The following is a 288,358-nucleotide window of genomic DNA, read 5'->3' on the forward strand; positions in this document are numbered from 1 at the left end:
GCTATACCGCTAGTCAGTTTTGTGATTTCCATTTCCTTTATTTGAAAAACGGGCGAAAAGACGCCCTATTGCCTAGGGTCGCTGAGAAACCTGAAGGAGGTATAACACATTCAAAAGTAGGGGGAATATGTCAGATAAAGGGCGACTGAGCCGGTAGTCTTTTGTTAATTAGCCTGACCTACCTTTATCCTGTATACTCAAAAACTTATTGAGCACTAACAGCGCTCTAGGACCTCGGATGGCTCCGGGGTATGGCTCTCACGTGTGGCTTGTGGGCCTTGTCTCACGGGCCGAATCGGGACTGGTTCCGTACAGAGGAAGCCCCGCCCCCGCCCCCGCTCCCTCGTCAGTGATTGGCCCGGAGATCGTTCTGCCGTTTCTGGTTGCCAGGATCGCTGGTAGGGGGCGGTACTAGGTTGCGCTTGCGCATATCGAGGAGGAAGCTTTCCGGTCGGGCGGGAGGAGGTGACGTCAGGCGCTGTGGCGGGCGGGCGCCTCCCCTAGCTGTGTGGACGTTTTATCTGTGGGCCTTGTTGTCACGTCACAAGTCAGCGACTAGGTCTTGGCGGTGGTGGCCGAGTCGGGGAAGGCGGCAGCGGCGGCGACAGCTCTGGGGTTTGCGTCTCGGGGTGTGTCGGCCGCCGCTGCTGCTCAGGCCTGGTATGTACAGATGGCTGGTTAGGATTCTCGGCACCATTTTCCGTTTCTGCGACCGGTCAGCGCCCCCCTCCCGGGCCCTTCTGAAGAGGCGGCGCTCGAACAGGTGAGCAGAGTGGGCTGAGCGCTGGCTTGGCCGTGCCCCTCCCCCACATCAGGCTCCTCGGCGGGCACTGCGCTGACCCAGCCGGGCGGGCCCTGCTCTGCTTAAGTGGGTCGGAGAAGTGCGGGGCGCGGGTATCCTGATGACGTAGTCGCGCCCATCAGGCTGGTGTGTGGAGGCGCAGCTCGTGATGAACGAAGGGGCTGTTTGTTTTTGGAGTTGGAGGGTGATGGTGGGCTCTTTAATATTCTTGTCAGAGTCCAAGCTGGTGGCTGGCAACACATGGGATTTGGCACGTTTTGCTGCTCTTAGGCTGAAAAATAAAAATTGAAGGAGTGCTGTCTGTGCTGCGGCTCTGTCTACGAAGCACACTCCCAGCTGTCAGTTAAGGGAAGTGAGATTCATAGCTTACCCAAAGCCCTTTTGACTGCGAGTACTGTTCTTTTAGCACCACAAACAGCAGCTGTCTTGTTCTGAAACAGCTGTCAAACAGTGTGTGTGCGGGGCCCCCTGGGGTGAGGGGGGGGGTTGCTTCTGTGCTTTAGAATTAGTATATTAGAAAAAAAAAATTAGGTGCCAGCTCCTTGTTAAAGTTCACTGGTCCATTCCTAAAATTTGGGAGAAACTAAAAACTCTTCCGACTTAGTATCTCCTTGGCTTGTCTCATAGGGTCCCACCTTCCATAAGAATCTAGAAAATAAAGTACCACACAAATTCTGTACACCGCCCACCTTTTCAGCTCTCAAGTGTAAATTTGAGTTTTTTTTTTTTTTTTTTTTTTTTTATTAAGCTGGTCAAGGTCAAGGAAAAGTAGGGAAAAGATTGGTTTCTGGGAGCTTGAGAGAACAAGATGGTTAATACATGAGTCTGAGAATGTAGTCATCAATAAGTTTGATCGCATATACTCCAGAGAGACGTGGTTTCAATTTACTCCTCTTTTTGAGCTTTCTGTAGGGTTAATGTGAGGATAATTTGAGAACATGTTGTAAAGTGCCTAAATTGATGCTTAATATGTATAGAAGTAGTTTATTCTACCCTAAGGGCTTTGTTCAGAATCAGGTGCAGGATAAACATTTGGTGCATACTTAATGTTAATTTACTCACGCTTGTTCTTTCTTTTTGATGTGAATTTCTGCTGATGACTGGGAGTTCTTTACTGCTCTTTAGGGATTCACATCCTTTATCTAAAACTGCTCTTCTCAACATAAGCCAATTTTCAGTCAGGTCTTGAGATGTTTAATGGCAGAATGTTATTTTCCTTGGATCTCATTCTGTTAAATTTTTTAAAGATTTATTTATTTTTGGAGAGGCAGAGCTACAGAGAGAGGGAAAGACAGAGAGAGGTCTTCCATCCTCTGGTTCACTTCCCAAATGGTCGCAATGGCTGGAGCTATGCTGATCCAAAGCCAGGAGCCAGGAGCTCCTTCTGGGTCTCCGATGCGAGTGCAGGGGCTCAAGCACTTGGGCCATCTTCCACTGCTTTCCTGGGTCATAGCAGAGAGCTGGATCGGAAGAGGAGCAGGCTATGTGGGATACTTGGCACTGCAGACGGAGGCTTAGCCCAGTATGTCATAGTACCAACCCCATCTATTAGTTTATAAAAATATGATTAATCATAAGGATTCAGAAAGATGATTACTAGTATACCAAGATACTAATATTCTTGACTTGTTGGTTTAGAAACCTTCCTGATTCCAAAGTCTTTATTGTGATGTAGTTTCCCATGATAGAAATGTAGTTAAATGTAGTTAAATGTATTATCTTTTGCTAGCTAAGAACAGTCTTAAGACTGCATATGTGTCACTTGAAGTAAAACAGAACTTTCTTTGGGGTTGTCTTTCAAAGGGAACTTATTTACTTGTTTTTAAATTATTTCTGTACAGGAAAAGAGAATAATAGGCCTAGGCCTTCCAGGTTCATCTACTAGCTAAGTGACTTCTGCCCACTTTCAAGTTTGTACTTTAGCCTACAGATTATTACATGGTAGAGAATTGGGTTCTTTCTCAGATAGTTGAAACCATAATTCTTCAAATGCTGAAGAACTATAGAATAGCATTCTCTTTTTATTTTAAAGGTTTGTTTTTGTATCTGAAAAGCAGAGTTACCCAGAGGGAGAAGGAAATGGAGAGGAAGATGGAGAGAGAGAGAGAGAGAGAAAGAAAGAGAGCGATAGCGATAGCTATCTTCCATCCACTGGTTTACTCCCCAAATGGCCTCAAACCCTGCTGAAGCCAGGAGCCTGGAACTCCATCTGGGTCTCCCATGTGGGTCGCGGGGCCCAAGCAGTTGGGTCATCTTCCACTTCTTTCCCAGGTGCGTTATCAGGGACCTGAATCAAAAGTAGAATAGCGGGGACTGAAACTAGTGCACATATGGGATGCTGGCTTAACCCACAGTGCCACAACACTGGCTCTACCACATTCTCCACATTTTTTAAAGAAGTATTTTATTTGAAAGCGTTACAGAGAGAGGTAGAGCCAGAGAGAGAGGTCTCCCATTCCACTGGTTCACTCCTCAAATGACCACAATGACCAGAGCTGACCCGATCCAAAGCCAGGAGCCAGGAGCCTCTTCTGGGTCTCCCACATGGGTGCAGGGGCCCAAGGACTTGGGTCATCTTCCACTGCTTTCCCAGGCCATAGCAGAGAGCTGGATTAGAAGAGGAGCAGCCAGGACTTGAACCAGCGCCCATATGGGATGCTGGCGCTGCAGGCTGGGGCTTTAACCCGCCATGCCACAGTGCCGGCCCCAACATTCTCTTTTAAAATGTTAATTGGATCTTATTTTATGACAAAGTGGGTAGAAGAGAGGTATGTTATATGAATACTAGATTTATCTACAGAAATGGATATGTGTGCGTTTATGCGTTTATTCATATATACCAGTATATGCTATTTTTCTTTTCTCTTTTCAGCACTCTGTTTTCTACAGTGGACACTGATGAAATACCAGCCAAAAGACCAAGATTAGGTACTGAAAATTTAAAAAAATTAATTTTTGAAAGGAAAAATGCTTGGAATAAAATTCAAAATGTGAAAATTATGTATAAGCAGTGAAAAGTCTCTTTCCTTTTCCTTTCCTATTTAATTATCTTTTTGTTGTTAAGATTTTTATTTATTTATTTGAAAGGCAGAGGTATAGAGAGGCAGAGGCAAAGATGGAGAGAGGTCTTCCATCTACTGGTTCATTCCCCAAATGGTAGCAACAGCCAGAGATGGGCCAATTCAAAACCAGGAGTCACAACTTTCTTTTTTTTTAAATTTTTTTTTTATTTTTGACAGGCAGAGTGGACAGTGAGAGACAGAGACAGAGAGAAAGGTCTTCCTTTACTGTTGGTTCACCCTCCAATGGCCGCTGCGGCTGGCGCGCTGCGGCCGGCGCACTGCGCTTATCTGAAGCCGGGAGCCAGGTGCTTCTCCTGGTCTCCCATGCGGGTGCAGGGCCCAAGCACTTGGGCCATCCTCCACTGCACTCCCTGGCCACAGCAGAGAGCTGGACTGCAAGAGGAGCAACCGGGACAGAATCCAGCGCCCTGACCGGGACTAGAACCCGGTGTGCCAGTGCCGCAAGGCGGAGGATTAGCCTATTGAGCCGTGGCGCCGGCACGAACTTCTTTCAATTCACCCACACAGGGGCAAGGGCCCAAGGACTTGGACCTATTCTGTTTTCCCAGGCCATAGAAGAGAGCTGGATTGGAAGTAGAGCAGCTGGGACTTGAACTGGTGCCCATATGGGATGCTGGCACTGCAGGTGGCAGCTTTACCCTCTATGCCATAGTCTTGCGCCCCGGCCCCCCCCCCCCCCTTTTAAGATTTATTTATTTATTTGCAAGGCAGAGTTACAGAGAGAAGGAAAGAGAGAGAGAAAGGTCTTCCATTCCCTGGTTCATTCCCCAAATGGCCACAATGGCTGGAGCTGAGCCTATCTAAGGTCAGGAGTCCAGAGCTTCTTCTGGGTCTTCCACATGGGTGTCAGAGCCCAAGCACCTTGGCCATCATCTACTGCTTTCCAAGGCCATCAGCAAGGAGATGGATTGGAAGAGGAGCAGGTGAGACTAGAACCAGTGTCCATGTGGGACACATGCCACAGTGACTACCCCAGGCTGGCCCTTTTAATTATCTTTTCTAGAGGTAACCGCTATTACCAGGGACATGAATATCATTTCAGAAAGTTTAACCAATGTGTCATTTAGAAATTCTAAATCCTTCTGTACAGAAAAGATACTATTTATTTTTGAAGAAGAAACATTGTAAAAACTCCTACAAACTGATTGATCTAGTACAGATGACTGAGTAAACTGATCCAATTTGTTGTTACTAATCATTTACCTCCATATAACTGAAAGGCTAGAAGAGAATAAAAATAGATCAGAGGTAAAGGTGCCTTGGAATACCTTAACAAGACATTCCTCTTTCTCAGAAATGATTTCTAGCCGGCGCCGTGGCTCAATAGGCTAATCCTCCACCTTGCGGCGCCGGCACACCGGGTTCTAGTCCCGGTTGGGGCGCCGGATTCTGTCCCGGTTGCCCCTCTTCCAGGCCAGCTCTCTGCTATGGCCAGGGAGTGCAGTGGAGGATGGCCCAGGTGCTTGGGCCCTGCACCCCATGGGAGACCAGGAAAAAGCACCTGGCTCCTGGCTCCTGCCAGGATCAGCGCGGTGCGCCGGCTGCAGCGGCGGCCATTGGAGGGTGAACCAACGGCAAAGGAAGACCTTTCTCTCTCTGTCTCTCTCTCTCACTGTCCACTCTGCCTGTCAAAAAAAAAAAAAAAAAAAAAAAAAAAGAAATGATTTCTGAATTTGAGTCGACCTCCAAATGTGGTAGTTGAGTGCACATGTCTGTGTTAATACTTAAGTCCAGTGATAATTGCTAAGTATGCATTAATGTTAAGTAATGTGTTAGGTTCTACAGGAAATAACAAAAATGAGTAAGGCAGGTTCTCTTTAAGGATCTGTGATTATATGTTGGAGAATAAGATGCACATATATAGTACTAATGTCAGGGAGGCATGATGAGTAAAGTAAGAAAGGTAATAAGAAAATCCTGTCCAATTTTCAGCTGAAGGTCAATAAAGTATTATACTTTTTAGTGATCACCTTTTACTGTGTCATCAAGGTTACCTCTTATGCTCTTGTTAATATTAGTCTCTGAAGCTCTTTCTCACTTTAGAAAGCATAGCGGAATTTAAGTGGTATCCTACAACATTATTAGAGTGATAACCTTGAATTATCCCAAATTCCTAAAATGAGAAGCAACTCATTGGCAAGCTTTGGTACTTTTATTGTAGTGTTTTTGTTTTTTTGTTTTTTTTTTTTAAGATTGATTTATTTGGGAGGCAGAGTTACACAGAGGGACAGACAGAGAGAAAGGTCTTCCATCTGCTAGTTTACTCACCAAGTGGCCGCAAAGGCTGGAGCTGGGCCTGTCTGAAGCCAGGAGTCTGAAGCTTGTTCTGGTTCTTCCACATGGGTGGCAGAGGGCCAAACACTTTGACTATCTTCCACAGCTTTCCCAGGCTGTCAGCAGAGAGCTGGATTGGAAGTGTAGCAGCCAGGGCTTTATTTATTTGAAAGGTAGAGTTAGAGAGAGGTGGAGATAGAGAGAGAGGTCTTCCATCTGCTGGTTCACTCCCCAGATGGCTGCAATGGCTGGAGCTGAGCCGATCTGAAGCCAGGAGCCAGGGGCTTCATCTGGTTCTCTCATGTGGGTGCAAGGGCCCAAGGAGTTGGGCCATCCTCCGCTGCTTTCCCAGGCAATTATCAGGGAGCTGGATCAGAAGTGGAGCAATCAGGACAGGAAACTGGTGCCCCAGTGGGATGCCAGCATCACAGATGGCGACTTGGCTACTGTGCTACAACACTGGCTTCTAGTACTTCTAACTGTGATCCAATAGCAAGTTACTTCGTGTTGCATTCTACTTGACCTAACCATAACCTCCCTTTATTTTAAATTATTCCCTATCTTTATGGAAATTAATATTATGTCTGGAGCACTAATTGCTTTAAAATTCACCATTTCAGCTATATTTGTTTGAAGCAGAATGTATACTGATAGTCTCTTTTTTACAAATGAATGTGTTGAAATGTCTTTAATTAGGAAATAGAAAGGAAATTGTAGAAGACTTAAGACCAAATGTGTAGAAGTCAGAATAGGGTAGTTGTGATAAAAGGAGAAGTGGGGAAGGCACTGAAAGTTACTCTTACTTTGTAATCCTTTTTTGGTGGCAGAAAGGGGTGAGTCTGAGATCTTCCCCCATGTCTTCTGTAGCAGACGGATAGCCTTGTTCTGTCATGGATGTTTAAGAGTTTCATATTTTATACTTTGCTTAGCCAAAATACAGCAGGGGGTTAGTAAAGAGTTGATCAGGGCAGCTGTGTTGTTATCTGCCAGGTAAATAGTTAAAAACCAGTTGAGTAGATTAGAGTGCTTCCTATTAGGATTATACCATACCTAGTGGCTACATGCTCTTTGTTGTATAATTATGCCCTCATCAATCTAGTAACAGTTTTATATATCCTAGAAAACTAACTCATGGCTTAAAAGCTGCGCTTTCAGAACATTTTTCTTGTTAATTGGTATGTGGTTTGCTAAAATGATGGCTTCGTGATTTTGTAGCATCCCCAAAATTTTACTTAGAACTAAAAAACACAATTTTGGAATTCTAATTATTCAGTTAGGATGTAATTATTTTTATACATACTTTTTTATTTCAATTATTGAAAATAGGAATTTTAATAAAAATTGATAGAGGTTCTAAGATTCAATCTCAAAGTTTATTAATTTTTATTTATAGTTTGTTAATATTTTCTAGATTGCTTTATTCATCAAGTGAAAAACAGTCTCTACAATGCTGCCAGCTTATTTGGATTCCCATTCCAACTGACCACAAAGCCCATGGTAACTTCTGCTTGTAATGGAACACGGAATGTGTCCTCTTCAGAAGAGGTCAGTGTGGGATTGGGGGCCGCTGGGGCTACTGACCTTGGTACTTAATCATTAAAGTTAAATTTTCAAAATATTGTCTTTTTGGGAATAGTGTTATTTTTACATTTATTTACTTGAGAGGCAAAGAGAGACAGAAGCACTTTCATCTAGCAGGTGCCTGCAATGGCCAGGAAATGTTTTTATTAGCTGTGATATAAAGGCCAAGTAACTAAAGATTAAGAAATTGAACAGTTAAAAGTATTTATAGGGGCAGACATCTGACATAGTGGTTAAAATGACACCTAGGATGTCCATTTCCCATATTGTAGTGCCTGAGGTCGGGTCCTAGCTCTGGTGTTGATTCTAGTTTCCTGCTAATGTGCACCTTGGGATGCAGCAGATGGTGGCTCAACTAATTGGTTCCCTGTCACCCACATGGGACAATGGATTAAGTTTCTGGCTCCTGGCCCAGCCTTAGCTATTTTGGGTGTTTGAGGAGTGAACTTGTAGATGGGCAATTTCTTTGTGTCTGTTTCTCTGCCTTTCAAATAAATTAATTTTTTTTCCAAAAAAGCACTTTATAAAAGAGCCTAATATTGCATCTGCTTTTTAATTTTAATTTTTTAAGATTTATTTATTTGAAAGTCAAAGTTACTGAGAGAGGGAGAGGGACAGATCTTCCAAGTGCTACCAAGTGCTAGTTCACTCTAATTGGCCGCAACTACCAGATCTGGTCCAGTCCAAAGTCTGTCTCTCTCTTTCTGTGTGTGTGTGTGTGTGTGTGTGTGTGTGTGTGTGTGTCGGGGGGGGGGGGCGGTGGCTCTGCCTTTCAAATAAATAATTAAATCTTTTAGAAAATAGAGTTCCAGAGAGAGGTAGAGACACACAGAGAGAGGTCTTCCATCTGCTGGTTCACTCTTCAAATGGCCGCAACAGCTGGAGCTGAGCCGATCTGAAGCCAGGAGCCAGGATCTCCTTCCAGGTCTCCCACGTAGGTTCAGTGGCCCAAGCACTTGGGTCATCTTCTACTGCTTTCCCAGGCCATAGCAGGAAGCTGCATCAAAAATGGAGCAGCCAGGGCTTCAATTGGCACCCATATGGGATGCAGGTGCTGCAGGCTGGGGCTTCAACTTGCTGTGGTGTAGTGCCAGCCCTAGAATTATTATTTTTTTTAAATCATTTTACAAGTTTGATAAATTATACCTTTGGTCTTAATGGTGGTATCTCTTCTGTGAACTACCTGAGAAAATAATATTATTACAGTGATCTTTTCATCTTAGAAACTGGTTTAAATTGCAAAATTTAGATGCCACAGAAGTGATTGTTTAATTTTCAGGTATTTTCAGGCTCTTCATCTTGTGAACTGACAGGTTCTGGATCCTGGAACAACATGCTGAAACTGGGTGAGGTGGTTAAAGATATTTCTGTGTTCCTCTACTGCCTTTTGGCTGTTTTCCTCTAAGTTTTGAGATGGTGAAAGAAAAACACTGATCTTGGGTTAGGATTAGCATGTTCTCTACCATTCTAGATAATTTAGTAAAGAGTTTTCTTTCAGAATTGTTGTCTTTGAATTTACTGTATGTTTTCTATTTATATTATCAGTGTCCTTTATGACTTAGGTAATGTTTATTCTTTAAAATAACATATTTCCTGACAGGTTACTCTATTCTAGGCATTGTATTAGGAACAACAGAATAATAAAACCTTGTCCCTTCCCTTGAGGATTTCATCATCTTTGGGAGCAGCCTCAGGTTCTCAGTTCTCACGGTTTTATGATGTAGGGACTTTTTTTTTTTTTTTGGACAGGCAGAGTGGACAGTGAGAGAGAGAAACAGAGAGAAAGGTCTTCCTTTTGCTGTTGGTTCACCCTCCAATGGCTGCTGCGGCTGGCGTACCGCGCCGATCCGATGGCAGGAGCCAGGTACTTATCCTGGTCTCCCATGGGGTGCTGGGCCATCCTCCACTGCACTCCCTGGCCACAGCAGAGAGCTGGCCTGGAAGAGGGGCAACCGGGACAGAATCTAGCGCCCCGACCGGGACTAGAACCCGGTGTGCCAGCGCCGCAAGGCGGAGGATTAGCCTAGTGAGCCGTGGCGCCGGCTTGATGTAGGGACTTTTGTATCTGCATTAGACCCTGAAATTGAATTGTAATTATTGTGTATACTATACAAAATGTTATGGTAAAGAAAAGTCGAAGATGCTAGAGTTTGGAGAAATTATTGTGATGTCTTACAGGTAGGCTTGTAAAATTTGAGAGGAAGAGGAGGAAGTTAGGGAAGGTGAATCAAAGAGGAGGAAGCTAGGGCAATGATAAATACCTTAGAGTTAAGTATCTCAGGTGCTGGAGAAAAGAGCAAGAGAAAAGGCACATCTCTGTGCCAGATGATCTAGTTCCAAAGCGCTTGGAATGAGGATGATATTTCTTTGAAAACTTTTATTTCATTTAAAAAGCTAGTGTAAATTGAATTTTGTAATCTACTCATATTGTTTGGGTATTTAAATGTTTAAAATTGCTTGTCATTACAATTGACCTGTGAGGGATGGTAAGTACATCTTGTGACCGAGGTGCCAGCGGATATTTTGTGGGCTTGTGTAAACTAGTCAGAGAAGCAGGTTTTGTAGGACAGGTTTCTTGACTAACCATCTCTTACCTAAAATGCTTGTGGACTAGATATTTTGTGAATTCAGACACTTTCAAATTTAGATAAATTATGTTTATTGAATATTACTTTATAAACTTATTGGAATCTGGAGTAGAGCGCTATAATCAAGCATGAATATTTCTGCAATTCAGTATTAGTCACGCTGGGGATAAAGACTAGCTTTACGTGGGTGCAAGTCAGATTTAATAAAACCAATGAATTTGTGTCAGTTTAGGTTTTCATTGCAGCTGGCTGATGGAGTTTTCAGCTCTAAAACCCTGTGTCCTGGAGTCCTCAGGGACTCCAAAGCTGCTGCAGTCGTTTGTCCCGCAGAGAGCGTGGCTGATGAAGTCTGACTGTCTTCTTGAATTATAGTAATTGTCTTATAATTATTGGAAGCATATAGTAAAATTGTAACTTGTGGCTGGTCGTCTTGAGAAGAAGAAACATAATTTGAACTATTTATTTAGATCGATTAGTTTATAGAGAGTTTGTAATTTTGAGTTCTTCAGGGCCTCTTGTCAGTCTCACCAAGCAAAATTAAAAAAACTTGCTGTGAATTCTGTTAATGCCCATCTGAGATCAAAGACAAACTAAGCTAATTGCTTTCTTTTAACTTTTGCAAAATTTGTGCTGGACTCCTGTGTTGTCTATTAATAAATTTTTTTTTTATTAATAAATTTTTTTAAAAGAAATTTAGTTCTATAATGTAGATTGCTCTCAGATTTTCTTTCAGAATGTAGGTTGTTCACCAATGTTTTTGTTTTTTTTCTTCCACAATTACAAATGCATTTTTAAAATAGGTAATAAATCTCCTAATGGAATAAGTGACTATCCAAAGATCAGAGTGACGGTAACCCGAGATCAGCCACGCAGAGTTCTGCCTTCCTTTGGGTAGGTGTTAAATTCTGGCTTTTTGTAAGTGGAAACAGCATTTGTTAGGTGCACACCCTTGCTAGGTAGGCATTTTCACTTTAGTTCTATTATGTCATCTTGTTACATAAGTACTTTTGAGTTCAGTAACTTGCTGAAGATCATGTAGCTACTGAGAGACTGGAGCCCAGGTGTGTATTACCTTCTCTACCGTAGTAAATGCTCATAGCGTGATCTAATTTTGATACCTTTTTTGAAAGAACTGTCGCTGAGTTTCTTCTAAATTAAAAAAATATATATATATATACACAGAAAAATACAGAAATCATACATATAGCCTGATAGATTTTCATTCACTGAACATAGTTTTCTTCCTTCTTTCTGTTGCCTAGATGTTAGACCTTTAAATTTGATCTGATTTTCCTGCATATTCTCATTCTCATTTTCTGTTCTTCTTGTTCTTTTAGTTATTTTTTGAAAAGATTTATTTATTTGAAAGGCAGAGTATCAGAGAGAGAAAGAGGTACCTTCCACCTACTATTTCAGTCCCCAAATGGCTGCAGCAGTCAGGGCTGGGCCATGTTGAAGCCAGGAGCCAGGAACTCCAACTGGATTTCCCACATAGGTTGCTTTAAAAAAATTATTACTGTTTTGCTGGTTATTTTGGGCTGTCTCGTTTTCAAGTTGAAAGAGTTCCCCTAACCTCCAGTCCCCATGTTTTTTTCCTTCTCCAAGCAACTTATTATAGGATGATATATAATATCGTATGTCTTTTTTTTTAAATATATTATTTATTTATTTATTTATTTGACAGGTAGAGTTATAGACAGTGAGAGAGAGAGAGAGAGAGAGAGAGAGAGAGAGAAAGGTCTTCCTTCCATTGGTTCACTCTCCAAATGGCCCCAATGGCTGGAGCTGCGCTGATCCGAAGCCAGGAGCCAGGTGCTTCTTCCTGGTCTCCCATGCGGGTGCAGGGGCCCAAGCGTTTGGGCCATCTTCTGCTATCCCAGGCCACAGCAGAGAGCTGGACTGGAAGAGGAGCAGCCGGGACTAGAACCGGTGGCCATATGGGATGCTGCTGCTGCAAGTGGAGGAGTAACCTAGTGCGCCACGGCGCCGGCCCCATATCTTATGTCTTTATTTAAAGTATTATTTTGAAATTTATTCCTGTTTTGCCTTGTTTCCTTTGAGTTGTTTCTCCCTCCTCCCCCATTGCTGTTCTTAGTTCTGTGTTTTTTTTTTTTTTTTGGACAGGCAGAGTGGACAGTGAGAGAGAGAGACAGAGAGAAAGGTCTTCCTTTGCCGTTGGTTCACCCTGCAATGGCCGCCGTGGCTGGCGCGCTGCGGCTGGCGCACCGCGGCTGGCACACCGCGCTGATCTGATGGTAGGAGCCAGGTACTTATCCTGGTCTCCCATGGGGTGCAGGGCCCAAGGACTTGAGCCATCCTCCACTGCACTCCCTGGCCACAGCAGAGAGCTGGCCTGGAAGAGGGGCAACCGGGACAGAATCCGGCGCCCCGACCGGGACTAGAACCCGGTGTGCTGGCACCGCAAGGCGGAGGATTAGCCTAGTGAGCCGCGGCGCCAGCTCTTAGTTATGTTTTTTTAAGTTGGAGTCTTAAACACCTAATAATCCTTGGCTAGCCACTTATATTTAAGAATGAGAGATTGGAACCTGGGGTCCTCTGGAGTTTCATGAATGGCTGATTGTAGATCTAGGAGGGAAAGTATAGAGTGAATGTGGAACATTTTGTGCCAGAAAGTAAAGGAGTGTTCAGGGCTGGTGTTGTGGCACAGCAGGTTTAGCTGCCCCCTGAGTCACTGGCATCCTATATCAGAGTGCCAGTTTAAGTCTTGACTGTTCCACTTTCCATCTGGTATCCTGTTTGTGCACCTGGGAAAGCAGCAGAGATGGTATGGATACTTGGGCCCTTGCCACCCACATGCAATACCCAGGTAGAGTATTTGACTCCTGGCTTCGGCCTGCCCCAGCCCTGGTTGTTGTGGGTATTTGAGGAGTGAACCCGAAGATGGAAGATTCTCTCTCTCTGTCTCTCTCTCTCTCTGTGTCTCCCTCTCTTATGTTGCTCTGCCTTTCAAATAAGTAAATAAATCTTTTAAGAAAAAAAGTAAAAGGAGTGCTCAAAAACTGACAGGCTGCTGGCATAGGAGGAAACTTTTTTTAAAGAGTCTGTCACTGCCATATTGGAGACAACTTAAGTTCATCAGTGTGAATAAAGGCAGGAATATAGATACATTATTACATATATTATATGCATAATATTAGTAAATGTGTAGTATAGTGAGGGAAACATCTTTATAGTAAAATGCCAACTAGTAAGTGCGCAAAATTGAAAGAATTAGAAAATCACCATTTAGTAACTGTCATAGTAATAATTGATATGGACAAGAATCAGTTGAGCTGAAATTAGTGAAAATTTGATAAGGTACAGAATATTTATATAACACAAAATATTTCTCCACAAATTACTTATTAGTTATAATGGGAAAAATAGTAACTGTAGAGAGGAGGAACCTGCCTGACACCACCCTAACCAAAAGATCAACATTGAATCTATCAACAGGGGGCATACTGACACTTTGTTTCCAGATATTATGCTGAGGAAGACATTACCTGATGTAATGTTCCAGCAAAAACCAGTAATCTGAATATAATCACGAGAAAACAAGTTAAACAAATTAAGGTTCATTCTAGAAAACAGTAGCCTCTACTTTTCATTAAAAAGAAGGAAGGCTAAAAAGTGAGACTAAAGAAGACAAAGATGCACGACAGCTCAGTGCAGTGTGAGATCCTAGAGTAGACCTTATTGAGAAAAAAATTGTTATAAAGGATATTTTAATAGCTTTCGATAAATTTGAATATATGCTACATGTTACATTATTGCATCATTGCTAAAAGGTCCTAAACTTGACGATTGTGTTGTGATTGTGTAAAGATATCCTTTTTCTTAGGAGTTACATACTTAGATAGAAGTAGACTTATTCCTTAAGCATTTTATCGTTTTTCTATAAGCATTGCTTTAGCTTTATTCCCCAAATTTTGAGATCTTTGCTTTCATTTTCATTCATTTGAAGTATTTTCTGGTTTTGATTTAGCTTCCTCTTTGGTGCATGATTAATTATTTATAAATGATTTATTATTTATTAGAGTTACAGAGAGGGAAAGACAGATCAGATTATCCACCTACTGGTTCACTCCCCAAATGGCTGTAACAGCTTGGGCTGGGCCACACTGAAGCCAGGAATCTTGAGTTCCATCCCAGGCTCCCACTTGGATCGCAGGGTCCCAAATACTTGGGCCATCTTCTGCTGCTTTCCTAGTGACATCAAAGGAGAACTGGATTGGAAGTGGGTCAGATTCACACCGTTGCCTGAATGGGTTGCCACCGTTACAGCAGCGGCTTTACTTGGTGTGCTACAACTCTGGCCTCAATGCCTGATTGCTTAGAAAGATAAAAATATATTGTTAGATTTCCAAACATTTGAGACTTTCTTGTTACTGATTTCTAGCTTAATTATTTTGTGGTTGGAGAATATACTTTATGTGATTTCTTTTAACTTTTGTAGTGTAGAATATAGTATATTTGGACATTATTCCTTGTGCACTTGGAAAGCATGTGTATTTTGCTCTATTGGGTAGAGTGTTCTGTGAATTTCAGTTAGGTTAAGTTGCCTTAAAATGTTTTTTACAGCTCTTTCTGATCTTCTATTTACTTTTTTATTGATTGATGAGGAAGAATTTTGAAGTTTTCTGTTATAATATGGTGTTGTCTGTTTCTTTTTCCAGTCATGTCAGTTTTTGCTCTTTGTATTTTTTTAATAGATTTATTTATTTGTTTGAAAGAAGCAATTACAGAGAGAGAAGGAGAGAGAGAGAGAGAGATTGTCCATCTTCTGGGTTTAATTCTTAAATGGCTGCCATGGCTGGGACTGGGCCATGCTGAAGCCAGGAGTCAGGAGCTCCTGGTCTCCTGGTCTCCCACATGGATGGCAGGGGCCCAGCCACTTGGGCCATGCTCTACTGCTTTCCTAGGTCATTAGCAGGGATCTGGATTGGAAGTAGAGCAGCTGGGACTTCAACAGGCACCTATAGGATGCTGGCATTGTAGGCGATGCCTTAATTTTGTTATGCCACAATGCTGGCCTCTGCTGTATGTTTTTTGAAGCAGTTACTTGAATAACCTTGACCTAGATTCACCAGTTGTTACTATTTTGTTAAATTTGCTTTATTATTTTATGTCATCTACACATATTTTTTCCTGAACCACTTAAGGGTAGATTTTTGACTTCTGTCCTTTCAATCTTAAATATTTGAGCTTGTTTATTTCTTAAGAAGGAGGATATTGGATATTTATTTGTACAGAGTCATAGATTACCAAAATCAGAAATTTACAGACAGAGAGAGGGAGAGACAGAGAAAAAAGTCTTCCATCCCCTGGTTCACTCCCCAAATGCAAAGGCTGGAGCTGGGCTGATCCAAAGTCAGGAGCCAGGAGCTTCTTCTGGGTTTCCCATGTGGGTGCAGGGGTCCAGCACTTGGGCCATCTTCCACTGCTTTCCCAGGCTATAGCAGAGAACTGGATCAGAAGAGCTCACATGGGATGCTAGTGCTGCAGGTGGAGGCTTAGTTTACTGCGCCATAGCGCTGGGCCCCCTATTTTTTTTTTTTTTATTATTTAATTTATTTGAGAAGTAGAGTAACAGAGAAAGAGAGGAAAACTTTTTTTTTTTAAAGATTTATTTATTTGAAAGAGTTACAGAGTTACACAGAGAGGAGAGTTAGAGAGAGAGAGGTCTTCCTTCCGTTGCTTCACTCCCCAATTGGCTGCAACAGTCGAAGCTGAGCTGGTCCAAAGCCAGGAGCCACGAGCTTCCTCCAGGTCTCCCACACAGGTGCTGGGGCCCAAGGACTTGGACGATCTTCTACTGCTTTCCCATAGCAGAGAGCTGGATCAGAATTGGAGCAGCCGGGTGTCGAACTGGCACCCACATGGGATGCCGGTGCTTCAGGCCAGAGCGTTAACCTGCTGCGCCACAATGCGGGCCCCAAGAGAGGAAGGCTTTTCATCTACTTGTTTACTCCTCAAATTGTTGCAACTGCCTGGGTTAAGCCAAGCTGAACCCAGAAGCCAGACCTCCTATGGGTCTCCCACATGAGTGGCAAGAACCCAAGTACTTGGACCTTCATGCACTGCCTCCCAGATACTTTAGCAGGAAGCTGGAAAAGAAGCAGAGAATAGTCAGAACTCAAGCCAGGCACTCCAGTATGGCAGCTTCACCTGCTGTGCCATGGCATCTGTCCCAACAGGTCTTTATTAAATTTCTGCGTTGTAGCTCTTTACTCCTTCCTGGTCCATTTCAGTGTGAGAGTGTATATTACATATCATTGTCTTGTCTCTAATCTCTTTTAATCTGGAACACCTCCTCAGCCATTGTGTATCTTTAGTGGCATTATTTCAGTTTTTATATGTTTACTCATGATTTGTTTCATTATTATATAAATTTTTGTGGAAGTACTGTGAAAGTGGTGTTGCAGCCTTTCCAATGCATCATGTTATTGGTAATAGCAAGAAAGGCAGATTCTGTTACCAGGAGCAGTTAACTGGGGGGTGTGTGTGTGTGTGTGTTGTCCAAGTGCCTTTTGACTTAGGTACTATACTATGATAGCAGTTTAATGTGTGAGATATAGACATTAAACAAGTAATCACATGAATAATTAATTCCAGTGGTGCTGAGTAACTAAGAAAAAGTGCAGTACCAAGTGTAGGGAGTATGTACACTGCAGGAATGAAATCGAGTTGGATGCCCAGTTCTGTAGGGATAGATTTCACTTTTGCAAATGGTAGTTGTATGAGATGCTAGGAGCAAGCTAGAACAGCTTAATCACAGGGTTCTCTGGTAGGTTGAGTTCCAGCAATTTAAGCAGTTTGATAATACATTTTTTTCCTTTCTTTTTTTCTGTTTCCCAGTTATACCTTGAACTCAGAAGGCTATAACAGAAGACTAGGTGGCCGTCGCCATAGCAAAGGCAATCCAGAGAGTTCCTTAACGTGGAAACCTCAAGAACAGGCTATAAACGAGACAATTTCTGAAGAGGGTAGCAAAGGTCTGAGGCGTCCTCATTGCACTGTGGAGGAGGTAAGCCCTTTTAGCATATTCTCTTTATGGACTTTGTAGGGGATGAATAATGTTTCTATATGGTACAAAATCAGAAGGTACAAAGGGTACACCGTGAATGTAAGTTCCCCAGCCCCTCTTCATGCCTGGCTTCTGTCATCCTGTTGACTCTTGGTAAGTAACTGCTAATGCCTACCTGTATCCTTCTAGAGAGATTTTTTTTAAAGATTTATTTTATATTTGAAAGACAGAGTTACGGAGAGAGTCAGAGCCAGAAAGAGAAAGAGGTCTTTCATTCTGCTGGTTCACTCTCCCCTATGGCCAGAGCTGAGCTGATCTGAAGCTAGGAGCTTGAGCAGGTGTAGGGGCTCAAGAAACTGGGCCATCCTCTATCGTTTCCCCAGGCCATAGCAGAGAGCTGGATTGGAAGAGGAGCAGCCAGGACTCGAACTGGTGCCCATGTGGGATGCCAGTACTGCAGGCTGGGGCTTTAACCCTCTGCGCCACAGGGCTGACCCCAGAGAGATTTTTTTTTTTAAAGATTTATTTTTTTATTTGAGTCAGAGTTACACAGAGAGGAGAGGCAGAGAGAGAGGTCTTCCATCCGATGGTTCACTCCCTAACTGGCCGCAATGGCTGGAACTGCACCAATCCAAAGCCAGGAGCCAGGAGATTCTTCCGGGTCTCCCACACAGGTGTTGGGGCCCAAGGTCTTGAGCCATTTTCTACTGCTTTCCCAGGCCATAGCAGAGAGCTGGATTGGAAGTGGAGCAGCCGGGTCTTGAACTGGTGTCCATATGGGATGCCAGAGCTTCAGGCCAGGATGTTAACTTGCTGCGCCACAGCGCCGGCTCCCAGAGAGAGATTTTATACATACATAAGTTACTCCATTTTCAGATGCAGCTTTTGTTTTTTTTAAAGATTTATTTACTTATTTGAAAAGCAGAGTTATAGAGAGAGAGCGAGAGCTTCCATCTGGTGGTTCACTCCCCAAATGATCACAATGGCTGGAGCTGGGCTGATCAGGAGCCAGGAGCTAGGAGCTTCTTCCAGGTCTCCCATGTGGGTGCTTGGGGCCAAGAGCTTGGGCTGTCTTTCACTGCTTTCTCAGGTGCATTAGCAGGGACCTAGATCAGAAGTGGAGCAGCCGGGACTCAAACTGGTGCCCATATTAGATGCCAGCACTGCAGGTGGTGGTTTTACCCACTATGCCACAGTGCCAGCCCCAGATGCATTTGTTTTTACTACCAGAAAGAAAATGCAGTCATATCAGGAAAAGATAAGATTATAAATTGTTTCTCTATTGGGTACCTGAATTATTCTGACTTGTTTATTTTATAAAATGTAATAACTAAGGGAAGTAAAATGGTGTGCATCTTCTCTTTCATCTTTCAGAGTAATTAGTATGATGAAGAGACATCACTTCCATTTTTTAAAAAAAAAGACATTTATTTGAAAGTCAGAGTTACAGAGAGAGAAGGAGAGACAGAGATCTCCCAGCTGCTGGTTTACTCCCCAAGTGGCTGCACGTCTGTGGCTGGGCCAGACCGAAGCCAGGAACCAGGAGCTTCTTCTGGGTCTCCCATGTGGTTGCAGGGCCCCAAGGACTTGAGTCATCTTCCATTGCTTAACCAGGCACATTAGCAGGGAGCTGGATTAGAAGTGAAACAACTGAGACTCAAAGCAACACCCATATGGGATGCCTGTGCTGAAGCTGGTGCCTAAACCCACTGCACCACAGCACTGGGCCCCAGTTGCTTCCATCTTAAGGTTTTCAGCTTATTCTAGGAAAATTTAGAATTATTCCTGTCTGTATTTTCCATTCCTCAGAAGCATCAGCTATTTCAGTTTACTGGATGATTTTTTTTTTTAACAATATTTATTTTTAAGAGTGACCAGGAGAGAAAGAGATTGTCCATCTGCTAGTTCACTCCCCACATAACTACAGCACCCAGGGCTGGGTCAGGCCAAAGCTAGGAACAAGAGCTCCCTCCAGGTCTCCCACATGGGTGGCAGGGGTCCAACAACTTGGGCCATCTTCCACTGCTTTCGCATGCACATTAGCAGAGAGCTGGATTGAAAGTGGAATAGCTGGGACTTGAATTGATGCTTTAAGGGATGCCAGTATTGTAGGCTGTGGCTTAACTGTACAAACCTGGCCCTTTGATGATTTTCTGAGCCATTTGTTTAGTTTATCAAGGAAATTTTATTTGGGTCTCGAGTTCTGTGCCTATAATCCGCAAATCAAAAAAAATTTTTTTAAATAAATATTGTATTTATTTGAAAGAGTTACAGAGAGAGTTAGAACTAGAGAGAGAGAGAGAGAGGTCTTCTGTTCTGCTGGTTCACTGCCCAAGTGACCGCAACGGCCAGAGCTGTGCTGATTCAAAGCCAGGAGCCAGGCTTCTTCTGGGTCTCCCACATGGGTGCAGGGGCCCAAGGAGTTGAGCCATCTTCTAGTGCTTTCCTAGGCCATAGCGGAGAGCTAGATAGGAAGAGGAGCAGCTGGGACTCAAATCAGTGTCCATATGGGGTGCCGGTGCTGAAGGCTGAGGCTTTAACCTGCTGCGCCACAGCGCTGGCCTCCAATTCACAATTGAATCAGATGTGCTCTCTGCCCTCCAAGAGCTTATGCATAAATAGTTCCAGGTAATCAGAAAGGTAGATAAGAGGGGAATTGACCACAGACGTGTAGGGGGTTTCTCAGATGACAAATCAGATACAGGACTGACTCAGCAAATATCTGTGTATACACAGAGGATATATTCTAGGAATATTGGTAGATAACATTAGCAAAGATATTTCTATTGATTAAGTATGACATAAAGTAGAAGGAAGAGCCTGAGTCCAGATTTCAGTTTTGGATCAATACATGTCACTTACCAAGATACCTCTGTGTTTATTTGGAAGATGATAGATGACTTCAGTTTTGGACATTGTTTAAAGTGCCTGTGAGACACACAAGAAGACCTTTCTTGTAGACTCTTAAATATGGGTTATGGGAGTTTTGAGAAGAAGGCAGACTTCCAGACACATTGCTGAATTTTCTGGGGGAAAAAAAAAAGAAACAAAAGAGATGTTGAGATTATTCATGGAAAGAGTATAGGTCAGAAGAGAAAAGAGCAAAAGCCAGCATTTAAGGCAGGAAGAAGGAATAATCTACAGTAGAGACTAAAAAAAAAAAGTCAAGTCAGATCAGTTTATTGTCTAGGAAGTCAAGACCAGGTCAGCAGGGTGAGATATGCAAGTGGGATCAAGTAACATAATGGCTGAAGTGTAGTGTCTGTTGGGTGTGGCCATAGGTGTGCATTGGTGATTTGGTGAGACCAATTCTGTCTGGAAGCTGCCAGTTCTGATTGTGAAAATGAATTATTTTATTTTTGTGGTTAGCCTGATTCTGTCAAAACTCAGATTGCCAGTGAAATCTGGCAGATGAACATAATAAATGAGTAAAGTAACTGGAGAGCAAATGGCCTGTCTAAAGGGGATAGCGTCAGATGTAATGTCAGATGGTTGACCCAGGTTTTCAAAAGATGCCAGATTTTGATTGTTTTTGATTTATAAAGTTGGTAATTCAAAGGAATTTTGAAAACACTGTGCCTGGGGGCCAGTGTTGTGGCACAGCAGGTTAAACCGCCACCTGTGATGCCAGCATCCTATATCATAATGCTGGTTCCAGTCCTGGCTACTCAGCTTCTGATCCAGCTTCCTGCTAATGTGCCTGGGAAGGCTGTGGAAGATGACTCAAGTATTTGGGTCTCTATCACCCATATGGGAGAACCAGATGGAGTTCCTGGCTCCCTGCTTCCACCTGAACCATCCGTTTAGGGGTGAACCACTGGGTGGATGATTTCTTTCTATTTGTGTGTATGTTTGTCTTTCTCTCTTGCTCTTTCACTCTGCCTTTCACATAGATAAAACATCTTTAAAGAACAGACTGTGCAGACAATAAAATATATCTATGGATTGCATTTGACCTTTTAGTCTGTGACCTAATTTTAGGTTTATGTGCTAGTACTAATTTAACATGCTTTCTTTTACTTAGGGTGTTCAAAAAGAAGAAAGAGAGAAATATCAAAGGTTATTAGAACGACTTAAAGAAACTAGTCATGGAAGTTCTGTCCCTTCTGTAACTTCAAATCATCACAGGTAAAAATGAGCTAATAAGATAAATACTTTCTTAGATATCTTTTTGTTTGGGAAGAGGGAATTGGTGGAAAAGACCTTGTTGAAAAAAAACGGGCCAAGACATTGTATCTAGTAACGGCTTATGTAGAACATTATTTTGAGAAAATGAAATTCCTTCCTAGACAATAAACTAATCTGACTTGACTTTTTTTCTATTTCTATTTCTATTTCTATTTCTATTTCTATTTCTATTATCTATTTCTGTTATCTTTAGTTTACCTCTGTTCAGGTAAACTCTTACTTGAAATTCTGATACAGAAAAGTGGATCACTGTTTATAGTAAGGCTCCTGGGGGCACAGAGGATTTTTTTCAACCTCCTCAATATACATATTTCCCAGTCTTTTTCTTTCTCTGTTTTCATGGCTGCTCTGGTTTATCTCCCTATTGCTTCCCCTTCTCTTCCTTTTTTTTTTTTTTTTTTTTTTAACCTCCTCACAATCTCTCCATCTTTGCTTTTCCCTTCCTCTGCCCTTATTTCCACCCTGTGATGCATGTAGTCTCTGAAGCATCTTAATGATTGCCTTTTAGGAGAATTGGAAGCTCACTACTCTAGAAACAAGAACAAGGTCACCCAGGTCATAAGAATCTTCCTTATAAGATTGCTTATTAATCAGTTTATTAATGACTTGAGCAAATAGTTGAGAGTGTAAAGGGAGGTGATGTTTGACCTTATATTTGCCTATAAAAAGGTGACAGACTATGTCTGAGCACAGGATTCAGGTACACCTGATAACTCTAATAAGTGGTAGGAGACTACAGAGAGATCCAAGAAATTGATGTGACAACAAGTAGAAAGTGAGAAAGTTACAAGATTATCTAGCTTGTTGAATACAGAAATGACAATTTATTTGGAAATTTTAACTTTGGTTGTAAACTTTTGAAAAAATTCCTTTTGTCAGAAAGTTGGTATTTTTCTATTTTGATTCATCATTGTTAGAGTACGCTTCAGACTGGCGCTGTAGTGCAGCCCGCCTACGGCACCAGCATCCCATATGGGCGCCGGTCTGAGTCCTGGCTGTTCTTCCGATCCAGCTCTTTGTTATGGCCTGGGAAAGCAGTAGAAGATAGCCCAAGTGCTTGGGCCCCTTCACCCACATGGGAGACCCAGAAGAAGCTCCTGGCTCCTGGCTTTGGAGCAGCTCAGCTCTGGCCATTGTTGCCATTTGGGGTGTGAACCAGTGGATGGAAGACGTTTCTCTCTGTCCCTCTCTCTCTGTAACTCTCTCAACTAAATAAATACATAAAAACCTAAAAAAAAAAAAAAAAAAAGAAACAGTATGCTTAATGAACTGTTGACTTTCTCATATTGGCAAAATCCTCCAAATATTTTGATTTTTAAAAAACTTTAAAATTTAAAAAAAATTTGAGAGGCAGAGAGAGAGAGAAACAAAGGGCTCCCATCTTATTCCTCAAATGTTTGTAATGGTCCTGGTCTGGGAGCTGAAGCCAGGAGCTGAGAACTGAATCCAGCTCTCCCATGCGAATGGCAGAAACCTCAGTACTTGAGCCATCACCTGCTCCTACAAAGGACACATTCACAAGGAGCTCGAATCAGGAGTGGAGCCAGGACTCAGCCACTTTAATATGTAATATGGACATCCCAACCATTATATGTATGGCTAGGCCAAACACCTGCCCCGTATTTTTGCTTTGGTATATTCTTGCCTTTTTTTTTTTTTAAGGTTTTATTTATTTATTTATTTGAGAGATCGTTAATAGACTGAGAGATGGAAAGACAGAGAAAGGTGTTCCATCTACTGGTTCACTCCCCAAATGGCTGCAATGGCTGGAAATGGGCTAAGCCAGGAACTTCTTCTGGGTCTTCCATGCTGGATCACGGACCCAAGCACTTGGGCCATCATCTGTGAATCGGCACCTATTTGGGATGCCAGCGCCACAGGTGGAGGCTTAGCTTACTACACCATAGTGCCAGCCTCAAATAGTGTTTTTTTTATTTTCAAAGATTTATTCATTTGAAAGGCAGAGTTGCAGAGAGGCAGAAGCAGAGAGAGAGAGAGAGAGAGGTCTTCCATCTGCTGGTTCCCTCCCCAAATGGCTGCAACAGCCAGAGCTGGGCCGATCCTGAAACCAGGAGCCCAGAGCTTATTCCGGGTTTCTCATGTGGGTGTAGCGGCCCAAGCACTTGGGTCATTTTCCACTGCTTTCCCAGGCCATAAGCAGAGAGTAGTTATATAACAGGGAGTACTAACACAGTAGAACTTGGGTATTCATGGCAATAACTGGTTATATGTTTGTTCTACATATGTTTTACAAGTTTTAATTTTACATAGCAAACTTCTCCCAAGTAGGAATTCCTAAATTTGGAGATTATATATATATATATATATATAAATTTTAAAGATTTATCTATTTATTTGAAAGGCAGAGTTACAGAGAGGCAGGGAGAGAGGTCTGCTATCCACTGGCTCATTACCCAGAGGCTGCAACAGCCTTAGCTGGGAGGATCTGAAGTCAGGAGCCAGGAGCTTCTTCCAGGTCTCCCATTTGGGTGCACGGGCCCAAGGACTTGGGCCATCTTCTACTGCTTTCCCAGGCCATAACAGAGAGCTGGATCAGAAGTGGAGCAGCTGGAACTTGAACCGGTGCTCACATGGGATGCTGATACTCGAGTAGCGGCGTGATCTGCTGCACTACAGCACCAGTCCTCAAATAAGTTTTTTTTTTTTTTAAGATTAATTAATTTATTTGACAGAGCTTACAGAGAAAAGGAAAAAACAGAGGCTTAGCCCAGTACACCACAGCACTGTCCCAACCCCCTTTTAATATTTATTTATTTATTTGAAAGGCAGAGTGACCGGGAAAAGAAAGAGATCTTCCATTTTCTTGTTTGCTCCCCAAATGGCTACAACAGCCAGGCCTGGATTAGGCAGAAAATGGGAGCCAGGAACCCTGTCCATGTGGTCTCCTACATAGGTCAGGGTCTCAAATTCTTAAGCCACCTTCAGCTGCCTTTCTAGCACATTGGCAAGAAGCTTTTCTGAAGCTGAGCAGCTGGGACTTGAACTGACACTCTGATATGGGGTACTGGCCTTACAAGTGGTGTGTAACCTGCTGTGCTACAATACCAGCCCCTGCTGCTTTCACTGTGTTGTTTTAAGATCCAACTAAATATATAGTGTCAGAATTTTCATCTTTCAATCTGAGTTTCATTACAGTGAGGTTTTTCATTCAAGATGGTACTGGGGTTTGAGGACATTCAGTTTTATAAAATACAAAATATAAATAGAGAAACTAGAGGTTAGATGGCATGGTTGAAAATACTAAAATCAGGATTACATTCTTTTGTCCTAGACCTATATAATACTCTGTTGTTTCCTTTATGTTGTAATATGCTTTTATGGGGTAATAAGTGGCCCCTGTTTGAAGAATCTTGTCTGGCAGAGATAATGCATATTTGTAGTATACTTTGTTTTTGTACCTGATCTTCCTCAACGTTTTGTTTTTCTAAGTTCTCAAAGAAGTCAGATGGATGCATTAAAGACCAAAGGCTGGGGGGAAGAACAAAATCATGGAGTCAAAACAACTCAGCTTGTTCCAAAGCAATGTGAGTGCCCAGATTCAGCCTTGTCTTAATATATTGACCTTAGTTTCTGTTAGAGTATGCGTATCAAGGTTAAAATTTATACCCAACTGAAAGATAGTGTGCAAAGCTTTTATAACACTGTCCAACCTCAAGCGATTGACTTAATCTGGTACCAGGAGTTTAGTAAAAATGTTGTTTCAAGATGAAGTAGATTAATAAAATGTCTCTCTTTTTTAAAAGATTTATGTATTTATTTGGAAAAGAGGTACACAGAGAAAGGAAGAGATAGAGATCTTCCATTTGCTGGTTCACTCCTCAAATGGCCGCAGTGGCCTCTGCTGGGCCAGACTAAAGCCAGGAGTCAGGAGCTTCTTCCTGATCTCCCATGTAGGTGCAAGGACTCAAGTAATAGGGCCATCTTCTGCTGCTTTCCGAGGCACACTAGCAGGGAGCTGGATTGGAAGTAGTGCAGCCTGGTCTTGAACCAGAACCCATATGGGATACTGGCGTTGCTGATGGTGGTTTTACCTGTTATGCCATAATGCCGGCTCCCATAAAATGTCTCTTGATTATTATTCCTAAGTTCCTATATAGTAGTAAATGTTTTATGAGCCTAAAATTAACTTACTTATATTCCTTATTAACTTTCTTACATTGTTCTACTAATTATCCATTAATTGAAACCTTACCAAATGAGCAGATTGTCAGTTTATGCTATAGGTTATATTTAAAGAGTAAAGAGATTTGTAAATTTTTGGGTATCTTTGTAAGGAGATTAGTGTCTTTCTAATTCACTTTAGCATTTTATCATAAATGAATGTCTTATTACTTTGGAAACTATAACTTGAAACATTTAGTCTTTTCCTTGCCATCCTCACAGATAGAGTTGCTGAAACAAGGGGACTTCTATGTCCAGTGAGAAGTGAAAAAAGGTAAATGGCTCAGTTAATTCTGTCACCTTATAATATTTATTTTCTTGTTTTATAAGTTATATTTATTAATAAATAGGCCTGAGGAATTATGAACTCTTAAGGTCTGGTAGAGATAGTGTGGTCAATACATGTAGGCATCTAGGTAGATTTTTTTTTTATAAAGATTTATTTATTTATTTGAAAGTCAGAGTTACACAGAGAAGGAGAGGCAGGAGAGAGAGAGAGAGAGAGAGAGAGAGAGAGAGAGAGAGAGTCTTTCATCCACTGGTTCACTCTCCAATTGGCCACAGCCGTCTGAAGCCAATCCGAAGCCAGGAGCTTCTTCCGGGTCTCCCACGCGGGTGCAGGGGCCCAAGGACTTGGGCCATCTTCTACTGCTTTCTCAGGCCATAGCAGGGAGTTGGATCAGAAGTGGAGCAGCTGGGCCTCAAACTGGCACCCATATGGGATGCCAGCACTGCAGGCAGTGGCTTTACCTGCTATGCCACAGTGCCAGCCCCAGGGATGGGTATCTTTACTGGTCAATATCTCTAATAAAGGAACAGTGAAGGTAGTTCTGTATGTCTTAAGAAAGAGTTTATAAACTGTGCACCATGAGTCAAATCTTGTCTACTTTTTTTTTTTTCTTCTCCATGTTTTTGTAAGGAATGTTAACTTACTGAACACAGGTTCATTCCTTTACTGTCTGCCTGCTTTTAGTCTACCATGGGAGAGTTGAGAAGGATGTGACTGAGATCGTTAAGTCTGTAAAACCTAAAATGTTTACTATGTGGTCCTCTTCAGCAAAATTTGCTGAGCTCTCATTAAAGGGTTATATAAACTCAAGACAATTTTTGTTTATAATTTTTAAAATCTTATTTCTAAAACTAATCTAATATATACCGGATGAAAAAATCATCTGTAGTCTCTCCTGGTGTTTTTTTCTCCCCGCTCAGGTGTTTAAAGGGGAAAATTTCTGATACAGAGAAGATGGTTGGCATCAGACTTGACAATGAAGGTGTAAGTAGAAACCCTAGTTAAATTTTATGTCTACTCTTCCACCTGACTTGTGTTTTGTGCCCATGAAAAAATAAAGATGATATATATTACTTTGATTTCTATTTCCATTGTTTTCTTTGAAAAAGCAAATATTGAAGTTACATAACTTTTTGCTTCCTTCTGAATAACTGGATTTTTACCTTAATGCAGTAGTTACTTTTGTTTATAAAACACCAGCTTACCTCCATATTATGCCTTATCTGTGTTGCAGGCTTCTTTTGGAGACTCTAAAGATTTATTTTATTTATTTGAAAGAGAGTTACAGAGAGAGGTAGAGCCAGAGAGAGGTCGTCCATTCCCTTGGTTCACTCCTCAAATTATCACAACGGCCAGAGCTGAGCTGATCTGAAGCCAGGAGCTTCTTCTGTGGTCCCATATGGGTGCAGGGGCCCAGGAACTTGGGCCATCTTCTGCTGCTTTCCTAGGCCATAGCAGAGAGCCGGATCAGAAGAGGAGCAGCTGGGACTCGAACTGGCACCCATTTGGAATGCTGGCACTGCAGGCGGGGGCTTTAACCTACTGTACCACAGCCTCAGCCCAGCCCCTTGGAGACTCAAAAATCATATATCCTTAGGAAAGATATGATATGTTTAGGACTTTTGTTTTCAGAGTCAAGTTTTCAGACTTAATTAAATGTTAGCAATCTTATGCTTAATTGACTTGCATATATTCTGTAGATTAAGAAGCATCATGGTAAAGTATTATGCCGCATGTTCCATATCTAAAGGAAATATAATTCTAAATTAAACACAAACGTTTAAGTCATTAATTCTAAATTAAACACAAAATTTTAAGTCATTTTACATTTTGGATATATCGTGTTAAAAAAATGTAGAAGATGGTGTTGTGTTAAACATCAGTTTGGTCTAGTTTGTATTCTTCCCTAGACATCTTCATAAGAGTTAGTTTTAAGGCAGAGTTATACTCTTGAATCATAAAATTTTTTAAAAAGATTTATTTATGTGAAAGGCAGAGTTACAGAGAGGCAGAGAGAGAGAGAGAAAGAGAGAAAGATGTCTTCCAAACGTTGGTTTATTCCCCAGATGGCCAAAACAGCCGGAGCTGTGCCAATCCAAAGCCCGGAACCAGGAGCTTCCTCCAGTCTCCCACACAGTGCATGGCCTCACGGACTTGGCCCATCCTCTACTGCTTTCCTAGGCCATAGCAGAGAGCTGGATTAGAAGTGGAACAGCCAGCACTAGAATAGGTGCTCTAGGCCGTGGCCTTAGCTGCTACGCCACAGTGCAGGCCCTGACTCATAAGTTTTGGAATTTCCCATTCTCTTATGTTCTCCATTTCCAGTGATTCAGAGTAGAGCCTTTTGTATTGTATTGTATTGTATTGTATTGTATTGTATTGTATTGTTTGTTTGTTTGTTTGTTTTTAAAGATTTACTTATTTGTTTGAAAGAGTTACAAAGAGAGAGGAGAGGCAGAGAGAGGTCTTCCATCTGCTGGTTCACTCCCCAGATGACTGCAAAGGCCAGAGCTGCTCCAATCCAAAGCCAGGAGCCAGGAGCCAGAAGCCAGGAGCTCCGGGTCTCCACCTTGGTGCAGGGGCCCAAGCACCTGGGCTATCTTCTACTGCTTTCCCAGGCCATAGCAGAGAGCTGGATCAGAAGAGGAGCAGCCGGGACTAGAACAGAGCCCATATGGGATGCCTGCACTTTAGGCTAGGGTGTTAATCGGCTACGCCTCAGTGCCGGCCCCTTTTGCATTGTTTTTTAAAGATTTATTTATTTAGGGCCTGGCACTCTGGCCTAGCGGCTAAAGCCACTGCCTGCAGCGCTGGCATCCTATATGGGTGCCGGTTCATGTCCTAGCTGCTCTACTTCCATTGTGGCCAATTGTAGAATGAACCAGCAGATGGAAAACCTCTATCTCTGCTTCTCCTACTCTCTCTGTGTAACTCTTTCAAATAAATAAATAAATTTAAAAAAGAGAGATTTATTTATTTATCTTAAAGGCAGAGTTAAAAAGCGAGAGAGAGAGAGAGAGAGGGGTCTTCCATCTGTTGGTTCACTCCCCATGTGGCCACAATGGCTGAGGCTGGGCCTGTCAAAAGCCAGGAGACAGGAGCTTCATCAGTGTCTCCCACATGGATGCAGAGGCCCAGATATTTGGATCATCTTCCACTGCTTTCCCAGGCACACTAGCAGGGATGTTGATTGGAAGTGGAACTGCTGGAGCTTAAACCACAGACAGCGGCTTTACCCGCTGTGCCACAGTGCTGGCCCCAAGCCTTTTGTGTTTAATTGTTATTTATTACCTGTGGAGTAAAAGCTGAAAGAAGAGGGAAACTAAGCCTGAGAGAGGACAGACTGGGGGTGTTTGGAAACTGGGTAAGGGCAACATCCTACTTTCATCCTTGTTGAATATGAAGACTTTGCTGTTTCAGGCCACGGGGAAGGACTAGAAGCTACTGGTTTTCTGGGACCAGTATACCTGGCAGTTAGCTAGAATGAAGAGTGTTGGCTAGGAGTCTTTTTTTTTTTTTTTTTTTTTTTTTTTTAAGATTTATATATTTATTTGACAGAGCTACAGAGAGAGAGAGGGAGAAACAAAGAGAAAGATATCTTCTATCCTCACTCCTATCCTTCACTCCTCAGATGGATGTAATGGTCAGGACTGAGTCAGGCTGAAGCCAGGACCCAGGAGCTTCATGTGGGTGACAGGGGCCCAAGTTTTTTGGCCATCATGTACTGCCTTTCCTAGGCCATAAGCAGGGAGCTAGATCAGAAGTGAAGCAGCCAGGACTTGAATTGGTGCCCATATGGCACGCTGGCATTGTGGGCAGTGGCTTTACCTGCTACCTCACAAGAGTGGCCCCTGGCTAGGTGTCTTGACACTAGTGTGGTATCTGTTCCAAAGTTCTGTATCTAAATAACCTAATTTTAAGGCTTATCGGAGCTTCTGGGGTGCTGACAATTTTATTTGTTGACTTGAAATGGCAGTTACAGGGTGTTCATTTTACAAGTTAATTAAGTGGTACATTAATGTTTTGCATTTTTCTTTTTCCTTACGTTTACCCATTGTAAAGGATATTGCAAAGGAGTCAGATGAGCATCCAGATGGAAGAGATACATAGGATGAGGAGTACAGAGCTTCTGAGCCCTCTGGGCAAATCCACCTCCAGGCACTTCCAGGTGCTCAGCCATCCAGAGGCTCCCTGAACTGTCCTCTGTGCTTTGCAGAGGCCCTCATTACACAGACTTGAATGAAATCATTGGCCATTCTGATAGGCTTTGCCTTCCTGTTTTTGAATTCTTCTATAATTTTTAATAACTTTTTAGGTATAATAGAAAAGCTTCTTAGTAAAAGATTAGCAATGGCTTATTCTCTGTCATGGGATTATGTGTCATAGTTTTTGCTTTTTTACACTTTTCAACATACCTGTTAACTGTATTATTTTTAATTGTGATAGGAGAACTGAAAATACTTTTGTTACTCAGAGAAAGTAGTCTGTGTTCTGTTTCATGGTTTGTAGTTGCCATGGCCTGTGAGCCTTAAGTTTAGAGCTTTTTTTTTGTTCTCCGCTGCAAGAACAGACAGATGTGCTAAATATACTTTATTCATCTGAGGGATTTGCTAATTCTCTTTTCGTTCAAGATAATAGCACTGTTTTCTATTTTATGTGTAATGTATGCTTATATGTACAAGTATTAAACATGTCAATACAATATAGACATTTTGTTGATCAGAGGAGGGGACACCAGCTGGAGCCTGACCTGTCAGAAGAAGTGTCTGCCCGACTCCGCCTGGGTAATGGAAGCAACGGCTTACTCAGGAGGAGAATGTCGATACTTGAGACCAAGGAAAAGAATTGCTCAAGCAAAGAGAGGGATAGGAGAACGGATGATCTCCTTGAACTTACAGAGGTACTGTTCTGTATTGATCAGAATGAGACCTGTTTTAACATAACCTCAGTTACTCTAAACTTGAACGAATGTTTGAAGAATTTCTCCAGGCTAGCATGTTTGAAAAAAAAAAAATCAAGCTCAAGATCTGCTTAGTCACTTTGGTTACATTATCATTAGTGATCTGTGAAGGACTCCTACCATCAAACTCAATGGATTCTTTTTTATTTTTATTCATTTATTTGAAAGAATTACACAGAGAGAGTAAGAGAGAGAGAGCTAGATCTTTGATCTGGTCAGGAATGGGCCAGGTGGAAGCCAGGAGCCCCCTCCGGATCTCCCATGTGGATGCAGAGGGCTAAGCACCTGGGCCATCCTCAGCTGCCTTCCCAGACTCCCTAACAGGGAGCTGGATTGGAACTACAGCAGTCTTGAACCTGAACCCTCATGGGATGTCAGCATTATTGGTAATAGCTTCACGTGCCACACCACAATGCCAGCTCCTATTTATTTTAAAGATTTATTTATTTATTTGAAAGAAGAGTTAGAGGAGAGAGAGAAAGAGAGAGAGAGCTAGAAAGAGATCTTCCATCCACTGGTTCACTCCTCAAAAGGCTGCAGTGACCCAGTGCTGGGCCAGGCCAAAGCCAGGAGCCAAAAGCTTCATCCAGGTCTCCCACATGGGTGCAGGGGCCCAAGGACTTGGTCCATCCTCCATTGCTTTCCCAAGTACATAAGCAGGGAGCTGGATTGGAAGTAGAGCAACTTGAACTGCCACCCTTATAGGATACCAGTGCTGCAGACCTTGGCTTACCTAGTGCACCACACCTCAGGCCCCTGGATTCTTTCTGGTTATTTTTGTTTAATGTTTATTTTCATCTACTGTTGAAAAGCAGAGTGAGCAGACAAATCTTCCATCTATTGGTTGACTCTCCAAATGCCTGCAACAACCAGGGCAGAGTCCAGACAAAGCCAGGAGCTTGGAACTCCATCTGGGTCTCCCACATAGGTGTCAGAGAGCTAACCACTTGAACTATCTCTTGCTGCCTCCCAGGATGCGTTAGCAGGAAGCTGGATTGTACATGAAGTAGATGAGGCTCAAACTGGAATTCCAGTGTGGGATGTGGGCATCCAAAATGACAGCTTCACCTGCTGTGCCATAATGCCTGCCCTTATAATAGATTCCTTTTTTGTAAGATTTATTATTTTATCTATTTGAAAGAAAGAGGGAGACAGAAAGATCTTCCGTTTGCTGGCTCACTTCCTAAATGATGACAAAGGCTAGGGCTGGGCCAGCCCAAAGCCAGGAGGCTGAACTCCATCCTGGTCTCCCATGTGCCTTGCAGGGGCCCTGGTACTTGGGCCATCTTCCTCTGCTTTCCCAAGCACAATAGGAGGAGGGAGCTGGATTGAAAGTGGAATACCCAGGTGACAAACTAGTATTCTTGTTGCATACTGGTCCTTGTAATAGATTCTATTTTTTTTTTTTTTTTTTTTGGCCCTTCAAATAAGATGAGTTACACAGTGTGGGTTTGGCATTAAGAATGAGTGTATTGAGGCTAGCATTGTGGCGCAGTGAGTAAAGCCTCGCCTGCAATGTTGGCATCCCATATGGGTGCCAGTTCTAGTCCCAGCTGCTCCTCTTCCAATCCAGCTCTCTCCTATGGCCTGGGAAAGCAGTAGAAGATGCCCAAGTCCTTGGGCCCCTGCAGCTCTAAGGGAAGACCCGGAGGAAGCTCCTGGCTTCTGGCTTCAGATCGGTACAGTTCTGGCTGTTGCAGCCAACTGGGGAGTGAACCAGTGGATTGAAGACCTCTCTCTCTCTCTCTCTCTCTCTCTCTCTCTCTCTCTCTCTGTGAACCAGTGGATTGAAGACCTCTCTCTCTCTCTCTCTCTCTAACTCTTTCAAATAAATAATAAATCTTTTAAAATTATAATGCATTCATTCTTTTTATTTCTAAAGTTGATTATGGTTCACTGAATTGTTCTTTTTATTGTTTATTACACTTTAAAATTGTAAAAACTTCTAGAAAACAAGGAAGTGAAGGCAGATAAAATTATTAAAGGTGAGCCCATATCTTGGCACCTTCCCCATTGCTGACTTAGTCAGCATTAGTGCTATTCATTGCATGTCTCTTGAGCAGTTAGTTTATATTGAGTATGCTGGTGGAGAGAGTGATACAAAATAGCAAAATTGTGTGCAGTTTTCAGGGGGAGAAAGCTGTAAAAATACCTGGATAAAAATAATTTCTGTTATGTTTATAGATTAAGCTTTATAGCTTAAGTAAGAATTTATCTGCGTAGTTCTTTATAAAGTAATGAAAAGATCAATTCAACAAGCAGATGTCCATTAGTAACACTACTTTACAGTTTAAGCTTGAATATTTTCATAGTGTAACTTTATAGGTCTTTGGTAGTTTATTTTTCAAGGCGCAAGTGTTTCAGTGACGAAGTTTTTTTCAGTCTCAGATTTTTAGTATGTGATAGTGGCTCTGTGGTAAAATAGCAATCTTTGGACTTTATATTTCAGGACATGGAAAAGGAAATCAGTAATGCTCTAGGCCATGGTCCACAGGATGAGATCCTAAGTAGTGCTTTCAAATTGCGAATTACTCGAGGCGATATCCAGACCTTAAGGAACTATCACTGGCTGAACGATGAAGTAAATTGTCTTTTTCTCCCCCCTTTTACTGTCTAGTTATATTTAACCATGTACTACCCTGACCAAAGTGTTTCCTATCCAATTATAATAAGCTGCTAATGCAACTTTTAGTTTTATTTAAAACAAATCCTAAACCTTAAAAAGATGTTTCCTTCTGATTGTTTGTACAGATTTCCCTCTTCTACATCTGTGCTTAGTTACATCCACAACTTCAGTTACTAATCAACATTTTCATAAGCCCTAGGCGCCATAAGATGAGCCCTAGATGAACTCTTATGGGAACTCTTATTTTTTCAGTATTAAAGGGATGTATTGATTGCTATATATGAGTGTATGTCTTTTTATTTAATTTGAGTTATATCTTGATCCATTCCTGCTGCTATAAAAAAATTATAGCCGAGGTAACTTATAAACAATAGAGGTTTGCTGCTTCTGGTTCTGGAGGCAGGATAGTCCAGGGTCAAAGTGCTAGCAGATTCAGTGTGCAGTGAAGGCCCAGTCCCTGCTTCTAAGCCAGCAGGAAAGGCACTGAGTCATCATGTGGCAGAAGCGCAAAAGGAGCTGGGACACTTCCCCTCAACTTCCTTTGTAAGAGCCCAAATCACGTTCATGAGGGTAGAGCACTTGTGACTTAATCAATTGGAAATTATATATGCCCTATATGGGTATAGAGGGGCACATATATTCAAAGCACAAGTGAGAGCTGCAAAATTTGCCTGTTGTGTCCTTGCATATTTAGCAAAAGTTAGCTCTTACCACTTCTTTCCATTGGTTCTTTCCCCACCTGCTCAGTCCCTGCATTTTCTCCCTTTGCCTTCCTTCCCCTTATCCTATTCCCCCATAACTAGTTAACTTATCACATGTATTTTTAAAGACTTACTTATTTATTTGAAACACAGAGTTATGGAGGAAGGAGGAAGTCAGAGAATGAGATCTTCCATCTGCTTGTTTACTCCCCAAATGGCCACAATGATTGAAGCTGGGCTGATCCGAAGCTAGGAGCAAGAGCTTCCTCTGAGTCTCCCAAAATAATGCACTTTTAAAATTAGCATGTTTTGTTTCACATTTTATGTGTAATGTGTTTATTATAGAAAATACAGGAAAAGTGAATTATTGTTCAAAAGTGCTGCTAAAAATTAAGTAAAATATTAATGTATAATAAGTATGTTTAATGTATTTTAATGTTTTAAAATCAAAGTATAATTTAGTAAGATTTGTTTCCATTAGTATTTCTATTTTCTTGTGTGATACAGCTGCAGGTAGTTTTTCATTATTCCACAGTTCTTTCTCTTGTTTGTCTTTGCTACTCATGCCTCAAAAGAACACTTTTATGCATCCTTAATCTCTCCTGTCTCCCAATTTTTTTTTTAATCTTCTGCAGAGACAGTGCTTTCATTCCTTTCATCCCCTTCTCTCATACCTTCCCTTCTCCATATATTAACTTCGCACTTTGTAATTCATCCTTACTTGGGTAGAAATTTAGTTTTCAGTAATATGCTGCCCATATTCCAACTTAGACTCTCTTGCTATTTTACAGGTCATTAATTTTTATATGAATCTTCTGGTTGAAAGAAATAAAAAGCAAGGCTATCCAGTACTTCATGCATTCAGTACTTTCTTCTATCCTAAATTAAAGTCTGGGGGTTACCAAGCAGTGAAAAGATGGACCAAAGGGGTAAATCTCTTTGAACAGGAACTTATTCTGGTGCCTATTCATCGAAAGGTACACTGGAGCCTGGTGGTAAGTTGAGAGGATTAGTTGTTGGGGTTTGGATACAGACTGTTTTCTTAAATAATTAAGGCTACTCTTTTCTGTCCAGTGATAAGACCAGTAAGGATATGTTAAAGGCATGCTGCGTAGAGTACCTTCTGAACAGCTTGGAAAGCTAGGAGACACAGTCCCTATACCTGGAGCTTTCATTCAGTTTTGTTTATAAGATGTTAAACAGATTTATTATAAAAGAATGAAAGTATAAAGAAGAGAACAAACAAAATTCATCATTGAGAGGGCCACTGATACTTTGGTGAATTAGTTTCTAGCCCTTTCTCTAGGAATAGAAATATATATATGTTAACTTACAATGTTTTGTAACTTTTTTTAAATTAAAGAATATGTCCTAGAAATTCATTCATGTTTGATTTTTTCAAAGATGGTTTTAATTTTGGAAATAAAGTTCTTCTGCTATATATAAGATGTTTTTGGATAATGCAATTTTCCATTATAGGTGATGGACCTAAGAAAAAAGTGTCTTAAATATCTGGATTCTATGGGGCAAAAGGGCCACAGGATCTGTGAGATTCTTCTGTAAGTAAAGATTGAAAAACTTCACTACTGTCTCATTAAACCCTTGTTAGGGTTTAATGGTGTTTAACAATCACCATTGTTTTTCTGTTTAATCCTAGGAAGCTCTGGATGGTAGTCTTAATGTACAGTTAAGATTCTCTATCTGTTAGGTCAGAACTTAATTGAATCCATCTTTTTTGGTTTAAATATGATATCTGATCTTTGAGAACATCTTACTTGGTAGCATATTCAATTGAAAACAAGTTTGTCATGTGTTATTATGTAAACTATACCTTGTTCGAATCCTTATCCTGTGATTTGAATGAGATCTCTTTGGATTTGTTACATTATTCTGAATGTCCTAAAGAACTGTTATAGGGAGTATTAGTCCTCTAAATTTTGGAGCCTACTCCATGTCTTTGTGCTTTCATGAGAGTTGGCTTCATCTCATGGAATACAGGGGAAACTTTTAAGTTAATAGTCATCCCCTTACTTCTGGGGATGAGTTCCAAGATCGCTAGTGGGTAGCTGAAACCACAGACTGTTCCCAAACATATCTGTTTTCCCTCTTGCCCTGCAGTGATGCTGTATGGTGCCCAAGTTAACCTGTCTTTCCTTGTCTCATTTGCATCACTACTTTTGTGCTTTGGGGCCATTTAGGTAAAATTAGATTAATTTGAACACAATATGAAAGCATGACAGTTGATTTGATAACAAAGATGGCTACTCAGTGACTGGGCGGGTGGTATATACAGCATGGATAAGCAAGGACAAAGGGTTGATTTATGTCCCAGGCCAGACCAAGTGGACAGTGTGAGATTTCATCATGTTACACAGAACAATGTGCAGTTTAGATGTTATGAAGCATGTATTATTTTTATAAGGTTTATTTAATTATTTGTAAGAGTTAAAGTTGTGTGGAGGGGAAGATCTCTTCCATTTTTACTTTCCAAATGGCTATGATGGCTGGAGGTTGGCCATGCTGAAGCCAGGAGCCAGAGGAGTTTCATCCCAGTCTCTCATATGGGTGGCAGGGGCCCAATTACTTGGACCATTTTTTCCTGCTTTCCCTTGCTAATTAGCAGGGAGCTGGATCAGAAGTGGAGTAACCAGGACTCCAGCTGGTATCCATATGGGATGCCAGCATACAGACTACAGCTTAACTTGCTGTGCCAAGTGCTGGCCCCATGAATTACTTATTTATTTCTGGAATTTCCCTTTATATTTTTGGACTGTGGGTAACTGAAACTACAAATACTGTAGTAATTGCTAGAAACCAGCCTTTAAAGTCTAGCCTCTTATTTCTTTTAAGTGGTAATGTGAATTTTTTTTAAAGATTTATTTTATTTATTTGAAAGAGTTAAAGAGAGAGGTAGAGACAGATAGAGAGGTCTTCCATCTGCTGGTTCACTCCCCAGATAGGTGCAACGGCTGGAATGGCGGTGATCTTAAGCCAGGAGCCAGGAGCCTCCTCCAGGTCTCTCACCGTGGGTGGAGGGGCCCAAGAACTTGGGCCGTCTTCTGCTGCTATCCTAGGCCATAGCGAGAGCTGGATTGGAAGAGGAGCAGCTGGGACTAGAACAGGTGCCCATATGGGATGCCGGCACCTCAGGCCAGGACGTTAACCCACTGCTCCACAGTGCCAGCCCAGTAACATGAGCTTCATAGTGAGAATGCTGTCAGTAAGATGAATCCATTTTGAATCTCTTTTACTTTCTGGAAGCAACTGCAGTTTTCTGCTTTTAACTTTTCTGAGGATAAATGAATTTGTTAAGTTAATCTTGTGAAAGAAGATATGATTACTAAAAATTCAAAAATTTTTAATGTTTTAACATAAAAGACCCTTTTTATTTTTATCTATCTTGATAAACAAACAAACAAACTGAGGCTGGTTTCTAGCAATTACTACAGTAGTTGTAGTTTCAGTTACCCACAGTCCAAAAATATCAAAAGGAACATTCCAGAAATAAATAAATACTTCATGGGGTCAGCACTGTGGCACAGCAAATTAAGCTGCTGCCTGTATGCTGGCATTCCATGTGGACACCAGATTGAGTCCTGGCTGTTCCACTTCTGATCCAGCAATTAGAAACTGGTTATGATACACCAAATTATTTGATCTTTCTGGTATTTTCTGTGTAAGATGTTTATAAAATGTACACATATACATACCTGTATGCGCATACATACATTTATATTACCACATGCATAGAAATTTCTTACTGGAATCACACACAAGAGTATTGGGTGGTGCTTATAACAATACATACTTCTGTTACATTCATATTCCCTCCCTGCTTGCCTACCTTTCTTTTGGAAGGTTCAGTTCCCATGTATCTAAGGTTTACTATGCTCCTAGTCCAGTTTTCTCTGCTTTTTTTTTATTGTCCCCTTCCCCCTGAGACTTTTGTAATTTAATTTCTCCATAACGAGAGACAATAATACTAAGCAATAAGTCATAATTGGTTGAGCTTTAGAGGGCTACAAACCATCGAAATATCTAAAGATTATTACCGCTAAGTACCAGTTTTCACTCCCTTGGGAGCAATGTTACCTTATTTGAGAGTATAGGACCTGGTTGGTCTAATACCAGTTTAACTTATTTTGCAGCTTAGCAGGAAAACTGTAAAATTAATCACTTTCAGTAGTTAAGTATGTCTTCTAAGAATATAAAATTCTGCTACAGTGGTGGGTATTTTAGTGCAGCAGAGTAATCCACCACTTAGGGATACCTCCATCCTATATCAGAGTGCCTGGTTTGAGTCCCAGCTACTCTCTGTGTTTCTGATCCAGCTTCCTGGTAATCCATCTGGGAAGCAGTGGATGATGGTGTAACAACTTGGGTTCCTTCTGCCTTCATGAGAGACTCAGATGGAGTTGCTGATTCCTGGCTTCTGCCTGATTGTTGCAAGAAATTGGGGTGGGGCTGGTGCTGGTAGTGCTGTGGTGCTGGTATCCCATGGGTGCTGGTTCTAGTCCTGACTGCTCCTCTTCTGATTCAGCTCTCTGCGGTGGCCTGAGAAAGCAGTAGAAGATGGCCCCTGGCCAGCGCCGCGGCTCACTAGGCTAATCCTCCACCTAGCAGCGCCGGCAGTCGGGGCACCGGATTCTGTCCTGGTTGCCCCTCTTCCAGGCCAACTCTCTGCTGTGGCCCTGGAATGCAGTGGAGGATGGCCCAAGTGCTTGGGCCCTGTACCCCATGGGAGACCAGGATAAGCACCTGGCTCCTGCCTTCAGATCAGCGTGGTGTGCCAGCTGCAGCGCGCCAGCCTTGGCGGCCATTGGAGGGTGAACCAACGGCAAAAAACCAACTACCCACTCTGCCTGTCAAAAAAAAAAAAAAAAAAAAAAAAAGATGGCCCCTGCACCCATATGGGAGACCTAGAAAAGCTTCTGGCTCCTAGCTTCAGATCAGCCCCAGCTCCAGCCGTTGTGGCCATATTATATCTCTCCCTCTCAGTATCTGTAACTCTACCTCTCAAATACATAAATTTTAATACATCTTTTATTTATTTTTAATTTTTATTTTTTGACAGGCAGAGTGGGCAGTGAGAGAGACAGAGAGAAAGGTCTTCCTTTTGCCGTTGGTTCACCCTCCAATGGCTGGTGCGCTGCGGCCGGCGCACCGTGCTGATCCGATGGCAGGAGCCAGGTACTTATCCTGGTCTCCCATGGGGTGCAGGGCCCAAGTACTTGGGCCATCCTCCATTGCACTCCCTGGCCACAACAGAGAGCTGGCCTGGAAGAGGGGCAACCGGGACAGAATCTGGCGCCCCGACTGGGACTAGAACCTGGTGTGCCGGCGCTGCAAGGCGGAGGATTAGCCTAGTGAGCCTTGACGCTGGCCCACATCTTTTATTTTTTGACAGGCAGAGTTAGACAGTGAGAGAGAGACAGAGAGAAAAGTCTTCCTTTTTCCGTTGGTTCACCCCCCAAATGGCTGCTACAGCCGGCTGGCATGCTGGGCTGATCTGAAGCCAGGAGCCAGGTGCTTCCTCCTGGTCTCCCATGCGGGTGCAGGGCCCAAGCACTTGGACCATCCTCCGCTGCATTCCTGGGCCACAGCAGAGAGCTGGACTGGAAGAGGAGCAACTGGGACAGAACCGGCACCCCAACCAGGACTAGAACATAGGGTTCCAGTGCCACAGGCTGAGGATTAGCCAAGTGAGCCGTGGTGCCAGCTCAAATACATAAATTAAAAAAAAAAAAATTGGGGGAGTAAACCAGTAAATAAAAGTGTGTCTCTCTCTCTGTTATTCTGCCTCTCAAATAAGCAAATCTTAAGAATGAAAAGAAGCCGGCGCCGTGGCTCAATAGGCTAATCCTCCACCTTGCGGCGCCGGCACACCGGGTTCTAGTCCCGGTTGGGGCGCCGGATTCTGTCCCGGTTGCCCCTCTTCCAGGCCAGCTCTCTGCTATGGCCAGGGAGTGCAGTGGAGGATGGCCCAGGTGCTTGGGCCCTGCACCCCATGGGAGACCAGGAAAAGCACCTGGCTCCTGGCTCCTGCCAGGATCAGCGCGGTGCGCCGGCTGCAGCGGCGGCCATTGGAGGGTGAACCAGCGGCAAAGGAAGACCTTTCTCTCTCTGTCTCTCTCTCTCACTGTCCACTCTGCCTGTCAAAAAAAAAAAAAAAAAAAAAAAAAAAAAGAATGAAAAGAAATTCTCCTAAATAACCACAATGCTATTATCATATAATCAGTAATATTTAATATATGGTCTATATTCTGATTTTTCCAAATGTCTTTTATAGCTTTATTTTAAAAATTATTTTTGTATGTAGTTTGAGAATCAGAGAATGAGAGAAATCTCTGATTTACTAGCTCACTCCTCAAATGCCTGCAGCTGCTGGGGGCTGGGCCAGGCTGAAGGTGGGAGCCAGGAACTGAATCCGGGTCTCCAATGTGGATGGCAAGGACCCAACTACTTGTCATCATCTGCTGCTTCCCAGGGTGCACATTGGCAGGAAGTGGGAATCGAGACAAACTTAACTCATTAGGGGCATGCGTGGCATAGCAGATTAGGCAACCGTTTGGGATGCCTGGATCCTGAATTGGAGAGCCTGAATCCAGTCCTGGCTACTCCGCACTTCCAGTCCAGCTTTCTGCTAATGCTCCTGCTGACAGTGCCAGATGATGGCCCAAGTATTTGTGTCCTTACCACCCACCTGTGAGACTCAGATGGAGTTCCTGACTACTGGCTTGAGCCCTGACTTTTGTGGCCATTTGGGAAGTGAACCAGTAGATGGAAAATCACTATCTTTTCCCTCTCTATGTCACTCTGCCTTTCAAATAATAAATAAATCTTTAACCGCCCCCCCCCCCCCAAACCACATAAACCTACTCACTCCTATTACTCTGTATGGGATGCAGGTGTCTCAAGCAGTATCTATGCCAAATGCCCATCCCTTTTACAGTTTTTATCCCCCTAGCAGGAGCCAATCAGGATTTTATACATGTATTCAATGTCTCCTTTAATTTAAAACAGTTTTCTTGCCTGGTTGTTTTTTTTTTTTTTTTTTTTTTTGACAGGCAGAGTGGACAGTGAGAGAGAGAGACAGAGAGAGAAAGGTCTTCCTTTGCCATTGGTTCACCCTCCAATGGCCGCCGCTGCAGCCGGCGCACCGCACTGATCCGATGGCAGGAGCCAGGATCCAGGTGCTTTTCCTGGTCTCCCATGGGGTGCAGGGCCCAAGCACCTGGGCCATCCTCCACTGCACTCCCTGGCCATAGCAGAGGGCTGGCCTGGAAGAGGGGCAACCGGGACAGAATCCAGCGCCCCGACCGGGACAAGAACCCGGTGTGCCGGCGCCGCAAGGTGGAGATTAGCCTATTGAGCCACGGCGCCGGCCTGCCTGGTTGTTTTTAATGTCAGTGTTTTTTTTTTTTTTTTTTTTTTTTTTTTTAAGACTAAGTTATCTTGTTTCATATCTATTTTTAAGTGAGTAAAAGAAGTTGGAAAATGAAGTACTTTTAATAGAGTATTGTGATTTTTTTAATTTTTTTTTTTTTTTTTTTATTTTTTGACAGGCAGAGTGGACAGTGAGAGAGAGAGACAGAGAGAAAGGTCTTCCTTTTGCCGTTGGTTCACCCTCCAATGGCCGCCGCGGCCGGCACACTGTGCTGATCTGATGGCAGGAGCCAGGTGCTTATCCTGGTCTCCCATGGGGTGCAGGGCCCAAGTACTTGGGCCATCCTCCACTGCACTCCCTGGCCACAGCAGAGAGCTGGCCTGGAAGAGGGGCAACCGGGACAGAATCCGGTGCCCCGACCGGGACTAGAACCCCGTGTGCCGGCGCTGCAAGGCGGAGGATTAGCCTATTGAGCCGCGGCGCCAGCCCAAAATGTATTGTTTTTAAATTGCATATATGTGGGATATGGTAGAAAACTATCAAAATACACAACAAATTGTTAATAGTAAGTATTTCCGGAGTGTTGTTACAAGTTTTTGCTTTTTATGTTATGTGTTTTAATTTTTGAAAAATAAGCATGTGCAGCTTTTGTTAGTAGCAATTAAATCTCAAAGTTCAATTAACAAAACCAAAAAGCAGTTGCATATTTAAAACCCATGAATATGGGGTGGGTGTTTGCCCTAGTGGTTAAGGTTCCCAGTACTAGTTAGGGGCCAGGGTCCCATATGTCCCATATTGGAGCACCTGGATTCAGTACCTGGCTCAACTCCTGACTCCAGCTTCTTGTTAACACAGACTCCAGGAGGCAGCAGTGCTGGCTCAAGTGATTGGGTTCTTCCTGCCCACCATGTGAGAAATTTAGATCAAGTTTCTAGTTCCTGGCTTCTAGTTGGGGACCATCACAAACATTTGTAGAGTGAATCAGCCAATGGGAGTGTCCTTGCTCTCTCACAAATAAATAAAAATAAAAATAGGAAAGTATAGAATGTGGATAATGGTTGGTCTCCTAGGGACTTGGGGATTCCTTGATATATTGCTTCTTTGTTGTTTTTTTTTTAGTCAGTATTTACAGGATGAAAGTAAGACCAAAAGAAACATTGATCTGAACCTTTTAGAGTGGACCCACTACAGCATGAAGCCACATGTAAGTGATGATCATCTGCATTTACTGACAGTGTCATATTATTCAGACTTGGCTTTCTTCCTCTCCTTGTACACTCACTCTCTTAGGCAGGTACCCCCCTAAACCGCCAGCCATTAATTTAATCAAGATGTTTTGCCTAGTCTTTATCTTCTTGCGCCAAATATAAATGTTAATGGTGTATTAGCACATCATCTAGAAAATTGAAAAATAAAATGAATTTAATTTGGTTACTTGTCCTGGCTGGTACTAATGAAAATTTAAACTTTCTGTCCAATATTTATGTGGGGATTTGTTTATTTAGATCTTAAGGATCCCAAGCCATGGGTCATCTGGTTGTGAAGGGCCTTTGTATCTTACCAGATTTGAATTCATTCAAGATTTGAAAATGCATCCCTCTTTAAGTCCTAATACCTGCCCTTTAAAAGTAAGCTCCACTGGGGCTGCCTGCATCCCATGTTGGTTTCTGGCAGCTGCGCTAGTTCTAGACCAGCTCCTTGCTGATGTGCCTGGGAATACAGCAGAGAATGGCCCAAGTACTTAGACCCCTGCCACCCACATGGGATACCTGGATGGAGTTCCTGGCTCCTGGATTTGTCCTGGCCCAGCCCTGACTATTCCTGCCATTTGGGAAGTGAACCAGCAGATGGAAGCTCTCTTTCTGTCTCTCCTCTGTCACACTCTGCCTTTCAGATAAATCTTGGGGAAAAAAAATAAATAAAGCTATATCAATTCAGTTTTAGCCCTAACTTATATGTGAAGACTTTGAAAAGTTCATGGGAAAAATGCAATTAAAGGAGTTTTCATTTTGCTGGAAAAAATTTTGAAATATAAGCACTATTTTTTCATAATGTATATTTTTCATGACTTTTTCAAAGATTCCTAATATATAATGGCCCAGCCTTACCTGAAAGCATCTTAATTTCTAAATTGGAAAATTTGAAGGGTAAAGTTGAAATTTTCCGACGAGAGAACAGGTGTAAGAAGGTTTTGATCAGGATGAATACCATATTCTGATATTGGGAGTGTGGTAAAGAAAACAACATTGTCCTCTCTGTGTGGGAGTCTGTACTGCTGTTCGCTATGTGAGAGGTGCTGGGCCTGGGAGAAAAGTGCTGTGTATAGTATATTTGCTCAGGCTTTTCTTTTACAATGTGACCAACTGCATTTCTTTGAATAGAAACTGACCTATTGTCATCAAGTATGTTTTCCAGTCGTGGGATCAGCCTCTCCCAGGCTTTTACTCTATGCCCTGTGACTGCCAGCCAGAGTAGAAAGGGCTGGTCAAGGTTAGTGTGGCACAGGCTAGGCAGTATGATAGCTCACCTTGTGTAGGTTTGGAATTACCACCTTTGGCTTATGAGCCTGTTAGCCCTGCTTGCAGCAAGTTTGGGTTTTGCTTCAGGACCAGAACTAAGCAATCCAAGAGAGATCCTAATTGGCTTCTCTTTCTATAGGCATCTAAAGCAGTAGTCTTATTTTCCTGGCTAGGGATGGAGAAGTTAACCTCTGCAATATTGAAGTAGGTTAGTTGTATTTTAAGCATATTTTTGATTGCCCCACATTTAACCCCTTTTAAAATTGCTTCTGAAATAATTCTAAACAGTATTCCTGTTCCTGATAATATACCTTTAAATTTAGTGGGGGTTTGTTTTGTTTTGTTTTTCTTATTTTTTGAGTGAGAATTGAGAGATGGAACTGTCATTTTGCTTTTCTTTTATAACCTGAAAAACATTTTCTGTAGGGTCATTTTCTTTGTGTCTTGTTGTGGTTGGGTTTTTATGTCACAAAGAGTAAGATTAATTATGTTTGTTTAATACTAGATTTGACATTTATCTTTATAATGTTGTTTATCTACAAAAATAGTTTGTAAGTCCAATAAATTTGAATTAAATGATGTTTCATTCCTTCCTCTCTTTTTAATTTAGGAGATTCCTCAACAGTTGAATGGGAGTGATTGTGGAATGTTTACTTGTAAATATGCAGATTATATTTCTAGGGACAAACCTATCACATTTACTCAGGTAAGTGAAGACCCCTCTTCATCCACTTATTATTACTAAATAAGATGAATTTAAAGCATTGTGTCAGTGCCTGGTATGCATTAACCTCCCAGTAATAGTAGCTGTGCAAGTACTACTGTTGCTGTAAATCTTGGCCATAGCCCTGCTCTCAGGTTTATCCTGGACTTTGGACAGCTTGCATGTCTCTGAACGCCATGGGTCACTGGCTCATTTGTATTACTGATATGAGTCAGATAAGATTATAACAGCAAGGGAAAAGCCAGACCTAGTGAGCACTGAAGCTGCAGGTCTAAGATCTAACTGTGTTCTGGTTATTTTTGAGTTCTCCTATGGCTTTCCATTTGAGTGAAAGCTCAGTTATGTTGGGAACTCTTGAGAATTTGTGTCTGCAACAGTGGATTCTCAACCTTTTTACAACTGAAGATAGCCTCCATTAAAAAAATACTTTGAGACAATCTAGCTATTGTTACCATACAAACTGTATTGAGTAATAGAATTGGTAACTCCACTCCAAGCTTTTGAGCACCATAAAGTACCTAGGACTCCCATTCTGAATTGATACAATTTCAGTTTGAGATAAAGGCACTTATCATTATTGGTTAGTCTCAACAATTTTACTAAGAATAAATGTGCAGTTTTTTATTGGATGTTTTAAACTACTTAAAATATTTTAAGAATCATGTATCAAGACTTTTTAGCTGCTCCCTATCCCAAGGAAATGACTAGTTAGAGTAAACTGGTATATCCAACTAATTATAAAGATTCATCAAGTGTACTTCAGGGCTGCAAACATCTGATTTCATTAAAAAAGGAACTAGTAGAATTACAGATAATTTTGGTATTGTTTTGTTTATTGCTGCTTGAAAATTGGCCCATGCAGTGATTATCAGTTAAAGTGATAATAAGAGGAAAACTTCATTCTTTGATGTTGCTAGATAGCAAGGAGTTGATTCTTTGAACCTAATGGCATGGGATTTCAATAGGACAGGTTGCTATTTCAACTGAATTAGCAATGAACAACATTTGATAACAACAGAAAGAAATTTGTAGGTTTGATGATTTCTTTGTTTAAATAAAGTTCATGTTTTGCTTACATCAAAGCAGGTTATTTTATTTCAAAATATTTTGAAAATACAGCTAATTAGAAAAGTTACCTATTATGTTACCTTGTAGACATTTCTGATTTTGGTATATGTTTTTATTGTGAAGTTGTTGTATTATATTGTGTAATTCTGCATCCTGCCTTTGTTTTCCTTAATGTGAAGATGCTTATTATGGTGCTTAGAATGTCGTTATAAGCATTAGAAGCCTTTTTATGACTTTATAGGTTTGTGCTATGATGTAAAATATGAAGGCTGACATACAAGGCACCACATCCTACTTTATTTACCCATCTGCACCTGCAGGTAGTCCTTGCGCACATTCATGTATAATGTGAGTGTTTCTGTGGGATTCTTTGCAGCACCAGATGCCTCTGTTCCGGAAGAAGATGGTGTGGGAAATCCTTCATCAGCAGTTGCTGTGAGAATGCCCCCACCTGGTCCCCCAGCTGCTGGTGGTCGTTCACGGACATTTCCATATACCTCATGCATTGTGGGTTAAAAGGTCCCTGCATCACTTCTGTTCCCGCACAGGTACTGAGCTGTCAAAGAGCATGAAGGCCTCTCTCTGCACCACAGTCCTGACTTTGGGTGTGGAGGGCTGCTTGTATCCCTGTTTGTAGGGCTGTGCCTGCTCAGAGCCCTGGACTACTCAACCCACACAAGAACAAACGCTAATTAATATGTTTTTTTAAAAAATTTATTTCCCTATGAATGTGGGAAATGCAGGATTTATTCTATGAATTGTTTTTCTCTGTGTGTTTGTTCACGTGTATTCATTTGCTCACTCATTTGCAAACATAATGGGCAGTGGCTATTTTCCACTGCTCTTTTACAGTTAATTCTAAATTACTTGTTAAACTATTTATTTCTGAAAGGAATGTTAATCAAGTTGCCATTCCTGCTGAAGACCAGGAGAGAAATCAGTGGGGGGAGGCAGGAAGTGGTAATAACTTCTCCAACCTGGAGCAGTAGCTGCCAACTTGAAGCTGGAGGTCTTTTTTTTTTTTTCCTTTTTTTTTTTTTGAGACTTGAAAATGCCAGGAGAAATGAAAATGCTGTGGTATAGGACTCTGGTTTCTTTTCAGAGGAAGTCTGACACCACAGCATTGGCACAGCGTTGTGGAAAAGTGGGACTATGGCTGGGGGACTCTGGCCATCCAAGCATCTTCAGAAGAGTGTCATGGTCATCTTAAAGAGACTTCCCTTTCTGGAAATGAAGTGACTTGGCTTACTCTTGAAACTGGATTCACAGTAACTGTGTACCCTAAATCTTCATTTTAGTCACAGATCTGGCTGAGTATAAACCTCACAATTGTCAGGTCTGGCCTGAGCTGTTGATTTCAAAAGATCCTATTCAATTTAAACCTATTTTTCCTCAGAATCTTTTGTCTCCTATATATTAAATCAAAATTAAGTTTTGTACTCATTAAGAGTAACATCCCATCCTCCCACTCCGCTCCCACTGACATTTGTGGAAAAAATTTTAGTACTTGGCTCTGGGGTTGCCAGTTATACAATAATCTATTTTGCATATGAAAGTTTGTATTTAACTTTTTTGTTCTGAAAAACCTTATAGATATGGTTATGCATTTTTAATTTCAGAAAGTTTAGAATTGGTCAGAACATATTTTGCAAGGTCTAGTGCCTAGTGTTGCTTTTCTGATGTAATAAAAGGTTGTCTGGCAGAACCTGAAAAGTATATGCTGAAATGATTTCTAACCCTTTCCCTACTTAAACCTCCCAAACTTGTTCTGGCACATAAAAGCAAGAGGTAAAACTGGAAAAATTTGGCATGTTTTAGCTATGACTGTACATGTCAGCCCTTTGGGTGGGGCAGCCAGTGTTCTCTTCAGACTTAGAAAGGTCTTGGCATAGCACCTGGGCCTGTGTTGTGGATTGAAATTACAGTGCCTGCTTGCTGGCCAAACCAGAGGACATGTGGGTAAAGATGACTGAAGGATGAGTTTGGTTGTGCTAAGTCTCCCTCAAGTGTAGGCTACACAGAAAGTCCTTCCTGCAGCCCTGTTCCTTTTCCTTGGAGTTCCTGGAGCTGTGCCAATGAGTGTTGGGAGCTGATAGCTGGCAGAGCCAAGGAAAGCCAGAGTTTTGGTGGCAGTGTTCAATTAAAAACTGGTTCCCACTGGGCACCAACATTTCTCTGAGAATTTAATACCTTGGTTAAGATTTGTCATGTTAGGTAATCCTGTGAGGCAGGGCAGTTTATATGCTGCCCGATGAATGCTACTGGGGGTTGATGTAGTATTTGAGGGACTTGTGAAGAGCAGATTTCATTGAGCTTTCCATTAAAGTGAACTCCTCAGGCTCCTTCCTAGTGCTCTCCCAAGACTTAACGGAATTGCTCCGTGCAGAGTGTTAAGCTGGAGAGAGGCATTCTGCTTTGCCAAGAGTTCCTGAATCTAATGTGAGAGAACAAGCTGTACTTTGTCTAGGCCCTGTGTCTACACAGTTCATAGGAAAACAGTCAGGTGATGAAAACGGTGACTGATTTTATCAGTAGCAAATTAGCAACATGGAAGCTAGTGATTTTTTTTTTTGCTAATTGCAGTAGTATGGGGGTCTGATATGATACAGTGAACTTACTGTAGGTAGTCCCTAGTTTTTAGTAGGTAGTCTCTCTTAAAAGCTGATAAAAACTAAAAAAATAACACTGTTGGTGAGCAAGCACCTTTCTTTGTACCAGAGCCCAGTGGGTGTGAGAGAAATACACCCAGGGCATGGGAGAAGGTGTTCTTGGGAGCCCCATAGTCTACCTCAGTTACTTCAGGCTCTCAGAATCTCTGATCTTTTCCTCTCTGCAGTCCTAAGCATAACTTCGGAAACACCATGGCGATGGTGGATATCTGCCTGCATTGTGAAGAGTTGCTTGGTGCTTGGGACCAAGGTGTGGGTGCCAGAAGAATGTGTCGTGGGAGAAATAGTGAACTTCAGATACCAATAAATAAGCAATCCAGAGGTACTGAAGTTTATCTTAACTTTAGTACTGTAGTTAGGCTGCATTGTTTAAAATGGCTTCCGTGAACTAATTGGAAACCTCTAATCTCTTTCTAACAGCTTCTTTCAGAGTAACTCCAGGTATTCAACCAAACTTTTGGTTCTTATCTGTAAGTTGGACCTAGCAGGCTGTGTTGTTTTGATAATGTTTTTCTTTTTAATTTACCTAATATATACAAGGATGAGGTTTGGGTGTATTGGAATAGGTGTTGATTTTATCTATTTTTATCTATTTACCAATAAATTCATCTCTTTAATTCAGTGGCTTTCAAATTGTTTTGCTTACAACTCATGGTAATAAATGTATTTGATGTTGTGACCAGTGGACACACACACACACACACACATACACACATGCATGCACACAGGTATCCTGTGTTTATATATGGGCACATTATTTCATAAAGTGTTTCAAAAATAATACCTGTACTGCACTCCATAGTTTTTTTTTTTGTTTTTGTTTTTTTTTTAAATGTGGGTTCTGACAGCAGAGTTTTTCACTACCCATTAATGGATCAATATCCACAGACTGAAACACACCACTCTGATGAATCCGACAAGATGCAAATTATTATTATTATTATTATTTTTGACAGGCAGAGGTAATGAGAGAGAGAGAGAGAAAGGTCTTTCTTTTCCATTGATTCACCCCCTCCCCCCACCAATGGCCGCTACGGCCGGTGCACCGTGCTGATCCGAAGCCAGGAGTCAGGTTCTTCTCCTGGTCTCCCATGCGGGTGCAGGGCCCAAGCACTTGGGCCATCCTCCACTGCCTTCTCGGGCCACAGCAGAGAGCTGGACTGAAAGAGGAGCAACCGGGACAGAATCCAGCGCCCTGACGGGGACTAGAACCTGGTGTGTGGAGAATTAGCCTAGTGAGCTGCGGCACCGGCCAGATGCAAATTATTTTAAAACTAAAAAGCTGTGACATCCCCTCCCATCATCAAGTGAGTAATGTGAGGCTATTTGAGATGAAGCCATCTAAATGTAGGGAAAAAGTAGCTTTCTGGAAATACGTGGGGCAAACAATCCTTATTCATTAAATTTTTACACTGACATTTCCTAAATTAGGTAGTTACTTCTATGAAGTTTATAAAAACAAAGGGTTCTATGGCCTGATGAACACAGGGGTCATGACCTTTCTTCCTGTGATGCATAGGTATTGTTAGAGGAAGCTGCTTTATATTAATGAGTTGACTTAACCTAGTATTTTTCAAAACCTGAACACTGAGCCCTATTTTGAGATACCAGTGGAAATATTTTATGCAATACACTTAGGAAAGTGCCAGAAGAAGCAACATAGAGTTCTTGAATGAATAAATTTTTTTAAAGATTTTACTTATAAGTTAGATAAGGGAGAGAGATTTTCCATCTATAGGTTGACTCCCCAAATGGCCACAATGGCTGAGGCTGGGTCAGGCCAAAGCCAGGAGCCAGGAGCTTTTTCCAGGTCTCCATGTGGATGCAGGGGCCCATCTTCCACTGCTTTCCCAGGCGTATTAGCAGGGAGCTGGATCAGATGTGGAGCAGTTCGGACTCAAACAGGTGACCATATGGGGTTTGGCACTGCAGATAGTGGCTTACCCAACTGTACCGCAGCACCAGCCCCTGAATGAATAAATCTTAAATAAAATGAATCTTAAAAACACTCCTAAGCACTAACTGCTTTCCTTCAGGGCATTTGGTGGTTCTAAAGTCTGGTTTCACAGTACCACCCTGAACCCTCTATTGTACCAGTAATAGGTATGTATAGTAGAGAAGTAAACTGATAGTGGGTACATAATGAGAATTCTGTGAATTCACCAGGTAACTCTCAACATACTGGTATATACCCTGGCCTCTTCTTACCCCTCATGTGTGTATGGATGTGTGTGTGTGTGTGTGTATGGGTATGTATTTAGAAGATTTAGTCATTTATTTTCACTTGCAAAGCAGAGCAAGAAGAGAGAGAGATTTTCCATCCTATGGTTCACTCCCCGAATCATGCAACAGCCAGCGAATCCAGGAGCCAGAAATTCCACCCTGGTCTCCCACAGGGGTGTCAGGAGTCCAAAGTAGACCATCATCCACTGCCTTCCCAGGTACATTAGCAGGAAGTGGATTGGCACCAGAAGAGCTGGGACCCAAACTGGTGCTCTGAAATGGGATGCTGGTGTTACAGGCAGCAGCTCAACCTAGTGTACTACAACACCAGCCCTGTATATAAATGTATGTATTTGTTAATAACATATATGTAATCATACTATTTGTATAATTCCTTACCCACTTAGTTTATCTTGAACATATTTTCATGTTATTGAATAGTAGTATTTTAATTGCTACATAGTATTACAGTGTATGGCTATAATATTTAATCCAGTATTATTTATATACCCTCTTGTGCAATGTTTGGGTTATTGTAGAGAAATTCTTAGAATTTAAATTTCTAGGTTAAAGGTTAGGTATATTAAAAAAACAGAATTGGGGAAAAAAATCACTCATTGGTATTATGACTTTTCTAGCACAGGATAATGATTGGTGTCTCCAGGGATTTAAGAGTTGTAATATATATTTTTTTTATTTGACAGAGTATAGACAGAGAGAAAGGTCTTCCTTCCGTTGGTTCACTCCCCAAATGGCTGCCACTGTGCCAGTAAACCTATAAGTAAGATTTACTTTTTTTTTTTTTTTTTTTTTTTGACAGAGTAGACAGACAGAGAGAAAGGTCTACCTTTGCTGTTGGTTCACCCTCCAATGGCCGCCGCAGCTGGTGTGCTGCGGCCGGCGCACCGCGCTGATCCGATGGCAGGAGCCAGGTACTTATCCTGGTCTCCCATGGGGTCTCTCCCACTGCACTCCCTGGCCACAGCAGAGAGCTGGCCTGGAAGAGGGGCAACCAGGACAGAATCCGGCGCCCCGACCGGGACTAGAACCTGGTGTGCCGGCGCCGCTAGGTGGAGGATTAGCCTAGTGAGCCGCGGTGCCGGCAAGATTTACTTATAAGTTAGAATTGGAGAGAGAGATCTTCCATCCACTCGTTCACTCCCCAAATGGCCACAATGGCCAAGGCGGGTGAGGCCAAAGCCAGGAGCCAGGTTCTTCTACCTGGTCTCCCATGCAGGTGCAGGGGCCCAAGCACATGGGCCATCCTCCACTGCCCTCCCAGGCCACAGCAGAGAGCTGGACTGGAAGAGGAGCAACCAGGACAGAATCCAGCGCCCATATGGGATGCTGGCGCCACAGGTGGAGGATTAACCAAGTGACCACGGAGCCGGCCCCAAGAGTTGTAATAGTTTTCATGCGTAGGCTTTTATTTCAGAATTAATGTCCCATTCCAGTGGATGATTTGTTTTTTTCTCAATGACTTTCCAAAATTACTGGAATTTCTACATTCAGGAAAAGTTGTATAATGAACTTTATGTATTTACGACTCTCTTCAGCAGTTGCTGAGGTCTGGCTAATCTTTTTTTTCTCAGTGGCCAGGTTTGGAGTGTTTTAAAAGCAAAGCTCAACAAAGTGACATCATGTCCTGCCTAAACACTTCAGCATTTCAGCATGTCTCCTTGAGAACTTTTTTTTAAAAAAAGATTTATTTTATTTATTTGGAAGACAGAGTTACAGAGAGAGGTAGAGACTGAGAGAGGTCTCCCATCCGTTGGTTCACTCCCCAAATGGACCCAACGGCTGGAACTGTGCCAATCCGAAGCCAGGAGCCAGGAACAACTTCTGGGTCTTCCACATGGGTGCAGGGGCCCGAGGACTTCCATCTTCTGCTTTCTCAGGCCACAGCAGAGAGCTGGGTCAGAAGTGGAGCAGCCAGGACTAGAACCGGCACCCATATGGGATGCTGGTGGTTCAGGCCAGGGCTTTAACCCACTGCGCCCAGCACTGGCCCTAAAAATGTCATTTTCTTAATAAGTTGGTAATGTCGAATTCTCATTTCATGTACCATTTTCTTCCTTTTTAAAAAATTCTTTTTTATTTATTTGAAAGGTAGAGTTACAGAGGGAAGGAGAGAGAAAGATCTTCCATCCACTGGTTCACTCTCCAAATGGCCACAACGGCCGGAGCAGAGCCAATCCAAAGCAAGGAACCAGGAGCTTCTTCCGAGTCTCCCACGCGGGTGCAGGGGCCCAAGGACTTCCATCTTCCACTGCTTTCCCAGGCCATAGCAGAGAGCTGGATTGGAAGAGGAGCAGCCAGGACACAAACTCGAGCCCATAGGGGATGCCAGCACTACAGGTGGAGGCTTAGACTACTACGCCACAGTATTGGCCTCTCTGATAATTTTTTAAAAAGTATTTCTAGGGGCTGGTGCTGTGGCACAGTGGGTTGGCGCCCTACCCTGGAGCGCCAGCATCTCATGTGGGTGCTGGTTCGAGACCCGGCTGCTCCACTTCTGATCCAGCTCTTGGCTGTGGCCTGGGAAAGCAGTGGAGGATGGCCCGGGTCATTGGGCCCCTGTGCCTGCGTGGGAGACCTAGAAGAAGCTCCTGGCTCCTGGCTTCGGATTGGTGCAGCTCTGGCCTTTGTGGCCAATTGGGGAGTGAACCATCGGATGGAAGACCTCTCTCTCTCTCTCTCTCTCTCTCTCTCTCTCTGCCTCTCCTCTCTTTGTGTGTAACTCTTTAAAAAAAAATCTTTAATAAAAAGTTATTCTAGCCGGCTCCACGGCTCACTTGGCTAATCTGTGCCTGCGGCGCCAGCACCCCAGGTTCTAGTCCCAGTTGGGGCGCCGGATTCTGTCCTGGTTACTCCTCTTCCAGTCCAGCTCTCTGCTGTGGCCCGGGAAGGCAGTGGAGGATGGCCCAAATGCTTGGGCCCTGCACCCGCATGGGAGACCAGGAGGAAGCACCTGGTTCCTGGCTTCGGATCGGCCATTTGGGAGGTGAACCAATGGAAGGAAGACCTTTCTCTCTGTCTCTCTCTCTCTCTCACTCTCCAGCTCTTGCCTGTCAAAAAGTTATTCTAATTGCTGGGACTGTGAATGTTACCTTATTTGGTGAAATGCATGGTTCAGTTAAAGATCTTAAGGCATTTATTTTGGAGCATCTGGGTGGGTCCTAAAAGCTTTTTATTTTTTTCTTCCCCAAGTGCCAGGGGCTGGGCCAGAGCAGAAGCTAGGAGATAGAAAGAATCCAGGTCTCCCACGTGGGTGGCAGGAACCCATTTACTTGAGCCATCATTGCTGCCTACCAGGGTCTATATGGGGGAGCAGCTGGAGTTAGGAGCCAGAGCTAGGAATGGAACCCAGGCTCCTTAACCACTAGGCTGCGCACCTCGCTGCCTCACATGTCTTAAGACAGGAAGTTTTGAGACACAAGAGGAAAAGGCAGATACTGGAGGGATGCTACGCTATGAGCCGAGGAAGCCTGACCCATGAAAGCTGGGCGAGATGATGCCATCTCCCGCAGAGCCCTCAAAGGTAATGCTGCCTGCTCACACGCGGATTCCAGATTTCTGCTTCCAGAGTTAGACTACATTTTTGTTGTTAAGTCCGTTGGCTATTAGGTACCTTCAGTCTCTTTCAGCTTCCCTCCTTATACTTTTATTTATTAGAGAAATTAGATTTTCTGGTGGAATTCTCCCTGTTCTTAGCTTTGGCTAGTAGTTCTTTGGTGGTATTCCTTCATCCCTTGTAGTTCATGTAAACTGGTTAGTCCCATCTAGAGGCTTGGTGAGATTTACATTTACTTTATCAGGTATGGATACTTAATTCGTGGTCCTATTTTATTAATTAATTTTTATTTATTTGAAAGGCACAGTGAGAGGTCCATCTGCTGGTTCACTCCATAAATGCTTGAAATAACCAGGGATGGGGCAGACCAAAACCAGGAGCCCAGAACTCAATGTGGGTAGCAGGGCCCTAAGAACTGAGCCATTACCTGCTGCCTCCCAGGGCGCACATCAGCAGGAAGCTGGGATTGAGAGTGGAGCCAGCAGGCAAACCCAGACGCTGCAGCGTGGCATGTGAGAATCCCAAGTGATGTGCATAAGCCCTGAAGGCTTCTCATTTCAGTCTCTTTAGCTCATACTTAGAGTATACTTCATGCCATATCCCCCTTTTGATGTTTAGTTGTCTGGTTTCTTCAGTCCATTTTTGGTCCTCTTCCTTGATGTTCAGTGAGGAAAACTGAAGGCTGATAACGAAAAGCCATTTTTAATTTGGAGGTCCCTTAAATTAGAACCAAAGACTTTGTTGCGTTCAAACTTTGTACAGATGACTGCAGTCTCCTAAGAGGCTGTGACGTGCACAGTGCCGTCCAGCTCGTGTATAAAGGAGGGCAAAATCAGCCGCGGCTCTGTAACGCTCCTGAGGAGACAGTGAGAGTGTGGGAAAATGAAAGGAGATGTGGAGGGGACTACAGCCTGCCTGAGGGGCATGCAGAGCTCTGCCCTGGTTCCCTCTCCTTCCGCAGCCTCTCAGTGCTTCTTCAATTTATTTGAGACAGAGAATCTCCCATGGCTGGTTCACTTCCCAAATGCTCCCAACAGCCAGGACCTTAACCCAGGTCTCCTGTGTGGGAGAAAGGGACCCAAGTACTTGAGCCATCACCGGCTGCCTGCCAGGGTCTGTAAGCTGTGACAGAGCACAGCTAGGGCTAAGGGCTGTGCTCCTCTGCAGCGTGGAGAGGGGGGATGGTGGGAGGAACTACGAGAAGGGGGACGAGACATCTGTGGTCTTGACAAGTGTCCGAGCAGCCCTAAAAAAGTGCACGTGGTGGGGCCGCAGGGCGAGCGGATTCCAGCTCAGTGGAAGGAAGAACGCTGAGCTCGGAGGAGACGCACTGCCGAGTGCAGGCGCTGTGTTTCTGGATGGAGTGGTCAGTTGTTGGAGTGTGTGAAAGCGCACCGAGTGGCCTCAGGCATTCTCCCAGTACTGCTGTGTGGGCATTCAGAGCTGCTGAGAGGTTTTACTGAGGTCACTGAAGGCCACTGGAAGCAGGCACGTGATTGTGGGAGACTTGAGGGCATTCTTGAGTCAAGGGAAGTCCGCAAATTTTTCATGTTGAAAATTGTTAACATTACACACAAGCTGAGGAAGGGAGCAGAATTTAGTTTTTCATTTGAGTTTGCCCTGATCAAGGCAAACGGGGAATACGGTTCATTGTTTACTGTCAGCCACGTCTGAGAGGTCAGGGGGAGTCCTGAGGTTGACTAGTGGGAACAAACCAAGTGCTTGGGAGTCATGACCAAATGACTTTTCACAAGAGAACACAGGGACCAGAGGTCAAGTTCAGAGTACAGTTTTGCCTGAGATTTTCCCCTCGTGCCAGCTGTTTCTGCGAGTGGGACCTGTTAAGAACGCTCAGCTATGACTTCTAGAAAGACAGTGACAATGTGGCTGATGTACGGCAGAACAGAAAATGAACCTTTCCGGGCTGACTTGCATTTCTATTATGTGGCAACAACTGACAGTGAACGAGGTGTGTGGTGGGGGGAGGGCTTGCTGTCAGCAGTAGGAGCTGAAGGGATCTCCTGTGGGCCTTAAGACACTGAGAAGTTTGGGAGCACGTGACTCAGTCTGGTACCTGCAGTGCAGCAGCAGCATGGGAGTGCCTCCCCTGCCCACAGCCTTCTCCAGGGAGCCACATGCTTCCCTTACTCTTCAAGTCCACGGCCTTCCTCTGTCTTCCCAGTTGCTGATTCAGATCCCAGTTGATGCAAGGTTACTGGTTTTCCCTGTTGCCCTTACAGGTCCCGTGTCTTCTCCCACCCTTGCCTCTCCCAAAGGCTAATCCTTTCCTCTAGTTCTTGGCTGAAACCCCTCCAAACTTCTGTCAGTTCTGCTTCTCCTGTTTTGAAATTCTCTTTTTTTATGCCAGAACCATCTTCTGACCTGCTATCAGCCCGTCTCCTGCTTCCTTTCCAGAGTTCCATGGTTGAGAACATGAGGATGGCAGGGGCAGAGCTAGGGGGAAACCAAAGAGGGGGCTCTTCAGGCCTGATCACGTCTGGTGAGATGTTAGCACACTGAAAGACCACTGTGGTGACAGAATTAGCGGGGTGGGTGGGTGCGTGGGTTTCCATCTGCTTTTCACCCTCCAAATACCTGTAACAGCCCTAGGTTGGGGTTCAAAACCAGGAGCCAGGAATTTAATGAGTATCTCACGTGTGCAGCAGGGACCCCACTACCTGAGGCATCATCCACTGCCTCCCAGGGTCTGCATTAGCAGGCAGCTGGAGTCAGGAGCTGGAGCCAGGTATTGAAGTAAAACTCTGGTATGGGAGTAAGGCATCTTCACTGCTAGGCCAAGTGCCCTGCTCCCAAGTCAGATGTTCAAGAGTGCAATTCAAGGAACAGGGCGGGGTTTTCTGGCTAGTGTAGGCTAATGAGTAAAACCTTGTGGTTGAGCTTGGTCTCCGTCTAACAGCCATCCTTCTATTTCAGTGTACAATCATGCGCAGGTAGGACCTGTGCGGTCAGGTGGTCTTGTCAAGGGACTTAAGCTGAAGGTTCATGCCACGTCTCTGAAGGTCTGAGCACACATGGTGAGGACCTCATCAGAGCCCTGCCACGCCGGGCTTTTCGCATGGTAGGGCGGGCAGGGTGATTCCCATGGAGGGGGAGCTCGTGTTCCTGCTGCCCTCTGAATGCTCAAGGGAGCAGGGCCCAAGTGTGCCGTGAATTCTTGAAGACTCCTTGAATGAAAGGTCACCCCCAAAAGCTAACTGAGCACCTCTTCCAAATATTAGCTCTTGATTCTCAAGACTGCCCGGGCTTCAGCACCATCTCCAGTAGCCCCCCCAGATCTATGAATAAACTTTATAAAGGGAGCAGGATCATTTTCGGCCATTTCACTGCGCATTCATGGGAGTGCCAAGGACAGCACCCGCCCTTCCAGTCTAAGGCTGACACTGCCCTCTACGCTCCTGGGATACCGAAAACTTAGCTTCCCTTGGAGGGGCAAAATATGAGAGCACTCCAAAAAGTTCATGGAAAATATGTATTATGAAAATAGCCTCTTAAAAACCATTCTGCAGCCAAACTAATTCTAGGTTTCCAAGAACTTTCTGAAGTGGCCTGCTGTCTCCTCCCTGGCTTGGCACTAGTTCTGGAAGTCTCAACCTCTGTGCACACAGGTTCACCTAGAGGGCCTGCTGAAACACGCGCATGCCCTCAGCCCCAGAATTCTCGCTACCCTGAGAATCTGCATGTCTACCAAGTTCCCACGTGATGCTGCGGGTCCAGGACCACCCTCTGGAAACCACTGATCTAGCGGGTTCCTCCCTGAGACCTTCCCAATGCTCACATCCTGCTTGTACACGCAGTCCCAGGCTCCCCACACCCCTCTGAGCTGGGATTCAGCTGATGCCTTGGGATAAGGCAATGCTTAGTAAAAGAAGAGACCACGACACCAAGATCTTGTTAGCTGGATATATTTCTTTTTTTTTTTTTTCCTTTTTTTTTTCTTTTTTTGTCACAGAACACTGTTTGCAGTAGAGGAAACTGGCATTGCAGTCTGGTGGTATGATGGCTTGTTCACATAAACCAGTCATGTTCATCCTTTAGCGCAAAAAGCCCTAATGGCGCGTACCCTATTGAAATTCAGGACATCTCAAATATTTTCTCTCTCTGTTTTTCTTAGTCATTTTTTTTTTAAATAAACATTTTCAAGGTTTGTCCAAAAGAAGGCCATATAGGTTCTTGGCTAGCGGAAGACAATTCAGAACAGCTGTTGCACACTTGGACTGTCACCTTCTCCAGGCTGGCAGTTGTATCTTATTTTTTTCCAACTCATTTTTATTAAAAAAATAAAAAAATGCTCCAACTATCAGTTTTACAAAATCTCTAAGGGAAACACAAGAGCAAGGTGCTGAGGTAAAAAACACCTGAGGTAGCTTTTTTTTGTGTGTGTTTTTCTAGTTTAAAAAAATCTGTAAATTTAACGCCCTGGGCCAACAACCTTATGTAAATTGCTATTTTCCTCCATATTTTTTTAAAAGAAAGAAATCATTTTGCTGAATATCGATGGCTTATACACCAAAATGTAAAAAGACAAAAATACATTTCTTTCTTTGTGGAAAATTTCTTTGTTTGATTGGTTGGTTGGTTTGGTGGGTTCCTGTTTTCCTCTTCCAAATGCTAGGACAAGTACCATTGACTCTTGTTCTTTTGAGTGACCAAGTGTAAGTTGAGGCTGGTTTGTGTGTTTCGCTTTGTTCCTTTTGTGTGATGTGATACTCAGAGCACTGCTTTGCCTGGGGGGTGCATAGGTACAGGGAACTGAGACAGAGAGGGGAGGGCATTCAAAAGAATGGGGATGGGGATGGAGGAGAGGGGAGGGCGGAGGGGAGAGGGAGAGATAAACAGAGAGAGACAGAGAATTATATAGCAGTATGCAAAAAACCAGTTTAAAACCTGTGAAGCAAAGAGAAATGGGTGTGTGAGCTAGACAGGGATGAAGAGAGACAGTTTCCTCTTCAAAGTGACGGTATCCCTTCTGTTGACACACACAGGTGATCCAGGACTGCTGGGAGTGTCCGACGAGACTGCTCTCTGGGTGAATTTTGTGTGGGCGGCCTCCAAGTTCCTTTCTACTCCATTAGACCTCCCAAAGAAAGACTTTGTTCTTTAAAGTCTAGAAAAGCCTGCTTTCTCTTTAAAAAGAAAAAAAAATTAATAATTGATTAAAAATGGGAGTTAGTTGAGTTATTTGATATATTATTTCTAAAATATATTAACGCTGCAGGCACCCTGTGTAACCCACAGGCCACATATCTTAACATCTTTCCCCTTCTAATATGTACAGACATGTACAGAGACGTCTGTCCCCCAAAAAGAAAAGGGTGTCCATTTTGCTTTGCTTTGAACACGTTCACCTATGTTAGTTCAACTAAAAGGGATAGCGTCGTGGGAGTTTCAGAGAGATCCAAGTGGATGGCGAAGTGGATAGCGGGGAAGCCTGCAGAGGCCCTGGGGGCAGGCGCTGGCGGGCAGGGCCAAGGCTAGGGGTTCTGTTGGAACCCGCTGGCCTTTCTCTGCCCCTCCGCAGCCCCTAGGAGCCTCAGGGCCTCTGCAGAGCCCCTGGCCGCCTCCGCAGACTTCTCATTCCTCAGGATGGTCTTTGGTTTGCTCCCGATCTGGCTGGCTGGGTTTGGTCTCATTCTGTCAGGTGTTGGAAGGGCTACATTCATCCGTTGTTTTGCTGGTGCCTGTGGGAGCCTCACTTGCTGCGCTGTGAGGCGACTCCCTGAGGATATTTCTGCTCCTGCTGCTTCACCTGTTGTACAATTTCCCTGATCTTGCGCTGTGCGGTCTGCAGCAAGGGAGAGAGGGGGGGTGGGGGACAGGGGAAAAAAGGAACCCAGTTCTAAGGACAAGCAGTTGGGGAGGCTCTGGGACTTGGGGGAGGGTCATCTCCCCCCACCCCCGTCCCACCCCGGCAGCTCATTGCTAGGCAGGCTAGGAAGCAGCAGCAGGGGTCAGACAACGTCCCCTCCCCACCTCACCGGTCAGCTCCGCCCACCTTTCCTAGAGCAGCAAGAACAGTAGGAAACTGCTGGGGAGAGGGAGAAGCGCTACCCTGAGCAGCGAGGGCCCACACACGAACCCCAATCTGATCCTCACCCCCCAGCACCCCCACGCTGCTGAGAGGCAGAGCTGGCGGCCAGGGAGCCTCCCAGGGCGCTCGGCATGGGGAGCGGGGCACAGCACGGACAGCTGGGCCTCTGGCTGACACACCTCAGTGCGAGCCACGCTGTGTGACTCCGCGGCTCTACGACAAGGCCAGTCTGATCTCCCAAAACCCACCAGCAAAAGCAACAAAGAACGAGGCCAAGGTAGGGAAGAGGAGCAGTGTGTTGAGGGACACGTTCTGACAGGGCGTATGGAGCAGGACGCGGAGGGCAGGAGAGAGGAACCAGAAAACAGGGCCCTTTCAACGAACGCTTAACAAGCACAGTGAGATTCTGGGACTTGGCCTGCTCTTCAGCCTCTGGGCTCAGATCCCAGAGGGTGGCCTTGCCCGATACGTGGCCCCTCACAGAGAAAGGCTGTGACTGGGGCCTAGGAAGAGATGTGAGGGAAGCTGAGAACTTTTTTTTTTTTTGACAGGCAGAGTTAGACAGTGAGAGACAGAGAGAATGAGACAGAGAGAAAGGTCTTCCTTCCACTGGCTCACCCCCCAAATGGCTGCTTGGCTGGTGTGCTGCACCAATCAGGAGCCAGGTGCTTCCTCCTGGTCTCCCATGGGGTGCAGGGCCCAAGCACTTGGGCCATCCTCCACTGCACTCCCTGGCCACAGCAGAGAGCTGGCCTGGAGGAGGAGCAACCAGGACAGAATCCGGCGCCCCAACCAGGACTAGAACCCGGTGTGCCGGCGCTGCAGGCGGAGGATTAGCCTAGTGAGCCACGGCGCCAGCCAAGAACTCACTCTTGAACATGTCGGGGGCTAACAGTCTGAGCTCGCCCTCCGCTCTCCTGGTGCACTGGGGAGCTGCGCAGGGAGCAGTGTGGCAGCTGTCTCTTGCCCCATGGGCAGTCCCCGAAGAGCCAGGGACAACCCTGGAAAGGTTCCATTAAGGGGCTGGGGGTGGGTCGTGGGAGGAGTGTTAAGGACCTGTGGCCAGCTGACAGCCCACCAATAGAGAAACTGGAAAGAGACTGGCAGGAGAGATGGGGCCCTCGGCTCAGGTACCTGGCTGGCAAAGAAATGCCCGATAATTCTGACGATCACTTCCTCATTTTCATCTGGTGTTTGGTCACGAGGCACGATGACTTCTGCGCTGGTTAAGTTCTGCAGTTCATTCACCTGTGAAGGGAGAAAAGGCAGTGGGCTCCGGCCGCATGGGACCATGTGGGTCTGCGCCTTGGAAGGTTCAAGGACAGGGAGTCCAGCCCTGGTCAGCCTCTGGCTGGATTCTCTAATTCTGGGGCTCGCATCAGTGCAGCTGCACACATGCCCACAGTGACCCGGTAAGGAAGCCGTTGTTCCTGGGTACTGACCGTGTGCCCACGTCTCCTCCTGTCTGACGCCACGGTACACTTTGCTTTCTGCTCACCCCTGCTCTTCACTGCACTCCTTCCACTGAGTCATTCTGATGCTGCCCCGTGGACCCTCACTCTCCCTCCCTGCTGCTGGCTTCCAGCCCAGCCCCTTTCCTGCACCCTGCGCCTCCTCTGGCCTCCGTGGGGCTGTTTCCCAGTACGATCACTGCCATCCCCTGTCCCTGGCAGGAGGCGGTCTCTGGGGGAATGCAGAGAAGTCAGTGAGTGCCCAAACAGCCACAGGGGACAGCCAGGTGCTCAGGACGCAACCCCCTCCGTGGGCCTTGCGCTGCAACACTGCCTGAAGCTCAGTGTGTGTGTTCTGACTGCATTCCATGCGACTCTTGTTCTTTCGCTTAAAGCTAGTGGCTTTGAATCCCATGTAAAAGTTTTATGTAAAGAACTTTACAAAAATAGCAAACCCTACACATAATCAATACATTCTCAAGCCTCCCTAAGTCCCACCAAGTGGGCACGTTCAGAGTCGAACGCTCTGGCACTTTGCAGGAGGCCAACTCCATGCTGAAAGCAGATGACGCTTTAAGACGGGTTTTTCTTCTCAGCTACCACCCTAGTGCGAAGCCAGGCCCTACTGCAGATGGAGGGGTTTCGGAACTAGCCAGAAGGAAGACTCTCCGGGGGAGGAGTCGGAGGCAGGGCCCGGAGGCCTCTGTCAGGAGTGTGAAGATCCGGCAGAGAGTGCAGGACAGTGGGCCTGCAGGCCTCAGAGCATGAAAATGCTTTTTATGCGCATTAGCGAGGATGCTGGGTGGGACTCTGCCTCCTTTACTGTCTCAGGTGTGGGTACAGAGGAGGCAGAAGACAGCTTCCCTGTCTTCAGGGAGTAGAGACCTTCATTCACCTGCCTGGAGCCGAGATGGGGTTACTGGCACAAGGACCTGGTGCTTTCGGTGCTGGGCTCAGAGCACAGTGGATTCGGGGTCCCAGGTTCTGCAGCGATGCTGACCATACTTTGGTCCTTGGCCTCCTCCTGCCTCAAAGAGCTCGGAAGTCAAGTGCCCCTCGCTCTGTCAACCAAAGACCCTGACCCTGTGTCTGGAGACAAAGCCCAAGTCGCAGGGAACCGGATGCAGGTGAGGACACGCACACACTTACGGTTTTGCCGCCTTTGCCAATCACCCGGCCAGCTGTAGAAGAGGGCACCCGGATGTGGGCTTCCAGCTTCACCTCTTCTTTGGGGTTAAAGAAATTTTCTTCTTTCAGCTTCCCAAAGATCCGCCCCTGGGCCTGGAAAAGCAGGGCAGGGCTGGTGACTCAGCTCCCCGCCAAGCTGCTTTGCCAGCACCGCTAAGGCAGCTGAGGGGTCCTGGCAGTGGGCAGCTCCTACCCAAACTCACTGGGGCCACACACAGGCAGCTGCACGCCGGCCTCAGGCTCACAGGCCTGGAGGCACTGCCCCTGTCAGGTGCAGCTGGCAAGGGGCGGGACTAAGGCTATTTGCATCATCTCCTGGCCTAGAAATGTGTTAACTGAAATTGCCCAGGGAATTCTTAACTTCCCCCATCATCCGTGTCCAGAGCTCCGGTTGTTGAAGGACGGAGGTAAGGGGACAGTGATGGGATTTGACGAACCTCAGCTTGCTATTTGATGGTGACCTCAAAGGCAGGATAGTCAAGGGGGATTGCTTTTTTGTTTAAACTTAAAACAACCGAGGTGACTCACACAGTCCACAGTTGATCATTTTAAAGTGTACGCATCAGTGGCCACTGTGTGGTGCAGTTATCATCACCATCTAGCCGGCGAATTTCTATGCCACCCCCAAGACAAAAATGTGGCACCTGTTATTTCCAATCCTACCCTTCCCTATTCCCCGGCGCCCACTGATCTCCTTTGCCTGCACCGGTCTGCCTGTTCTGGACATGGCCTGTCCATGGGATCACCACACTCGTCACAGGTGGCCGTCTGTGTCTGTCTCTTCGCTCAGTGTGTCTTCTCGGTGCACCAGGCTGAGCACGCACCAGCGTCATTCTTACGGCCAAATAATATTGTTCCACATGTGTTAATTTTGTTTTCACTGTTAAATTTAAGTAATTTAATGACAAGGATTGTACTTTTAATACACGTGGAACCAGTCAAGAACAATAACCCTTCCACTTATGGATGGGTAAACAAAATGTGGTATTATCCATCCCTACAGTATTATTTGGTCACCTCCCCAAGACAAAAACCTGGCACCTGTCAGCCATTATTTCCAGTGCCTCCCTTCCCCGCTCCCCAGCAAACGCTGATCTACTTCGTCCTGACGTGCATTCTGGACGTCTTCCACCCACTGGTTTACTGCACCAGTGCCCACAACAGCCAAGGGTGAGCCAGGATGAAGCCACGCACTCCATCCAGATCTCACACATGGTTGGCAGGGACCCAGGTACCCGAACCATCATCTGCTTCCTCCCGAGGTACGCACTGACAGGAGGCTGGGTGGGAAGTGGGCGCAGGACTCCGTCTCAGGCTCATTCCCATGATGTGAGTGCCCCAGGCAGCAGCCTAGCCCACTGCTCCACGACACCCTCCTCCCCTTTCTGACTTTTCTTAGAAAACCCAAGTTAAAAATTTCCTTGGGGAGAAGAACGAGGCAAGCACAAAACAATGGCCTTTACTGAAGAACTTCCAACAAACCACACGGTGTCTTCTTAACACCATGGCGATGCCCTGGAGCCCGGCAGCAGTGACTACAGGAGTCGGCGACCTCCATCCTGAGACTGGCGAAAAGATCAGAGAGGCCGGGGGAGCTGCCGCCTGCACTGGGCATGGCCAGACGCCGCGTCCCCACGGCAGCGAAGGGAAAGGGAGCTTCGGGGCTGAGGGGGACGAGTGAGTGAGACCAGTGAGCAGAAGGAAGGGACACAGGTCGCCTCTGAGCAGACCGTGCCCAGAGCCTGCAGGACTGACCTTGAACTGGGCTTCGGGTGGTCCAGTGATGATGACCATCCTTTCGCTGACATCCGGGCCTTCTGCTGGGGCAATCTGCAGTTCACAGGACAGAACAAATGCTGATGCTTGCCGCTACTCCCCAAGTCGCTCTCTGTGGTCTGCGTGCATGCGTGGATGGCACACATACCCGCAGGAAAGGATGGGGCTTTGCCCAACACCAAGCTGCCTACACCCTGGCTTGCAGGAGGTCAAGCTCATAATGCCCACTATCAAATCTGGGTCTCTGGCCACCCAGGGAGACTAAGCAGCAGCTCAGCAGTCGCCAGGGCCTGGCCCTGCTCTGAGCGCCACAGTGACTGGCCGCCTCTCAGCTGCGCCAAGTTCATGAAGTCAGGGTGGGGGGGATCCTCACTCTGCCAACCCACCCAGCGCCCAGAGGGAATGAAAGGCCAGTGTAGAGGCATTAAAACGGGATCTCACTTGAGGCACGGTCACCAGGGATCCCCCCTCAGCTCACACAGGCCGTCAGCCGCAGTGACATTTGGGATGGAACAGATATAGCCAGGACCACCCCGTCCACGGCAAGTGAATCATAAGCACAGCAGTCCCAATGCAGCAGGGACATCTCTGCTGCGGTCCCTCCGCGCCCCCACTACGGCACGTGGAGGCTGGGACAGGCAGCTCTCCTAGCTCACTTCCTGTGACCTGAGGTCTCTGAACAACGAGCCCGGCAGCATTTGTTTTTGAGGAGATCTGACATTTCTTCCTCAGCACCTCCTGACTTACGCTCCCCAACCTTTCAAGCAGCTTTAAAAGGAAACATAAAGTAAGTTAAAAGTGCACCGGGCATCCAGCGTGCCAAGGAAGAGCCAAGAGGGAGGTGAGCCCGCAGGTGCAAAAAAAGGAAACTTGGTCAACGACAGGGTCACAGGGTGTTCCTAAGGCAGGATGGGGCCATCGCTGAGCTGCAGGCTGCAGGAGGCCCGGCATTCACCCCTGGCACTGCATGCACGCCCACGCCGCCTCTGGGGCACCGGGGCTCAGTCCTGGGCTCCTCCGGAAACCCCTCTCCCTCAGCACATGCTCCAAGCCAGGCTCCACCCCCGGCCTCAGGGCCCCAGGGCGCTGTCGCCATTGTATTGTGAATGTATGGCTCAGGCGTGCTCCAACTCCCGCCCTAATCTAGAAGGAGCCCTTCGTGGATCTTCACAGGATTCTCTGGCCTTGACTCTTCTGTGGCCTGAGGATGACTGTGAGGCACAGAGAGCCAACGGCCGAGATCCTTGGGGGCCTGCCCCCCACCATGCAGTCAGTGCTTGGTGGTAGCCTCAGCTGAAAAACATGAACCTGTGTGTCCAGGCACACATGACCTGGCCCTGGAGACTGCTGGCAGGACCCCCGCCTCTAGCACCAGATGTGGTCACGGCCATGGTGCTTCCCAGCTCTTCCCACCAGGCAAACCGCGAAGGGCTGAGAGGCAGCATTCCACTGTCACTGTCCACGTCCTACTGACTCACGCCTGTCTTGTTCAGATTCTCAAAGAAGCTCACTGCTCAAGTGCCCAGAAGTCGGAGAATGGAGACTGGTGCTCTGCAGAAGCTGGCGGGAGGACCCCATTTTATCAGTGAATCCGCTGGCACTCAGGGAGGGGAGAGGAGTGCCAACATCACAGGGATGGCAGGTGCTCTGGACGGGCCAGGGGTCTGTGTCCCCGGCTGGCACTGGGGTCACACGGCCGAATCTGGGGAGGGACTCAGAAGCCTGCTGACCGGGTGCCCTGCTCATAGGGCGGGCAGGGGCTCGCTCTCGCCTGTAACTGATGCCCCCCCTAGATCTCTGCTCACCCAGCCCCTGAGCACGGCTGCCCGGACGAGCGTGACATGCACTGTGCCCAGCAGCCCGAGTGTGCCCCTCAGTGGCCCTGCGGGCTGGCAAAGCAGCCACTGGGGGCTCTGGGTTTGCTGAGACTGTCCATCTTGCTTTGGAGAAAAATGCTTTCAGACCTGTGAGATACAGGGATTCCAGCAAAACCAAAAACTGCCACGTTGATTTTTCAAGGCAGAGAAAGGGAGATCTATCTTCCACTCACTGGTTCACTCTCCAATCTGTCACAACAGCCAGGGCTGGGCCAGGCCAAAGCCAGAGCCTAGGTCTCCATCCAGGTCTCCCACATGGGTGGCAGGGGCCCAGTGACGAGCCGTCACGTGCTGTTTCCCAGGCCCCTGGCTGAGCAGCTCGATGAGAACCGGAGCAGCCGGACTCGCGGGCGCCCCGCTACGGCCGGCTGAACTGCTGCGCCACACCCCGCCAACTCCACCTGCCCACTGATTTTAAAGCGGGAAGTTTGATTTGATTTTAAAAAGTGGGAGATTTCTTTCACAAATATTTGTCTTCACTGGCTTTCCTCCCCTGTCCCCAGTGCCTGCAGAAGTACAGCGGCTGGCCCAACAGAAAACTCACAGAGACCTGGAGCAACGTGACAAGTCATTACCCTGCCTCAGGACACAGGGCCGGGAAGGCCGCTAGGTGGAGCCTCGGGGATCCCCCCTCTCCCCGTGTCACCCTAAAGGCCTGGCTGCAGTGACCCCAGCATTGGGCCAGGAATCAAGAACCTGGGTGAGGCTGGCTTGCACGTTCCTCAGCTCTGTGGCCTCAGACGAGCCAGTGAAATGAGGAGTTACCTCGCCGTCAGCCCGGGCAGGCGCTCAGAATCCTGGGCGACAGCGGAGTTTGCATCTCGGGGCCAGGCCTGCCGCCTGTGCATCTGCACCACGTCCCTGCTCTGGGTCTCTCCTTTCTCAGGGGAACAAGTGGGCATTAGATGAGACGGTCCCTCAGGGCCAGCTGCACCGATAGCATCTCCGTCACCCGCCTCCCAGGCCCCACACCGCAGGGCTCCCGTGAGGCCTGAGGGACTGAACTTGGTGCACGTCTGCCTGCGCTCCCGGCTACCCCTTCTGTCCTGGCCGGGGAGAGGCCGCACTCCGCACTCTTTCCCTCGGCGGAATCCCCGGCCGTCCCCGGCAGCACGGCCTCTCCCGGGACAACACAAACTCTGTTCCCCGAGAGGTTCGCGAGGCTGGGGACACACTCCACCTTGCGGCTGGGAGTCCAAGCCGGTAGTGGGGCTTGGGGCACGACCAGAGCTGAATAATCCTTCCTCTCAGCTCGGCAGGGGATGCTCCACACGGCCCCGGGGAGGCAGGAGGGGGGCGGCCGCCGTGCACCAAGGCCATCGGCTTCTGATGGTCCAGGACTCCACTACCACTTTCCAGAGAGCTCTGCACTCAAGCTCCTCCTCACTGTGTGTGTGTGCGTGTGTGCGTGTGTGTGTGTGGCGGAGGGCGGGTGCTTGAGGCTGAGAAAGGACAGGACGCACTGATGCCTGCGGGCGCCAACTACTGGGAGACCGACCCTGCTTTATCTTCTTGGGAAGAGGAACCAGCGACAGCCCACAGAGGACTGGGGCGGCTGATCGGGTCCAGTATTTCTTTCTAATCCGGCTGTTTGCTGAACAGAAAAGGAAAACAAGAAAGAGGGGAGAGGATGGGAAGAGGGCTGCGGGCCCCCGCGCAGTCCTGCGGGCCCGGCTCCTTACCTTGATGGAGGCCCCGGCGAACCGGGCCAGCTGCTTGATGTGTGCGCCCTTCTTCCCGATGATGGCGCCCACAGCCTGGGTCGGGATGAAGAGGTTCACAATCTCCTGCTCTGGGTACTGGCACACAAGACAGAAGGCATGACTCGGCCTGGCTCCTCCATCAGCCACTCAGCACCTGCCCCAGGTCCCATGGGAGTGGCCCCTGCGGCAGCCCTCGGGCGACCCTGAAACCGGCCGTTCTCCGGGACAAGGCACAGACCGCTCCTGGAGGGTCGCAGCTCACTGGACCCTCGCTCGCAGGTCTGCCACACGCACATCTGATGGGGACTTCTTCTGCTTCTTCACCCAGGAATCCAAACAGGAAACAGCCCTGTGCTGGCCCGGGGACAAGGCCTCCGGCGTGTGGCAGAGGCAAAGCTCCCACCCACCAGGCAGCCAGAACATTCGCACTGGCACAAGGCAGCCGTGAGAAGGGCATGTGCTCCTGGGCCATCCTGGCCAGGGGTCCTGGCCACAGCCGTCTGCGGGAGCGACTCAACCCTGCTGGCCCGATTTCAAAGATCTCCAGAAGCTCTGTCCTCGGGCCCAACACCGTCTAATCCGACCTCCTGGCTGCTCATTTGTACCAGTTTCTTGCCACCCGCCAGCGGGCCTGTTCCCTGGGACAGGTGCACTCCAGCACGGGGTGAGCTTAGCTCTGAGCTGTGTCACTCCCAGGGCAAGGAGCAGGTGGGGCTGGCCCTGGGGGGAGGGGGGTGAGGCTGAACAGAGGGGCACTTACGGAGTGGTGGTGCGGGAACGGGCCGAACTGGTGATGGGGGTACAGGCTGGAGAAGTATCCCGAGTGGGTCTGCAATGTGAGAGAAACCATCAGGCAGTGAGTGGGCGCCCCCAGCCATTCCCACGCTCAAGTCACCGTTGTCCCACTGTGACAGGCACTCTGTCCCAGTGCCCAGAGCTCTGCTCTGCCCCCACCCCCAGAACAGCCAATGCTTGGCGAGACACCACCTGCCCACAGGGGCTCTATAGGCTGTAGGCTATGTGTCTGTCACTTCGACGCTGAGCTATGCTTTAGGCCTCCCAGGGACTTGCTGTGAGAATAAACGTGGGTGCGAGCAGACAGACATGCAAACATGCACGCCTGCATGTGCCCTTAACCTGCCCTCGGGAGTGGAGCCAAGGCCAGTGACTTGTCAGTACTGGAGAACGTGAGACGTGGATTGAGAGGACCAGAGGGTGCGGGGACGATACCCCAGAGTCACTCAGAACAGGTGGCCGTGCTGCCGGGAAGACCCGCCCGTCAGCTCGGGCAGAGAGCTCTGCAGGCGTGCAGAGCAGAGAACAGAGAAATTGAAAAGGAGATCAAGAGAAGAGGGGACGGAAACAACAAATATGCCCCGTGTGGGCGTGAGGAGGGCGGAGCGGGGACAGGAGACACCAGCGCTGTGGGCCGATTGAGAATGCAGACAGTCGGCGCCTTCCTGGATCCCTGCTTGCACCAGGCCGTGTGGTGGATGTTACACGGCCACTTGAAAACCCAATCCTGGCAGCAGTCCTGCGAGACAGGAACACACCTGATTTTCTACAGTCGCAGGGGCAGGACATGGACCAAAGTCAGCAGACAGACAGGAGTCCCGTTCACTGTGCTCTCCAGATGGCCCAGGAAACAGGACATCACCAGGACAGGAAAGAGGGTGCCCGGCTGTGAGCACATGGAACCGTCTCCACAAGCTGCCGCTACAGACAGGTGGCTCCAACGCTGCCAGGCGTGCGCGAGACAGGAGTTGGGGTCCTCGTTTCCATATGGGGGCTCCTGAGCTAATCTCACAGTGACCTCCCTATCCTGCACCGCCTGAGTCTCAGCTGCACTTGGCTCCAGATTAGAATTAGGCAAATGACACTGGGAAAACACCAAACTATTCCCTTTTGAACTTGGAAACAGAAGGCAGTGATGCACACCAAAAGAGGGACAGGGCAAGACTGCTCTGACTTGGAAAGAGGCTGCAGTGACATGGCAGTCCCACAAGAGGGAGCCCTGAGATCAGCAGTCTTGGCAACCGCGGGCCAGGAGGGAAGGAGGAAGTAGATCTTGCTCGGCTAGAGAGCGCTGCATCAGCTCCCGCCCCTTCTCCCGGCAGGTCCTGTCCAGGGCTGCACCCAGACAAAACTACCCTGGGAAGGGGCACTTCTGCCCTCCTCTCGCCTGGCGCGAGTTCCTTCAGCCTCCTAGCGGAAATAATTCCTTTCGAAATAGGATTCTCGTTTTCCTTAAAAACAGACCAAGAACAGACAAGCCCCTACACGGGGTTCTAACACTTCCAGCACAGACACTGCATCAGATTTAGACCCGGCACTTGGCACAGGGAGAGACTTTTAATTAGCTATAGAAGGGTGCAAAGGACACGCTCCCTTTGATTCACGAGCCACAGCTGTAAAGCTGTCAAAGGGAAATCCTGAACTCAGCAATCGGGAGCGCGGTTCCAGCGGAGCCCCTGGGCGGGCGTCGTTTAGGAGGACAAGATCCGAGCCTGAAACAGTGGCTCTGCGAGCTGGAAGCGTTTATTGGACTCTCCCGAGCCGCATCCACAGACGGACTCCGATACTCTCTGGACCGTGCAGAGCTGCCGTGAGAGTTCATTCATGCAGGATGTGCACGCCTCCTGTGTGCGAGGCACTGCTCCTGGTGCTAGGGGCGGGGTCTCCAGACAGAAGCAGCTGCTGCCAGCACGGAACTTACGTCCTGCTGGGGGGGGGGGGGGCAGGCACAAGAGAAAACGTGAGAGCAGTCCCACAGAAGAGACAGAGCCCTGTCTGACACACGGGGCAGGGAACGTGGTAAGCGGGGCTCTCGGGAGTCCAGGGCTGGGAAAGGGCTGGCCTGGCAGAATGAGAGGGGGGCCAGCACAGTGAACGCAAGTAACAGCAGAGCGCAGTGGGGACACAGGCAACGCAAGGTCACTCGGGGCCTCGTGGGCTGTGGTTTAGACGCGGATTTGAGCCCAAGTACAAGGGCTGCCCTGCGCGGTGACACACAGCACTGAACGAAAGGGCCGGTCACAGGGCGCCACACGGGCTGCATCTTCCCGAAGCCCACGCGGAGCCTGCGGCCTCAAGGCAAGGGGGCTTGCACATGTGCTTCTCAGAACGATGAGAAAAAGCAACCTGAACGGAGGCTGCCGGCGCCGACCCTTGGTCCCTGGCCCTGAGCGACAGAAGGGCGAGCAGGGAACCCCACTGGCCCCCGGCGGCTGGCCGTGCCATCCTAGATGGAGGAGTCCTGCTGCTTCTGGACGGGGAAGCTGCTTTACTTTCGAGGCCTCACAAAGCACTGTAGCAGGGCAGGGCCCAGGGAGAGCCCCTGCCCTCTGCCAACCAGAACGCACCGAGGGGGCTGTCATCGCCACAGGTTCACTCCCGACTCCCCGCTGCAGAGACTGCTGTCTGCCTCCCTCCGGGTCAGAGTCGGTGTGCGCACCCGAGACAGAGGAGGCCAGGGAGCCCTGCGGTCTCCTGGGAGGACTGCAGCGTGCACGTGATCACGGGAGAACACGGGATTCACGCTGCAGGGATGTCCTGAAGCATCAGGAATCAGGCTGGGAAAGCGCTGGGTGCCCCAATCACATTCAAATATTTAAGTAGCCCCAGGGTCCCGGCAGAGCGATCCCAGCCTGGGGAAGGAGTCTGTGTCGGGGACGTGGCTTCCCCGGGGTTCAGAAGGTGCACTGGGCTACCCCAGCCTGCCCGAGGGTCTCCTGTCATGGCGGCTGTTATGCGCCTCTGTGCTGTCTCAGGACAACCCCAGAAACTGGCAGCTAGAACTTGGCAAACCAGCAAGAGGTACAACTGGGACCCAACACACACCTGCGGCCCAGGATCCACCACTGCACCCCACACTGAATTCACCGGCTCAGGCAGACCTGGGGACTGTGGGATTAAAAAGCTCCCTCAAGGATTCCAAGTTCTCCACTGAGTTTATTTATTTATGTACTTTTTTGACAGGCAGAGTTAGACAATGAGAGAGAGACAGAGAGAAAGGTCTTTCTTCTGTTGGTTCACCCCCCAAACGGCTGCTACGCCGATCCAAAGCCAGGAGCCAGGTGTTTCTCCTGGTCTCCCATGGGGTGCAGGGCCCAAGCACTTGGGCCATCTTCCACTGCCTTCCCGGGCCACAGCAGAGAGCTGGACTGGAAGAGGGGCAACCGGGACAGAATCTGGCACCCTGACCGGGACTAGAACCCAGGGTGCCGGCGCTGCAGGTGGAGGATTAGTCTAGTGAGCCGCGGTGCCGGCCATTCACTGAGTTTATTGAAGTACATGGATGGACAACTAAAACTCATCAGCAACCGACACAGACTTAGCAGCCAGGCCAAGTGGGGTGAGCAAACGCCGCCAGTGAGTTGATCCAGGAATGAGGGAGAAGTCAGAGAAAGTCCGAGCTCCTAGTGAGACTCACGTGTGCAGCACTTGGATAAAGTGTGAGTCCACCGCATGAGAAACAAGCAATCAGAGGACTGGGGGATCTTGGGAATTAAAGACAGGATCGGCTGCGCAGAACTGGCAGAGGATCTGTGACTAGAACAGACTCGCTGGAGAGCTCAGCAGTGCCTGGGGAGAGGAGCCCGCACAGGACAGAGATGAAGGAGAGCGGTGGAAGAGTGGGACCCAGTCCCCGTCGAGTGGGAATCCAGGAGAAAATGAAGTGGATGGAGGAAAGCAAAGTGGAAATTAATTAGCGTACCATATGGACACCGCTTCCAGTCCTGACTGGTCCACTGCCAAACCCGCTCCCTGCTAATGCACTCAGGAAAAGGGTGGCAGATGGCCCAAGTGCTTAGGCCCCCACACTCATATGGGAGACCCAGAAGAAACTCATGGCTGTGGTCATTGCAGCCGTTTAGGGAGTGAACCAGTAGATGGAAGCTCTCTCCCTCCCTCTCCTTAACTCTGCCTTTCATATAAATGGGGTATTATATATACAAGCAGTCCCTAAAAACCAACAACTAAAAATTAGTATTAAAAAACACTGGAGAACTTTTAAAAATATTTTGGATGGAAGAAAGCTTTTTCCCTTAGTATGATATTCAAAAGGCCAGAAACTCAGGGCCAGTGCTATGGCATAGTGGGGAAAGCTCCCGCCTGTAGAGCCAGCATCCCATATGGGTGTCGGTTCTAGTCCTGGCTGCTCCACTTCTGACCCAGCTCTCTGCTATAGCCTGGGAAAGAAGAAGATGGCTCAAGTTCTTGGGACCCTGCACCCACGTGGGAGACCCAGAAGAAGCTCCTGGCTCCTGATCAGCCCAGCTCTGGCCACTTGTGGCCATTTGGGAAGTGAACCAACGGATGGAGGATATCTCTCTGCCTCTAGCTCTCTGTAACTCTGCCTTTTAAATAAATAATTTTTTTTTGACAGGCAGAGTGGACAGTGAGAGAGAGAGACAGAGAGAAAGGTCTTCCCTTTTGCTGTTGGTTCACCCTCCAATGGCCGCTGCGGCCGGCGCACCGCGCTGATCCGATGGCGGGAGCCAGGTACTTATCCTGGTTTCCCATGGGGTGCAGGGCCCAAGGACTTGCGCTATCCTCCACTGCACTCCCTGGCCACAGCAGAGAGCTGGCCTGGAAGAGGGGCAACCGGGACAGAATCCGGCGCCCTGACCGGGACTAGAACCCGGTGTGCTGGCACCGCAGGCGAAGGATTAGCCTAGTGAGCTGCGGCGCCAGCCACAAGTATCTAAAAAGGGCATATCATTTAGGAAAATTATGGTAGATTTATGCAATATTTATTCATGGAATATTATGTAGCCATTAAGGAAAATTAAGCCTAGTTATGGAAAGATCCCCAGAGTAAGGAAACAAAAACAAAAACAAAAACAAAAACGCTTGTAATTTATTGTGTATGGTATGATCTTATTTGTATTTCTGGATAATGCGATTTTATAAATACGTTTAGAAAACATTTTTAATGTGTAAACATAGCAGTGCTTCACTTCTAGGGAGTGCGAGTCGGGTGAAAATTGGATAAAAGGAGGAAGGCTGGAGAAAACGGTACATTTCACACAACAGTCCATTTGTTCCAGAGACACCACAAATGAAGCAAAGACAAATGACAGACTGCTGGGAAACGTTTACGACACGAGGAGTGTTTAACAGCCTTCCGGAAGGATTAGCTGCTACATATCATTGAGAAAAAGATGACAAAGTGACAAAGGCGGTTAAGATTCACACAGCAGTTACTATGTCCAAGTTTCACTTCTTAAAGAACCCTCACCAGTACCCGTGATATAGGGGCTATAGCTACTCCTGCTGTCCAGCCGGGGACGCGAAGACACACACAGAGGTTAAATCGCTGGCCTCAGGATAGAAGATAGCGAACGCTGGTGCAGAAATTCAAACGCAGACACTCTGGCTCTTGAACCCAAGCTATACTGATTCTCGACAGACTGCTGGCGGCCAGTACAGAGACAGCTGTCTGAGTCCGTCTTCTGTTGCCGTAACAGACCCTGAGGTAGGTTTCCCTGGCCCACAGTCCTGGGGGAGTGAGGGCTCTGGTGAGAACCAGCAGCGGCTGGCCAGAGGGACTCAGGGGAGGTGCCAGGTCACCGACAACGACCCATTGCTGTGGGAACTAGTCCAGTTCCCCAAGGCCTCATCTGCTCCTGTGAGAAGGCAGCCCCCGGGACCCAGCTGCTTTCCACCAGCCCAACACATGAACCCGGGAGACACACCACACCGCACCGCACCGCACGGCACCACACCACAGCAAAGAGGAACAAAATGGCCAATATATCCAACATGGTTTGCTTGCATAATAACAAAAAAATGTATATTTTCAAATATCAGACTAATCCAATAGGTAGTGAGCGTGTGGGAAACCGAACTTGGTCCTGTCACACCCTCTTAGAGGGAATAGAAAGGTCACCCTGTGCACATCAGCAGGTAAAATGTGTGCATTCTTCAGCTCAGCAATTCTACCAGGCTACTTCAAACGTTCATTAACAATGGAATTAAAATACAGTTTATTTTGCTGTAGAAAATTCTGAAATCCACATACATGAGGAGGGGTCTTCAAAAGGCTCATGGAAGATGTGTATTACAAAAAAGCCATGCATAGATTTCAAAAATGTTCTGCACTAAAATAAATATATCTTTTGAAATTAATTTTTATTTTACTATTCGAAAGGCTGAGAGAGAGAGAGAGAGAGAATCTCCCATCTGCTGGTTACCCTTCAAATGCCTACAACAACCAGGGCCGGGCCAGGCTGAAGCCAGGAGCCTGGAACTCTATCTGGGACTCTCATGTGGGTGGCAGGGCCAAAACACCTGGGCCATCGTCTGCTGCCTCCCAGAGTGCGTATTAGCAGGAAGCTGGATGGGGGAGGCAGAGGCAGGACTCCATCCCGAGCACTCTGAAATTCGATATGGGTGTCCCAAGTGGTAGCTTAACCTGCTGCACCACTACACCTGGCCTAACAGCCTTATCTTCTAGTTTCAGTTTCCATAGACATTTTGAAATACACTGAGATTTCTAGGAATTTATTCTGTGAAACAATTGGATAAGAGAGCCAAAACATATACGCAAGGACTTCCACTGCAGGGTGAAAAATCTGGCATATGTAAATAATACATACATGCATATACACAGGAGCACTGGTTTAGATTAAAAAAAAAAAAAAAACTTGTGCTTTCTATATTTTGGTATTATTTGCTTCACAAATACTACATATGTATTACTTTTTTAAAAAAAGATTTATTTGACAGGTAGAGTTAGACAGTGAGAGAGAGAGAGAGAGAGAGAGAAAGGTCTTCCTTCTGCTGGTTCACCCCCAAATGGCCGCTACGGCCAGCACTGTGCCAATCTGAAACCAGGAGCCAGGTGCTTCTTCCTGGTCTCCCATGGGGTGCAGGGCCCAAGCACCTGGGCCATCCTCCACTGCACTCCCTGGCCACAGCAGAGGGCTGGACTGGAAGAGGAGCAACTGGGACTAGAACCTGGTGCTCATATGGGATGCCGGCGCTGCAGGCGGAGGATTAACCAAGTGAGCCACGGCGCCGGCCCCCATGTATTACTTTTATAACCAGAAAGCCGTTTTCATACACTTCCTGACTTTCGAATACTAACAGCAAAAGTATGAGAGCTTTGTGTAGTATGAAAGCAACCCAAGGGGCTGGTGGTATGGTGTAGCGGGTAAAGCTGCCATGTGCAATGCTGGCACTACTTCTGAGCACTGGTTCATGTGCTGGCTGCCCCACTTTTAATCCAGCTGCCAGCTAATGGCCTGGGAAAAGCAGGGGAAGATGGCCCAAGTGTTTGGGGCCCTGCCACCCACTTGGGAGACCGGGATAAGCTCCTGGCTCCTGACTTTAGCCTGGCCCAGTGATGGCTGCTATGGCTATCTGGGGAGTGGACTAGCAGATGGAAGATCTCTCTCTCTCTCTCTCTCTCTGTCTCCCCCTCTGTTTCAAATGAATGAATGAATGAATAAATCATTTTTAAGAAGTGCATTACCAAAATTGTCTACTCTTGAAACCCGAATGCCTATGAGATAGAAGTGTGAGTGTTTCGGTGGCTCTGGGCTCCCTGCAGAAGCCACAAGCCTCAGTGCAGACTCCCCATGTGCGGCACCTGTGCTAGGTCAGGCACGGGGCGTGGTGAGGGCGCCTGCCCGCCCCAGCCGCATACTTCTGCAGCCCTCGTGTCTGAACATCGAGGCAACTGTGTGCTCTGGATCAGAATCTCATCTTGATCCACAGAATCAGGAACCACATGGCTTTCATTAAAATAGAAATTTCACTTAAACCTGTTTTATAAAGAACAGGAAGTATATAATAATAAAATGGCTGCTCTATTGTTTGAGTAGAAATCTCAGATGAAAGGAAGTTTCTGAGTGGCAAAATCCATTTTCAGGTCTAGAGAAAATTCAGTTATCACATGAAAACCCCTCTTCAGGAATCGACAATAAAATATTTTAGGCTCTGTAGGTTGTACAGTCTCTGCTGCCTGTATTTAACTCTGCATGGCAGTAGGAAAACAGAAATAGACAATATGTCAAGAAACAGCCATGGCTGTTTCCCAGTAAAACTTTATTCACAAAATTAAATGGTGGGTTGGGTTACCCCTTGGGCTACAGTGTGCTGACCCTTATCTTAGATTATCAGTTTGAGAAGTGGTCTAATTTATTATGCTCTTCTCCCCTCATGCTGCCAGGTGGTGAGAGTGGCCTCATTTCCGAGGTCATCCTTTGTGGAGCCCCTCTCCCAGGAAACGGGCTGGGCCTTGGTGCCACTGAGCGGTACCACGCTGGGCTGGTCTCAAACTTGCAGCAAAGGAACGGGCATGTGCACCTCTCACGGAGCAGCCACGTGGCTGAACAGCTGCCATGGCCCCTCCTACCACATCTTCAGCCCGCCCCCCTACCACACACACGCAGGTCCCGTCTTTCAGCCCAAGAGGAGGTGGATGCTATGGAGCACTTCGGAAGTGACTCAGAAGCGCTGAGCGTGAGCAAGACGGCAGAACGTGCACGTGCATGTGGCTGAGGATGTGGGCGCCAGCTCAGTTCTGTGTTTTGTTGGCAGAATAGCACAGTGGGTTCTTCCCGACTCTCAAAAACCTACTGGGAATTCACACAGGGCAATGCCTACAAAGTAGCTACTAAGGTAATGTTTACCCACCTAATTGTTCCCATTTACGCAGAATGAACATTTGAAGAAAGAAAGCTTACTTAAAAAAAGAATAAGCAATATGTACGGAGAATTAGGAATGGGAAAAAAAAAAACCCTGCCAAGTGTCCTGAATCCCAGTTTGGTCACGATGCTTGTGAGTAAGAGCAACAAGCAGAAAACTCACAAAACGTAGCTTCCGTCTCTGTTCTGTTGTGAATTGATTCAAACAATAAATACTTATAGAGAACCTACTAAATACCAGGCATCATGCTAAGTGTTTAGACGCAACAGTGTCTAGTATCTCCTTTTAAGAACCATTTTATTAATAAATAGGATACGTGCTTGCTTCGGCAGCACAGACAATAATAAAATGGGATGCATTTGAATTGTAGGCATAGGTAGGAACTGTGTATATATACATTCAAGAATCATCCAGGTACTCTATTATTTTAATAGATATTAAAGACATTCTTACTTGAGCTAACAAATCCTTTTTATATAGCAAATGGGCCTCTACTTAATGAATTTGCTAGTAGTTTCTTTCTTTCCAAGATAGGACATACATGAGGGGTCTTCAAAAAGTTTGTAGAAAATGCATATTTATGGAAAAAACTACACGCAGATTTTAAAATTTTTTTGCACCTAAATACGCTTATCTTTTAATTCCACTTTTCCACGGCCTTTGTGAAGCACCCTCGCACTGCGTAAGAGCACGTGGTTACAGGATGGCTTAGCATCACCTTGCCCATTAGAAGGAAGTCCCAAGAAGTGTTGGCTGCAGCCTGTAAGTGCTCCTAATAAGCACAGCGTCCGAACAAAAGCTTTAGCTTTGGTTCAGCACAGAGCAATGCAGCTGCCTGAAGGTGCCCAGAGCAGGGCAAACCTCCGGATCTGAGCTACTTACAGCGAAGGGGTGGTATGGGGCAGTGGGGGGAGCTCCGCGGGGCCCTGCTGGTGGAGGCAGCATGGACAGTCCCGTCGAAAAGATGCCAAGTGCGCTGAGGTTCAACCCCGGGATCAGATTGGCTTGTTGCTGGGAACAGAAATGGAGAAAAATAATGAGGGGCGGAGGCCGGAGAGGCCCAGCTTGCCTGGGTCAGCCTCCCGCTCTTGCGCGGATGCCACCAATGTCTCCTAATTAGCTCTACCGGCACCGGGGCCTCCTCTCCACCCTGCGTCCAGGAGGAGGGTGGGGCGCCAACCTCAGTGTGACCGGGGCGTTCCTTCAAGGCTTTTCTGCTGCCCTCGGGAGTGTCTACACAATCTACCAGGGCAAACAGGGCTCTTCCTGAGCACCTCGGCCACCCTGGCAGCTGCTCGCCTGCTCACCCCCTGTCCCCACCCTGCCCAACCTTCCCTGAACACCCCACACTCTCTCGCATCTCTGGGCCCTGCACGCACTGTCTCCCTTGCAAAGAAGTGCCTCTCTCCATGCGTTCCTGGCTAAGTCCTACTCACCCCGTGGATTTCACCTGGGCTCAGGTGTGCCTGCACATGGGAAGTTTTCCCTCTCCCCAAAGGTCCTACTTAAATGTTCTGTCTGTGATCCCAAACAGGCCTTTGTTTCCTTAAAACAAATGCTCATCACGCAGCATTTGAATCACCTGTTAGTTACTGCTTTCCCTTTTAGACCACAATGCCTTGCAGACAAAGTCTGTCCTACTCAGTGTTGTGTTTTCAGTGCCTGGTATGCAGTAAGTACTCGATAAATATTCGATAAATATTTGTTGAATGACTACATTTTAAACAGATTAACAGTTTCTTAACTCCAACCACGGAAAGCTCAGACCCCATACTTAGGTACTGCCCAGGTTCAAGACAGCTCACCACCCCAGCCTCACGATCATCTTGCTTGCGGATGTGACATTTAAGCAAGAGAAGTTCACAGAGGCTGGAGGCGAGTTTTCACTGCACTCATCCCAGCCTGTACTCAACTTTCCTCCTGAACGTGAACCAGCTTTCTTTTCTTTTTTTTCTTTTTTTTTGGACAGGCAGAGTGGACAGTGAGAGAGAGAGAGACAGAGAGAAAGGTCTTCCTTTTGCCATTGGTTCACCCTCCAATGGCCGCCACGGCCGGTGCACTGCGGTCAGCGCACCGCGCTGATCCGAAGGCAGGAGCCAGGTACTTATCCTGGTCTCCCACGGGGTGCAGGGCCCAAGCACTTGGGCCATCCTCCACTGCACTCCCGGGCCACAGCAGAGAGCTGGCCTGGAAGAGGGGCAACCGGGACAGAATCCAGCGCCCCGACCGGGACTAGAACCCAGTGTGCCAGCGCCGCAAGGTGGAGGATTAGCCTAGTGAGCCGCAGTGCTGGCCGTGAACCAGCTTTCTAACACCTTCTGTTTTCTCATCTGTGACTACGGTCACCCAGTAAGTTGCCTTCTCCGAGAACCTTCGCCTCATTTGATACAGAAAATGCAGCAATTTTGTTACATATTCCCCAGCACATGACTTTGTTCCAGACACAAATGCATCTAAGCGATCGTTTGGTTTAGCCAAAGATGTTTGGAGCATACAGACCCTTTGTAGCTTTTCCAGATGTCCAGAAAGAGAAGGTAACCATAAGACGACACAGCCCACAGGAAGATGAGGCCTTCACATGACACTTTCACAGACAAATACATCCAAATAAGGGGGAAGTCTCACTGCACTCCTCTGCCTCATCCCTTCATGCCCCTAACTCACAGGAGAGGTGGGGGACGGGGCACTGACCTGGCCGAGTGCTACAGTAAGGGAGCTGGGATAGAAGCCACAGGGCTTGTTGTCAACATCCACTCTCCATGAAGTATGCCCAGCTCGGAGATTCGCTGCAGAGCCACCCAAGAGGGATGGGAAGTAGATGAGGGCTCAGGTGAAACAAAACAGGCCACGAGCTGACAACTGCTGAAACTGGACTACGGGCATGTGAGGCTTAGCAGGCCTGCATCCCACACCTGAGTCCTGGGTTCCAGTCCTGGCTCCACTCCCAATTCTAGCTTCCTGCTAATGTGCACCTTAGGTGATGGGTCAAGCGGTTGTCTCCTTGCCACCCACCTGGGAGACTCACAATGCCCAGCCCAGCCCCAGCTGTTGTGGGCATTTAGGGAGTGAACCAGAGGACTGGAGGTCTCTGTGTATCTCTCTCTGCCTGTCAAATGAATTCTAAAAAAGAAAATAAAAGAAAGAAGAAAGTGCACTCCTCTGAGCTGAGCTTGAGCTTGGACTTCACTGAGAGACAACTGTTTTTTTTTTAAGCGCTTTTGAATGTCAGACTGGTGCGGTCCCATTCTGCAGCAGGAACTGGGTAGCAAGGACGTGGAGAACAAGTCCCAGTCTACTAGAAGGAAATACTGGGGAGAGCTCAGAGAGCGACATTTACCGGAAATCTACACGTGCAGCTCAGCAAGCAAGAAGTGAAAATCCAAAGTTAATTTTAAAGTATATGTTTTTAACATTGTAAAAGTTACAAAATGGTATTACAGAAAGTTTGGGATGTAGGAAAAAAATTCTTTCCTATCACCTCAGCTCCTTTCACTTTTGTTTGTAGCCTTCCAGTCATCTTGGTCCATATTATTGTGTCATTGTAACCCTTTTATGTTTTGCTTTTCCTAACAAACATTCTACCCTCAGATCTCCTCATTTTGTACTCTTCAGAATTATGGTTTTAATGACCCACACGACCTTGTCAAGTGTGCTTACTAGCTGGCTTCCTGACTGTGTCAATACCTTTACCCTAAGAAGTAAGGAAAAACTGTGCATACCTATTCAGAGGCATTTCTTATTAGCCCACCGACAACCCCAAGAGCCGCGAACGCTGAGAGCCCACGTGAAACCACGGAAGGGCCCAGCACGTCACTTACGTTGACGGCCAGCATGTCATTCTCAAAGGCCTCACGCAGCTTCTTCATGATCTCAGCCTCGGCACTGGCACAGGCCTCCACGGTGCCCTTCACAGTGATGGTTCGTTCAGGATTGTAGATGCTCAAATCCTGTAATCTGGCCATTGTGAAAAAGAGAAAAAGGTCCCTGTTTTCAACAGGAAAAATAAAATTCCAAAAAAAAAAATCACAAAGAAGTGTTGGTGGAATAGTAGAAAGCTAGATTCTCTCATAATACATTCTGGCATAGAATCTGACATGGTAACCGTAAGTCGTACTAACGACTTAGGTTAGATCCATACTGGACAATGTCTGACTGACAACTATTCACATATTTATTTTTGACAATGATAGAGATCACTACTTCACTTACATATTATAATTGTATTCTAATATATAATATTATATAGTATAATTATATTATTTCTAGTTATATTCCTGTTTTAGGGAAACAGAGAAGAACTAGTTAAGCATGTAAGCTCTCCATTATCAGACACAATCTGAATGGGTGGCTTACGATGAGATCGTTATCTTGGTCCCCGTCTCGTGTTCAATTTTCTTCAAATTTCTGCCTTCTTTTCCAATCAGTCTTCCAACTAAGCCATTGTGGGCCAAGATTTTCAGAGGAATCTCTTCGGCTCTGAAACAGACAAACAGCAACTGAACGCTTGGGATGATTACAATGGTTGCCTTCCAAAAGCCATTAACCTGTTTTCTTCTTACAAATAGAAGCCATTTTGCTTAGGTACCAAGTGGCCCTAGACTCTAGTTCAACTACAGTCCATGAATTTTAACTGAGATAAGCTAAATGGTAATTCTACTCCCTTGTTGTAAGTGGCTGGAAGTAGGTCCATGAGGCAGATATAGAGAATGAGGTATGAGGGAAAGTCTGTGGATGACTGTGGGAAGCCCTTCCTTGCTCTTAAAAAAAGGCACAAGGCAGGGGATTCCAACTCAATCCCATCAAGGTGGCATATACCAATGCCATCTCGCTAGTCAAAGTGATCAGTTTCAGTTCACAATTGATCATAATGATAGGATTAAGAGTCAAAGGGATCATATAAACAAGACTAGTGTCTGCTAATACTAACTGATAGAATTAGAAAGGAGAGAACAATCCAACATGGGAAGTGGGATACACAGTAGACTCATAGAATGGCAGATGTCCTAAACAGCACTCTGGCCTCAGAATCAGCCCTTAAGGCATTCAGATCAGGCTGAAGAGCCCATGAGAGTATTTTAGGCATGGAAAGCCAAGACACTGTGGCAAAACAAAACAAAACAACCCCCCCCCCAAAAAAAAAAAGCACCTAAATGAAAGATCTCTGCGTGTGAGATCCCAGTAGAAAGAACGGGCCATCAAAGAAGGAGGTACCTTTCTCTGAAGGGAGGAGAGAACTTCCACTTTGACTATGACTTTGTCTAAATAAGATCGGAGTTGGTGAACTCAAAAGGCTTGCATAGCCTTGGCAACTCATGACAAGAGCCCAGGGTGATTACTGATGCCATAAACAGGAGTGTCAATTGTTAAGTCAACAACAGGAGTCACTGTGCACTTACTCCCCATGTAGGATCTCTGTCCTTCATGTGTTGTACAATGTGAATTAATGCTATAACTAGTACTCAAACAGTACTTTACATTTTGTGTTTCTGTGTGGGTGCAAATGGTTGAAATCTTTACTTAATATATACTAAATTGATCTTCTGTATATAAAGAGAATTGACAATGAATCTTGATGTGAATGGAATGGGAGAGGGAGCAGGAGATGGGAGGGTTGTGGGTGGGAGGGAAGTTATAGGGGGGAAAAGCCACTGTAATCCAAAAGCTGCACTTTGGAAATTTATATTTATTAAATAAAAGTTAAAAAAAAAAGGAAAAATAAAAAAGAGAAAAAAAAAAGGCACAAGGGGAAGTGAGTTCATCTTGAAGAAACAGGCCCTCTTTACCACCCCAGTGGGACAGCAGATTAACTAGATGGGCCAGAATACTTCTGTGAGAGCCGTGGAGATCAACTGAGAGGCTGCAGCACTGAGGCCACTGTAACAGTCAAGAAGGGATTCCAGCAAAAGGGCTAAGAAAATCTGCAGCCTTGCTTTACCGTTCATGCCCGTCTCCCTACATGGCATAATCAAGAGCAACTTGAAGGAAACCACACAGGCTGGAATCCTCCCTTGGCATGGAAACAAAAACTGGATCATGCACCCACTATTCTGGCTTTTCTGGGAGTTATGTCTGAACGACTGGTATGTGTCACTGACTTAGACCACTGATAGGATCAGCCCAGAGTTTATTTTTTTTTAAAGATTTATTTATTTATTTGAAAGGCAGAGTTACAGAGGGAGAGAGGGAGGGAGGGAGGGAGGGAGAGGGACAGGGAGAAGAAGAGGGAGAGGGAGGGAGTGAGGGGGAGGGGGAGAGAGAGAGAGAGAGAGAGAGAGAGAGAGAGAGAGAGAGAGAGGTCTTTCATCCACTGATTCACTCCCCAAATGGCTGCAATAGCTGGAGCTCGGCCGATCTAAAGCCAGGAGCTGCTTCTGGGTCTCCCACGTTCCCAGGGCACAGCAGAGAGCTGTATTGGAAGTGCAGCAGCTGGGACTCGAACCAGCACCCATAGGGATGCTGGCACTGCAGGTGGTGGCTTTTGCCACTACACAACAGTGCCATCCCCAGCCCCAGAGTTTAGAAGCTGCTAAAAACAGAAGTAAACTGGACATGAGAGCTGCAGTTCTGCAGTTAGATACTGGAGGACTAATGAGACCATGAAAGAGTGAGAGGTCCTTGCTAGGCTGACAAGTTAAAAGTCTTCCTCTGCATGAAGCCAGCAGTATGGGTGGCTATTGTTTCATATGCCTAAATCTCACCTCCTCCAACACCACCAAAATCACAAGGCATATCGAGAAACATGGAAACATGGCCCAATCAAAGGAACAAAATGAAATTCTAAAAACTGACTTTTAAAATGCAGATCTATGAACTCCCTGACAAAGAATTTCAAATAACCATACAGATGCTCAGTGAGCTAAAAAGAACACAGATAACTAAATGGAATCAGGAAAACAATGCATGAATAAAATGAGAATATCCACAAAGAGACAGAAATTATAAAAAGCAATATAACAGAAATCCTGAAGCTGAAAAACATAGTAACTGAAAAGAAAAGTGGTTTCAAGGAGTTCAACAGCAGGTGTGATCAGGCAGAAGAAAGAATCAACAAAAAGGTAGGTCATTTGAAATATCAAGTCAGACTAACAAGAAAAAAATAATGAAGAGAACTAAGGGATTTATGGAACACTATCAAACAAACCAATATAATGTGTGATGGGAATCCCAGAAGAAGAAAACAAAGGAAGGGGCGGTGAGCTTATTTGAATAAATAATCAAATTCCCCAAATCTGGAGAAATGAATGGACAAACAGATCAAGAATTGAGATAAATCCACAGAGAATCACAGGGACTCACTAGGATCAACTGTCTAAAGTCAAAGATAGAAACTCCTGAAAACAGCAACAGAAATGCAATTTGTGACACATTAAGAAGTTTCCATAAGATTCTTGACAGATTTCTCAGCAGAAATGTCTAAGTCCAGGAGGGAGTGAAATGACATTGTAAGGAAAAAGGGTACAGATTAGTGTCTCCTCACACACGGCACCAAATGTAAGAAAAGGGGCGCAGAAGAGAGAGGAGACAGGGTTCGAACTCACAGCCAGACTCAATGTATTCAAAGAAAATAAATCCGCAGAGGTCAACCAACTGCCAGCATGCACACAAATCAAACGTGGCACAGGCCCAGACCCCAAGGCCTGGGCTTTTTTACTGTTCTTCCCTCACCCCCCACATTCCTACCCCAGTTTGGAAGCCAGTGGGCCAAGCTTGGAAATCCTGTGTGGAGAAGCTCACCTCTACCTACTGCCCAACACCACCCCTTGCTCATCTAAGATATAAAAAAGCCCAGCCTCTGGGGTCTGGGCCCTGGGTCTGTGTGCATGCTGGCAGCTGGTCAACCTCTGCGAGTTTATTTTGTGGCTGTGAATTTGTACCGTCTCCTCTCTGCTTCTGTCCTCTGAGGCGGCACCAATCTGCACCCCTTTTCCTCACAGACATGAGTGTATTCAAAGTGCTGAAAGGAAAGAGAAAACAAAAACTGCTAACCACGAATACTGTTCCTGGCAAGAACTGGCAAAAATGGAAAAACGAAAGCTTTTCCAGATCAACAAAAACACAACACGTCACTGCCACTGCATGACTCTGGAAGTAAAGCTAACTAGAGTCCCTCAAGCTAAAAGGAACGGCAGCTGGCAACACAAAGCCACATGACAATGTATGGTTCTCCAGAAAAAGTACATACTAGGCACAGATTTTAAAATTATTTTGTACCAAAGTAAGTATTTAAAAGAGTTATTTACTTGAAAAGCAGAGTTACAGAGGTTGGCAGTGGGGTGGTGGTGGTGTGGAGAGAGAAAAAGAGATCTTCCATCCACTGGTTCACTTCTGAAATGTCTACAACAGCAAGGGCGGGCTAGGCTGGACCAGGAGCTTCACCTGGGTCTCCCACGCGCTGCTTTCCCAGGAACAGCAGCAGCAAACTGGATGGAAAGTGGAGTAGCCGGGACTTGAAGTGGCGCCCATACGGGATGCCAGCATAGAAGCAGTAGCGGCTTAAGCCACTATGCCACAGTGTTCACCCCAGTATCAAAATGATTTTAATTCCATTTTCCATAAGCTTTTTAAAGTTCCCTTGTACATGGAAAAATATACTAAGCTATACTACAGTGATTTGGGTGCACAGACTTTAGACTGAAACACTTTAAAAATTCTGTCAGTGGGTATACAACATATAAAAATATAATCGGGGACATTCAAGGGGCTGCAGAGATCATAGAATAGTATTCTCGTATGCAATTGAAGTTATTAGTTTAAAAGGGAATGCTGTAATTTTAACATGGTTTTCTTAACTGCAATGGTAACTGCAAAGAAAATATCTATAAGAATATACACAAAAGGAAATCAAAACATATGACTACCAAAAATCAACGAAACACAAAGGAAAGCAGTGAGAAAAGAAAAACAAAAATGCAACAAGGGGCCAGCACTGTGGGTAGCGGGTAAAGCTGCCACCTGCAGTGCCAGCATCCCATGAGCGCCAGTTCAAATCCCACTGTTCCACTTCTGATCCAGCTCTCTGCTATGGCCTGGGAAGGCAGTGGAGGATGGCCCAAGTGCTTGGGCCCCTGCTCCAGCGTGGGAGACCTGGAAGAAGCTCCTGTCTTCAGATCAGTGCAGCTCCGGCCATTGCGGCCAATTGGGGAGTGAACCAGTGGATGGAAGACCTCTCTCTCTCTCTCTGCCTCTCAGTCTCTCTCTGTAAAACTCTGCCTTTCAAATAAATAAATAAATCTCTAAAAAACAAAAATGCAGTAAGACATACACAGACAATGAACAAAACAGCAATAAGCAATCCTTACTTAGCAGTAACTTTAAATGTAAATAGACGCAACTTGCATGTAAAAGACACAGAGGAGTTGGAGTTGAATGGATTAAAAAACAAAACAAACCCAGGATCTGACTATATGTTGCCTACAAGAGACTTTAAGTCTAAGGACATACAGAGGCTGAAAGGAAAATGGTTAAAAAGACATTCTATGCAAATAGCAATCAAAAGAGGGGGAGTGGCTATACTAATATCTTAATACCACACAAACAGACTCCAAAAACTGTTACAGGAGACAAGGAAGGACATTATATAATGATCAAAGGGACAGTTCATCAAGGAGCTATAAGAATTGTTAAGTATTTGTGTACTAAACCTCAAAGCTCCTAAATATACTCATATGAAACCAATTTGACAGAATTAAAGGGAGAAATAGATAATAACATAATAAAATAGGAAACTTCAATACTCTTCTTTAATAATGGATAGAGTTACCAGACAGAAGAACAATAGGGGGGCTGGAGCTGTGGCACAGTGGGTGAAGCTGCCACCTGCAGGGTCAGCATCCCACATAGGTGCTGGTTCAAGTCCTGGTTGTTCCACTTCAGATCCAGCTCCCTGGTAATATGCCTGGAAAAGTAGCGGAGGATGGCCCAAGTACTGGGGCTCCTGCACCCACGTGGGGGACCCAAAAGAACCTCTCGGCTCCTGGCTTCGGCCTGACCCAGGACCAGCCATTGTGGCCATCTGGGAAGTGAACCACTAGATGGAAGATCTGTCTGTCTCTCCCCATCTCTAACTCTGACTTTCAAATCAGTCAATCAATCTTAAGGAAAAAAAAGTTGGTGCTTTGAAAAGATGGAACAATTGACAGATCCTTAGATAAATTAAAAGAAGAAAGAATATTCAAATAACTAAAATCAGAAATGAAAAAGGGAATATTATATCTCATGCCACAGAAATAAAAAGAATTATAATACTATGAATAACAACATGCCAACAAATTGGATAAACTAGAAGAAATGGATCAATTTCTAGAAACACACAACCTTCCAAGAATGAATCATGAATAAAAGAAAATCTGAACAGACTAATAACATGTGAGAAGACTGAATCAGTCATTTAAAAATCTCCCAAAAAGAAAAGGCCAGAACTAGAGGGCTTCATTATAGAACTGGATCAAACTTTTTTTTAAGTTTTTTTTTTTTTTTTTTTTTTTTTGACAGGCAGATTTAGACAATGAGAGAGACAGAGGGAAAGGTCTTCCTTTCCGTTGGTTCACCCCACAAATGGCCACTATGGCTGGCGTGCTGCACTGATCGAAGCCAGGAACCAGGCGTTTCCTCCTGGCCTCCCATGCGGGTGCAGGGCCCGAGCACCTGGCCATCCTCCACTGCACTCCCAGGCCACAGCAGAGAGCTGGCCTGGAAGAGGGGCAACCAGGACAGAATCCAGCGCCCCAACCAGGACTAGAACCCAGTGTGCTGGTGCCGCAGGTGGAGGATTAGCCAAGTGAGCCGCAGTGCCGGCCTGGATCAAACATTTTTTAAAAAGTTTATTTACTTTTTATTTATCTGAAAGGCAGAGTGAGAGCAAGAGCAAGAATTTTCCATTTGCTGGTTCACCCCCCAAATGGCTGCAACAGCAGGAGCTGGGCTGATCTGCAGCCAGGAGCTTCCTCCCATGCAGCTACAGAGGCCCAAGGACTTGGGCCATCCTCTACTGCCTTCCCAGGCCATAGCAGAGAGTGGATTGGAAGTGGAGCAGCCAGGTCTGGAACCAACATCCACATGAGATGCCAACACTGCAGGTGGTGCCTTTACCTGCTATGCCATAGTGCTGGCCCCGAAGCTATACTGATTTGTATCCCAGGTTCACAGGAGTATGGTTCACAACAGCCAAGAGCTACAGCAACCCGAAATGTCCACCAGTGGATAAATAAAGTATGGTCTACACATACAATGGAACATTATTCAGTCTCAGAAAGGAAGAGAATCCTGTTACAGGCTGCAACATGGATGCATCTTGAGCACGTTATGTTACATGAAATAAATAAGCTAGTCATAAAAAGGTAGGCACCGTATGATTCCACTTACAGGAGGTACCCAAAGCCACTGAATTCACAGAAACAGGGTTGTGTGTACGAGGGTGGGTACAGAGGTGATGGGAGGTGGGGAAAGGGGAGTTGTTCAATGAGTAGAGTTCCGGGTTTTCAAGGTCAGAAAGCTCTAGAGCTCTATAACAATAACATGAACATACTCACCACCACTATACTATGTACTAAAATGACTAACCTGGTATATCTTACTACATGTGTTTTTACCACAATTCTTAGTTTTTCAGAGAAGATACAGGGAGGGGATGCCCTCTTTTTCTCTACCCACTGTTTAATATTTTTGTGTGAGAACACGACATTGAAATTACCACAGCTATGCTCTCGTCACCAAGGGAATAGGAGACATCCCCAGGAAGGCAATGCAGGAAGCATCCTGTTGACGTGAGGACTTGCCCCACAATATAAGGATCCCATCTTCCTGCTTAAGCCACTTGTTCTCTCTTATTAAGACCAAAAGCATCTAACAGATGTATTACTTCCTCAAAAGAAACAGGATGCTTGCAGAAGCACCACTAGGGGGCGACTTTCAGAGCACAGGGCTCTCAGCTTTGTTCACGGCAGGATTCCCGCCCCAGGGAGACGTGCCTGGCACTCAAGGTGGATGCTCAGTAAATATTTGGAAAAAGAGTAAAAAGGTGTAGGATCTGCTGTGATTCTGATGTTGTTTAAGCCCTAAGGATCCCCGTGCTGGTGGCCTGTTCCCCAAGGTGGTGGTACTCAGAGGTGGAGGAACCTTATGTGCGGGGCCAGTGGATGGGGCGGGGTCGCTGCCCTCAGACCCCTAGGGAGTGAGGTAGCAGTTGTGAAAGCAAATTGTGCTGTGGCAGCCAGAGCAGTTCTGCCCGCGCTTCCGGCTTCTGCTCTCAGGTATGACCTCTCCCTCTTGAATGCGCTGTCACCACCACACCGTCCACCATACTGTGATGCTGTCAAGCCAGCTCTCAGCAGAGGCTGAACCCATGGTGCTCCCGACCCCCCAAACTGGGAAGCCAAACAGAGCTGTTTTCTTTATAAAGAACTCAGGCTCAGGGATTTGGCGTTGGCAGCAGAAAATGGACAAATGCAGGAACGCTGTTCTCATACATAGCTTACTTCCTACTCACCCCCTCAGGGTCTGTCACCTACACAGGGCAGCCTTCTCTGAAACGCCCACATCCCCGCCTGTCCCCCTGAAATCCGGATTACAGCCTCTACTCACACATCATCATTAGACACTGTATTTTCCCACTGTTGGGTTTCTCACAGCGACACTTAGTAACTTACGGGGTTTCCATTTCTTTAGTGAGCATCTCTCCCACGGGGCTGTAAGCTCTACCAAAGGGGGTCCTGGGTCTTGTGCTCAGGGGCATAGTCAGTTTCAGTCCCCAGCACCATGCTTAACACAGTACAGGCACTTAAGAAAATTGATTTCAAAGATATTCTACCTTAACTCTCCATGAAAACTTGAAAATTCCATTTATTAATAGGTATTTTTGACTATTTAGAATTTTGGAAGTTGTTTTTATCAGGTCAAAGAACAGGATGGTGTTGTTTATAAAGTTCTCAATAATGTGGATGAGACAGGGGCTTCCTCAAATTACATGGCATTCAGGGGAGCTTCAAAAACCCATGTAGAGAAAATAATTCACAAGAGAACGGTCCCAGTTCCTAAGGAAATCTGAGAATAGACTTATAATGTTCTTCTGTTAAAGATGACACTCACCTTCTTGGTTTTGGAAATTCTTGTTTGACATGATTTGCTAAATTAATTTTATATTCAATATACCACTTAATGCTCCTCATAAAACTGCCACAACTGTCTATAAATGGATCTTGCCAAACTGACAGCAGTCTTTTTTATTTATTATTATAGTCTCTGTTCCATTACATTTATTTGTTTATAACACAAAATCAATTAGTTTAGAAAGAACTGCATTTGCCATCAGATTGGCACAACACTCACACTGTAGAATCTTAAATATTTTGTAAAGAAAAAGCAAGGAGGTTATTAGACAAGAAGAGTAAAGTAGACCCTTGGAAACCAGTTTCTACTACTTAAGGAAATGTACAAGTTTTAAGAATAAATGGTTGAGAGAACAGCACAGGATGGATTTGGTGTCCAATATGACAGTCATCGGCCATATACATGCCTATTTACACTGGAAGTAACTAAAGCAAAATCCTCATTTCCTTCACTGCAACAGTCACATTTTAATTACTCAGAAGCAACATGGTAGTGGCTATGTCATTGAACAGTGCAGACGGAACACTTCCATCATTGCAGAAAGTCTACTGGGCAGCACGAATCCGAACATTTTACCAATAATTACTACCAGTGAGTGACGGAAGGTTAGGAGCAGCAACAGAAACACACCGTGGAGCAATAGCCATAGCGTGAATGCCAAAGACCTATTTCCCACTGCACTCTTCTTGGGAGCAAACTTAAGAGGCAGAGAGAGGGAAGGAGAGAGTGAGTGGGAGGGAGGAGAAGAGAGAGGGAGAGAGAGAGAGAGAGAAGGGAGGGAGGGAGACACAGAGAGACAGAGATTGATTTATACCATTCACTGGTTTATTCCTCAAATGCCCACAATAGCCAGTGCTAGGCCAGGGCTAAAGTCAGGATCCCAGAACACCACCCAGGTCTCCCATATGGGTGGCAGGGGCTCAAACACTCGCACCATCATCCACCTCTTCCCAGGACTTGCTGGCAGGAAGCTGGATCAGATATGAGATACGGGTGTCCCAAGCAGCAGCTTAACTCTTTGTGCCACAATGCCCACCCCAGATTTAAAGCTTTAAAAACACACACTGGGCTAAACGAAGGAGCATCAACTCAAGTTCTCTGCTGAGTCGTCGGCACTGCATGCAGACTTACAGTTTGGTCTCATCAGCCTCTTTCTGCATGATTTCAAGAATCATGCGGCATGCTTCAGAGGTCCCCTCTGGGGTAGCATGGATGGTGACAGGTTTCTCTGCAGCCCCAGAGTTCTCCTTCCTATGGATGTCCACCCTGTAGGAAAAGAATCAAGAGCCCTAAGTCTAACGTCATCTGGGCTAGGACCCTAGTCCCAAGAAAGTGTCACACCAGCCAACACACAGCAAAGACACAGACAAGGAAGCATCGTGAGCGTGTGTGCAACCAATGCCATTCTCCAAGGAGGAGGCAAGCAGTGCAGGGGGTCTTGTGCCAAACTCTAGTCCTTGAAGTCTCATTGAGAAGGGAATGGCTCTAACCGTGCCACAGAGGCACCAAACCAACTTGGCAATGAAGTCGATTTGGTAAATGAAGCATTTTGTGTAGCTTTCCAAATGACCACAGCAGTGAAGGCTAAAGTGAGAACGGTGACACTGCACACTGGCACAACGCCGGGCTCTGAGCTCACTGCAGCTTTTAAAAGCCATATGTTAATCCAAATCCAAACACCCAAATCAAGCAAGCTTTATATATTTGAGTGTGGAGAGAAAACAGAGGCATGCCCTCTCTCTCTCTAAGTTTTTGGTCTCCTTTCCATTGGCAGCCTGCCTTCTTCCAGGCTCTAAGGACTAATGGCTCAAACGCTTGATGACTTTATCAGACTTCTCTGGGTAGCTGTGGCCCCAGTTGTTTTTGTTAACTCTCAAAATCACATAATTGATGACATCCCTTCCTACTTTGGCTGTCAGAAAGCCCAGTGCCAAATCTTCGTCTTGTTTCTAAAAAATGGGCACACACTTCGAGAGCTAACCTCACTGGTATTTAAACTTGTTGAAAAATGCGTTTAAGCGACCTGAAGCAATTTTTGGAACAAAAAGACTTACAAATAAAAATCAATTGCACAGTGAAGCAATCTTAGAGGGAAAGAAAGAGCTGATTTTTAAAATAGAAGGAACACCAGACAGTAACTTCTTCCTTTCCCTTCTCTTTCATCACTTTACTCCTATGATTAAATACACCAGGACTCAGTCTTTTTAGTGTCTATTATTTGGAAGGATAACTCAGAAACTTTGAAGAGAACAGCATTTTCTTGTTGAGATTACAAGACACTCATTGAATGATTTGAATAAAAATATAATGGTTCATGTAAATTACCAATACTTGTCAGTCATTTGGCACTTTGCCATTTAAGTGTTCTCGTGTTAAGTATTTCACCAATCTGCCTGGTTGTACTAATTTACTGTGAACCCTGGCGAAACACAGCAATCTCCTTTTTACAGAAGAAGCAATCCATGTCTCAGAGAGGCTGATTTCCCCCCCAGATCATTCAGCCATTACGTGGTAAAACTTGAATATAAGTCATTGTTTTCAAGTCCTGAGCTTTCTTCATTACATTGTGTTGTGGTGTTACGAACACCCCAAAATCAACAACTCTCCAAGTCATTTTATCCACTCACTCCTACTTCCAGTTCTGTCTCCTGAACCAAGACGAAGTAAACACGAGACCAGTGTACTTTACTTCTTGCTCATGCCGCAGTGACTCATTAGCTACTTTAATGCAGCTTTTTGTGAGACTACCTAGGTGGTCTCAGACAATGGCTACCCCCTGGAACCCTGACTCAGGAGAGGGGGAGAAGAGAGAGAATGAGTGGGTTCTCACATCCCACAGGACCCTGTACCTCTGCTGTTTTCCCGAAGCAGACGCGTTCGTGAGCATTGGTTAGTGTATGGGAGCAGTCCTTGGCTGTGAGGTCATCAGAGCCAAACTTTTAGCCTTTCAGCCTTTTAGCCGTTAGCACGAAAGCTCACCAAAGCCCTGCGCTTGTGTTAGTCTGTTAGTAGTCCTGTCCCATCCAGCACAGCCCCCACTGCTGATGTGAGCAAGTGACCTGAGGGTGGCTGAGACCCACCAGCGCTCAGGGGACCCCTCAGAAGGAAGCAAAGGAAGCCCCGGAGGCACGTACCGGGACTGGGTCTGCTTAGTGATGTTCTTTATGGTCAAGCCCTCCTTTCCGATGATGGCACCAACAAACTGGGTGGGGACCAGGATCCGCAGCGGGAAATCAATCTGTCTGGCCTGAGAAGAGCCCCCAGGGGCGTGGCCTTGCTCCCGGGAAGAGTGGTCCCCACGCTGGGCTCGCTGAGGGGGCGAAGGGGAGCTCACCTCTTCATCCGGGATGTAGGAAATCTTGAAGGAGTAGTTCTCAAACTGATGCCCGCTTAGCTTCTCAATGGCTCTGAAACGCAGCAGAGAGCAGCATTAAGAAAGACCTTCCGAGGACTGACTCATCCCCTCTCCTGTACCAGGTGCTTGTGAGGTGCGGATGCAGCAGTGAGCAAGACAGACGCCACCTGGGCTCCCCGAGAGCACCAGGCCGACAGGCAGGCAAGCAGCCCCAGTGCTGCGCCAGATCGGCCAGACCTGACCCGCCTGCACGCTCTGCTCTTTCATCCTCCAAGGCTGTCTTCTCTTTGTAAAATGCTGGTATCCAGCTGAGACCTCCCTCTCTCATTTTGAGTATAATACTTATTACTGAACATTCAGAAATAGGTAAGCGCAAACACAAAACTCTGAATCCATCCTGTATCTTTCCAGTCACGCTTACATATAAATATTATTTATAAAAATAGATCAGTATTGTATAAACTATTTTCTAACCATCAGAAGACACTTAATATTGTAAACATTTTTCCATGTCATTAAATCTCTTTCCTTTTTTAATTATTAATTTATCTGAAAGGCAGACAGACACAGAGAATGCAAAAGGGACAGAGAGAAAGATCTTCTATCAGCTGGTTCTTTCACCAAGCGCCCACCACAGTTGGGGCTGGAGCCAGGAGTCTGTAGTGTGGGTGGCAGGAACTCATCTACTTGAGGTGTCATTTGCTGTCACCCAGAGTGCACTTTTAGCAAGAAGCTGGAATTGGAAGCAGAGCTGGGACTTGAGCACGGGCTCTCTTAGATGGGATACTGGAGTCCCAAGCATTTGCACCAAATGCCTGCCCTCATTAAATATCTTTCGATATAATTTTAGTTTAGATTCTATTGACTGGTCATAGCTTTTGCAGCTAATCCTCAATTGTTAGACATCTATGCTGCATTCATCTTCTACACAGTAGTGTATCTTTGCAACTATAACTTTGCACACAGCACAAATGCCTCATGGAACGCTAGGTCAGAAAGTATGAGGAATTCTGGGGCCAGCGCTGTGGCACAGTGGGTAAAGCTGCCTCCTGCACTGCTGGCATCCCATTATGGGCACCGGTTTGAGTCTCAACTGTTTCGCTTCTGATCCAGCTCTCTGCTATGGCCTGGGAAAGCAGTGGAAGATGGGCCAACTCCTTGGGCCCCTGCACCCACGTTGGAGAACCAGAAAAAGCTCCTGGCTTCGGACTGACCCAGCTCTGGCCATTGTGGCCATTTGGGGAGTGAACCAGCAAATGGAAGACCTTTCTCTCTCTCTGCCTCTGCCTCTCAAATAAATAAATAAATCTTTAAAAAATTTTTAAGAAAGTATGAGGAATTTTAACATTATTTTTCAGTTCTGCTCAACATGTACTATCCCACAGCAGTTTAGGAAAGCATTTGTGTCTCTGACTACTCAATAGCATAGAATAATTTAGCCCAACCCTACTGGGTTCATCTTCCGGGTTTATGAATTTATTACAAAACAGCACCTTTTGAAGCCAATACAGGCAAGAGTAATATTGCCCACAGGTGTCCACCTAAGTGAGCGGCAGATTAATATAGACTGTCAAGGAGAATTCTTGGTATACCCCCTGCTTATAGTAAGCAAAGATTCACAGTAAATGAATTATTACCTTTTTCAGTGTAAATTAACTTAAAAAAATAAAAAACTACCAGTTTGAGAACAGGTTAAGTATGTCTTCATGTCTGTTGAAAGCTTGCAAAAGAAATAAGACTATAATCCTGGGACATACACCCAAGGTTATATCACACCCATAAAGCATGGCCATATGCAACCATAATTCTAGTTGTGATGACCCATCAGGTATCCACATTCTTCAAGACAGAGTGCCTATGCCATCAACAAACATCCTGATGTGAACACCAGAGGGTTCCCAGGGAACGTTAAAGACGGAATAGACCAGCCGCCACTGACCTGCATCTTCAGGAAAGGTTGATAAACCCAGGACTAAAAGGAATTCAAAGAGAAAACCACATAAGCTTAAAAAGAAACAATCCCAAATCGACTTACGTCTTTGCTTCTTCTCTTGTTGCATACGTGACGTTGACAACAGCAGTTTCTGTGTCTGTGTTGACTAGGGAAGAAGCAAAAAATGATGTTGTCATAGCAAAAAAAAAAAAAAAAATCAACCTCTGTCTTAAAGTAAACAGATTAATTACAGAGAAAAATGCACAAAAACCCTCATCACTCTAACCATACAGTTATTTGCATCTCTATGTATTTACATGCATTCATAATTTATAACCAATTGTATATACAGCTCAGAGCTATATTGCATGAGTATACAATATATACATTTTCTGTTTTTCACTTTTAATGTCTACTTACAATTACCGTGAGTAAATGGACCATGATTTGCCTAACCATTTCTCACTTGTTGGCAAATGTGTTGTTCCCAGTATCTGCTATTCTAAATAGGGCTGCTAAAAATCACCTTTGTTGCAAACATCATTTGATTTTGTGTTCGTATGAATTACTTCTTTAGGCTAAAATCACAGAAGAAAAATAACTGGGCAAAAGAACATGCTTTTAAATGCATGTTTTCATGTTGCTCTCCAGAAGTATTTATTATACTATTTTCAAGGGCTGAACCTTATTTTTAAATATTTATTTTATTTCCTTGAAAAAGTTACAGAGAGAGGTAGAGAGGTCTTTCATCTTTTGGTTCACTCCTCAAATGGACGCAACGGCTGGAGCTCAGCCAATTCGAAGCCAGGAGCCAGGAGCTTCCTCCAGGTCTCCCACATGGGTGCAGGGGCCAAGGACTTGGGCCATCCTCCACTGCTGTCTCAGGAGCACCAGCAGGGAGCTGGATCAGAAGTGGAGCAGCCAGGACTAGTACCAGCACCCATATGGAATGCTGGCACTTTAGGCCCGGGCTTTTAGCCTGCTGTGCCACAGGGCAGGCCCCAAGGGGTGAACTTTTAATTGTCATGATTTTCATTCCATTTTAATAATTAGATATATAATATAAACTGGATATATATATACATACATAAAAGAAAATGCTTTCATTCATACATTTAATATTTTTAAATTAATTTATTTGAGAGGCAGAAAGACAGAGACAGAGAGTTCTCATCTACTTATTCATTCTCCCAAGTTCCCAGAGTAGCCAGGTGTAGGCAGGGGCCAAACCCAGGCACTGGGAACTCAGCCTAAATCTCCTGGATGGGTTGCAGGAACTCCAGGTTTTTGTTGTTATTGTTGTTGTTGTTATTGTTTATTTTTCAAGACGTATTTATTTATTTGAAAGGCAGAGGTGCAGAGAGAAGAGGCAGAGAAAGAGCATCTGCTGGTTCACTTCCCAAATGGTCCCAACAGCCGGGGCTGGGCCAGGCTGAATCCAGGAGCCTGGGACTCTATCCAGGTCTTCCTTGTGGGTAGCAGGGACCCAAATACTTGGGCCATCTTCTGCTGCTTTCTCAGGTGCACTAGCAGGGAGCTAGATCAGAAGTGGGATAGCTGGGACTCAAACCAGCACCCATAGGGGATGCTGCTCTCACAGGCGGTAGTTTGATCCACTGTGCCACAGTGATGGTCCCAGGAACTCCACTGTTTGAGACATCATCACTGCCTCCCAAGATCCACATTAGCAGGAAGCTGGAGTCAGGAGCTGGACCAAGTGTTGAACCCAGGTATGTCAATGTGAGACAAGGGCATCTTAACTGGTTGGCTAAATGCCCACCCCTTAAAAATGTCCCGACAAATAAAAATCATATCTATGATGTACAACATGTTTTAACATACGTATGTACTGTGAAATGGTTAAATAAAGCTATTTAACATCCACATTACCCTACATTCTTATTTTTTGTGGCAAGAACACTTAAAACTAGTCTCTGAAAGCAGCGGAGGATGGCTCAAGTCCTTGGGCCCCTGCACCCATGTGGGAGACCTGGAAGAAGCTCCTGGCTCCTGGTTTCAGATCTGCTCAGCTCTGGCCATTGCGGCCATTTGGAAAGTGACCCAGCGGATGGAAGCGCGCTTTCTCTCTCTCCATGCCTCTATCTCTCTGTAACTCTGCCTTTCAAATAAATAAATGAATCTTAAAAACAAACAAAAGACCACCCTTTGAGCAATGCTCAGTGCTGCTATGAATGAGTCACCATGAAGTCCAGTGGAGCTTCTGGATTCATTTTTTCCAGGCTAACTGATACTTTGTATACTTCAACCAATAACTCATCAACCTCCCAACTCTCAGCCGCTGGTAACCAGCATCTGACAAAAATGGTTTCATTTTAATTTTGTCCATTGATAAGGTTAAACCCTTGCTATATTTTGTTCCCTTTGGTGAACTCCTTGACTGTGTACCACATCATATGGCTGAAGAAGAGAACACATGAACACCAACACTAGCTCACAAGGGATTATTCGTGTGAATTGGTTTATCTTGGTTTATAACTGCTTGCATCTTCTCCCACTGTTAGAAATCAAAAATAGATTCAAAGGTCAGCACTGTGGTGTAGCAGATAAAGCTGCCGCCTGCAGTGCCGGCATCCAATATGGGTGCCGGTTCGAGTCCTGGCTGCTCCACTTCCAGTTCAGCTCTCTGCTGTGGCACAAGAAGGCAGTGGAGGATGGCTCAAGTCCTTGGGCCCTGTACCCATGTGGGAGACAGCAAGAAGCTCCTGGCTTCGGACTGGCGCAGCTCTGGCTGTTGTGGCCAATTGGGGAGTGAACCAGCAGATGGAAGATCTTTCTCTCTCTGCCTCTCTGTAACTCTTTCAGGTAAAATTAATAAATCTTTGAAAAAAAAAAAAAAGATAGAAAAAGCCAGATAAACCTTTCTTAATCCAAACCAGCAAATTTACACCAAGAATATCTGGTTTTCAAAACAGACATGACTATATCAAACCCTCCCTTTAAAACAGTTAAGGAGAATTCAAGAAAATCATGATAAAGCTGCTTTTAAAGGGATAGAAAAAACCTTCAACACAGCAATTTTTACCCTTGGATCCGCGTTGAGCTTCAGGAATTCTATACCATCTCCCCTCCAAATGAAGCAAACTTGTGCAACTGTGAATTTTTCTGGTTTATCACTTCCATAAATTCTCAAAGGGAAAATGTGACACCTCCATTTTGGGAGTCCAACCTTTTGGGACCCCATACAGGTTGAAGATTTTTAGGCTAAAAAGATTGTTTAGCCAGTAGCTTCAAAGTACTCTCGGCCTCTGTCTGTGAGCATGGGAAGAAGTGTGCTAGTCCTCGAGAGGAACTGCTGCTGGCATTGTGGTACAGTGGGTTAAGCTACTGCTGCAAAACCAGCATCCCATGTGAGCACCTGCTTGAGTTCCAGTTGCTCCTTGTTAACACACCTGGGAAGGCGACAGAAGACCACCTGTGTGCCTGGGTACTTGCCACCACATGGGAGACCTGGATGGAGCTCCAGGTTCCTGGGTTTGACCTGGCCCAGGCCTGGCCATTGAGGCCATTTGGGAATTGAACCAGTGGATGGAAGCTCTCTTTCTGTCTCCCTTCTTCTCTTTGTGCTGCTGCCTTGCAAATAAATAAGTAGATAAATCTTAAAAAATGAAAGAGGAGGAACGGCCGCTGACATTGGCACGTTGCAGACATGGAGCCAGGCCTTGGCCTTTGCCCGGAGTGCTCATGTTGTTCTCTCGCCCAATGCAAAACAGGATGTGGGGCTCCTAACTGTCCCTATTCAGTGTGGACAGGGCTTGGACCTCATGACTAAAGCTATCCACTAGGATTCTGTTCTCATATTTTTAATCTGTTTTCAAAGATACCTGTCTTCAGGAAACCAGAAAGTTCTTTAAATCACTAATAAGCTGAGTTCCATTCAAATAATTTATTTCATTGGTCACAACAGCTCTAAATAAAGTTCCCTAAAACTACCGAAAATGTTTTCCTGTTGAATCTGGAATGGCCCACACATGTAACAGGACACAACAATAGCCCAACAGCTCTGTCCTATAGCAGTGAGGCAGCTGCAAACTAGGTGGTCTCCTGGCCCAGTGTACGGCTAAACTGCCCCAGGCACCTGGAACGCCTCCACTTTGAGTAGCATTGTCCTGGATTTATAACACGCTCTGAGCTGGTTGCTTGTACAGATCTGTGTCTGGAAGGCCATCCTGTCTACTACAGTCCATCATTAGAATGTCTTCTGTCCCATGCTGAGAGAAAAAGGAACTTAGAAGCTGAGTCCTTGGAAACCATGTCTTCTTTTGAGCTCTTTTTTGTCACCTTTGGGCATGAGCATGTAGCAGCATGAAACTGAATAGTCCTATTTATAATATTCATGGAGTGGGGCCAGCATCGTGATGTAGTGGGTTAAGCATCCCATATTGGCACTGGTTTGAGTCCCAGCTGTTCTACTTCTGATCCAGTTCCCTGCTAACGTGCCTGGGAAAGCAGCAGAAGATGGCCCAAGTGCTTGGGAACCAGCACCCATGCTGGAGACCTGGATGAAGCTCCTGGCTTCGGCCCGGACCAGCTCTGGCCATTGCAGTCATTTGGGGAAGGAACCAGCAGATGGAAGGTCTCAAGGTCTGTATGTCTCTCTCTCTCTCTTTCTCTCTGTGTAACTCTTTCAAGTAAAATAAATCAATTTTTAAAAAATATATTCATGTTTGACTGATTTAGTTCTGTAATTGATGCACAGTTATTCTTAAGTGTTGAAAATTAACTGAAATGTGATCCCTGTTGAACATGGGAGTGGGAATGGGAGAGGGAAGAGATGTATAATTTGGGACATGCTCAGGCTGACTTGCCCCAAGTGGTGGAGTTGGAAGCATACCAGGGGATTCCAATTCAATCCCATCGAGGTGGCATGTACCAATGCCATCTCACTGTTCCAGGTGATCAATTTCAGTTCACAGTTGGTCATGGTGGAGGGACTGGGAGTCAAAGGGAGCACATAGACAAGTCTAGTACCTGCTAACGCTAACCGATGGAGTAAATAAAGGAGAGAGTGATCCAACATGGGAAGTGAGATACTCAGCAGACTCACAGAATGGCAGATGTCCTAAATAGCACTCTGGCCTCAGAATCAGCCCTAAAGGCATTCGGATCTGGCTGAAAAGCCCATGAGAGTATTTCAGGCATGGAAAGCCAAGACACTCTGGCAAAAGATCTCTGTGAGTGAGATCCCAGTGGAAAGAACAGGTCATCAAAGAAGGAGGTACCTTTCTCTGAAGGGAGGAGAGAACCTCCACTTTGACTATGACCTTGTCTAAACAAGATAAGAGTCGGAGAACTCAGAGGGCTTCCATAGCCTTGGAAACTCATGACTGGAGCATAGGGAGATTACTGATGCCATAGACAGGCGTGTCAATTGGTAAAGTCAACAACAGGAGTCACTGTGCACTTACTCCTCATGTAGGATCTCTGTCCTTAATGTGCTGTGCATTGAGATTTAATGCTATAACGAGTACTCAAACAATATATTTCACTTTGTGTTTCTATGGGGGTGCAAACTGTTGAAATCCTTACTTAATGCATACTAAACTGATCCTCTGTAAAAAAAAAAAAAAAAAAAAGAAATTATCAATTCCCAACTTGACTCTCACTGGGATTAAACATGACAATAGGTCTGATCTGATTTCATCATCATTTAAAAAAAATCATCTATTATTTTTCACTTTATGTTTCTGTGTGGGAGCAAACTGTTGAAATCCATACTTAATGTATACTAAGCTGATCTTCTGTATATTAAGATAATTGAAAATGAATCTTGATGTGAATGGAAGGGGAGAGGGAGTGGGAAAGGGGAGGGTTGTGGGTGGGAGGAACGGTATGGGGGGGAAGCCATTGTAATCCATAAGTCGTACTTTGGAAATTTATATTCATTAAATAAAAGTTTAAAAAAATATATATTCATGGAGTAGAGAACATCTGAATATTTACCATTTTGAAACTATTATATTAATCATCCTGGCAAAGAGAAGAGATTACATATGAGACAATGGGTTCTCTATCATTTTGCTAACAGTCCCTTAAGATTATGGATGACTCCACAGTCTTCCAGTGCTTCAGACAGGTGCTCTTTGGGTGCCACACTGTTTAGAGAGAGGATGGGCAGGAATGAAGCTCCCCACTTTACACACGTGAAAGCTGAGTCAGTGAGGTCAGGTGACTTCTCCAAGGACTCACAGTAGACTTTACACTGCACTTTCTCGGCCAAGGCGAAGAACAAGCTTTATCACACAAAATGCCTGTCCTCCCATGCTTTGGAAGACACAAACGAGTAGTTGGAAGAAAAGGACATTTGCAGCAGTGTTTCTAAGACACTGGTTCTCAAGCTTGAGGGTACACTGGCATGTGGTGCTTGTTTAAAATACATAGCCATGAACTCTTCCCCTGAACAGCATTTCTCAGTGGGTCTCAGGTGTGGCCTGAGGAACCTGAATTTTCATGAGAACTCCAAGCGATTCTTGGTGCAGGAATCCTACTCATTGCTCAACCTTTAAGAGACATGAGATTTGTTCTTCTTTCTTTCTAAGATTTATTTTTTATTTGAAAGGCAGAGTTACAGAGGAGAGGGAGAAGGAGAGAGAAAGAGAGAGATGGAGAGAGACGCAGAGTGAGCGAGTAATTTTCCATCTGCTGGGTCATTCCCCCAAACAGGCCAAAGCCAGGAGCCCAGAGCTTCTTCTGGGTCTCCCACGCAGGTGCAGGGGCCCAAGGATTTAGGCCATCTTCCATTGCTTTCCCAGGAGCATTAGCAGGGAGCTGCATCAAAAGTAGAGCAGTGGGGACTCAAACCAGTGACCATATGGGATGCCCACACTGCAGGTGCTGGCTTAACCTGCTAAGCCACAGCATGGGATCCTGGGATCTCTTTTTCTTTTTTTAAAGATTTATTTATTTATCTGAAAGGCAGAGGCAGAGAGAGAGAGAAAGATCTTCCATCTGCCGCTTCACTCCCCAGATGTCTGCGATGGCTGGAACTGTGCCGATCCGAAACCAGGATCCAGGAGCTTCCTCCAGGTCTCCCATGCAGGTGCAAGGGCCCAAGGACTTGGGCCATCTTCTACTGCTTTCCCAGGCCATAGCAGAGGGCTGGATCAGAAGTGGAGCAGCTGGGACGTGTACTGGTGCCCACATGGGATGCCGGCACTGCAGGCAGCTGCTTTACCCACTACACCACAGCACTGACCCCAGGAATCTATTTTTCTTTCTTTTTTTTTTTTTTTTTTTTTTTTTTTGACAGGCAGAGTGGACAGTGAGAGAGAGAGACAGAGAGAAAGGTCTTCCTTTGCCGTTGGTTCACCCTCCAATGGCCACTGCGGCTGGCGCACCGCGCTGATCCGATGGCAGGAGCCAGGAGCCAGGTGCTTTTCCTGGTCTCCCATGGGGTGCAGGGCCCAAGCACCTGGGCCATCCTCCACTGCACTCCCAGGCCACAGCAGAGGGCTGGACTGGAAGAGGGGCAACCGGGACAGAATCCGGCGCCCCGACCGGGACTAGAACCTGGTGTGCCGGCGCCGCTAGGCGGAGGATTAGCCTAGTGAGTCGCGGCGCCGGCCTGAAATCTATTTTTCTTAGCCAGAAAAAGGAAAGTGGCAACAGTGTAAATCTAATTACCACTCCACCCCTCCCCCACCCCAGCCTGACAATGTTTGCCCAGTGTCACACTGCAAGGTATAGAAATAGGAAAAATAGTCTGAAAATCATATTCCTGGAAAAAATACACTCTACAGATAAACAGAAAGATACAAACATCTCTCTCACACACAAATACATACATGTAGTCCGGAAACTTATTTCAAAGGTATGAATTCATTATTTCTCCCTGGAGTTGACCTAATCTATAGAAATAATATCGCTAATATCCCTTTCATAACTCACTAGGCTAATTTGCCCATTTTTACCTTGTTCCACATTCTCCACTGTCCCATACTGAGCCAAAAGTCCATCCAACACCTGAAAAAAAAAAGCTTCAATGTTAAAAAGGGAAACAAAGGACATATGAAATATGGTACAGTGATACTCCCTAGCAAATGAATGAAAGGAAAACAGGACAGTTACAGGAACAATTAATTAAACTGATTTTTTGGTTCTTCCATAAAAACAGTTAGAACTGAATGAATACATGGGGCTTCATTTGCTAACAGGCTCCCGAGTGATCTGTTCACTAAGGTGACACTGCAGAGTTCCAGAGTCTTGGTAACTGTTAACAATCGTATTCAACGTGATGGCCTGACTGTTCTTGAAATGAGAAGCTGAATAAATATGAGGTTCACTTCCGTTTCTTGGAAAATCTAACAATTCTTCATTCATTTTCTTGCCAGGGATCGCCTTATTTTACAATGTATTGGGATGTGTATGTTTGAAATTCTCCATAATAAAAAGGTTTTCAAAAAGCAATGAAGATGTTACATAAAACATCCTGCTTCCTTTAAGGGGATTTTGATTTCCTTTGCTTGGGGAATAAAACATAGGGAAGTCTTGTTTTTAAGTAATACCTTAAGACCACTCCCCCATATCCTATCTTACTTTAAGGCAGCAATCTTACAAGTTTTACAACTGTGAAAACATATCTTAACTGTTGCTCATAGCAACTAACTCAAAACAAACAAAAAACCTACCCAGGGTGTGGGGTTTAGCCTAATGGTTAAGACACCAGTGAAGGCACCTACGACCACATCGGAGTACATAGGTTGAACTCCCAGGTCTGGCTCTTCAACTTCAACTTCCTGCTCCTTAGACCCTGGAGGTGGTAGATGCTGACTCAAGTAGTTGGGTCCCTGTCACCCATATGAGAGATCTTGATTGAAGTCATAGCTCCCAGCTGCAGCTCCAGCCCAGGCCTGACTGTTTATGGGCAATTTAGGGAGTGAACCAGCAGGTAGGAGCTCTCTCTTTTTGCCTATATGCCTGTCAAATAAATTAAAATTTAAAAAGAAAACAAACTTGCTCAAACCAACAGAGAACTTTCCATTTTTGTTGGTTTTATATATTGAAAGGCAGAGTTAACAGAGAGAGGGAGGGAGAGGCAGAGAGATTTTCCATCTGCTGGTTCATTCCCCAAATGGCAGCAATGGTCAGGGCTGGGCCAGGCAGAAGCCAGGAGCTAAAAGCTCCATCCACATCTCCCACATGGGTGCAAGGGCCCAATCACTTAGGTCCTCCTCTATTGCCTTCCCAGGCACACTAGCCAGGAGCTGGATCAGAGTGGAACAGCCTGGACTTGAACTGGCATCCATTTGGGATGCTGGCGTTGTAGGCAGCAGCATAACCTGCCTGTGCCACAATGCTGATCCCCTACTTTTTTTTTTTTTCCAAATCATAAACATGTGTATAACTCATGATATAATATCCACCAAGCCAGGCACACATTTCATCTCACAGCTTGCCTGCTGGTGCTTGGGAGAACAGCACATGAGAGACAACAACGCACAAACCCCGCAAACAGCAGGAAGAGGAAGAAACAGGGCCCAGAGGCTTTGTGGAAAAGTCTGAGGACCTTCAGTTCCTCACTGTGAGAGGGAGCTACAGAGCGGGGAAGTCTGGGGGCCCCAGGAAAGCAGCGTTGGCTTACCTCCCACTGCAGGTGAGGAGGGATGTTTCGAATCTGAATTTTCCTGCTCCTGCAAAGATAAAACCACAGCCTGTAACTCTTTTTCCAGGACACAAACTTCAGCAAATAATAAAAACATGTCTAGGACCATAATTTGAGTTCTCTTTCTCACTGTGTGCACCAAGACATGGCAAAAAGATTCCTACTGTGAATCACATTTTAAGGTTTTCAATTACTTTGAAAAACAGTAAGAATATTCTACACACTCTCTTCTTGCTCTTTTCCACCTGTTACTAATATCTTGGAGATCTTTCTACATTCCTCACTCCACTTCATGCTTCATGGATGTCCTGAAGAATGCTAACCCATCCCCCACTGGTGGACACTGGAGCCTTTTCCTGCCTTTTTATTCAGAGGCTTTCAACAAGACATCCTGTTGCTCTGACAGCTTTGAATGATTGATTTTTGCTTTTACTTAAGCATTAAAAGTAGAAAAAATAGCAATATGGGGGACACAAGTTTTTCTCTTTTAAGAACATGCTAGATCCTGGAAAGAAAATACAAACTAGCATTTAGAGATGTCATTTTAGTAGAAAGACTTGGTGCTGAAATAAACACCCACGTGGGAGGTTGCCAGTGCAGTGTACCCCATTCCTTTTCTTTCCTATGAGGGTCCGAGGTACCATCTGGGGCTGCACAGCCACGTGTCTCTGCAAGGCTTTATCTGGAACTTGGGTAACTGCAGGGACTCGTCACAGTTGAAGCAGAGAAAGGAAGAGTTACAAACAAAGGTACAAGGACGGGAGGAACAGAGAAACATTCCTTCTATTGACTGGAAGGGGGAACGCCCCTCTGTTCTCTGTCCCATACACTCATTCTTTTTTTTTTTTTTTTTTTTTTTTTTTTAATGAAAATGTATTCATGCCTTACTAGGATTGCTTTAATGACAATACAGGCTACTAAACTGCAGAACCTTTCATCTCGTCAGGTTGAAAAGGATGAGAAAGAACCAAGAACTCATTTCCACCTCCACGCTGGGAAGGTGGCTTCTGACACCGCCTCTGGCAATAGCTAGAATAAAACCGCCAACCCCATCCCCAGATAGTAGCTATATGGAAATTCTCTAGGGAAGATGTCATCACAAGTATTTACAGAAAAGGCATCTGAATGGTCAAGAAAGTGGAATATTTCTAAAGAAAAATATTTCTGTTATTTCCAAGTATAAACATTGACTCCAACTGCTAACCCAGAATTTTCTGGTAGAAATTCTAGTGGAAGAGACTGATGCATGAGAAAGAAGAGATAACTACCACAATGTTGTGTATAACAAAGATTGCAAGCAATCTAAATATCTACCAACTGGAGAGAAAGAAATCATAATATGGCTGTAATATGGACTACTATACAGTCATTTAAAAATAAAAGGCATACACACAGGAAACTCTTCAAGGCACACTGTTACAGGAGGAGAATTACAGATTAAGTTGATGCTATATTTTAAAAAAGCAAAAAGTATATACAAGAGTACTTCAGCTGGCGCCGCGGCTCACTAGGCTAATCCTCCGCCTGAGGCGCCAGCACACCAGGTTCTAGTCCCGGTCGGGGCGCCGGATTCTGTCCCGGTTGCCCCTCTTCCAGGCCAGCTCTCTGCTGTGGCCTGGGAAGGCAGTGGAGGATGGCCCAAGTCCTTGGGCCCTGCACCCCAAGGGAGACCAGGATAAGTACTTGGCTCCTGCCATCGGATCAGCGCGGTGCGCTGGCTGCAGCACGCCGGCCATTGGAGGGTGAACCAACGGCAAAGGAAGACCTTTCTGTCTCTCTCTCTCATTGTCCACTCGGCCTGTCAAAAAAAAAAAAAAAAAAAAAAAGTACTTCAAAAGGTTCACATGAAAATGGAATGAACAGGGGGTGAACATTTGGCCTAGCAGTTAAGATACAACTAAAATTCAGCGTTCCACATTGGGATATCTAGTTTAGATTCCTGATGCAAAAATAGGGAAATCCCACCCCATGCAGATGATACCCTCAATCCTACTGAACAGACCTAAACCAAAGGTGCTTCCCTGTAATATTTCCCGTGAAGATGGCACATCAGGCAATTAGTTCAGTAACTGGAACCTTCATCAGGCAGGATACTCACTTTGCAGTCCAGGAAAGCATGGCCAGCTTTAAAACAGCCAAGCTCATACAATGACATAGGAAAGGGACCCATTATAAGAAAATACTTCTTTGTCTCTTAATAATTTCAGAGTTCTTTTATTTTTAAATTTTTAAAAAGATTTATTTATTTTGAAAATCAGTTACATACAGAGAAGAAGAGCCAGAGAGAGAGAGGTCTTCCATCTGTTGGTTCACTCCGCAATTGGCCGAAAATAGCCAGAGCTGTGCTGATCAGAAGCCAGGAGGCAGGAGCCAGGAGCTTCCTCTGGATCTCCCATGCAGGTACAAGGGCCCAAGGACTTGGGCCATCTTCCGCTGCTTTCCTAGGCCACAGCAGAGAGCTGGATTGGAAGTGGAGCGGCTAGAACTTGAACTGGTGCTCATATGGGATGCCAGCACTGCAGGCGGTGGCTTTACCCACTATGCCACAGTGCCTGCCCCAAGAGTTCCTTTATTTTAAAAAAAGACATCAAGCTTCTCTAAATATGAAGGTACTTCAGAAAGTTATACAAAAGTGGTCACGGTGCCAGCTTCCCTGTGGAGAGAGATGGCTTCCTGGCTGCAGTGACAACCGCCTCTCCCTGGAAATCTGGATGCACGAGTTCTTGTCCTTTCTCATGCAAACAGTGCACTTCAATATGAGGGTGGTGAAATCTGAGCTCCCAAACCCCAGAGCCACAGGAAGGAACTTGTGTATTTATTTATTATTATTTATTTGACAGATAGAGTTAGACAATGAGAGAGAGTCAGAGAGAAAGGTCTTCCTTCCGCTGGTTCACTCCCCAAATGGCCACCACGGCCGGAGCTACACTGATCCGAAGCCAGCAGCGCAACTGCTAGCCCCTCCGTGTCTCCTCCTGGTCTCCCACGCAGATGCAGGAGCCCAAGCACTTGGGCCATCCTCCACTGCCCTCCCGGGCCACAGCAGAGAGCTGGCCTGGAAGAGGAGCAGCTGGGACTAGAACCTGGTGCCCATATGGGATGCTGGCGCCGCAGGTGGAGGATTAACCAAGTGAGCCACGGCGCTAGCCCCAAGAATTTGTGTATTTATATTATTAAAGAGCACCCTGTTTTGACTTTGGGTCTCATTCTGCTCTCAATTAACAGAAAACAAGTCAAGCTCCTAGTGCTTTCTGTACTCTGGTTTCCAGGTGGACTGAGGGTGTGGAAGGCTCAGGCCTGGCTTCCTTACAAAGTGCAGGTGTAACAGTTTGGTGTGGCAGGGGTGGCAGCAGACTGGAAAAGGGAATTTGGATGCAGTGACAGTCATCAGGGAAGGCAGCAGCAACCTGTCGTATCTGTGTTTTAGAAACTCACTGGCAGTGGGCTGCTCCTCTTCTGATCCACTCTCTGCTATGGCCTGGGAAAGCAGAGGAAGATGGTCCAAGTGCTAGGGCCCCATGTGAGAGACCTGGTTAAAGCTCCCGGCTCCTGGCTTCTGTCTGGCTCAGCACAGCTCAGCCCTGGCCATTGCAACCGTTTGGGTAATGAACCAGTGGATGGAAGATCTCTATCTGTCTCTCCCTCTCTCTAACTCTGACTCCCAAATAAACAAAATGTAAATCTTTAAAAAAAGAAAACTAAATGCATTCAATATAATAAACTGTTGAAAAATAAAAAGAGGCTTTGGAGGTTTTTTTTTTAAGGGAGAAAAAACTTGTGATGAAAATAAAGTCCTGGGGCTGGCGCTGTGGCGTATGGGATAAAGCTGCCGTCTGCAGTGCCAGCATCCCATATGGGCGCCAGTTCTTGTCCCGGTTGTTCCTCTTCCCATCCAGCTCTCTGCCATGGCCTGGGAAAGCAGTGGAAGATGGTCCAAGTCTGGGGAGACCCAGAAGAAGCTCCGGCGGTTGTGGTCATCTGGGGAGTGAACCAGTGGGTGGAAGACCTCTCTGCCTCTGCCTCTCTGTAACTCTGCCTTTCAAATGAATAAGTAAATAAATAAATATTTTTTTTAAAGGAAAGAAAGTTCCTTTAAAATATCAGCAGTGTCAGAGTGCCTTGGCTTTTCATATCTAAAATACTCTCATGGGCTCTTCAGCCAGATCCAAATGCCTTAAGGGCTGATTCTGAGGCCAGAGTGCTGTTTAGGGCACCTGCCATTCTATGAGTCTGCTGCGTATCCTGCTTCCCATGTTGGATTGTTCTCTCCTTCTTAATTATATCAGTTAGTATTAGCAGACACTAGTCTTGTTTATGTGATCTCTTTGACTCTTAGACCTATCATTATGATCAATTGTGAAATGAAATTGATCACTTGGACTAAGACACTCTGGCAAAAACAAACAAACAAAAAACACCCTAAATGAAAGATCTCTGTGAGTGAGATCCCAGTGGAAAGAACTGGGATCAAAGGAGGAGGTACCTTTCTCTGAAGGGAGGAGAGAACTTTCACTTTGACCATGACCTTGTCGAAATAAAATCGGAATTGGCAAACTCCAAATGCTTCCACAGTGTGGCAACTCATGATGAGAGCATCGGGTGATTACTGACACCATAAACAAGAGGATCAATTTGCTAAGTCAACAACAGGAGTCACTGTGCACTTCTTCCTCATGTAGGATCTCTGTCCTTAAGGTGTGTACAATGTAAATTAATGCTATAACTAGTACTCAAACAGTATTTTTCACTTTGTGTTTCGGTGTGGGTGCAAACTTGAAATCTTTACTTAATGTATGCTAAACTGATCTTCTGTATATAAAGATAATTGAAAATGAATCTCGATGCGAATGGAATGGGAGAGGGAGTGGGGGATGGGAGGGTTGCGCGTGGGAGGGAAGTTATGGGGGAGGAAGCCACTGTAATCCATAAACTGCACTTTGGAAATTCATATTTATTAAATAAAAGTTAAAAAAAATAAAAAATAAAATATCAGCAGTGTTATGGACCAAATCATAAAGTACTGAATCAGATATTGTGGTGACCCCTTGCAAGGGGTTTTGAGCCAGAACCGTAGTAATGAACCCATAACTGCCCTCGCTCCACAAACGCATGTGCATAGCACCACAGACTCCCAAGAAGCCCTAACAACACAAGCTTCCCAAGCACTCTGCGACAGGAACTCACGGAAGTGCACTGCTTAAGTGGAACACACAGGGCATCAGTGAGAGAGGGTGATGGCGTCTGAGTCTGCTCAGGCTGCTGCGACACAGCACCAGAGGCTGAGTGGCCTTCAAGCAACTCATGCGTCCGGAGGCTGGGCAGCCCACAAGCCTGGCTCCGGTGGATCTGCTGTCTGGAGAGGACCTGTTCCTCATAGATGTTCTGTTTACTCACATGGTCAAAGGGGCCACCTACCTCCCTGGGGTCTCTTACAGGGGAACCCGCCCCCTGCACAAGGGCTCCAGCCTCCCATTCTAATCAGCTAACACCAACACAGGTGCTAGGATTCCAACACAGGAATGGGGGGACAAATTTCCACACCAGAGCAACAAGCAATAGTCAGACCTCGGAGCTCACTTACCTCCCTAGCCCTCTCAAAGCAGTCGTAAGAGCTCTCTGTCTCTCCTTCTCCCTCTCCCTCTGTAACTCTTTCAAATAAACAAATTTTTAAAAAAAGAATCTTTGCTCTTAAAAGGTCACTCTGAATTGCCAATTCACCAATAATAAAGTTTACATTTCAGTTCCATGAGATTTGGAGAAGACATGCCTCCCTCATCCTCCAACAATCCCTAGGAATGGTATTAGGAATGGATGCTCAGTTTTTCCCTTTCAGAATCAACCTTACTCCAGAAACCTCTCCCCAGGAAGGGTTATTTTGGAAACCCAATCATAGGGGCTTATTTTTTGCTCCTTAAAGGGCTTTATTAAATGCCCTTTAGAAAAGGCCACAGAGATACTAGCTGGCAAACTCCTTCATGGGATTGGGTGACTCCTGACTGATGGTCAGGCTCTCCTGAACATGGCCAAGACCTGAACTTCCATGCAGGGCCTGTGAGTGGACCGGGCATGCGAGAAATCGCCTGCTTCACAGGCTTATTACTGCCCCAACCAGGGCTTTTGTTTGTTTAATTAATTTGAAATTCAGAGCTTGGGGGGGGGGGGGAGAGAGAGAGCGAGCGAGCGAGAGAGTGCTCTTTCATCTGCAGGTTCACTCCCCAGATGGCCACAACAGCCAGGGCTGAGCCAGGCCGGAGCCAGGAGCCAGGAGCTTCATCCGAGTTTCCCACATGGTTGCAGGGGCCCAAGCTCTTGGGCCTTCCTCTGCTGCTTTTCCCAGGCCATTAGCAGGGAGCTGGATTGGAAGCGGTGCAGCTGGGACTCAAACCAGCACCCAAACGGGATGCTGGCGTTGCAGACAGTTTTAACCACTATGCTACAATGCCAACCCCAAGATCAACTTTGAGGACCCTCTCAAAATATGTACTGCTATAGGGGAAAGAGAGGAGTGAATGCCGGACAGTGACACGGAGTCCTCAGAAGGGCTGCGACATTTATGTGCACCTGAGTACAGGCACACCTGTCTAGACTCAGAAATCTGAGGTTCTAGGATGTAAGGCTGTCTCTGTGAGCCAAAACGCTGCCCTTCCACTTCAGTTTTTAAAGGTCCAATCAGAGGAAGAACCAAAAATATTTCCTTTCACACTTTTATTCTCCTGTAATGAAGATTCCAGTTAACAAAACTAAACTATCTCTAGAGATGTGAAACTGTTCTAGTTACCCCTACACGGTCCTCTATTCATTATCTGTCATTAAGACTAAGCAGGGTAAAAACAAATATTTACACATAAATAATTTAAGCCTCAATTAAATAACACATAGAAACATGAAGTCACTTTTGTAAAGTCACATACAGTCCCATGCCCAATCCTCAACAACTCTGCCATCCTTCCAACATCTCATCTATTCATTCCCAAAAAACTGCTCTCTTTAGTACCCAAATGGCACAAAACTGTCCCTTTCCTTCCCCTTCCTGCGTCTTCATTCTTCCCCTTCAGCCCAAGCAGTGTCTGGAACACAGCACTGCCCAGCAATCAGCAAGTCCTGCTGCTGACTGTTCACTGTCTTCCCCGGCCCACCCCGCCCTCATCCCACCCTCCCACTCTAAGAGAGACAGGTGCCTACTGCAGACACTGGTCCCCAGACTACCCAATTTCTTTCACTCCAGTTTATCAGGGATAAGCCAACAGCACTGTACTCCTGGAAGGAAGGAACTACTCCTTCCAGATATAAAACACTTTGAGGTTCTTCATTATAGTCATGACGACGACCAAGGGACACTGAATTCATCATACATATGCTAGTAATATATATTTATATACACGTAAGTACCCAAGAAAGCAGAGAAAGGCACATACACTCCCTCATAAAGGAACTTCTTTGCGACATATAAATCAACTACGTGTTCCCCGTCCACACAAGGGGGGACCATCTCACCCATGCAATAGGCAAAGTGGCATGAACCACCCATACCCAAGGGTTTTAACCAAAGGTTAAGAGATTTTATCTGATTTTGATCGATAGGATGATATCTAAGATTAAGAGCTTTTCTAGGGGCTGGTGTGGCAGTGTGGTAGCGTGGTAGGCTAAGCCTCTGCCTGTGGTGCTGGCATCCCCATAAAAAGATTTATTTATTTGAAAGTTAGAGTTACACAGAGAGAGGAGAGGCAGAGAGAGAGAGAGAGAGAGAGAGAGAGGTCCTCCATCTGATGGTTCATGCCCCAGATGACCACAATGGCCGGAGCTGCAGCCAATCCGAAGCCAGGAGCCAAGAGTTTCTTCTAGGTCTCCCACGTGGGTGCAGGGGTCCAAGGACTTGGGCCATCCTCCACTGCTTTCCCAGGCCACAGCAGAGAACCAAATCGGAAGTGGAGCAGCCAGGTCTCAAACCGGCACCCATATGGGATGCCGGTGCTTCAGGCCAGGGCATTAACCCACTGCGCCACAGCACCGGACCCAATAAAATCTTAAAAAAAAAAAAAAAGAAAAGAAAAAGAAAAAGCTTTTCCAAATGTACTTTAAAATGTCCACTAAGCACTTCTGTGCTTAAAGGCCAAGCACATAGTGTAGGTGTCGGGTTATGGCTGTGAACAAAGCAAAACTGCCCTCATGCAGCTTATATTCCAGGGAGTGAAAAACAGGCCAGTACCCATCTCAGTAATCCTTAGACTGCTCTGTTTGACTTCAAACAATACAATGTGTTTTACAGTTGGTTGCTGGATCCAACACCCTGCCTTCCTAGCTCCTATTTATTTATCTTCAGCCACCCATTTCTGCACAGAATCCTAACGATGTGGTGACAGCTACTGGAGAGCACCACTGAGACCGTGTACCCAGCCCCACTGGGGCTGCCTGTGTAAGTACAGTGGGACATCTTCATTCCCCGAAGGCTGCCCCTTGGCAATTCACCCTCAGAGGTTTTCCTACCACAGGGAGAAGCAGCAGGAAGCACTCTGAGGAGAAATAAAAAGACCCAGGGCGATCCTGTTTACGTGGTCCACAGGGGAGGAGATGAAGGGGGTTTTTAATGCCATGGGAAAAGCTATTTATCACCAATGTGAAGAGAGCCAGAAAAATAACTGCTCACACAGCAATAAAGAACAAATAAGAGCACTTCATTGGCCGGTGCCGTGGCTCAATAGGCTAATTCTCCACCTTGCGGCGCCAGCACACCGGGTTCTAGTCCCGGTTGCCCTTCTTCCAGGCCAACTCCCTGCTGTGGCCCGAGAAGGCAGTGGAGGATGGCCCAAGTACTTGGGCCCTGCACCCCATGGGAGACCAGGAGAAGCACCTGGCTCCTGGCTTCGGATCAGTTCGATGCACCGGCCGTGGCGGCCAGTGGAGGGTGAACCAACGGCAAAAAGGAAGACCTTTCTCTCTGTCTCTGTCTCACTGTCCACTCTGCCTGTCAAAAATAAAAAAATTAAAAAAAAAAAAAAAAGAGCACTTCACAGGATAGGAGAAGCATTCACTCCTGGAGCTGGTATGACACAATTTGAATACAGTGAAATCTACTTTCTAAAGCTCTGAGTAGCCAAGTTTAAAAACAGATGAACAAACCAGGCAAAGAGCAGGAAAAGTGTGTGTGTGTGTGTGTGTTTTTTTAACCAGTTTATCCTTCATTGAGGATTGAACTTGGGATCCCTTTAAGTCAATTCTGAAACAAGGTAAATTATTGGGAAGATACCTTCAAATATTCAGGTTTGATATATGACCAATTTTGGGGGACTAGACTTTTACACAGAGAAATGTTTCCAGTGGCATTGACAGAAATGCAAGATTCCTGAACAGTCATCCTTCCTGGACCACGCACGTCCAATTCCTGTCCCTGCAAACCCACAGCTTCTAGGCTGGTGACGCATGCACAGCTGTTCTCAGTGAATCTGATGAATGAATGAATGCACATGACAGGGTTAACATGGCTGGCGCTTAAACACAGAATTCCTTCCAGCTGCTGATTCATTTTCTTCTGAGTTCCTTGTCCTACAAAGACTATAAACAGAGCATCTGTCTCAGTTGGTTCCTGGGTTTTCATCACTTCCTTTAAAGCCAGCACCATTCACTGGGGAGGCTCCAGCAGGACCCATACCCTGGAATCCCACAGAGGAGTCACCACCGGAACTGAGTAACGGTGAGCAACCTACCTGGCTCGGCAGGTAGTCACAGAGGTCCCGGCTAACACAGCTTCAGATGCCTTCTCCCACAAAGTTCTCTCCCATAGATGCAGCCTAGGACTGCTCTTATTTTCCGGACCCTGTTCCTTTCCTTGCCTGGAGCCAGGGTCCCCAGAACCATCACTGAGGCTGGGAAGAGAATACCGCAAGTGCACTCACTCTCCCTGGCTGTTCAGGGTTCTCAGCCCACTGACACTGAGATGAAACTCTCGCCATCACCTCTCATTTCTCTTTTTCATCAGCCACCATAAGAAAGCACGTCACAAACCACATGCACCCTACACACACAGGTATTAGGGCTATTTTGATAGAGGCATAATACCTCCGAACTCTCCCCCTCTCCCATTCCCAGCTTTGGTCCTGGGGTGCACAGGAGAGCTGGTGCTGGAAGGAATCCAACTTCAGCTGATGAGCACAAAACTCAGGTAATTAATCAGGAGGCATGACCTGGAGCCAGCATTGAACCAGCACAGAAACTGCAAGATTTTACAGAGCCACCTATGGGTGCAGGCAGAAGATCCAGTTCAGGGCAGTTTCAGAAGCTAAGAAGCAATAATTGTCAATTCAATAGATTATGCTTCTTTTTCATTTAAGTGCAACTTGATTGCTGTGTGTTTTAAATGAGGGTATTTTGTTCCTTGGTGAGAAATGCAAAATTTGTAATATTCAATCAACAATCATGGACATGCAAAGACATTGATTTACAAATGTCTACAAGCAAAGCCAAAGGCCTTGATTTCATATAGAAAAACCTATTCAATAGTTCTTCCCACCCCCAACAAAACATTTTATTGATTGTTTTTTTTAAAAGAATTATTTATTTTGAAAGGCTGAATAACAAAGAGAGAGAGACAGACAGAGACAGAAGGACAGAGATCTTCCATCCTCTGGTTTACTCCTCAAATGGCCACAATGGCTAGGGCTGGGCCAATCCAAAGCCAGGAACCAGGAGCCAGGAGCTTCTTCCGGGTCTCCCACATGGGTTTGGGGGCCCAAGGACTTGGGCCATCTTCTACTACTTTCCCAGGCATATTAGCAGGGAGCTGGATCGGAAGAGGAGCAACTGGGACCTGAACTGGTGCCCATATGGGATGCTGGCGCCACAGTTGGAGGCTTAGTCTACTATGCCATAGCACTGGCTCCAGCCCCCAAACACTGTACTATTAGCAAAGGCTACGATTATTTCAACACTACAGAGAAAGAGAGCAGGAGGCATGCCAAGTTGGGAATTGGAGATCAGGGTTCAAATCCTGACTCCAGCCAGTGCCGCGGCTCACTAGGCTAATCTTCCACCTGTGGCGCCCGCACCCCGGGTTCTAGTCCCGGTCGGGGCGCCAGATTCTGTCCCGGTTCTCTTCTTCCAGTCCAGCTCTCTGCTATGGCCTGGGAACACAGTGGAGGATGGCCCAGGCCCTTGGGCCCTGCACCCGCATGGGAGACCAGGAGGAAGCACCTGGCTCCTGGCTTTGGATCGGTGCAGCGCGCTGGCCGTAGCAGCCATTTGGAGGGTGAACCAACGGGAGGAAGACCTTTCTCTCTGTCTCTAACTCTGGCTGTCAAAAATCAATCAATCCTGACTCCAACACAGAGAAGTCATCAGACAAATGCTGTCAGTGGTTTCACCTCTCAGACTAATGCCTCACGTGAGGCAGTTGGACAGATGAGTTAGGTAAGATTCTTTCAGAGTAAGTTAGCTCATTTTTTTCAGCAAAACAAAAACACAGTAAAGTGAAGGTAAGGAAGACAAGTAAAAGGTATCCTACATGGACTAAAGTTGGGGAAAAAAAATCTCAACAAATCTTGCATTTTGTCTGCCTCACAATTTTGAACAAGCCAATAAATAAGTTAATGAGAACGTGCTCAGTATGCTACAATGGCTTACAAAACAAAAACAATGGGGTTGTGACTATGTGTGTCACACCCACCCCTCCAGCCCCTATTCACCCCACACCCTCCAATCCCCTCTTCTCGCCTCCTGCAGCCGGCTTAAGTGTACACTCCCACAGTGCCAGGGTGCCTACTCTTGCGCAATCTTCCGCGTCCAGCTCGAAAGCATGAAGTGATTTCACGAGGTCTGCTCTGAAGAGGGTGCTGCCCTGCTAAATGAGAGCTCCTTCATTTCCTAGAGGTCTGTGCAGGTCCTGGTGTGGGCCGGTGAGCAAGAAGCCTGGAACTGCCCCCAGGGGATCTGCTGATGCTATAAACTACCAGATCAGAGCTTGTATTCCCACTACAGAGAAACTGAACTCTGGCCCGGATTCAGACACTGGTTAATTAGCATGGTAGTAACACTCTACTTGTTATTCCAACTTTGATCTAAGCAGTCTTGTGAGGTACACCTTCACATGCTTACGGCGATTCGCTTACTTGCTTCAGCAGAGAATCTTAGGCTTGACTCACTCAGTGGAAGAACACTGGTGGGCGGCTTGATTCAATGGAAACACCTTTAGATAACTGTCCCAGGTCCTTTGCAGCTCCAAAGGTCTAGGTAACAGGTGAAAGACACTCCAACGGCAGGGGGACAAAAGTAGTGAGGGGTGGGGCCAGTGGTGTGGCACAGGTTAATCCTCTGCCTGCGATGCCGGCATCCCATAGAGGCACCGGTTCTAGTCCTGGCTGCTCCTCTTCAGATCCAGCTCTCTGCTGTGGCTGAGGAAGGCAGTAGAGGATGGCCCAGGCGCTTGGGCCCCTGCAGTCGCATGAGAGACCCAGAAGAAGCTCCTGGCTTCTGGCTTCAGATTGGTTCAGCTCCAGCTGTTGTGGCCATCTGGGGAGTGAACGGGTGGATGGAAGATCTCTCTCTAACTTTGCCTTTCAAATAAATAAAACTTAAAAGAAAAAGAAAAAGATGTAAAAGGCAGAAATGATGGGGCTGAGGGAGACACAGAGCTATAAATGGAGATTGTCCGTATGCTGGTTCGCTTCCAAATGCAAACAACAAGGCTAGGCCAGGCTGACGCCAGGAGCCCAGAACTGCTGGGTCTCCCACACAGGTGACAGGGACCCAAGCCCGCCTTGCAGGCAGTTAGCAGAGATGGAAGCAGAGCAGCTGCGTATGCCCCAAGCACGGGCCTAACATTCCGAGCCACAATACTCGGCCTAACACTCCGAGCCACAATACTCATCCCAAAACAAACTTATTTTTTAGAAGTAAGAATTACATTTTCTTTTTAACTTTTATTTAATAAATATAAATTTCCAAAGTGCAGCTTTTGGATTACAGTGGCTTTTTCCCCCCATAACTTCCCTTCCACCCACAACCCTCCCCTCTCCCGCTCCCTCTCCCATTCCATTCACATCAAGATTCATTGTCAATTCTCTTTATATACAGAAGATCATTTTAGTATACATTAAGTAAAGATTTCAACCATTTGCACCCACACAGAAACACAAAGTGTAAAGTACTGTTTGAGTACTAGTTTTATAACTAATTCACATTGTACAACACATGAAGGACAGAGATCCTACATGGGGAGTAAGTGCACGGTGACTCCTGTTGTTGACTTAACAATTGATACTCCTGTTTATGGTGTCAGTAATCACCCTAGGCTCTTGTCATGAGTTGCCAAGGCTATGCAAGCCTTTTGAGTTCGCCAACTCTGATCTTATTTACACAAGGCCATAATCAAAGTGGAAGTTCTCTCCTCCCTTCAGAGAAAGGTACCTCCTTCTTTGATGGCCCATTTACATTTTCTTCACACAAAGTTAAAAAATCATCAAATAGAGTAGAAAAATTCTTTCTTTTATAGCTAACATTCAGTCCTCTAGTTCCCATAGTCACTTTCAAAAAATTACCTTCCAAGGCCGGCGCCGCGGCTCACTAGGCTAATCCTCCGCCTAGCGGCGCCGGCACACCGGGTTCTAGTCCCGGTCGGGGCGCCGGATTCTGTCCCGGTTGCCCCTCTTCCAGGCCAGCCCTCTGCTGTGGCCAGGGAGTGCAGTGGAGGATGGCCCAGGTGCTTGGGCCCTGCACCCCATGGGAGACCAGGAAAAGCACCTGGCTCCTGGCTCCTGCCATCGGATCAGCGCGGTGCGCCGGCCGCAGCGCGCCGACCGCGGCGGCCATTGGAGGGTGAACCAACGGCAAAAGGAAGACCTTTCTCTCTGTCTCTCTCTCTCACTGTCCACTCTGCCTGTCCAAAAAAAAAAAAAAAAAAAAAAAAATTTACCTTCCAGAATACTCTGTACATAAGCATATGTTGTACATCTGTGTATATGTTTACTCTTTTTTTCAGCAAACACAAATATTAGTGCTTTGTAGATGCCTTTTCCTTCTAATCTCCCCTGTCCCCAACCCTAGCAGCCAGTAACCACCACTCTCCTCTACTTCTGCGAGATACACTTCCTAGTTTCCACATCAGTGAGATCAGATGGACACAGGCCTCCTGTTTTCTGAGTTGAACCACGAAGGTGATGAATTCCCAAAACCGAACCACCACACCCTGTGGCCCACGGACACTGGGTGAAAGGCCACGATGGCAGCACTCGCTCCCTTCCCAGCAGCTCTTCTCTTGGCTGCCTTGTTCAGGGAAGACAGTCCTGTGGTCTGCAGCTCCGTGCCCACGTACAACGCCACTCTCCTCTGTGGCTGTGTGCACCTCACCAGCAGCGCAGTCTACTGACGGCTGCTCACTTCTCTGACGCTGGCCGTTGGATACATTTAACCAACAATTAAATGCCTCTTTATCTTAAAAGAAATGAGTACCTCAAATACCACGCCAATACTCTTGTATTCCCAACAGATACTTACCACACCTCTTGAGAGTCTAACAGCTCCATTAAATGTACTAAGAGTGTTTTAGGTTAGTGGAGGGTATGATTAAATAACATGATTGATCTTAAACAAACACTCCAGAACTTTTATTTTAACGCTCATGAACTCACGTCTTCATCAAAGTAATGACTTTAGGAAACTTTATTTATTACAACGATGATTTCTCTGCCCGATGTATTTTTGGAAATCTTTTAATGATCATCTCTGCAGCACCTGCCCAATAGACATTGATTTCACTGATTTACCTTTCAGCCTGCAGTGCAATCTTACAGACGTGCTCTGCATTGGAACAGACTGCCCTCTTTCCCTTCCCTTTTTCTATATCAAACATAAATAAAGCAAAACTCAGAGGCCTCTTCTTATGTCTCTGCTAACAGCAAAGAGAACAGCTTGCCTGGGAATGAGCGCCTTTTTCTGTAGCCCTCCTTAGATGGCAGGCCTACTGGGCTGGTCCCCACGTTCCTGCCACCAAGCTATCCTTACCAAGGCATACACACACACACACCCCACCCTGCCACTTTCCTTCAGGGGCAGTGAGGAGAAACAGCACCAGAGAGAACATACCCCTCAGCTCTCTTGAACTCCATGGTCAAGTTAGGAACAAAGTACCTGCTAAGGGCCATGCAGTGTGTGCTAGGGAGCCAGCCCACTAGGGATCAGCTCACTGTTGGCTGATCCTAGAACGGAAGCCAGGCAACATTCTTCATTTCCAAGTTGTGTCTGGTTATGATCAGGTGCTAGGATCAATACTCTACCTCAACTAAAGGCTGAGCTGGAGGCTGTACAGCCTGGCCGGCTCAGAGCGCCTGCAGCCATGATGCCTTATTGATGGCATTTATCACGTCCGGCTATAACCCGCCGCTCTTGTCGCTGCTGCCCAGACTCGACCCTCCTATAATCTGTTCATCCCACCATCCAGCACTTTACACGCTCCAGCGATGGTGGTAATCAGGTGAACACAGAGAGCAGGAGTGGCTGCTCTTTAGGCCCATGGAATCAGGCCTCTCAACTCAATGTACCTGGATCAGCCCCAGTCTTCTGTATGTGAAAGGTCCGCCCTGCCTCTGTCTGCCCAGGCACCCTGCAATTTGACGCCATGGAGCTCTGCGAGGGAGTCCATTCTCTGAGGGCTGGACACCTCAGGCCATTGGGCAGCAGTGGGCAGAGAGCTGGGCGAGGCACCAGGACTGTTGGGCGCTTGGCCACTGCCCAGCCATGTGACTCTGGCACATTATTCCACTTGTCTGGGGCCAGATGGCCTCTCCTGAGAACCTTCTCAGCGTGCAGTTCGGCAGTGCAGCCCGCTGTCTTTCCGCAAGGACAGAACAGATGCCTCTTCCTCCCCAGAAATGGTTCAAGAACCGAGCTGTCCAAGCGGAAAAGCGCCTTTGAAAGGAGAATTTGTGGGCTCTGAGTGGCTTAATCTGAGAATAAAGATTCAGAAAAGCTTTAAAATCTTCAGTCAATGTCAGAGATAGATGGACAGCCTGCAAGCCAGGAGCCAAGAAAAACGGTTTGCAAGGCTAGAAGAAAAGAACCCCATGGCGAGGAACTTGTAAAAACATCCATAACAAACAACAATTCTAAGGGAAACACTGCGAAATCAGCAGGGGAGCGGGAGGTGGAGAGTGAGTCCTGACAGGCTGGAATGAACTGACCAGAGGCAAAGAGTGCCGGCAGCAGGAGGAGGATGTGAGGCCCAGTCAGTGGAGGACAGGGCTCAGCTGCATTCCACTAGAACTTTCTGGGACATAGGGGTCACCAAATTCATCAGAGCTGGTTACGTAAAAAAGCCCAGTCTTCGGGCCAGCGCCACGGCTCACTAGGCTAATCCTCCGCCTGAGGTGCCAGCACCCCGGGTTCTAGTCCCGGTCGGGGCACTGGATTCTGTCCCGGTTGCCCCTCTTCCAGGCCAGCTCTCTGCTGTGGCCAGGGAGTGCAGTGGAGGATGGCCCAAGTGCTTGGGCCCTGCACCCCATGGGAGACCAGGAGAAGCGCCTGGCTCCTGGCTTTGGATCAGCACAGCACACTGGCCGTAGTGACCATTTGGGGGGGTGAACCAACGGAATGAAGACCTTTCTCTCTGTCTCTCTTTCTCATTGTCTAACTGTCAAAAACAAACAAACAAACAAACAAAAAACCCAGTCTTCGGATACAGAGGAGGAGAAAAAGGAAACGAGCATGAACAGGAGTGACTCTTGGATTCCTGGGCTAAGCCGATGCAGAGTAGGGATGCAGAAAGGGTTGCAACTCAGTCCAGGGGGCGAGGAAGATATGGCACCAGGACCCACCAAGGTACAGCTGGCAATAAAACCAGCCTAGGCCTCGCCGTTACAAAGCAGTTTTACACACATCATCTCATCTGATTCTCACAATGGTCAGAAAGTCTCTCAGCTGTGATGGAGTCGGACTATCCGTAGATGCTGCTTACACACTAAGAACTGTAAGGGCCTGGTGCAGTGGCATAGCAAGTTAAGCCTCCACCTGCAACGCAACGCTGGCATCCCATATGGGAGCTGGTTGGCGACCAGGCTGCTCCACTTCCAATCCAGTTCCCTGTTAATGTACCCGAGAAAGCAGCAGAGGATGACCGAAGTTCTTGGGACCCTGCACCCACGTGGGAGATCTAGAAGCTCTGGGCTCTTGGCTTTGGCCTGGTCCATTCCAAGTTGTTGCTGCCATTTGAGGAGTGAACCAGCAAATGGAAGCTTTCTCTCTGACTTTCCTCCTCTCTCTGTAACCCCGCCTTTAAAATAAATAAAAAATAAATCTAAAAAAAGGAAAGAGAATTGCAAGAGACATTTTGAATTTGCAGAGGTTCCAAGGACAAGGCTAGTTAATGCAAGCAGGTGCCCCCACTGGGGACTGGCCTGGTGCTGGGGGCTGTGTGGACAGCAGTACTGGGCCTGGCCCAGGTAGAGTCCACCCCTGACTCCTACATGCTGCAGGAATGAAGGCAGGAAGCTCACTGCTTCCATTTTGCAGTTGGAGAATCTGCAGTAAAGTCAAGAATCTGAATAAACGTCTCTGTGACACCCAAGTTGCTGGTCCTTTCTTTTTTTTTTTTTTTTTTTTTTTGAGAAGTTGAGTTACAGACAGTGAGAGGGAGAGACAGAGAGAAAGGTCTTCCGTCCATTGGTTCACTCCCCAGTTGGCCACAACAGATGGAGCTGCACTGATCCAAAGCCAGGAGCCAGGAGTTTCTTCCCAGTCTCCCACATGAGTGCAGGGGCCCAAGCACTTGGGCCATCTTCTACTACTATCTTAGGCCACAGCAGAGAGCTGGATCGGAAGAGGCGCAGCCAGGACCAGAACAGGTGCCCATATGGGATGCTGGTGCCGCAGGTGGAGGACCAACCTACTGTGCCATGGCACTGGCCCCAGTCCTTTAATTTTGGTAGTGTTTTTATAGGGTGCAAGAGTTAGGGGTTTCATGCAATGACTGCAAGGGGGTGTGTAAACACAGCAGTGATGGGGCCGGCGCTGTGGCGTAGTGGGTTAAAGCCCTGGTCTGAAGCGCTGACATTCCATATGGGCGCCGGTTCTAGTCCCAGCTGCTCCTCTTCTGATCCAGCTCTCTGCTACGGCCTGGGAAAGCAGTGGAAGATGGCCCAAGTCCTTGGGTCCCTGCACCCACGTGGGAGACCTGGAAGAAGCTCCTGGCTCCTGGCTTTGGATTGGCCCAACTCCAGCGGTTGCAGCCATCTGGGGAGTGAACCAGCGGATGGAAGACCTCTCTCTCTGTCTCTACCTCTCTCTGTAACTCTTTCAAATAAATAACATAAATCTTAAAACAAAAAACACAGCAGTGAAAACAATGGCTCCAGCTTCGTTTATTTTCTAATTTCTGTGTGTGTGTGTTTTAAAGACTTATATATTTATTTGAAAGGTAAAGTTACAGAAAGAGAGAACGAGAACGAGAGAGAGAGAGAGAGAGAATGAATCTTCCATCTGCTGGTTCACTCTCCAAATGGCCACAATAGTCAGGGCTGGGCCAGGCTGAAGCCAGGAGCCAAGAGCTTCTTCTGGGTCTCCCATGCCGGTACACGGACCCAAGCACTTGGGTCATCTTCTGCTGCTTTCCCAGGCACAGTAGCAGGGAGCTGTATCAGAAGCACAGTAGCTAGACTAGAACCAGTGCCCATATGGGATGCCAGTGCAGTGAGCCATAGCTTTAATCTGCTACCACAATGCTGGCCCCTCTAATCTCTTTTTACAGTAAGGAAGAAGAACCAGTTTGGGGCTGGTCAGTCTTACAGACCTCTCCTGTACTAATCATCCTCTCTCTTTGAAAAAGGAGGTGTTGGGCGCAGCACCTTCCAGCAAGCGTCACTAGCTAGAATGTTACAGTGCTAAGGTAGTTAGGCAGACAAGCCTATGGAGGGAGGGGGTGGGCAGAAGAAAAAGGGAATTTCTGTGTGATGAAACAAGGAAGCAGGCCCTCAAAGTTTACGTGTTAAAATAATTGCCACTGTTCAGTAACCTGGCTGGGTGGGTCCCAGCTTAGGAGACTCTCAGCTGTCTTTCACCAAGGAGCCTATTCTGAAGTTCTGCGGGAAGACTCTCAACCCAGCTGGGAACGGGTGTCGGGGAGGGGAAGCCGAGGGCCTGCATGCAGCACCCATGAAGACTGCAGGGTGAGTGCAGCCTGGGCTCTCAGTTCTTTCTGGAGCCAGCTGCCTGCAGGGTCTGTCGGGGTTCCGCCGCACTGTTCCTCCTTACTCAACTTTGCTAGCTTGCTTACCACTGCTCCCCGTCTCACATCGGAATTCCTTCTTGCGCGAAGGCAGCCAATCCCCGGCAACAACAGCAGCACTTTAGTTTTCGGAGTATTTCATTTTCATGGCTTCTTCCTACTGGCAGCAGACAGTACTAGCTTTTTATTTATAGAAATGATATGCTGCTTTCTAAGGTAAACTTCAGTTTTGGGAAAGTATTCCCAAGGAAGAAAAGTGTTTTCAAGCGGGATTGCTTTAAAAGACAATATTAAGTAATTCATAGCCCAAGTTGTAGAGATTTGGCAAAAACATGAAAATAAGATACAGATGGCTGAACTTGGGGAAATGCCGCTGTGTCACACTGGCCCTCAGAGCGCAAGTGCTTCTGCCCAGTTCTGGGCTAGTGCTCCTTTGTGGGAAGGACAAATGGCACGAACAGTGTTCTCTAACTCTCACCTCTGAGGCTGCAGGGTTCCCAGCTGGCACGCTCATGTCCCAAGCTTGAGCTCTCCATGGCCTGCACTAATGAACATCACCTGTTCAGGCTAGGGGACAATTCCCTGAACAGGTGTAGGAAAGGACATTCACAGGTGTCTAAGGCAGCGGTCAGCAAACGATGGCCCCTGTGTTACATCCAGCCTAACGCCTGTTTTTGCGATTAAAGCTTTTCTTGAAAGACCCATTTGCTTACTATGTCTACAGCTGCTCCTGCTGTAACGACAAAGGTGAGTAATTGCCAGAGACCCCATACAGGCCACAGGGCCTGCTATACTTTCCACCGGGTGCTTTACAGAAAAAAGCAGCAGATCCCTGGACTAGGGGCTGGGGTGGAAGGCAGAGAGTGAAACTGAGAAGGTCAGGGCCAAGGGAGTGGTGTAGTTATCGTTCAAGACAGAAAGCAGTAACCACCCAAAAGTTAAGTCAGAAACCTCCTCCTGGAACTGGATGGAGATGGACGGGATGAAATCTGAGTGGAAAACTGAAGCAGGGAAAGAGAAAGAGCACAGCCATGGTGCCGGCGCTGTGGTGCAGCAGGTTAACCCCGTCTGCTGCAATGGCATCCAACATGGGCGCCGGTTCAAGTCCTGGCTGCTCCTCTTCTGATCCAGCTCCCTGCTAATGCTCCTGGGAAAGCAGTGGAAGATGGCCCAAGAACCTGGACCTCTGCACCCACGTGGGAGACCCAGATTAAGCTCCTGGATCCTGGCTTCAGCCTGGCCCAACCCTAGCCGTTGCAGCCATTTGGAGAGTGAACCAATGAATGGAAGGCCTCTCTCTGCCTCTCTCCCTCCCTCTCTGTAACTCTGCTTTTCGAATAAAGTTTTTTTTTTTTTTTTTTTTTTGTTTTTTAATTTTACAGAGCAGAGCCATGATTAAAATTCAAGAAATAGCAAGGGCAGGAGTAACAAAAATAATGATCTTGCATCTTTTGGAGTCTAGAACCACCCCCCCGAGGGGCTATTCTGGGCTTCCCAGACTTTCTCAAGGAGCTACCTCTTGCAGCACCCCACATTCTTGGAAAGTCAGGGACCTCGATCATGCTTGCCAGGTTGTGTTCAGTGAGGACTATGGCAGGATTGTGACAGACAGAGAGGAGGCCGGATGGGAAGAGGAAGCAGAGAAAGGAAATGACAGATTGTGTTAGGGCAAAGAGCAGACAGGGTATACCTGATGGAGAAACAGATGAATACCAAGTGGAGACAACAGCAGAGACCTGATCTAACAGGGGAGGGGTGTGGCCATGGGAGATCACTGCAGGGACTGGAACAGTCACTTTTTTTTTTTTTTTTATTTGACAGGCAGAGTGGACAGTGAGAGAGACAGAGAGAAAAGTCTTCCTTCCGTTGGTTCACCCCTCAATGGCTGCTGCGGCCAGCACACTGCGCTGATCCAAAGCCAGGAGCCAGGTGCCTCTCCTGGTCTCCCATGCGGGTGCAGGGCCCAGGCACTTGGGCCATCCTCCACTGCCTTCCCTGGCCTCAGCAGAGTTGGACTGGAAGAGGAGCAACTGGGACTAGAACCGGCGTGCACATGGGATGCCAGCGCCGCAGGCAGAGGATTAACCAAGTGAGCCATGGCGCCGGCCCCGGAGCAGAGTCACTTTTGACTTCTGTGATCTGTGAGACAAGGAGAGTGGAAAATTACAAAACTCTTAAACTCTGAGATACTACACATCTTTGATTAACAACAGTATAAAAGACAACACGCATTGGGTTTGCTAGAAAAAAGTGCACCAAGATGGCCATCACATGCTGCCACCAAGGGCTCAAAACCACCTGTGCAGAGCCTGTTTTGCACAGGCTTTGCCTCCCTGACATGAACACTTCTCCGAGTTAGGGAGGAAAAAGGCAGGAATGAGCCTCACGTGGCCAGGAGTGTGGACTAGTGAACCTGAATGGAGACACGTGAAAGAGGCCAGGAGCGATGGGTCCACGCCACGGCTCTGCCTACCCTGAAGCTCTGGTGTGGGAACAGCTGCAGGTGTGCATTTCTCGCAGTCCCTTAGAAAGTGAAATCCCCTGGAAAGCAGGAGAACATTCTGTGGGTAACCTTCCGTAAACAAAGGGATTGCAGGCACTCAGTGCAGAGCAGCCTCATTGAGAGTCTTCAGCCTCTGGACGTGGTCTCTAAGAAACAAGAGCCTAACTAGAGCAAGAGACAAATCTAGTGGCGTGATGGTCAATGTTTAACAAATAGCTCTTGGTGGGGAGAAGCAATGTGTAGCTTTCTTTCTGAGGTGCAAATCCTCTCATCATAGCCTATTTAAAGCTACTGATGGGGCTTTACCAAAAGCAAGTTAGAAACAGATGTGCCAGGGTGGACATTATGGCATGTTGGTTAAGCCACAGCTTGGCACACACACATGCCACACTAGAACACCGGGCCCAGGCCTGGCTCCTCTGCTTCTGATCCCACTTACTGCTGATGTATCTTGGGAGGCAGTAAATGATGGTTCAAGTGCTTGGGACCTTGCCATCCACTTGGGAGACCCAGGTGGAATTCCTGGCTCCTGCCTGGCCCAGCCCCGGCCACGGTGAGTATCTGGGGAGTGAGCCAGCAGATGGAGGAGCTTGCTCTCATGTGGGTGACAACAAACATTTAAAAAACCAAATGTGTATATTAAAAAGAGAGGTGCACCAGTTGGCTCTGGTGAGCTAAGCAAGCCTTCACACACATCGCTGGGAACCTAGTATGTCACTAATATCAGCTATTAACTGGGCACCAGGCAGCTATGCTGCAAGATAACACTGACAGGTCATCAGCAGCCATGCTGCTGAAACCACTGTACCTACCCACTCATTCAGAAGCAGGGAGCGTACAGCTGGCCTCCAAGGCTGATGGACAAACCTCAGTTTCAGACTTCAGAACTTCATTCTGCAAACCAGGAAACTGAGGACCAGACCTGCAGAACTGCTGACTGCGGGCGACACAGCAGGCTCTGCGTAACCAGAACCAAACTCTGCAACCAGACAGGGAGTTAACTGTAGAAGGGGAAGGCAGACCACAAACGGTCAAGCCACATCAAAGTAGAGCTGATACAGGCTTCGCAAGTGCACTCTAACAATCGTCTGGTCACAGGAGAAAGGAAGGGCTTCTGTGATGCCCAGAAGTTGCGTGTGTGTGCGCACGTGCAGGCACACACGTGAGCGGGGAGATGTCACGAGGCACTCACAGTTGCCACCTCCTGTGTACTGTCAATAGAATAAGAAGCCCCAGGCATCTTACTTGAAATAACAAGAAAATTAGTATGTGAATTTTAGCCAATTAATGCCACATGTGAAAGAAGAGGTTCATATTCTCTTCTTCCATGTGGAGGTTTTTTTTCCATCTTTCTTAATTTTATGATTAAAAAGTCTAATTTTGCTACCTGCTCACCTCAGCAAATGTGTTAGAAATTTTACTGGAAATCAATTCTTTGTCTAAAAACCATTCTTTCATGCTGGTTTCCTCCATTCTAACGTTTACCAGGCTAAACCTCTAGCAGGTCTCTCATGCACCTGTCTTCCTCCTCCCTTTCTGCCCACCACATCTGCAGATTCATTTGATTCCAGCAAATATAGTCAGCCACAGGCCCACACCAGAGGCACAACCAAAATTAAGAAACAACTGAGTTTCTATCAGATATGATGATATGGGGGCATATCTTCAATAATCACAATTCACTGCTTGGTTCTGCGTCAGCCTATAACCCAAAACTCACCAGATAAAATCATCTTCACAGAATATCATGGGCAGGAAAGCCCTTAGGGCAGCTCCTTTATTTAATGAATAAGGACACACACATCCCAGACAAGTGAATTGCTCAAAGGCAAACCACAGGGTATAGGATGAGAAGCCACACCCTCTAATCTCAACATCACTGAATCTTCTTCCCACTCCAATGTCTCCACTGGTGGCATCCACCTCAGGAAACCCATGCATGGACATGTAATAGCACTGATGTTCCAGGCACTGAGTCAGCCCACTAAGGAGTGTCTGGTACCCAGTTCCAAAAAGGCACTGAGGGCTGGGAGATAAATGATACTGTTTCTTCCCTGCTGGAGCTCCCAAGCTAGTGAGCGTCCCATGGAGCTAAATGACAGATAAGTATAGAATGGAGTGAAAGCTATTCTAGAAAAATGTACAGGATACTACAGGAACATGGGGGACTGGCCACACTCAGCTGGGAGGGAGGGAAAGCAGACACTCTCCAGGTGGAGACATTCATCCTGCAGAGGAAACAGCACAAGCCAGGCTGGGAGGCAACCCCAGGAGGGGAAGCAGGTTCCATGTGGGCGCTCCCAGGGAAGCCAGAACAGCCAACCCCACTGAGATGCCAGTGTACAGAAAGACAAAGTCACAGTTACAGCAGGTGGAGCCACAGTAAGCATGAGCTGGGAGCAAACACACCATAGGGAAAATGAGTCCTAGGTGGACACTGAACAAGGGATCAAGAGAGAATCCAGAAGAAAAAGGACAGCCTCCCCGAGAACACACAAGTACAATTCAGAGGTAACCACTGGGATCATTCCCTTCGTTCCTTTTCCTGTCCACATGCAGTCCAAAGACTAAGCGGTCTGAGCCATGAGTCTTGCTTCTTGGGAGCCGAGAGCCCTAAAGACTGTCACAGGACACATCAGAGTTTAAACTAAAACTAATTCCTAATATAACTGCTATTTGCTTTTTTCCTGTCTCCCTGTACCTGGGCTTCTGACCTGATAGAGTCACAGACAGTACAGCTTGGAGACTATGACTGGAGTCAGAGGCTCCAGGTTCAAAGCCCACCCAGTTGTTCACTAAGTGGGTGATCCTTGGCAAAACTGCTTTAACCTGCCTGATCAGCTTCCTTACCTAAGCTCTGAGTTATTAGATGAGAAAGCACAGAAAGTGCTTTCAACACAACATGTGGCAGGTAAGTGGTGTTCCATGAGTGTTCTACTCAAAAGGCCAGCGGGGCCAGGTTTTAGAGGGAATCCGACATTAGTCTGCATTTTGTGCAGGACTGTGTTTCCCAAAGATAACTAGACAGCTCTTCTTAGGACTTTGTCAGCTCTCCCCTTGAGAGAAGGGGTTCTCTCTCTCCTCTGAAATCCACTCAGCTAAGACCACAGCCTGCTTCTCAGGAATGCATGCTCTTGGAATCCAGCTACCATGCTGTGAGGAAGTGCAAGCAACCACACCTAGCTGGAGGCCCCGCTGTTCCATAAAAAAGCCCCAGCTGACAACCAGCATCAAGTCACAGATGTGAGCCAGGGGGCCTTCCGATGTCAAAGCACCCAGCCTCTCAATCTCCCTAGCACAGGCTCCAGACACCATGGAGCAGAAACAAATCACCCCTGTGCCCTTCCCAAATTCCTGACCATAGAATCTGAGTCTAATAAAATGGTGGTTGCCTGTGCTGCCATGCTCGGATTTGTTATATAGCAAGAGATCATCAGTACAACGGTTTTAGGTGAGAGAGGGCCATGGCAAGATGTGGAGGTGGTGAAAAACCAAGATGAAGGTTTACAGAAGGCTGGCCTCAGTGCAGTGGGCTGAGACAGGTGGCAGGAGATGCCTGACAGCCAGCTACGGGGGAAAGGGGGGACAGATCAGAGGAAAAGAGAAAAGTTCAAAGACTCCAAGGTTTGAACTTGTCAATGGAACCCCTGGCAGAATTAAGTTCATCCAGGCCGGCGCCGTGGCTCACTAGGCTAATCCTCCGCCTAGCGGCGCCGGCACACCGGGTTCTAGTCCCGGTCAGGGCGCCGGATTCTGTCCCGGTTGCCCCTCTTCCAGGCCAGCCCTCTGCTGTGGCCAGGGAGTGCAGTGGAGGATGGCCCAGGTGCTTGGGCCCTGCACCCCATGGGAGACCAGGAAAAGCACCTGGCTCCTGGCTCCTGCCATCGGATCAGCGCGGTGCGCCGGCCGCATCGCGCTGGCTGCGGCGGCCATTGGAGGGTGAACCAACGGCAAAAGGAAGACCTTTCTCTCTGTCTCTCTCTCTCTCACTGTCCACTCTGCCTGTCAAAAAAAAAAAAAAAAAAAAAAAAAAAAAGAATTAAGTTCATCCAGAAGGAAAAAGGCTTTTCTGTTGGGTAGTGGGAGTAGAGGAGAGAAAGTATATTCGATTGTAAATATGTTGATAGAAGGAATAAGTTCTGGTGTTCTATTACACAGCAGGGCTCCAGTTAACAATAATGTATATTTCATAATAGCTGGGGTGGGGGAGTGGCGCTGTGGCACGGCTAGCAGGGTAAAACCTCTGTCTGCCACACTGGCAACCCATATAGGCACTGTTTCGAGTCTGGCTACTCCATTTCGATTCCAGCTCCCTGCTGATGAGAGCCTGGGAAAGCAGCGGATGATACTCCAAATGCTTGGGCCCCTGCATTTGATGTAGGCAGGCATATAGGATAAAACTGATTCGGTTTGTGAGCTGGAAGATCATGCCTTCACCATGCCCCCTGTGTGTCCCATCCCCCTACCTGACCACACCTGTGTGCCCACCTGCCAATCAGGCTAATTAACCATTCCCCTTTGGAAGTGGATTAAAGGCCTGAAACACGGTGGGCCATTATGGACCTTCTCTGCCTTCACTCCGCTGCCAGTGATAAGCTGTTAATAGTTGCCCCGAATGGTAGAGTTAGAAACATACCAGGGGATTCCAATTCAATCCCATCAAGGTGGCATGTCACTAGTCCAAGTGATCAATTTCAGTTCACAATTGATCATGATGATAGGACTAATAGTCAAAGGGATCACATAAACAAGACTAGTGTCTGAAAATACTGAGAGAATTAAAAAAAAGGGAGACAACAATCCAACATGGGAAGCGGGATACACAGCAAACTCACAGAATGGCAGATGTCCTAAAGAGCACTCTGGCCTCAGAATCAGCCCTTAAGGCATTCAGATCTGGCTGAAAAGCACATGAGAGTATTTCAGGCATGGAAAGCCAAGACACTCTGGCAACAAACAAACAAACAAAAAACCCTAAATGAAAGATCTCTGCGTGTGAGATCCCAGTGGAAAGAACAGGTCATCAAAGGATGAGGTGCCCTTTTCTGAAGGGAGGAGAGAATTTCCACTTTGACTATGACTTTGTCTAAATATGATCAGAGTTGGCGAACTCAAAAGGCTTCCATAGCCTTGGCAACTCATGACAAGAGCCTAGGGTGATTACTGATGCCATAAACAGGAGTGTCAATTTGTTAAGTCAACAACAGGAGTCACTGTGCACTTACTCCTCATGTAGGATTTCTGTCCTTAATGTGTTGTACATTGTGATTTAATGCTATAACTAGTACTTAAACAGTATTTTTCACTTTGTGTTTCTGTGTGGGTACAAATGGTTGAAATCTTTACTTAATATATACTAAATTGATCTTCTGTATATAAAGTTAATTGAAAACGAACCTTGAAGTGAATGGAATGGGAGAGGGAGCAGGAGAGGGGAGGGTTGTGGGTGGGAGAGAAGTTATTGGGGGGGGGGGGCGCAAGCCATTGTAATCCAAAAGCTGCACTTTGGAAATTTATATTCATTAAATAAATAAAAGTTTTTAAAAAGAGAACTGTATCTCTGAAAAAAAAAAAAAAAAAAAAAACAGCTGCTCAAAACCAAACGCTTGCTCCACGTGTCTTTTGGCCTGCTTTCTGCTTGGTATGGATTCCGACTTAACTTCCAGACTTTCCCATCTCCCTTAGATTAGATTAACACCCTCTCCTATGTATTTTTCTCACTGAATAAAAAGCTTAAAACTTTTCACGTTGCTTGATTTATTTGGGCCAGTATTCAAAATTCTTCTCTATGTGGCAAGAGCCCACACGACTTATTAATATTTCATATTATTAATAAGCAAATCAATAACACACCCACATGGGAGACCCGAAAGAAGCTCTTGGCTCAGCCAGTCCTAGCCGTTGTGGTCATTAGGGGAGTGAGCCAGTAGATCAAAGATCTCTCTCTAACTCTGCCTTTCAAATAAATAAATCTTTTTAAAAAATAGCTAGGAGAAGATTTTTAATGTTTTCACCACAAAGAAATAATAAATGTTTGAAGAGACAGATATGCTAATTACTTAATAATTAAACAATGTATACTTGTATTGAAACATATTGTACTCTGTAAATACATATGTATAATTATGTATCACTAAAAAATGTGTTGAATCCTTATATCAGAATAGTAAGTGTCAAGAGAGGACTAGAAGCTAGCCACCAGTTTTAGCTTGGTCATTCACAGAGGCAGAATTCTCAGAACACAATGTCACAACCAAGTTTTGGAAAAGTGTGGTCATTATTAGTGCCAAATGCTGCAGAGAGGGCAAAGAGGGAAAAGATCCAGCCAAGGGCTGGGACCCAAAAGGAGACCAACCAGGAAGGGACCCGGGGTCAGGGGACACCCCTGTGTCTGACCAGAAGTGGAACGGCACACACAGACTGAAGAAGGAAGGGACACAGAACCCGCTCGGTCCAGCCCTCAGCCTGTTTCAGTCTCCTCCAGGTGGACAGTTGAGTCTGGACTGGGGATGTTAAAATGATCCCATGAAATGCACAAAAGGAGTCTGGGAACACCTGCCACTCACCTACCTCACTAAGATAAAGTACGATTAGATTCCTATAGAGTGCTTTAAGTTCTCTGGCACTGCAGCAGATCTGATACCTATCTTTCAACCTTTAAGAGGAACAGTTCTTAGCATTTGTTGAACTCCACAACATTCCTGGGAGGTAGATATTATCACTGGAGGAGGAAACAAAGGCCACACAGCAAGTCAAAAGCCAAGGCAAGATTAGAATGGGGCCTGCCTTCCGTGCCTTCCGTGGGGGACCGCCAGTTGGCTGGGTTCCTTTTGTGTCAGTAATAGATTCTTTGATCTATAACATGGAAGAGGCTCCCTTCTCAGGTGGTTGTGAAAACAGAGTCACTAATGACGGTCAGGTTCTATGAAGCTCACTGAGAGGGCTAGGAAGAAAAGCAAAAAGGTACAACCACCCAGACTGCAGAAACAATAAAAGAAATTCCAGCAACAATGGGGATTCTAGGAACAGCAAGGGAGACCTAAGGATGGGGCGGAAGTCAGATGGGGGAGGGGTGGATAGGCAAGGTGGCCCCATGCCAGCTGCTCCTCGCATGGCCTCCTCCTGCCTCTTCACTTTGGGCAGACACAACATGAAAGTGGCTGGGCTGGGCAGGGACTCATGGCCTCAGAGACAGAGCAGAAATGGGATAACTCACAGGCTGAAATGGTGAACAAAAAGGCAGGACTGTGCATCACAGCACCGAGGCATCCCCAGAAAAAGAGAAAGCAGACATGAAAGTTTTGTAGAAGACTTTACTTGAAATTCCTGGAGAAGCAGAAACATCACAATTTTCGGACTGTATTTACTTTTCCATAAAAAGTCAAATTCTTAATAAAAGTAAAAAAGCAATGATGATTCTGTTTGAGAAATGGCTAGGGGCTTGTTATAATTTAAATGGTGGTGTTTAAGATAAATGAAGTTCCTCTAGGGAAGGAAATAAGCTTTTTTAAAATAAGCATTTGAAATTTTTTTTTTTTTGGAGAGGCAGAGGTGGAGAAGAGCGAGAGAGCACACCCCATCCATTGTTTCATTCCCCAAATGCCTGTAAGGGCAGAGGGGAGAACTGGGAGCTGGGAATCCAACTACCAGAGCCATTATCACTGCCTCCCAGGTTCTCCATGAGTAGGAACCTGGAGCCAGAGCCAGAAATTGAATCCAACCACTCTAATGTGGGACACGGGCATCACAACTGGTGTCTTAACTGTTAGGCCTAATGTCTGCCCTGGACATGTGTGTTTACTGAGGATCTACTGTAGGTCATTTTCATTAATACTTACAACCCCCTCATGAGGTACTGGCAGTCCCATTTTAGAGACTAAACACAGGCTGAGAAAGGTCAAGTCCTTTGTCCAGGGCCGTACGGCTAGTCTACGATGGAGCCAGGACATGAGTCCTGACATGCCTGACTCCAGAGCTCATGTTCTCTTCTACAATGCACTGCCCACCTCTCAGCCATCACCAAGTTCTACATTAGTCAGATCTGAACTCACGGAATGTACTGCAACAACCCAGGGATGACTGCACCTACAACTGGAGAATGTATACAGAGGGGCACTTACATTGTTCATGCCTGAACTATGTCCGCAATTCATTCACGTTCAAAAAGTGACCAGAACCAACCCTAAGGTCTGAGAGGCAAAGTCACTGTCACCCGTTCCTGGCCTGGCACTCCCCTGCTACACATCACTGTTGAGTGAACCTCACTGCTGTTGGGTATCTCCCCTTGTCCCTTCATCAAGCATTCTCCCCCTCTTCTTAACTCCTTCAGAGCCTTGGCTCAGGTAACACATTACCTTTTTTTTTTTTTTTTTTTTTTACCTTTTTTTTTTTATGGGAGTTTTTACTTAGTTAATAGGTGCTTTTCCAACAGAAGGGTACAAAGGAGAAATTACAGTGGTGGCTATCCCAGGCATCTGACTAACAGAGGAGACAGCTTCAGGACAAGCAAATCTCTGGGTATTTCCCCAGCCAATCACCAACCAATCATGCAATCAGTATACTGACCTTGAGTCTCATCATTATCCATTTATAACTATTAACTATCAGGTAGATTAACTCATGTAGTATTGCTACCCCACCCATTTTACAGAGAAAAAACAGTCACAATGGGTTTCATTAACTTCCCAACATTACATATAGCAAATAGGTAGCAGAAGCAGGATGCAAACTTAGGGACAACCAGATCCTGAATCACAAGGCTAAAATTACATCCTAGTTAAACCAAGATAACATTTGCCTTTCCTGCTATTTTGATATTTGTATAGACGTCTTGACCCCAAAGTACAGTTCTGTCCAAATATTCTGTGTGACAAAATATAAAGTATGCATAAGACACTTCTACTGTATGCTGAATAAGTATACCGCAGATGTCTTGGGGAAGGGCAATTGTGTAACTGTTTGAGCTATGAGCTGCAGTAGCCACTCTCTTCAGGGAATACCACTTTTATGGACTGACAGCTATGACTATTTGGTGTTGGGTATTTGACAGACATTCTCATGGAATGAATGAAATAAGCCTATCACTTACTGTGAAGAAAACAACTCATAACATTTGCTGCCAATGGTGAAATTTGATCTCTCAAGCAAAACTCAGAATTTTGGGAAACTTGTAGTTACCATCATGAGCCTGTAGCTTCCCAGCACTTAGAAACTTTTGGGATGAGATTGGCCATGACAGTGATGAATGTGATTTTTTGATACTATATAATGCAACTTGTCAACATCTGGAAGATCTGAATAACCCAGTGAACCAATACTTTCCAAACTACTAATGTACAATATTACACTATCTGCATCAGTAAAAGATTTTAATGTAACAGAATATTAAAAGTTCACTCACATGGTTTCAGATACTATGTGACAAGTAACCTTTAAGAAACTATTTGTCTACTTTTGGTGTGCTATCAAAGAAAAACATCCATAATTACCTGAAAAGGTTCAAAACACTCTTCTTTTTTTCCAACTATATTTCTGAGCCAAGATTTTCTTCATATTTTCAAACCAAAATAACATATTGCATCAGATTGAATGCAGAAGCAGACATGCAAATCTGTATGTCTTCTCTTATGCAAGGCATCAAAGAGATTTGCAAAAACAAAAAAGTACAATGCTTCTCAGTAAAATTTTTAGCTTTAGGAAATACAACTATTTAAATAAATAAAGATTATTTATGTTAACACATAATTGTTTTACTATTTTTAAGTGAATTGAAAATACTTCCGAGGATTTCTTATTTTTAACTTCAAATACAGTAAATATCAAAAGTCCCTGAAAAGTCCTCAACAATTTGTAAAAGTATAAAGGGATCAAGATACTGGAAGTGTGTGAATCGCTGCTGGAGAACACGGAGGCTGGAAGCAGAGAAGATGCGAGGGTGCACTGTGCAGCCCCTTCCCTTCTACGGAAGCAGGAACCACGACTAGCCACCACGAACTGTACAAACCTCCCTGCAAGTACGCTGCAAGGACCCAATTTCCCATCAGACTTTATGGCTCAATGACAACAAGCATGAAAGAACACTTTCGACTCCCTGCAGGTCCCAGAGTGCATTCAGCCCCACCCTCTAATCCCAAGCACGTGTTGCTTCCTCTTGTCCATCTGGAAAACGCCTATTCTCCTTCACAGCTGATGCTCAACTCTGCCTCAGAGCACCAGCGCTGTGTGCCCTTTTCTATTGCATGACACATGCGGCTTCATCGTTGTTTACGTGGTGTTCTCTCCGTTGGAAGTGTGAGGCCTTGAAAGCTAGAATTTTGTCTATTTCAGCACCTTATGTAGTATCATCCACACTGAAATCAAGTAAATCCCAAGCATACACCAATCTTCCAAGAGCATTCAGCTTTACTGAAGACTATGTTGTCCAACTAAGGAAAATGTAGTATGTTTTTAAAAATCTTTCTCAGTATGATATTCAATGACATTTGACCATCAAGTTTTGTTAGACTGGTGTGAATACTGAAATTTCAAAACTGAGACCCAAACTCAGACTTGAAAACTCTCCCAGGCAAGTTCCTTGAGCTCCCCACACATACCTCAAGAACCCTTCGTTCGCATGCAAACCTCTGCCTTCCTACGTGATACTGCAACACAAGCTCTCTAAAAGCAACAGAATGCTTCTAAATGACCAGGTTTGAAAGATAAATGTTTAGCAAAATGACAAGTCTATTAAGACAATTATAAATTCACTGCTGTAGCTTAAACTTCTACATGATCAGGAATTTCACAGCCGAATTGGGGGAAAAAAAGTTTCCCCCAAGTTTAATGTAAGCAATGTGTGGGAATGAAGGATGTTGAGTGAGATAATCCCCAGCCGAGTATCCCAGATAATACAATGTGTATAAGCTATGAAAAATGTTCACACAACTCAGGATGTTACAGCTTCCTTCTGGAATGCTGCTACTGTCCTGTTCATGCCCCACCTCCCAGTGTTCTCTTATCCTGTTGTGCACCCTGCCTCTGCCCTTCCTTCTACTCTAACTTGCTCTGCTGATTTTTCATTCTATCCACTTAGGAATGGGGGCTGCAGGAGGATAGGGTAAAGCTGATGAGCATGAAAGATTTCATAGCTTTGTAGGCTTTGCCAAAGAACACAATCTTACTTCCTGAGAGTAAGAACCTTGACAGTCACCTCTTCTCATCCCCTTATTTACGAAGGAGGAAACTGTAACTGTTAAGTGACTGAAATGCCATTTTCCCACAAATCATTTCTCAGTTTCAGGAAAACTAATGCCAAGAAAAAAGCTGGTACCCCAAGGTCAAAAGGGAAAAAGAAAAAGGAGGTAATGGCTAAGAAGGTTGTCAGTATCAGCTCAACACTGTTTACTGAGCATCTGCTATGCCCAGAGGCCCGGTATCAACACAAGCAGACAAGGAAAGCTAAGCTGTTACTCAGAGTGACAGCAGCCAGCATTGTGGCACAGCAGATTAAGCTGCCACTTGGGATACCTTGCACCTTGTATCAGAGCGCTGGTGCAAGTTCTAGCTCCTCAGCTTCCAATCCAGCTCCCTGCTAATGCGCCAGGGGAGCAGCATATAACGGCTCAAGTACTTAGGTCCCTGCCACCCATGTGAGATAACCAGAAGGAGTTCCTTGCTCCTGGCTTCAGTCCAGCCTATCCTGTTGAAGCCATTTTGGGGAGTGAACCAGCGATGGAAGATCTGTCTCTGTCACTCCATCTTTCAAACGAGTAAGTAATCTTTTCTAAAAAGTTTAACACATATTGAGTCATAGAAAATGTGAGATAAATACAAATAGCATGCACACACACAAAACCTCCAAGTTAAATAGTACTCTAGGAAAGAAAGAGTTTACCGAGGCTCAGATAAAAACAAACAAAAAAAAAAAAAGGAAGAAAAATTTCAGCACGGGATAAGGACTAATCAATTTATCCACACTACAATTTAAGGATTTGTTTGGAAAGGGTGTATACATTCATCTCGGGAAAGGGTTTCTGGTGACCCAAAAGACCAACGAGACCAACACTGACCGGTTTTTCAGAGGACACCTTTAGCCCCTACTTCACCACAAGAGGGTGCACGTTTCCTTACTAACACAGTCACCCAGGGAAAGCCTGTTCGGTTCCTCCAGCTGCTTACCTCTGCTTGGGCACCCCTCTCGCCACCCGAGGAGCCTCATGACAGACGAGCATCGGCAGGACACGATGCAGGTTTCCCTTTCACACACTCCATCTCACCTAATTCTAACAGTAGCTCTGAGAGGGTGGGGATCCCAAGAGACATCAACCCCGTCTGGAAGGTGAACAAGCTGACTCAGGCACAGTGACTTGCCCAAAGTCAGATTCATCTCAGTGTTTGGGCCCAAACTCAAACCAATGCCTTCTGATGCCGAAACCCTATCGTTGGTCTCCTTATTTCCCTGTAAGGGGCAAATCAAAACCGGATCACAATCATTCAATGCCTCTATCCACCCATTCTACAAGTATCTTTTCTGAGCAAAGAATCACACCCAGGGCAGATCAGAGGCTGTTCACCCCTGCAGTGGGTGTGTTGGGCTGACATTGTGGCGCAGTGGGTAAAGCTGCTGCCTGGAACGCTGGCATTCCCATTTGGGCACCAGTTTGTGTCCCGGCTGCTCCACTTCTGATCCCGCTCCCTGCTAAATGGCATGGAAAAAATTGCAGAGGATGCTACAGTGTTTGGGCCTCTAACACCAATGTGGGAGACCTGAAAGAAGCTTTTGGTTTCAGGCTGGCTCAGCCCTGGTCATTGCAGCTACTTGGGGTGTGAACCACAGTGGAGGGAAGACCTCTCTTTCTTTCTCTCTAACTCTGACCTTCAAATAAATAAATAAATATATTTTAAGGTGTGTGTTAATATCTGGCAACTATTTTCACAGGATTCCAATGAAGTGAAAAGTATGCTGACACTTGTCTACATTATTCCAAAGCAGCGGCAACGAAGGCTAAACTAATATTAAGTGTTACTGACCGGTAAGTTAACCGCAGGCTCACATTTCTTTAGTTTGACTTCATGAGATTCAAGCTAAAATCTAACTCGAGAGACATTCTCTCGGGAGAAGCAGGATAGCATAGTGGTGCAGAATCTGAACCTGGCAGCCAGACTGAGTTCAAATCCAAGTGTTAGTTACCACACCATGTGACCTTGGCCAACTACTTAACACCAATGTGCCTCAATCTCCCCTCTGCAAGATGTAAGTAAGGAGGCCAGGGTTGCGGCATGGTGGGTTAAAGCCCCAACCTGCAGCACTGGCATCTCATGTGGGCACCTGTTCAAGTCCCCACTGCTCCACTCCCTGCTAGTGTGCTTGGGAAAGCAGCGGAAGATGGCCCAAGTCCTCAGGCCCCTTTATCCACATGGGGGACCTGGTGGAAGCTCCTGGCTTCAGATCAGCTCAGCTCTGGCCATTGCAGCCATTTGGGGAGTGGACTGGCATATAGAAGACCTCTTTCTCTCTGTCGCTACCTAACTCTTTCAAATAAATAAATAATAATAAATATTTCTTAAAAAAATCAACTACTTAAAGATGCAAGTAAGAGCAGCAGCTACTTCACAGCGTAACAGTTGCTATGTGGAAGAGCACAGATTTACACAGAGAGAAGGAGAAGCAATGAGAGAGAGAGAGAGAGAGAGAGAGGGAGGGAGGGAGGGAGGGAGAGGGAGAGGGGGAGAGAGAGAGAGGGAGAGAGGGAGAGAGGGAGAGAGGGGGAGAGAGGGAGAGAGAGAGAGAGAGAGAGAGAGAGAGATCTTCCATTCGATGGTTCACCTCCCAATTTGCCACAACTGCTGCAGTTGCGCCGATCCAAAGCCAGGATCCAGGAGCTTCTTCCAGGTCTCCCACACAGGTACAGGGGCCCAAGCACTTGGGCTATCTTCCACTGCTTTCCCAGGCCATAGCAGAGAGCTGGATCAGAAATGGAGCAGCTGGGACTCGAACTGGCATCCATATGGGATGCCTGCACTGCAAGTGATGGCTTTACCCGCTAAGCCACAGCAACGGCCCCAAATCATCATCATCTTCTTCTTCTTCTTCTTCTTCTTTTTTTTTTTTTTTTAAAGATAAGTTTATCTTGGGGCAAGTGTTCAGCACAGCCGAAGTATACCTGGGTTCAAGACCCAGTTCCACTCCCCATTCCAGCTTCCTGCTACTGCATACTCTGGGAGGTGGTAGATGACGGTTCCTGTATGTGGGTTCCTACCGCTGACGTGGGAGACCTGGATTGAATTCTGGGCTCCCAGCTTTTGGCTTGGCTCACCCTTCATTGTTGTGGGCAACTGGGGAGAAAACCAGAAGATGGAAGATCTCTCTCTCTGTCTGTATCACTCTATCAAATAAATTAAAAAAAAAAAGACTTATTTTGGTGCAAAAAAATACTGCAGTTTTTTCATAACATGAATTTTCAATGAACTTTTGAAAATCCTTCATATGCCACACTCTTGGACAATATTTACACTTAAAAATACATTTAAGTCTCTTCATACTCTGTATGTTATGTAATTCTGTATTAGAGCACACACATCAGTTACTAAGGAATACACTATCCTCATATTTTTGCTTGTATGACAACATGCTCTCTACGGTCAGCTTAGTGGAGTCTTTGGTTAGGAAGGCACAGGGGAACTACAGAATTCCTCTGTGAGGACAAGCTTTACACAGCAGAGGGGAAGGCTGCTGCCCCAGAACTCGTAGACTCAGGTGGCGGTCACAGCACTAAATATCTCTAAAAACCACCTTTCACCTCCATTCCCACCACCAGGGTCCTAACTCACAGCCCATCATCATGGACTTGTTAAGTTTGTTCAATGAGTGAATGAACAGGTGGGAATAGGTCATAAAAGCAGGGCAGTTAGTTCACAAATGATATGCACACATTTTGCTGACAAAGTCCTAGCTCAGCTCAGACTTTCAGAGGATGCTGGTCCACTACAGTGAGGCTGATGGGAACGAACCCTCACCTCGCTCAGATCTATTCAGCTCTCATCCACCAGCTCATTAAGGTGGGCAGCTCCTGCACCTGGGCGATGGCACTTTGGCACCTCTGGGCCTAAGATGGCCCTGGGCCTAGCCTTATCTGTAGTCATGTGGGCTTAGCACTGGGGGAGGAGGGCTCACTCTTTCACAAAGTCCAAGTGCCTTCCAGTCATGTCAAGAGCCCCAACACTTGGATTCCATCCCATCTCAAACACCACACTCCTCCAAGATTGCCCTCTAAACTGTTTTCAGTTAGAAGGTCACGTCTCTTGCCTAACTCCAGTGGGGCAGAGATATTTTGGTGGTGACATCTCAATGAAAGGTGAACAGCCTCAGATTTTATATGATGTCCCCATGGGCTCCGGTGCCCTTCCTGGGACACGGCTTCATACATGTGCAAGATCATTCCCCACTCACGCAATGTAATGGTCTGTCTCCATTCAGGGGCAGGCAGACTGCATTTCCGCCCTTGGGAACATGCCGCTCGCTTCTGTCTTGCGGCCGGTTTATTATACAGCAAGGAGGCACCTTCTGCATCGTGCTCACAATCCCAGCAGGTGGCACCATGGAGGGGGAAGCAGTCAAATTCTTCGAGATTCAATCTAGGTTTCACAGACGGTCTCTGCAGCGTCAGGCTGCATGACGTTAAGGACATGCCTGAGTTTGGCTTCCACCAGATTGTAACAAGACTCTTCCTTTTGACCCTGATATGCAAAACTGTGCAATTAGAACTGGGTAGCAAGTCCACGCTAGGAAGGGACATGATCTCAGCCATCAAAATTAGAACTGGAAAAGTCCTCCCCAAATCTAGGCACAAGAGCTCAGTCCCAAATGCCTCCTATATAGGGCTTCTGATACTTCCCGCTTGAGATTCCAATTTATAAGCTAACAAGCCTCACCAGGAAAACAGCTTTTCCTGATGTTTAGCATTAATTTTTATTTCTTTTTATATGCTGCTTTGATCAGTTCTAAATACATTTTCTCTTTCCATGATGTTTACATCCTTCGCATTCTTAGGGACTGTTATCATATCCCCTTTAATCATCCTTTGGCCAAGCTATACATATTTAGCTCCTTTCATCTCTCCTATGTCCGTCCTTCCAGCCGTGTTGGCTCCTCTTTAAATTCCTTCCAATCTGTCAACATCTTGCTGGAACTGATGCACACCCTCCCTTAATAAACATTCTAGGTACTCCTTGTTTCCTAAGAGTTCTCCAAAGACTCCTATAAGTGAAAGGAATATTGGACCAGGGATCAGAAGTGGTAGTTAACAGTCTTGGGTCTATTCCAAGCCTCCATAACTCCCATTATAAAATGGGAGTGATACCTTTCCTGATTTGATGCAAAGAGAACATAAAATATGAAGTCACTTTGCAGACTGTAAAGTACTGTGCATGAAGACCAGGTACATATATAAATTTCATAATTTAAAAAGCATAAATGAAAAATAAGATTGGAAATATGCATGTCAAATAACAACAGTAATTAAATCTGATGAAGATATTAGAAGTCGTGGTTACATTAGCCTAGGTATTTAGGGCTTCTGTTTCCACTTTAAGGAATTATAGATTCAGTTCCACCAATACAAAAGTTCACAGAAAATAAAATTAAAAGTTTATTTTGGTGCAAAAAAAAGTTTGAAATCCATGCACACATATTTAGGTATCATCTTGTGGTAGTTAAGTATTCACCAAAAACTTCTTTCAAAAGACATTAACTCAATGTTTATTCTTTTCCAAGAAACAAACCGGGGTTTAGACCATGAGGGTCTAATATTCCCAGACTCTTTCCTCAAAAGGCTTGCAATCTGATGCAAATGACACACACTATCATTACAGTGCTTCTTGGGAAGAGGGAGCCAGGACAGCCTGGGAAACCAGGTAAGGTTTCATGCAGGTGGTGACATCTGAGTTGGGTTTTGAAGGGGGAATGAAAGAGAATAATTTAAACAAATTGCTGGTTTCTGCAACCATTATCAGCCTCGCTGAAATGTTTCATGTTATAAAGTTTTAGCAATCTGAGTTAAGCTCATGCCTATCATTTGCAGTTGCATTTCTGTCCCTGGAAAATGCAACCAACAAATCCTTCTGCTATTTCGTCCAATACCGGGTACAAGATAACTCCTATTCCCTTCAGAGAGATGTCTTAACCTCTAAGCCAAATATCCACCCTCCATGAACACTCTGAAGATCCCTCAGATTCACAGATTACCGAAAACTCCAAAATAAACATCTTTTAATTCCATTTTCCATGAGCTTTTTGAAGTACCCTCATATGATTAGTGATATATACAAATACATATGCATAGGATTTATTCATTTTTTAATTTTTAAAAAAATATTTTACTTATTTGAAAGGCAGAAGTTAGAGAGGAAGAGACAGAGAGGTCTTTCATCTGTTGGTTCACTCCCTAAATGGGCACAACAGCCAGGGCTGAGCCAGACCAAAGCCAGGAGCTTCTTCTAGGTCTCCCACATGGATGCAGAGGACCAAGCACGTGGGCCATCTTCTGCTGCTTTCCCAAGCACATTAGCAGGGAGCTGGATTGGAAGTGGAGCAGCCAGGCACAAACCAGCATCCATATGAGATGCTGGTGACGCAGGCAGCGGCTTTACTCACTATGTCAGAATGCCGGCCCCTGTCTGGGACTTAACAGTGTTCTGAAGAATATGTTCTTATAGAATATAGATTTCAGGGGCAGGCATTGTGGTGCAGTGGGTTAAGCTGTATCCCATATGAGAGTGCTGGCTCAATTCCTGGCCATTCTGCTGCTGCTTTTTTTCCCCATTTGCTCCAAATTTTGTTGGGTAGCACTACTAATATTAAGTTCAAGTCCACCTTGGGCCTAGGGTGATTTTGGGGGTACTAAGGGGTAGAAGCACTATAGTCTAATAGATGAGAACACAGGCACCCAAAGAAGATTTTCAAACATTTCTGCTGTGTCACTGCTTGTGGGACTGCAACAACTGGGAGCCTGTTTGTGCAACTACCAAAATCATGGGCCATGAGGATATCTAAGAAGTTAAGTATATAAGGCACTAGCCTTAACCTATTATGTCCCAGAGCCCTAGATAGGGCACCTGTAAAGCCTTAAATTGAGGAGCACTACTTATGCTAACTCTTTTTCTGTGTCAACTTTGTTGAAATATCACAGACTTGCAAACTTAGGATTTAATAGTTAAGTAATCAAAATTAGTGTTGCTCAAAACAAATTTGGTTTGTGTCATTGGGTATTCAATTGATATGCGCTTACATCTGCAATTCTCAAATCATGTGTCTTATAATAATTTTTTTTGCAACTGAATTGATATACAAATTCTGATTTTCTTCTGCTTCCAATACTGATGTAAGCAATGCTAGATGATGCAACATGACAGGAATGCCTAATTTGAGTATATTCTGCTTTGTATCTCCACAGGTTAACTGGTATAAAGTGCTCAGTTGGGGCCAGTGTTGTGATGTAATGGGTTAAGCCACCATCTGCAACACCAGCATCCCACATGGGTACTAGTTCCAGTCCTGGCTGCTCCACTTCTGATCCAGCTCCCTGCTAATGTACCTAGGAAAGCACCAGAAGATGGCTCAAGTGTTTGGATCCCCATGCACATGGGAGAGCTGGATGAAGCTCCTGTCTCCTGGATTCAACCTGGCCCAGTACCAGCTGCTGCAATCATCTGGGGAGCAAAACAGCAGATAGAAGAGATCTCTCTCTCTCCCTCTAACTCCTTGTTTCAAATAAAATTAAAAAAAACTTTTTAAATGCACTCAGTAAACAGTGGTTATGTGTTCCCATGAACTTTAAAATTATGGCAATAGGGGCCGATGCTGTGGTGCAGTAGGTTAACGCCCTGGCCTGCAGTGCTGGCATCCCATATGGGCACCGGTTCGAGACCCGGCTGGCTCAACTTCTGAACCAGTTCTCTGCTACAGCCTGGGAAAGCAGTAGAAGATGGCACAGCTCCAGCAGTTGAGGCCAATTGGAGAGTGAACCATTGGATGGAAGACCTCTCTCTCTCTCTCTCTCTGCCTCTCTCTGTGTAACTCTGACTTTCAAATAAATAAAAAATCTTTAAAAAAAATTATGGCAATACACATCCTACTGCTTCTACCTCCACCCTTCCAGTCTCATCACTTGGTGACACACCATCTCTGGTTATAGTGGTATAAAACTGTAATCATCAAGATTCTTGTTCTACTCAGCTAAGTCCACTGTGGTAGCTCTGAGGTCAGCTCACATAAGGAAACCCACCTATACCATGGCAGTGCTGGTTTGAGGCTGAGAAAAGCTTGTTTACTATAAGCTACTCTTTTTCTTTTAAACATGATCTATTTATTTGAAAGGCAGAGTTAGAAGGAGAGTGAGTGAGTGAGTGAGAGAGAGAGAGAGAGAAATTTTCCATCTGCTGGTTCACTCCCCAATGGCCACAATGGCTGGAGCTGAGCCAATCTGACGCCAAAAACCAGGAGTTTCTTCTGGGTCTTCCATGTGGCTGGGAGAAGTCCAGAGCCTTGGGCCATCTTCTGCTGCTTTCCCAGGTGCATGGGTAGGGATATGGATCAGAAGTGGAGCAGCTGGGACCCCAACTTGTGCCCGTATGGGATGTCAGTGCTGCAGGCAGCAGCTTTACCTGCTATACCACAGCCCTGTCCCTGCTACTCTGCTTCTGATCCATCTTCCTGCTAATGCTCTTGGGAAGCAATGCACAGTGGCTCAAGTACTTGAATCCCTGCCACTCATGTCTGGAGTTCCTGGCTCCTGGCTTCAGGCTGGTCCAGACCTTGCTGTTGTGGCCATCTGGGAGTGACCCAGTGAATGAAAGATCTTTCTCTCCTTCTCTAACTCTTTCAAATAAATAAATCTTTAAAAAACAAGAACAGGGGCCGGCACTGTGGCGCAATAGGTTAATCCTCTGCCTGTGGCGCCGGCATCCCATATAGGTGCCGGTTCCAGTTCTGGCTGCTCCACTTCTGATGCAGTTCTCTGCTATGGCCTAGGAAAGCAGTGGAAAAGCACTTGGGCCCCTGCACCCATGTGGGAGACCAGGAAGAAGCTCCTGGCTTCGGATCAGCACAGCTCTGGCCGTTGAGGCCATTTGGGGAGTGAACTAACGGATGGAAGACCTCTCTCTCTGTCTCTCCCTCTCACTGTCTGTAATTCTACCTCTCAAATAAATAAATAAAATCTTAAAACAAAAACAAAGGTGATCTTTACAAACACAAAACCACATGTACCTATAAATTTTGATGAGCTTGAAAAATAATCTGCAGATTTAGAAAGATACATGACATGTCACACAGTATAAAAAATAAGGTATGTACATATTCTTTTTTTAAAAAGATTTATTTATTTGAAAGTCAGAGTTACACAGAGAGAAAAGGAGAGGCAGAGAGGCAGAGAGGTGGGGGGGAGGTCTTCCACCTGCTGGTCCACTCCCCAACTGGCCGCAACAGCCGGAGTTGTGCCAATCTGAAGCCAGGAGCTTCCCTTGGGTCTCCCATGTGGGTGCAGGGGCCCAGGGACTTGGGCCATCCTCTACTGCTTTCCCAGGATGTAGCAGAGAGCTGCATCGAAAGTGGAGCAGCCGGGACTCAACCCGGCGCCCATATGGGATGCCGCCGGCATTGCGGATGGTGGCTTTACCCGCTAAGCCACAGTGCAGGCCCTGATATGTACCTATTCTTTGCTCACCATTTAATCAACAGCAGCTGCTACATGCTAAGTATTGTGCTGGGCTGAGGATACTGAAATAAATGACCAATTGTCATTGTTAAAACACTCACAGTCAGGCCGGCGCCGCGGCTCACTAGGCTAATCCTCCGCCTAGCGGCGCCGGCACACCGGGTTCTAGTCCCGGTTGGGGCGCCGGATTCTGTCCCGGTTGCCCCTCTTCCAGGCCAGCTCTCTGCTGTGGCCCGGGAGTGCAGTGGAGGATGGCCCAGGTGCTTGGGCCCTGCACCCCATGGGAGACCAGGAAAAGCACCTGGCTCCTGGCTCCTGCCATCGGATCAGCGCGGTGCGCTGGCCGCGGCGGCCATTGGAGGGTGAACCAACGGCAAAAGGAAGACCTTTCTCTCTGTCTCTCTCTCTCACTGTCCACTCTGCCTGTCAAAAAAAAAAAAAAAAAAAAAAAAAAAACAAACACTCACAGTCTAGTATTGATCAATATTATTTTCTCCTTTGTATTTAACTTCTACCTGCTGGGTTTCCAAGAACACTAGTGTAGACTACCAAATTTACTCACCTCCAAACCTAAATGCATAATCATTTGAAATATGTTTCTTCCCCTAGCTTTATGTATACTAATGATCAAAGTAGTTAAAATGGACTGAATGCCTTCTCTGTGTCCAACATTAAACTCACCTATTTTCTGTACATTGTCAAGCACAATTCTTTGAGCTAGCTACTAATTTTCACAGGGAAAGAAACCAAGCTCAGAACTGTGGATGACTCACCCAAGGTCATTTCCCTAGTAAGGGTTGCAGCCAGGAAGCAAACTAGGGTTTGCCCAACCAGGACTTATGCTCTTAACCAGCAAGCTTGTGGCTTCCACTCACTCAAAGGATTGCCAACACTTAATACAAATGGAGGGAATGTTTGGATATTTTCTTCTCAAGGAATCATACTATCCAAAGCCACAGGGGCAAAAATACTCAAGTAGCATGCAAAATCCTCTTAGAGAAAAGTTCAGCAAGTTATTGGTTTGAAAACATTTTATCAGTCCACTGGTGATTTCATAAACCCGAAAACAACATATGGGGAGTTCCTTGTGCCAGGAGAAGAGCAATTTTAATGCTACTGGTTGTAAATTCTGATTTTTATGAAACTTTCTAAATCTTGAGCCTGGTCTTTCAAATTTAGCCTTCTTTCCTATTCATGGGCCAATCTGACTGATAAACACATGCTGATAGAATGAATTGGTATCAATAGTGAGTGACACCTTGTCCCAAGAATAACTACCATTTGTCACTGTCAAAAAACCTGGAATTTACCCTGAACAGTAAAAAATTTAGGGCCCTATGGGGATTACAGAGAAGCCAAATTCATAACCCAGAACAGAAAGCCATGGGAAATGACAACAATAGGAACTGGTTATTAGGACTACAAAAATAAATCAGGGGGGGCCAGTGCTGTGGCATAGCGGATAAAGCCGCCGCCTGCAGTGCCGGCATCTCGTATGGGCAGTGCTTCGAGTCCTGGCTGCTCCACTTCCAATCCAGCTCTCTGCTGTGACCTGGGAAAGCACAAGATGGCCCAAGTGCTTGGGCCCCTGCACCCGTGTGGGAGACCCAGAGGAGGCTTCGGATCAGCGCAGCTCTGGCTGTTGCGGCCATCTGGGGAGTGAACCAGCAGATGGAAGACCTCTCTCTCTCTCCCTCCCTGCCTCTCCTTCTCTCTCTGTGTAACTCTTCCAAATAAATATAATCTTTTTTTAAAAAAAGTTTAGATAGTCAAATTTTTTAAAAGATTTTTTATTTATTTATGTGAGAAGTAGAGTTACAGACAGTGAGAGGGAGAGACAGGGAGAAAGGTCTTCCTTCCATTGGTTCACTCCCCAAATGGCCGCAACGGCCTGAGCTGTGCCAATCCGAAGCCAGCAGCCAGGAGCTTCTTCCTGGTCTCCCACGTGGGTGCAGGGGCCCAAGTACTTGGACCATCTTCTACTGCTTTCCCAGGCCACAGCAGAGAGCTAGATTGGAAGAGGAGCAGCCAGGACTAGAACTGGAGCCCATATGGGATGCCAGTGCCGCAGGCAGAGGATTAACCTACTGCACCACAGCGCCAGCCCCTAAATATAATAAATCTTAAAAAAAAAAAAAAGTCAGGGCACAGAAACCTGTGCTGAGAAAGGCCCCAACTTTGGTTTGATGCTCACACAGAAATTCTTAGTAAGTCACCTTCAAACTTTCATGTTGAGTATAAAACCCAACAGAACAATGGAGCATGTGTGTGCAGAAAGATCCATGCAACATGTGTGCTGCCATTCCTTGCCACCCTATTTGCACACAGCACTAGCAATGTCCTATGAGCACAGGATTCTGGGGACCCACTGGGCAGAACAAAACTCAGAGCACGTACAAGGTAAGCTGAGAGTGTAGCCCCAAGAAGCCACATTTTCCATTTGAACCAGAACTTGCTTCCAACCCAGAGGCAATGGCACTCTGAGAAACATCAATGATCAAGGAACTGTGCAGCACACTTTCTTATTCGTGTTATTTCCTCGTATTAGCTGATCATTTCCACTGAACATGATGGTGAATGATGCAAAAGGAGAAGATAAGGCATCCCGCACTCCATTTTCCACTAGCCCCTACTTATCTGCAAGCCGAAAGCAAAGAGTATTGCTAGAATATGCACAAATTAAGAAGTGAAATAAAAACAGCTGGGTTTGGGCTACACTGTGGCACAGCAGGTTAACCCACCATTTGCTATGGAGGCATTCCATATGGATGCCAGTTCCAGTCCTGGCTGCTCCATTTCTTTTTTCTTTCTTTTCCTTTTTCTTTTTTTTTTTTAAAGATTTATTTATTTGAAAGACAGAGTTACAGAGAGACGAAGAGACAGAGAGAGATCTTCCATCTGCTGGTTCACTCCACAGATGGCTGCAATGGCCAGAGCTGCGCCAATCCGAAGCCAGGAGCCAGGAGCTTCCTCCGGGTCTCCCACGTGGGTGCAGGGACCCAAGGACTTGGGCCATCTTCTACTGCTATCCCAGGCCATAGCAGAGACCTGGATTGGAAGAAGAGCAGCTGGGACTCAAACTGGAGCCCATATGGGATGCCGGCACTTCAGGCCAGGGTGTTTTAAAAAGATTTATTTATTTATCTGAGAGGTAGTGTTACAGACAAGGAGAGGGAGAGACAGAAAAAAGGTCTTCTGTTCACTGGTTCATTCCCCAGATGGCTGCAACAGCCAGGGCTGGGTCCATCCGGAGCCAGGAGCCTTTTTCACGTCTCCCACGTGGGTGCAGGGGCCCAAGGACTTCGGCCATCTTCCACTGCTTTCCTAGGCCATAGCAGGGAGCTGGATTGAAAGTGGAGCAGCCAGGGCTCGAACCAGCACCCATATGGGATGCTGGTGCTGCAGGTTGAGGCTCAGCCCACTACGCCACAGCACCGGCCCCTAGCTGCTCCATTTCTAATCCAGCTCCCTGTGAAGGGGAAGATGACCCAAATCCTTGGAACACTGCACCCATGTGGGAGACCCAGATGCAGTTCTGGGCCCTTGGCTTTAGTCTGGCCTAGCCCTGGTCAATGTAGCCACTGGGCCAGTGAACCCTCTCTTTCTGTAACTCTCTGCCTTTCAAATAAATAAGATATTAAAAAAAAAAAAACTGAGTATGGTGCAACATTTCCACTCTCTTGGTAAGAACAATGTATGATCTACAAGGTACAAATTGTGATTTTGATGATTTCACAAATAAAATACTCCATATTTGCATTTTAAACTGCACTGCATGATATAAAGGTGAAAAGCAAAATCCATACTAATATTTTTCTTTATTCAGAATGACATTAACTTGCAAATAAAACATACCATGACAAGTCAAACAGACTACAAAAGAAAGGAAAAAAAACTTTGTGTTCTGGTACCTTTACCACTTCTCCCTGTTTTTGAACAAGGATTCTACATTTTCATTCTGCATTTGGCCTACAAATTATAATGCTAACCTTAGCAATCATAACAGGTAAAAGAAATTAAGATAGATTCATTGCCTTTTCCCAATCATATTTCAAATCAAATCAGATGAATCAGTAATAAAGCAAACACTTTACTACATAGAATATGACTTTAGTGAAACCAACACACACCTACAACCTCCTTCTACCACATGTAACCATCCAGGTATCATAGAAAACCAACCAAGAGTGGAGGAAGTAGGCTTTTTAACATCAGCTCAGCCCCAATTTTCTGAGCACCTAAGGCTGTGCCTCCAGGGGCTCCCTGGGAAGGGACACGTGTGCAGAGGCTGCAAGTAGCCCACTCTTCAGTGCAAATCTCTGCATGGCCGAAGCAGCCTCCTCAGACTTTGGCAATGACTTATTGCTCATGTACACCTGTCATCCTTGGCACTTTAAAGGCAAAAGGCAACTCCTAACGTTGGATGGATGTCTTAAGGTTAAATAAGCATGAGTACTTTCATATACAATCTCATTTTATTCCACCCATTGCCATGTGAGAGACTCAGGAACTAAGTATTTTTAGCATAATTTTTATTGTTAATAATTTTAATGTTCTTGACCTGGATAGTGGCTACAGGGGTATTCACTTATTCATGAAGCTGCACACATTTTTTATGTGTTTTTGTGTATAATATATCCTGCAAAAAAGGTAATAAAAGCTCATTGCAGCAAATTAGAAAAGAAGTTTATAATCTTCTATAATCCCATCAGAGGAACCTACTATTAATAACTCGATACTTTCCTTTCTTTGTTTTTATAAAGTTATTCATACTTTCCATGATGTTTTGTATCTTTTTTTTCCTCTAAGATTTATTTATATATTTATTCAAAAAGCAGAGTAATAGAGGGAGAGACAGAAAGAGATCCTCCATTGCTGGTTCATACCAAAGCCAGGAACCAGGAGCTCCATCCACATCTCCCAAGTGGATGCCAGGGGCTCAAGGACTTGGGCCATCTGCTGCTGCCTTCTCAGGCAATTAGCAGGAAGCTACATTAGAAGTGGAGCAGCTGGAACTCGAACTGGCACTCCCATACAGGATGCCGGCATTGCAAGCAGCGACTTAACCCTCTGCACAATGCTGACCCCTGTATCTTTATTCTTAAACTCTACACAGATTATGTTTTCATACAGCATTAAACATTCAAAATTGTATTTCTTATTAAGTTCTAGTTTATTTAACCCATTCCCGTTGTTGGATATTTAGATGGCTTCTAATCTATTCCCACAGTGACCAGGGACACTAATCTGGAGGACTGTGATCTTGCTGTCAGTGAGTGGCAGAGCCAGAAGCCAGAGCTCACTGGCGCTGGAGGCTGAATTCCTGTTTCCAGGCACAGTTCTGCACTTCCTCTGATCACAAGGGCTTAACTCGACCAACTAAAGGCAAAGTAGTGGAAAACAATCCACCTGGACCCTTCCCCACAAACTCTCCCTCACCCTAAACTGGGGCACAGTCAACCAAGTGCAGGGTGAGCTGCTGTGGCATGCAGCCTGCAGACGGAGGGGCACCATCACAGCCCATCTGCAGTGTGCTGCCAGGCCCAAACAGTCACATGGGAGGCCAGGGAAAGAGAACAAACTTTTCAAGGGTACAAGGTTGCAGGGTTCGAGGTTAGTAGGGAGGCTCTATAAATATTGTCTGAACAAAACTCTGCCTGTTAACTGGTAGACACAGAGCAAGGTGTGGTTTTCCTTCCCGCCCCCGAGGCGGCTGGGAAAGTTGGTCTGACAAACCAGTGGGAAACACTGCCCAGCCAAGATGGAACCGAGAAACGACGAGAATGCCTAAGACGATTCAGGAAATGAGTCCAACCATCTTCTGTCTGTCCTCTCCCCTTGGCTCCCACAACTCCCAGCCCTACCCACTGCAGCAGGAAACCGAACAGAACAAGACACTCACAAAGAAAACACTGGCCATGAAATTGAGCGCCCAGAGCAGCTGGCCAAGCAAACAGCTCTGGTCACAGGCCACAGGCTAGCTGCTTCCTAACAGGTTGAAATATCGGCAGCACCTTTTAATACTGTGGATCCCACTGGGCAGTAGTCACAGTCATGGGCTGTGGGCTGCGGGCAGCCTGCACAACGGGGAAGAAAGTCCTCACCTCCCTCTGGTTTGCTGGGTGGTCTGCAAGTTCCCTTCTTGGCAAGGATAGGCCCACTTTTTCATAGTCCTTGCTAACTGAAGGAGCCAAGAACCTGGGTTTATGAAGATGACCTTCCCTCAGGTAGAACCACAACTAAACCACTCTGGTCTTCAAAGAATCTACCCTATTACAAGGACCCCAAAGATAATGATTCTAAAATCTACTAAAAAACACAAATACATTTAGCTACAGTTTACTGGGAAAGATGTACACACACACACAAATTCAACTCTAGCTTAATCCTTGATTCTAAAAATAACCTATCATTCAATTAATTTAAAATACACTCTACGAGGCCTATACATGTCACTGGGGGGCACTCAAAGGGGAAGGAAGCCATACTTCCAGCGCTGCTCAAACGGGCATGCCACCTGACTGCACACAGCAACTGTGCACATGACAGTAGCTGGTTCCAAACATCGGTGCTCTCAGGGGCAGGCTCTCCCAATGGCAGGCCGACTCCATGGCCACCTCCTCGTGGAAGCACGGATTGATCTACTTAACGATGATTTCCCTGAGCAACACGGGGAAGACCAGCCGGGGAATCAGAATTCAGAGGGGCTGGCCTTTCCCCCACTGGGACACTAGCTCAAACTGAATGTCTCTCCCTTCTGGGTCAAAACAGGCAGCTCTCACTAACAGGCGTCGGAGGCAGTTAGATTTATGAGCTTCGCCGGCCTTTAAGAGGAAGACTGTATATGGAGGTGGAGCAGGGAGGGGAATAAAGCCACACGGAAACCTTTATCATAGTATGCAAGCCAAACACTTGTTGGTAACTTCTGTTCAAACTTTTATTTAAATCACAGATTCTTAAGTGAGGAATTCCTGTAGAAAGTATCTGAAATATTATGTAGCAGGAGAAAAAAAGATTCTTTCATTGGAATATGGACAACAAGGATCCTCCTTGCTGTTTAAAGTTACAAAAGCAGGTGTGTAATGATCTCTGTGTCCCAACATACCTATGTTACATGTGAGTACGGGATCTTCTGCACCCCCAGCCTGCCTCCTTTTAGAAGCGTGATTCAGCATACAGCAACATCAAAAACATCAAAAAACAAGTCTGAGACCCAGAAACTCCAAATTGAACAATTTTCAAATCGCTATGAGCTGAGGATAATTATTCAGCTATTCATCAATGGAATTTCAAGGCTCTTCATTCTTCCAGAACTAAATGTCCATTTACAACTCCTGGCTTTACATTGTATAAACAGGGACCCTTTAACTGCTCCGAAGAAACTTAGATGTTTGGAGCTGGCGTTGTGGTGTAGCAAGTTAAGTTGCTGCCTTCAATGCCAGCATCCCTAGAGGGTGCTGATTTGAGTCCTGGATGTTCCACTTCTGATCCAGCTCCCTGCTAATGTTCCTGGGAGGGCAATGGAGGATGGCTCAGGTGTTTGGGCCTCTGCATCTGCACAGCAGGCCCAGAGGGGGTCCTGGTTTTGGCCTGGCCCAGCCCTGGCCATAGTGGTCACTTAGGGAGTGAACCAGCAGATGGAAGATCTCTGTCTCTCCCTCTCTCTCTGTAACTCTTTCAAATAAATAAATCTTTAAAAAAAATAAATTTCAAAATAGTAACATCTTTAAAAAGCTCTGAAAAACACCAACATCTGGATTCATGACTTTCATCCTGAAGTTACGGAACCACCACCAGTCCTGGGTTTGGAAGTCTTTGGTATTTAGAGTCTAGATGCTCTGTTATTACAGGCCTAGATGCAGACAATGGACTGGAGAGTCCCAAATGTGATGGTGAAGTTTTCTTCTTATCATTTTTTTTTTTTTGACAGGCAGAGTTAGACAGTGAGAGAAAGAGAAAGATGGAAAGGTCTTCCTTTCCGTTGGTTCACCACCCCCCCCAAATCCAGGAGACAGGTGCCTCCTCCTGGTCTCCCATGCAGGTGCAGGGCCCAAGCACTGCCCTCCCGGGCTACAGCAAAGAGCTGGACTCTTCCTATCACTTTTTAAAGATATCCTATTCAGACTGCCCTCAGAGGCAGCAGCAGAAAAGGCAAGGAGGGAATAGGAGTTGGCGTCATAGCTGCCCATGTGTCAGGAAACAAGCACTATTGTGACTTAACACCAGGAACAGCAACCAGCAAACAGAAAAACATGCCACAGAGCCTGCCGCTGCCTGTATCATGGGAAGTCAAACAGCAACCTTTTCAAATACCAATTTTCTTTCCTCTCAATAATAGGTTACAAATAAGCTCTCTTCCAAGTCACAGAATTTGTTTTATTTCTTAAAAATTCCCGGCCAGCAAATCCCAGACCAGCAGCACTAGTAAGGCTTAATGTGTAACAATCACTAGAAGCTGAATTCCCCACCTCTTGCTTTAGAATATGCCAACTGCCACCTCACCCGCCCCACCCTGCTCTGTGACAGCCCTGTTCACAAACTCTGGCTCTCTCCATGTAATTCTCAAAAGTCGACCTGATAAGTCTCATTCTGCAAAACCTGTTCCCCAAGTTCTTGACAGAAAAACTTCCAATGTCATTGATAACCTCAGAAATTCCACAAGGTACACTTACCAACCATTAAATTTATTTTAAAATAGGCACAGTAATTCAAGAACTTCTCCCTTTTCTAGATTGGTTTTTATTGAGAAAAGTAATTTAACCTAAACTTTTACACAGTCAAGGCCACGTTGTAAAGGAGAATTTACCTATTAGTTTATTTTCAGATTCCTGGTTTTTTGTTTGTTTGTTTTGTTTTTTTGACAGGCAGAGTGGATAGTGTGAGAGAGAGAGAGACAGAGAGAAAGGTCTTCCTTTTGCTGTTGGTTCACCCTCCAATGGCCGCTGCAGCCGGCGCACTGCGCTGATCCGATGGCAGGAGCCAGGTGCTTCTCCTGGTCTCGCATGGGGTGCAGGGCCCAGCACTTGGGCCATCCTCCACTGCACTCCCTGGCCACAGCAGAGAGCTGGCCTGGAAGAGGGGCAACCGGGACAGAATCCGGCACCCCGACCGGGACTAGAACCCGGTGTGCCTGCGTCGCAAGGCGGAGGATTAGCCTATTGAGCCACGGCACCGGTAGATTCCTGGTTTTGAAAATAAAGTCAGAAGGCAAAGAACAGAAGTGGAGTCATTTAAAGATTTAACTTAGGGGGTGGGGTGGCACGGTGGCATAGAGGGTAAAGCCATTGCCTGCAGCGCCAGCATCCCTTATGGGCACTGGTTCAAGCCCTGGCTACTCCACTTCCAATCTAGCTCTCTGCTATGGCCTGGGAAAGCAGTGGAAGATGACGCAAGTCCTTGGGCTCCTGTACTCACATGGGAGACTGAGAAGAAGCTCCTGGCTCCTGGCTCCTGGCTTTGGAATACAGCTCCGGCCATTGCAGCCATCTGGGGAGTAAACCAGCCTATGGAAGACTTTTCTCTCTCTCGACCTCTGCTTCTGCCTCTATATAACTCTGCCTTTCAAATAAAACAAATAAATCTTAAAAAAAAAAAAAAAAGAGATTCAAGTTGAGAACGGCTTTGGGGCATAGCATAACGTTAAGTTGCCAACCACAATGCTGGCATCCCATATCAGAGCACTGGTTCCAGTCCCAGCTACTCCTGATTCACATTCCTGTCAATTAGCCTGGGAAGGCAGCAGAAGATGGCCTAAATATTGGGTCCCTGCCACTCATGTGGGAGACCTGGTCCTGCCTTTGGTCTGGTCCAGACCTGGCTGTTGCAGCCATCTGGGGAGTGAACCAGGAGATGGATGATATCTCTCTTTCTCTCTCTTACTCTTTCAAATAAATAATTAAAAAAAAAAATCTAATAAATGGGGCTGGCACCATGTATAATGGGTAGGGCTGTAGGCTGCAGTGCCAGCATCACACATGAGTGCCAGTTTGAGTTCTGGCTGCTCCACTTGTGATCCAGCTCCCTGCTGATGCATCTGGGAAAGCAGTAGAAGATGGCCCAAGTCCTTGGGTCCCTGCACCCACGAGGGAGACCAGGAGGAAGCTCCTAGCTCCTGGCTTCGGACTGGCTCAGCTCCAGCCATTGCGGCCATTTGTTGAGTGAACCAGTGGATGGAGGACCTGTCTCTATCATTCTACCTGTCAAATAAATAAACTTTAAAAGTAAATAATTTTTTTTTCAAAATCTAATAAAGATTCAGCCCACTTAGAGAACTGAAATGCATAATCAATTGCTAATTAGACACTAATGATTATAATGAAGCTGGAGTCCACAGTTCAAACAAGCAATTAGCATTGATACTGGAAGTGTAAACAATTCATGAATGGGCCAACTGCTCTCCTGAATGGAGACTGATTTCTACACATATGGCAACTGCCTATCCCTGAATCTCTATGGTAACGCTCAGGCCACCTCCTCCCAGGTGCAAAGGTACTATGTAGGACACCACTATCTTTGATGGACATCACTTCTTCCTCTGGGTAATTTTAGGGAAAAATCTTGAGGCTGTTTTATTTACTACCCAGTGTGAAAATAAAACAGGAGTTACAATCAGACTGGGAATTAGCCAGGATATGATGGCTCACTGAAAGGCAAAGGCACTATTACAATGAACAGAGATGCTGCAGTACGTTAAAAAGGTTCCCGACATCAAGCCAAGAACATGAATTAGCTTGGCTCAGAGAGCAAAGATCCTGTTCCTGAGACCAATCAGGCAAACACACCTTTAACAAAAATTAAAAGGACACCAAAAACCCAACAGCATGTTGGCTTTTATCCTCCTTTCTGGATGATGTGTGACTGAAGACTCATCAAAGGCAGCGATGATCTCCTAGCTCAGGCACTAGCATGCATCAGGATCCACTGGAGACCGCTAACACACATGGCGTCATCCGGGGTAGGGCCTGAAAATTTACATTTCTGAAAGTTTCCAGTTGATGGCAAGGGGGCCACAGTGAGAATCACTGTGCTGGTTCATGTTACACAGACAGGTGTGCAAAGACAAGAGGATGTTTCCTTCTCTGTGGGGATCACCCTCTCCATGATACTGGAAAGCTGCACTGTCAAAGGATCCCTCAGGAAATGCCTACAACTTGCCTTTGACATTGGAAATGTATTAGCTATTCACCTTTTATCTGTAGGTCATAAATCCCTCTGGACTTTGAAACCTTCCAAAGCAAAGGAGAGCAATTCTCCCAGTTAAATCACCTCACCTGGCATGGCACTCGTCCCACTTCCCTGGAAGTATTTCCAGAGTAGAAGGTAGATGGGTTCATATCTTGGCCCTTTCTCTTCTAAACCATGAGCTCTTGGGCAAGTCATTTAATCTCTGAGCCACTGTTCCTTCATGTATAAATTGGGGCTAACAATGCCTGTACCTTACAGCGTTAGGAGAACTGAATGAAATAATAACAATATAATAAAACTCTTAGTCTTAAGTCTACATCATCGAAAACACAATGTCAACCTGGTGCTTGCTGAAGGTTTCTCTTTAAAAAAAAAAAAAAGATTTATTTATTTCAAAGTCAGAGTTACACAGAGAGTTGAGAGGCAGAGAGAGAGAAAGAGAGAGAGAGAGAGAGATCTTCCATCTGCTGGTTCACTCCCCAGATGGCCACAATGGCCAGAGCTGCACCAATCTGAAGCCAGGAGCTTCTTCCGGGTCTCCCACGTGGGTGCAGGGGCCCAAGGACTTGGGCCATCTTCTACTGCTTTCCCAGGCCATAGCAGAGTTGCCGAAGGTTTCTACAATTTCCTGCCCAGATCACTTGTAATCCAGTCTTCCTCCTCTGACAACTACCTACCTACGCACATTTTCCAAGAAGCTGTCAACACTGAGACAGCATTCTCCTGGGAAGAGACGGCTCACAGCCCTCTTAGCTTTCTTGGTCCTCCAACCACCCCGGCCCTACTGTCCAACCCAGACCCTTCTCAGATGCTGTCACAGACCTTTCACCCTCAGGCACTCTTAATTCCTTCATCACAGCTCAAAAAATAGCCTTTCTAGATGAGGGGAGGAACGGTCCAGGCCACCACCAAAGCAGTCTATCACAGCTAAACAACCTGCCACATCACTGGAACACATGCATCTCCTTTGAAATTTATGGAAGTCAATCTTATTTTCGCCTTACAAAATTTGCTTCTTGTAACATCTTCTATTATAAAACTAAGGTCACTAGTGACTCCATCACCAACTGCCAACAGTTTGATGAATGTTATTGCAGTTGTGTGGGTATTCACAAAAGTAGGATCATGCTGCTTATTATTGTTCTGCAAACCTTTTCACTAACATATCTCACAATTCTTTAAATATTCATCAGAAACATTAATTTTAATGGCTACAAAGGGTTTCATGGCACGGCTGGACAGTAATTTACATAACCCCTTGGAGCCTTTCCTTTCTCACATATTATATATATTTAGGATCCAAAAGAATGAACACATGTGCTACAACTGTTACTCCATCAACTAATGCATGTGCAGGGATAGGACTACTGAATGATGGAACTATTATTATCTAATAAACTTGCAGGCTGACTACCTTATTCAGAGAAAAACATTTAAATTAATTAAAAACACTTCTGGGGTGGGCATTGTGGTACAGTGGGTTACACTGGTACTTAGAATGTCCACATGCCCTGTCAGAGTGCCTGGGATGTAGTCTTCCCTCCACTTTTTTTTTTTTTTTTTTTTGGACAGGCAGAGTTAGAGAGAGAGAGAGAAAGGTCTTCCTTTTCCATTGGTTCACCCCCCCCAAATGGCCGCTACAGCCGCCAATCCAAAGCCAGGAAGTGGCTGATCTCCTGATCTCCCACGCTGGAGTGCAGGGGCCCAAGCACTCCTCCACTGCCCTCCCAGGCCACAGCAGAGAGCTGGGCTGGAAGAGGAGCAACCGGGACAGAATCCGGCGCCCCAACCAGACTAGAACCCGGGGTGCTGGCGCCGCAGGCAGAGGATTAGCCAAGTGAGCCGTGGCGCCGGCCTTCCCTCCACTTTCAATCCAGCTTCCTGCAAAAGCGATTGGGAGGAAGTATGTGATGGCCCAAGTGCTTAGTTTCCTGCCACTCAGGAGAGAGGCCAGGACAGAATTCCTAGCTTCTGGCTCCAGCCTAGCCCAGCCCCAGCTATTGAGGGCATTTGGGAATGAAGTGGTGGATTAAAGGTCTGTCTTTCTCTGTCATTCTGCCTTTTAAATAAATTTAAAAAACAAACTCTTCATTTTCTGTGTACTCCAATATTAGAGAGAAGTGGTCTATACATTTCTTCCCTTTTGTATTCCAACACAGCTGAAACACTTTCCATGAGAAATTTAATATTCTCAATGAAATCAGAATATGCTTTATACATAAGGGAGCTTCAAAATGTTCATGTAAAATCTAAGATTTTTGGGGAAAAAATTTTGAAATCCCTGTATTTTTGTACATTTCCCAGGGTCCAAAGCTAGTTAGTGCATAATTTAAAACTTCTAAAGATATAAATAAGAGGGGGGAATATTTCAGCCCAATGGTTAAAAGTTCAACTTCCAGCTGTCTCTTGGTTCCCGCTTCAGATTCTAGCTGCTACTACCAGGCATCCTGGGAAGCAGCAAGTAGTGGCTTAAGCAGTTGGTCCCTGCCACCACGTAGGAGACCTGGGTTGAGTTCCTGACTCCTGCTTCAGCCCAGCCCAATCCTGGCCATTGTGGGATCTGGGGAGTGAAACAGCAAATGGGAACTTTTATCTTCTCTTCTGCCTCTCAAATTTAAAAAAAAAAAAAAAAAAGGAGAATTAAGACATAGAAACTACTTACTAGATTTTAATTCTCCCTTAACTAGTGCTTAGGTTTCTGCCATTCAGGTGATAGGCTGGGATAGAATTCCCAGCTTCTGGCTCCAGAAAGAATTCAGGGACTTAAGAGTGGTGGAGGGACAGACAAATTGAAGTCTTAGAAAGATGCCGTGTTGGAGGTTGGTGCTGTGGTGCAGGTTACTCTTCTGCTTGCAATGCAGGCATCCCAAATGGGTTCTGGTTCTGGTCCCGGTTGCTCCTCTTCTAATCCAGCTCTCTGCTATGGCCTGGGAAAGCAGCAGAAGATGGCCCAAGAGCTTGGGCCCCTGCACGCACGTGGAAGACCCAAAAGAAACTCCTGGCTCCTGGCTTTTCAGATTGGTGCAGCTCTGGCTGTCGTGGCCATCTGGGGAGCGAACCAGCGGAAAGAAGACCTTTCTCTCTGTCTCTCCCTCTGTCTGTAACTCTACCTCTCCAACAAATAATTTTTTTTTTTAAAGATGCCATGTGATATAAAGTCCCAGCTCTTTCTGTTTATGCTGTGCCTCTCAAGGGGCACAAGTAAAACTGACAACTGTGAGTACAGGAATGACTTTCACAACATAACCAATCACCTCCAGGAACACGCACTTTCAAGACTCCACACTTGCCCTGTTTTCCCTGGTGCTGGAAGTGACTGACACCACTCCCGAGTACGACTGCACACCTGTAAGCCTGCTTTTCACCTGTGTCCACCCTACCCAGCCCTCCAACTCTGTCTCTTGCTCCGGCTTCTGTCTTGAGGCATCTGGTCTTTCTCATCTTGGGAGAAAGAACATTGCTGAGGGGGGCAACGTTACGGTGCAGTAGGTTAATCCTCCTTCTGCAGTGCCGGCATCTCATGTGGGTGCCTGTTCTAGTCCCAGCTGCTCCTCTTCTGATCCAGCTCTCCGCTATGGCCTGGGAAAGCAATAGAGGATGGTCCAAATGCTTGGGCCCCTGCACTCATGTGAGAGACTGGAGGAAGCCCCTGGCCCCTGGCCCCTGGCTTCAGATTGACACAGCTCTGGCTGTTGTGGCCATTTGGGGAGTGAACCAGCAGATGGAAGACCTTTCTCTCTGTCTCTCCCTCTCACTGTAATGCTCTCTCTCGAATAAATAAAATCTTAAAAAAAAAAAAAAAAGACCATTGCTGAAAAAGATTCAGAAAAGATGATATATATTATCTATGAAAAAAACAGCTCTCATATCCCTTGTGAAAAAAATAAATCACCTCCATAACAAGTCGTTCCAGCAGGAGCAGGCTGCCACTGTATCACGCAAAAATAACTGCCCAACCCAGAGACAAGCAGGGTGGAGCCAGCATCCCCCACCACTTCCTTATGCTATCCCAGTGCCTCAGATGTAAAAGCTTATCTCCTCCAATCCATCTCCCCCTCCCGATTTCCTTCTTACACTTAAAGAAACAGCAGCAGCCTGTCCTGCTCCCAAGATTGCCCTGATGAGAATCGCTGGACTATCTTTGATTATCCCACTTCCTTAGCTTTGTCAGCTGCACATCCAGTCCCTAACTCAACAAGCCCTGTGTCTCCTCTTCACAATCCCTCCCAGGTGCCTCTTTTTTTCAGCTTCCTTATTCAACCCTTAATATCCAATTCCTAAACATATTGACAGCCTCTTAATTGGCCTCCCCCCTCCCCAAACCATTCCACCTGTAGCCAGCCACCTGTTTTGATCATCTCTCCCTACAGATCAGAAACTTGGGAGGCTACAGAATGAAATCTGAAAGTCTTGATTCAGCGCTCGAGATAGTCCACAGTTTCAGCAAGTATCTCGGGCCTCACAAAGTTGTTCCGTTCAACTCCTGGGGCACACTGTGCACACTTACATCCAAATGACTCTTGACATCTTTTCCTACATTCAGAATGTCTCCCAGTTCCCTCTTTTATCCTCTTCCTTGAATTTTATTTGTACTCAAGACACCAGCACAAGCAAATCAACCTCAAATCCAACCTCTTCTATGAAGCCACCAGAGATGCTGCCAGTCTTCTGCCTCTGCATCCTCATTCACGGTTCCTTGAGTCAAATCTGTATAAATACAGTGTAAAGTTTTTTTTTTTTTTAAATCCTTCAGAGCTCCTAGCACAGGGTTAGGCACGTGGCAAATGCTTAGTAAATGTTTGCTGATTGATTTTTGATTAATGGTTACAGATACAATCTATCCACACTGGCCTGCAACAGTATATGTTTACACACCCACCCAAGCTAACTGGCTCATATCTAAAAAGATTAGCCTTTATTAACACTATGCTCTGAAACTCACTGAGCTCACTGGCTACCTGACAGAGAACAATTACTGTCTTTCCCACAAGGAAGGTGAGTAGTTTGCCTTAGGCACTGAGAACATTTTGTGATACCCTGCTACAACAGCAAAAGGCCCAAACTTCCGAACGGCAACAGGAGAGGGTACAGGCAGTCTTTGCCTTCATACACATGCCTAGGCTACAAAACATGGGTTTGGTCAAAGAGTTCTACTCAATGCCTTTGATATTCCTTATAGACACATAACTATTTCACATCATATAAACTTAGGATGTATGCAAAAGACTTGTCAACCATCCAAAGTGTGCATAAATTTAGCAAATCTACCAAATACAACCTTCAGACAACAAACAGGGAAAACAGCACGGCCTCTGAAACTAAAACACTTGGGTGTGATTCCCAGCTTCAGCACTAACTAGTTGTGTGGAATACGGGAATACTCCAAAAAGCTCACATAGAACTAAAAGATATGTCTAATTATCTGGGTGCAAAAAAATGTTGAAATCCAGGTACAGGTTTTCACAATACACACTTTTCATGAACTTTCTGAAGATCCCATATATGCCTAGATTTTAAAAAAATTTCTTGCACCAAAGTCAGCTTCTTTTAATTCCATTTTCCATGAATTTTTTGAAGTACCCTCCTATGTCTGACCTTGCTCAGCTTTTGTTTCCTTCTCTGTAAAACAAAGATAGAGACAACTATCTCACAGGGCTTGCTCTAAGGATTAAAGGAGATGTGTGAGCAATTTGTTGGTTCAGAAGAAGTGTTCAGTAAGTGGTACACTACTGCTACGGCTGAGGGAGATTAACAGGAGTGGCACCTGCAGTGCGGACGAATATCCAAGAAGACGATCTCCAGAGAGATCTTGACTTAGAGAAACAGGATAAATAAATAGATAGATAGATAATTACCTTATGCCTTGGCACTATTTCTTTGACATCACAAGCAACCTCATCCTGAAGCATTTTCTACTGATCCCCACCCACCGCCAGGTCAGGGTCACTTGGTACTTCCAACAATTCAGACTGAATTGACTTGGAGGATATGGCTTGGTGGTGGAACATGTAACTGTACCTTCAATGCATTTTCACCTCTTTTACCTTGAGACCAATAGCCTGGGAACTCCCAGGAGCCCACCACTGTCCTCAAAACCTAGCAGTGTTGGTTCTGTAGGGAAGATAATGCTGTGAATCCAAAATCAGTGTAAGAACTCAGCTCTGGGGGTAGCGCTGTGGCATACTGGGTAGAGCTGCTGTCTGCACCACCAGCATCCCATATGGGTGTCAGTTCAAGTCCAGGCTGCTCCACTTTTTTTTTTTTTTTTTTTTTTTTTTTTTTTGACAGGCAGAGTAGATGGAGAGAGAGACAGAGAGAAAGGTCTTCCTTTTGCTGTTGGTTCACCCTCCAATGGCCGCCATGGCTGGCACGCTGCGGCCGGCGCACAGCGCTGATCTGAAGGCAGGAGCCAGGTGCTTCTCCTGGTCTCCCATGGGGTGCAGGGCCCAAGGACTTGGGCCATCCTCCACTGCACTCCCTGGCCACAGCAGAGAGCTGGCCTGGAAGAGGGGCAACCAGGAAAGAATCCGGTGCCCCGACCGGGACTGGAACCCAGTGTGCTGGCGCCGCAAGGTGGAGGATTAGCCTACTGAGCCACGGCGCTGGCCCAGGCTGCTCCACTTTTGATCCAGCTCCCTGCTTTCCACTGGGAAAGCAGTGGAAGATGGCCCAAGCGCTTGGGCCCCTGCAGCCATATAGGAGACCCGGAAGAAGCTCCTGAATCTTGGCTTTGGCCTGGCTCAGCCTTGGCTGTTGTGGCCATTTGGGGAGTGAATCAGCTGATGGAAGACTCCCTCCCTAACTCTGCCACTTAAATAGGTTAAAAAAAAAAAATAAAGAATTCACTTCTGCACACCCTGCATATAGTAGACATGCAAACATTCACTCAAGGAGATTCTTTAATGATGGACCTGTATATTCGGTGTAAAGCAATACCTGGGTTATCAATGCAATAAATGTTACTATAGATAAGAGTCCCAGTGCTCAGCATCAGAGAAGGAAATGGGGCAAATACAAATGCCCAGTTTCACTCTTCTGGGAACAAAGAGGAGCACTGAAAAAAGTACTGAGACAGAAGCTGGCATTGACTTTGAAACATGTGCTACCATCAACTTCCCCCTCCTTTAGTCCACAGCCTTCAGGGTGTGTGCACATAGTTTGCTTGAGTAGGTTCCAAGTTCATATAGGAAGTCAAGGATAAATGTCATTCTTCAGTATCTTGTTAAAAAAAAATTAACTTCCCTCCCTAGCAGATATAAACGTAAGCACTCTAGCGCTCAACGCCTGCTGAAGAGCAGGGAGAACCAGAAGACAGAGAGCTGCAAACAAGGGTGCCCTTCAGAGAGGAAGAGTCCGGAGCGCCTCTCTGCCTTTTGGAGGAGTGGCGCCTGCTCCTTCCACAGTTCCAGAGAAGCACAGGGAAGGCTGAAGAAGCTGCGGATGACCTTACTAGAATTTCATGCTTACTTATACATGTGACTTAGAGCCAGCACCCAAGCTTCCAATCTCTCAGAAGTCACCCATAAATCAGCAAATGAGACAAGGGCTGCAAATAGCATAATTTCTCATGAGCAAGAACCCTGGCTATGTTGCTAGTTTTTTGTAGTTAACAGAGAATGACAAAATCTGCTTTAACTTTTTATTGTAAAATGTTTTGAACTTACACAAAAGTAGAGAGATGGTGTGATGAACTGGGCTTTAATAGTTACCGCACGGACATTTTGTTTCATTTATATCCTACCCACGGAGTATTTTAAAGCTAAACCTAGTTCTAAAAGGTAATTTTTTTCTAAAAGTCATATCAACATCATACATTAAAAATGGAAAGCAATTCCATTCTATTAAACATGGCCTCAGTGTTCAAATGTCTGCAGCTGTCTCATAACCCCTTACCTTTCTACAGTTGGTCAGTAACTGAGTGTTCACAATGGAAAGCAGCTGAGACTGCACAGTTCGATGTCTACCCAGTACGACCCGCACAGACTGAAAGCAGCACAGCTGTGGAGACGCTTCCCCTGGAGGGGCACCTGCGGAAGACCTGGACCTTCCGCTCACCACCTGCTTCCCCACAGCAGGTTGTTTTACCATCTTTTATAACTGCATTCTTTTTATTATTATTATTATTTATTTTTTGGCAGGCAGAGTGGACAGTGAGAGAGAGAGAGAGAGAGAGAGACAGAGAGAAAGGTCTTCCTTTGCCGTTGGTTCACCCTCCGATGGGCGCTGCGGCCGGCACACTACGGCCAGCGCACCGCGCTGATCCAATGGCAGGAGCCGGGTGCTTCTCCTGGTCTCCCATGGGGTGCAGGGCCCAAGCACTTGGGCCATCCTCCACTGCACTCCCGGGCCACAGCAGAGAGCTGGCCTGGAAGAGGGGCAACCGGGACAGAATCCGGCGCCCCGACCGGGACTAGAACCCGATGTGCCGGCGCCGCAAGGCGGAGGATTAGCCTAGTGAGCCACGGCGCGCCGGCTTCAAACATTTTTAAAAGTTCAAATTTTATTTTGAAAGGGAGAGACAGACAGAGACAGATATCTCCTATTTGCTGGTCCCCTACCCAAATGCCCACAACAGCTGGGCTGGGTCAGGCCAAAGCTGGAGCTGGGAACTTAATCCAGATCTCCCATGTGGGAGGCAGGGACTCAAGCACCTGAGCCATAACCTGCTGCCTCCCAGGCTGGGCATGAGCAGGAAGCTGGAATCAAGCCCAGAGCGAGGACTGGAATCCAGGCACTCTGACATGGGATGTGAGTGTTCCAAGGAGCATCTCAACCACTATGTCCAAACACCCATCCCTGAAGTATTTTTGTACTTTGTCCCAAATTTGGAACCAGAAAAGATTTACACACATTTCTCTCCAGGTGTTCTGGTACTATGTTACATGCCTTACAGCCTAGGACAGTCCCTCCCATTTGGCTACGATTATTTTCTTCTTGATGATGACCATTTAGATTGGTATCCCCCAAAAATATGGTTTTTGACTCCTACTAAAGGATACAAAAGAAAAGAGAAATATATTAAAAGTGGTCTAAGAAAGGATGTGTGAAATTTATTTCTGTACATATAAAAAGCAGGTCTATGAGGATACCCCAAAAAGTTCATGGAAAATGAAATTAAAAAATAAACTTATATAAGAAAGAAAGAGAGAGAGGAGGAGGGAGGGAAATCCATCTAAGAAGCCTGTGTGGGGCAGGACCAGTGAAGGAAAAGTTGGTGCGTCAGAGGTTAGAGAACTCAACCTAACAGTGATGTCCAGGGCAACAGGGAAAAAGAAGAGAGCAGGCCTGGCAGGTGCCACTCCGGGATCCTGAGCTGATGCCTCAGTCGCGCATCACCCCTGCACTTGTGGTGAGGTATGGCTGTGTGTCTTCGCCAGAGAACAAGAAAGCCAGCCTTCCCACTGAGGTGTGAAGTTCCTCAACCCAACTCCAAGAGCGGACAATTTAGTGCATTTTACTCGGTGGTAGTATTGGTTACTCTGCTCTTGCCAAAAGAGAAGTATCCTGTGCCGAGTAACACTGAGGCCCAGACTTCCCCACGGAAGGACCTCACAGGAGGATGTTCATTCCTGCCCTGAGAGAGTTCAACAAAACTCTTCCTGCACCCAGGAATGCAACGATTAATCAACTAATTTGGACCCCAGTTCTGTTTATGTGTTCCAACCTTAAACATTAATTGAAATATTTCCATTGCAACAAAAACACTTGGTCTTGGATTTAAACTCTTCTGTATGACAACACACAAGCGTGTTTCAGGACATGAAAGCACAAGTTAGCAAAATAACATTTCCTGCACTCAATCCAAGGGGAACATAGTGAATAATGTGTTATTCTAAGGTGCACGGAGCCTTCACAGTAGAGCAAGAGAACAGAACTCCCTTTTCTGTGTGATAAACTGTAGTGATACCCTGCTTTTTGGTATTAAAAAAGCTTGCAGGAAGGAAAACTTGCTTGTTAGTGTTTGGTTGAGTTTGGGCGGGGGTGTGTTAAAGCACGAAGAGGAACAAGTGTGGGAAATACCACACCTGAGAGGAGGCGTGCTTTGATAGTCTTTTAACATGGGAGACGCCTGGATATAATGCAGGTGACTGTGATAACCGGACTTGCATGGGCTGTGTTGTTTCAGTTCCTATTCTAGGAGAAAGCAGCCTTTGAGATAAGGGGAAAGTCTGGGTAATTTCAGTTGCACAAAGACTCTTTTCTTAATAATAGCTATAGGATGAATTTTGTCCAAGGGTTTTAAAGTACAGAAAACAGCACCAGCTACTCTCGTTCCTGCCAAAACCTCTCATCCTCACAATGTATCTATCTCCTGGTTTCTCAAACAATGTTATCGCCTATTTACTTTCTTCTTTTAAGAAGGGGTCTCTGCCTAGATTGTGGTTCTCCGGCCTGGATATACATTAGAGTACAGCTTGCACAAACATTCTAATTTAACTGGTCTGGGATTGAGCCCAGGCGCTGGTAATTTTTTTAAATGTTTACTAATTTATTAGTTTTATTTTATTTGAAAGGCTCAATGACAGAGAGACAGGCAGATCTTTCATCTGCTGGTTCATCCCCCAAATGTCTCCAACAACAAGGGCCAGGCCAGGTAAAAGCCAGGAGCCCAGAACTTTATCCAGGTTTCCCTCGTGGGTGGCAGGAGTCCTACCACTTGGGCAAGCAACTGTATTAGAACTAGAGTAGCCGGGACTTGAATTGGCCCTCCAATACGGGATGTAGGCATCCCAAGTGGCAGCTTAACCCACTGTGCCCCAACACCTGCTCCCAGACACTGGCATTTTTTTAACTTTTATTTAATGAATATAAATTTCCAAAGTACAGCTTATGGATTACAATGGCTTCCCCCCATAACGTCCCTCCCACCCACAACCCTCCCCTTTCCCACTCCCTCTCCCCTTCCATTCACATCATGATTCATTTTTGATTCTCTTTATATACAGAAGATCAGTTTAGCATACATTAAGTAAAGATTTCAACAGTTTGCTCCCACACAGAAACATAAAGTGAAAAATACTGTTTGAGTACTAGTTATAGCATTAAATCTCAATGTACAGCACACTAAGGACAAAGATCCTACATGAGGAGTAAGTGCACAGTGACTCCTGTTGTTGACTTAACAAATTGACACTCTCGTTTATGACCTCAGTAATCACCCTAGGCTCTTGTCATGAGCTGCCAAGGCTATGGAAGCCCCCCGAGTTCACCGACTCTGATCATATTTAGACAAGACCATGGTCAAAGTGGAAGTTCTCTCCTCCCTTCAGAGAAAGGTACCTCCTTCTTTGATGAGGCACTGGCATTTTTAAAAGCTCCCCAGTGATTCAAATGTGAGCCAGGGTTGAGAACCAATGGTCTATGTAGACCCCTCTTCTCTCTCCACAGCTAGTCATGTCTCCCCCCACCACCACCATTTTAAAATCGAGATTTTTTTTTTTTTCCTTCAAGGCTGAATCTCCTCCATGTATTGTACTCAAATTGTCTGACCTTAATAGGATACTCCAATATTAAGGCTTCTATATTTCTCCTGTGACTATTTGGCATTACATTCATTATGCAAGTATCATGATCATGGTGCCTGGTTAAGTTACAGGCTGCTCTCTCTCCTTTGACTCAACAAATGGTTTTGGGCTGTTTATCATGGGAAAGGCACTATGCACAAGCCTGTGGGGACTGCAAAGATGAAAAATGACTCTCCCGGTCAAGGAACTTAAACTCCAGAATGGAGATAAGACAGGGATGAATAACAGCACTACAAAGAATGTAACGTCCATTACAGACACCCAAGTTGTACTTGGCCACTCTCCTCTGCAGAGCTGGGGCATGTATCAAAATGTTAGCAGCAATGCTCTCTAGGAGGTAGGATTAAGGATTTTATCTGTTTTATGTGTGTGTGTCCATCTGTGATTTTCCCAGCTCTCTTAGAGGGAGTATGTGATGAGAAATACTCTTTAAAGAAGGAAAAATCAGTTTGAGAGAGAGATTAAAAAAAGGTCTTCCATCCACTGGTTCACTCCCCAAATGGCTGGAGCTGTGTCAGACAGAAGTCAGGAGCCTGGAGCTTCTTCTGAGCGTGCGTGGAAGATCCTTGAGCAGGAAGGTGACACCATCTAGGCTACACTTTAGGAAGACTGGGTCATGAGGCTTCCTAAGTCCCAGGTAGACTTTCTGGGAATGGAAGTGAGCAGCTGAGGCTTCCCGCACACTTTCCAAGCTTCTCCTGTTTATGTTTCTGCACCTGCACAAGTCAGAAGAGTCTGGATATTCCAGGCAGATCCACCAGGATGTCCTGAGCTGCAGACAGAGCCAGAGAGGATGCTCAAGGGAACAACCCAGAGGCCAGCGTTTTCACTATTCAGCAAAACGGAGTGGGAGGGTGTTGGACCTTGTGCTTAGGACACCAGTTGGGACGCCCACCTTTGTCCCATACTGGAGCACCTGGGTTCCATACCCAGCTCAGCTCCTGACTCCACTTTCCTGCCGGTGCAGATTCTGGGAGGCAGCAGTGGTGGGGAGACCCAGATTGAGTTCCAGACGTACCCCCGCCATTCTGGGCATCTGCAGAATGAGCCAGTGGATGGGAATTCTTTTTTTCCTGATCTCTACGGTTTTAAAATTCAACAAAATGGGAAGAGCTGGCGAAGGTGGAGGTACCGGCAAAGCACCGAGGTGACCAGGCCTGGGATTCCCGCTGGGAGGTTTCCAAGGACTGGGAGGAGTTTTTCTGCAGACCGTGATCTTCACCATGATTGCCAGGAAGGAGATGCCTAAAACTAGGTGATTAGCGCATCACAGCTGTGCTAATGACCACAGAGCAGTGCACGGCGCGACAGCTCCTGCCTGCTCATCAGAAATCACACTGACGCAGATCGCAGCCTCAAGAGGCTGACCTGTGTCAGAATTCACTGACGGCTGCACTGCCAAGCCAGCTCTCAGCCTCGGCCTTGCCTCTCCCCAGACAATGGGGCTCTGTGGAAGGAGCAGAGGCCAAAGACGGGAGGACATTTGCATGCCTCTTCTCTACCCCCCCAACGAGGTGTTTATTATTTTGCTTCCAAACAGGCTGAGTCCAATGTTTCATTTCCTCCCCCCTTTTCCCTTGGCTAATTTTAACTTAATTTCAAATTAATATTTTTCAAGAGATAACTTAATTCCCAGCCCCTCCTACCCCTGTTTATGACTTAGGAATGAACGTAAGCACAAAACATCTTGTGATGGCCTCAAAATAGAAAGCAAGTTTAAAGTTTTATTTTTCTGTCCCAAAGCTGCCAAAGCACTGGCGTGTTTTAACTTCTGCTCTACACACTGTCTCCCCCTCCCCTCCCCTCCCCTCCAGCTATATTTAGTAAAGCCCAAATAAAAGGATACATACAAAGCAAAATTAAATATAGTTTCTTTGAATCAGTAAACCCCAGTGTCAGTCTATATGGCAGCCAGGAAGAAAGGAAAGCTCATTCAAACACACATACAAAATGAGAAACACTGGCCTCCAAAGACGGCTGGCAGCCTTGCTGGCTTCACCAAGCGTCAGGTGCACCTAGCTAGCAAACACACCATCTCTCCTCCTGCGTCTCAGGCCACCTCTGTTCCTCTTGCTTCCTCACCGACCCCCTTCAGGGCTTGCTCATTGCCCTTTGTAACCACATCATCATCCACTACTCTGCCTGCACCTGGAAAAAGAGAAAATTGAGAAGGGTGCATCTAAATGAAAAGAAGTATGGAGAAGTGCCAGGGGGCCACGGACCTCAAACCAAGCTACTTAAACACACTCTGTAGCTGCTTCTCACTACACGCTTTTACCCCAGCTGATTTAACTTTGTTGACTGAAGGAACTTCTATAGGATGGGAGGACAAGGAAAACATTCTGATTCTGGTCTTAGAATGAGGATGAAGAGACTATAATAGCAATGGTGTTTTTTTTTTGGGGGGGGGCGGGGGGGAATCTTGTGTAAGGCAACAAAGCTGTAAACCTAAGCAGAGAGTGTTCCAGAGGTGAGTGGAGTGGGTTTAAGAAGCAGGGACTTGTAGGCATGCGTAGAATGGCACCAAATGCAACTTCAGCTTTTCCATAAAAGAAACCGATTGCCCCATCCCTTTCCCAAAACCAAAGGCACAGATGCAGATGGGGAGGTTCCAAGAACCTGATGGCTGGGTAGCAAACACATGCCCACCTCAACACAGCCTGTGTTGTCAAACATGAGCACTAAGAAATCTAACTCTCTAGAGGGAGCTTCTGTCATGTCTAATTTGAAAAATAATAAAGATACATAAATAATAATACAGATTACAATTCCCTAATTAGTATCATCAGATGAACCCCTAGTTATTTGTTCAGACAATACTACACTTGAACACGTTAAGGATGATCTAGATCTAGAATGCTTTTCATCAGACGTGGCTGAAAGGCCAAATCCAAGCAAACACTTTCTTTTTTTTAAATTTTATCTAAGATGCAGAAACAGAGAAACAGAAAGAGTGAGCCCCTAACCACTGGTTCACTCCCTATATGTCTGAGATAGCTGAACTGGGCTTGGGTGAAGCTGGGAGCTGGGAACTCAACCCAGGTCCCCGACGTGGGTGGCAGGAATCCAACTTCTTGAATCATCAACTGCTGCCTCCCAGGGACTGCATCAGCACGAAGTTGGGAGTCAGGAGCTGGGGCCAAGTACTGAACCCAGACACTCCAATATGGGATACAGGTAGGCCAAACACCCACTTCTGCCATCCTGTTTTTTATATGGTCCACAAGGTAAGAACATGTTTTTACTTTAATGGTTGAAAATAATATTACATGACAAATGTAAACTATATGGAATTCAAATCTCAGTGTCCATAAATAAAGTGTTGTTGGAACACAGCCATGCTTACGCATTTACATATTGTCTATAAGTGCTTTTGCAGAGTTGAGTAGGTATGAAAAAGACCATCTGGCCCATAAAGCCAAAAATATTTACTATCTGGTCCTTTATAGGAAAAGTTTACCAACCACTCATCTAGAGAGAAACCTGGGATGTGAAAAAGCTTTTTTGCTTATTCAATACTTCAGAATTTATCCTGGTACATTCACATCTGTTACTTTATTACCTATTAGCCTAAGTCTACAAAAGTTAGGTAAGCAGGAACTATTATGCCCTCTTTAGAGACAAGAACATAAGAGTTAGAAAATGTACTTGCAGGGCCAGTGATGTGACATAGCAGGTAAAACCGCCTCCTGTCAGCATCCCATATGGCCGCTGGTTGGAGTCCTGGCTGCTCCACTTCTCATCCAGCTCCCTGCTAATGCACCTGGGAAAGTATCAGAAGATGGCCCAAGTGCTTGGGCCTCTGCACCCATGTGGGAGACCCAGAAGAAGCTCCTGGTTCCTGGCTTCAGATCCGCCCAGCTCGGATCATTGCAGTCATTTGGGAAGTGAACCAGCAGATGGAAGCTCTCAGGCACACACACAGTCTCTCTTTCACTCTGCTTTTCAAATAAATAAATCTTAGAAAAGAAAAGAAAAAGAAAAAGAAAAAGAAAAAGAAAACGTACTTGCCCAAGGTCATTTTGCTAAGTGGCAAGGCCAGGACTACACCACAGCTTTCTGACCTACATCCTTAGGCATTCACACACACAACTCTGTCTTCTTGGATGTCTGCCAACAGTGGCTGCCCAAAGTCTTTTAAACCTTCTCTCTCCATCTGATAGTTCTAAAATCCATCCCTCCTAAAACAGGACTGAAAACAAACTTCCCAGACCCACTTCCCCGCTAGAGCAGAGACACACAACTGTGGACTCAGTGGTTTCCCATCTTGGCAGAGGCCAATCTGGTGGAAGCTTCTAGATGGTGGCAGAGGCAGCAGCTCCTCTGGCAGAACGGTTCTGTGGAGTTTCTAGAAAGAAGCTCCGCCCGCAGGCTGTTCCTTTATCCCACCCGACAACTCTGTGATCTGTCTATATACCTCAATACATTCCTTTCTGCTCAACCCAGCTCCTGTGGTTCTGTTCTCCACGACTGAAACCACAGACCCACAATTCAAGTTCAGAAGAAATCCTTATAATACTACAGTGTTTCCTAAAAACCTTTGGAACAACTTCCTACCACCATCACTATCTTCCAAAATACGTTCCCAATTCCATGAGATATTCCTATCTGTGACTGTTAAAAAAGGATTCTGTAATTAAGTACATAAAATTATGAAACACTAAGTTAAACAGATTTCTTTACTGTAGGACATCTCAGAGCCTTAAAATACGCATGTGCTTCACAAATCTCCAAGAAAGAAACAAGTATGCAACATTTGAAAATTTATTTGACCACTGAACCATTTTTCAATTTATCTCATCAGGATGGTAACTGCATTTTGGGAAATATTGATAAACTTATCTTCTACTTAGGAAACAAATTACATGATTTTTAAAATAAAGTTGCTGGAATGAGGAATAAAATTCCACAGTGTGTTGAGGTTAAAAAAAAAAAATGCTTCCATACACCAGTGGGGGATATACTCTGGTACAAGCTATTGCAATTTGGCAACACTCAGCAAGTACCTGAAAACCTGTACTCTTGGGCCCAGTAATTCCATGCCTAGAAATTCATTTTGAACAATCTAAAATGTGGAGAAATATCAGATCTTCAGTCCTTATGTACACCCTTTGTGATTTTATGCAAAGAAAAAAATCTTTCTTTTGTGTCTGAGAAAGACAAAAAAGGGCTGCTTCATCCTTCTACTCAGGTGATAAAGAATTTCCTTATGACTGAGGGAAAAGAGACAAAGGAACTTTTATATTCCTTACATGCCTTAGTGGCATCTAGCTACTACTATATAAATGTTTGTGGGTGGCTCTTTACTTTCTACCAAAAAGGAACCAGAAAAGTTGAAAAATTTCCCCAGCCTTTCTCTATTGTTCATGGGAACATCCTGGGCCAGAGGCACAGCATTCCCACAACGGAGGCAGCTAGAACATATGTGAGTGCCGTAAATGTGCAGTTGAGGGGGGCCGGCACTCTGACGTAGCGGGTAAAGCCACTGCCGGCAGTTGCTGGCATCCCATATGGGCTTCGGTTTGAGTCCCGGCTGCTCCACTTCCGATCCAGCTCTCTGCTGTGGCCTGGGAAAGCAGCAGGAGATGGCCCAAGTCCTTGAGCCCCTATACCCGCAGAAGAATACAGCTCCGGCCACTGCAACCACCTGGGGAAACGAACCCATGGATGAAAGACTTTTCTCTCTCTCTCTCCCTCTCTCTCTCTGTAACTGTAATGCTGCCTTTCTAATAAAATAAATAAATCTTAAAAAAAAAAAAAAAAAGTGCAGTTGAGGTGCTGGAGCCTGAACTGGCCCTGAAGGCTGATGACAAACCACAAAACCCTGGGGCAGATTTTACGCCAGGATTCAGGTTACTTTGGTAAAGAACAAGATAATGATAATAAAGAAGTGTTAAACCTTTTCTTAAAAGTTAATTTGGATATTTTAAAAGATCAGTTAATATAGTTACTTAAGTTATATTTTAAATATACATGTATATATTTGATACATAAAGAGAAGTACAAGAAATTTTAAGGACCAATCTGTAGGCAGTTAAGAGTGCTTCCAATTCAACAATTTGTAGATTCAGATCATGTGACTAAGGCAGTAACACCCTCTAGTGGTGGAGTATCACACAATCACTTTGAGGCTTTTGATCGATAATCACCTTCAAAAGGTTGAATTCACACATGTTTGTGAAGAGACAGCAAGCCAATTTGGGGTGTTTGGTTCAAAGGTTCAATTTGCTCTGTCCATTTTACAGGTGGAGAAATCATGGTCGCAAAAGGTTAGAAATGATTTCATCTGCACCACAAAACCACAGAAACCCAGAGGTCTGTGTCTCTGCCATGCTTACTACCTCCCAGGTGAGAACCACAGAGCAAGCATGAAGGAACCACCTTTTCATGTGTTATCTCACGATGCAGTCACGACATCCTTCCTTCCACAGTCCAGTCCTCGTGCACCAGGGGCCCACATGGACCGTGTAGGGTGCAGGACCCTGGAAAGGAAATGACGGCGGAGCCCTGTGCACACCCTCTCGGTGAGAACAGGGAGGCAGCTTCGCTTCTAGGCTCATGCAGCAATGGAATCCAATCATCAGAGCAGAAAACGCAGCCCACAGCCTGTGCTGCCATCACACAGTGAGGACTCGAGACAGGTCGAGAAGGTCCTGCCAGCCCCAGGGAGGGTGTCCACTGATCTGCAGGAGACCCTCTGGTTCTCTCAGGCAAAATGGAAAAGGAAAACCAGAGCCCCCAGCCTCACCATGTTGGTATGAGAAATGGTGGTGGGTTGTACCTGGAGAATATTTCATAAGCTACAAGAATTTCCACAGACGTTGCCTTGACTCCTTTAGTTATGACTCTAAAGGCCTATATTCCCAGGCTGCGGATTAAGAAGAGAAAATTGAATAGTTAAATGACTTGTTTGCATAACCTGGCCAGTTAGTAGCAGACTCAAGACACCCTGAGGTCTCCTGTGTTTCCCACAGCACCTCCAACACCCAAGTGGGAGGCGGCTTAATTACTGGCAAATATCAACGATGAGAAGAGGAGCCCGGCAGGCAGTCACAGAGCAGCAGACACCGTAACAGACCACACCGGGAAAAAGCCTTAACAATCCCAGAACAATCACAGAATCTAAGAAGCAAAGATTCCTGAGACCATTTAGAATAAGAACAAACAGGCCTATAAAACTTGAAAAGAGCCTAAGGTAACCACTATACTACAATTAAAATATGTTCATTACAGTCCATTTAAGAGGCAGGAAATTGAGAAATCCACTTTAGAAAAATTGCTACCCAAAACTCCTAAAACATTTGCTTAAGGAGGTAAACTTTCCACTTTCCAAAAACCTATGTAAGCAAGGTTCTAGCTAAACCTCTTCTAACTATTTCAATTACTCCCCTTTCTTTAAAAAAAAAAAAAAAAACATTTATTTATTTGAAAGGCAGAGTGACAGAGAGAGGAAGACAAACACACACATACACACACACTGGAGCAGGGGGGAGGAGAGCTTACATTTCTGGTTCCCTTTCCAAATGGCCACAACAGCTAGGTCCGGGCCAGGCTAAAGCCAGGAGCCAGGAAATCCATCCAGGTTGTGCACATGGGTGGCAGGGACTCCAGTGCTTGGGCCATCCTCTGCTGCCTTCCCAGGCACATCAGCAGGGAGTCAGATCAGAAGAGGAACAGCCGGGACTTGGACTGGTGCTCTGTTATGGGATGCCAGGTTGCAAGGCGCAGGCTAAACCACAACACTAGCCCTTCCTTCCCCTTTTCTTATAGTCTATTTTCCCCTGTATTTGCTTAAAGTTTGACCATGTGTACTCTGAGTTTCTAAGGTAGTACATTTCAAACTCTATGAGCTTATTTGCATTGCAAAATTTATTCCTGATAATGAAAGAAAACAATGGAACTGGGAAGGTAGAGGACACTTCTCTCTGCAGCTCACAATGACTTAATCCACAGGGCTGGGCTCCTGGAGGCCACGTTTCTGTTCCGGGAACCCGTCCCCGAGGCTTACTGACTGCATCAGCAGCACGCACCTGCCCCAGGTGGAGCAGTCAGACTTCCTCATAGCGGCTCCCTTCACGTCAGCTAGCTTGATTCTGTTTCTGCAAGAACCCAAAAGGCCTAAATAACACATTCTACTTATTTATTTTCTGCTTCTCCACAATCGATTGCTCTGAGGGCAGAGATTTTTGTCCACTGCTAGAACAATGTCTGACCCAAAAATGTCTGCAGAATAAGGAAAACTCTTCTTTTTTTTTTTTTTTTTTTTTGAAAGGCAGAGTTAGAGAGAGAGACAGAGAAAGGTCTTCCTTCCGATGGTTCACTCCCCAGATGGCCACCACAGCCGGCGCTGTGCCGATCCGAAGCCAGGAGCCAGGTGCTTCTCCTGGTCTCCCATGTGGGTGCAGGGCCCAAGGACCTGGGCCGTCCTCCATTGCACTTCTGGGCCACAGCAGAGAGCTGGCCTGGAAGAGGCGCGACCGGGACAGAACCGGTGTCCCGACCAGGACTAGATTCTAAGTCTTTCCTAAACAGTTTCCACCGCACATCTTATTCAGTGGGTACATCCTATTTCCTGAAGAGAGAAGGCTCAGCCCCACCAGGCTTGGCCTGGACAGCCTTCCGCACAGCATCCGAACGATTTTGCAGTCCATCCATTCCCAGAGATCTACTCATACGTCCGTGTCTGAAAGGTTCTCCCCTCCCGTCTTCAAACGTGAGCTCTTTGTACTACACCTGGTGTATACAGTGCGCTATTTCATCACAATGGGAGAACCTCTGTGTTCTCCTTTCTTCCCTTCGTTTTTATCCTTCCAAACACCTGCTGGCCGTTATGTCACAGGCTATTGATGAACGGCAGAAGATGTCATTCCTGTTTCACAAGTTCCTGGCTTTAATTGACGGCAGCAAGGAATGGAGAGTTGCTTGGTGAGGCCTCATGACTCCAATATCCCGCCAATCACGCTTCCAAGATTACTACCCAGGAAGGCAAACAATACCAGTATTCCTCCAAAACACTTCACCAATGCCAAAAAAGACAGCTGTCCACATCTTTCTACCTCCTAGATACTGTTCAAGTCCCTATAGCTTAGCTACTTACCCAATCTGTATGTTGTTAGAAAAAGATAATTTCTATTTCTCTTTATTGTTGAATAATCACTATTTAACAATAGTTAAACAAGGTTATAGGAAGTTGAACTCTTGGCCAAAATAAAAAAAAGATCTACTAGACTTTTAAGTAATTTAAAATTTAGTGTGGTGATTAAAAGACCACCTGGGATGCCCACATCCCTCACTGAGGTTCCTGGGTTTGAGTCTTGGCTGTGCTTCTAATTATAGCTCCCTATTAATGCAGACAGAGTGGTAAAAAGTGGAGGCTCAAGAACTTGGGTTGCTGCCGCACATGTAGGAGACCCGGATGAAGTTCCAGGCTTCTGGCTTTACCCTTGCCCAGCCTAGGCGGTGGTGGACATTTAGGAAGTGAACCAGAAGATGGAAGACCTCTGTCTCATTTAAAATATAAAAGAAATTTTTAAAAAACTTTAATGCAGGGTCCAATGCCATGACTCACTTGGTTAACCCTCCACCTGAGGCGCTGGCATCCCATATGGGTGCCGGGTTCTAGCCCTGGTTGCTCCTCTTCCAGTCCAGCTCTCTGCTGTGGCCCAGGAGGGCAGTCGAAGATGGCCCAAGTGCTTGGGCCCCTGCAGCCATGTGGGAGACCAGGAAGAGGCACTTGGCTACTGGCTTCGGATTGGCACAGCGCCGGCCGTAGTGGCCATTTGGGGGGTGAACCAACGGAAGGAAGACCTTTCTCTCTTTCTCACTCTCTCTGTCTATAACTCTATCAAATAAATTAAAAAAAAAACTTTAATGCAGAAGTGTGAAACATACATAATTCATATACAAAGTTCAATTCTAAACTATAAATTCAAATAGACACACATATGAAGAGACAATTTTTTAAAAGAAAATTTCTCCAAATACATGACTTTAAAATTCAGTGATTGTGTTTAAAATGTATTTGGTTACAAACAAAACACAGGTAAGTTTAAACTACCCAATAAAAACAAGGAGGCACTTAATAGCTTCCAAGAAACATCTTGACAAATGGATAAATGAGCACCATTCTTATCGCCTCATTTTCTCATGACTGCCTTCTTCTGCTTATTAACATTTCTCAATGTAACTCCTTGAATTTAGATGCTTACAACTATTTTTTTCTTAGCGTGGCCACTCATCAGTCCAACAACAAGTGTTCTAACTGTCCTGTGCTGCCCGCTGCACGCCGAGCGCCCTTGTTCAAGTGGCCCACAAAGGCAAACACTCCTCAGCTCCATTCACCGGGAATTCCTGTCACTTCTGGCCTCCCTTCCAGGAAGTCCTGCCTTTGCTGATCAGGGGCAGAAACAAATCTCTTTTGATAGGCGGGAGTTAGAGCTGCCGGCCACACTCCAGCTCTGCTCGCTACAGCGCCGACACAATGTTCTGGAGTAGATCCTGAGTGCGTGTGTTCTAGGAGACCAAAGAACGGCAGCCACTTCCATATTCCAGTTCACATACCGCAGTGACAGGAAGGTCCAGGACACAAGGGAGGGACCCAGGGAGCCGACAGGCCTGGGCTGACGTGGTCTCAGTGCCATGCAGCAGGTTCCAAATATTTCCCTCCCAAGTCCTGAATTCCCATGAATAAATAAATGAGTCTCACAGACAGTATACTGTGGTGGTTAAAAGACAGCTAGGGGGACCAGCGCTGTGGCGCAGCAGGTTAAAACCCTGGCCTGAAGCGCCAGCATCCCATATGTGTGGGGAGCAACTCGGACTATACTGTTACTAGAATTAAGACTTATTCTATACATCTGCTCTCCCACAATATGGCACTGGGAGAGGAGGAAACAGCTTCTACACAGCTACCTCCAGTTCAACCAATAAACAGCAGGACCTGCTCCTGATTGGAGGAGAGCAGCGTACTCGGCGTGTGGGTAGCAGAGTTGGGATTGGTGGAAGAGGACTATAAAGGAGGAGACAGACAACATGCACCAGGAACATCTATCTGAAGGAACACCTGTGCAGCCCCCGAGAGAGCCGGCCGGAGGTGTGCCGCTCCCCCGCGGAAGTGGGGAAAGTGGCTAGGGGGAACCGCCCTTCCACGGAGGTGGAAGGGACGGTAGCCAACCCGGGAAGAACCAGCAGCAAACCTGGGGAGGGCCGAGCAGACAAAAGAACAGCGCAGGGTCCTGTGTCGTTCCTCCACGAAGAGGGGGAGCGACACATATGGTCACTGGTTCTAGTCCTGGCTGCTCCTCTTCTGATCCAGCTCTCTGCTATGGCCTGGGAAAGCAGAAGGTGGCCCAAGTCCTTGGGCCCCTACACGTGGGAGACCTGGAAGAAACTCCTGGCTCCTGGCTTCAGATCGGCACAGTTCCGGCCATTGCGGCCATCTGGGGAGTGAACCAGTGGATGGAAGACCTCTCTCTCTGTGTCTCTACCTCTCTCTCTCTTTCTCTACCTCTCTATAACCCTTTCAAATAAATAAAATAAAATAAATCTTTAAAAAGAAAAGGACAGCTAGGGTTGGGAGGCAGCATTGTGGTGTTAAGTTGCTGCCTGCAACACCAGCACTCCACATAGGCACGAGTTTGAATCCCAGCTGCTACACTTTCAATCCAGCTCCCCACTAATGTTCCTGGGACAGCAGTGGAAGATGGCCTAAGTGCTTGGGTCCCTACACCCACACAGAAGACCTGGATGTGGCTCCCAGCTTCACCCTAGCCATTGTGGCCATTTGGGGAGTGAACCAGCAGATGAAAGATTGATCTTTCTCACGCTCCCTTTCTCTGTAATTCTGCTTTTCGAATAGATAAATGAATCTTTAAAATAGAGTGCGAGAGAGAAAGTGACAGATTACTCAGTAGATGTGAAGGAGTAGAAACAAAAAACATAAAAGCGGAGCACCAGCAACAAGGTTGGTGGTGGTACAACTGGGATCCAAGCAGACAGGTTTTTGGGGAAAAGATGTTGAGCTTAGTTTTGGAACATATTGAGTTAACTTAACTTTGGGATATTCAGATGGCGCTCCACAGCAAGTGGGAGTCAGACCTAGGGATCTTCACTTAATCCAGGGTTAAGACAGAAAGACAGACAGACAGACAGAGATATCACTACCCAGGAGGCAGCCAAAGCCAGGGGAGAGGTTATATTGTGAGAAACGAAGATGGACTGGTCGAGGAGCTAGGAGGACCAAGGAGAAGAGTCACAGCCACCAACATTTTCTCGGAAGTACTACACTAAGTTCTCATCAGTCTTGTCCACAACTTTCTCAAACATTTCCATGTACTTTACTTATATATCATCTGTTTCCCAAATATTTGAGGCAACATACAAGAAAGACACATAATAAAACAGTGAAATAAAAATGAACAAATCACAACAAAAAAAATACAGAACTAAGGCAGGGTACTGGAGCCCAGGAGGTTAAGCCATCATCAACCCACATCCCACAGCCAAGTGCCTGGGATTGAGTCTCACCTCCACTTCCAATCCAGTTTCCTACTATTGTGCACGGGGGGGGGGGGGGGGGACCCACAGATGGTGGCTGAAGTACTTGGGTTATTGCCACCCAAAAGGGAGACCCAGATTGTGTTCCTGACTCCTGGCTTCAAGGCTGGCTCAGTCTCAGCTGTTGTGGCCATTTGGAGAGTGAAAAACAGATGGAAGAGACTTCTTTCCCTGCCTTTCAAATGAATAAAATAAACATTTTAAAAAAGAAAATATGGCATTAGATTAAGAGATCAAAAGCAAACTGAAGAAAAAAGTAGAGGGGCTGGAGCTGTGGTGTAGCTGGTAAAGCCACCACCTACAGTGCTGGCATCTCATATGGCACCAGTTCGAGTCCCGGTCGCTCCACTTCCGATCCAGCTCTCTGCTGTGGCCTGGGAAAGCAGTAGAAGATGGCCCAAGTGCTTGGGTCCCTGCACCCATGTGGGAGACCTGGAAGAAGCTCCTGGCTCCTGGCTTTGGATCAGCGCAGCTCCGGCTGTTGCAGCCATCTGGGGAGTGAACCATCGGATGGAAGACCTCTCTCTTTCTCTCTCTGCCTCTCTGTAGCTCTGCCTTTCAAATAAATAAATATATAGATCTTTTTTTTTTTTTAATGTAGAATAAGAAAAAAATTGCACAAACTAGAGAGGACTAAAAGTTGCTGTAATAGAGATGCAAGTTTGGCTCTCAGCTTCCCAGTGAGCAAAGTAAAAAGAGGAAACAGTTATCTCCATAAGAACAAACCATACTCTTCTTCAGAATTATGTGATTTGTCCAAGATCATTGAGTTAAAAGGTGAATGGCTTCTTGCACTCTAACAAACTGCTTCAGGCTGCAACTATGAGCACTTGATGTTGGTTAGATCTCCAACATCTGGGTGAGAAGGCAAAAAGGAACAGGGCTAGGAAACAGGACACCTGGTTCCAGTACTAGCTCTCTGCTAACCATGAACTTAAGGCAGATTATTTAAATTGTTCTGTGCATTATGGTGCAGCAGATTAGCTGCTGCCCGTAATGCCAGCATTCTGTACCACAGCACTGGTTTAAATCCCTAGGGCTCCGCTTCTGATCCAGCTCCCTGCTAATGCACCTGGGAAAATAGCAGATGATGGTCCAAATATTTGGGCCCCTGCCATCCATGTGGGAGACCTGGACAGAGTTCCAAGCTCCTGGCTTCAGCCTGGCCCAGCCCAGGTCGTTGCAGCCATTATGGCCATGTGGGGAGTGAACCAGCAGATGGAAGATCTCTCTGTGTCTCCCCTTCTCTCCGTCACTCTGCCTTTCAAATTCTCTGTGCATTGTTTGGTCAACTATATCAGTGAAATAGGTGCTTTCACTGAGCAGGGTAAACCAGTAAGTAGGATTTGTGCTATAATTCTCCAAACCAATATACCTTGACACAATACTAATTAATCACACAACTCTTCTCTGCTGAATCCTGGCAAAACACCAAAATGCTCAGTAGTGTTCCAGATTCTCACCACCCATCAACACGGGCATTCTGCCCACGGTGGTTCTCCACAGCGCCTTCAAGGCTAGCACGCTACACGCTGTGATTACGGCATATGAGTACGGCAATATCAAGAATATGAGCTAGAATGAGACCTCTTCTCTAGATGTTTGCTACTCTATATGTGATACCTGAAAAGTAGTATCAGTATTATTTGTAAAAACACAGAACCTCAGAGTAAGCATTTAGTTTAGTGGTTAAGACACCCATCGTATATTAGAATGCCTGGGTTCATGGGGCCGGTGCCACAGCTCACTTGGTTAATCCTCTGCCTGTGGCACCGGCTCCCGACATGGGCGCCGGGTTCTAGTCCCAGTTGCTCCTCTTCCAGTCCAGCTCTCTGTTGTGGCCCAGGAGGGCAGTGGAGGATGGCCCAAGTGCTTGGGCCCCTGCAGCCGTGTGGGAGACCAGGAAGAAGCACCTGGCTCCTGGCTTTGGACTGGCGCAGCACCAGCCGCTGTGGCCATTTGGGGAGTGAACCAACAAAAGGAAGACCTTTCTCTCTCTAACTCTACCTGTCAGGGAAAAAAAAAAAAAAAAAAAAAAGAAAGAAAGAAAGAAAGAGAGAGAGAAAAAAAAGAATGCCTGGGTTCCATACCCAGCTCCAGCTCCTGGTTCTTGCTAATGCAGACCCTGGGAGGCAGTGGTGAAAGGCCAAGCAATTGAGTCCCTAACCACTCACATAGGAGACCTGGATTGAGTTTGTGGCTTCTAGCTCAGGCCCACAGCCCAGTCCAGTTGTTGCAGACATTTGGGGAGTGAACCAGAGGAAAGTAGCTCTCCTGTGTGTGTGTGTGCACGTGTGCGCCATTCAAATTAAACACACACACAGGGGCCAGCACTGTGGCGTAGAAGGTTAAGCCTCTGCCTCTAGGGCCAGCATCCCATATGGGTACCAGTTCAAGTCCCAGCTGCTCCACTTCTGATTCAGCTCCCTACTAATGACCTGGGAAAGCAGCAGAAGATGGCCCAAGTGTTTGGGTCCTGCCACCCTTAATGGGAGACCCAGATGAAGCTCTTAGCTCCTGGCTTCAGCCTGGCACAGCCCCAGCCATTGCAACTATTTGGGGAATGAACCAGCAGATGGAAGATCAATCTCTTGCTTTCTTCTCTGCCTTTCAAATAAATAAATAAATCTTCACACACAAATACACCTTCAAGCCCCATTCCAAACTTACTGAGCAGCAATTTGCATTTTAGAAAAACTCCCAAATAATTAATTAGTCTGTACATTAAGGTTAAAAGCACTGGTCTACTCCAGAGCACCATAAATAGCCTCTGCAAAGCTTCTCCTAACCATGTGGCTCAGAAACTGCTGGTGTCACAAACATGTCCATTTTACCTGGGAGATATGTCATTGGTCAATAAAAATTAAAGGTATGTACTTTACGACTTAGCAATTCCACTTCTCAATACCCGCCGTAACAAACAGGATATTACAAAGATATTTATGGTAGCATTGTTTGGAATTAGAAACAACCTGACTACTGTCTACCTGTCCATCAGTAGGTGAATGGTGAGCAAAAGCAATACAGTACAGTTAGAGGGATTAAAGTGAACAAGTCAGATCACGGAAAGTCCTTCCAGACATGTTGTTCAGTGGAAAAACCCAGTTGCAGAATGTTCTTTCGTATGACATGTGTTTAAAACAAACAAAAGGAACACGAATGCTTCCTTATGTACAACTGTCTTCAAAAAGTTCATGGAAAATGAGTATTAGGGGAAGCTCCACGTATTTCAAAAAAAATTTTGTACCAAAATAAACTTATCTTTTAATTCATTTTTCCCATGAACTTTTTGAAATGGTTTTGTATTCTCCATAGACACAGAGTGCTATACGCATAAGAAAAGGAAGAGAAGTACAAAAAGATAGATAGCAACAGGAAATGGTAGTAACATCTGGGAGGGACTGAAGGGAACCAGGATTAGGGATGGGGAATCAAGAAAGGATTATAGGGGCTGGCGCTGTGGCACACTAGGTTAATCTTCTGCCTGCAGTGCCAGCATCCCATATGGGCACTGGGTTCTAGTCCCGGTTGCTCCTCTTCCAGTCCAGCTCTCTGCTGTAGCCTGGGAAAGCAGTGGAAGATGGCCCAAGTGTTTGGGCCCCGCAGCCGCGTGGGAGACCAGGAAGAGGCACCAGGCACCAGGCACCTGGCTTCTGGCTTCTGGCTTCTGGCTTCTGATCGGTGTAGTTGCAGCCATTTGGGGGTGAACCATTGGATGGAAGACCTTTCTCTCTGTCTCTCTCTCTGTCTCTCTCTAACTCTACCTGTCAAATACATAAATTTAAAAAAAATTTTAAAAATAAAGGATTATAAAATTCTATCTAGTTGCTTACATACTAAAAGGAGAAGGTATCATATCTCACCTATGGGACAAGTATTTTTAGGTGGCTATACAGTTTCTTTTATCAAGCTGAGTTTATACTGAGAAAAGGTGGTCACAGAAAGTTGAATGACCTCTGGAAAATGGAAATCAAGTATGCTAGCATGGATCTCTATCATGGACCACCTCTTTGTGCGCTGTTTTAATAATGAATTTTTTCGTATGAAACATTCCTAATTTGTCTTACTGGCTTTTGTGAAGTTCATTTTTTTAATTTTAATAATTAAATATAATACATATCCATTTATTTGGCAAGTTTTAGATGGCTTCAGATTAGAAACTCTCAGGAGATATGTTGAAACTCAAACAATATATACTCTTTGGGTATCCCCGCAATTATTTGAGTCTTTTACTTTTAGATCCTAACCTCATCATTAAAGCGGACAAAGGATGCATTTCAGTTATTCTGAGTTGTTAAAGTGTCTGTTTTCCTTTTTATGGAAAAAGAATTTAAATATGAAAGTAAAAGATACTGTATATCCATCTCCCAACTTTAACAACTGTCACAGCCCCTTATAGAAATTCTAGTGACAATGTGAACAGTGCTTATGGGTGGAGAGAAGGGAGAGTCTAGTTGCCTGTCCTAAATAACAAGGTAAAAAATTCCATTTCTAAAGAAAACAACATAAGATACCTTGAAGTTTTTCACATGAAACATTCCTAATTTGTCTTACTGGCTTTTGTGAAGTTCATTTTTTTTTTTTTAAATTTTGAAGTTAACAAGGTCAAAAGGTTACACTAGCCCTTAGAGAGTAAGATAATACAGCAGACTTCTTGAAGCAATCTCCTTAATCCCTGCGACTCCAGCACAGTCATTCCGGACATATAGGCATGCCTCTATTTATAGCAGCAAGCACCAAGTCTTATGGGAAAAGTTCCTTAATCATTTAAAAATCAAACTATTTTAAGCACTTCAGCACTTTCTAAGAATTTTGCTTGTTTGTTTTTACATTGTTCCCAACAGTTGGATCATAAGAGTGTGTGTGTGTGTGTGTGCGTGTGTAAAGGCATAGGTGTGCTTGGTTTTGGGAAATGTGCAAACTGAGGTTAGTGGGTTGGAAGCATTAAAGGCTCTATGAAGAGTTCTAGCCAGAGTTGCATTTGGGGAATAAGGCCCTGGGAGTTCCAGTATGGTTAAGAAATTAATTTTCTATTACATTTGGGTTTTTTTTTTAGAGTTGAGGATATAAATATTATTAAAAATTATGAATCAAGTAGAGCTCATCTCAAGAAGGCATATTTCCCATAACCACTTAAAACATATGTACTTGCTTTGGGATCTTGCTAAATTTAAACCCTGACTCAGGAGAGCAGGACAAGTCCTTCCTTCTTCTCCTGGGGAGGGAAGAGCGGACGAGGTCGCCCCAGAAGAGAGCGCTGCTGAAAACACCCTCTACGTGCCAGGAACTCAACGTGCCAGGAACTTTTTAATGATGTAGAGAACTATTAGCCCCCACCCCCTTTTCCCTGGATGAGAAAACAACGGGTTGAAGACATTTAAAACCTGTTCAGGATCACACAGCTAATTTCCAGCACTGGTCTGTCTGGCTCCAAATCGCCTCCATTCCCTGACTCACACTGACCACCAGGCCCAGGCACCACTGGCTTGCTTCAGAGGGTCTCGAGATAAGCTTTCCTGAGCACCCCCGCTCAGCGCTAACCTTCTGTCTTTAAAGCACGCTGTTCAGGAACCTCACCCTCCTTTATACAGAAGGTCACATTACACCCACGCATTTTGAGAAAGCTTGAGAAAAGGCTGCTCACTACCACATGGCACTTACGAGGTGACCATCAAAAACAGTTATTCCTAGTAATTTTGCTCCATCACCAGGAGCTCAGAATGTAAATTAATGGGCACAGCCACAGTGGCCTTGTCTGAAAATAGCTCCATGACTAACTATCCACACAGCAACGAGGACATGGCAAAGCACAAGACTTCAGGGGTGCAGAGTGCTCGCTGGGGAGAGCCTCCAGGAAGGTGGACCAGGACCCCAGGTGGGCCCCCGGGAGGCAGATCTCGCTGGCCTTCCAGCTCAAATAGCAAATAACACCGACTTGAGATTTTTACTTAGAACTCTTGGTGTGGTGGTGGTTGTTTTATTAAACTCCATCTTAAGGAACACATAGGAAGAAGTTATGTGGTAGGGATTAACCACCTGTTAGCTATGACCCTTGTGTTATCAAGTTACAGGCCTCACTCAATTAGTAGTTGTAATTAATGACACAATTTTTTGTTCAAGTTCAATTCCACTAAAACGTCCTGATGAGACCAGGCCATTTATGAAGAAAGTTTACAGAATAAAGGTGAACGATACAATTAAAGGTTGCCATACACTGGATTCACCTGCAAACCAAGCATGAGGCCTCTTGTTCCAGGAGCAGCAACACAAGGAAATGTGTGCTTCACCTACATGGGTTTCTGAGCACTTGGACTCTGAGTGAAAACAGACTTGTGCCTCTACTCTGAATTCGACCCCAGCCCTTGGCTAGGGGAAGGTATCAGGCCTCCCTAGGGCTGCAGGAACTTCTACAGAATTGGAAAAGGACTTTGCCAAGGTCAGCAAATGGAATCGTCACCCTTGAGGGCAGCAGGACAAACAGTTCCCGGACATTCCCGCCCAGCAGGTGACCACATATGCAGGGACAGAAACCAGTGGAATCTATGAGGGTTGTCACTCAGTCACCCCAACCACAGGCCCCTGGTTCTGTACCTAGTTCTTTATCTCTTTATGTGAAAGCATACCTCCGCTTCCAAGAACCAATGGCCAAAATGGCTAATACCTATGCACAACCAGTAGCTCAGTCCTGCTTCTCCACCTACGTTAAGTCTTCCTAGAGATGCAGAATGGTGGGCTGGGGGAACACTACATATGTAGGTGATTTTTGTGGAAAGTACTTTGATATTCTTATGCGAGGACAAACATATTTGATGGAGTATATTAACAGAAACACATACATGTTAAAAAAATAAATACAATCTTTGTCAATTAAATATTCCACGACAAAAAATAAAACATGGGACAAGTTTTTGTTCACAAATGTCACTTTGGTGGCCACTTCCTGATCTCGGGTACATCTCTGATTCTCCCTGCTCTTCTTGAGGGTTATCCTAATTTTATTTCAGCTCCTTGCAAATGTGCCCCCCGCTGGAGTCCCCACATTCTGTCCCACTTAGAATCAGTTCACCACGCACCCCGTTTTCTGGTTCTCTCAGCAGAGGGAGTTTGAGTTTGCTCCCCTGGCTCTCTGGCTTGCTGGGTTGTCATACAGTCCCCTCACAGCTGCACACTGCAATGGAAGGTCCCTCTCCCCAGAGGCCACCTCCAGCTTCCAGCCTGGCATGAGGCATGAATCCTTAGCATTGCTCTATTTTTTTCTTTTTTCTTTTTTTTTTTTTTTTTTTTGACAGGCAGAGTTAGACAGTGAGAGAGACAGAGAGAAAGGTCTTCCTTTTCCGTTGGTTCACCCCCCAAAATGGCCGCCACAGCCGGCACACTGCGCCGATCCGAAGCCAGGAGCCAGGTGCTTCTCCTGGTCTCCCATGCGGGTGCAGGGTCCAAGCACTTGGGCCATCCTCCACTGCACTCCCTGGCCACAGCAGAGAGCTGGCCTGGAAGAGGAGCAACCGGGACTAGAACCCGCTGCCCACATGGGATGCCAGTGCTGCAGGCGGAGGATTAACCAAGTGAGCCATGGCACCAGCTGAGCATTGCACTCTAAACCACTGTAGCCTGGGCACTACTACATCAGCGCTGGCCATGCCGTGAGGATTCTCCCTATGCCGTGAGTGCTATTTGAACATTTCTCTGCTATGTTATCATACTTAAACCCTGCAACAGGGGCAGAAAGACCAACTAGTACTGGGGCCCAAAGTAAGACAGTAAGAACTGTTTCTAAAGGAGTACATCTATAAGGGAGAGCAAACCAGGGTAAGGGAAAATTGCAAGTGGGAAGAGTTCCAAAGTATAGTGGGCATGTGCAGAAATACTACCAGCATAACCAGTTTCAGAAGCACAGTCACTAACCATCTGTTCTGGGCCAGGGGCACTGGGGGACAGAGATGTCTAAACACAGTCCTCCTCTAAGAGGCAAGAGGAAGACGACCTACAATTCTGATGACTTCAGGAGCCTGCTCCTAAGGTTTGTATGTTCTGCACTAGACTCGATTTTTTTTTTCCAGTAAAATAACGAGACACCTGTGTTTTCTTTTCGATTTAGAGTTGGCATGACTGTGAGGAGCGAGCATGGAGCTTTAGGGTTAGAGATCTTTACACTTCCACACCTACACTCATTTTATTGTGTAACAAATCTCAGAAAAATTAAGAATTCTAGCCCAACTAGCAGGAAGCATCTGTCTGGTATATCAGAGACAAACTAATCATTTGCAAACTTCTAAAAGGTTGAAAAGTTGCATATATTTTTAAAATTTGCAGTGCTATGGAGTTTGTTGTGAAAGCAATTTCTAGACTGAATAGGTCACTGAACCAGATCAGAGGTTTTATTCATTCTATTACATACTTAACAGGTTGAAGAAAGGTCGTAGATCCTCTGCTGAATATGAGTGTACTCCGTGGTTAATAAGCCACACACTCTGCCTCCCAGAATTCATTCGTGGGCAGTGTTTCTCAAACCTGTTTTCATTCTTGCTTCTTTAACCAGTCCAGTCACACATTTTTAAAAACAGCCTGGCAATACGCTATAACAGCAGAGATGCACACTATACACCTGTTATGAATAGCAGTGCTTGGAAAGGCTACATATCACCACACTCTTGAGGATTTGACTCCTGCAAGACCCAATTTTCAGCCCTTTTGCAAGCAATAGGCTGCACTGAGAAACTGTGGTCTAGATGTTCCTTATAACCCTCTTAACAGATGTAAAGGAATATACAAAGGCACTTTAAAAAGTCGTGGAAAAATGGAATTAAAAGATCTGTTTTCCGGCGCCGCGGGCCACTAGGCTAACCCTCCACCTTGCGGCGCCGGCACACCGGGTTCCAGTCCCGGTCAGGGCGCCGGATTCTGTCCCGGTTGCCCCTCTTCCAGGCCAGCTCTCTGCTGTGGCCAGGGAGTGCAGTGGAGGATGGCCCAAGTACTTGGGTCCTGCACCCCATGGGAGACCAGGAGAAGCACCTGGCTCCTGCCATTGGATCAGCACAGTGCACCGGCCACAGCGCGCCGGCCGCGGTGGCCATTGGAGGGTGAACCAACGGCAAAAGGAAGACCTTTCTCTCTGTCTCTCTCTCACTGTCCACTCTGCCTGTCAAAAAAAAAAAAAAAGATCTGTTTCGATGCAAAAAAACTGAACTCCATTAATAGCTTTTTGATAAGATGCATTTTCCATAAACTTTTTGAAGATACACGTGTGTATCCACATATTCATGTGGGTTTGTGTATTTATATATATTTAAATCAAATTCCTAAAGGACTCTATGGTCAAACAAAAAAAAAAGATTAGACCAACAACAGGGGTCAGAAAATTTGTCCTATAAATATTTTAGATATTTAGATAGTAAATATTTTAGGTTTTGTGGGCTACATGCTGTCTGTGAAGCATATTCTTAATTTTTTGTTTTGTTTTTACAGAACTTTAGAAATGTGAAAACCTTTCTTGGTTCAAGGACTGACTCTACTAACACAGGCGACTGACCAAATCTGGCCCTCAGGCTGCACTCTGCTGACTCCTGAACAGGGATAATAGTTAACATTTTTTGAAATCTTAACATTTATAAAAAAAAAGTAACTGTTTGTAGAATGGTGGTTTACAGGGGCTGGAGAGAAGGGGAAATGAGGAGTTATTGTTTAATGGGTATAGTTTCTCTTTTGCAAGAGGAAGAGATCTGGAGTTGGAGGGTCGTGATGTAGATGTGCTTAATGCCACTGAACTGTATCCTTCCAAATGGTTAAGAGGGGGGCCAGCATCCCCCTGAGGGTGCAAGTTCCTGTCCTGGCTGCTCCACTTCCTATCCAGCTCCCTGCCATGGCCCGGGAACAGCAGCACAGGATGGCCCAAGTGTTTGGGCCACAGCCAACCACCTTGGAGACCCAGAAGAAGCTCCTGGTTTCAGTCTGGCCCAGCCCTGGCTGTTGTGTTCACCTGCAGAGTGAATCAGTAGATGGAAGACTCTTTCTCTGTGTCTCTCCCTCTCTGTGTAACTCTTAAAATAAATAAATAAATCTTTATATTTCATATTGTTAAAATGTAACTTTCATTTAAAAAATAAGTATTTCTTAGCCAAAGAACAGGAAACTAAAAGAGCTCTGACAACCTGCCAATCACAAAGCTAGCTGGCCGCTCTGGGGTCTCTCCCAGTTCTAAAATGTTCTGATTCTAAGCCCTACTGTGCTCATTTCAGTGGTATTCATGCAGTCAGCCTTAATTCTTGTGAACACTCTACAGCATATGGGGCTATCTTGTACTCCTGTGGGAGCAGTGAAACGGTTACAGAAATCTAAATGCACAGGCTGAGGAGGCCTACAGAGCAGGAAGGGTCAGGTCCCACGGAACTCGAGCTAAGGATAACCAGCTCCTCTGCTCACCCCAGGCTTGCTCCCTGTCCTTCTGCCTTTGGCTGAGTATCGTCTGAGAAACTAGGTTAAACCTCTTTGCCACCAGGTGTGGTGGAATTCCTTACCTAAGGAGATTTGACATCATGTATGATCTCATCACTGTTGTTTTTAAGCAGAAATAAGTCTCCCATTACTCCCAAATACAATAATCTGTACCTTAAAAGCTCCTTTAGATTTTATAGAGCAACCACGCACAGAAACAAGGGAGAAGTGATTGGGCTTCAGGCTTTAAGGGACCTGCTAAGAAGTAATCTCTTCAAATAGCCCTGTAAATTGCACTAATCTACCAAAAGAAATCTTGTGTCACCAAGACAATGTCAAGAAAAAAAATTTCATTTTCTTCCAATTCCAACCATACTTTTTATCTTGCTGATACCATATTATCATTTTCTTATCTTTACTTCTTATGATTTTGATTTTTTTTCATGTGAAACTAGATTAAGCTATTCAGATAAAATCTTTTCAAATCTATCTAAGATTAGGAAGCTAGGAATAGAAACAGTATGCACCTAAGTTACTCATCTGTAAGTTACACAGCTGCAAGTAAACCTGACATTTGTCTTAAAAAAAAAGAATAACATTAATAATTAAGTAGCTAAATAAATGAAAATGTTACCTTTTTTTAGTTGTTTTTTTTTTGTTTGTTTGTTTTGTTTTGTTTTGTTTGACAGGCAGAGTTTAGATAGTGAGAGAGAGAGAAACAGAGAGAAAGGTCTTCCTTTGCCGTTGGTTCACTCCCCAAATGGCCACTATGGCCGACGCTGTGCCGATCCAAAGTCAGGAGCCAGGTACTTCCTCCTGGTCTCCCATGCGGGTGCAGGGCCCAAGTACTTGGGCCATCCTCCACTGCCTTCCTGGGCCACAGCAGAGAGCTGGCCTGGAAGAGGAGCAACCAGGACAGAATCCGGAGCCCCGACCAGGACTAGAACCCAGGGTACCAGTGCCGCAGGCGGAGGATTGAAAATGTTACCTTTTAAAAATATCTCAGGTTACTATGTTAAGACTTTATTTGGAGCAAAGGGAAATGAGAATTTCTCCCCAAAGACTGCATGAAAGCAAACTGCCAACATCACATTGTTCACTAGGTTATTGATAAGAACAATTCTGAGCAACTTTAAAAGTCACTCTCTCATCATTAATATTAAGGAAAGAAGTGTGGGCTAACTCAAGGCCTATCTGTGTGTTTCTAAAACAGCGTGTTTCCAGATGATGCGGCTTCCCATAGTCCACCCTAGATCTCGCTTACACCCTCCTAAGGACAACCTGGATTTTCCCTACAGATTGGAAGCTACAAAGGGCAGACAGGCAACTGTACTGGTCCCCTGCTGGTTTGAGTGCCTGGTAGTGCCTAGTAAATCAAAAAACGATTGATGAGTAAGCAAATAAAAGGACCAAAACATTAATCCAACTGCATGTCCTACATCTAGCTTTAATGAAGAGCTCAACATAAGAAAAGTCCCTGGGAAATTATCAAATATAAAAATGGAAATGGTCAAAGTTTCTGTTCTCTCAATTCAACCAAATTCAACAAGTACCTCTGGACAGGTCCCCTGTGCCAGGCACTGGGCTAACAGCTGCCAACACAGATAAAGATACACCGTCCCCATGGCCAAGGTGTGCACCAGCAGGGTGAGACCATATGTGCACACCAGCAGGGTGTGTGCCTGGAGGCCCATATTTCAAAGGTCCTATTCATTCAACAGAATGGCTCATCTTAAGGAGGGCTGTAAAACTTAGAGAAGACAAGATCATGAAACACTTGAGAAAATCACATTTTTTATGCATTTCAGTATTCCAACTTCATAAATGGTTTATAGTATCATATAGCCTATTATCCCCATGACATAATTTCTATTGAAAAAATATGTTCTAACAGAGATGCTATACTTCTAGAGACAAATGCCCATATTTCTAATTCCTCTTCTTCATTTAAAACTGCTTAGGCAGAGATGGAAAGGAGGGAATAAAGGGCAACTTGACAGTGGGGCTCTCCTAGGATGGGAAAATATGGGAAGGAAATATGCAGATTATAATATTCCTATATGATATGCACATTCAAGTATTTGAAAACAGGAGGGAAAACACATTTATTTATGAACCTCATCAAACCTATGTGTACCTTTTCATACTGAATACCATCTGACTAAAAACATTACTATCACTGATGTGCTTGGATATATGATCAAAGATCAATCATCCATCAAATTATAGTAAATTCTGTTCAAAAGCAAACCATAACTTAATAACAGCATCCAATTATGATCCCTCCAAACACAGCAGCTATACAGAATTAAAGCTTAACCGATTCTAGAAAGGAGTGCTTGCTTTTCTCCCAAACACCCAAAGTAAAAAAGAAGAAAAATGCATATATTTCGCTTTAGCATGGAGTTTTATCAAGGATGCAAACAGTGATTCCCTAAAACCTGCAAGCTCTTCTACCTATCCATCCATTTATTCATGCAGCACCTCATTAGCCTTAGGAAAAACATAGGAGGGAGCACACAGAGGGACACATCCTTAGTAATTTCAAGTAGGCTTCTACTTCTTACCTTGACTTGTCAAAGTCTAACTGAAGAACTAATAAATGGAATAGGAAAATAAGATAAACTCCAAGACTTGACCCGTGGTAAATGAAAGTTTAATGTAGATGCAGAGTCACTACTACTTAGATACAAAAAAAAAACAAAAAAAGTACCTGCTCATACCATTAGCATTCCTAACAGAAATCACAGATCAACCTACAAAGAACAGCGTTAGACTCTGGAACCACAAGAGACCATGTCATAAGCAGCTCACAGCTCTAACTCCTCTATCTCAGCTAGAATAATCTAGAGAGAAGGGCTGCTCAATACTTTAGTCTTGTTATCACAAACAGGACTCAATACTCACAGGACTATTCTGATCCCAGAATTACAAGGTGGCAATGGGGATTACAAACAGAGTCAGAAGCTTTTTCTATTACAGCCTTTTTGTATTGGAGATAAATCTCCAGTTCTAAATTATCAAAGTGTACAATTATGTGCCTTCCTATATTAAGAAATGTGGTGGCCGGCACCGTGGCTCACTAGGCTAATCCTCCGCCTTGCAGCGCCGGCACACCGGGTTCTAGTCCCATTCGGGGCGCCGGATTCTGTCCTGGTTGCCCCTCTTCCAGGCCAGCTCTCTGCTGTGGCCAGGGAAGGCAGTGGAGGATGGCCCAAGTGCTTGGGCCCTGCACCCCATGGGAGACCAGGAGAAGCACCTGGCTCCTGGCTTCAGATCAGCACGATGCGCCGGCTACAGCGCGCCAGCCGCGGCGGCCATTGGAGGGTGAACCAATGGCAAAAGGAAGACCTTTCTCTCTGTCTCTCTCTCTCACTGTCCACTCTGCCTGTCAGGAAAAAAAAAAAAAAAAAAAAAAAAAAAAAAAGTGGTATGGCAGAGAGCACTCAGGCTTTGAATCGGAAGCTCAGATCTAGGGTTTACCACCCTTTCTTGCTGGAGACTTGGGAGAGTGGCAATCTCTCTGAATCTCAGTCTCCCCTTATGAGGAATAATGTTGCCACCACAAGGCTTTTGGGAGATCAGCAATAACCCAGGTAAAGCAACTAGCCCAGTAAACGGCCTCTGTTTTTCACACCAGGCTGTCTGTACCTTCTCTCATCCAAAATACCCACGTATGACACTCAAGAGTGTGATAAAGTTAAGCTTCAGCCTGTCAATCAGTCCGCGTGTACCTAGTAAAAGCAACGCTCTGGTAACAAACGCCTATAGGAAACCTAAGTGGGAGGATTAACTTAGTACTAAATTACATGCTCCAGAGTCAGTAAGAAATAACATTTATACAGCTGACATATTAGCCCAGGTAAGAGAATAATTTCCATGGTTTGCTGAAAATAAGGGAAAATTGAGAGGACAATCCCATTCTTCAGAGACTTGTAAAGAAACTGACTTCTTCTGACATCACAAGCATGCATCAAAAGCACTGGTTTGGTATCAAAGCAGGTATGGGACCCTGAAATATAACCCTGGAATCCGACAGCTCTGCGGAGTTCTGGTCTTACCTACAGAACAGTGAGGCAGGATGGGCAACAGGTTAAAGGATACGTACAGTGTTCTCCAAGCACCCCAACCTGGGGTTGGCCAGAACAGGTTCTGGAGACCTGGGCTGCCCTGTCATCATGAATGTGCTGGCTTCTTATTCCCATAGAGGCAGTTGTTCCTAAACAAGTATTTCTTTGCTAAGGACCTATCATAGACTCTCAGATTTCTAAATCAAGCAGTTAGAGATAAATCAGCCTATAACCATACTTTATTGATGAAAAAACTAACAGCCAGATGGGTGGATCACAGAGATAGTTAACGACAGAGCCACTACTAGATGGAGCTCAAGCTGGTATTCCTTTCACCAGATTTTTACTCTCATTCAAAACCAGTGAACAGCCAGAGCTCTCTCCCTAACGGTGCTTTTTTATTAAGTCTTTCAAAATCTTGGCTTCATTTGGAGGTCATCTTTTTTTTTTCCCCCTTGACATTTTCTCTCATTAAACAAAGCTAAATTCAAGAACAAAACAATACTCAGGGCCAGTGTTGTGGCACAACAGGTAAAGCCATTGCCTGCAACACTGACATGCCATATGAGCACTGGTCCTGGCTGATCCACTTCCAATCCAGCTCCCTGCTAACGGCCTGGGGAGAGGAAGATGGCCCAAGTACTTGGGCCCCTGCCACCCACATGGGAGATATGGTAGAAGCTCCTGGCTCCAGCTTGGCCCAGCACTGGCATTTGCAGCCATCTGGGGAGTAAACCAGCAGATGGAAGATCTTTCTCTGTAGCTCTTTCAAATAAATTAATAAATGTTAAAAAAATTCTTTATTTTTGTAAAAAATTCTCCAACCAGGAGTATTAAGTCCTTCCTTAGTCTCTTTTGAGATACATTTCAAACAAGCACTGATACCTTTTACAATCTAGCAGTTCTACCTCTGGCTCTGTATCCTAAAGAACTGAATCAAGCAGGCACTGGAAGAGATATCTGGACACCGTATTCACAGCAGCATTTTTGCAGTAACTGAAAGATGGAAGCAACCTCAATATCCCATTGACAGATGAGCTGGTAAGCCTAAAATATTAACCATTTTTAGATACACAGTTCAGTGGCGTTAAATGCATTCACACTGTCGTACACCGTAACCACCATCCACCTCCAGATCTTTCATTTTCCCAAACAAAAACCCTGTTCCCAGGAAACAGTAACTCTTTCCTCCCTCCATGTGGCAACCACCCTTTGACTCTCTGTCTCTATGGATTTGATTATTCGCGGGATCTCCTACAGGTGGAATCATATAGTTCCTGCCCTTTTGTATCCTACTGATTGCACTCAGCATCCCATCTTCAAAGTTCATCCACATTCAGCCCATGTCAGAACCTTCTTCCTAAGGCTGAATAATATCCCAGTGTATGTCTGTACCTCATGTTGTTTACTGACTCACCTGCTGATGGGATACTTAGGCTGCGTACATCTCTTGGCCATGAATGTGGTGTCCAAATACCTGTTCCCACACTTCTTTCAATTCTTTCCCATACTGACTAAAAGATGGGCTTGCTGGATCATACAACATAGCAGCATTATTCTGAAATACGTCTCAAAAGGGACAAATGGCCCTCAAAAGGGCTAAATTATCTTGCTGGGTGAATCTTTTATGAAAATGAATCCTTTTTTTTGTTTTTGAACTTAGCTTTACTGAGAAATGTATTATATGAGATCTTCTAGAGGCTACGTTGTGAAGAGAAAAGTACAGCAAAGGCACGAGAAGAGGACTGCGCTGTAACACTAGCTGTGCCTCTGGACCCTCGTGTGTGTGAATTTCCACAGGCAGGGCAGTGGGCCTCAAATAATCTCTCCAGTCCACAGGTTCGGTGGGTTCTGTGACTCTACGGAAAAACTTACTTAGAAGATTATGACGTCCTTTAATTATTTTTTCTTTTCCATCAATCCTGCTTGAATTACCAACAGTTTAAAGAACTGTTTCTGAAGAATTCAGTGTATTCTTGAAACAAGTTTCCTGAACTGGAAAATCACCACTGAGACTAATTTAACAGTAATCATTTTTCTCTAGCAATACATGCATTTGATTTCTAGAATGGGGCACCTGTACAATCCAAGTCACTGTGAACTTGCAGTTACTTTGTAGTCACTGGCATAAAACTATCAATATCAATGTTCAGTGGGCTCAGCATCAACAGGGCAGAGCTGCCAAGAAAAGTTTGTACATACCTTTGTCATCAAGACTCCCAACTGGCAATGTGCTCCGAGTCAAAATGCAGACTGAGCTCCAGGTAACACACCACAACACAATACAGCAACCCTAACCTACTGTCAGGCCTCTCCCAATATACAAGAATGTAGATCTTACACTCTCTCCCCAGGAAGGATCTGTACAGTGAGAAACACTTCTACATACTGCTTCTCCCAGCATCGTTAGAACTATTTCTGCTTGAGTATAGACCAAGAAGCAAGCTTTCGGGGCCGGCGCTGTGGTGAGCAGGTAAAGCCACCGCCTGCAGTGCCGGCATCACATATGGGCACTGGTTTGCATTCTGGCTGCTCCACTTCTGATCCAGCTGTCTGCTATGGCCTGGGAAGGCACTGGAGGATGGCCCAAGTCTTTGGGCCTCTGCACCCATGTGGGAGACCCAGAGGAAGCTCCTGGCTCCAGATTGGCGCAGCTTTGGCCGTTGCGGCCATCTGGGGAGTGAACCAGCGGATGGAATAAACCTCTCTCTCTCTCTCTCCATCTGGGGAGTGAACCAGTGCATGGAATAAACCTCTCTCTCTCTGTGCCTCTCCTCTCTCCGTATAACTCTTTCAAGTAAATAAATAAATCTTAAAAAAAAAAAAAAAAAAAAAAGGCAGCAAGCTTTCGACCCTGGGGGCAGCAAGGGTTAAGATACAGAAAGAAATTTCCCATGTTTGCTTCCCAGTCACTATTCCAACTACCTAAAAGAATTTTATGGAAAGCTTCCTATGCTGGCGTTAATCTCGTCAATCCCTACAATCCTGAGATGTGTACATGCTCAATCGCTTCTCAGCCTTTTGGCTAAGATCAAGTGTAGATGTGTACATGCTCATGTCTCAGGAAAGGAGGCAGAAGCTAGAGAGCTGTGTGGAGCCACACAAGCAGTAAGCAGCACAGCCACACAGCACCAGGTCTTCAGCCTCAAGTCCAACGCTCTTTTCCACACCATCTGCCCACAGTCTCACAAGCCTATGCCAACTGGGTCATCCCAAGCAGAACATCTGGAAGTCCTCTCTTTAAAGTAGACCCATCATCTCTGATTCGTCTCTCTCCTTTTAAAGTAAAGGAAAAAAATAAATCTTTCCAAAAAAGTACCCTAGGAGGCAACAGGTGATGGCTCCAGTAGCTGGGTCCCTGCCACCCAGGTGGGAGATCCAGATTAAAATCTCAGTTCCATGGCTGGCACCACAGCTCACTAGGCTAATCCTCCGCCTGCGGCGCTGGCACACCGGGTTCCAGTCCCGGTCGGGGCGCCGGATTCTATCCCAGTTGCTCCTCTTCCAGTCCAGCTCTCTGCTGTGGCCCGGGAGTGCAGTGGAGGATGGCCCAAGTCCCTGGGCCCTGCACCTGTATGGGAGACCAGGAGAAGCACCTGGCTCCTGGCGTCAGATCAGCATGGCACGCCAGCCGCAGCAGCCATATCGGGGGTGAACCAACAGAAAAGGAAGCCCTTTCTCTCTGTCTCTCTCTCTTACTGTCCACTCTGTCAAAAAAATTAAAAAAATCTCAGTTCCTGGCTTTAGCCTGGCCCAGTCTCAGCTGTTACAGGCATTTGAAGAACGAACAGAAGGAAGAACTCTCTCCCTCTCTCTGTATCTCTTTGCCTTTCAAGTGAGTGAATTTTTTTTTTTTCCTAATTTCAAAAAAAGCAGAGCTGGGGCCAGCATTGCAGAGCAACAGGTTAGGCTGCTACCGGTGACTCACTGGCCTCCCATATGAGCACCAGTTCAAGTCCTGGCTGCTCCACCTTTGATCCAGCTTCCTCTCCATGTGCTTGGAAAGGCATCAGAAGATAGCCCAAGTGCTTGAGCCCGGATAGAGTTCCAGGTTCCTGGCTTTAGCCAAGGGCAGTCTTGAATGTTGCAGCCATTTGGAGAGTGAACCAGCGGATGGAAGCTCTCTCGACCTCTCAATCTCTCTCTCCAGAACTCTGTATTTCAAATAAATAAATCTTTTCATGATTTTTAAGGCATGTATAGAGTGTGCTGTCACTTTCATCATTAGTTCAGCTGATCGGCAGAATTTTAATGGAAGTAAGACTAGAAGAAAACTGGGAGCGCTCCTCTGTTTAAAAATGATTTTTGGGGTTGGCGCTGTGGTATAGTGGGTGAAGTCCATATGGGAGCTGCCTGCTCCATTTCTGATCCAGCTCCTTGCTAATGTGCCTGAGGAAGCAATGGAAGATGGTCTAAATCCTTGGGCCCCTGTATCTGGAAGAAGCTCCAGGATCCTGGCTTTGGATCGGCCCAGCTCCAGCCACTGTAGCCATTTGGGGAGTGAACCAGTGGCTGGAAGACCAACCGATCTCTCTCTCTCTCTTGATCTCTCTCTCTCGATCTCTGCCTCTCTGTAACTCTGCCTTTCAAATAAATAAATAAGGCCGGCGCCGCGGCTCACTAGGCTAATCCTCCGCCTAGCGGCGCCGGCACACCGGGTTCTAGTCCCGGTCGGGGCGCCGGATTCTGTCCCGGTTGCCCCTCTTCCAGGCCAGCTCTCTGCTGTGGCCAGGGAGTGCAGTGGAGGATGGCCCAGGTGCTTGGGCCCTGCACCCCATGGGAGACCAGGAGAAGCACCTGGCTCCTGGCTCCTGCCATCGGATCAGCGCAGTGCGCCGGCCGCGGCGGCCATTGGAGGGTGAACCAACAGCAAAGGAAGACCTTTCTCTCTGTCTCTCTCTCTCACTGTCCACTCTGCCTGTCAAAAATAAAAAAAAAAAAAAAAAAAAAAAAAATTTAAAAAAAAAAAAATAAATAAATAAATAAGTAAATAAATCTTTTTTTTTTAAATGCTTATCAGGGTCTGCCATTATGGCACAGTGGGCTAAGCCACCACCTGCGACACTAGCATCCTATATGGGTGCCAGTTTGAATTCCAGCTTCTCCACTTCTGGTGCAGCTGCCTGCTGATGCACCTGGGGAAAGCAGTGTTAAGACAGCCCAAGTGCTCTCTATCTGTCTCTGTCACTCTGCCTTTCAAATAAAATAACTACAAAAAAATGATTTAAAAAAAAATGCTTTCCAGGGAAGACAGCCACACCCTCACGCCTTCCCCAGGGCAGACAGTGACTGGGCCACAGTGCTTTTATGCACCTCCAGGCTTCTCTCAAGAACTGCACTGTGGGAAAACCAGTCTACACAGGATAGCTCAGACTATCCCAATCTTTCCTCTCCAAATCTCAAGTGTACCCAACAGTGTTAAATATAAGGAGTCCTTCAAAGAGTTGATAGAAAATGTGTATTATGAAAATGTTATTCACAGATTTCAAACTCTGTTGGACCAAAACAGCTTACCTTTTTACTTGAAAGGCATAGAATGCAGAGTTACAGAGAGAGGTGGGGAGGGAGAGAGGGCACAAGCGAGGGAGCGAGAGATCTGCTGGTTTACTCCTCAAATAGCTGCAGCAGCCAGGGCTGGGCCAGGCTGCAGCCAGGAGTTTCTTCCAGGTCTCCCACATGAGTGCAGGGGCCCAAGGACTGGGGCCATCCTCCTCTGTGGAGCAGCCAAGACTCGAACTAGAGCCATATGGGATGCCAGTGCTGTAGGCAGCAGCTTTATCCACTATGCCGCAGTTCCACCCCTCTAAACAGCTTACCTTTTAATTCTATTTTCTGCAAACTTTCTGAAGTATTTGTGTATCATACAACAGATTCAAGAAACCATGCTCCCATGACCAAATGCATTGTTCTTCCATACTAGAGAGCAATCCTATTCATACCATTTGTATTGGACCTGGAGCATAACTATTATTTTAAGTGACTATGGAGATTTATAATTAAAATTGATTTTATGACACATTATTGGTCTCATCTATGATTTATTTGATGCCAAGTCCTTGATCAGGAAGTTAACACCCAAAAATGACATTGTTCCTGTGGGAAAATACCACTGGCTTTAAAACATCTACTTTTATGGGCAAGTTTTTGTTAACACAATGCCATGAAAAGCAGGGTCTATCCAACAACAAAAAAAAACTGATTCAGCAAAATATATATGTAGGTGATTTCCTCGATTCAACTTTTAGGAGAAAGAAGTTACAGGGATAAGCTGGAGTACATTCCAAATTTTACAGCTGTTTCTCTCAGCTCTGGTTGCACATCAGTATCACAGGAGGCACTTAAAATACATCTGGGGTCCGGCACTATGGTGTGTCGGGTAAAGCCGGCGCCCCAGCATCCCACATGTGCACCAATGTACGTTCTGGCTGCTCCACTTCCAATCCAACTCCCTGCTAATGCACCTGGGGAAGCAGCAAGATGGCCCAAATCCTTGGGCCCCGGCACCCATGAAGGAGACCCTGAAGAAACCCCTGGCTCTTGACTGACCCAGCTCCGTCCACTGCAGCCATTTGGGGAATGAAACAGCAGATGGGGGCTGGCGTTGTGGTGCAGTGAGTCAACACCCTGGCCTGAAGTGCCGGCATCCCAAACGGGCGCTATTTCAAGACCTGGCTGCTCCACTTCCGATCCAGCTCTCTGCCATGGCCTGGGAAAGCAGTGGAGGATGACCTGAAGTGCTTGGGCCCCTGCACCCACATGGGAGACCCAGAAGAAGCTCCTGGTTCCTGGCTCCTGATTGGCACAGTTCTGGCCATTGTGACCAACTGGGGAGTGAACCAGCAGATGGAAAACCTCTCTCTCTGCCTCTCCTCTCTCTGTGTAACTCTTTCAAATAAATAAATCTTTAAAAAGAAAAAAAGAAACAGCAGATGGAAGATTTCTGTTTCCCTTTGTTTCCCTTGCTCTGTAACTCTTTCAAAGAAATAAATCATACACACACACACACACACACATATATATATATATATGGAATGGGTGTTTGGCATAGTAATTAAGATGCCACTCGGGACACCCACATCTCACATCAGAGTGCCTGGTATGAATCCCAGCCACTTCATTTCCAATCCACCTTCCTGCTAATGCACAACCTGGGAAGGCAGCAGATGATGGCTCAAGTAGTTGGGTCCCTGTCATTCATATGGGAGACATGGATTCAGTTCTGGGCTCCTGGCTTTGGCCTGACCCACCCAGGCTATCACAGGCATCTGGAAAGTAAATCTGCATATGGCCAGCGCTACAGCTCACTAGGCTAATCCTCCACCTTGCAGCGCCGGCACACCGGGTTCTAGTCCCGGTCGGGGCGCCGGATTCTGTCCCGGTTGCCCCTCTTCCAGGCCAGCTCTCTGCTGTGGCCCGGGAGTGCAGTGGAGGATGGCCCAAGTCCTTGGGCCCTGCACCCCATGGGAGACCAGGAGAAGCACCTGGCTCCTGCCATTGGATCAGCGCAGTGCGCCGGCCACAGCGTGCCGGCCGTGGCAGCCATTGGAGGGTGAACCAACGGCAAAGGAAGACCTTTCTCTCTGTCTCTCTCTCACTGTCCACTCTGCCTGTCAAAAAAAAAAAAAAATCTGCATATGGATGATCTCTCTGTCTCTTCCTTTCTGGCTTTCAAACACAACGAACAAATAAAAAATTTTTTCAAAATGTTTATGGTATACTTAATGTATACTAAGCTGATCTTCTGTATATTAAGATAATCGAAAATGAATCTTGATGTGAATGGAAGGGGAGAGGGAGTGGGAAAGGGGAGGGTTGTGGGTGGGAGGGACGGTATGGGGGGGAAGCCATTGTAATCCATAAGTCGTACTTTGGAAAATTATATGCATTAAATAAAAGTTTAAAAAAAAAAATCAAAAAAAAAAAAAAAAAGAAATTGCCAAACTGGAAAAAAAAAAAAAGAAAAATAAATAAATAAATAAAAAAAAAAAAAAAAAAATGTTTATGGTAGTCCTCACCCCAAACCAACTATCAATTTCTGGAGATAAGCTCCCCGAAATAATTAAAATGTGAATCCAGGGTGGAGAAAAACTACCCTTGGACCAGTGGCTCTCAAACTTGCGTGTGCATCCAACCCCTCCAAAGGCCTTGTTCTGACACAGGTTGCAGAGCCGGCACTGTGGTGTAGAAGGTTAAACCACCACCTGCAATGCTAGTAACCGACATGGACACCCGTTCGAGTCCTGGGTGCTCTCCACTTCCCATCCACTCCCTGCTAATGAGCCTGCGAAAGCAGTAGAAGATGGCCCAAGTGCTTTGGCCCCTGCCATCCATGTGGGAGACCTGGAAGATGCTCCTGGCTCCTGGCTCTGGATCAGCCTAGCTCTAGCCATTGTAGTCATTTGGGGAGTGAACCAGCAGATAGAAGATCTCTTTCTTTCTCTCTCACCCCACCCCATTCCTCTGTATCTCTGCCTTTCAAACAAATAAATCTTTAAAAAACAAACAAAAAAAAAAGACAAAACACACGTTGCTGGACCCCATTTGGGGATTTCTGATTCAGTAGGTGTAGGGTGGGGTGGAAAACTTGCATTTTTTTTTAAAGATTTATTTATTTGAAGGGGAGGGGATAGGATAGGATCAGATGGGATGGGACAGGAGGGGAGGGAAGGTGGAGGAAGGGAAGGGTAAAGAAGGGAGATATCCTCTATTTGTTGGTTTATTCCCCAAATGACCACAACGGGCAGTTGAGGCTCATCCAGGCCAAAGCCAAGATCCTCGAGCTCCATTCAGGTCTCCCACATGGGAGGCAGGGACCCAAATATTTGGGCCATCATCTGCTGCATATAGCAGGGAGCTAGATTATAAGTGAGGCAGCCGGGACTCAAACTGGAGCTCTGGCATGGGATGTCAGCACCGCAGAAGTTTTAGCTCACTGTGCCAACCACACGGGACGTGAAAAGTTACATTTCTAACAAATTCCCAGGTGATGCAGATGCTGCTGGTCCAAGGGTCACACTGAGAACCACTTCTCTACACCTCCTCTAGTTCAATAACAGTTATGCTAATTTTAATTATAAAAATATTAGACTACTATTTCTTAAGGAGGGCCTAAGATTTCAGGTAGGTTTTCTAAAATGTGAGCCAAAACAGAAAAAGATTTTCTGCTTAATCACCAGTGAAAATAGATAACTTGATTTATCAGAATGCATCATTCCCTCAGAGTTTCAGTTACTGATGGTAAACCAGGATAAAATCAGACACAATTCATTTCAGCCCTTAGTAAGCACCTCCACGTGTTGGCTGATGCAAAGTGTACACAGAGTGAAGGGACTCTCAGATACCACTGGCATGCATGCAAACAATTACGCAGTCAGAGCGTGGTAGGAACAGTAAGAGTGAGAACATGAGCCAGGCTACGGCAGAAGGACCTGGGGAAGCTTCATACAGGAGGTAGCCTTTTAGCTGATGTGCAACAGGACTACAAAGCTGTCAGTTTTCCACCATCCGTGACAAATGTGACAAGGCCAGTGCAGCTTACTCTCTGTCTCCTAAGGCTGCAAGTGGACCTTGGCCCCGGACATCATACGAGTGATCTGCAACTATAGGTAATTTGACTTGTAGGCTGCAGTCAGGTTCCAGGCTTTGTCTACCTTTGTACTTTTTATGACAGCACAACACTTCAACACACAGGAGGCACTTGCTGAATACCTGGGGATGAATGATGAAAAGCTACAATCTGAAATCTAAGCCTAGTGCATCCCAGAGGTGCACAAAGTCAGAGAAAGCAGGTCAGAGGAAACTCGCTCTCGATCTCTCTCTCCCTGTTACTCTGCCTTTTAAGTAAATACACAAACAATTCAAGCACACACACACACACACACACAGAAAGAAAAAAAGAAAAAGAACTGGTAGGTCATTAATTTTTTTATTTCTTTTTTTTTTTTTTTTTAAGATTTATTTATTTACTTGAAAGTCAGAGTTACACAGAGAGAGGAGGAGAGGCAGAGAGAGAGAGGTCTTCCATCCTCTGGTTCACTCCTCAGATGGCCACAATGGCTGGAGCTGCACCAATCCGAAGCCAGGAGCCAGGAGTTTCTTCCGGGTCTCCCACACGAGTTCAGGGGCCCAAGGTCTTGGGCCATCTTCTACTGCTTTCCCAGGCCACAGCAGAGAGCTGGATAGGAAGTGGAGCAGCCAGGTCTCAAACCAGTGCCCATATGGGATGCTGGCGCCGCAGGCAGCAGCCTTACCCGCTATGCCACAGCACCAGCCCCAGGCCATTAATTTCAAAAACCCAAATGCAACTTCACCAACTAGACTGAAGCACTATCAAAGAAGTGTGGGTCTCCAAAGATCCCTAGCAGAGAAAACTATCCAGAAGTAAAAGCTTTTTTCAAGACGAAAACACCCACAAATAACTTTTTGTTGTTGGAACTGAAATAAATGCAGAAGTTGCATGCCAAAATACCTTTGGCATGTTAATGCAGCAGGGGTTTGCACCTCCCACTGGAACACAGCTCTTGGGCAGCCTTCTACCTAACAGAAGGGGATTACAAGCCATCATCTTATTTCTGACAAATGTAGTTTGCCAGAATTAATCTCAGAGGCCACTCACACCATTCTTTTAAAATTAAAATTAATTTAAACTTTATTTTTAAAGGCTGCACAGAACTCTGAAAAAGATTAAAACAAAAATAAAGGGTAGCACAGAATCAAATGTACAATGATCCAGTATTGAAACAGCCCCAAATTAAAGTACTATTGGTTCTCTCTGTCTAAATCTGCCTGTCCAAAAAAAAAAAAAAAAAGTACTATTGGTTAGTGGATTCCTCTTGTGAATATTTCCCAAATAAAAGTACTGAAAAAAAGCATTTCCATTTTATTAAGAGTATTCTGATCACAGATACTTTCATTTTCCATCAATTAAATAACTATCATGTCATGATTTAAATGGAATGCTCTTTTGAACAAATGCATTTTTAACCATTTTCTGTCATAGGAAAGTAATGAAGGCATCATTCAACTTCTTTCAGATTAGAACATTACCCAGATATCAACTATTTGTGTGTCCTCAAGGGCATCAAAAACCTAAAATGAATCAAGATTGCAGAGTTCACTGAATAGTGAAATATCCTTAATTATAATAGGACAAATCTCGAATTTACCTTTCCTTTTAAAAGGAAGATTATTTATTCAACAAAGGAATCATATAAATGAAATAAAAAAGGGGAAATGTAACCTACTTAAGAAGCCATTTGAACGCATTTCAGAAGTATTTATACAAGTTTATAACTGGTGCACTAAACATAAATCATTTCTATTTAATGACAAGATCCAGCAGTACTGTGTAGTGGCATTTTGTCAGTTTACTTGGGTTGTAATACTTAATTGACAACATTTTTTTCTTTTAAAAAAATCTGCCCATTCAAACATTCTACTAATTATCACCAATTTTCCTCTTATCTCAATTGGCTTTAATCAATGAGGCCTCAATGTACTTAACTCCAACTATAAGCTCATGTTAAAAACGGAGCATTAGGGGCCGGTGCTGCAGCGCTGGCATCCCATGTGGGTGCTGGTTCGAGTCTTGGCTGCTTCACTTCCCCAATGATGTGCCTAGGAAAGCAGAAGAGGATAGCCCAAGTCCTTGGGCCCCTGTACCCATGTGAGAGACCTGGAAGAAGCTCCTGGCTTCTGGCCCAGCCCCGGCCATTGCAGCCATTTGGGGAGTGAACCAGTGAATTGAAGACCTATCTGTCTACCTCTCTATATAACTCTTTCAAATAAATAAAATAAATCTTAAAAAGGAACAGCATCCACCAATTTCACAAACTGTTATTGCTTGTTTTTTCAGAGAGAGGAATTTGGTGCATTTGATGATGAAAAATGCCCAACCATTTTCTCTGTGACACCTAGGGCTCTTGGACACACCTGAATGTCTCAGGTTCAAGTATCAGTTGTATTAGCTCAGATGCCATCTCTAAAAATCCAGGAACACAGATGTCTCTGAAGGCTGATAACCATACATTACAGCTACCTCTACATACCTACAGATACCCAGAGGGATGTGTTCCTGATGAGAGCTCTCCAAGCTCTTGGGGTGAGGTTTTGTAGGTAGAGATACCCACCTGGTACTGTCAGGAGACCAGACAAACAGGCTGTGGTTGCCAAGCAGGAAATACTCTCTTCTACCCCAAATGCTGCTTCTCTAGACTTGAAATGCAAATCGACTGTGGGGCAAATTGGGGAGGAACTCCTGGAGACCCGAGCAGGTCACTGGAGGCGGGTCAGCCCCACCAGGTGGTCTCTGATTTTCCCTGCTCCTTTCTTTCCAGGCTGGGTTTTTACCAAAAAGAAAATCAAAGGCAAAGTGAGAAAAAAACACATGCATTTGGGTGTATATCCACAGGCAGTCAAAATATTAGAAAACCAACGATAATAAAATAAGAGTGTAAAGTCATATATCACACTTGGTCCTCTAAGCTCAACGAATTCCTTGTTTATGTTCACTTTTAACTTCCTAACTCAGGAAGATTATAAAAATCTGAAATAAATCTTAAACCCAGTCTCTACACTGAGAACAGTTACAAAGTTCTCTCTGAACCCTCTACAAGAGGGGAAAAAATTTTTAAATATAATCATTTGACTACTTTGAGGAAAAAATACATCAAAAATTATAACTACACAGAGGTTAAGAAGCTACTCCTCAGAGCACACCACAAAATGGGAGAGGCGAGGGAAGGATGACTGAGGCTTACTGGGACATATAAATGGTATTTACTATTATATTTGTCCCAAGCGGGTTTAAAAAGAGAACAATAAAATAAGCATCCATCTTTCCTATAGAGCAGGCACTCGGGGGGACTCTAACATTCTCCAAGCCTCACTGTACACATGTTCAAAGGAAACAACCAAAATCATTTTTCACTTCAGAACTATCACATTATCAGGACCTGAAAGAGAAAACGTCAGGTAGGGTATGGGAATATGCAGTACAAATGGTAAACACCAGGATTCAGCAAAAACTTACAGACACACGACTAATATACTGTATGTGGCCACAGTCAGAGTAATTTAGGACATTCTACAGGCAAGACTGAGAAGTCCGCATGAGCTTAGCAAAACATTCACACACAACGAATCATCCAGCACCAACAAGGCTATGCTGCACATCAAAAACAACAAACACTACTGAACTTCAAGACAAGAATTTCATGTGCCATTAGAAATGCTTGGAATATTGTTCTAATGCATAACACAAAGGCAGATACCAAAGATGTGAGGACCCAGGCTGTGTGCTTTTAGGGGGTAGGATGGAGGGAAGTAGGGTGACTGGCTGTTTCTGATATCAAAGTGACCACCACAGTTTGCCTGAAAAGTTTTTCCTCAAATTTGGTATAGTAAATGGCATATTTCTTAGAAAACCAATGATTTTAAAGAAGGATAAATATATTTTCTTCTTACAGGCCAGGGCTAACCACAGTATGGTACAATTCTGGAGAAATCAGACCTCACCCAGTTATAAAAATAGCAAAGAGGACTCTTGCTGCTGACAGAAAAGTGACATCTTTATTGATACTAGAACAGTGTTTTAAAATTTTCAATTAGGTATTAAAAAAAAAAAAAAAACAGCCCAGTGGCATAGTGGGCTAAGCCTCTGCCTGCAGCGCCATAATTCCATATGGGCGCCAGTTCGTGTACCCACTGTCCTCTTCCGATCCAGCTCTCTGCTGTGGCCTGGGAAAGCAGTAGAAGATGGCCCAAGTGCTCGGGCCCCTGCATCCATGTGGGAGACCTGGGAGAAGCTCCTGGCTCCTAACTTCAGATTGGCCCAGTTCCCACCATTGCGGCCATTTGGGGAGTGAACCAGCAATGGAAGTCCTGCCTGTCTCTCCCTCTCTCTATATAACTCTACCTCTCAAATAAATAAAGTCTTAAAAAAAGCTCTCTCAGATAAAAAAGAAAAAGAAAAACTACATTGTGCTTTATTAAATGGGGAAATAATTGTATTTATTTTTCAGGGGAAAGAACAGATGGAAAAGGAAAAAAAAAACTGAGGTTGAATGTTAAAAATACACGATCTGGGCCTTGGTTTTCTAATCTATAAATGGGAATAAGTCGGTAGATGCTTTCCTCACTCTACAGGGTTTTGCAAGAAAATTAATAAGGAGGAGTGGGCGTCTAGCCTAGTGGTTAGGGTATGTCCCATATAAGAGTACCTGGGTTCAAGCTCTGGCTCTCAATTCCAGCTCCCTGCTAATGTGGACTTGGGAAGCAGCAAGTGATAGCTTAAGTAACTGCATCCCTGCCATCCACGTAGGAGACCTGAACTTCGTTTCTGGCTTTCGGCTTCAGTGCAGCTCAGCCTGGCCTGCTGCAGACATTTCAGGAATGACCTAGAGGTTCAGAGTTCTCGCTTTCTCTCTCTGCCTCTCAAAAAGAAAAATTTTAAGAGAAATTACAAAAGGATTTAGTGATCACAAGTTATTTTTACTATTTTATTAGGAATTTCAGTTTTATGAACAAAAGGGCGAATTATAAGTTTTTTTTTTTTTTTTGACAGGCAGAGTGGACAGTGAGAGAGAGAGAGAGAAAGGTCTTCCCTTGCCGTTGGTTCACCCTCCAATGGCCGCCGCGGCCGGCGCACCGCGCTGATCCGATGGCAGGAGCCAGGAGCCAGGTGCTTTTTCCTGGTCTCCCATGGGGTGCAGGGCCCAAGCACCCGGGCCATCCTCCACTGCACTCCCTGGCCACAGCAGAGAGCTGGCCTGGAAGAGGGGCAACTAGGACAGAATCCGGCGCCCCAACCGGGACTAGAACCCAGTGTGCCGGCGCCGCTAGGCGGAGGATTAGCCTAGTGAGCCGCGGCACCAGCCGAATTATAAGTATTAATACAAAGAGATCATCATTTTTCCAGTATAAGCCCCAAATTAAGCAAGTATCTGATCTGTTGACTTATGCCAACCTCATAGACTTAAATATCAAGATGACTCCCAACGATCCGCGCGGCCTGTTTTTCACCTTCTGAGTAATCCCTACCTACAGAACATGGGCCAAACCTCGTGTCTCACATCTAATGAACAAAATAAGCCAGAAGGGAGGGTGTGCAACTCAATGACTGGGTCATAAAAAGCTGTGTGATGTCACTCTCCCTGGCTCTCCTGCATTAGTCACTTTGGGGGAAGGCTGCTGCTATGCTGTGAGCAGACCTTAGGAGAAGCCGCTGGCCGCCGACTGCAGGGGGAGCAAGCATGGTGGCCGATCTTCCAGCCTCAGCTGTGCCATAGATGACTGCAACCCCACCTGAGACTTTGCAATTTCCTGAAAGATGCTAAACCACAGCAATCTAGCTAAGCTGCTTCCACACTCCTGACCCTCCGAAATGTGCGAGGTAATGTTTGTAAACTGCTGATTTTGAAGGCCATTTGTATGCAGCAATAGATTACTAATACAGGGATGAGCATTTGGCGTAGCGCTTAGGACATCATTTGGGATGCCCACATGCCATAGCCGAAACGTCTGGGTTTGAATCCCAGCTCCACTCCCAATTTCAGCTTCCTGAAGACCCTGGTAATAGATGATGGCTCAAGTCGTTGCATCCCTGCCTACATGGGAAACATGGATTGAGTTTCCAGCTCCCAGCTTCAACCTCGCTCAGCCCCAGCTGTTATGGGAATTTCGAGGGAGTGAACCACAGGATACAAGATACTGCTTTGTCTCTCCTCCTCTATTTCTCTGCCTTTCAAATAAAAGATTTATTTATTTATTTATTTGAAAGGCAGAGCTACAGAGAGCAGAAAGAGAGACAGAGAGGTCTTCCATTCTCTGATTCACTCCCCAAATGGCCACAATAACCAGAGCTGCCGATCCAAAGCCAAGAGCCAGGAGCTTCTTCTGGGTCTCCCACGCGGGTGCAGGGGCCCGAGGACTTGAGCCATCTTCCACTGCTTTCTCAGGCCATAGCAGAGAGCTGGATCGGAAGCGGAGCAGCCAGGACTCGAACTGGTGCGCACTATGGGATGCTGGCACTGCAGGTGGTGACTTTACCTGCTAGGCCACAGCGTTGGCTCCGAAATAATAAATTTTAAAATTTTTAAATAGATTACTAATATAAACTTCTGACAGCATCTTGCTTTGCAAGTAACATTGAAGATCAGCCTTTTTCCTGGTTATGAATCCCCTTTTCCAATAGTAAGTATCACTGTTGCACTTATCTGGTTTTTTTCCACAGTAACCTTAAATGCTGCCTGCTTAATTTACTTAGCATCCCTCATCTGAAAAATCTGAAAGGCAAATGCTCCAGAATCTGAAACCTTCTGTATACCAATATGACACAAGTGGAAAATTCCACACCATGAAACCTTGGTTCATGCAGGAATTATTAAAATATTGTGTAAAATTACCTGCAGGCTATGTGAATAAAGTTTGCATGAAACATAAATGAATTCTGTGTTTTGAGCTGGGTCTCATCCCTAAGATATCACATCATGTTTGTGCAAATATTCCAAGTTCCAAAAGCGGAAACACTTCTGGTCCCAAGTATCTTAGGTAAGGCCTATTCACTCCGTATCTACAAATGCTGATTCCTGTGTCCACCCATTAAGTTGTGGTAAGAGGACAGCTCTTTAGGGTTTGTTTTTTCCCAAGTAAGTTTTTCTTCTGTGATTCCTAGCAGCTTTTTAATTCAATTGGATTTCAGACAGAAACATGTATAGGAAAAATTTTACTTTCAAGTGATCATATTGAATCTAATAATCAGCCTACCCTTACTTCATTAAAAAACAACATTGCAAAACCTATCCTGGTGCCACCAAATCTAAAAACCTGCTTCCCAATGCTCATTTTGCATCCCACCTCATGTTTTAAAGAGATTTCATATCCAAAATGCCCAAGAAAAGATTTTCTTCCACTAAGGCGAAAGATTTAGTCCAAAATTTCAGAAAAGCCATTCACAAAAAGAGCAAATCTTTCCACCTTTATTTTCCCCTTTCAGTCTGAAAATAAAGAAGAAAAGCAAGAGGAAAAAAAAGGGGAAGAAACAAAAGCAAATTATTACTAATGACACCATGTGGCTTCAATTTAAATTAATTCATTAAAAAATATTTAATGAGCAGCTATTTCAAGGCACTCAAGATGGAGCTGTGGAAATAAATAACAAAGACAAGAATCAGCTCTCAGAGACCTAATAGCATTTGAAGACCAAAATGGAGCAGGCCCTGGCTGTGGAACCATTCGTGTCCATCACAACGGGGAAGCTCTGCTTGCCGCTCTATCATACCTTACCTTGTACCACAGACGATTTGCTAACTCAAGCTCTCCAAGACATGCGCTTTACTTCACCACTATAAAGTGATTAGTAATGAGCTATTTCATATGCATCTAAGTTACAGAACAAAATGATACATTTAAAAAATGCTAATTATAACTGTCAGAGTCATTTTTTGCCTTTTTGTTGTTGTTTTGTTTTTTAAAAAAGGTGCCTTAGGCAATTGGCAGTTTTCTTTAGTTCGTCCTTAATAAGTATTTACTGTACCCAGCGTCCAGAAGCAGAATCCATATGGCCTTCAATTTCCTTAACTTAAACACAAGACAGTAGAATAGTAACCAAAACACTGTTTGAATTGAATTTTCCTCCTGTCACACTCTATACTTTTGAAACCATTTGCCTTATATCAGACATTTAACAAATATAATAACTCAAGTTCTTATTTTAAAAAGTGTTTGCCAGTCATAAAAGAATCAAATTTCTAAGGAAAAGGATTAAAACATTTATAGTTAGTTGATTTAATGTTTACATGGTGTAATTTAGAATGATGTGAAAACATGTTACACAACTCATATGGAAATACAGGCTTACTTTTTCTCATGAAGAGGTAGTATGAAATACTACCCACAGAAACTTAGAAGACTGTCATATATTCAATATATATACATTCTATATTTACAAAAAATATTTTAGATGGTCCAATATAGCAGAAACACAATAAGATCATCACACAGAGATAAAATATAGGGTACTTTATAGTGGAGAAAACAATTATTCCAGCAAAACTAGATGGAGGATAGTCACTACAACAGAAACCCAATTTAAGGCTTCCAAACAGCTCTCATTAGATAAGAGACATACTAGTTCATCCAGTTTATCAAGAGAAGAACGTTTCCCTCTTGCTCATGGACAAGCCTAAGATTTTAAATATAATGTACAATATCTTCAACAATACTTTTAGCCAATACAGATTTTCATGTGGCAGAGACTGCGTGCTGGCAATCCATGGGCCAGAATCAACCCATAGCTGAGTCTTTTTTGAGCTTCACAGTTTCTACAAAAATGTCTGAATTATTGCCAGTATTTTTAAATGTGGAGATTTAACATAAGAATTGCAACTTCTGGCTTCTCTTGAAAAGTTAGATTTGGGAACACTGGCCTATGGCAGCCGCTGACAAGAGCTAACAGCTCTCCCTCCTGCATGCCACAACCTACTCATGTCATCTACAAGGCCCTGTCCTAGCAGCATCTCTGTGTGGACACCTGTAAATATATGGCTATCTCTTAGGACATTCTTACTACAGAAGTCGGATGCACGACATGAAATCATCCACCTCTGAAGACCAGTCTGCAGGAAGCACAGGTCCATGAGCACAGGCACAGGGAGGAGAACTCAGAGTGGGATCTCTCCCTGGCTGAGCAACAGAATCATCTATGGAACTCTTTAATAACACAGAAGACAAATTCTAAGGACTTGAAGGACTGTGCAAGAGTCCATGACCACAAGGTAAGAAATCAGAGAAAGCAGTATTTTTAACTTTTTAAAGTTTTATCCTTTTTTTTGAACAAAACCCATGCATCTAAGACGGATACCAGGAAAGTAAATCTTGTAATAGCTCTTGTCCCATCTGACTTGTTGTACATCTATTACATTCCATTCATTCCAGTTGAAAATGTTTAAGATTATCCCCATGTTCATGGAACCCCAACACAAACAGATAAAAGGAAGAGGGCCAGCACTGTGACACAGCAGATTAAGCGGCTGTCTGCAGTGCCTGCATCCCATACGGGCGCCGGTTCGAGTCCTGGCTGCTCCACTTCCGATCCAGCTCTCTGCTAATGTGCCTGAGAAGGCAGCAGAAGATGGCCCAAGTCCCTGGGCCCCTGCACCCATGTGGGAGATCCAGAAGAAGCTCCTGGCTCCTAGATTTGGACTGGCCTAGCTCCAGCTGTTGCAGCCACTTGGGGAGTGAACCAGCAGATGGAAGATGGATCGCTCTCTCCTAACTCTGCCTTTCAAATAAATAAATAAATAAACCTTAAAGGAAAAAACAGAGACAAGGAGGGCTGCTCTGCTTGAAGAGGGGCAGGAGGCCAACTTGCTTGGAGCTCCTGACACAAACACTCGCTCCAGATGGATGACTGGGTTTCACGTCATTCTCCTCATACTTTTTTTTTTTTTTTTTTTTTTTTTTTGACAGGCAGAGTGGACAGTGAGAGAGAGAGACAGAGAGAAAGGTCTTCCTTTGCCGTTGGTTCACCCTCCAATGGCCGCCGCGGCCAGCGCGCTGCAACCGGCGCACCGCGCTGATCCGATGGCAGGAGCCAGGAGCCAGGTGCTTTTCCTGGTCTCCCATGGGGTGCAGGGCCCAAGCACCTGGGCCATCCTCCACTGCACTCCCTGGCCACAGCAGAGAGCTGGCCTGGAAGAGGGGCAACCGGGACAGAATCCGGCGCCCTGACCGGGACTAGAACCTGGTGTGCCGGCGCCGCTAGGCGGAGGATTAGCCTAGTGAGCGCCGGCCCTCCTCATACTCTTGAAAGTCAGTTGAGTCCAATGGCGCACAATCACTGGCCAAGGAGCTCCCTGGGAAGCTCCTGAAGGGCAAGCATTCTGGCGTTGTTGACTATAGGAAAACCCATCGACACGCTATCCTGGCCTACAGCTGGCAAAGCAAACCTTTGTGACTGAAGGGCAAGGGACAGGAGACGGGAGGCTAGGGCTGGAGAAGCAGACCCAGAGCTAACCAAAGCAGTGTCTCAAATTTCCCCAGGAAGTGTTTCTGGATCTGCTGGAGGCCTATCGAAACTGGACTCAATACCCAGAGTCCCATACTTAAAGCTGGGTAAAACAGCATGAGTGCAGCTCTCTTCAGATTAGAAAGTGCGTGAGAAGCCAGGGACTCCCACGTACATACACCCATTCCCTTCCACAAATTCAGCATCTTCTGAGAATCCCATAGTTCCATGTAGTATTAAAAACACTGTTATGAGGAATAAAAGATTTGACTTCAGCCTGGAAATTTTTAAGGCAAGTATTAACACCTTGACCACAATTGTTGTATGTGAACAAAATCCACCAATCAATTTCAATATCTAAATTGTTTTGAAACCATTATTAAAATAGACACACATGTCAAAATAGACACACATGTCAAACCACAAATACAAAAATCAATGAACCAAAGAGCTAATTCTTCTCTGCCAAAACTGTTAACAATGTAGAAATAATTATATTAATACCAGTCACCTGTTCTGGTTCCTCTAAAATGCTTAAACAAAATGCCTTTCTAACTTACCTACCTCACAAACCTAAACGGCTGTCTCCCCAGTTTCAAAACAACCGAGCAACCAGTGGCTTTGCTGTGTCAAATATTTTGTGAAGGAAACATAAAATGTGTAAAAATTTCTAAAATAATAAGCAGCTAAGTAATTAGTTTTTTTTCTTCTTTACTCCGCAGGAAGGAGACTAAATCCTACATTTTGAAATATCTGAGCTTACAATCTGGTATCTCAAGACCTTGATTTCATCATCTTTAGCGGTGGCACAACTCTGGGGGCTTTAAAAGGCTTGATTTACAAATTCAGTGTCCATGATTTGAAGACACCACTATCAGTCTGAAGAGAAAGGGAAAAGAGGCCAGCTGGATCCAGGAGAGAGGCCAGATTATTTATGCATCCACAAAATTTTTTCTATCCTTTAATGGCTTAAAAAAAAAAAAGAGATGTTTTTCTTTTACAAAGAATAAATACAATTGTACTTCTGGAGGAAAAAGAAATAAAATCTAAACTCTGAGCACTGGGAAATTCCTTCCCCAATTTTCGTCGACCACTGACAAAGCCTACAGGGTCTGACCCCCACCACCATGGCAGCGCGTGTGTGTTGCACATTCCGAGGAAGCGTATGCCACAGAACCCATACATTCCAACACATTGAGCAAGCACACACACGCCTCCCCGGCTTCCCCAAACCTCGGCCAACCCACCGAGGGGCAACAGGGCTGCAGGCAGGCCTGCACACCAGGCAGTGCCCTGCCAGCCCTTCCCAGCCATCCCCACGGAAATGCAGAAGCAGAGGAGAAAGAGAGAAAGGAAGTGGCCAGTGCAGAGCCTCACAGAAATGCAAAACCTTCTGCAGGGCAGGCCAGCCACACACTCAAAGAGTTTTAAATGTCAAAGAAAAGAACGAGTTAGGGGAGACTCCCAGTCCTGCTGTCACCATTGGAACCACTTCCTGTCTTCCATAGGCCATCAGAGAGGCTCTGGAATGAGAGACAGAAAATGCACCAGCTCACAGCACGGTCCAGTCACCCAGTCACCTAAGCTCTGAGGCTGACTCCCTCTCTACCTTAGTCCTCCCTGCCTCCCCTGCCCTCCTCCCCTCTCTCTTAACAACTGAAGACACTGAACTGCCTGTCAGTGTGTAACTGCTTTCATCATCTACATCTGAGTCTCTCAAATAAGCAGGCACCAAACATTTTATTTCAAGACTTTATCGGTACAATGAGGAAGAAACACACTTTTCCAAGTATGCCCTGGTAGGATCCCAGAGCTCAGGAGGGAATGAGGGGTCCCCACAGACATGCTTCCTCAAAATGCTACAAGGAGGCTAACTTGTCCACCGAATTGGAGCTGCCCCTCGATTTACACCAGAGTAGTAAGAACACCTTTTCTGATATTTTAAGCCCTATTAGAGGTTCGTGACTGAGAAAAGTAATGATTTTTATCTCTTAATCACAAGTGGTACTTTTTGTATTGGAACATAATTTCATAACATCTCTAGATCTAGAAGAGAGCCTCTTGTACATCTCATTTCATTGGTAGTAGAACTACCTTAAATCTTCTGTTACTAAACAAAAAGTTACAAATGCATAAGATGTTTAAGTAGCGGTCTTCCTCTCTGAGCCCCCCTCCTGGCTGCTGTGGCAGGTTTCTCACTTAAATAAATCGTGCTTTGCTAAAAAAAAATAAAAATAAAAAATAATAAAATAAAATGCTTTAAGTATTGTATCAAGAAGACAAATTCTTCTACTTCCTGTCCCTTCACTGACTTGTTCAAGTGTTAAAAGGTTTAAAATTTTCTACTGTAAATGAGGTGATCCATTTTTAAAAAGTAATTTGCAAGAATCCCCTATTTTCCTTCTCCAATCCATAGACACTTTAAGGATAAAAATGAAAGCCAAACTGTTTAACATTCCAGATCCTAAACAAAAGAGCCTAAGTTTCTTTCAGGATTTGAAAACAAAATATTTGAGCAAAAATGGAATACAGATCCATTTTCTACATTGCATATGTAGTATATGTATATATGTGTGTGTTTATACTTAAAATCACAATTTTTTAAATCATTTTTCTATCTTCATATAATCACAACTGCCTGTACTTATAGGACTACAGGAAAGTTCTTCAAATAATGACTAACATTTTTAATTGTTTTTCAGTTTTACGAAATAAAGAATACGCTGAACTTCAGCCCAGTACCTTTCTCAGTATCTGTTGTATATATGTCAACTCTGTCTCTTGTTCTGAGTAAGAACAATATATAAAGGTTTTCTATAATCCATGTCCCCATCATCACAGTTTCTTACTTTACTGCTAGGGTGCTGTTTCTGTATCCAAGCTACAAGGACAGCAAGGATAATACCTTGGTCAGGTAGAAGGAGGGGCTGTTTGGAGTCTGAAGCTCTAGAGCCCCACCTGTCACAGGGATTAGTTAGGGCTCTCTTCCAGATTCTGTCCTGGGCCTAGCACACAGCAGCCGCTCGGTAAGCTGCCATTCTCCCTGCATGGGCAACACAGTACCCCACTCTGGACTCTACCAACCTGATGAAATGCATGGAGAGTGGAAATAACCTTCCTTCACCTTCATTCTCCCTTGCTTATTTCTTCCTCCTCCACCTCCCCCAAATCAATCTGTAACAGTCAACAAAAGTTAAAGGAAACTAGAGAATAAATGCAGGAAAAGTTTGCAATGAGGGGCAAAGGAGCTGCACTTCACATGCTCTGTTATTGAGTGTAAGTGTTTGAGTGATTCTATTGTTAAAGAACTCTGAAAACTTTATGGATGTCATCCTATTAATCCTTATGTCATCCCTACGAGAGAGGCAAAAGGCCTTGTGTGTATACAAAGTGAGGCAGAGAGATACCACTGCTGGGGAAAGACCTGGCAGATCTATCCAGGAAATACTCAGAGCAAAACAAGGTCCCCAGCTGCTTGCACAGGGCTGTCTGAGACCTGAGAAGACCCACCCCCACCCCCAAGTGATTCCTTCTACTGGACTTCCACTCACCACACAGTCTTGAAAAGAGCTACACGCTGCCTATTCTGTCTGGGCAAAGTTAAGTTTCATAACACCACCACTGAACAAAGCAACATCACAACAATAAAATATAACCTGCCTAAGTATATCCCCTACTTCTGTCCATGGGCAAGTGTGGTGAAAGGAAGAGGCAAAACCATTTTAAAAGTTCCTCGGTTTCCATTATTTTCCTTAAAAAAAAAAAAAAAAAAGTAACAAAGTACAAATCCCTCCTACGGATGTGAAAAGTAAGATTGTGACAGAGTCACTTCACAAATCTATTTTCCTACCTGCGCACCACTCTTGAATGACACTCTGTGACTCATAACACTCTGGTTGACTTCTTTAATTTTAAAACATGAAGTGGGGGGCTGAGATATGTTAGAGTGAGAATAAGAGCTGGGCACTAGCTCTACTACTTAATAGCCACGTGGCCTTAGGCAAATTAGTGAACTCCTAGACTGAGTTTCCTCATTTGAAAAAAAGAGGCAATATGAACTCTCTTATCTTTTTCACAAAATTATTATTTGGAATAAATTAAGCGATTTGTGAATAGGCTGTAACAGCATCAGTGCTATATAAATATAAGATGCAGGAACATAAAAATGCAGCTCTCTGGGATGACAGGGCTGGTGTTATTTACATATCAACACAAGGGATCACATTTAAAACAAAAGAATCTAAAAACTCAAACTTCCCTTTTAAACAAATTCACATTTCTGGATGTATTAATTACATGCCCATAAGCAAAACTGAAAACACTCTCATTGCAATGGTCTCCTACAAATTTTCCTGGTTATTAGGAACAACATTTCTTATAAGTACATATTAGAACTCTACAACATGCATCAGAACGTTTTAATTTTCATTTGCTAGACTTATTAAAATGCATATTTATGAAATGTCCTTGGGAAAATCTTAATTAAAGTTCACATTTTAAGAATACAGTAAAGTATAGAACAGATAAATACTCAAAAAGGCCAGAAATAAAGAAGCAAAATAGACCTCAAAATTGGAAGCAATATTCATGGAAACCAGAGGCTTGAGGAACAGATACACAACTAGTAAGTGATGGACCTAGGGCTGGCTTTTGGACTTAACCGATCTTATTGCAAATGCATCCATTTTCACTGGTCTACTTACTCTACCTCAATATGCCATCAATCTCTAAATTAAAGAACAGTTCCTATATCTCCCCCCTAACCACCACCACCACCACCATGGCAGCCAAAGCAACAGAATCTAAAGCTCTCTGCAAGAGAGAAATTTTTCTTCACTATTTTATGGAGACTAGACTAAAATCCATAATCAAAACAGGAAAAGTAAAACCTTAAAAATAATGCTGTGAGCACTCTGCAATTTTGTTGCCCAAAATAGAACCCATACAGTCCATGCCACCAAATGAAAATTATAAGTCTGTAAGCATGAAGTCAAATTATAAAGTAAAACATTTAAAATGTTTTAATGGTGATAAATGGGAAGAAAAGCTGTCTTTATTGATAGGTGTTTGTTGTTTACCATTATTTGTTCAATGACATAGTTTTGAATGACTATCCAAACTAATTTGAATTTGAATATAAGAAGGGTAAAACTTGACCAACAAATTATTTGGACATGCTCTTTCAAACAAAACTTGCCCACCCCTCAAATTAAGATGTTAATCATAGCTTTTGAGAGATTATGCTTTTGACTATAAGTTTCAGAGCAGAAATTTTTAAAAAATTGATTCAACCAAGCCTCACCATTCTCTAACACTAAAAAGAACACTTAAGACACTTCTGTAGTGCTTAAAAATAATTTTAAAAATATATTATGAAATTAATAAATCAACTTTTTAAACAGCCTGCAAAGAAACCATTTCAACACTATGCTGCTTCTAATGAAACTGATTCACTCAAGGATTTGTATTATGCAAATTAATATCCTGCTTTCTAAAGTATAGAATTTCTAAATGAAAATGAATATTCAAATTTTGACTTTTCTGACACTTAAACAATGGCTTAGAGATCAAAGACTTCACAGAATCACTTCAGAGGGAAGACATTCAAGCTACAAGGAAGAGAGTGTAGGTTTTGCTCTGGATGGTCCCTAGAGTAGCATGGCTCCCTGAAAAAGCCACCACAGGTGCCTGTGACCTGGCTTCCACAAGCCCACTGACAGAAGCGCTGCCTCATCCAAGGCAAACACCACAGCACCTGTCCCTTTGCTACAAGTTTCAATCATTGACTGATTTTCATTAGCCTTGTTAGTGCTGCAATTCAGAGCAACCATTACTCAATTAAAGACTTCTTCTTGCTTCCTGATACCATCTCTCTGAAACTACTGCCCCCCACAAAATATACACACATGCCTGCACACACCCCACCGAATCAGACACAGCACATGTAGCACCACTGATATTCTCTAACAACTCTCAACAATTACTCATGCACTTCTGAGTGTTCCATTAGCAGACCTGGAAGAGCAATTCAGCTGTGGACAGCAAATATTTAGAAAGTTTTACAGTATCAAATATGTATAAGTAGCTCCTGTAGAAATCTGCTTTCATAGCTTTTTTGATTTTTAATAAATGTATCCAAACTGCTATCAACATCACTTACATTCCCTCTAACCCAATACTTAAAAAAATCAGAGCAACCTCCAGAAAAAGAATTTGTTTAATTAAAAAACTGAAATGCTAATTCTGATACGCAATTATTTCTAAAGTGATCTCTTTTTGAAAAGTATTTTAAGTTAAAAGTATTCCTTTTTAAAGAAACATGTAACGCTTTAGATCATTCAAAAGTTTTGTACAAATATTACTAATTTTCTCTCACCTTCTAATAAATGATAATCTCAGATTAACATAATAAAAAACAAAAAACTCTTAGACCATCTCTTACCAGTCATTATTATTATTGAAAAGCACAATTTGGCAAATGTACTACAACACTGCCAAGTCAACTTTCAGGATTAATGTTTAGGTGTTTAGCTATTAAATATTTCTATAAGTTGTTACACTACACTTTAAAATTGGTATCAGTTTGATGAATTGGAAAAGCAAGCAAAATATAAAATATATTTTGATCTGTAGACTTTACTAGTTTTTAATATATAAATGATGTAAAAAAAATCAAATGACCAGTCTTTTAAAAATATAAACTAATATTTTAAATCTACACCATCACTTAAATTATCAGGTAATTTTTTGCTTTATTTCAATTTTAACTCTAGTACTTCTCCCCTGGAGAACACTAAACATGCAGTTCTCTGTGGCAATTCCTAAAACCATATGAAAAATTATCAAGCTTTTTTAAGATGAGAAACTAAAGGTCCAACACCAAAGCCAAATCAAAAGTAACCTTACAGTTTGAGGTCATATGTTTTTGTATTAACATGTTTATCTGTTATATCCACACATACAATCTATTCAGTTAAGTGCAGGCATCAATTCCTAATTCAACAACTTCTTGAAATAGGTGGCTACCATATGACTGTAAGCTAAAGAATTCCTTTCTGTTTCTAGAAAATTAAAAATTGATGCAGCAAAAGCCTTTGTTAAAGGAATGGCTTGAGTTGGGTGGGTTTTTTTTTTCTTTTTGGTATTTAATTCAACTACACACAATGTAGTACATACAAGCAAAATACAATTGAGATACTGTTTTCTTTAACATTCCTATAGGAGATGAAATTCATTTGCATTGGAGAGAACACAATTACTGATTTTTAACTCATGAAAGACAAATTCATGGCTTCTTCCCTACAGGACCTCACACTGTTCACAGCATCTCAGTGGAAGCATACCCAGTATGTCCTAGTTACTTCCTAGAGGTAGGCAGAAACTGCATTTTTCAAAGTTTTGTTTCTCACAAAATCATTCAACTTTAGATATAAAAGTACCTTCAAGCTCGAAGAGGTCTTAGCTCAAAACAATGCATACAATGTGTGTGTGCCTATGTGTCTATTTTCTTACAGTAACTTCCATTAATGCCAAAAATTAAATTTCTATTGAGGAAATTTCTACAACTTTTAACAGCATTTTAAAGGTTACCAGTTTTTTCTTTTTAATAAATCTTTGATTCATTTATATTACCAAGAAATGTGAACAGAAAAAAATGATTCAAAGATTTTTATTCAAGAAAGACTGAAACCAAGTTAGAAAATAAGAGAAATAGATGTTCTGTGCATAGTTTACATTATAATACTTTGCATTTAAGAATGAAACACATGTGTCAAAAAGAAAACTTTTTTACTTCTGAATGACTCTAAGAAAAAAATGCTATCTATTCTGACTACTATAACAACACATATAAAAGGATACTAGAATGACATGTAACCAAAGATTCTACTGGTAAGTAAATGGCATGCCAATCACTTGGTAATTTAAGATTTAAAAAAAAATCTCCTCTCAACTACCTTTGCTTAAGGAAATCTACCTGGGATATAGATATTAAAACTGATTCTTGAGAAATCAAAGAAATTAGTACAATATAAAGAAAATTAGCACTCAATTGTCGAGTGATTTTCTTAAGCAAACAAGTATTGAGAATGAACTGTTTTCTTCCCATTTCTCTTTAACACACACAAAAGCCATATATAGAACTGACATAATGCTCACATATTTACTTCCAACTTAATAATTTTAGCAGAAATGCAACCAAAGAACACCAAAATAGTCACCACATAACATGGAAGCCATGGTTTCCAATGTCACAGCACCCTGGGTTTTGAAAGCCACCCGGGGAGGGCGGGGGTGCCCAGCACATGAGAGCACTCAGCTGCTCATCCCAGGAGTCTGAATCCAGCACACAGCACCAGTCATCAACTATGTCTCCCTCAGCCTGCAGTGCAAGTAGCTAATTTCTGCACTTTAAACTAATAGAGGAAAGGAAAAAAGATGAAAACCATCCAATCAGAAATGATGTGAATCCTCTCCAGCAGCAGCTTATGCATACATTTGGTATGTTAAACACCGCCAGTGTCGTGAATCACACACAGCGCATGCTCATCTACCTCAGCATTTCATATCGCCCACATGGTCAAAAACATCAGGCATGAGGGGACTGTATGAGTCCTGGATTGCTCTTATTTAACCTATACTCAGAATGTGAGACATGCTTCTGATTCTCAGCTTTATACAAACAGAACAAAATTATTTAAATGACACTACAGCTAACAGCAAATAATCTCTGCATTTTAAAGGAAAAAAGCTACCAAGTGATATAACAAGTTTTAGATGTTAATACATTTAGATAAACTAGTATTTTACTTACATTACAAAATTAAATAGTGTACAGTCCACCATGAAATGAGACACGAACTAACCAAAGTTAAAATTCTAGTGATTATTTTTTACTCATTGTAACCCCAAAAATATTCACAAGAGCTATAGTCAAAAGAATCAGAGATTGCAGAAACACAATGCATCAAGTATTTTGGGTAGTTCTTTCTAAGGACTGTCCAATGTATTTATCAAATCTTCAAGTGTTGTGGGATAAGTAATTTAAATTTACAAGAAATACTTATATGAGAAAGCTTCAATTTGGACTTCTCAAGCAAAAAATATTATTTTAAAGAAAAGTATACAAATTTAGACTATTGAAAACCAATTAATCACACATTACATCTTTTCCAACAGAACTAGCTTAATATTCCACATGAGACTACAAATCATAGCTCCTACCTCTTTTTAAAAAAAGGTATTAAGCAGTTTTCTGATGTACCAGAGTCAGTTGCAAACAAAAGACATTCTGTTGCTTAAAATAAAACATATCTGGAAACGTGCACACGGTCTTTAAAAATTCCTCCAACAACACATCTAAGCATGTATAAAATGAGGAGAGTTTCTTCTAGAAATCTGTTCAATCCTGGCAAAAATCAAGTAAGTGATGGTACTACTGCCTCTCGCAAACTGGAAAGGTGGTAAATCAAAGGCTCCGCTCAGCCTCTCCAATTCAGCTCCTTCATGACTAATGGCGGAGAAATGTATGTGAATGGGATATGAACTAAGTTGCGCCACACAGAAGAAAAAACATTAGAATGAGTAATAAAGGGCCCAAATTTAAAGTCCACAATCAACTTTAAACAAAGATGTTCTCCTCCTTTCTTCCTCATAGACATTTCTCATGTGAGCAAATCACTGTGGGGAAACCCAGCCTCCACAACCCGTGTTACGCCTTCCTCCACAACCCGGCACTTAAATAGAACTATAGATTCCACAGGGGCATTTGTTTAGCTCCAAACGGCTCTTAAAAACAACAACAAAATGCTGAGAAGCAATACTCAGTTGTCCCAGTGACTAAAAAAGTCTGGCTTTTAGCTGCCATCCAATCCAAACAAACCTACTTCTTTAGAATGCTATGCAAAATATTGAACTCTTACTGAATTATCTTATTATTCCACATTAAACCATCTAAGAAAGAAAAGTAATTAATCGTGAAGTTTAGTTAGGCAATTCAGCTGACACAGTAAATATTTACTCTTAACATCTCACAGGAAGTCTTGACAAGCCTGTGTGGCCATTGTGCTGGGGGGCAGGGGTGGGAGTGGGAAGTGGGGGGTGGGAGGCCGCCGCAGAGCGACGAGGTAAATGGCCCCAGCGAGCGAGCGGCCAGCGTCGCCACCCCGACCCCCAATTAGGCACCAGCTATTTTCCAAGTACAGTAAACACCTTATATAATGAAAGTAAAAGATGTAACTTTCTAAACCACGTATCTCCCCTAGCAACACAAACAAAAGCCTTTTTAAAAACTATAGGAATACGTTTCCTAAAGGGGGGTATATTTCTTTTTTTTATATACGCAAACCCCATCGCAAAAAAAAAAAAAAAAAACTAAGCAAAATATATTTACCTTAGCTTTTTAGACACTGAGTAATCAACTTCCATGATTTTCCCATGCAACTCCACTTTACCTTTAAAACAGAAATTAAAGCACTCTCAGAACCTTGCTCGGATCCCACCCGCCAGGGTCTAGGAGGGGCACGCACAGAACTCCACGCTCGGGCTCCGCCTTCGGGCGCCCTCAAGGGGTCTCCTGCCCGGCTAGAGCTGAGCGAACTTGGTTCCCAGGGCGAGGGAAGGTGGGCGCCCCGAGTCTCGGGACGAGGTGGGAAGGGTGCGAGCCCGGATCCGACCCCAGGTAGAGCTGTGGGTGGCATTACCGGAAAAACAAATTTAATAAAGAGCGGCGCCAATTTGAAAGGATGAGCTCATTTGAAACTCAAGCTGCAGGGCTGGCGCGGCCCCGCTCCTCTCCCGGCCCCCACCTCCCCATTCCGCTACCCCGCGATCCCGAGGCTCCGCCGCGCTCCCCTGCCTGCCCCCTGCTCCCCGCGACCCCGAGAAGACCCGCCGAAGCCCCCCTGGGGTCGGCTGCGGCGGGAGCGGCGTCCCTGCCCCGCTCCCGGGTGTCACCTTGGCCTCGCCGCCGCCCCGCCCCGCCCCCACCCCACCCCACCCCACGCGCCCGTGGGGAAGGGGCGCCCGCCGGGCCGGGGTGCGGGGGCGCGGGCCGGGGGGCGAGCGCGGCTCCGAGCCCCGCGGGTACGGGAGGGCGCGTTGCGAGCGCGCGCGCCAGTGTGTGTGTCGCTCTCCGTCTCCCGTCTGGGCTCCGGCGCGCTCGCGGGCCCCCCGGTCGCCTCTTTCCCGGTTCTCAGCCCGGGCCCCCACCGAGTTGAGACAGGGCACCTCGTAAAAAGGTGCTTCTGGCCGAGCGGGAGGCGGGGGGACGGGCGGCGGAAAGCCCCCAGCCCCGAGTTCTTCTCAATAAAATCGGACAAAAAATTCAGGGAAAAATAGGAGCGCTTGAGAGACCAGCGAAGAGGGGACTGGGGCTCGGGAGAGGACCGCGGGAAATGTGCCGTCTTGCGGGGGCTGGGGGAGCCCTGAGACCTCCAAGGGGGTCATCGGGGTGCCCTCGAGGGGTCCCCAAAGCGGGGGGGTCCGGGAGCAAGGTGGGGAGGGGCTCGAAAGGAGAGTGCGGCTCCGCGGACGCCTAAGGGCGATAGGTACCGGGCACGAGGCGAGGCAAAGGGGGAAGGTCCGGCCAGGGGAGGAAGAGGGGATGCTGGATTTGAGGAGGGGGTCCCGGACAAAGGGGGTGACGGGAAGGTCAGGGCAGAGGGGGGACCCGGCACTCCGGCAGAGTGGGGGCGGGGGAGCTCCGGAGAGCGGCTCGGGGCGCCAGGGGGTACCAGGGGACACCTCCAGAGTGCTGGCGAGCCCCCGGGGACCCCCCAGCGCGGCGCGGGGAGCGCCCAGCGGGCTGCGGCCCCGAGGGCCAGGGGTGAGCCCCGGGCTAGGGCGGGGGGAGGGGAGCGAGCCGTCCCGGGAGCCGGCGGCCAGGCAGGCGGCGGGAGTTGAGGGTCTGGTGCGTGGAAGTGAGCGCGCGGACGCCGGAGCCCCCGCCGGGCGCCGCCCGCCGGGCTCGGCCTCGCTCGGGGCGCCGTCCCGGCCTGAGCCGGGCGAGGCGGGGGGGAGGGGGCAGCGCCGAGTGCTCACCCGAGAGGGTCTCGATGGCGCGGATGGCCCAGTTCTGGTCGGGGTAGTCCACGAAGGCGTAGCCAGACTTGAGCAGGACCTGTCCCGCCAGGGGCAGCTTCCTGTCCCCAAAGAGCTGCCGGAGGTCGTCGGCGGTGACGGCGGGGCTCAGGTTCCCGATGTAAAGCTTGTTCATCATCCGCGTCTTCCCCGAGAGCCCGCGGCTCCCCCGGCCCGGTACCCGGCGCTCCTCGCCTCCTCCGCTGCCCTCGTCTCTCCTCCTCCTCCGCCCGCCCGCCACCCACCCCCACCCTCACCCTCAGCCTGGCTCCCCCCACCGCGGCCGGCCCGGCCCGCCCGGGGGCAGAGGCGGAGGCGGGGACTCGGCGCGGCTGCCTCCTCGGGGCAGAGTCCCGGGCCGGGCGGCGGCGCGCGGACAAAGCGCTCTCTCTGCCTCCCTCGCTCCCTCTCAAGGCGGTGGCGGGAGGAGGAGCAGCGGCGGGCGGCGGCAGCGCACCCCGCGTGTGTCTGTGAGAGAGTTTGTACGGGCGTGTGCGCAGCCGAGAGCGGCGAGCGAGCGCCCCCTCCCCGGCCCGCGCCGCTGCGCCCCTCGCCTCGCGCCCCCCGCGCGGCTGCCCGGGCTCCTACACCCGCAAGCCGGCGGGCGGAAGCGGGTCGCGGCTCCCGGCGGTGGAATCCTGGGCGGACGCGCCGCGGAGGCCGGGCGAGCAGCGGGGCGAGGAAGGCGCGCCCCGGGGCGCGGGGTGGGAGCGCGCGAGGGGGCGCGGGGGAGCGGCCGGGACCACAGGCGTGGGAGGCAGAGGGGCCGCGGAGGCGCGTGGACACGGTGTGCGCAAGGTGGACCGGATGTGGGAGCGCGGCTGCCGGGCCCGCGGGAAGGTGCGTCTGGGAGGTGAGAGGCGAGGGCAGGCTGCGAGACAACAACTTTGGCGGCGAGTTGGCCGACACCGGCGCCCTGCGCGATGCGCTCGCTCCGAGACCCACTCCTCGAGACGACCGGGCGGCGCGTGCGACCGGAGACACCGCGGCCGGGCGGGCCCCGCCAGACCGTGCACCCTGGGGAAGTTGCCCCGGGCCTCAGTTTCCCGGCCCGGAACGGAGCGGCAGACCCCGCGGCGTGCGGCAGCCCGGCTTTGGCAGCTGCTCTCTATTCTGGGAAGCGCCGAGGGCTTCCCGGGCGGCCGCTGCGGAGCCAGGTGGCGGCGGGTGGGGAAGCGAACGCGGAGGGGCCGCGGGCGCGCGCTGCGGGACTGCGTGGCTGGGGCCGCTCCGGGGGCGAGGCACCCACCCGGGCTGTGTAGGAGTTCTCGGAGCCCTGGGAAGGGCAGGGAGAGGAACGAGGTCTTCCCGAGCCGAGGAAACGGCGTGACCGACGGAAGAGGCAGGGTTAGGATGAAAGCAGCCAGAGCCGAGCCCCCTCGGAGCCCGACCGGCTGGAGGCGGGCTGCAAGTTCCGGGCACCCGGCTGGAAGCCTGGTGGTTAGAGCCTAATCCCAGCCAGAAAATGAACTTCCATGGGAGAGAGAAAAAGCATTCAGAGGTGAAGAAGCCCTGGGCGTCCGGGAACTTCACGAGAGTTGCCGGTTTGATGGCGGAATCGCTGGGTTTGTGGGGACGAGCGTGTTGTTAGGTGGAGACGCCGCCGATGTGGGAATGGGAGATATTCGGGTTTTCCTGAGCTTCCCTGTGGACAGCATGGAAGGATCGCGGCTTGCTGGGTGTCGTGTTGTTCACGAGCAAGACCCAGGTGGTTCTCGTTTGGGAAGCACTGTTGCAAAGGAAGGCCTCGCACCTGCCCCGGCCATGTGGCCTGGGATGTTCCAACATCCCTGAGCCTCAATTCTTTCCTTTGTAGAAAGGCGGGCGTTAAGGGGCGGGCATTTGGCTCCAGGTTAGCACTCTAGTTGAGATTCCAGAATCATTCTTTATCAGAGGGAATGCCTGAGTTTGAGCTGTGAGTCCCAGCTCCTGCGAATACAGACCCTGGAGAGCAGCAGGTGTTGATGGCTCAGCATTGGTTCTCTGCCACTCATGGAGGAGACCTGGATTGAGTTCTCAGCTCTCTGCCTGCCCTGGGTGGCAATGCTCACTCTTTCTTCCCTTCTGCCTCCTTCCTCCCTTTCTATGCCTCCCCCCTCCCCCTCTCAGTAAATAAGTAAGTTTTAAAAAAGATCAACCCTTGCAGAGCTGTTGTGAGGGCTATATGAAAGATAAGGCACTGAGCACAGGACCCACACACACAATGCTTGTTTCTTTTCTTGGTCCCAGGAACTCATGAGTTTTCTTTTATATATAACGTACAGAGAGGTAGATCTTGCACTCACTGGTTTACTCCCCAAATGCTAGCAACAGCCAGGCTGGGCCAGAACTCAATGCAGGTTTCCCATGTGGGTGGCAGGAACCCAACTGGTTGATCCATCACCTGCAGCCTCCAGGGGTGTGCATGACCAGGAAGCTGGAGTTAGAAGCTGAAATGGATCTCCAACCCAGGCACTCCAGTGTGGAATGCAGGGATCCCAAATGGCATTGAACCACTGTCCCAAACACCTACCTCTAAGAGACTTTCTTTGGGGGAAGGAGATTTTAAATCATTAGTTGTCCAGAGGAAAAAATACTGTATCTATTCACACCTCCATGCTTGTAGTGATATAAATTCTTGCTTTTGTCTCAAACATTCACAGACTTCCTCCTCTAGAAAAAGTATTAGTTTGCACTGCACTGGAGTTTGGAATGGACTTTGACATTATTCTGCAATAATGATGATGAACAGGGTTTGGATGCCTCCCTACTAAAATGCAGAAGGGAATCATGAGTGAAACCCCCTTGTGTGTGCTTCAGGTCATTTACACAAATGTCCCTAATATGTACAGTCACTTTTGTATTATACAACAGTATATTTGCTTGTTTTTTTTAAATAGACTTTTAAAATATTTATTTATTTAAAAGGTAGCAAGGGACACAGAGAGTACATGTGTAAGCTTCCATTCACTAGTTCATTCCCCAAATGCCCACAACATCCAGGGTTGGCCCAGACTGAAACCAGGTGCCCAGAACTCCATCCTGGTCTCCCAGGTGGGTGGGCAGTGGCCCAAGTACCTGGACCATCATCTATTGCTTTCCCAGGCACATTAGCAGGAAGCTGGGTTGGAAATAAAGCAGCTGGAACTCGAACAGGCATCTACTATGGGATGCCAGCGTCACAAACTGCAGTTAACCCAGTATGCCCCATCAACTTACCCTGTTTGCTCATTTTATTTACAGTCATTTAAAGCTACATATTGTAAAACAGAAGCAAGAGAATGGCAGAGGTAGTTGGACTAGCTCCTCTCTGAAAAGTTACTCAAACTGTTTTCTGTTGTATCCTGTTTTCAGACATGCTAATTATTTGGTCCTACTGCAAAACCACAGACATTTTAACATGCATGCTCTAGTGGGCAGCAGACATAATCTATGGCTGCTCCACAGAGGTGGCTCCTGGAGAGTTTCTACCCTGTAACTTTCAAGCTTTGCTTTAAGAAGCAACTAATGGTTACTGTACTCTATGTCTTCTGTCCTGCTGGCATTCTGTACTCCGGGTGCTGCAAAAAGGGTTCAGCACTGGTGGGGACAATTTTTCTCCATGGTCTGCTGCATCCATGGTTTCTTAGAATGCAAAGTTGCTTTTTCATATGGTAGGGAAGGGACTGGGAGCCCTTTGAGACAACAAGGGACAGCTTCCACATGCAAAACCAAAATCCAGAGGTCATGGCTTCTGCCTGACATTGCTTATTTCCTACTTGTTTTCTCTTGGGTTCTCTTACCCAGAGAGCAGAAATGGAGCTCACTTAGAGATCTTGATTGATCTGGACTCAACTTAAGCCTGATTTGAAGTTAAGATTATTTCCATCTTCTGATTCACTTCCAAAATGCCTGCAAAGGCCAGGGCTGAGCTGGTCTGGGCCAAAACCAGGAGCCAAGAACTCAATCCAGGTCCCCTACTTGGGTGGCAGGAACCCAACCACTTGAGCCATCACCACGGTCTCCCAGGTCTGCATTAACAAGAGGGTGAATTTGGGACCCAGAGCTGGGAATCACTCACTCCGATGTGGAACACAGACATTTGAACTAGGCTAAATGGCTGCTCTGATACACAATTTTTTTGAAGTATATGTTATCTAACCCTATCCTAAAGAGTTTTCAAGGAAGTACAGATTCTTGTGGTTTCCCAGAGATCTTTTTGGGCAGGATGATGGTACAGGATGAGACAAGATTTCTTTGGCCCACTAAGGAAAACTGAAGCCTAGGGAAGCAGAAGAATTTCTTCATGGTCATACTGAGGGCTTGAAACACCTGAGAAATGCATTTTAGCCTAAGGGTTCATGAAGCATTAAATTTTCATATTGGATTTTTATGATCAAACCATTTCTGTCCATGGACAGGATACTTCCAATTACGGTGGCCTTAACCATTTGAATCTACAAAACCACAATAGAAATGATTTTTTGCTCAACTGACAGTAGGTCCAGGATAACCAATGTTTCTAGGTAATGTGAGGAATTAGAAGAGAAAATGAAGCCAGTTGATCAGAAAGCTGAGGCAAAGCTGGCACGTAGAGGCAGTTCTGAGAAGGTTGTGCCATGTGCCAGCACATGCCTATGTGTCCAACAGGAATGATTTGGTGGCAGGGCAGTGCCCTTTAGACACTTTTTCTTGAATCCATGTTAGAGAAGTTTTCTGACCTCGGTTGAGCCACTTCACCTCTCTGGGGTTCCGAGTCCTCATTTGTAAAATAGCTCAATCATTTTTTCCACAGTAAACCGCAGCTCCCCTACACTTTTCATACTTTCTAGATACTGGGGCATCTCAGAACTCTGCCCCTCCGCTCATACAGCTCCCTTTCACTGGGCTGCATCTCTTCCCCTGGTTAACTACCTCCTGCCCTATCTTGGCACCACAATACCCAGCACTTCATTCAGGCAGATAGAAAACATCTTGTCCAGGGTGATAGCTGCATTACCTTGTGAGTGGACTAAAAACCACTGAAGCATACATTTTAAATGGGTGAATTTTATGGTATGTGAATATATATCAGTTTTTTAAATCTACAAGAAAAAAGTTGTTTTGCTTGTTCTATGGTAAGTTTCTCAAGGAATGAGATCTTGATTTTTTTTCTTCTTTGGACCTCATTTAGCCAGTATGAAACCTGTCCTGCAATAGAGACACAGGTGGTGTTTGTGGAATAAACAGTGCCCATCTGAGGTTTGCTCTAAGAATTGAAGGTGTATGTGACAGTACCTATCTTGCATGGTGCCTGACACGCAGCAGAGGAGTCCACACCTTGTCCCCCTTGTTGGATTCTTTTCTATATGGCATTTTACAGTACCAAGCACTAAGGATCCAGATGTGGCCAGTGGGGGAAGCAGATGTATAAGTATTATAATATAGCATTAGAAGTGCCTCAGGAACTGTGTAAGTGTAGAAGAGCATCTCATTCAGTCCAGGGTTGGGGAAAGGGAGCATCATGGAAGAACTGATGTTGGAAATTGGATTTTGAAAGGTAAGTAGGGATTTGTTAGGATAGGAGAAGGTGTGAGAGAAGAACTACTATGTAAGCAGAATATAATAGAAATATATGCAAAGGCACAGAGGCACAAAAAGCATCTGCTCCACACCTGAAATCAAATCAAAATGTTGATTCAGAAATAAGATTCAGAAAAGAGAACAAAGGAAATAATGCAAAACAAAACAGATTCTCAGAATCAAAGACATGGATCTCCAGATTGAAGAGGTTTGCAGAAGGCCCAGCACAGTGAATGACAAAAGATACAGAACAAAAGCTCGCTGAAATTACAAAAGTATCTGGAGGAAAAACAGGTCACATCCAAAGGGTCTGGAAAGAACAGGAATGCATTTTTCTAAAGCTTAAAGGAAACTGCAAGAGTAGAGCAGTGCCTTTAATACAAAGTGGAAATTATTTTCAATCTAGAATTCTAGACCTAATGAGACCACCAATTAAAAAGGCATGCTCAAACACAGCCCCCTCTCCTATCCCTTTTTGGAAACTACTGGGAGATAGGTGCCCACAAAACCATGTGACTTGAAGACCTGGGATTTGGGAAATAAGGAATCTAATACAGGAGGCTATGAATAGAAAAGCCAAAATGCCAGCAATGCAGCCATCCAGAGAAAAACCAGCACTGCTTGAAACAAAAGGATGGGTGGCTTGGAGTGAAAACTTTAAGGGACCCAAGCATTTAAAAAGGAATTCATCCATATATGTACACAATTCTTGTTTCAGATAGGATGGCAGGCATGTTGGCACATTTAGAAAAATTAATCACAGGTATATGGAAAGCTAGGCAAATGGGAAAACAAGGAAATCATTAACTCGGAAAAACACATGGTCATACAAGAAAAGAGCAATGGTCATAGGCTCAACAGTGAAAATATTTGTATAGTCATAATGTAAACACTGATGTATTATCCAAACTGCATAAAGAGAACTTATAAATCAACCAGCAAAAGACAGTCATCAGAAAAAAACTGGGCAAAGAATACAAATGGATCACTTCACGGAAGATGAAACTAAAATACATGTAAGCTGAACTCATGAGTAATTAGAGAAATTGAAACTATTTGCAACCATCAAATTGACCCAAAAAATTATAATTCTGATGGTACAGGTTATTCGTGGGGGTGTAGAGTATCAAAAGCAGCCATTTGCTGGCACACGTATACATACATACACAGGTAAAATTATTCTGAAGAGTAATTTGTCAATATCAAGTAAAGCTGAAGAAACAGGCCTTGTATGCTGCCTGGCAATCATCCTCCTGAGTGGTCATTTCTTATCTTATCGCTCTCCACACCTCAGATTGTTCCTTCTCCGCCCTTGGTCTCAGCTGATAACCTTGCTTTGTATTCCACTGAGAAAACAGAGGCATTCAGAAGAACACTTAGGTTCCTGCTCATACATTTACATCTGTACCCATAGGCTTGCCTCCTTTTCTATTACTATGGATATCTAGAAGAAAAGGAAAAGTTGGTATCTCCAGAATTAAAAAAAATTCACATCCTTTGATCTAGCAATTTCTCCTCTTAAAAAGTTCTTCACACAAACATGTACAAGACTGTCAATTATAGCACTGTGATGGTGAAAAGTTGGGAAAAAAAAAAACCTTAGTACACTTTATGCTGCTATATTAATACCACAGATGTATAATTTATAAACAATAGAGCTTTATTTGGCTAAGAAGTCCAGATGAGGGAGCCACATCTGGTGAGGACTTTCTTGCTTCATCCTAACATGGTGGATGTCCTCACATAGCGAGAGAGAGCATGTGTGAGAATTAGGGGTGATGAACTCGTTTTTGTAAGAGACCCACTCAGGAGGACCACCTCTTAAAGTCCCACCTCAACATCATTGCATTGGTGATCAGGTTTCCAACACAAACTTTGGGGGATACATTCAAAATATAGTGGCTCATAAATGTCAGCAAGGAAATGGATTTAAAATACTGGCCATGAGAAAGACATTATGGCACAGTAGATTAGGAAGCCACTTGGAATGCCTGCATTCTACATTGGAATGCCTGGAATCGAGTCTCACCTTTGCTTCTACTGATCCAGCCTCATGCAAATGTGCACCTTTGGAGGCAGAAGATCTGGGTGGAGTTCCTGGCTCCTCTAGTTTCTGCCTAACCTGATCCCAGTTGCTGGGGGAATTAACCAGTAGGTAGATTGATCGATCTCTTTCTCTTTCATCTGCCTTTCAAATAAATAAACTTTAAAATGTGACAGAGCTATAAATTGAATATTAAATATCATTTTCTCTGAACAAAATAGGGTACCTGTAACACCATTAAGAACAAGAACATGCTAGGTGAAAAGTTATAGAACTGTTAATAACATTTATAACAAAATATATTTATAAATATATTTATAACATTTATAACAAAATATATTTATAAATAACATTTATACAAAATTTCAAAACATGCAAAAAATTCTGTTGGTATGGACATAAGTGTATGGTATGAATATGTGAAAATATACATGAGAACAGCAAACTCCAAATTTAAGATAATGATTAGAAGGGGAGGAAAAAGAATAGGGGTTGGAGGGGCATACAGCTGAATCTCAATTATATATATTTTTTGTTTTTAAAAGCTAGGTAATAGGTACATGGATGTTTATGGTCCTTATCTCTTCAGCTACAAAGCGTTTGTTACCCTAAGAGGCAAGGGATGATTCTTAAACCAAATTATGCTTCATAGTCACAAAGAGAACTTTAAAAATGGAGATTCCCAAAACCCACTACAACTCCTGAATTAAAATTACTAGATACATATATACATTTGCACCTATACAGTGTACATACACATAATGTCAGACCTAGGAGGGCTGCAGTCATACTAGTCCCGTATGCTGTTCTCCCAGATTCCTCAAATGCTTACATTTTATCACAATTTTTTATCTCATTCTCTGAACCATTTGAGAGTAAACTGCAGACAGGATGCCCTTTTACCTCTAAATACTTCAGTCTGTATCTACTCTCAAAAAACAGAAGCTCTATGACTCCCCCCCCCCCCCAGTAAAATGCTCAAAGCACCATAGACCTTGATGCTGCAATCTGCAAACTTCATATAATTCACGAATCATATCAGTAATGTTTGTTACAATTTGGCAAAGAAACTCCCAAATTGTTTGTTACTGATGCTTGTCTCTTTACTCTCCTTTAATCTATATGGTTCCCAGGTTCTTTATTGTTGGTAATATTGACACTGTGGATGATTATTTATTTGGTAGAGTGCGCCTCAGTTTGAGTTTGTCTGAGGTTTTCTCATGATTAGATTTAGGATATGTATTTTCTTGCAGAAATGTCACACAGATGATGTTGTGTTCAGGTGACATTTTGCTTTGTATCAAGAAGCACATGATGTTGATTTATCCTAAACCTGCTGAAATTAACTGCTCCCCTGGTTAAGGAGATGTGTTGGCATGTATCAAGTTTCTCTTTTGTAAAGTTACTGTTTTTCTTGGAGCAATAGATACTTTGAAACCATATCAGAGTTCTCCCTTAATATTTCAACCTCCAGTTTGGGTATCTGTTGATTTTTTTCCTGCATTAATTATTATTGTGTTTATCAAGTGGTAACTCTAATTTCAGCATTTCTTTTATACTTTTTAGTTGGCTTTCTAAAAGTGTAAAGAACAACTTTCTTTTCTCTTCCATTTATATCAATATGCACTAATTAATTGCTTTTTAAATTTTTTAAAGATTTATTTATTTATTTGAGAGGCAGTTACAGAAAGAGGGAGAAACATAGAGAGAGGTCTTCTATCCACTGATTCACTCCTCAAATGGCTGCAACAGCAGGAGTTGGATCAGTCCAAAGCCAAGAACCAGAGGCCTCCCCAAAATCTCCCACATGGATGCAGGGGTCCAAGCATTTAAGCATCCTCTACTGCTTTCCCAGGCCACCAGCAGAGAGCTAGATTGGAAATGGAGCAACCAGGACTCAAATTGGTGCCCATATGGGATGCTGGTGCCACAGGCACAGACTTAAGCCACTATGCCACAGCTCTGGCCCCATGAATTCTTATTTTAATCAAAGCGCTGTATATGTTTATTATCATTAAGAATTTTGAGGCCAGTGTTGTAGTGTAGCGAGTAAAGCTGCCACCTGCAATGCCAGCATTGCATATGGGTGCTGGTTCGAGACCTGGCTGCTCCACTTCTGATCCAGCTCCCTGATAATGTGCCTGGGAAAGTGGCAGAGGATGGCCCAAGTGCTTGGGCCCCTGCATCCATGTGGGAAACCGGGAAGAAGCTCCTGGCTCCTGGCTTTGGCTTGGCCCAACTCCAGCTGACACAGCCATTTGGGGAGTGAACTAGCAGATGGATAGAAGACTTCTCTCTGTCTGTCTCTCTCTAACTCTGCTTTTCAAATAAATAAACCTTAAAAAAAAAAAAAAAAAAAACTTTGCTGGCTACATTGTCCCAGATTTGGCCAGCAAGAGCCCTCTTCAAGTTTACACATATGAACTTCTGGTATTCTTCCAGGTTTGTACTTTCTCTGTGTCCAATAATCAAACCCTTACCTAAGGAAACCTGGTGTTTTTTAGCTGAGAGCAGTGTTGAGAAACCAAGATCTGCATGCTAGATATGCTCATTGCTGCTGGAATATCATTTACTCTAAACCCTTTAGTTGTGGGACTAGAAAACAGATTAATGTAAACACACACGTGCAAATCTGTATCTGTCTACATCCAGTGCTGTATTAAAAATTGTAGTTCATACTGATACCTCTGATCCCAGCAGAACACTACAGGAGTTATTCCCTCTTTCCCACCTTTTTTTTTTTTTTAATTATTTATTTGAAAGTCAGAGAGAAGGAGAGGCAGAGAGAGAGAGAGCGCGCGCGCAAGCACTTCCATCCATTGGTTCATTACCCAGTTGGCCGCAACAGCTGAAGCCAGGAGTCTCTTTCGGGTCTCCCACGCAGATGCAGGGGCCCAAGTACTTGAACCATCTTCTACTGCTTTCCCAGGCCATAGCAGAGAGCTGGATCAGAAGTGGAACAGTCAGGATTCGAACTGGCACCCATACGGGATGCTGGCACTGCAAGTAGCGGCTTTACTGGTTAAGCTACAGCACCAGTGCCTCCCACATTTCATATTTATAATTCTTTCAACACTGAGAACCTGGCTTCCAATATTAGCAATATATTTACTTATTTGCTCAATCCTGAAATACAGTATTGCTCATGCATCTTTTAAAAAGAATTCTGTTAACAAGACTTCTATAATATTGAAAGTTCTTTTTTTGTTGGCCCAAAGATGTACAGTCCAAATACAGTGCTTAAAAGTTGCTAGAGTTTCATTTCCTCCTCCAGTTTGGTTCTCTTATTCATTTGAGATTTAATTGGTTCATGTGTTTTCTGGTACTTTCTTTCCACTTTGGTTTTTTTGCTCCATTTTCGTTGATTTTGTATTTGCTGAGTATATAAAATATTAACATGCTTGCAAAACACAGGTTAAGTCAGAAGGATTCCACTCTCTCCTCATTACTTCTATTCTGTCCAGCTCGTTTCCATCTAAACCCTGAGGTAACCAATCTTTAGCACTGGTTCGTCTTCCCGGGCTTTACTCAAATGAACTCATACAAACATATTTTTCTCATTCATGTTTGTTTCTACAGGAAAGGTGGCAAATTACTGAGAGCCTTGCATTTTGCTTTCTTACTAGTAGATCCTGGGAATCACTCCCTATCAGTTCATGGAGATATTTCTCATTAAAAAAACAAAAGCTGCACAGTACTCATATGTAAATGAGTATGTCAGTGGTTTCCAATGTGTGATAATCTTACAAACAACAGTGCTATGAATGATCTTTTATGTGTGTATATCTATAATGATAGAGGGTTATCTTCAGAGTAAATTCTTAGGATTGGGATTGCTAGGGCAAAAAATAGTATACGTTTGCACATGTGTGTAAATATATATTGTGAAATTCTCCTCCTTAAAGATTATACTGGCTTGTATTCCACCAGTACTGTATGAATGCCCATTTCCCCACAGCCTGCCAACAAAATGTGCAGTTATGTTTCTTAATTTTTGCCAATCTGATAGATGAAAAATGGTATCAGTGTAGTTCTAATGTATAAATTCCCTAGTTATGAATAAGGGGAGACATCTTTTCATGAGTTTAAGGGCCTCATTTTTTTCTTCCTTGTATTTTCTGTTTGTGTCTTTGGCCCACTCTTCCATTTTTTTTTTTTTTTTTTTAAGATTTATTTATTTGAAAGAGTACACAGAGAGAGGAGAAGCAGAGAGAGAGCGGTCTTCCATCCGCTGGTTCACCCTCCAGTTGGCCACAACGGCCGGAGCTGCGCCGATCCAAAGGCAGGAGCCTGGAGCTTCTTCCAGGTTTCCCATGCAGGTGCAGGGGCCCAAGGACTTGGGCCATCTTCTTACTGCTTTCCCAGGCCATAGCAGAGAGCGGAACTGGAAGTGGAGCAGCCGGGACTCAAACCGGTGCCCATATGGGGCACCGTTAACCCGCTGCACCACAGTGCCAGCCCCCTTCCATTGGGTTTTGACTTATTTTTCTCTTCAGTTTTTGTGTATTCTTTAAATATTAGGGCTAGGTGCCCTTTAACTAGGATACATACTGCAAATATTTTCTCCTAGGCTTTAGTTGTCTTTTAACTTTGTTTATGGTATTTATTTCCATGCAGAAGGCTTTGCTTTTTTTTAATGTATTAATTTATTTGAAATAGTGAGAGTGAGAGTGAGAGAGAGAGATCATCCATCAGTGGTTCACTCCTCAAATGGCTGCAATGGCCAGGGCTGGGGCCAGGCTGAAGCTTAGAACCAGGAGCTTCATCTGGGTCTCCCAAGAGGGTGGCAGGGGCCCAAACGCTCGGGCCATCTTCCGCTGCTTTTCCCAGGTGCATTAGCAGGGAGCTGGATCTGAAATAGAGCAGCCAGAACATGAATTGGCACCCTTATGGGATGCTGGTGTCTCAGTTGGCAGCCTTACCTGTTGAGTCATACGCTGGCCCCTGTTTTTAGTTTTATGTGGTCAAGTCAAGCTTATCAGTCTTCTCTCTTTTTTAAAAAAATATTTGTTTATTTGAAAGGCAGAATTGCAGAGAAGCAGAGGCAGAGAGATAGGTCTTCCATCCACTGGTTCACTCCCCAAATGGCTCCAACGGCTAGTGCTGAGCCAATCCGAAGCCAGGACCCAGGACCCAGGAGCTTCTTCCAGGTCTCCTACATGGGTGCAGGGGCCCAAGCACTTGGGCCATCTTCTACTGCTTTCCCAGGCCACAGCAGAGAGCTGAATTGGAAGTGAAGCAGCCAGGTCTCGAACCAGTGTCCATATGCAATGCTGGCACTGCAGGCAGCAGCTTTATCTGCTACACCACAGTGCCAACCCCCAGTCTTTTCTTTCATACCATTTTATTATTTTGAGTTATTGTTTGAAAGCTTTCCTCTATAGCCAGCTTAGAGGAATTCACTCATTTTAAAAATAGAAAACATGTGGTTTCTTTTTTATATTTAAATCCCTGATACACTTGAAAGTTGCTCTTGTGGATAGTATGAGGTGTGGGTCTAATTTTATCTTTTTTTCTAAATAGTTAACTAGTTATTCCAGCACCATTTATTAAACCCTTCTGGCCCAAGTGTTTTTTTTTTTTTTTTTTTTTTTTTACAGGCAGAGTGGATAGTGAGAGAGAGAGAAAGGACTTCCTTTTGCCGTTGGTTCACCCTCCAATGGTTGCCGCAGCCGGTGCACTGCGGCCGGCGCACCGCGCCTATCCGAAGGCAGGAGCCAGGAGCCAGGTGCTTCTCCTGGTCTTCCATGGGGTGCAGGGCCCAAGCACTTGGGCCTTCCTCCACTGCACTCCCGGGCCACAGCAGAGAACTGGCCTGGAAGAGGGGCAACCGGGACAGAATCTGGTGCCCCGACCGGGACTAGAACCCGGTGTGCCAGTGCCGCAAGGCAGAGGATTAGCCTATTGAGCCGCGGTGCCGGCCCCAAGTGTTTTGAGATGCCGCCTTTATCACGTACTGAATTTCCCCACATACTTAGGTCTGTTTCTGGATTTTCTTTTCTACTGGTCTACCTCACTATTTAACCATAAAGGCTTTGATATACATATTTTACTGTCTGGTAGGCCTAGTCCATCTTATAGCATTTTTCTTTTCTTGGTATTTTCATAGCTATTCTTACACAGTTGTTTCTCCACACGAAGTTTAGTATCAGCTTATCAAGCTCCATTTAAAAAGTTGGTGTTTTATTAAGATTGCATTACATTATAAATTAATATAAGGATAACAGCCATTTTTATGATGTTTAGTCACCCTATCTAAGAGCAAAGGCTACCTTTCCATTCTCCAATCTCATTTAACAAAATATATTGGCTTCCAACTAGGTGGGAAAGCTAAGTGTGATTAACTCAATGGGAAGTAATTAGATAATGGCTAAAAAATCTAGATAAAGAATGATATAATTAGTAGGAATATATAGATAAAAACCAAGGGAAAGAGTTACAAGAATGGAAAGCCTGGTTTTTTTTTTTTAAATATGGTTTTTAGTACATGTATTAGTCATAGTCCTAGTAGAAAAGAGATGACACACTTAGGGAGATTAAAAATCTAATAGGAAGAAAAAAAAAAAAAAAGCAGGGCCAGTGTTGTGGCATAGCAGGGAAGGCTGCTGCCTGCAATGCTGGCATCTCATATGGGCTCCAGTTTGAGTCCTGGCTGCTCCACTTCTGATCCAGCTCCTTGCTAATGGCCTGAGAAAGCAGTGGAAGATGGCTCAAGTGCTTGGGCCTCTGCACCCATGTGGGAGACGTACTGAATCTCCTGGCTTCAGCCTGGCCCAGTGCTGGCTGTTGTGGCCATCTGAGGAGAGGCCAGCAGATGGAACATTTCTCTCTCCCTCTCTCTCTCTGTAACTTGTAACTTCGACTTTCAAATAAATCAACCTTTTAAAAAAAAGATTATTTCCATTAAAAAAAACGAATCGAAGTCCTATTTACAGGTGTGGGTGGCATAAGAGACAAACTGGGGCCACTGAAGCACCCTGCCAGTAGCAGCAACAGGGAGTTGTTACACCCCCTTGCCCTGGACCATAAGAAAGACCACTGAATAGAACCAAGATATGTATAGGACAGGACTGCCCATGGAAACCTTGGACTTGAGTGGAACAGAGTCACAGCCCGCTGCAGCAGGACAGATTGGGAGGGTAAGACAATGATCTAAACAGGAGTCAGATAATTATAGAATTATAGTAAAGTTGAAAAGTGGAAAATGACTAAGGAGAGACTGGGGATATTCCCAGGGACAGAATTCCAGCAGACACTCTGCAAGTGGTGGTCTCTGAGCTAGGCATCTAAACCATTATATAATGGCTGAGTAATGATATGGGTCTATTCTTCTGTAATAAAGCTTCCCTGGGAGAGACTGAGAGGCCACTCAAACCTCATGGCTTCTGTGTTGTTTCCTGTGGATATTTGCATATTGTTTTAAAGGGTTTTTTTGTTATTATAATTTTCCTGGTTTCTGTTTTATCATTTTTAAAAGATTTATTTATTTATTTGAAAGACAGAGTTACAGAGAGGTAGAGGCAGAGAGAGAGAGAGGTCTTCCATCCGCTGGTTCACTTCCCAAATAGCCGCAACGGCCAGAGCTGAGCCAATCTAAAGCCAGGAGTCAGGAGTTTCTTCTGGGTCTCCCACATGGGTACAGGGGCTCAAGTGCTTGGTCTGTCTTCTGCCTTCCCAGGCCATAGCAGAGAGCTGAATCAGAAGAGGAGCAGCCAGGACTAGAACCGGCACCCATATGGGATGCCGGCGCTTCAGGCCAGGGCTTTAACCCGCTACGCCACAGCACCAGCCCCTCTGTTTCATATTGATGTCCTGCTGATGGAATGACTGCGTCTGCACTCAGGCCCCTAGCAACATGCCTAGGGCTTTAGATGTATGAGCTCACCTATTCTCCACTACCATGTCAATCTTAGTACTGCTCATATTATCTTTTTTATTGGTGAGAAAATCATAACACAGTGTTGATTCCAAAGTTCACCTTTTAGCCACCATTTGATATAGGAGTTTTTGTTCCAATTTTAGTATATGTGCTGCCGAAGCGAGCACTTGATATAGGAGTGTGTGTGTGTGTGTGTGTGTGTTTGACAGGCAGAGTGGACAGTGAGAGAGAGAGACAGAGAGAAAGGTCTTCCTTTGCCGTTGGTTCACCCTCCAATGGCCGCCGCGGCCAGCGCGCTGCGGCCGGCGCACCACGCTGATCTGATGGCAGGAGCCAGGTACTTTTGCTGGTCTCCCATGGGGTGCAGGGCCCAAGGACTTGGGCCATCCTCCACTGCACTCCCTGGCCACAGCAGAGAGCTGGCCTGGAAGAGGGGCAACCGGGACAGAATCCGGAGCCCCGACGGGGACTAGAACCTGGGGTGCCAGCACCGCAGGCGGAGGATTAGCCTAGTGAGCCATGGCGCCGGCCGATATAGGAGTTTTCAATACAATTCCTAATTTGCCTTATTCTTCCAATTCAGTTTTTAACTCACTTCTTGGGGAAAGCTTTGGTAAATACATTGATAGCTTGGTCGGGCCTTCCCTGATAAGATCCACTGGCCTTCCAATACCAACCCCTACAAAGAAAGAGTGAGTGGCTTAGAAATGCCAGTGCACACGTGAATCAGCTAGTGGCGTTTCTCAAACATCCATATTCCAGGGCTCCACCCCAGGAGATTAGTCCTCTAGTGAGACCTAGAAACCTGTTTGTATCTGAGTGCCCCAGGCAGTTCTGGCAGGCAATTCACAGATCATATTTGGGAAGTTATAGTAAACCAGATGTACCCAGACTTTTGCTAAAATTATAAGTCTCAAATGGGTTGTATTTTGGCTCGTGGATGGCATGGCCCATCTCTCCCTCACGAGTGTTCTGGGCTCATGTTGTGATGGATTTTACAGTACCTCAGGCCAGAAAATTCCTTGTGATGGACTTTAGAGAGAGGTGAAGGCCACATGTCCAAAGCTCTTGATGATAGAAGCCCCGCTTGCTTCGTAACTCAATGTGTGGTATTGGCACAGAGACCTCTCAGATTCAGCATTGAAGTACAGCATTGTAGTCATCAACATATTTAACAAGATGACGTGGGTATTTTTTTTTTTAGTTTTTATTTTCTAAGCCTTAAAATCCAGTGATCATTGATATTGCTAGAAAGGGTAGATTGAATTCTAATGTTAGTGGGAGCTAGCCATGTTTACATTCAGGTAACTTGATGTTCCTCTGGCAATTTTTTTTCATTTATCTGTAATTTTTTCAGCAAATTGAATAAATGTCCTCCTGAATAACAATTTTTAAAAATCACCTGTGTTTATATGAAATCTATTTTTCTCAGTCACACAAAAAGTGGTCTCAAAAGCCACTGACCTGATTCAATAATTGTCAAAAAGAACAACTAAATAAACTAACTGGAATAGTTATTTGTCAGAAGTTTACCATTAATTTAGACAGTTCAGAATAATACACATGTAGCTTCTATAGGCATTTTTGGGGGTAGTAGTTGCTACTTTAAAAAGAAAACTCACAGAAGTACTAGCTGGCAGCCCTTACTGGACAAGGAAAGAAACCACGAGCTCGCGCACTCCTGCAGTGCACTGTCTGGGAGGATTTGTCCTGGGCTCACGCTAGACTGTAAGACTAAACGTGAAAGACAGGCAGGAAACCCCTGAGCATCTTCTCACTGTGTTCTGGGCTCAGGGGTCGCTTTCTGCAGCTTCACAAAATCCCATTGGGTTTCAGTTCAGCAGAGCAGCTGTGCTTTGTGGCTTACTTTGCATTATTTTTAAAAGGCTGCTTTATCAAATTGTATTGCTTTCTTAAATAGTTATCTTACAGGCAAAGCTTTTTTCTCAAATAAATCGTGGAAGTCATGGAAAGTAGGATTCTGCTCTAAGTCTAGTGTTATTCCCAGCTCCCTGTAAGCTTGTCACCTGGTATGAATTGCTCTTCTGAGATCAAGGGAGCAGGGAGGTGAAGCTGGGTGATCCCCATGTCAACAAGGTCTCTGATACTGTTCATGCCAGCACTTCTCTGACTGTTGTTTTTTTAATCCAGAAGTAAGGAATTTTGAATGCCCAACTCAGTTATTACTAAAAACTGTTGCCAAAACCAAAAGGGACAAAGACTGGTGACAAAACTGCCGATTTTGCTAGCAGACCAAAGCAGGCTCTCTTAAGGACATCCCTTACTCCTATCAGAAGCAAAACAATGGCACTGCTCTAGAAATTGAAAACCAGGATTCTGGTCCTGCCATGCCTTCACCCCCTGACCTCGGGACAATTCATTTAGTCTCAGAGTCTCCATCAGTAGCTGAAGGCAGACTGCTGGATCTAATCATCTTTTTGGGGGTATCTTTCAGCCGGTGATATCTATTCACGGAATTCTTGGGAAAGTAGCTGTCTCTTTCAGGAAATACCAGGGTAAACCCCTAGGGCATAGGGGCTGGCTAGGGCTCAGGCAACCAAAAAGGACCCACAGGCTGCACTTGCAGAAGCAGGAAATTAATTTTTCTTGGGGGCTGGGGGTGGGGGAAGGTGCCCCCTGAAGGGTGCAGGAGTAAGGATTGGAGAGGGGAGGGCTGGGAGACAGAGAGGGCTCTGTAGGAAGTAAAAGCTGGTGAGAAACCTCCAGCAGGGAATGATCAAAAAGAATCTTAAGAAGAAAGCCTGAAATGAAATTTAAAATGGTTTGTGGCATAATGGGCAAGGTGACCCCTCCACATGACCCTTGCATGTTCTCGAGCTATAACACACTATAGCCCTGTGTATGCGGTGGGGGAGGGGCTCGGTGACAGAGGAGTAAGGAGCCATATGGACACCAGGGAACAAGACAGCCTCAGAAAGCCCTGACCTGGGAGGCAGAGGCTGCGGCAGGCCTTCAGGCCGATGTGAAGGGGCCAGCAGAGCCCAGCTGTCCGCTGGGCCACCCTCTCTGCTAGCTTCTTCAACAGTGTTGCTTTTTTACATTTTTAAATGTATGTTCATTGTATTTGAAAGGCAGAGAGGCAGAGGCATACAGTCAGAGATCTCCCATCTGCTGGTTCACTCCCCAAATGCCCACAACAGCCAGGGAGCCTTGACATTGATTGGGGTCTCCCACATGGGTGGCAGGGGCCCAAGTACTTGGACTGCTACCTGCTGCCTCCCAGCTTGTGTGCCACCAGGAAGGTGGAATTGAACCCAGGCTCTCCGATATGGGATACAGGCAGCTTAACCCTGTGCCGGAGCCAGCCCCAGTCCTCAGTGTTTCTTCCTTCTCATGTCTTTTTCACATTAGTGGCAGCTTAAGGAGTGGTGTCAGAGTCTCATTGGGATCACCTCTGTATGGCTCCACAAGCATTTTTCCCTAGTATAATTTTCCTCCTCAATGTGTTACTTAAGCCCCTCTGTATTCTCTTAAATCATTTGCTAGCTTTCACTCATTTCCACAGAAGTGAATTGACAGATCCTGGTTTACTTCTCACTACTCTTTTCCACTTTTCATTCAGATTTCTCTTTACCTGGAACTCTCTGAAGATTATTTGTAAGGTTTCCATTATAACTGTTTGTAGTTTGCTTTCTATAAGCACTATTCTATAAATTTTAATATATTAACAATCATCTCTTTCATATCCAAAAATTATATTGCTTCTTCCAACTTGCTTTGAAAATATACATTTAAGTGTTCTGAATTTAATACTATGAAAGTTTCACATTTCTTTTTCTTTTTTTACAGAGAGGAGAGAGAGATCTTCCATCTGTTATTTTACTCCCCAAATGGCTGCAATGAAGGTCAAAGCCGGGGCCCAAAACATTTGGGCCATCTTCTGCTGCTTTCCCAGATGCATTTGCAGGGAGCTGGATTGGAAGTGGAGCAGCTGGGACTCGAACTGATGCCCAAATGGGAGCTGGCATCACAAGCGGAGGCCTAACCTGCTACACCACAACGCTGTTCCCTGTTTTGCATTCTTACTGTAAGTGAAAATGATCGCTTTGGAGTTCCAATTAAAAACCTCAACAATACCCTGTGAGGATTATGCTAGTAGGAGGAAACTTGCTATAACCTTTCCATCAAGCAATTTGGCAATATAGTCCTTATCAAGAACCTTAAAAATATTTATTGCCCTTGGCCCAGTGACCACACTTCTAGGAATCTTTCCATTGGAAATAATCTGAAATGTGATAAAAGATTTATGTGCAGTGAATTTGTTGCAACATTATTTGTGTGACAAATTGGGAACACCCTGAATGCCTAGAAAGAGGAAGCATAGAATAAAAATTAGGTAGCAATTAAAAACTATGCTTTTCTCTGAACCTAGAAGTCAGTTAGAAATATTTGCAGAGCCTCTCTGATTGTCCATGGCTTGCATGATAGCAAAGCAGAAGTGATGGCCTGGGTCCTTTAGGGGTAAACCACCCCCCCTTAACTCACTGTGCTAATTGGCCCATCCTCGAGGGAAGGCTCTTCTCAGTACCCAGCCACAGGCATTTTGTCTTCTCCAGACTAGGGACCAGCAGAATCCATATTTCTGCTAAGATTTCCATGGGATTTTTTTAAAGATTTATTTATTTATTTGAAAGGCAGAGCTACAGAGAGCAGAGAGAGAGAGAGAAGTCTTCCATCCGCAGGTTCACTCCCCAAATGGCCACAACGGCCAGAGCTGTGCCAATCTGAAGCCAGGAACCATGATCTTCTCCCAGGTCTCTCATGCAGGTGCAGGGGCCCAAGGACTTGGGCCATCTTCTACTGCTTTCCCAGGCCATAGCAGAGAGCTGGATCAGAAGTGGAGCAGCCAGGACTCGAACTGGCACTCGTATGGGATGCAGGCACTGCAGGCGTTAGCTTTACCGCTAAGCCACTACGCCACCCCACCGTGGGATTCTGACATGAGCACTGTGTGGGGACGCTACCTCCACCCCCAACACACAAACTCCAAGGTCTGAATGCCAAGAATTGGGGAAAGGAGTAGAAAAAAATATGCTTTCAATAACTTTTTACTATCTGGAGAAATGCTGCTGTGAAGCTTTTAAGAAATTATATAGCATTTCCAAATTGGGGGGGGGGATTAATATGCGCTTAGAAAAAATAAACACACCAAAATAGTTACAGAGTTTGTATGTGAGTGATGCATCGTGGATGACTTATGGGGAAGCGTGACTCAGAGAGATGAGGTCATTTGCTCAGGTTCTCATAGCTGACCAACTGCTGGAGGAAAGAATCAAACCCACGTCTACCTGACTATTAAGCCTGTTCTCTAGCATCTGATGAAATATTACTTAAAAAATCATGTAAAAGAAATACAGAAATGGAACTCTAAGAGTGGTAGGTTGATTTTTTAAAAATTTTATTTAAGGTGTACAAATTTAATATATTTCATATATTTCCTATATAGCAATTTTTGGAACATAGTGATTCTTCTTACCCTACCCTCCCTCCAGCCCACACTCCCATCCTTCTTCCTTTTCCCTCTCCTATTCTCATTCCTATTTTTTTTTTTACAAAGGTCTATTTTCAGTTAACTTTACACTCATAAGATTAACCCTACACTAAGTAAACAGTTCAACAAATAGTATGAAGAAAAAAAAAACCTGTTCCTCAACAGTCAAGACAAGGGCTGTTCAAAATCATAGCATCTCAAAGTGTCAATTTCACTCTGATACATTACCTTTTAGTTACTCTATACTTAACTCTACAGATCAGAGAGAACATATGGTATTTGTCTTTTGAGGACTGGCTTATTTCACTAAGTATAATGGTTTCCAGTTACATCCATTTTGTTGAAAATGAAAGGATTTTTTTAACCTCTGTGTAGTATTCCATAGTGTATATATATCATGGTTTCTTTATTAAGTCTTTAGTTGATGGACATCTGAGTTGATTCCATATCTTAGCTATTGAGAATCAAGCTGCAATAAACTTGGGATACAGATCACTCTTTCATATGCTGATTTATTTTCATTTGGGTAAATTCCCAGGTGTGGGATGGCTGGGTCACATGGTAGGTCTATATTGAGATTTCTGAGATATCTCTATACTGTCTTACACAGTGGCTTTACCAATTTACATTCCCACTATGTGTGGATTAGGGTACATTTCCCCCCACATCCTTGCCAGCAGTTGTTGTTTGTTGATTTCTGCATGAGAGCCATTCTAACTGGGGTGAAACCTCATTGTGGTTTTGATTTGCATTTTCCTGATGGCTACTGATCCTAAGCGTTTTTTCATGTATCTGTTAGCCATTTGGATTTCCCCTCTTGAAAAATATTTGTTCAAGTCCTTTGCCCATTTCATAACTGGATTGTTTGTTTTGTTGTTGAATTTCTTGAGCTCTTAATGGAATCTGGATATTAATCCTTGAACAGTTACATAGTTTGCAAATATTTTCTCCTGTTTTGTCGGTTGCCTCTTCACATTGCTGAGTATTTCTTTTGCAGTGCAGAAGCTTCTCAGCTTTATATAATCCCATTTGTCAATTTTGACTTTGATTGCCTATGCTTCTGGGGTCTTTTCCAAGAACTCTTTGCCTGTGCCAATGTCTTGTAGGGTTTCCCCAATGTTCTCTAGTAATTTGATGGTATTGGGACATAGATTTAGTTCTTTGATCCATTTTAAGTGGATTTCTTTGTAAGTTCGTACTTCTACAGGTGGAGATCCAGTTTTCCTAGCACCATTTGTTGAAGAGACTTGCTCCAAGGATTGATTTTTTTAGCTCCTTTGTCAAAGATAAGGTGGTTGTAGATGCATGGATTGATTTCTGTTCCATTGATCTACACATCTATTTTTTTTTTTTTTTGGTTGGTTGGTTGTTTTTGCCAGTACCAGGCTGTTTTGATTATAACTGCCATGTAATATGTGTTGAAATCTGGTATTGTGATGACTCCTGCTTGTTTTTATTTAAGATTGCTTTGGCTATTAGGGGTCTCCTGTGTTTCCATATGAATTTTGGCATTTTTTTCTAGGTCTAAGAAAAAAGGTTCTTGGTATTTTGATTGGGATCACATTGATTCTGTGCTTCTTAATGTTTATAATTTTTAACATAGAGATCATTGACATCCTTGGTTAAATTTATTCCCAGGTATTTAATTTTTTGTAGCTATTATGAATGGGATTGATTTTAGAAGTTCTTTCTCAGCCATGGCATTTTCTTTTCTTTTTTTTTTTTTTTTCATTTTCATTTTCAATTCTCTTTATATACAGAAGATCAGTTTAGCATATATTAAGTAAAGATTTCAACAGTTTGCACCCACATAGAAACACAAAGTGAAAAATACTGTTTCAGTACTAGTTATAGCATTAAATCACAATGTACAGCACATTAAGGACAGAGATCCCACATGAGGAGTAAGTGCACAGTGACTCCTGTTGTTGACTTAACAAATTGACACTCTTGTTTATGGCATCAGTAATCACCCTAGGCTCTTTTTTTTTTTATTTATTTAATGAGCATAAATTTCCAAAGTATAGCTTATGGATTACAATAGCTTCCTCCCCCCCGTAACTTCCCTCCCACCCACAACGCTCCCCTCTCCCACTCCCTCTCCCCTTCCCCTTCACATCACGATTAATTTTCAATTATCTTTATATACAAAAGATCAATTTAGCGTATGTTAAGTAAAGATTTCCACATTTTGCTCCCACACAGAAACAGTAAGTGTAAAATACTATTTGAGTACTAGTTATAGCATTAATTAAACACCTAAGAGTAATTGTGTATTAATTACAGAGTTCAACCAATAGTTTTAAGTAGAATATAAAAAGCATCTTTTGTATTGTTGTGGCTTCCCCCCCGACCTCCCTCCCTCCCATGGCCCTCCTCTCACCCACTCCCTCTCCCATCCCACCCTTCATCATGTTTCATTTTCAATTACCTTCATATACTGAAGATCAACTTAGTATATACTAAGCAGGGATTTCAACAGGTTGCACTCACACAACCGAACCAGGTATAGGGTATTGTTCGACTAGTAGTGTTGTTTTTGAGTTTCATAGTTAAACACATTAAGGACAGAGATCCTGCATGGGGAGCATGAACCCAGTGACTCCCATTATTGATTTAACAATTGGCACTCTTATTTATGATGTCAGCAATCACCCAAGACTCTTGCTATGAGCTGTCTAGGCTATGGAAGCCCCTTGAGTTCACCAACTCTGAATTTGTTTAGTCAAAGCCATATCACAGTGGAGGTTCCTTCCTCCCTTCAGAGAAAGGCGCCTCTCTCCTTGATGGCCTGATCCTTCTGCTGGGGTCTTGTTCACCAGGATCCTTCATTTAGATTGTTTTTTGCCACTGTGTCAAGCCATGGCATTTTCTATGGATACAAAGGCTATTGATTTTTGTGTGTTAATTGTGTATCCTGGCACTTCCAAAACTCTTTTATGAGTTCCAGTAGTCTCTTAGTGGAATCTTTTGGATCTCCAGAATCATGTCATCTGCAAATTGGGATAGTTTGACTTCCTCCTTCCCAATTTGTATCCCTTTGATTTCTTTTTCTTGCCTAATGGCTCTGGCTAAAACTTCCAGGACTATAATGAATAGCAATGGTGAGAGTGGGCATCCTGTCTGATTCCAAACCTCAGTGGGAATGCTTCCAGTTTTTCCCCATTCAGTAAGAAGCTGACTGTGGGTTTGTCATAGATTGTTGTGATTGTCTTGAGGAATGTTCTTTCCATACTCAATGTGCTTAAGGTTTTCATCATGAAAGGATGTTGCATTTTATCAAATGCTTTCTTTGCATCTACTGAGATAATCAGGTGGTTTTTCTTCCTCAGTTTATTAATGTGATGTATCACATTTGTTGATTTGTGAATGTTGAATCATCCCTACATACCAGGAATAAATCCCACTTCGGATGAATGATCTTTCCGATGTGTTGTGGGATTCAGTTAGCTAGTATTTTGTTGAAGATTTTTGCATCTATGTTCATCAGGGAAATTGGCCTATAGTTATCTTTCTCTGTTGCATCTTTTTCTGGTTTAAGAATTAAGGTGATGCTGGGTTCACAGAAGGAGTTTGTGAGGATTCCTTCTCTTTCAATTGTTTTGAATAGCTTGAGAAAAAGTGGAATTATTTCTTCATTAAATGTCTGGTAGAATCCAGCAGTGAAGCCATCCAGTCCTGGGCTTTTCTTTATTGAGAGTCTTTATTACTCATTCAGTTTCCATCTTGGTTATAGGTCTGTTCAGTTTTTTTTTCCCCAGAAACCTTTTATTTAAGGCATACAAACTCCATGTATTTCATAAAAACAACTTTAGGAGAATAGTAATAGTGATTCTTCCTGCTATACCCACCCTCCTACCCCCACTCCCACCCTTCTTCCTCCTCCCTCTTTTATTCTCATTCTTATTTTTTAACTAAGAGCTATTTTCATTTAACTTTATACACAGAAGACTATACTAAGGTAAGAGTTCAACAAATAGTATAAAAAAAATACTGTTCCTCAACAGTTTTTTTTAAACTTTTATTTTGTAAATATAATTTTCCAAAGTACAGTTTATGGATTACAGTGGCTTTTCCCCCCTATAACTTCCCTCCCACCCGCACCCCTCCTATCTTCTGCTCCTTCTCCCATTCCATTCACATCAAGATTCATTTTCAATTATCTTTATATACAGAGGATCAATTTAGTATATATTAAGTAAAGATTTCATCAGTTTGCACCCACACAGAACATAAAGTGTAAAATACTGTTTGAGTACTAGTTATAGCATTAATTCACATTGGACAACACATTAAGGACAGAGATCCCACATGAGGAGTAAGTACACAGTGACTCCTGTTGTTGACTTACCAATTTGACACTCTTGTTTATGGCGTCAGTATTCTCCCTATGCTCTAGTTATGAGTTGCCAAGGCTATGGAAGCCTCTTGAGTTCACTGACTTCGATCTTATTTAGACAAGATCATAGTCAAAGTGGAAGTTCTCTCCTCCCTTCAGAGAAAAGTACTTCCTCCTTTGATGGCCCGTTCTTTCTACTGGGATCTCACTCGCAGAGATCTTTCATTTAGGTTTGTTTGTTTGTTTTTTGCCAGAGTGTCTTGGCTTTCCATGCCAAAATACTCTCATGGGCTCTTCAGCCTGATCTGAATGCCTTAAGGGCTGATTCTGAGGCCAGAGTGCTGTTTAGGACATCTGCCATTCTGTGAGTCTGCTGTGCATCCCACTTCCCATATTGGATCGTTCTCTCCCTTTTTTATTCTATCAGTTAGCATTAGCAGACACTTGTCTTGTTTATGTGATCCGTTTGACTCTTAGACCTATTAGTGTGAACTGAAATTGATCACTTGGACTAGTGAGATGGCACTGGTACATGCAATCTTGATGGGATTGTATTGGAAACCCCTGGCACATTTCTAACTCTACCATTTGGGGCAAGTCCGATTGAGCATGTCCCAAATTGTACATCTCCTCCCTCTCTTATTCCCACTCTTATATTTAACAGGGATCACTTTTCAGTTAAATTTCAACACCTAAGAATAAATGTGTGTTAATTGCAGAGTTCAACCAATAGTATTAGCTAGAACAAAAAAAATACTAAAAGGGATAAAGTATTAAATTGTACATCAACAGTCCGGACAAGGGTTGATCAAGTCACTGTTTCTCATAGTGTCCCTTTCACTTCAACAGGTTTCCTTTTTTGTGGTTGGTTAGTTGTCACCAATCAGGGAGAACATATGATATTTGTCCCTTTGGGACTGGCTTAATTTACTCAGCATGATGTTTTCCAGATTCCTCCATTTTGTTGCAAATGACCGGATTTCATTGTTTTTGACTGCTGTATAGTATTCTATAGAGTACATGTCCCATAATTTCTTTATCCAGTCTACTGTTGGTGGGCATTTGGCTGATTCCAGGTCTTAGCTATTGTGAATTGAGCTGCAATAAACATTAAGGTGCAGACAGCTTTTTTGTTTGCCAATTTAATTTCCTTTGGGTAAATTCCAAGGAGTGGGATGGCTGGATTGTATGGTAGGGTTATCTTCAGGTTTCTGAGGAATCTCCAAACTGACTTCCATAGTGGCTTAACCAGTTTGCATTCTCAGCAACAGTGGGTTAGTGTCCCTTTTTCCCCACATCCTCGCCAGCATCTGTTGTTGGTAGATTTCTGTATGTGAGCCATTCTAACTGGGGTGAGGTGGAACCTCATTGTGGTTTTGATTTGCATTTCCCTGATTGCTAGTGATCTTGAACATTTTTTCATGTGCCTGTTGGCCATTTGGATTTTCTCTTTTGAAAAATGTCTACTGAGGTCCTTGGCCCATCTCTCAAGTAGGTTGTTTGTTTTGTTGTTGTGGAGTTTCTTGACCTCTTTGTAGATTCTGGTTATTAATCCTTTGTAGCATAGTTTGCAAATATTTTTTCCCATTCTGTTGGTTGCCTCTTCACTTTCCTGACTGTTTCTTTTGCAGTACAGAAACTTCTCAATTTGATGCATTCCCAATAGTTAATTTTGGCTTTGACTGCCTGTGTCTCCGGGTTCTTTTCCAAGAAGTCTTTGCCGGTGCCAATATCTTGCAGGGTTTCTCCAATGTTCTCTAATAATTTGATGGTGTCAGGTCGTAGATTTAGGTCTTTAATCCATGTTGAGTGGATTTTTGTGTAAGGTGTAAGGTAGGGATCTTGCTTCATACTTCTGCACCTGGAAATCCAGTTTTCCCAGCACCATTTATTGAATAGATTGTCCTTGCTCCAGGAATTGGTTTTAGATCCTTGATCAAATATAAGTTGGCTGTAGATGTTTGGGTTGATTTCTGGTGTTTCTATTCTATTCCATTGGTCTATCCATCTGTTTCTGTACCAGTACCATGCTGTTTTGAAAACAACTGCCCTGTAGTATGTCCTGAAATCTGGTATTGTGATGCCTCCGGCTTTGTTTTTGTTGTACAAGATTGCTTTAGCTATTTGAGGTCTCTTGCATCTCCATATGAATTTCAGCATCATTTTTTCTAGATCTGTGAAGAATGTCTTTGGTATCTTGATTGGTATCGCATTGAATCTATAAATTGCTTTTTGGAGAATGGACATTTTGATGATGTTGATTCTTCCAATCCATGAGCATGGAAGATTTTTCCATTTTTTGGTATGCTCTTCTATTTCTTTCTTTAAGATTTTGTAATTCTCATCGTACAGATCTGGAGCCCATATGGGATGTCAGTGCTACAGATGAAGGATTAACCTACCGTGCCACACTGCCGTCCCCTACCTATACATTTATTATAGTCACATTTTCCTGTTGAATTGATCCCCTAATCATTGCATAATGCCCTTCTTTGTCTCCTTTAAATTTTTATGTTAAAGTCTATTTGATATTAGGATGGCTTCACCAGCTCTTTTTTGGTTTCTGTTAGCATGAAATATCTTTTTTCCATCCTTTCACATTCAGTCCTCATGTATCTTTTTTTGTTTTAAAGATCTATTTATTTATTGAAAGAATTACACATAGAGAGAAGGAGAGGCAGAGAAAGAGAGAGGTCTTTCATTTGCTGGTTCACTCTCCAACTGGCCACAATGGCCAGAGCTGCACCAATCTGAAGCTAGCAGCCAGCAGCTTCCTCTGAGTCTCCCATGCGGTTGCAGGGGCCCAAGGACTTGGACAATCCTCCGCTTCTTTCCTAGGCCATACCAGAGAGCTGGATTGGAAATGGAGCAGCCAGGACCTGAACCAGTGCTCACATGGGATGCCAGCACTGCATGCAATGGCTTTACCTGCTACACTACAGCACTGATACTTATGCATGTATCTTTATTGATGATTTTTGGTATATTGTGTATAGGAATCTATCCATTTCCTCTAGGTTTCATGATTTGTTAGCATAAAGCTCTTTGTAGTAATTTCTGATATTCTTTTTATTTCTGTGGTATCTTTTGTTATATTTCCTTTTTAATCTCTGATTGTATTGTATTGAGTTGAGTCTTTTCCCTCTTTTTTTTTTTTTTTTTTTTTTTTAGTTTGGCCAATGGTTTATCAATTTTTTTTTAAACAAAACAGCTCTTCATTTCACTGATCTTTTTATTTTTTTTTTCAATTTGTTTGTTCTCTAATTTTAATGATTTCTTTCCTCCTACTAATTTTGGTTTTGCTTTATTGTTGTTTTTCTAGGTCCTTGAGATTCTCTGATAGCTCATTTATTTGGTCCCTTTCCAATTTCTTGATGTAGGTACCAATTACTATAAACTTCCCTCTGAACACCACTTTTTCTGTATCCCATAAGTTTTGATATGTTGTATTGTCACCTTCATTTGTTTTCAGAATTTTTTTGATTTATCTTTTGATTTCTTCTATGACCCACTGCAACTGAGGGATGAAAAGTGTAATTAGGTGCATATACAGTTATTATAGTCACATTTTCCTGTTGAATTGATCCTTTAATCATTACATAGTGCCCTTCTCTGTCTCTTTTAATAGTTTTTGTGTTAAAGTCTATTTTGTCTGATATTGGGATGGCTACATCGGCTCATTTTTGCTTTCTGTTAGCATGACTATCTTTTTCCATCCTTTCACTTTCACTCTGCATATATCTTTGTTGATGAGGTGTGTTTCTTGTAAGCAGCAAATAGATGGGTCTTGTTTTTTAATCCATTCAGTCTATAGCTTTTAACTGGATAGTTTAGGCCATTTACATTCAAGGTTACTGTTGATAAGTAACAACTTAGCCCTGACATTTTTCCATAAATATTCCTATTGTTTACTTTGTATTTCCTTTGTACTTTTACTGGGAGATTTTTCTGCTTTCACATTCCTTCATAACGATGACTATCTTTCTATGTTTCTGGGTGTAGCACATCCTTAAGCATCCTTTGTAAGGCTGGATGAGCTTCTCAGGGTACAGTATTCCGAGTTGACAGGTTTTTTTCTCTTAAGACTTAGAATATATCTAGTCATTCTCTCCTAGCCTGTAGGGTTTCTAATGAGAAGTCAGCTGTGAGTCTAATTGGAGATCCTCCTAAAATAATCTGGCGTTTCTCTCCTGCACATTTTAGAATCTTCTTTATGTTTTACTCTTGAAAATTTGACTACAGTGTGTTGTGAAGATCTTTCCTGGTCATGTCTATTAGGAGCTCTATGTGCTTCTTGTACTTGGATGTCCCTTTCTTTCTCCAAACTGGGGAGACTTTTTTTTTTTTTTTTTTTTTTTTTTTTTTGGACAGGCAGAGTTAGACAGTGAAAGAGAGAGAGACAGAAAGAAAGGTCTTCCTTCCATTGGTTCACACACACACACACACACCCCATGGCTGCTACGGCCAGCACACTGAGGCCAGTGTACCGCACCGATCTGAAGCCAGGAGCCAGGTGCTTCCTCCTGGTTTCCCATCCAGGTGCAGGGCCCAAGGACCTGGGCCATCCTACACTGCACTCTCGGGCCACAGCAGAGAGCTGGACTGGAAGAGGAGCAACTGGGACAGAATCTGGTGCCCAATCCGGGACTAGAACCCGGGGTACTGGCGCTGCAAGTGGAGGATTATCCAAGTGAGCTATGGCACTGGCCAAGACTTTCTGTAATTATTTCATTTTATTTATTTATTTTATTTATTTTTTATTTTTTTGACAGAGTGGACAGTGAGAGAGAGACAGAGAGACAGGTCTTCCTTTGCCGTTGGTTCACCCTCTAATGGCCGCTGCGGCCGGTGCGCTGAGGCCGGCGCACCGCGCTGATCCAATGGCAGGTACTTATCCTGGTCTCCCATGGGGTGCAGGACCCAAGCATGTGGGCCATCCTCCACTGCACTTCCCTGGCCACAGCAGAGAGCTGGCCTGGAAGAGGGGCAACCGGGACAGAATCCGGTGTCCCCACCGGGACTAGAACCCGGTATTCTGGCACCGCAAGGCAGAGGATTAGCCTAGTGAGCCGCAGTGCCGGCTCTGTAATTATTTCACTTGTTTCTTAGGTACTCCTAAGACCCATATGTTGGGTCATCTGATAGTATTCCATAATTCTCCAACACAGTGTTTAAAATTTTTCTAATTTGTTCTTTTTTTTTCCTTGGGTCCAACTGAAAAATTTCCAAAGATTTGTCTTCTAGCTTGAATATTCTTTCTTCTGCTTCAAGAAGTCTTTTGTTAAGGCTTTCCACCACATAATTTATCTTATCTGTTGAATTCTTCATTTCTAATATTTCATTTTGATTTCTCTTTAAAATCTCAATTTCATGGGAAAAATTTTCATTCATGTCAGGTATGGATTTCTTTAATTAGTGGATTTGCTTCTCATTGCTTCTGAGTAATCTTATGATTAATCTTTTGAATTCCGTTTCAGGTATTTCATCAATGCCTTCATATTCACATTCTAATATTCAGTTGTTGTTGTGTTCCTTTTTGGGGCATGGGGTCATGTTGTCTTCCTTATTCTTGTTTCTTGAATTTCTGCATTTATTTTTAAGCATTTGTGGAGATACTTGGTGGTTTTTTCTTCTGAGGGCTTTTATCTTTGAACTATGCCTCTGTGGCTTTGTGGAATGTCTACTTTTTCAATGAAGAAGTGTGTGCTGGGTGTGGCCTGGGAGCTGTGGTCAGTGCCCATGGTGGGGCTAGTATTGGGGTGACACCCAAGATAGGTGTGGTTGATCTGTTTTTTTTTTTATCAGAAGGGAGGGGTTGATCATCTCTGTTTGCATAATCACACCCTCACCTCCTCTCTTCAAAGGTAGTGAAAGCCCAGGTATTAGCCCATAGTGGGTGCAGTACTCATGCACACTGCCATAAGAACTGTGCAAAGAATCTGTGCAGTCCTCATTGTGAGCACAGATCCCATTGCAGTGACTCACCCCAGGTAATCAGGGGGCTCTGAGCATGTGGAGCCACTCACAGTGATTGCTCAGAGACCCAGCTATACCCTGCATCCTCTCATGCAGTCAGAGTTCCCACAGTGGCAGCCACAAGGCTCCCACAGTCACAGGGTGCAAGGATCTGGTCCACCCTGCTAGACTGTCCTTTCTACAGAGAGGGAGAGATGTTCCCAGAGCCAGCTGTCTGTGGGTGCTCCACTTAGGCTTTTTCAGCCCAAGAGCTTATGATTTGTTGAGATACTTGGGGCACTTAAGTCCAATGTAGGTGCCCAGCCCCTGTCAATCCTCCCAGCCAGACTCAAAGTCAATGGGCAGTGCAGATTTTTCTCTCCTGTAAAATCCCTGGATTACACACATACACAAGAGCCACAAGTCACAGCCCCTTCTCATTTCACAGTGGTGCTTTTTCACCACTGGCTGCCAGTGTGTGGCCCCCAAGCCACTGCCACAGCTACTGACAAGATGACATCCTTCTCGTCTCAGCCAGTTGCTGGGTGTGCAGAGTTGGCACAGCTGTTACATATGTACAAAATGGCGTCCACCCTCTCTCAGCTGGTAGCCAGGTGCCCTTGCTGGGGGGACAGAGAGGGAGAAACGTGCCCCTTTTTTCTGCTTCATTAGCAGATATCCTATCTCCCACAGCCCTCTAGGCTGGACTCACACCAGGCTCTCCCCCAGCTATATTGCTAGTGGCATGGGCTGTTGCAGTCTGATCTGACCTCACTCTCCAAAGCTGGCATTCTCTCAGGCTCTGGGCAGCTGGGGTTGTGTCGTACTCATGCTGCGTGTCTGCACCCTCCATGTAGATCCACGGGTTCCTCTTCCTTCCATAGAATTTCCACTGCAGTTTTCTCCCTAACTCTCCACTGAGAAGGCACTCTCTCCACTTTAAAAAAAAAAAAAAACTATCTTCCCCTAGCCTAGAACAGTAAGCTGCATCCCTATTCTGCCATCTTGTACATTTTTGTAGGGTACAGTGTGATACTTCACTGCATGTATACAGTATGTAAGGATCACATAGATAGTTAGCATTTCCATTTCCTTGGACTTTAAAAACATATTTTTGATTCATGTGTAATAATGATACATACTTCTGGGATATAGTGGGATTTTTAAATTGTTTATTTTTTAATTTATCTGAAAAGCAGTGTGAGAGATACAGACAGACATTGGCTCACTCCCCAAATACCCACAAAGCTGGGGCTAGGCCAAGTTGAAGCCAGAACCCAATTTAGTCTCCCATGTAGGGCAGGGACTCAAGCGCATCTGCTGTCTCTGAGGGTGCACTAGCAGGAAGCTGGAACTGGAAACAGAGCCAAGACTCAAACCAGGCACTCCCACATGGGATGCAGGCATCCCAAGTGACATCTTAGCTACCAGTCCAAAAGCTTGACCCCTGTGTGAAATTTTAGCTTGCATTGTTGGTACCAAATCTTCCCTGCCCTGTGGGAGTATTTCACATTCTCACTTTGTCACTGCCTCATGGTAGACAGGATGCATTCCATACACTTTTTTTTTTTTAAGATCCATTTGAGAGGTAGAGTTACAAACAGTGAGAGGGAGAGACAGAGAGAGAGGTCTTCCTTCCATTGGTTCACTCTCCAAATGGCTGCAATGCCGGAGCTGTGCCCATCAGAAGCCAGGAACCAGGAGCTTCTTCAGGTCTCCCACATGGGTGCAGTGGCCTAAGGAATTGGGCCATCTTCTGCTTTCCCAGGCCACAGCAGAGAGCTGGATCAGAAGAGGAGCAGCCGGGACTAGAACTGGCAGCGCCCATATGGGATGCCAGGGTTTCAGGCGGAGGATTAACCTACTGCACCACAGCGCTGGCCCCATCGTTCCATGCACTTTGATTCTGGGCTTAACCATGACTTCCTTCGGCCAATGGATTGAGGATGAACATGAAAGGGAAGGCTTAAAATGGGCTTGCACAATTGGGCCTTTTCTCTTGTACTTTTTCCTTTTCCATGAGACTAATATGCCTCAGGTAACATCCAGTCCAAGGAGAATGAGAAATGTGTGGAGCAGACATGGACCCAACCTGCAGCTTAAAGCTTAAATCTTAGCCAACTGTAGCTTAAAATTGAAATAAAGTGAGGACACATAATGAAAAATAAGTGATTATGGTTTAAAGTCATTGTGTTATGGCTTGTTTTATTTTTTCTAGAATTATTGTGGTTGGTTGACATAAAACACAAAGATGTTTGTGTTAAATAACAGAACAGAATCTCTTGACTTGTCAGTACAAGTCCAAATTTGGCTACGCATATGTTGTAGGGTCTCTGTGTATTGTGTATCTGGGAAAAGGATTTAACAAGACCTTTTATTTGATGCAGGCTGCCTCATTGCCTGTTATCAATGAGTCTCCGGTGAGGAGGGAAATGTTTACTTAAGGAATACGTGGCATGCTGAGAAAAGAGGAACGCAAACCTGAAATCTGTAAAGTCTAAGAATGGGAAAGATAGTTCATGTAGGCCAGACCCAGTCACAGGATCAACGATGAGGAAAAGAGAAGAAACAGCGTATTTCCAGAGCTCAAAAGGAAGTCCTTTTTAGGTATAGAAATACATCCTGCCCACCATGAAGCCACAGCAAGGACATGAATGCAAAGAGCAGAAGATCTGAACTGAGCAGCCCTTGTGGTTGGAGCAGAAAGGACCAACCACTCAGCTGCTGTGGCACCGTCCTGGGGGCTCTGGAGAACAGTGACAACCTGCGGACTGCACTCTCGGAGTCCAAGCACTGCTCCTACATTTACACTCTCTCCAGGTTTGCTTTTTTCTTTTTTGCAAAAATGGGTTCATCTTTCTTTCTTTCTTTCTTTCTTTCTTTCTTTCTTTCTTTCTTTCTTTCTTTCTTTCTTTCTTTCTTTTTTTTTTTTTTTTACAGGCAGAGTGGACAGTGAGAGAGAGAGACAGAGAGAAAGGTCTTCCTTTGCCGTTGGTTCACCCTCCAATGGCCGGCACGGCCAGCGCGCTGCAGCCGGCGCACCGTGCTGATCCGAAGCCAGGAACCAGGTACTTATCCTGGTCTCCCATGCAGGTACAGGGCCCAAGTACTTGGGCCATCCTCCACTGCACTTCCTGGCCATAGCAGAGAGCTGGCCTGGAAGAGGGGCAACCAGGACAGAATTCAGCGCCCCGACCGGGACTAGAACCCGGTGTGCCGGCGCCACAAGGTGGAAGATTAGCCTAGTGAGCCACAGTGCCGGCCCATGTTTCTTTTTAATATCCTATATTTTGTAGGATACCATGAAATATTTTTCAAACCACTATTCTTATACAATTGATTTCTTTTAAAAAAATTATGTGTTTTATTTATTTGAGAGACAGAAAGAGAGAAAAATTCCATCTTCTGGTTCATTCCCCATATGCCTACAATGACTGGAGCTAGACCAGGCCAAAGCTGGGAGCTGGCAATTCAGTCCAGGTCTCCCATACCAATGGCAAGAGATGAGCCTTCACCTACTGCCTCCTAGGGTCTGTGTCAGTGAAAAGCTAGAATCAGGAGCAAAGCCAGGAATGTGCACCCAGGCACTCTGGTATGAGATGCAGGTATCTAGAGTAGAATCCCAGCCATTAGGCCACTGTGGGCTTTGGAGAGTGAACCAGTGAATGGGAGCTTTCTGTCTGTCTCTGTCTCTCAAATAAATAAATAAAATTTTTAAAAAACTACATACATGAATCTAAATCCAAAGCAAACATGCTAAATGAAACTACTAGAAAGTAAATTAATAGGAGACGAGAAAAAGAGAATAAGGTAGGTAAAAGAAATATTTCAGCCAAAATCATAAACCAAGAAATAAACAATAAACTTAAAGGAAATTCTTCAAATACTTATTGATATTATTAAAAAATATCTATGATTGGGACCAGAACTGTGGCATAGTAGATTAAGCATCTGTCTGTTGTGCCAGCATCCTGTAAGGTTGGTTCAATTCCTGGCTGCTCCACTTCTGATCCAGATCCCTGCTGATGGGCCTGGGAAAGCAGCAGAAGATAGCCCAAGTCCTTGGGCCCCTGCACCTGTTTGTGAGACCTGGAAAAAGCTCCTGGCTCCCAGCTTTGGATCGGCCCAGCTCCAGCGGTTGTGGCCATTTGGGGAGTGAACCATTGGATGGAAGACCTCTCCCTCTTTCTCTAATTCTGCCTCTCAAGTAAATAAATAAACCTTAAAAAAAAAAAAAAGAAACATCTGTGATGAAACATACCATGAGACATAAAATTCTATGCCCTCTTTCCTAAACCCAGACCCTGAAAATTTATCCTAAGCATATAATTCAAAGCAAGAATAGAATAGGGCTGGTGCTGTGGCATAGAGGGTAAAGTTGCCGCCTGCCATGCCAGCATCTCATGTGGGTGCAGGTTTGAGTCCCAGCTGCTCCACTTCCGATCCAGCTCTGCTAAGGCCTGGGAAAGCAGTAGAAGATGGCCCAAGTCCTTGGGCCCCTGCGCCCATGTGGGAGACCAGGAGGAGGCTCCTGGCTCCTGGCTTCGGATCAGCTCAGCTCTGGCTGTTGCGGTCATTTGAGTAGTGAACCAGTGGAATGCAAGACCTCTGTGTGTATGTGTGTGTCTCTCCTTCTCTCTCTCTGTAATTCTTTCAAATAAATAAAATAAATCTTAAAAAAAAAAGGAGAGAGAGAGGGAGCAAGAGTATTATGAGAGTGATCTGGTTCAGAGAGAATCTGCTGATACAGGTTCAGAGCCAACCCTGCTCTCCCATATGGGTGACAGGAACCTGATTATTTGAACTATCATAGCTACCTTCAAGAGTCTACATTGGTGAGATGCTGGAGTTAGGAAGCAAACCCAGGGACTCCAATATGGGAAGTGGGGGGTCATCATCTTTTTATTAAGATTTATTTTGTTTATTTGAAAGGCAGAGTTAGAGAGGAAGAGGGTAAGAGAGAGAGAATCATCCATCTGCTGCTTCACTCCCTAAATGGCCATAACAGCTAGGGCTGGACAAGGCTGAAGCTAGGAATCAGGAACTTCTTCCATGTCTCTCACATGGGTAGCAGGGGCCCAAGCACTTGGACTACCTTCTACTGCCTTCCCAGGTATATTAGCAGGGAGCTGGATTGAAGTGGAGCAGCCAGGACTTGATCCGGTGCCCCCATGGGTTTCAGGTGTAATAGGTGGTGGCTTCACCTGCTGTGCCAGAATACTGGCCCTGAGATGTTGGCTTCTTAACCACTAGTGTGGACACCTGCTTCTAAACTTACCTTTTAATTCTAGTTTTCACAAATGTTTTACTTCTATAGAAGTAAGATACATGATAGGTATTTCATAAAGGATGGTGTGGGAGAGGTAAGCTAAAATGGTTTCAAGGTTCTCCTTTTGCATTGCTATGGTCTGAATGTGTCCTCCAAAAGTTCACGTGCTGGAGCCTTCATTTCTGAGTGCTGCAGTGTTGGAAGATGGAGCCTAGAAGGAAATATTTAGACCTGGGGTTGGAGAAAGGATCACCTCCCTTTCCTGAATGCGTGAATATTTGCTTTCTTGGGACTGGATTAGTTACTGTGGAAGCAGGTTGCTGTAAAGCAAGTCCACCCTTTGCCTTCTCTCTCTTCTGCATGCACCTGCTTGTCCATCTGCTTTCTGTCATGAGATGAAGCAACATGAAACCAAGAGGATGCTGACGCCATGCTCTTGGACTATCTGGCCTCCAGAACTGTGAGCCAAAGTAAACCTCTTTCCCTTACAAATTACCTACACACAGGTATTCTGTTATAGCAACAGAAAGCAGGCTAAGAAAGTGAAATAGGAACTGTAATTAGGTTGTGAAGTTGAGGATGTGTATTGGAATCCTTGGAGAAAAAGCATTAAAGAACTTAGGAAATGTTAGTGAAAAGATCATATATTAAAAAACATTCAAATAATCCAAAACTTATAAAAGGAATAGACAAGGATCAGGCTGAAGGAATTAGCAAAAAGTAAAACTTTCAGTGGTTTCCCTTTATCCCTGTAACAAAATCCATGACGTCAGCATGCACTCACCTTGTCAACCTTGCAAGCCTCAGCTCAGCACACACACGGCTTTCTCCTTGCCAGCCTCCCTTCCTGTCCTCTCCTACCAGGAACACCTCCCCCAGACCTTTCACCTGGATGACTGCTCCTCATTCTTCTGGTCTCAGCAAGGGTGACACTCCCTTCCAGATTTTCTGGGACAGCATCCCTCTAGTGTGCACTCCATTGCACCCCAATCTGCACTCAGTTGACTTCTCCGGAATTTCTGATCTGGTGCATCTGTTACCCTACACTGAACTCCAGGAGGGCAGAGGCGTGGGCTGTTGTGCTCAGCATTGCATGCCGTGGTCTGGCACCATGCTCAGCACATAGTAAATGCTCAGCAAACATTTGTAAGGGGACTTAAAGAGCGACTGAGTGGAGGAATAGAAAAAATCTTGACTAGTTTGCCTGTGGGACAATCTCTTGTTACAGCTACAACAAGGAAAAATGAAAACAAACAACCCCCCCCCCAAAAAAATCAGCATGAGAAGCTGAAGAAAGTAAGGAAAGCCTGTCAGAAGCAATGAGGCAGCACGTGTTGGCATGAAAGAAGGGCAAGGTACCCTGTCCTCTGGGTTCAGCCATACTGTCGCCAATGGCAGAGTTATTTTTGAAGGCTGAGAAATCACAATGCAGATATATACCATTCATCCTTCAACAGACACTCCGGTTGTTTCCACGTCTTGCCTGTTGTGAATAATGCTGCAGTGAACACGGACTGCAGAACTGTCTTCAACTAACTGATTTCATTTCCTTTGGTTTACACCCAGGACATACAACTCAGCAACAGAAAAACCAGTAACCTGATAAAAAATTGGCAAAGGATTTACTGATCATATGTTAGGTTTTTTTTTTTTAATATTTTGAGGAAGCACTATAATGCTTCCCACAATTGCCATACCAATTTACATTTCTTTTTTTTTTTTTTTGACAGAGTGGACAGTGAGAGGGAGAGACAGAGATGTCTTCCTTTTCCATTGGTTCACCCACAATGGCCGCTGCAGCCGGTGCACCACGCTGATCCAAAGCTAGGAGCCAGGTGCCTCTCCTGGTCTCCCATGCCAGTGCAGGGCCACTGCCTTCTTGGGCCACAGCAGAGAGCTGGACTGGAAGAGGAGCAACCGGGACAGAATCCAGCGCCCCGACCAGGACTAGAACCTGGTGTGCTGGCACCGCAAGTGGAGGATTAGCCTATTGAGCCACGGTGCTGGCCTCCCAATTTATATTTCTGCCAGCTGTGTGCAAGGGTTCCCTTTTCTCCACTCTCTTACCAGCACTACTGTCTTTTAACTTTCTGGTAGTGGCCATACTAATGGCTGTAAAGTGATATCTGCTTGTGGTTTTCATTTGCATTTCCTGATAATGAATGAATGAGAGCTTTTTCATATACCCATTGTCCATTTGTCTGACTTCTTTGGAAAAATGTCTGTTCAGGCCCTTTGCCTTTTTTTTTTTTTTTTTGCTATTGAGTTGTATGAGTTCCTTATATATTTTGGTTAGTAACCTATTATTGGATATATGGTTTGCGAATATTTTTTTCCCATTTTATTGGTTGCTTCTTCATTTTGTTAGCTATACAGAAACTGTTGTTTGATGAAGTCTCGTTTGTTTGTGTTTGCTTTTGTTGCCTGTGCATTTGGTGTCATTATGCTAAGTGAAAAAAGCCAGACAGTGAAAGGCAAACACTGCATGATCTCACTTGTAGGTGGAATCTTAAAAAGTTAAACTCCTAGGAAGTTCTCTGAAAAGAGGGTAGAATGGCAGTTGCAGGAGTCAGGAAGCAGGGCAAATGGGGAGATGTTGGTCAAATAGAAAATTTCAATTACAAAATGAAAAATAACTTTTGGATACCAAATGTACAGCATGGTGACTATGGTTAATAACAGAGTATTGTGCATTTTAAATTTGTTAGTAGAATGGCTCTGAAGTATTTTTACAACACATACACACACACACCCCCCCACACACATGCACACACATGCACACCGTAGCTATGTGAGGTGATACATATGTTAGTCTGATGGTGGAAATCATTTCACAATGTATATACATATCTAAACATCGAGTGGAGAGGGCAGGTGTTCCTCCCCCAAAAAGAAACCTTTTATTTAAGGAATACAAATTTCCTAAATACAACTTAAAGAATATAGTGATTCTTCCCACCATACCTGCCCTCTCACCCCCCACTCCAACCCCACCTCCTCCTCCCTCTCCCATTCTCCATTAAGATTCATTTTCAATTAACTTTACACACAGAAGACCAACTCTAAGTAAAAATTTCAACAATTTGCACTCACACACGCACACACACACACACACATACTGAGAACAAGTTTTACAGATAATTCTCATAATACAACTCATTGAGGACAGAGGTCCTGCATGGGAAGTAAGTGCACAGTGACTCCTATTGTTAATTTAACAATTAACACTCTTATGTATGACGTCAGTGATCACCCAAGGCTCTTTTTTAAAAAAGATTTATTTATTTATTTATTTGAAAGGCAGAGTTACAGAGAGGCGGGGGAGGGGGGATCTTGCATGCACTGGTTCACTCCCCAGATGGCCACAATGGTTGGAGCTGCACAGATTGGAAGCCAGGAGCCAGAAGCTTCTTTAGGGTCTACCACTTGGATGCAGGGGCGCAAGGACTTGGGCCATCCACTGCTGCTTTCCCAGGCCATAGCAGAGACCTATATTGGAAGTGGAGTAGCCAGGACTTGAACCGACACCCACATGGGATGCTGGCACTACAGGCGGTGGCTTTACCCACTATGCCACCATGCCGGCCCTCACTCCAGGCTCTTGATATGAGCTGTCAAGGCTATGGAAGCCTTTTGAATCCACAATCTCTGTCAGTATTTAGACAAGGCCATAAGCAAAGTGGAAGTTCTCTCCTCCTTTAAAAGAAAAGTACATCCTTCTTTGATGGTGTCTCCTTACCACTGGGGTCTCACAGAGATCCTTCATGTAGGACATTTTTTTGCCACAGTGTTTTGGCTTTCCATGCCTGAAATGCTCTCATGGGCTTTTCAGCCAGACCAAAATGCCTTAAGGGATGATTCTGAGATCAGAATGCTATTTAAGTGATTGTCATTCTATGAGTCTGCTATGTGGACTGCTTCTCATGTTGGAACATTCTCTCCTTTTTAATTCTATTATTATTACCAGACACTTGATCTTATTTATATGATCCCTTTAACACTTAATCTTATATATATGATCCCTTTAACACTTGATATGATCACTTTAACACTAATGATGGCATTTTTTTTTTTTTTTGACAGGCAGAGTGGATAGTGAGAGAGAGAGACAGAGAGAAAGGTCTTCCTTTTGCCGTTGGTTCACCCTCCAGTGGCCGCCACAGCTGGCACACTGCGGCCAGCGCACCGTGCTGATCCGAAGGCAGGAGCCAGGTGCTTCTCCTGGTCTCCCGTGGGGTGCAGGGCCCAAGCAAGATGCATTTTTACCACCTAGCTTAATGGGATTTGGGGTCCCATGGCAAGTTTTTTTTTTTTTTTTTATTTGACATGTAGAGTTATAAAGAGTGAGAGAGAGGCTGGCGCCGCGGCTCAATAGGCTAATCCTCTGCCTTGCGGCGCCAGCACACCGGGTTCTAGTCCTGGTCGGGGCGCCGGATTCTGTCCTGGTTGCCTCTCTTCCAGGCCAGCTCTCTGCTGTGGCCAGGGAGTGCAGTGGAGGATGGCCCAAGTGTTTGGGCCCTGCACCCCATGGGACACCAGGATAAGTACCTGGCTCCTGCCATAGGATCAGCGCGGTGTGCCGGCCACAGCGCGCCAGCCGCGGTGGCCATTGGAGGGTGAACCAATGGCAAAGGAAGACCTTTCTCTCTGTTTCTCTCTCTCTCACTGTCCACTCTACCTGTCAAAAAATAAAAAAAAAAAAGAGTGAGAGAGAGACAGAGAACAAGGTCTTCCTTCTATTGGTTCACTCCCCAAATGGCCTCCATGGCTGGCGCTGCACCAATCCAAAGCCAGGAGCCAGGTGCCTCCTCCTGGTCTCCCATTTGGGTGCAGGGTCCCAAGCACTTAGGCCATCCTCCACTGCCCTCCCAGGCCACAGCAGAGAGCTGCACTGGAAGAGGAGCAACCGGGACTAGAACAAGGCACCCATATGGGATGCCAACGCTGCAGATGGAGGATTAACCAAGTAAGCCACGGCACCGGCCCCCCATGCCAAGTTTTTAAACTGTATCCTTAGAATTAAATTACAAACTTCCTCTTCCCTCTCTTATTCCCAATTTTATTTTTTCGTGAGATTATTTTCAATTGACTTTATATACATATGATTAACTATATTAAGTAGGGAGTTCAACAAATATTATGAAGAGGGGAAAAAAAAGTTCCTCGAAAGTCAGGGCAAGGGTTGTTCAAATCATTGCTTCTCAAAGTCAATTTCATTTCTACAGATTGCCTTTTAAGTGCTCTATTAGTTATCACAGGTCAGAAAGAACATATAGTATTTGTCCCTTTGGGACTGGCTTATTTCACTAAGTATGATATTTTCCAGATTTATCCATTTTGTGGCAAATGACCAAATTTCATTTTTTTAACTGCTGTGTTGAATTCCATGGTGTACATATCTCAAATTTCTTTATCCAGTCTGAAGTTTATTGGCATTTAGGTTGATTCCATATCTTAGCTATTGTGAATTGAGCTGCAATAAACATAGAGGTGCAGATAACACTTTCATATACTGAATTCATTTCCCTTGGGTAAATTCCCAGGAGCAGGATGACTGGGTCATATGGTAGCTCTATATTCAGCTTGCTGAGGTATCTCCATACTGTCTTCCATAGTGGCTTTACCAGTTTACATTCCCACCAACAGTGGATTAGGGTACCCTTTTCCCCACATCCTCGCCAACATTTGTTGTTTGTTGATTTCTGTATGAAAGCCATTCTAACAGGGGTGAGATGAAACCTCATTGTGGTTTTGATTTGCATTTCCCTGACAGGTAGAGATCCTGAGCACTTTTTCATGTGTCTGTTGGCCATTTGGATTTCTTCTTTTGAAAAATGCCTGTTTATGTCCTTTGCCCATTTATTAACTGGGTTGTTTGTTTTGTTATGATTGAGTTTCTTGATGTCTTTATAAATGCTGGTTATTAAGCCTTTATCAGTTGCATAGTTTGCAAATAATTTATCCCATTCTGTTAGTTGCCTTTTCACTTTGTTGAATGATTGTTTTGTAGTACAGAAACTTCTCAATTTGATGTAATCCTGTTTGTTAATTTTGGTTTGATTGCCTGTGCCTCTGGGGTCTTTTCCAAGAACTCTGCCTGTGCTTGTCTTGAAGGGTTTCCACAACGTTCTCTAATAATTTGATGGTATCAGGTCATAGATTTAGGTCTTTAATTCATTTTGAATGGATTTTTGTGTAAGGTGTAAGGTAGGAGTCTTGCTTCATACTTCTGCATATGGAGATCCCAATTTTCCCAGCACCATTTGTTGAAGAGACTGTCCTTCCTCCAGAGATTGGTTTTAGTTCCTTGGTCAAATATAAGTTGGCTATAGATGCTTAGATTGATTTCTGATGTTTCTATTCTGTTCCATTGGTCCATCCATCTGTTTTTGTACCAGTACCAGGCTGTTTTGATTATAACTGCCATGTAGTATGTGTTGAAATCTGGTATTGTGATGCCTCCGGCTTTGTTTTTGTTTTATAAGATTAATTTAGCTATTCTAGGTCTCCTGTATTTCCATATGAGTTTCAGCATCATTTTTTCTATATCTGAGAAGAATGTCTTTGGTATTTTGATTGCTATTGCAATGACTCTGTATATTGCTTTTGAAAGAATGTACATTTTGATGATGTTGATTCTTCCAATCCATGAACATGGAAGATTTTTTTCATTTTTTTGTATCTTCTTCTATTTCTTTAATGTTTTGTAATTCTCATCATAGAGATCTTTGACATCCTTGATTAAATTTATTCCAAGGCATTTGATCTTTTTTTGTAGTTACTGTGAATGAGATTGATCTTAGAAGTTCTTTCTCAGTTGTGCCATTGTCTGTATACAAAGGCTGTTGATTTTTGTGCATTTATTTTATATCCTGCTACTTTACCAAACTCTTCTATGAGTTCCGATAGTCTCTTGGTGGAGTCTTTTAGATCACCTATATATAGAATCATGTCATCCGCAAATAGGGATAGTTTGACTTCCTCCATCCCAATTTGTATCCCTTTAATTTCCTTTTATTTCTCTGGCTAAAACTTCCAGGACTAAATTGAATAGCAATGGTGAGAGTGGGCATCCTTGTCTGGTTCTGGATCTCAGTGGCAATGCTTCCAACTTTTCCTCATTCACATGACACTGGCTGTGGGTTTGTCCTAAAGTATCTTGATTATGTTGGGAATGTTCCTTCTATACACAATTTGCTTAGAGTTTTCATCATGAAAGGGTGTTGTATTTTATCAAATGCTTTTTCCACATTTATTGGGATAATCATATAGTTTTTGTTCTTCAGTTTGTTAATGTGTTGTATCACATTGATTGATTTGTGAATGTTGAACCATCCCTGTATACCATGGATAAATCTCACTTGGTCTGGATGAATGATCTTTCTGATGTATTGTTGGACTTGATTCCCTAGAATTTTATTGAGGATTTTTGTGTCTATGTTCATCAGGAAAATTGGTCTGTAGTTCTCTTTCTCTGTTGTGTCTTTTTATGGTTTAGGAATTAAGGTGATGCTGACTTTATAAAAAGAATTTGGGAGGATTCCCTCCCTTTCAATTGTTTTGAATGACATGAGAAGAATTGGAGTTAGTTCTTGGTTAAATACCTGGTAGAACCCAACAGTGAAGCCATCTAGTCCTGGGCTTTTCTTTGTTGGGAGGAGTTTTATTACTGATTCAATTTACAACTTGGTAATTGGTCTGTTTAGGTTTTCTATGTGTTCATGGCTCAATTTTGGAAGGTTGTATGTGTCCAGGAATGTATCCATTTCTTTTAGGTTTCCCAGTTTGTTGGCATACAGCTCTTTGTAGTAATTTCTGATTTTTTTTTTATTTCTGTGGTGTCTGTCATTACATTTCCTTATTCATCTCTAATTTTATTGATTTGGGTCTTCTCTCGCATTTTTTTGGTTAGTTGGGCCAATGGTGTGTCAATTTTTTTTTTGGGTTTTTTTCAAAAAACCAGCTCTTCGTTTTGCTGATCTTTTGTATTGTTTTTATCGATTCAATTTTGTTGATTTCCTCTCTAATTTTAATTATTTCTATTCTCCTACTAGTTTTGGGTTTGGTTTGCTGTTGTTTTTCTAGATCCTTAAGATGCATTTATAGCTCATTTAATTGGTGCTTTTCCAATTTCTTGATGTAGGCATCAACTGCTATAAACTTTCCTCTTAATGTTAAACTGCTTGTGCTGTATCCCATAAGTTTTGATATGTTATATTGCCATCTTCACTGGTTTCCAGAAATTTTTTGATTTCTCTTTTGATTTCTTCTATGACCCACTATTCATTTAGGAGCAGTCTCCATGTGTTTGACTGTGTTCTAGAGATTCCTGATTTCTAGCTTCATTGAATTGTGGTCTAAGAAGATGTATGGTATGATTTTGATTTGTTTGAATTTCCTGAGACTTGCTTTATGGCCTGCATGTGGTCAATTCTAGAGAAAGTTCCATGCACTGGGAGAAGAATGTGTATTCTGCAAGTGTAGGATGAAAAGTTCTGTAGATATCCATTAGGTCCATTTGGTCTATTAGCCAAGTGTCAGTTAACTATGCTTTTTTCTTGCTGATTTTCTGTCTGGTTGATCTGTACATTGCTGAAAGTGGAGTATTTAAATCCCCCATTACTATTGTATTTGGGTCTATGTCTCCCTTTAGATCCCTTAGCATTTCTTTTAAATAGCCAGGTGCCCTATAATTAGGTACATATACATTTATAATAGTTATATCTTCCTGTTGAATTGATCCCCTAATCATTACATAGTGCCCTTTGTCTCTTTTAACAGTTTTTATGTTAAAGTCTATTTTGTCTGATATTAGGATGGCTACACCAGCTCTTTTTAGGTTTCTGTTAGCCTGGAATCTTTTTCCATCCCTTTACTTTCAGTCTGCATGCATCTTTGTTGGTGAGATGTGTTTCTTGTAGGCAGCAAATAGATGGGTTTTGTTTTTTAATCCATTTAGCCAGTCTGTGTCTTTTAACTGGAGAGTTGAGGCCATTTACATTCAAGGTGATTATTGATAAGTAATGACTTTGCCCTGTCATTTTTCCTTAAATATTCCTATTGTTTACTTTGGATTTCCTTTGTACTTTTACTGGGATATTTCCTTCCTTTACTTTCTTCTGTAGTGATGACCATGTTTTTGTGTTTCTGTGTGGCACATCCTTAAGTGTCTTCTGCAGGTCTCGATGGGTGGAGATAAATTCTTTCAGTTTCTGTTTGTCATGCAAGGTCATTTTTTCACCTTCGTTCATAAAAGAGAGCTTTGCAGGGTATAATATTCTGGGTTGAGTTTTTTTCTCTTAATACTTGGAATATATCTCACTATTCTCTCCTAGCCTGTAGGGTTTCTGATGAGAAGTCTACTAAAAGTCTAATGGGAGATCCTCTGAAAGTAATCTGGCATTTCTCTCATGCACATTTTAGAATCTTTTCTTTATGTTTTACTGTGGAGAGCTTGATTGCAATGTGTTGTGGTGAAGCTCTTTTCTGATCATTGTCTGTTAGGAATTCTATGTGCTTCCTGTACTTGGATGTTCTTTTCTTTCTCCAAAATGGGAAAATTTTTCTGTTATTATTTCACTAAAAAGGCCTGCTAATCCTTTCTCTCTTTCCATGCCTTCAGGAACTCGTAGAACCCTTTTGTTGAGTTGTTTGATAGTATCCTGTAGATTATCAACAGTGTTTTTTAGTTTTCTACTTTCTTCTGCTTGTGTTTGGTCTAACTGTCTAATTTCCTGTGATTTGTCTTTTAAGTCAGATATTCTTTTTTCTGCTTCACCGAGTCTGTTTTTAAGACTTTCCACTGCATTTTTTATTTGTTCTATTGAATTCTTCATTTCCAAGATTTCATTTTGATTTCTCTTTAAGATCTCAATTTCGTGGGAGAAATTTTCTTTCATGTCATGTATGGATTTCTTCATGCATTTGCTTTTGATTACTTCTCAGTAATACTATGATAAATTTATTTAATTCTGTTTCTGGCATTTCTTCAATCTCATCATCTTCACAATCTAGTATTTTTTTTTAATTTTTTATTTTTGACAGGCAGAGTGGACAGTGAGAGAGAGAGACAGAGAGAAAGGTCTTCCTTTGCTGTTGGTTCACCCTCCAATGGCCGCCGCGGCTGGCGTGCTGCGGCCGGCGCACCACGCTGATCCGATGGCAGGAGCCAGGTGCTTCTCCTGCTCTCCCTTGGGATGCATGGCCCAAGCACTTGGGCCATCCTCCACTGCACTCCCTGGCCACAGCAGAGAGCTGGCCTGGAAGAGGGGCAACTGGGACAGAATCCGGCGCCCTGACCGGGACTAGAACCCGGTGTGCTGGCGCCGCAAGGCAGAGGATTAGCCTAGTGAGCCGCAGTGCCGGCCTCACAATCTAGTATTGAAGCGTTGTGTTCTTTTGGGGGCATCATGTTATCTTCCTTATTGTTTCTTGAATTAGCGCATTTGTTATTTGGAATTTGTGGAGATATTTGTTGGTTTCTGTTTTTTTCACTTTGGCGGCTTTTATCTTTGTACTATTCCTTTGTAGATTAGTGGAGTGTCTGCTTTCAGTGACTACCTAGAGGTGTGTGGTGGGTGTGGCAAGGGAATTGTGTTCAGTGCTCCGGGGTGAAGGTCATGTCTGAGATGACACACCCAAGTTTGGCGTGGTAAATATCCTCTTTCTTTCTTATTTTTTTAATCAGAGGGGAGGTTTGTTCTTGTCTGTTGGCAAAGGCTCAGCTGAGCTCCTCTCCTCAAAGGAGACCAGTTCCTGGGTGCAAGCCCCAGTGGGTATATTATTCATTTGCTCTGCCACAAGGACCACACAAAGGATCTGTGCAGTCCTCAGTGTAAGCTCAGATTCCCCAGCAATGTCCCTCACCAGGTAACCAGGGAGTCCTGAGTGTGTGGAGCCTCCCACAGTGACTGCCGAAAGTCCCAACCACACCCTGAGTCCTCTCACGTGGCCTCAGTGCTTTCACAGTCACAGCACACAAGCCTCCCACAGTCATGAGCTCCCAGCCCCCTGTCTGTTCTCCCCACCAGACTCAGGAGTCTCCACTTGGCTGGTTGCTGGGCGTGGACACAGGCTGGTACAGCTGTTACATATGTCCAAAACGGCACCTGCTCTCTATCAGCTTGTTACAGGATGCCGTTGCAGGGTGATCAGGGAGAGATAAACATGCTCCCTTTTGTTTTTTCTCCTCTAATTTGGTGGATACACTATCCGCCACAGAGCTCCAAGCTGGATTCCCTCTAGGCTCTTCCTGCAGCTTTTTCACCAGTGTCTTGGGCTGCTGCAGTCTGTTCTCACCTCACTCTCTAGCACTGGTGCAGAGGCTCTCAGCTGCTGGGGTCCTGAGTTATGCATGTCCAACGCCCTCCACGTAGGTCCACTGTGTTCCTCCAATTTCCATAGTTCCTCTGCTGTTTTCTCCCTAACTCTTCCCTGACACTGCCTTCTTTCCACCTTTTTAAAATTATCTTCTTCCAGACTAGAGCAGCAAGCTCCCTCCCTACTCCACCATCTTAATCCCTCCAGGTTTTTTTTTTAAGCTTTATTTATTTAGTTGAAAGAGTTATATATAGCCGGCACCACGACTCACTAGGCTAATCCTCCGCCTTGCGGCACCGGCACACCGGGTTCTAGTCCCGGTCAGGGCGCCGGATTCTGTCCCGGTTGCCTCTCTTCCAGGCCAGCTCTCTGCTGTGGCCAGGGAGTGCAGTGGAGGATGGCCCAAGTGCTTGGGCCCTGCACCCCATGGGAGACCAGGATAAGTACCTGGCTCCTGCCATCGGATCAGCATGGTGCGCCGGCAGCAGTGGCCATTGGAGGGTGAACCAACGGCAAAAGGAAGACCATTCTCTCTGTCTCTCTCTCTGTCTCTCTCACTGTCCACTCTGCCTGTCAAAAAAAAAGAGTTATATATAGAGAGAGAAAGAGAGATTTTCCATCCATCCACTGGTTCACTTCCCAAATGTCTGCAATGACCTGGGCTGGGATCCAGGGGCCTCTTCTGGGTCTCTCATGTGGGTGCAGAGGCCCAAGGACTTGGATCATCTCCCACTGCTTTTCCCAAGTGCATTAGCTCGATAGGAAGTAGAGCATCCAGGACTCCAAACAGTGCTGCAGGCACTGCAGGCCACAGCTTAACCCGCAGCACTAGCCACAGGGCAACTATTTTGTAGAGAAGTTAAATTGCTGCTTGGGAGGCTTGCATCCCATATCAGAGTGTGTGGGTCTGAGTCACAGCTCAGCTTCTAACCTAGCTTCCTGCTAACTCTGGAAGGCAGCAAGGGTGGCTTAAGTACTTGGGTCCCTACTTACATGGGAGACCTGGATTGAGTTCCTGGCACCTGCCTTCTGCATGATCCAGCTCCAGCTGTTGTGTGTATTTTGAGATTGAACCAGCAGATGGAAGAACTCTCTCTCTGAATCTCCCTCTTTCTCTTCTCCCTCTCTTTGCCTTTCAAAGAAAATAAAAGTAAATTTTAAAAAGTTATTAAACCCAATATTATGTTATGAGTGGGAGTGTTCAACCCAGCAGTTGAAACACAAATTAGTGTGCCTGTGTCCTACGTCCCACATCTGAGTACCTGAGTTTTATTCCAGGCTCTAGCTTCTGACTCCAGTTCTCCGCCCATACAGACCCTGGGAGGAAGCAGTGATTTCTCAGACCTGGACTGGTTCCCAGCTCCTAGCTTCAGCTCCTACCCTTACAATCATCTGTGGATTGAACCAGTAAATAGGAGTGCTCTGTCTATCTGTCTATCTCTGTCTCTTTGCTTCTGAAATCAATAAATATTTTGAATGTTGTGCTATACACCTTAAATATATACAATTACTTGTTAATTATACCTCAATAAAGCTGGAAAAAACCTTAAGGAAAAGAATGTCAAAGGCACTGAATGGAAATACACAGAATAATGTGGGTAGTGAGCTGCCACTGTGTGACATGAGCAGTCTGCCTGTGGAGGTGTGCAATAAGTTCGCAAGAGTGGGTTTCATTATGGAGGCAAGGAAACCTTTTCTTTTCTTTTTTTTTTAAGTATTTAAAAGCAGGATTTATTTAAGTCAGAAACCTCCTGGCCCAGTGGCCATGAAGGAGGAGGGAAACCTTTTCAATGTGTACAAAGGTGAAATAGTGCTCATTTAGAATAAATGAGATTTAAAAATAATAAATTATAGGTCCAAGACTACATGTGTATTGCTAACCATAATTGAAAAAAACTAAAAACCAGGCTACATGTTTGCCATGGTCAGGGTTCTCCAGTGAAACAGAATATATGTGTGTGTGTGTGTGTGCATGCGTGTGACTATGTGTATGTCCATACATTTATGTGTGTTGCATCTATATTTCTTTGTTTTAAGACTTAGTATATTTATTTTCATTTTATTTGAAAGGCAGACAGGGAAAGAAATCTTTCACCTTCTGGTTCACTCCTCAAATGTCTATAACAGCTGGGATTGGGCCAGACTGAAGCCAGGACCCCAATCTAGACCTTTATTATCTTTTTAAAGATTTATTTATTTATTTGAAAGGTAGAATTACAGAGAAGCAGAGAGACACAGACAGAAAGAGAAGACTTCCATCTGTTGGTTCACTCCCCAGATGGCTGCAACAGCTGGAGCTGCGCTGATCAAAAGCCAGAAGCCAAGAGTTTCTTCCAGGTCTTCCACATGGATGCAGGGGCCCAAGAACTTGACCCATCCTCCACTGCCTTCCTAGGCCACATCAGAGAGCTGAATTGGAAATGGAGCAGCCAGGACTCGAACCAGCATCCATATGGGATGCTGCCACTGCAAGCGGCGGCTTTACCTGCTGTGCCACAGCGCCAGCCCCCTATCTAGATCTTTTAAAAAATATTTATTTTATTTATTTTATAGGCAAGGTGTCAGAGAGGGAAAGACAGAGAGAGAGAAAGATAAAGAGATCTTCCATCTGCTGGTTTATCTCCCAAATGAGCACAACAGCTAAAACTGGGCCAGGCTGAAGTCAGGAGCCTGGACTCAGACTGGGTCTCCCATGAGAGTACCAGGGGCCCAAGTACTTGGGCCATCTTCCACTGCTTTCCCAGGTGCATTAGCAGGGAGTAGATTGCAAGCAGAGCAGCTGGGACACAAATGGGTGCCCCAATATATAATGCTGGTGGCAACTTAACCTACTGCACTGCAATGCTGGCCCCATCAATCCAGGTCTTGATGGGAGTGACAGGATCTCAGTCCTAAGCCATCATTACCACCTCTGGGGTGCACACTAGCAGGAAGCTGGAATCAGGAGTGAAGCCAGAACTCAAACCCAGGCACCATGACATGGAATGTGGTCATCCCAAGCACTGTGCCCCATGCCCATCCCCTGAAAGGATTTCTGAGAAGGAACAGGCTTATGTGATCAGTGATGCTAAGTCCCGAGACCTGCAGGACGAGTGGACGAGCTGAAGACCCAGCAAGTGCTAATGTTTCCATCTCAGGCCCCAAGGCAGGACAATGCAGTGTCCTTGTTCCGAGACAGCCAGGCAGAAGGAACTCTCTCCCTTTGGGCAGGTCAACCTATTTGCTCTATTCAGGCCTTCTCCTGGCCAAATGGGGCCCACCTGCATTAGGGAGGGCCATCTGACTCAGTATAAATGCTGGTCTCCTCCAGACGCACACAGGATAAGCTTTGACCAAATATCTGGGCACTCTGTGACCTAGTCAAGTTGACACCTAAAGTAAGCCATCACAATACCCTACAATAGAGTGATGGGGTATAATGCAGTCATTGAAGTCTTAATTTTTAAAAAATTTTTATTTATTTTTTGACAGGCAGAGTTAGTGAGAGAGAGAGAGACAGAAAGGTCTTCCTTTCCCGTTGGTTCACCCCCCATATGGCCGCTACGGCCGGTGTGCTGCGCTGATCCGAAGCCAGGAGCCAGGTGCTTCTCCTGATCTCCCATGCGGGTGCAGGACCCAAGCACTTGGGCCATCCTCCACTGCACTCCCTGGCCACAGCAGAGAGCTGGCCTGGAAGAGGAGCAATGGGGACAGAATCGGGCACCTCAACCGGACTAGAACCCGGGGTGCCAGTGCCGCAGGTGGAGGTTTAGCCTAGTGAGCCGCGGCGCTGGCCTGAAGTCTTAATTTTGAAAGTTGGGAGAAAGGAGTATGTTAGAGAGCTGAGTAGGAAAGCAAATCATGGGATACCAGGTGTACCTACAGTTGTACCTGTGAAATGTGTGTGTGCCTGGGTGAGGAATGGGGAGGGAAAGGAGGGAATAATAACAGCTTTGTGCTGAGCTCATGAGATTAGGGGATAGATTTTTCCATTACCTTTTTGTCCTTTCATTTTTTTTTAATCCTGTAATTGTTAAAAATGAAAGAAACCAGAACTCCCCAGTGTCAGGGGTTTCAGGAGGATGGAGCATTCCCGCTCTGTCCACACTCAGTAGCTGCTAATGAGTGCATAGTGGCTGCTGCCTCCAGCTGGATCTCCCCAGCAGCAGCTATGCCATAAGGCTTTGAGTGCAAGACTATGCTACAAGGGTTTGGCTGCAAGTGGTTTAGCTTGGGAGTGATGTCTGGTAGGGGAGTGGGGAAGGAAACCATACAGGGTGCTTGAAGAAGGTTAGCACTGGGCCTGCAGGTTATAATCCAGGGGGCACACGTGGGAGAACTGTGACATAGATGTCAGGCTAGTGCTGCTCAGAGCACAAGAAGGAACAAGCTTTTATCCCCCACCCCTTGTTCATCGATGACCCAAAGTGCTGCTCCCGGGGGCATTGCCCGCCTGGCGTTTCCAGCCCATCCTGAGCAAGTGCCCATCGCATCTCTGTGGCCTTCAGCAGAGTCACGAGTGCTTGTGGTATGGGACGAGTGATGAGAAGGGGACAGGAGTGGGACACTGACAGTGTGTGCCTAGTTTCCGTGACTGAACACCCGCTCTGATTCAGGCACTTGGAGAGCACTTCCTGCAAGCCCCCGCACGAGATTTACACAGTCAGTATTATCAGTGAAGACGCTGAAGCTCAGGAAGGTTGCGATTTGCTCCAAGTCATGCAGGGCAAGGCACAAGACTCAAGTAAGCTACTTGAATTACAGCCCAAGATGTTTTTCCCTTCCTCTTGCTACATCCCAATAAACTCAGAACTAGAAACTTCCTAGAAGTAAATTCATCCAGAGAGTGAAACAGTGACATCTGAAAGGTAGCAACAGTTCATTTAGATCAGCTTCAAAACAGCACAGCCGTTCAGGTCCAACGAGGCAATTGATGAGGAAAGAAACCTGTGAGAGAAAAAGAAAGTCAGTGCGGAGAAGAGAGCATCCATCGCAGCAGAAGCACCGATACCAGCTGAGACTCAGGCCAGGACCACTAAGCCTACCCTTGCCACTTGCTCAGAGAGAGAAGCAGAAATCACAGTTGTGGAAGGAGGGTTGTAGCTGCAGAGCCGGCATTGTAATGCAGTGGGTTAAGCTGCCGCCTTGTGTCGCCCACATCTCATATCAGAGCTCTGATTTAAGTCTGGCTGCTCCACTTCCAATCCAGCTTCATGCTAATGTGCCTGGGACGGCAACAGATAATGGACCAAGTACCTGGGCCCCTGCCACCCATGCAGGAGACCTGGAGTTCATGGTTCCTGGCTTAGGACTGCTGCAGCCCTGGCTGTTGCAGCCATCTGGGAAGTGAACCAGCAGATGGAAGATCTCTCTCTCTCTGTCTCTTCACCCCCACCCCCATGTGTGTCACTCTGCCTTTCAAACAAATAAATCTTTTTAAAAAAAATCTACTAGTTCCTAATCTGCCTTTGTCATTGCCCCCCTCAGAATCCTTCAGTGGCCCCCAGTTGCCTTCGATATAATTCCCTTAGTAGTGCCTGCAGTGCTTCAAGACTGAGCCCCTGGCAGCCCCTCCATGCACTCACACAGTCACACGAAACTACCTGCAGTCCCCACAGCAGCCCGTCTCTGTCCCAGCCCTGAGCCTTGTTGCTCCTACCTGGAATTCCCTTTTCCACAAGGCTGTGCTACTCATTATTCAAGGTTCAGCTTAGACACTGCCCAGTCTGGAGAAGGTTCTCAACCTTTAAAAAACCACACCCTAAGGAATGCATGCTAAGGTCTCCTGTCTCCTGGGACTCTGGTGGTTTCCCTTTGAGGATTGCTGCTATATAGAACACATAGACTATGTCCTCTGTCTTTTAAAAATCTGTACCATCTAGGTACAGTTACTCTTTATAGTTACTCTTAAAAAAAAAAAAAGCTTTAGTTATATATTTAAAAGTCAGACTTACAGGGGCAGGGGGGCACGGAGAGGGATCGTCCGCACTAATGCACTCCCTAGATGGACACAACAGCCAAAGCTGAGCCAGGCTGAAGCCAAGAGCTTCATCCAGGTCTCCCACATGGGTGGCAGGGACCCAAGCATGTGGGCCATCTTCTGCTGCTTTCCCAGGCGCATGAGCAAGGAGCTGGATTGGAAGAGGGGCAGCCAGGACTCAAACCGGTGCCCATGTGGGATCCTGGCGTCACAGGTGGCAGCTTAACACACTGCGCTACAATGCTGACCCCTGTACTTACTTTTCGTAAGCTACTAAGACAGCAATTCTTTCACTTCTGTAAATATAAAGTCATCTCCTAATGTAAATAATTTTCCCAGCTCTCCCTTTCAACTTGAAGATTTCCCTACTGCAGTGTCTACATCTCCCCACACCCACCCCAAGATGAGAATTCTTTCTTCAGGAAACTTTCTCAGGTGCCGGGATAGGCTATGGGCCTATATGTACATCAACTCCTTCATATTCTTTTGAAATTTTTGAATGTAATTGTTCCTTTTCCACGGAGTCCTATATTGAAAGAGAATAAGCATGCAGTGAGGCTTCACATGTTCCGGGCCCTATACAGTTTGGTGAGGTAGCATTACCACCCTCCAGCAGGAAAAAGATCACAAAAGGCTGTGTAATTTTTTTTTTTTTTTTTTTGGACAGGCAGAGTTAGAGAGAGAAAGGTCTTCCTTCTGTTGGTTCACCCCCAAAATGGCCACTATAGCTGGTGCACCGCGCTGATTTGAAGCCAGGAGCCAGGTGCTTCTTCCTGGTCTCCCATGCGGTTGCAGGGCCCAAGCACTTGGGCCATCCTCCACTGCCTTCTTGGGCCACAGCAGAGAGCTGGACTGGAAGAGGAGCAACCGGGACAGAATCCGGTGCCCCAACCGGGGCTAGAACCTGGGGTGCCAGCACCGCAGGTGGAGGATTAGCCAAGTGAGCCGCGGTGCTGTGTAATTTATCAAGTAAGCCCCCAACCAGTGAAGGATGAGGCTGAAATGCCTGGCCACCTGCCTGGTCTCCCAACCCCTATTCCTGAACCACAGAGCGTTGCCTGCCTGAGGCAGATGCCATGTACATGATCAACATAATGCCCGAAACCTAGTAGGCCTGTGATGCTTTAGAGGTGGACAAATGAACCAAAGATTTCAAGAAAAGCAATAAAAACCTGAACAGGTGTCAGTAAGCAAGGAAGCAACTGAAAAGCAATCACCAAAGGAGAAACCCACGTCTCAGGGCAGTTGTACAGAACTGCACAAAAGAGGAGGAGCCGTAGAATCGGGTGAGAAACATGCAGAGATCCAGAGCATGGATCAGAAAGATTCCGGTGGGAACAGTGTGCAGAGCTGTGCAGGGGGGAGGCTGTAGGAGATACAGGAGGCTGACTCCATGGGAATCATCATCAGGGAGGTTGAGAGAGTGTAGCCGAAGAGGAAGAAGTTATACTTTAAAAAAAAAAAATTTAGTTATTTAAAAGAAAGATTGACAGAGAAGGATCTTCACCCACTGGTTCACTCTTCAACTGCTCACAACATTCAGGGCGGGGCCCGGATGAAGCCAGGAGCTGGAAACTCTATCTGGGTTTCCCCCGTGGGTGGTGGGGTGAGGAGGAGGAGCTGGGTCTCTGTCATTCCCACATGGGCTGCGGGCATCCTAGGTGGCAGCTCCACCTGCTGTGCCACAATACCCCCCCAAGTGCACATCCTTGGTGTGATCCTCTGTCTACTGTCTCTCTCCCTGTTTGCACAGTCAGCTCCCAGGGACTAGGAAGCTCTTGCTTATCATTGCCTCTGCAATGCTTAACACACTTTGATAAAAGGTAGGGGCTCCATCAATATTTTGCCAAATAATAATTTTTAAAAAAGCTGAGCCTTGATAACAAGAAGACAGGTAAAGCCCCATTCATATTTCATCAAGGCAAGATGCCTGTCTGGGTTTGAAGCACTGCCCTGAGAGGTGGAGTCAGTGCTTTGGAGCCTGGGAAGGATTTGTGCATGCTTCAGTCCCAGAACCTGACAGAAGGGGCGCTGTATAGCTTCTAAGGCCAGGTCGGAGAGCCAGTGAGGCTCCCACTCTGGCAGCTTGGCCTATTCTGGCTCCCTAGACTCTCCTGGTGAGCCAAGTCCTCCCGCTGTGAGGAACTCATGCTGTCGGGAAGGCCTCAGATAACCCCTGGAGCCAGGTGCCAGACCTGTGAGTGCCAAACCCCCTAGGTGCGCCATCTTCCAGCCTTGCGAGTCTCCTCCCATGGCCGTCCAGGCCCTGGGCATCAGGGAGGAGCCAGCTGACCAGCTGAATCCCCAAGCGCAGTCAGATGATGGTTGTTAAGCCACCACGTTCAGCGTGGCTTGTTATGGAGCTCCATCTGAAGATATCTTTGTCAAGTGCTGAAAAAAAAAAAATTTTTTTTTTTTGGACAGGCAGAGTGGACAGTGAGAGAGAGAGACAGAGAGAAAGGTCTTCCTTTTGCCGTTGGTTCACCCTCCAATGGCCGCCGCGGCCGGTGCGCTGATCCGATGGCAGGAGCCAGGAGCCAGGTGCTTTTCCTGGTCTCCCATGGGGTGCAGGGCCCAAGCACCTGGGCCATCCTCCACTGCACTCCCTGGCCACAGCAGAGAGCTGGCCTGGAAGGGGGGCAACCAGGACAGAATCCGGCGCCCTGACCGGGACTAGAACCCGGTGTGCCGGCGCCGCTAGGCGGAGGATTAGCCTATTGAGCCGCGGCGCCGGCCCGTGCTGAAAAATTTTAAAAGGGTCTTATGAGTTGTAATTAGAAAAAGGAGAAATAAGAGACTCAAGGGGCCGGCGCCGCGGCTCAATAGGCTAATCCTCCACCTAGTGGCGCCGGCACACCGGGTTCTTGTCCTGGTCGGGGCGCTGGATTCTTTCCTGGTTGCCCCCCTTCCAGGCCAGCTCTCTGCTGTGGTCCGGGAAGGCAGTGGAGGATGGTCCAAATGCTTGGGCCCTGCACCCCACGGGAGACCAGGAGAAGCACCTGGCTCCTGCCATCGGATCAGCATGGTGCGCCAGCCGGCAGCCGTGGCGGCCATTGGAGGGTGAACCAATGGCAAAAGGAAGACCTTTCTCTCTGTCTCTCTCTCTCACTATCCACTCTGCCTGTCAAAAAAAAAAAAAAAAAAGAGAGAGAGAGAGAGAGACTCAAGGATCAGAGTTACCTGAACACCTAGTCTGGAGATGTTGGATTAAAGGAAGATTTAAGAAGAAATCTAGGGGCTGGCGCTGTGGGATAGCAGGAAAAGCTATGCCTGCAGTGCTGGCATCCCATATGGGCTCCGGTTCAAGTCCTGGCTACTCCACTGCTGATCCAGCTCTCTGCTATTGCCTGGGAAAGCAGTAGAGGATGGTCCAAGTCCTTGGGCCCCTGCACCCACATGGGAGACCTGGAGGAAGCTCCTGGCTCCTGGCTTCAGATTGGCACAGCTCTGGCCATGTGGCCAACTGGGGAGTGAACCAACAGATGGAAGACTGACTCTCTCTCTCTCTCTCTCTGCCTCCCTGTAACTCTGCCTTTCAAATAAAATAAATAAATCTTTAAAAATAAATAAATTATTAAAAGAAGAAATCTAGGGGCCGTTCTTGTGGCATAGAGGGTTCAGCTGAGTGCTTAGAAGCTATATAGTGGCCCTTCTGTCAGGTTCTGGACTGAAGCACACACAGTTCCTTCCCAGGCTCCATTTCCAATCCAGCTCCCTGCTATTGGCCTGAGAAAGCAGAGAGGATGGCCTAAGTGCTTGGGCCCCTGTGCCCACGTGGGAGATCAGAAGGAAGCTCCTGGCTTCATCCTGGCCAGCCTCCTCTGTCTCAGCCTTTTGGGGAGTGGATGGAAGATCTCTCTCCATCTCTCTATCTCTCCCTCCCTCTCTGTAACTCTGCCTTTCAAATTAATAAATAAATCTTACAAAAGAAAAAAAGGGAATCTAAGAGAACGGAGCCTCTGCCTGGTCAGGTTGATTTTTCCCTTTGAAAGTAGAAGAAAACCATGTCCCAATCTGCAAAATCACACACACTCAGAATTTCCAGAATATCCCTGAACTGTACAGTCCACTCCAAGGAGACCGAAGATACAGAGACTCAAATAAGTTAAGCGAGTTTAAACAGTAACAAAGAAAAA

The 288,358-nt window shown here is 45.1% G+C and overlaps 2 protein-coding genes across 17 annotated transcripts; one reads left to right on the top strand and one right to left on the bottom strand.

The window, feature by feature from the left end:
* The first annotated feature begins 423 nt into the window (after positions 1-423).
* On the top strand, positions 424-49,292 carry SENP2 (SUMO specific peptidase 2). 15 transcript variants are annotated; one of them, XR_011388023.1, is made up of 19 exons: positions 450-763; positions 2,835-3,073; positions 3,675-3,730; positions 7,571-7,704; positions 9,020-9,086; positions 11,129-11,219; positions 17,190-17,358; positions 21,383-21,486; positions 24,997-25,091; positions 25,951-26,002; positions 26,938-27,001; positions 30,741-30,917; positions 33,427-33,558; positions 35,096-35,299; positions 35,784-35,863; positions 42,811-42,895; positions 44,350-44,418; positions 44,821-44,916; positions 46,379-49,292. XR_011388023.1 is itself a non-coding variant. In XM_051818835.2 (18 exons), the coding sequence occupies exons 2-18, from the start codon at positions 2,970-2,972 to the stop codon at positions 46,439-46,441; spliced, it is 1,773 nt and encodes a 590-aa protein (XP_051674795.1). In that variant the 5' UTR covers positions 450-763; positions 2,835-2,969; the 3' UTR covers positions 46,442-49,292. The 15 variants fall into 15 exon arrangements, 11 of the variants coding, with proteins under 11 accessions (XP_002716511.1, XP_069928540.1, XP_051674795.1 ...); XR_007908817.2 differs by lacking the exon at positions 44,350-44,418 and having other exon boundaries at positions 46,379-46,550; positions 47,105-49,292; XR_011388024.1 differs by lacking the exon at positions 2,835-3,073 and having other exon boundaries at positions 425-763.
* Positions 49,293-58,375: 9,083 nt separating this feature from the next.
* On the bottom strand, positions 58,376-230,675 carry IGF2BP2 (insulin like growth factor 2 mRNA binding protein 2). 2 transcript variants are annotated; one of them, XM_002716463.5, is made up of 16 exons: positions 230,388-230,675; positions 228,739-228,799; positions 106,164-106,212; positions 104,494-104,545; positions 96,668-96,731; positions 94,412-94,684; positions 92,409-92,543; positions 82,527-82,649; positions 81,992-82,127; positions 79,056-79,184; positions 69,273-69,341; positions 68,492-68,608; positions 64,912-64,986; positions 63,118-63,249; positions 61,652-61,765; positions 58,376-60,271 (listed from the first exon to the last, which is right to left on the bottom strand). In XM_002716463.5, exons 1-16 carry the CDS (start codon positions 230,563-230,565, stop codon positions 60,179-60,181), a joined length of 1,800 nt encoding a protein of 599 aa, XP_002716509.1. In that variant the 5' UTR covers positions 230,566-230,675; the 3' UTR covers positions 58,376-60,178. The 2 variants fall into 2 exon arrangements, with proteins under 2 accessions (XP_002716509.1, XP_002716510.1); XM_002716464.5 differs by lacking the exon at positions 79,056-79,184.
* Positions 230,676-288,358: the final 57,683 nt, after the last annotated feature.

This window comes from Oryctolagus cuniculus, chromosome 4 (assembly GCF_964237555.1).
Source record: "Oryctolagus cuniculus chromosome 4, mOryCun1.1, whole genome shotgun sequence".
Taxonomy (NCBI): Eukaryota; Metazoa; Chordata; class Mammalia; order Lagomorpha; family Leporidae; genus Oryctolagus; species Oryctolagus cuniculus.

Excerpts from the sequence above, each read along its gene's own strand:
- SENP2 (XM_051818835.2), top strand. The coding sequence starts at position 2,970 with ATGGCCTCAAACCCTGCTGAAGCCAGGAGCCTGGAACTCCATCTGGGT. Across the intron at positions 3,074-3,674 it reads ATCTTCCACTTCTTTCCCAG|CACTCTGTTTTCTACAGTGG; the intron begins GTGCGTTATCAG and ends TTCTCTTTTCAG. Across the intron at positions 30,918-33,426 it reads ATCTCCTTGAACTTACAGAG|GACATGGAAAAGGAAATCAG; the intron begins GTACTGTTCTGT and ends TTTATATTTCAG.
- IGF2BP2 (XM_002716463.5), bottom strand. The coding sequence starts at position 230,565 with ATGATGAACAAGCTTTACATCGGGAACCTGAGCCCCGCCGTCACCGCC. Across the intron at positions 94,685-96,667 it reads ACAAGAGAAGAAGCAAAGAC|AGCCATTGAGAAGCTAAGCG; the intron begins GTAAGTCGATTT and ends GCTGCGTTTCAG. Across the intron at positions 82,650-92,408 it reads GAGGCTGATGAGACCAAACT|AGCCGAAGAGATTCCTCTGA; the intron begins GTAAGTCTGCAT and ends TGTCTGTTTCAG.